Genomic DNA, 288,358 nt, shown 5'->3' with positions numbered 1-288,358 from the left:
GGCACTTGAGAAGATGGCATTTGGGAAATAATTCAGAGATACATGAGGTAGGAGCATAAGCCTCTTTTACATTCTGGAGAAGATGCAGAACACATTGCTACAAATAAATACTATGAGTAAAGGCTTAATAATAGGTTGACATAAACAGTACATATATATATATATATATATATATATATATATATATATATATATATATATATATATATATATATATATATATTAAATATGTTTCAAAGTCTTCCAGCTCCTCCTGTAAAATGGGAGTAAAAGGCTGTTAAATTCATTAGGTCTATATGCACCTCTTCCAAGACAATACAGGCAGTTGGGAAATGGAGCCAATGTCTTCACCATCAACGTAAGAATAGACAACATTTGATAAAACGAACAACTTATTTCCATCTCTCTCTTGAAGAAAACCCCTGAGGCCAATTGTCAAATACAAATAACAAAATACATCACTAGCAAACATACAGTTCAGCAGCAGTTTAAGAGACTGATATTGAGAACTATCAAGCCAGAGATTTTGACTGTAGTTTAGAGATCAAAGTGTAATGATTATTTACTTTCATGTCTAATAGAGTGTGTTATTGTTCAAAGATAATCACAGATCTAGCTTCCACCCAAGAGACCCATTTGGATAAATGTAAAATGAGCCGCAGGTTTAGACAGCATGCAAGTGGTTTAACATTCAGTTGGTCCCTGTTGATCAGAACAGTCTATATTGCAAAATTGCCAGTTGCCAAATCCCCAATTTAAAGATGAAATGTGTACTTTCTTATTTTTTTTATCACTGCTTAATATTTGTTGGTTAATTTCCCAGAAAAGCGTAAACACTGTGACTCTGTGGCCTTTTCAAACAGACCATTTTTGTTGTAGTGTAGAAATTGCTCACTTCAGTTTTAATCCCACCCCTTTAATCCCAGCATCAAAACATTTTCTAGAGAAGCATCAAGAAATGCAAGAAACATTCACCTGTATCAGTCAGACCGTCTTTTTAACAATACATTTGTTTGTACACTATATATATATATATATATATATATATATATATATATATATATATATATATACACTACCGGTCAAAAGTGTAGGGTCACTTACTCGTTCTTTATTTTTTTCACATTTTAGAATAATAGTAAAGTCATCAAAACTATGGAATAACATAAATGGAACTATGGGAATTATGTTGTGACTAAACAAAATCAAAAATAAATCAAAACTGTGTTATATTTTAGCATTTTCAAAGTAGTCACCCTTTGCCTAGAATTTGCAGACATGTACTCTTGACATTTTCTCAACCAACTTCTTGAGGTATCACCCTGGGATGATTTTTAAACAGTATTGAAGGAGTTCCCATCTATGTTGGGCACTTATTGGCTGCTTTTCTTTATTATTTGGTTTAAGTCATCAATTTCAAAAATTATTATTTTTTTTTTAATAAATTTTAGTTTTATAATGAAATAAATTAATATGGTGGCACAATTATATTTTTGTCTACAAAACTAATTTCAAACATTTAATCATACGCCTTCAATCAAAAGATTTTTAAGATCATAAGAAACATTTCAGTCAAGTGTTTCAAAACTTTTGACCGGTAGTGTGTGTGTATATATATATATCAGCATTTTGTTTTGTTTCCATATTTGTGTAAAAAGATAATAAGATCATTTTTAGGTGTATGCTTAAAAAAAGAAAATATTTGCCAATGGGGAACGAAGCTTATTTCAAGATATATTCTCTGAAAATAAGTCTTATTATCTTACACAATTTACAGTCTTGTTTTAAAGATGTTTACTTTTTTTTTTTTTTTACTGGAAAACAAGACAAAAATACTTTTGTTTTTTTTCAGTGCATGAGAATATCGGCCAACTCTAGAAGAGATATTTGTATAGTTTAGTAGAGAAAAAAAAATTACATCTGTGTTACGTTATAATTACAGTAATGCACCAAATATTTCGCTGAAATTCCTGAGAGCAGCTATTTTCCTGAGTGTTACGCCATTAAAAAAGTTACATTCTTCTCATCTGTTGCTTTAATAAACCTGAGGAAGTTCAAAAGCAGCATTCATAGCATTTACATTTGTTTTTCCAGTATAGCGATATGATTGGCTTTCAAGTTTTGTCCCACCGTTGTGTGTGCTCTCAGTCAGCGCTCCCAGTGGTTGGTGGAGAATAATTGTGCTCTGCTTTCTCCCCTGTGCCAGAGGACGACTTTCCCTGAGACCGCTGCGATGACTGCTGAGCTTTCACAGGGCAGTTGGCAACCATGTGCATCACGCTTTGGCAGAAATGGCATCTTTTAGGTTGGGGAGGCAACTTGCACTCCTTGGCATGATGGTCCTGACCGCCACAATTGTAACACCTGCGAAACAGGGATCATTTGAAATGTTCTTAAAAAAATAAAATAAAATAAAATGTAACTTTGTAAAACTGAATGCATCTTTGACAATTAATCTTTGTTTGTGTACTGCATAAGAAAGTCATACGAGTTTGAGATGGCATAAGATTGAGTAAATGATAAGAGAATGATCTTTTTTAGGTCAACTATTCGTTTAAGGATGGTTTTAGGAATATAAACAGTGACTGAGTGTATTTACATGTACAACAAAAAGCTAATAACTATCAAAACCCAGAACATTATAAAAAACTGTCAAAGCAAGAAACTGCGTTTAAATAAGATTTTGAAATTAGTGGGTAATGGGCAAAACTCTAAGTGTGTCGATAAGATTTTGTTTATGACTTTAAACATGACCTTACACATTGTCAACTTTGTTAAGCATAATCTGTGTAATTAAACACTCTTAATAGTTATTTAACAATTAAACAAAAGGAATCAACACTATATAATTGATACAATCCACAAGAGAGCAGTATAAATTCAGAGGGGCAGTTCTGAAGGATTTCTAGTGTCTGATAAGAGGAACCTTCTCAAATGTGAAGTACCATTGTTCATGAAATCATTGGAGACAAGGAATTTTCCAGCACTTTTACTACACAGCCAATTTTAATTTGTGCATTGAATGCTTATGCAATGACATTCGTACTTCAGATGTTATCGCATTTCGTACATAATACCAGTATCGGTATCAGGACATCCCTAATAATAACCCATTAAAGGTTTCATGGCCACAAGTGACTTATGATTTTATAAAATAGTGGCAACAGCAATATGTTTAAAGACACCAATGTTAATAATCAGAATAAACATTTCTTCTGCCTAATTGTAGGTTATTTACCATTGCCCAGCAACGGTACCTGCCAAGCATCTCAAGCTGGCACGTGTAGGCCATGTCCACACTAATCCGTTTGTAGTTTGAAAGCTTCGATTTAAATTTCCTAACATCATCATTTTCCAAAGCATGCAGTTATGGAGAATGTTTTCGAAAATCTGTTTTCGGTGGAAGAAAATGCCTATCTAGTGTTGATGAGAGGCAAAAACGTAGCAAAAACAATGCGTTTTCAAACGAAAATTATGGTGAGGCTTAATTTATGTTGAGGCTTAATTTCATTGTGTTTTCAGCTTTAATTTACCTAAAATTTGTTGTGTTGTGCACCCCTGGCCACCGTATTTTTTAATGGCGGATGCCGAAATCTATACAGAATATGGCTGTCAGATAATACCAATATACATTCGCATCATGTCGGAATTACCGTAATTACAATATTCCGACTTTTAAAAAATGGTCATATCTTCCTAGAACTTGCGAATGCAAGAACATACAGAGGTGAATTAATGAATGAATGTAGTGTAGCTGTTATCAAAAACGAAGTTGTTTTGGCGTTATGGTTGTTGCCATAGAAACAAATAACTTCCGAGGTCCGAGGACGTAAACAGCTCCAAGTTGAATCCCCCAGTCGACATTTCAGAATTACAGTAATTCTAACACGACGTGAATACAGAATTACATTGAACGTGCGGTCACAAATGTGTGTATATCAGTATTTTATGATGGCTTCGAACACAGCTCAATCAATCAGAATTTAGAGTCGGAACTATACATTTTCATTCAAAGGTTTTTAATGTCAGCTTATTAATGCTAACCAAGTGAAATATACAAGCACATTTCTCTGAATGAATGTTGCCTATGTGCAGTCATGCCCTGGCCATCAGAGTTTACCCAACACAATGTTTTCAAGAAAGGCCATGTGTGGAGATCCCAGTGGCATATGAGTGCTTGGTATGGGGCAGCTGCTACTGCATTGATGTCCACTCAGATGAGGTCATGTGGGTAAGTTCAGAGCACCAAGGCTGTTTCTGGTGGTTTATAGGCTCTGACCTGAGGCCATTGAGGGACATGGACAGACAGCAGGAAGAGTGTGCAGGAGGCAATGACGGGCTTTTTTTTAAAAAAAGCTGCAGCAGAAACCTATGAACTATGACCTTTTTACGCCTTAAGCCCTGAACACCCCACCCAGTCCTTAAACACATGCAGTTTCCATGGCAATGCTGACTCCTGACCCCTCTCAGGCACCTTCATCTGTTATCAGTTAAATGAACTGCAGTGTTTCCCCCTCTATATCCTGAAACCAAAACAGTAACAGGGACACACTGATTGGTTCATGCTTCAAAATAAGAATATTCCCCATTTTAAAAACATTCACACTTTTAGTTTGCTAGCTTGAAAAGGGCAAATATCCTGGTAAACGATTCTGCTCAATTAAAACAATGAAGCAAAATGCACTGAGCCCATTGAGCAGAATGAATAATCATAATGGACAGATGTGGCTCCTATTAAAGTGGCAGCATGCTCCAGGGATGTATCGAACACAGGCCTCAAAAGACCCTTTGAGGATATAACGATCTCTCCTCTGATATTGTCGACACAGTGTCTTTCACAATAATCAGAATGGACTGATTGGTATGCCGAATGATAAGCCTCTAACTTCAGTAATGATAGCTGGGAAAAGTCTATCTTACTACCATTTGTGTCGGTTAGATGCTGGAACTGGTAGAGCTCTACTCAACTGGTAGAGCATGGCGCTTGCAACTAGGGATCATGGGTTTAATTCCCAGGGAACACATGTGCTGATAATGTATAGCTTGAATTCACTGCTGTCGTTTCAAGCAAACCCTTGCAAAAATCAAGAGTTCTGGCAAACTTGCTGCAAACTTGCAGCAAATTCTTTGTCGCCAAAGGTTCACAACTATCGGTGAAGAGCTGCAAACTTCTGGCAAACATCTGCGGCGAATCGTAAGCTCATTTGCATGTGGAAATAATGAGTGAGAAAGATTGTTTGAAAGGGAGTGCACAAATGTAAAGTAAATTGAATATTATTTCACAAATCCAAGCCAAATTTTCAATCAAAAATTCACAATGGATGATCAACTTGGTCGTTAATACTTAAAGTTGCTCTCAGATTTTAATGGAAGTGTTCACACAATACATCCAATTCAACAGTCCTTTAAGTCCCCTTTAAGAATCCTAACCTTAAAATCACAACCTCAGAATTGGGGGATCCATCAGGTATAAATGCATCAGTGACCAGCCGTTTTAAACAGTTATTGATCCAGGTCACATTGACGGCCTGTCCATGCAGCCCTAACCAAAGACAGATGTGGGGGAAGGGGAGGAACTGATGAATGGGGTAAGAAGACCAAACCATGATTTTGGAGAGATCAAAAGATGAGGGGTTTGGCCTGCTAAGCACACATACTAACGCTATTTTGCTCCACTTATTGAAAAACGACTCAGAATGACCACCTGGTATCATAGGATCACGCTACTATACCTACATTCTTGCAAAATTATTTTTACGTGGCTCGCTGTACATATCGCGTCAGTTTCCTGGTGAAATGAACACTAGAGGTGCTACAACAATAATTACTTTTATTCACTTTTACACAAATCACAAGTAAAATGGCAGATTATCTGTTCATAAACACTTTTCGCTCTGTTCCTCACACACTATGCTATCTTATGACATCTAAACACTTACTATAGCGCATGACTTGTAAAGCAATTCATTTTAACACTGCATTACAAAATCAACTACATTTACAAGCTTGGTCAAGAACAATCAAATTGCTTTAGGTTTAAAGTTTTGGGTAGGGTGGTCGGTTTTATCGATTTAAAACTCGATTGAGCTTTAACCTTAAAGAACATTTAATTAGCATTTAGCGCCACTACGATACAGTAGGACTTGTTGCTCAGTGAACATCTTTTGTTAGTTCTAGAACAACATTCTTTTCAAACAAACAGTCCCAACACCATATATCACAATATATGCTCTCACCTGTCTCCTTTGGACCGGCGTTTCTGGACACTCTTGCCTTTGGGTCTCCTCTCGCTGCCCACACAGTGTGCTCCTCCAGGTCCAGTGACTCGCAGAGACTCAAGACCCTTGGACGATTTTTTGAACGTGAATTCAACAGCTTCGCCCTCCTTCAGACTGCGGAAACCCTCCATGTACAGTTTACTCTGAGAGAGAGCGAGAAACACAAAAATGTCGAGAGAAACAGAGAAAAGCATGAAACTTATGTCACTCTGGTTTGACTCATACCAAAAACACATTCGTACAGAATCTGAAAAAAATACAAGCAAGAACTTGCTGTTAAGTCAGAAATATAAAACATGTAGCAACATTTCAGTGTTCGTGTTAGAGTGAAACTCTATTCAAGCAAACATCAAAGGCCCCAAACAACTTCAGTATCAACTAGGCAAGTATTGCATATGTTTGATGTACATACTTAGGGGATGTGAAAGAGAAAACAAGTGATTTATGTGTGAAAACCTCATGCGTTACCATCCCCCGACCCGAGGTACAGCATTCCACACACACACACACACACACCTCCCCCAATAGCACACACAGGTCTCACTGACCACTGGGAAGGATGCTGTGGCAGGGGTAGGGGTCCACAAAAATTCTTCAAATGGTTGCTTAGCTTTAGTCTATCCTTTATGGTGAATTAGGAGAGTAACATTTTCCCCTTCGTTAAGAATGAGTTCCTTTGGCACAGTGTAAACCAAGGCCTCAAGTAAAGATTTAACTGGATGCTTTTTACAGACTTGTGTAGCCACTCCAGAATTTTAAAGACATACTCACAGGTACCAACTAATGCTTTGCTGTCTTTCACAATACCTATATATCCGACATTATCAAAAAAGCTACCATCTGCAGAGAACATGTGCTCTTATTCATCTTGCTTTAAAGTGAATTCATTGCTCTTCCAATTTGGTCTTTACATGCGCAGCTATAATCAGGCTACATTGGGTTTTTGCATAGTCGTGGCACAATGGTCGCCAAAGTACGCATGACACAATGTGCAATTGAATATTTGAAGGAAGGATGTCAAAAATGCGAGGGTAAAAGCACGTCAAGTTTCTCGGAAAATCCATGCACACAATGGCGAGGCCAACTGTGGTCTGATTAACATGCATCTATGACGGATGGAGCTGAGCTACAATCGCATTATCTAGGTGTTAGTCCAACTTCAAAAAAATCTGACTGGTCCAATTTCAGGCAGACTTAAACGGATAGTTCACCCAAAAATTTAATTTCTCTCAAGATTTACTCACCACCATGCCATCCCAGATGTGTATGACTTTCTTTCTTCTGCAGAACACAAATTATGATTATTAGAAGAATATTTCAGCTCTTTAGGTCCATACAATGGAAGTAAATGGTGGCCAAAATTTGTAAGCTCCAGAATCCTCATAAAGGGAGTATAAAAGTAATCCATATGACTTCAGTGGTTAAATCCATGTGTTCAGACATGATATGATAGGTGTGGTTGAGAAACAGATCAATATTTAAGTCAATTTAGTAGGGGGCAATATGCACAAAGAATGTGAATCACCAAAAACAGAAGAAAGTGAAAGTGAAAGTGAAGGAAAAAGGACTTAAATATTTATCTGTTTCTCAACCACACCTATCATATTGCTTCAGACGATATGAATTTAACCACCAGAGTCATCTGGAGTACTTTTACGTTGCCCTTATGTGGATTTTGGAGCTTCAAAATTTTGGCACCCATTCACTTGCATTGTATGGACCTACAGAGCTGAAATATTCTTCTACAAATCTTAATTTGTGTTCTGCAGAAGAAAGAAAGTCATTCACATCTGGGATGGCATGAGGGTGAGTAAATGATGAGGGAATTTTCATTTTTGGGTAAACTAATCTGTGGTGAGCAGGGCGGAGCTGAGCGGCATCTGGGCAGAATGAGGCCGAGAGGATAAGTGGCGAATGACTTTCACCTGCGTGCCATACCGGTCTCGCGTTCCCTCAAGGGGCGGCGGGAGTACTTAAGGAGAAGAGACAGCGGCAGACGAGAGAGAGAGATACGTGAAGCTGTCTGTGTGGGTCTGCGTGTCAGAAGCACAGGTGCTGAAAAGCAAGGCATTTATTGAGTGTTTGGCTGAAAATCTTATTGTGGAATGCTGAAAAGTCTTCGACAATAAATGTCTATGTGCTTTGTCAACCTGATCCCAGCTTCCTCCTTTCCCCTTGTTAATTGTTACATAATCCTTTAAGTGTTTACAAGGCATTTTAAAACCCGTTTTAGTCCAGCTGAAATAAAACTTTTAAAGTGCATGTAAATGCTGTTAAATTTTCACATTCCAATGCCACCAAACAATGGCGTTACTGATCAAAACACGTCATTGTCTGAGCGCATCGTCAGCTCATTTGCTTGTCATTGACTATTAAAAGAGTATCACAAACCAGTCATAGTGTGCATGCATCGATTGCGTTCGTATAGGCTCACGGTCAAAAGAGTACACTCTGATAGGCAACGTGGTTGACTGGGCACGATGCGATACGGAATGCAGAAAAACTACGTACTGTAAGTATACCTGGGCCTTAAGTCCAACACTCTTATCAGTTGAGCTATGCTGCAATTTTATCAAACTTCAACAAGCTTGTAAATGTAGTTGTTTATGTAATGCTAACATTAAAATGTATCGCTATACAAGTCATGTGCTATAGTAAGTGTTTAGATGTCATAAGATAAAACTGTGTGAGGTGCAGGGTGTTTATTAACTGATGCCTTTTCACTCATGATTTGTGTGAAAGTCGTTGTTGTAGCACCTCTAGTGTTAATTTCAGCAGGAATCTACAGCGATAAGTACAATGAGCCACGTAAATGTTCTTTTGTGAAAATGTAGTTATGGTAATGTGATTCTATTAGACCAGGTTGCAAACTGTACTTAAATTTGCCTGCAATCAAAAGTCAGAGATCTCAACTACTGTATGAACTTCACCAACTCCTTCCATGTCCAAATTAGCTGAGGTCTGCTATGCACATTCATTTTATCCTAGTGTGACCCCGCGTCCTTCTGTGTGGCCTGTGTATTTTGTCTTCACTATATGCTATGCATAATTTCATTTAATTTAAACTGACTGATCTCAGTTCAGAAGACTCTGGACTGTCAGTAAAGGGTTAATTTTGATGCACCGAGTCAAGTGGAAAAAAAAAACAACATGGCGCTGATCTCAACTGAGATTGTCTTTGGGAGAAACTACAACAAAACTACATCTGGTAAGAAACCTAATTAAGTTTTTGTATTAAAACCTGTGTGTGTCAAAAGTTTAGAGTCTCCAGTTTCATCCGATAGGCCATTTTGAAAATGTCATCAGTTTATCACGAAACAGCACGCTGTTAAACAAAATGACCACTGACTAAAAGGATCAGAAATCCTATATTCACTGTGCATTATCACATTATGAATCAATGGGTTCATCCATAAACTGATAAATGTTACTTTTAAAGGCATTATATGGAGTTAGGATGAAAATAAGGTGCATTTCGAACTGTTCTGAGACCAGTGCAGACAGACAGCACATTGGAGGTTAAGTAATTCTCTAAATAGGGAGCAAGAAAGCTATAGCTTCAGATTCAGAATTTATAATGTATAATTTTATTTTAACATGGTTGGCAGTGATTGGACGATGCTGGCCATTACTTGTATCAGAATTAATTATGCTAATTTATGATTGGTAAAATGCTTCAGCACTGGCTATCACTTGTTTGTTTGAAAGTGCAAATCAAGTAAAATAATTTTTATTTGTATAGTTTTTTGTTTGTGCTTTTCCCAATAAACACTGTTCCAAAGCAGCTTTACTGAAAATCAACTGTAATGTCTGAATTGTCTTAAAAACATGAATAGCCAACACTCGTGAAAATATTATAAACAATTTGATAAAAAAAAAAATTTGACTTTCTATAGCTGGTATTATTAAACCCTTGTGGATCAATAAAAAAGTTACTCAGAGGTCCTTAGAGGATAAAAATGTCCGGATTAAAAAACTGCCATAATAATATTATATATTAATATTATTTTCCACTTTCAATTAGTTAATTTTTTTAACCAACAACAGTCCTGATCATAACTAGCAAATATTCATTCATTTTCATGATTTTAACCCTTTAAATGCCAGTTTGTTTATATAATGCCACTGTTGTTTTTTATGAAAAATAAATAAAATAAAAATTATTTTCCATATACATTATTTTTTTGGGATTATCACAGTCTGGGATATGTCAGTGATTAGCAACAACATTGATTTTGATGCATTATTACTTTTTGTGCAGTCAAATAAAAACAAAAAACTCACACTCAGGACCTTAGAGGACAAAAATGTCTGTGTCAAAAAACTGCCATAAAAATATTACATATTAATATTATTTTCCACTTTCACTGACTTTTCTACCAAATATTCATTCATTTTCAGGATTTTAACCCTTTAAATGCCAGTTTGATTATATAATGCCACAGTTGTTTTTTACACACACACACAAATTTCTCAATACACACATACAAAACATGCTCTGTCATCCATACCAACACACCCACACAATTTTAGCTGCATCATTTATTCAATTGGCCTGCAGTGCTCTATAATACAGCAAACAGAAAATAGGAAAAAAGTATGTATTTTCTCCATAGGCAAAACATGAGAAAAATGGGGCCGTCTGGTGGAAAATATTAAAAATATAATTTTGAAGTCAGGGCTCCGGAATGAAAGCATAATAACATAGAATTCATGATTGTATGCTTTAATGGCACTGGGATCAAATATTGCAGTTTTAATGGGTTTCAATGGGGACATTTTTGTCCTGAAGGTCCTGAGTGTAATTACTTTGTGTACACAGTGTATTATAGATGTATTAAAGGAACATATCAAAATTCCCCCAAAAATACACACCTTTGGCAAAATTTATGTCATTGGCATTAACACAAATGATTGAAAAAACAAAAATACAAAAATGTCTCTAAGGTCGCACAAGGGTTAATATTTAAAACTTAGTTCCGCTGTCCCCATATGACGACATACATTTTTTGGAAAACTATTAGCTTAAAAAAATTAATAAATAATAAAAAATATATTATTATTATTATTATTATTTGCATGTTTATTTGGTGCTACTAGTTACAAATCAAAAAGGAAAATGGAAAATGCACACAGCAGTCACGATCGGGTCTCAGGAGGTTAAAGCTTTTCACTCTAACTGTATGTTAACATTGTCTCATTTGTGGCTATTCTTATTTCCTCTAAGAAAGTTTAGAAGAAACATCAGAGTCTAAATCGATACTTAAATTACACAAAACTGAGAAATCAATGAAATCTCCTGCGCTATGAGAGAGCAACCTCTGAGCAATATTTTTTTTTTCTTTGGTCTAAGTGACATTAGAGATCTTTTATTGACGTGATGCAAATGGCCCCACTGGAGCTGACAAGGATCTATAGCTGTCTATGTGTTGGTCAAACACTGTTGGATACAACTGTGTTGGGGCAGATGCAGTGTCCCTTTTCAAGTGCTTCCACTGTGTGTCAAAGTAACCGTTAACCTATTTCCCTCAACGCGTGTGACCTCCAGCCCCCATTTCCCTTCCTCCCACTGACTGGCCCCTGTCGTCCCCCTGATGCTCCAAGGCACCCTCTTTAATCTGTTCCTACAGTGAACCCTAAGTAGTGACCCAATCACAGTGTGTTCACCTGACTTGTACTGTATGGACATGGATGATCCATTAGTAACAGTCACACAAGTGATGTAGAAATCACAAGGCTTTGATAAAATAGGAAGTACCAAAACTCACTCAGCCAAGGGAAGCTCTTTATTGCGGGACATATTTTGTTTGCTCGCACAAAGACCAGAGGACCTCAGGAGTTAATGCTGAGTGAGGCCCACTGCCACGGCCAAACGTGTGTCCAGCATGTGGATTACATTTACACAGATGACGGCTGTAGTGACAGAGCTGAAATTTGGCCATTTTTAGATCATTTTGAGGCAAATTAACAGAACTTAATAGCTCCTCATTGGGTCAGTTCCAAAATTTACTGACAGTACTGTGCACATTTTTTTCCAAAAATATTTTGATTACATATTACGCAAAATAAATGTTCATTTAATTTTCACAATTTTGCAAATGTCTCATATGATATCATTCAAATGTATTACATATATACCGGTGTTATCGAACAGCCACCCTTCCGTACAGATTTTGCCATCTGCCAAAATTATCAAAGCAAATAAAAACTGAAAACACAACCAAATCAAGCCTTAACAAAAAGCTTTGGTTTAATATCATTGTGCTGTGACTTTTCCGTTGTGTTGTGGCTTTATTTTGCTGTGCTGTGATTTATTTTCGTTGTGTTTTCAGATTTTATTTGCTTTGTTAATTTTGTTGTGCTGTGCACCCCTGGGCCACCATAGAAAACCCCATATTTGTTTGACCACTAGACAGTTGTCAGGTTTGCTCTTTGATAGACCCAAAGTATAAATACTTCCAAAACAACACGGAAAACCTACATTATACATGCCCAGTATGATTCAGTCTTTGATGAGTCAACTGTATAACATAACATGGGGATTCAACAATGCAAATAATCATTTTCTTACTAAGTATTTTTGTCTTTTTTCCCAGTAAAATATCTAAACATCCTTAAAAAATACTTGAGAAGCAGAATGACCTTAAATTTTATGTCTTGTTAATGTCAGAGAAATCTGACATTAACAATGCCATAGACTGTTTCATTTTGTAGGATTATGGGTTACTGAAGATAAGTTTGATTAATTTAATTATCACAAATTACCTTGCCATGAGAAATGACAGTATACTGTATATTAGGCTATATTAATCTCTTATTCTTTATTGAGCAGAACAACATAAAGAGGATTGTGCTGGGATGACAGTGAATATTAAACATCACATTCATCCTATTGATCAAAAATCTCAAATTTTTGGTCTTTATATTCACAGTGGCTTTCTGGGAAACAAAAGGTTCCCACACATTCGAAGCAAGTTTCCCTGTATACTTCTAGTTCATTTGCATACAAGCATCTGTGGCTAATAACTTTATGACAGGAACCAAGATTAAAGGGGCCATCCATGAAGATACGGTGACAAGCCAGACTTTTGTTTAAAGACATGGCACTAACACAAGAAATGAGGGGGCTTTATCAGGGTGGACAGACACAATTACTTCACAAATCTGAACATTTTGGCTGGGGAATGATGCTGTTTGCCTAATACAGGATTGATGGTTCAGTCATTTCAGAGCTGTCTGAGCAATTTGGGGTTTCACATAAACATAACACTTCATGTCTATTTTCTACAGATCTTGGCTTTCCAAAATATGACAGAAAGATAAATCGGAGACAGGGCATGCCTAAAATATTCTTTATAATGTAACAGCTAGAGCAAATAGTAGTGTTTAGGGAAAATGTAGTTTCTCACAAGACACTTACCTGGTGGACAAACACGTCGACTGGAGTTTCTAAAGGCACACCATCTCGTGTGGTCATGGACAGGAATCCAAAGCCCATCCGTACATTGAACCACTTGCACATGCCCACGCCATGGTACAACTGAGGGTCTTCCTCAGTGGCCTGCCCCTCCTCCTCCTCTGTTTTCGCACAGCCTCCTGCAAAAACCATTTACATTACATTTACAAAGCCACCAGAGGCTTTAACAAAAGAAAGCCTAGGCGTAAAGTTTCAGATGTTCAATTTAGAAATGTTAAAACTCCAAAGCAAGAAGCATAAAGGAACAAGGTGTTAGATGTTTTATGGTCAGTTGAAGCAGTAATTATAAAACATTTATAATTATAAAGATCCAGAAGCCAAAGGTGGTTGTTTTTGTTTATTTTCACCATTCAGTTTTGCAACAGAATATTCAAAGCATTCAGAGGTTTTCGTCGTTTTAAAATACAATTTTAGACCAAATATCTTTATCATTTTTGTATTACAAAATACCAACAAAAATGATTTGTAATGTTAAATGGTGGCATGGTAAAGATATATTTTTATTTAAGCAGAATAGGCATGTAGTATTATGTACATTATGACGATATTCTGTGTTGTTATCATAATTGTTTTAAGGGAATAAATAGAAAAATAATTCAGTAAGCACTTGAACAAGGATTAAGGTCTTTGTGTTAATAAACTCAATATTTTTAAAGTTATTTATCCCTCAGAGACCCTAGTGTATGTGGTGTATTTTCTTTTTCCCACCTTGAAAGTGTTTTTAGGAAGCAACTGATTATAAAATCTTGATTTTTATGCATCATATTTTGTTTTAGGGGTGAATTTCAATGTGATTCAACTGTTGTGATTTTTTTAAAAATATATATCTATATAATAAATTGGTAGCTAACATTTAATTGCTTTAATCAAACGTTGCAACAAAAAAAAAAAAAAAAAAAAAAGAAGAATTCAAAATAACTCACGATGATGTTCGTAGCGCAGAAAGCGAGAAATAATTGTAGTCCCGTAAATTCAATTCATCACGCCCTCGTGGCCCCATTGACAAAACATTCTGGTTCTTTATGTGGTTCTCTCCAAAGTGATTGTGACTTTCCAAAGGGGTTCTAACATGGTCAAAGTAAACGCAAAAAACGGTCATACTTTTTTGCTACCCCACCTTGAAAGTCCTGGTGTAAAACTGAACCCATGATGGGCTCCGTCTCCTTCCCCTCTGTCATCAGCGTGGGCCTACCACCTTTCGTAAGTCTCATGTGCAAAACTCTTACAACTCAATCTTCAGGGGGGGGAAAGAAGCAAAAAGTGAAAACAAAGGAGAGTTGGACGATACACTCGCAAACTTGAGTATGAAGTTGTGGGAGGGTCGGTCAGAAAGAGGTGGAGAAGAAGCCCCCCCAAACCTGAAAGACAATGCAGGGACCCCCAGCCCCCCACTCTCATTCCCCTAAAACAACACCTTGATGGACCTTTCCAGGCGGTCCTGAACTTGTTAAAAGATATCACATACCCTCTGCCATGGGTTCCTCTATCCCTCTCTGTCCTCTTTGTCCTGGTGTTCAGTTCTGGGCTGTGTGCGTCAAAACTCGCTTCTCCAGGTGATCTCACGGCCCATCGGTGAATGCTCCTCACTGATGCTTCTCATGGTCAACCCCCTCTCCCCCTGTTTCGGCCAAGTCCACGTGATTCCCAAATCACTCACCCCTCCAGGATGACCAGCGCATTCCTCAATGACCCCCTCACTCCAAAACAGGCCAATCACGCATGGAGAGCACTGCGCAAAAGTCCAGCCCCCAAAACTCTTCTATAGGTGATCAATACATCTTCCTTGCACCACATTAGATTTAAATTTTTACAATGACACATTGGAATACATGAACATATGTTACTAGCAATGCCAAGGCACGATCGAAATGCGCATTTAGTCCAGCAGATCGGAATTATGTAATGGGAACCAAATGTGGTCGAAGTCGGTCTTTCATTATAACAGAAAGAGAGATTAAATTCTCATCACCCGTTTATTTACACATTATGGTGCATTGATCCAGCCACGGAATAAAAAAATAAATAAATAATAAAAAAAAACTATAATAATAATAATAATAATAACAATAATAAAGGTAATTCCGACTTCATAACTCACAGTTGTGACTTTATTTGCGATATAGAAGATAAAGAGCAGAAGAGGGGATTTTATATGATAAAGGCCAGAGAAAGTAAACACTGCAGAACAGGACTATTTGTCTTATCACACATGGCTGATTGCAAAACTATATTTTGTCAATGTAGTGTAAATTGAAAACAAGTTAAAAGTCAGGAGATAGATACCTCTAAAAGAAATGGAAATGTTCAATTCTATTAATAATGAGCCCTGTTTAAAAAGAGTTTGAAGGAAGAGGTTTCAGAGTCTAAGAGAACAAAATAAAGATGCTGAGTCTCTTCTCCAGCCTCTTTACAGCATTATAGGCTTATTAAGCTGTATGATGACAACACATTTACCGTGCTGTAATATTTCGTTATTTTAGTGCTAAAAGAAATGTGTGATCCTTTCATTTTGTTTTTATTAAATTCTGTTTACAATAGAATCACAATGAATATTATCCATAATATTGATATAATCTCCAGGGACAAAACTGTGATTGAACCGATTGTGATTAAATTGCGAGTTATTGCTTACATATGTGCAGTGATTTGTTAAGTGCAAGTGAGCAGAAATATACAAATCATCTCCTGCTGTGATGCATTTCACATAAATCCTATCAACCTGTTCTTCAGCGACATGCATTAATAACCTCTTAAGGAAAGTTAATCAGACTGACATAGCCTACCAAATAATTATTAAATTATTAAAGGCTATCAAATAATTGATAGCTCTGAATGTGATCCAAGCAAATGTTAGATTACTCTTTGTTTTACAAACTGTCTATCAGATATTACACTACACACGTACTGTATGTAGCCTATAGTAAATTAGGCTTTGGTTCTTTAGTTCTATTTAAGTTTCAACCTGTTGCTATTAATAATTAGCCTAAACGACTAAAGAAAATAATTTGTGTATTAATAAGCTGCAGTCAATTTTTAAACTAGTTTCAACTGCGTGTGTAGGCTACATTGAAATGTATGCTGTTGTCGTCCTCATATCTTGTTTTAAACACTAGGATTTTAGTATTAGTACATTAGTATAAATATAGTATATAGCCTAAACATTTAAGCTTGATCAGCATGAGACTATACACAAATGCTCCAGCAAGACCTTTTGAGTGCGGGCAGAAGGAAATCAGTAAACCCCTGAGACAGCAGACACAGAATGACACACTGAATAATGACAGATATGGTCACTGGGAAGGTGCAGTGGTCTGACATAAGGGTCTGACATTGAATTGCTCATGTGCTGTAACATCGGACTGTTCAGAATAGGTTTGAACATAATGTTTGAGGTGTAAACTTAGTGTCAGAAAATGATTGTTGCATTCTTTTCATCCAAATATTCATTATCTGACCAAAGGAGCAAGGAATAAGAGAGCATTGCAGCCCTCTCCCATCCAAACAATCAATAATTTACCCTCAGGCCATTTACCACATGAACAATTAAACTGCCTTCAGGACTCCCCCACAGTGCAATAATGTAGAAATATGTCGTGTACATATGTAAATTCACTCATATTTAATTCAATAACTGTACATACCCCTACCTTGCACATATATTACCACATGCACATGTACATACAAAAAAATAAATACAAATAAAATAGGACATATAACATAGAATGGCATATGTCTATTTATACTCTTATCTTGTTTCATATTCTGTGTCTCACTGTAATGTTCTGTGTGCACTTGCATGTTTCTCTTATCACCAAAAAAATTATAAAAATAAATATAAAATAAAACATTGTGTATGTGAGCACACTTGGCAATAAAGCTCATTTTGTTTCTGATAATCAAACAAGCATGCCAATTGATCAAAGCATTGTTGCTATGGTGATGCAACAAGCAACCCATCTATCAATAACCCCTAATTTAAATTTCATTTGTATAGACAATGAGCATGCATACTGCACATTACATCTCAAGAGGTGGAGAAAAGGCATGACAGTGCAGGTTGCTATGAAGTCGACTCAAAATCTGATCAGTTTAACATAAATAATTATGTCTTAATAATCGATTAATTTAATTCAAGAGCTTGTAACCTTATGCGTACATATTTGACCAGGTGAGCATTAGGTTATTTATTGGAAAATGTATTCTTATTGCATTTAGTAAATATTCTTCTTAATGTTGCCTAATGCACAATTTCTGCTAAATAAATTGGTCCTAAATAGTGCATAATTATTTCTGTCGTGTGTGTGTGTGTGTGTGTGTGTGTGTGTGTGTGAGAGAGAGAGAGAGAGAGAGAGAGAGAATGTGTGTGAGAGAGAGAGAGAGAGAGAGAGAGAGAGAGTATGTGTGTGTGCGTGAGTGTGAGAGTATGTGTGTGTGTGTGTGTGTGTGTGAGAGAGAGAGAGAGAGAGAGAGTATGTTTGGGTGTGTGTGTGTGTGTGTGTGTGTGTGTGTGTGTGTGAGAGAGAGAGAGAGAGAGAGAGAGAGAGAGAGAGAGTATGTGAGACAAAACTAAGAAAAGTTTAGCTTTTAGGTTGCATGTATGACGTGTAAGTGTAATGTTGTGGATTAACACTTTTTCTTTCCTCAATCTGGCAACGTATCTCAGGGAATACGCACACTTCAAAATGTGCTAAATAACAGCATGAACAACATATGACTTCATTTTCTTCTTCCGCATCTTAAGACAATGTTCACAATTAATATTAGCAGTTTAACTGTTTGTTTGTTTTTCTGAAGAAAAGTTAGATTCATATATAGTTCATTATCACAAAGTCAGCATGTCCTGCATCATGGGCGGCCATGTTGGTTTTAGGTCAGACTGACTTAACAATCACAGAAAATTTGAACTAAGTCATGTAACCCACATACTCAAAACAACTATGATAAATGATAATAAGACTGGGTGAGAAACTCATTCTCATACCACTATAAGACACTAAAGAGTATGCATCTTGTGGTGCACGTTGCCTGTTTTAGATATGATTCCTTTAGAATGAATCATATCTTATTTAATGATTTAAAGCCCAGAGTGTTTTCCAATTAAGTGAACATGCATAATGAGAATTTTGTTGTTTTAAACTGTTATGTATGTCCTTAAAGCCTGGTAAAAAATGTATAAAATGCTCCGAGTGATTTATGCATGTGTTAAATGTGTAAAATGCTTTGAGTGATTTAAGCAAGTACTTAAATGCATAAAATACTGTGAGTGTTTAAGCATGTTTAAGCATGTATTAAGTACGTGTTGAAGCATATGGGTAGGCTAATGCCTTGTTTGTATTTTCATTTGACATTAGCCTCTGCTGTATTTCATTACCATATTTCGTTTTCGTATTTCATTGACTTTTTTTTTCAAACAGCCGTCAGATTAAACCCCCCCAAAAAATTGTTCTGTATCCTGTGTTGTTTATTCATAACGCACCAGCTACATAATATTAATTAATATTCAGAATACCTGAATGCAGGGAAATAATTGTACATTTTTATTTTAACAGTAATAGTATTTGTAAAAGTATCACCTGAATATGGATGCAAAGTTCACCACTGTTAGAGAGCCACCGACACATTTGACCCCGAATCATCTTACATCACAGAATTTTACATCAGAAGTTTACATACACTTTGTTAGTATTTGGTACTATTGCCTTTAAATTGTTTAACTTGGGTCAAACTTTTGGGTAGCTTTTTTCAAGTTTCTCACAATAAGTTGCTGGAATTTTGGTCCACTCCTCCAGACAGAACTGGTGTAACCGAGTCAGGTTTTTAGGTCTCCTTGCTCACACATGCTTTTTCAGTTCAATTTTGTTTCATTAGACCAGAGGAAATTTCTCCAAAAAGTAAGATCTTTGTCCCCATATACACTTGCAAACTGTAGTCTGGCTTTTTTATGGCAGTTTTGGAGCAGTGGCTACTTCCTTGCTGGGCAGCCTTTCAGGTTATGTCGATATAGGACTCGTTTTACTGTGGATATAGATACTTGTCTACCTGTTTCCTCCAGCATCTTCACAAGGTCCTTTGCTGTTGTTCTGGGATTAATTTGCACTTTTCGCACCAAACTATGTTCATCTCTAGTAGACAGAATGCGTCTCCTTCCTGAGCGGTATGGCTTCGTGGTCCCATGGTGTTTTTACTTGCGTACTATTGTTTGTACAGATGAATGTGGTACCTTCAGGTGTTTGGAAATTGCTCCTAAGGATGAACCAGACTTGTAGAAGTCCACAATGTTTTTCTGAGGTCTTGGCTGATTTCTTTTGATTTTCCCATGATGTCAAGCAAAGAGGCACTGAGTTTTTAGGTAGACCTTAAAATACATCCACAGGTACACCTCTAATTCAGTACACCTCCTATCAGAAGCTAATTGGCTAATTGTCTAAAGGCTTGACATCATTTTCTGGAATTTTCCAAGCTGCTTAAAGGCACAGTTAACTTAGTGTATGTAAACTTCTGACCCACTGGAATTGTGATATAGTCAATTAAAAGTGAAACTATCTGTCTGTAAACAATTGTTGGAAAAATTACTTGTGTCATGCACAAAGTAGATGTCCTAAAAGATTTGCCAAAACTATAGTTTGCTAATATTAAATCTGTGGAGTGGTTACAAAATGATTTTTAATGACTTCAACCTAAGTGTATGTAAACTTCTGACTTCAACTGTAGGTCAAGAGGTTCTGACTGATTAAAATGTTTAATATAATTAAAATCATGACATGCCAATAAATTAATCAAATTAATCACATAAATCAATATTTGCTGAAAAAAGACCCAAAATAAAAATTATTCAAAGAAAGTACTTTATTGTAAAGCATTAAATAATAGACAATAAAAAAGTGCCTTTAGAATAATAGGCACCTGATACATTGTTTATTTCAACATTAATATACATAAACCTATCACTGGCCTACAGTTCACTGTCCGAGGTAGACTTTGGGGTCGTTCACACAGAAAATGTCCTTCTGTCTGCATTATTTTTAATTGTTGGTCTAGGAACACATACTGTACAGACTGACGTCTATGGCTGATGCGTCGCATATCGCTGATTTTCAGCATCTGACCCCATGAGCACCACATTTATAGATGGTGTCAATTTAAATGTGCCTCGTGCCACACCCTATTAATATTAATAACTATTATTGTTATTATTATTATTATTATTATTATTGTCATCAATAGTATTTGTTTACAATTTATAACAATATTTAAGTTGAATGGGTTCCAAAAAATAACTGTGTGAATGAAAAGTGGACTGATGTCTTACAACTAAATTGAACAAAAAAGAGATCTGAATCCTTTAAAGTCCAGATACAAGTTGAAACATTTTTGAAAAAAAGAACAAAAAAGGACAAAAATAAAGCACTGGTTTCTTTTCTACTGAAGACTTGGAGACTGGAATTACTGTTAATTTTGCTGCTACATTATCCAGTATACTAGTTGATAATAAAGTGTTTCTTAATAATCTATACATTTATATTGAAATAATGTGTAGTTAGAGGTTTGTGTTTCTTTACATATTAAAGAGTACTCCCAATTAGTTCCACACAATAATGTAAAGATATTCGAAACTGATTATGCTAAAAAAACAACACTTGTTTTGACATAAATAAATAAAACACATACATACATCTCTGGAAAAAATGAGGAGACCACTGCAAAATTATCAGTTTGTCTGGATTTACTATTTATATGTATGCGTTTGAGTAAAATTAGCATTTGTGTTTTATTCTATAAAATATTGACAACATTTCTCCCAAATTCCAAATAAAAATATTTTCATTTAGAGCATTTATTTGCAGAAAATGACAACTGGTCAAAATAACAAAAAAGATGCAGTGTTTTCAGACCTCCAATAATGCAAAGAACATATTTATTTTTAAACAACACAATACTAATGTTTGAACTTAGGAAGAGTTCAGAAATCAATATTTGGTGGAATAACCCTGATTTTCCATCACAGCTTTCATGCATCTTGGCATGCTCTCTACCAGTCTTTCACATTGCTGTTGGGTGACTTTATGCCACTCCTGGCGCAAAAATTCAAGCAGCTTGGCTTTGTTTGATGACTTGTGGCCATCCATCTATCTCATGATCATGTTCCAGAGGTTTTCAATGGGGTTCAGGTCTGGAGATTGGGCTGGCCATGTGGCTTGATTCATGTGTCCTTCACAAAGACGAATCTGCCCGATTCCAGACTTGCTAAAGCACCCTCAGATCATCACCGATCCTCCACCTGGACATCTAATGGTGCTACAAGCCACAGTGTCTCGCACCCACTGTGAAATTTGTTGGAGGATTGGTGATGATCTGGGGGTGCTTCAGCAAGTCTGGAATCGGGCAGATTCATCTTTGTGAAGGATGCAAGAATCAAGCCACATACAAGGTTATCCTGGAAGAAAACTTGCTTCCTTCTGCTCTGACAATGTTCCCCAACTCTGAGGATTGGTTTTTCCAGCAAGACAATACTCCATGCCACACAGCCAGGTCAATCAAGGTGTGGATGGAGGACCACCGGATCAAGACCCTCACTCTAAAAAATGCTGGGTTATTATTTCAACCCAAATGCTGGGTTGAGACTGTTGGTTCATTTTGTTGGGTTATTTTCTCAGGTAGTTTCTGGGTAGTTACTTGATGCAGGCTTTTAGGATCGTCTTCAGGAGTGAGCGGTTCACAGTGCTAGCAAATTAAAGGATTTATTCAGTGAAATAAGGTTTTCAGTCAATGTTTGTATCTATAAAAATATTACTGTACACTAGAAAATGCAAAGATACTGTTCCATAATCAGAACAGGACAGCTCATATGATGATACTGTTGTTGGATGTAATTAAATGTATCGGAATTCTGCATTCTTAAATATGTCACTTACTTGATTTAGACTTAATTTGAAGTCTATAACACTTAGTCTACACCAGACGCGAGTGGTGCGTCGCCAACACAAATGCCGTTTCACATCACTCATGTCACGGGCTTCAACACACCACTCAATGCAAGCGTCATGCGAAGCTTTGACCAACACATGAAAAGTGTTGGTCTGAAAACATGTATTTGACTTTAGAGTAGAACAAAGCCCTGGGAATTAATTTGCAGAAAGTATTAAAGTGAATGTCCCGGGATATATTGAGGTGAGTTTAAATTAAAGAACTGAAGTCTTTTACTCAAAAACATTAATGTAACTATTAATAGATAAAAATAAACTGAGACATTCAAAATGTTTTTTTAATATTTCTTGTTGCAGTGAGGCAAATGCTTAAAAAAAATCCCAAACTGGAGCGAAGTTCAACCTGTTATTGCACAGACACATGTTTATTAACCGTGCTTCCTGTATTCTGATGATGTGAAATTGCTAACATTTGGGCTTTCTTTGACCTTTTTTCTTTCTTTATGTCTGTATTTTATGGGTTAAATATGTGTGAAATAAATATTGTGATGTATCTCCAGCAGGCTAAGATGTCAAGGCCTTATTCCCTACATCCTGACAAAGCAATACAGGCCTGCACATAGATTAATAAAATGTTTTATTATTTTTTATTTTTTAAGTTGAATTAAGTTTGTGGATTTTTTATTTTTATTAATTTCATACATTAATTGTTATCAACATTAAATTAAAGTTGAAAACAAGCAAGGCACTCAATCTCCAATATAAAATTATTTTATTAGGCAACAAAACATTAAAAAGCCAAAGCGTATCTGCAGACTACACTGTAAATACTAAGTGTAATCTCATATTATATATATATATTAAAAAAATCGTTTCTGTTACTGTTACTCTCTAAATCCTAAAGTTGTCATTAATTAAAACAAATTTAAGTGGTCCTAATTAAACAGTACTTGAAATGTCACATTTTGGAATCATAACTCAAATACATCAGTCCTTTAAACTCTGGCTTCGAGTATTACTAACTTAAAATTACCACGTACAAAATTGTGGCTGTGTGGAATAACTATAAACCATTGTGCTTGAATAAATTATGTCTGTTTGGTCAAAACAAGGGAACTTATGTTGTAAAATAATAGTTTTTTTTATTTAAAAATGTATTCTGTTTTAATTCTTATGACTATTGTTGTTGTTTTGTTGTAATTGGTTGTGATTTTTAAAAAGTTGTGATTTTTGTGAAGTCACCATGAGGGTGATTAGTGTTACCTCTGGTGAACTTGGAGACTGTTAAATTTAAGCCATTCTTCTTTACTCACTTGTACTTTACAAAAGTGCAGATTTATGTGTACTTAAAAGTACTGAGTAGAATCCAATGTGCCATATGGTTAACCTAGAGTCTAGTCATAATTTCCTTTACACTCTATAAGACATGTTATTACTCAAATAATTAAATCAAAACAATAATGCTTTAATCACGGATGAGTTAAACTTACTTATAACTAATTAATGTTACTTAAAAAATTAAGTTCAGTTTACCTGAGCCAAATAAGTATGTTTACTAACGTCATGCAAACCCATTGCCTTGAAAAACTAAGTAAGGTCAACTAATTTTATTTTACAGTGTACAGCTGCCTTCGTCAGGGCATGAGAACAAATACACACCAGTATCTTATTTAAGTGATACTTATTTGGCAGCAGCCAATGAGCTTCAATCATTAATCAATGTTCAATTAATCACAAAGTGGTGTATTCACATACCACCAGAAAAAGTAAACAACATCATATATATATATATATATATATATATATATATATATATATATATATATATATATATATATATATATATGCAAAACACTCCTAACCCACTTTTTCTGTTTTGTTTGTTACCAGTGAACCAGTATTTGGGTTGAATAAATAACCCGTTTGCTGGGTTACTGTCACCCAACACTGGGTTGTATTAACCCAACATTTGGGTTGATGGATTGACCCAGTGCTAGGTTAGGTGCTGGATTGTTTTATGTATTCCAAGTTGTTAGGTTGGTTTAACACAGTGCTGAGTTGGTGCAATTATTAAACCAGCGCTGAAAGCCGAGCTGCTTGAATGTTTGTGCCAGGACTGGCATAAAGTCACCCAACAGCAATGTGAAAGACTGATAGACAGCATGCCAAGACACATAAAAGCTGAGATTGAAAATCAGGGTTATTCCACCAAATATTGATTTCTGAACTCTTCCTAAAACATTAGTATTGTGTTGTTTAAAAATGAATATGTTCTTTGCATTATTGGAGGTCTGAAAACACTGCATCTTTTTTGTTATTTTGACAAGTTGTCATTTTCTGCAAATAAATGCTCTAAATGACAATATTTTTATTTGGAATTTGGGAGAAATGTTGCCAGTACTTTATAGAATAAAACAAAAATGCTAATTTTACTAAAACACATACCTATAAATAGTAAATCCAGACAAACTGATAATTTTGCGGTTGTCTCTTAATTTTTTCTAGAGCTGTATATGAAACACGGAAGTGAAGTGATTCATGTGTGCACAAACATAATTTTAGGACATTTACAGGGAAGTTTAAAAAGTTAAAAATTCTTTCATCATTCATTCAACATCATGTTTTTCCATCTGTATGACTTTCTTTCATGGAACACAAAAGCAGATGTTAGGCAGAATAATAGCCTCAGTTTCCTTTCAGTTTCATTGCATCTTTTTTTAATACAAAGAGTATATTGTGACTGAGACTAAAATTCTGCCCAACATCACCTGTTGTGCTCCACCGAACAAAGGAAGAGAGTCATAAGAATATGAAGGTGCCGTCTAAGGTTCTAATCACTTTACACTCAAAAAAACGAAGAAACGCTTGTCAATAAATCAATGTTGTGAAATTGACCCTCCGCTGCTGTTAGTTACTGTTGCTGACGTCGTCAAGTTTTCCTATCAGCTATTCCCCTGCAAACATAAAGAGAAATGATTGAAAATACCTCAGCAATAAATAAAAGACACCTTTGTCAACAGTGCATTTTTATCAAGTAGACCAGTATTTGCTAAAAAGGTTTCAAGTATCCAATGGAGGGCTAAATGAAAAAAAAATCTGTGATGTAGGGGTTTGCTTCAGAATCCAAGCAAATGCTTATATTCAAATAGAAAAGACTAGTAGATAAAACTGATCCCCTAACCCTAACAGATCAAATATTATTTTTTAATAACAATTTATAAAGTTTTTCATTGCAATGGACATGAAAAGTCATGCCATTAGGCTACTTTTAAAATAATTTTAAATTTAAAGGAAATTCCATTATTTTTTCAGACTTTTTTTAATCACTTTCCATCAAAGATAGCCTATATCATAATATATATCGTTATTGACCAATAACATTTCTATATAATTTTGTTGCTTATATTGCCCTATCACATTGTTAATTAATAAATAAACCCTTTGTTGTTGATTATCCATGGGGAATGTTTTTTTTTTTTTTTTTTTAGATACCGTTACATTGATATAAAATGACATACTGTGGTGTAGAATTTTTTTCACATCCCCACCCCTCTCAAACCCTTTGGCTGGCTGGTTCGCTAGGCATTGGGAGGGTCTTTTGGCTTGTTTATAGTTGGCACTTTGGTGGTTTGGCTGGTTGCTAGGATATTTCTGGCCTACTGCCAGATGCTACGGTGTTTTGCTTCCTGCTGGTTGCTAGGCTATTCTAATCTGTTTTAGCTTTTGTTTTGAGTTGTTAGGCTGTTGTAGCTGATTGCTAGGGTATTCTGGGTGGATGCTATAGCCATTGCAAGAGGTTAGATTGCTTGCTAACCTTTTCTGTGTAAAGTTATATACAATTTCACAATGTCATACAATGGCAATGTAATGCTGTACACCCTAAAATCCTAAAACATATGTTTAAATGGAGGATTATGTTACTATGGGCAGTTTGACATAGTATTTATAATTGAATATAAAAACATAATTTGAAGTAGGCCTACAAATTTCATGTACTTTTGTAATCATTCATGCAGTAGATTTTTGAAACATGCATACATACATTCTCTGCATACATCTGTCTTTTAGAATTTTATTTTAGATTAAATTCTTTTTTCTTCTTCTCCCAAGCATTGATCGTATAATGATAAGCAAACTTTATAACTCAAAATATCAAATATTTAACCTACATTTCTGTCTTTCTTTCTTTCTTTCTTAGATTGATGTCAGTGTTATCGAACTAATGACAGATGAACAGCTGAAGACATACTTTCCATCATATGGAAATCGAGTGGCCATTTTGGGATTTTGCAGACGGAAAGCAAATGAACCCAGTAACAGAAAATCTAAACTTTTTGAGCGATTGAAATCCAAAATATCAAAAGAACGGAAGTGTGATGATTCTGCCACAGGTCAACAAGACACAAAAAATGCTCAGAAGAGTATGAGAAAGGTAGAATTAGGATGGATGAATTATGATACTGAAAATGGAATCTTTAAACAAGTGAGAACAAGAAGGGGTGGTGGCACTCGAAAAGTTGATGTATCAAAAGAATCCAAAAAATCTGATTTGATTCAGCAAGCAGTTAGGCTGTTTTATGGAGATGGCAAAGACACTCATGGAGACATCACTGAGTTTGAGGTTGACTTAAAGGATTACCAAGAAATGTCTGTGGATGTAGACACCACAGTTGGAAGACTGCATGCAGAAACCAAGTTGCCACTTTTAAGGTTCTACCTCACAACAAAGAAAAAGTGTTCTGGCTCACATATGCAAGAAGAAACAGAAGTTACTTTGACTACACAAGAACTCAACAGTTCTCCAACAACACTGAGAGATGAAATATCTGAAAATACAGGTAACACAGATGTGATATACACTGGGACCAATGTACGTAGAACCAGAGGTGTCTTTCCTTTTTTCTGAAGAGCTAAATTCCTCCAACCAAAATGATTATATTTTGGAACAAAGCAACACTGTCACAATCTTTACTGGAGACATTTTAAGTGTGGAGGAACGAAGTTTGGATGATACATTGCCACTCTCGCCTGTAAGCACTGCACATAGTGAGAAAATTAAGAGGATCTTAGTTGTCCACCATGGCCATGTACTCCCAGAACACATTGGTCATTTTTTGGATGAAAGTGTGTTAGGATATGAAGTACGAATTCAACTTACTGGACCAGATGGAAAACTTGAAAGGGGTCACGATGAAGGAGGAGTTGTAAGAGATTGTCTTTCTGAGTTTTGGAATGAATTTTATGAACAGTGCACTATGGGTAGCTCTTTCAAGGTGCCTTTCCTTTGCCATTATTTTGGACAAATGCACTGGGAAAGCATAGGCCGTATCATTGCCTTTGGATGGCAAAAGGAAAAGTATCTTCCTGTGAAAATTGCTCCAGTATTCCTGGAACAGGCTGCTTTTGGATGTGTGAAAAGCAATCTAATTGAGAATTTCCTGAAATACGTTCCTGAATCAGAACAAGCAGTATTTGAAGCATGGTGAACCAACTTCAACACTGTTGAAAAAGAAGAATTACTTGAGGTTTTGGACATCCACAGCTGTCGGAAAACACCAACTGAGAACAATGTAGAGGAAATCTTACAAGAACTTGCCCACAGAAAGCTTATCCAAGAGCCTGCCTATGTCATTGAGCAGTGGGCAAACATACTTACCAGAGCTATCAGCCATCTTGAAGATATTTCATCTGTGTATGAATACTTGGAGGCCACCATAAGAAAAGTTGTGAGGTCCCTTTCTTTCCCAGACAACATGAATGCCCAACAGAGGGAAATTCAGAGGTATTTAACTACTTACCTTCGGGAATCTCGCACACAGGGTCTGTCTCGCTTTCTTAGGTTTTGCACTGGTTCTGATCTTTTTGTGGGAAAAACTATCACCATTAACTTCACACAGATTCAAGGCTTCCAAAGAAGACCCGTTGCCCACACTTGTGGTTGTGTGTTGGAGCTGTCAGTTTTCTATGACAGTTATCCTGACTTCCGATCTGAGATTAACAAAATCATGGAGTGTAATGTGTGAGTGATGGACATTATATAATGATTGTAGTTGCAAACAAGAGGTCTGCCTTTAAATGTCTGTGATTCCTGAGTCTGGCATTTTGTCTGGATGCACAGCATTATCATAAGATGTTAAAAGTAATGGTTTGAAAAAGAGATTTATGATCAATTGTCAATGTTCATGTTATAAAATGTACATGTAAGCTGCTGGGAATATTCAAGGTTTAATACAAGTTAAGCCCAATCAACAGCATTTGTGACAACGTTGATTACCCCCCCCCAAAAAAAAAAAAAAAAGAAAAAATGGAATTGTCCCTCCTTTTCTTAAAAAGCAAAGATATGGGTCACAGTGAGTAACTTACAATGGAAGTAAATGTGGCCAATCCAAAAACATTAAAATACTCACTGTTTAAAAGTTTTAGGCACAAGATGTAAACAATATGTGTTAACATAATTTTACTGCGATAAAATCACTTACTAACCTTTTCTGTGTAAAGTTATATCCAATTTTAGAACTTTGTAGCCAAGACAACATAATGTCAATAAACTCTAAAACCCTAAGATCACAATAAAAATGCAAATTTTATCAACTTTACAGCTCAAATAATACACAAGTTTCAACATAGAAATTAATTAAAATGCTTTTATAAAATTATAAGCTTCACATTTCTGCCTTTAAACCCTCCAAAAATTGTCCACATTCACTTCTATTGAAAGTGCACTGTAAGCTTCATTTTGGAGGGACGAGTTGAAATTATTTTCTGTGGTAATCAACATTATACAACAAATGCTGTTGATTGAGCTTAACTTGTACTGAACCCGGAATATTCCTTTAATTATATGATATATTAAGGATGTTCAAAAATTGCAATGCATTGTTTAAAACATTAGTGTATTAGTAACTCTGCCTAGTTAGTGTTTGAGGTTGCAACTGAGCATGTTGTGTCTTAAAGTGTATGTGGTGTCTTAAGGTATACTGCAATGCCAAGATTTGCTTATGTTGTGATGTTGTCCAACAGCAATATAGCCAAACCTGCTTCAATGTTACTCAATGCAGTTAAACATGTTACTGTTAGTTGTAAAGATGTTTGTGGCTACAGCTGAGCATTTTCTTACTCAGCTTATGTGATATCTTAAAGACAAATTGCTATGAAAAGATATGCATGTTGTGCTGTTGTCCAACAGCAAAGAACAAAAAGCATTACTCAAGGTACTGTTTAAATATGTTTTTTAATGCAGTATACAAATAATTAACTGCTTTTAGTTTTATTTGTTTTCACGAACAGTATTAGCCCTACTTAATGTTTTCATTTCAATACAATAAAAGTTACAACAAAACTAAAACATAAATACATTTCAATCATATCAAGGCATTGTTTCTCAGTCGCAACAGATTATGTGTATCACTAAGCAGAGTATAACATTTGGTTTCGTATAAGGTTCCATTGCAATGTAACAGCCTTCACAAATGAGTTCAGTCTGCATTATTTAGTTCAATATTTATCAGCTCCCTTAGTTTGATATACACTATATTGCCAAAAGTATTCGCTCATCTGCCTTTAGACGCATATGAACTTAAGTGACATCCCATTCTTAATCCATAGGGTTTAATATGACATTGGCCCACCCTTTGCAGCTATAACAGCTTCAACTCTTCTGGGAAGGCTTTCCACAAGGTTTAGGATTGTGTTTATGGGAATTTTTGACCATTCTTCCAGAAGCGCATTTGTGAGGTCAGACACTGATGTTGGACAAGAAGGCCTGGCTCGCAGTCTTCGCTCTAATTCATCCCAAAGGTGCTCTATCAGGTTGATGTCAGGACTCTGTGCGGGCCAGTCAAGTTCTTCCACACCAAACTTGCTCATCCATGTCTTTATGGACCTTGCTTTGTGCACTGGTGTGCAGTCATGTTGGAACAGGAAGGGGCCATCCCCAAACTGTTCCCACAAAGTTGGGAGCATGGAATTGTCCAAAATCTCTTGGTATGCTGAGGCATTCAGAGTTCCTTTCACTGGAACTAAGGGGCCAAGCCCAGCTCCTGAAAAACAACCCCACACCATAATCCCCCCTCCACCAAACTTCACAGTTGGCACAATGCAGTCAGACAAGTACCGTTCTCCTGGCAACCGCCAAACCCAGACTCGTCCATTAGATTGCCAGATGGAGAAGCGTGATTCGTCACCCCAGAGAACGCGTCTCCACTGCTCTAGAGTCCAGTGGCGGTGTGCTTTACACCACTGCATCCGACGCTTTGCATTGCACTTGGTGATGTATGGCTTGGATGCAGCTGCTCGGCCATGGAAACCCATTCCATGAAGCTCTCTACGCACTGTTCTTGAGCTAATCTGAAGGCCACATGAACTTTGGAGGTCTGTAGCGATTGACTCTGCAGAAAGTTGGCGACCTCTGCGCACTATGCGCCTCAGCATCCGCTGACCCCGCTCTGTCATTTTACGTGGCCTACCACTTCGTGGCTGAGTTGCTGTCATTCCCAATCGCTTCCACTTTGTTATAATACCACTGACAGTTGACTGTGGAATATTTAGTAGTGAGGAAATTTCACGACTGGATTGTTGCGCAGGTGGCATCCTATCACAGTACCATGCTGGAATTCACTGAGCTCCTGAGAGCAGCCCATTCTTTCACAAATGTTTGTAGAAGCAGTCTGAATGCCTAGGTGCTTCATTTTATACACCTGTGGCCATGGAAGTGATTGGAACACCTGAATTCAATTATTTGGATGGGTGAGCGAATACTTTTGGCAATATAGTGTAAATATCCAAAGGTGAATAGACATCTTTTGACATATGCAGATTGTTTTCTGTAATGAGGTGAACACAGGTGTCAAACACCTCTTTGTCACAGGGGTAGTCTTTGAACACACATTCTTCCAGACACACTTCAACCTCTTCTGGGCCTACAGAGTGCAAGTAATCTCTTGCACCATATAACTGGGGTACTGCATGCCTAATGGCTGGACGGCCATTTGGAGATCGAGAGTTATGGACTGGTCATGTTCTGTGATTGTTCCACGATGATGCCACTTGATCCAGTTCCTCCTAAAAATTTAAAAACAGAGGGTATGTGTACATGATGGGGGTGATACAGTAACTTACCACAGAACCTCTTACAAATATTTACTGTTTTTCATAATAATACAATATACCAATTACTTTAAGAGCAGTGTTGGATAGAAATGGACGTTGGAGCATGCAATAAAATTGCAAAAATAAAGTACTTGTAATCATAGTACATTTTAAAATGCATATAATTAGATTATAGTTTCTTGATTACATGTTAAGAACATTATCAGGCAGAGGCAATACATTAGCTCTTACTTTACTGAAGTATCCCTGAAATAAAAAAAGAACTTATTGAGCCAAAGAATTCAATTTGTTTTGTAGGCTTCTATATGATTTCTGAAGAGAGGGAGAGGAGGCAAAAACAGACATGATCAGTGGTGCTGATTTATGTTCTTGCATCTGGGTACCCTAATCAATCGAGAAGATCAAGGATCCTGATTCAGTGAGGGCCAATACATAATGCATAGTGCAAAGTTTTTGCAATAAGCAAAAGAAAGATTCAGACTACAATGACAGAAATAAAAAGATTATTTAGATCTGAATACTTTAAAATTCAAAAGCTTTCTGCAACCGCGGTTTTCAGAAAACAAATCAGATTAATGTAGCATCTCAGCACCACTGGAAATGAACAGCGACATTAGGGCGTTTTCACACCTGGCTCATTTGGAGCAGTTGTTTAAGAACCTGTTGCGTTTTCTCCCTTAGTTTGGTTTCTTTAGGTTATATAAAAACACAAAAAACAAAATGAATGAGTTATATCAAAAGTTATCCAAAAATAAAGTGATTTACATTACTCATATTTTAGTCTTGTTATTTGTGCCAGATTACATTACAGAAGATGTAATATGCCAACACGTAATTAGGTCCACGGCTGAAATACACTTGCCGGCGAAATCGATTCCTAGACCTCAGATCAACTCCATCGCCATCTAATAGCCGTAATATCACCCGCATGGTCTCTCTGTCGGTGATAATTCCATTGAGCCAGCATTTCTGATACATCCACCTGTAACCGTGCAACTACCCTGATGTTTGCAGTTGTTACTCAATGAAAGATGCCACTTCAGCTTCATCAGTCTTGTTCTTTCTCCACCAAAGCTGGTGTTTGTTCAAAAGTCGCTCAAGTGTGTGATTGCTAATATTTACTCCATGTTGTACTTGCAATAGACTTAGTATTTCACGATTAGTTAGGCCACGTCTGAAATATGAAGTCTGAAATCTAGGGATCACCACGGAGGCCCACCGTTTAAGCAAGACCAGTAAGCATCAATATCATCTACATCAGCAGCGCATATTCTTGACTGCGTACAATAAGTCATATTTCAAAATAATGAGAAAAAAAGGCATTATTATGAGAAACTAAGTCATTATTTTGAGAAAGTCATTATTATGAGAAAGTCATTATTATGAGAAACTAAATCATTATTATGAGAAAGTTTCTGATTATTACGAGAAAGTCATTATAATGAGAAACTAAGTCATTATTATGAGAAACTAAGTCATTATTATGAGATACTAAGTCATTATTATGAGAAAGTCATTATTATGAGAAACGTCATGGTTACTGGTGTAACCTCCGTTCCCTGATGGAGGGAACGAGACGTTGGTGTCGATGTAGTGACACTAGGGGTCACTCTTGGGAGCCCAAGACACCTCTGGTCTTTGATAAAAGGCCAATGAAAATTGGCGAGTGGTATTTGCATGCCACTCCCCCGGACATACGGGTATAAAAGGAGCTGGTATGCAACCACTCATTCAGGTTTTACACTGAGGAGCCGATATAAGGTCCGGCCATTTCAGCGGGTAATTCAGTGTTGTGGCAGGAGGGACCAACGTCTTGTTCCCTCCATCAGGGAATGGAGGTTACACCAGTAACCATGACGTTCCCTATCTGTCACTCACTCGACGTTGGTGTCGACGTAGTGACACTAGGGGTCCCTATACAAAACGCCACAAGGCTGAACGGTGTTACGTGAACTGGCGGTGTGTTGTGGGCAGACTTGCTGTGTACCTCATAGCCAGCACACCAGGTCGACACATAACCTCCCCCAACACAGTTATGAATGTCGAACGGCCCTTTTTGGGGACAAATTGACGACCCAAAGATAGAGACAGGCTTAACCCAGTTGTGGCCTCTTTTCCCCTTCTCTTTTTCCACTCCCTAAAAAAGAAGGAGAATTATACGACCGGGCCGCCAGGTCTAGTCGGGGGGTGTCCCTCCCACCGAAAACTCGACTGCCACAGGGCTCGGAGGAAGTCAAACAGGGAACAAATATTGTGAACACTACTGGGAATTAACGGTGCATGTCTTCAGCTCAAAAGGAGGTGGAAGGCGCTATGTGCAAGCGATACACCCGGCCGGCTATCCCGGGCTTATCCGCTTATGTTGTGTGCCACTACCTGGGACGAAACCAGTTCTACCCGGAGATTGTAGAACCTTGCAAAGGTGTTGGGTGTTGCCCAGCCCGCTGCTCTGCAAATGTCTGTTAGAGAGGCACCTCTGGCTGAGGCCCAAGAAGCCACTACACCACGGGTAGAATGGGCTCGTAGCCCTACCGGGGGCGGCATGTTTTGGGCAAGATATGCCATAGTTATGGTCGTCAACGAGCCAGTGGGCGATCCTCTGCTTGGAGACAGCGCATCCTTTCCGTTGTGCACCAAAAGCAGACAAAGAGCTGCTCAGAGATTCTAAAGCTCTGCGTGCGATCCAAATAGATGCGTAAAGCGTGCACCGGACACAGCGACGACAGGGCTGGGTCTGCCTCCTCCTGGGGCAGCACTTGCAGGTTCACCACCTAGTCCCTAAAGGGGTGGTGGGAACCTTGGGCACATAGCCCGGTCAGGGTCTCAGGATCACGTGAGAGTAACCTGGACCGAACTCCAGGCATGTTTCGCTGACAGAGAATGCTTGCAGGTCACCTACCCTCTTGATGGAAGTGAGCGCAGTCAGGAGGGCAGTCTTCAAGGAGAGTGCCTTAAGCTCGGCTGACTGCAAAGGCTCAAAGGGGGCTCTCTGTAGACCCTGAAGAATTACAGAGGTCCGATGTGGGAACGAGGCGCAGCCTGGAGGGATTCAGCCTCCTGGCACCTCTTAGGAACCAGGTGATCAGGTCGTGCTTCCCTAAGGACTTACCGTCGACTGCGTCGTGGTGTGCCGCTATGGCAGCAACGTACACCTTCAAGGTGGAAGGGGACAGCCTCCCTTCCAACCTCTCTTGCAGGAAGGAAAGCACTGATCTGACTGCGCATCACTGGGGGTCTTCCCGACGGGAAGAACACCACTTAGTGAACAAACGGCACTTAAAGGCATACAGGCACCTCTTAGAGGGAGCCCTAGCCTGAGTGATCGTGTCTACCATCGCAGGTGGGAGACAGCTCAGGTCTTCCGTGTCCCGTCCAGGGGCCAGACATGGAGATTCCAGAGGTCTGGGCGCGGGTGCCAGATGGTGCCCCTTCGCTGAGAAAGAAGGTCCTTCCTCAGGGGAATTTGCCAGGGGGGAGCTGTCACGAGGAGCGTGAGGTCCGAGCACCATGTCTGGGTGAACCAGTAGGGTGCTACCAGGACGACCTGCTCCTCATCCTCCCTGACCTTGCACAGGGTCTGTGCAAGCAGGCTTACTGGGGGAAACGCATATTTGCGAATGCCAGGGGGCCAGCTGTGTGCCAGCGTGTCTATGCCGAGGGAGGCCTCGGTCAGGGCGTACCAGAGCGGGCAGTGGGGAGGATTCTTGGGAGGCAAACAGGTGCACCTGTGCCTGTTGAATCGACTCCAAATCAGCTGGATCACCTGAAGGTGGAGTCTCCACTCTCCCCTGAGGGTAACCTGTTGTGACGGCGCAACCGCCGTAGTGTTGAGGTTGCCCGGGATGTGAGTGGCTTACAGTGACTTGAGGTGCTGCTGACTCCAGAGGAGGAGACGGCGGGTGAGTTGTGACATACAACGAGAGCGCAAACCACCTTGGCAGTTGACATATGTTACCATTGTCGTGTTGTCTGTCTGAACTAACACGTGCTTGCCCTGGATCAACGGCCGAAACCTCCGCAGGGCAAGTAGAATTGCCAACAACTCGAGGCAGTTGATGTGCCAATGCAGTCGCGGACCCGTCCAGAGGCCGGCGGCTGCGTGCCCATTGCAAATGGCGCCCCAGCCCATTTTGGAGGCATCTGTCGTGACCATGACGCGCCTGGGGACCAATTCTAGAGGAACACCTGCCCGTAGGAACGAGAGGTCGGTCCAAGGGCTGAAAAGACGGTGACAGACCAACGTGATGGTCACGTGGTGTGTCCCGTGGCACCATGGCCATCTCGGGACTTGAGTCTGGAGCCAGTGCTGAAGCGGCCTCATATGCATCAACCCGAGTGGGGTGGCCACCGCCGAGGATGCCATATGCCCCAGGAGCCTCTGAAAAATTTCAGTGGAACCGCTGTTCCCTGTTTGAACGCCTTCAAACAGGCCAGCACTGACTGGGCACGCTCGTTTGTAAGGCGCGCCGTCAAGGAGACTGAGTCCAACTTCAAACCGAGAAAAGAGATGCTCTGAACCGGGAGGAGCTTGCTCTTTTCCCAGTTGACCCGAAGCCCTAGTCGGCTGAGGTGTGAGAGCACCAGGTCCCTGTGTGCGCACAACACGTCTCGAAAGTGAGCTAGGATTAGAGACACAATGTCGAGTGAGTGACAGATAGGGAACTAAGTCATTATTATGAGATACTAAGTCATTATTACGAGATACACTATATTGCCAAAAGTATTCGTTCATCTGCCTTTAGACGCATATGAACTTAAGTGACATCCCATTCTTAATCCATAGGGTTTAATATGACGTCGGCCCACCCTTTGCAGCTATAACAGCTTCAACTCTTCTGGGAAGGTTTTCCACAAGGTTTAGGAGTGTGTTTATGGGAATTTTTGACCATTCTTCCAGGAGCGCATTTGTGAGGTCAGACACTGATGTTGGACGAGAAGGCCTGGCTCGCAGTCTTCGCTCTAATTCATCCCAAAGGTGCTCTATCGGGTTGAGGTCAGGACTCTGTGCAGGCCAGTCAAGTTCTTCCACACCAAACTCACTCATCCATGTCTTTATGGACCTTGCTTTGTGCACTGGTGCGCAGTCATGTTGGAACAGGAAGGGGCCATCCCCAAACTGTTCCCACAAAGTTGGGAGCATGGAATTGTCCAAAATCTTTTGGTATGCTGAAGCATTCAGAGTTCCTTTCACTGGAACTAAGGGGCCAAGCCCAGCTCCTGAAAAACAATCCCACACCATAATCCCCCCTCCACCAAACTTCACAGTTGGCACAATGCAGTCAGACAAGTACCGTTCTCCTGGCAACCGCCAAACCCAGACTCGTCCATCAGATTGCCAGATGGAGAAGCGTGATTCGTCACTCCAGAGAACGCGTCTCCACTGCTCTAGAGTCCAGTGGCGGCGTGCTTTACACCACTGCATCCGACGCTTTGCATTGCACTTGGTGATGTATGGCTTGGATGCAGCTGCTCGGCCATGGAAACCCATTTCATGAAGCTCTCTACGCACTGTTCTTGAGCTAATCTGAAGGCCACATGAACTTTGGAGGTCTGTAGCGATTGACTCTGCAGAAAGTTGGCGACCTCTGCGCACTATGCACCTCAGCATCCGCCGGCCTGAATTCAATTATTTGGATGGGTGAGCGAATACTTTTGGCAATATAGTGTACTAAGTCATTATTATGAGATACAAAAGTCATTATTATGAGAAAGTCATTATTATGAGAAACTAAGTCATTATTACGAGAAAGTCATTATTATGAGAAACTATGTCATTTTTATGAGATACTAAGTCATTATTATGAGAAAGTCTTTATTATGAGAAACAAAGTCATTATTACGAGAAAGTCATTATTATGAGAAAATAAGTCATTATTATGAGACACTAAGTCATTATTATGAGAGTCATTATTATGAGAAACTAAGTCATTATTAAAAGATACTAAGTCATTATTACGAGATACTAAGTCATTATTATGAGATACTAAGTCATTATTAAGAGAAAGTCATTATTATGAGAAACTAAGTCATCATTACGAGAAAGTCATTATTATGAGATACTAAGTCATTATTACGAGATACTAAGTCATTATTACGAGATACTAAGTCATTATTATGAGAAAGTTTCTCATTATTATGAGAAAGTCATTATTATGAGAAACTAAGTCATTATTATGAGATACTGTCATTATTATGAGAAACTAAGTCATTATTATGAGAAAATAAGTCATTATTATGAGAAAGTTTCTCATTATTACAAGCAAGTCATTATTATAAGATACTAAGTCATTATTACGAGATACTAAGTCATTATTATGAGATACTAAGTCATTATTATGAGATACTAAGTCATTATTATAAGATACTAAGTCATTATTACGAGATACTAAGTCATTATTATGAGATACTAAGTCATTATTACGAGATACTAAGTCATTATTATGAGAAAGTCATTATTATGAGATACTAAGTCTTTATTATGAGAAAGTCATTATTATGATAAACTAAGTCATTATTATGATAAACTAAGTCATTATTATGAGAAAGTTTCTCATTATTACGAGAAAGTCATTATTATGAGATACTAAGTCATTATTATGAGAAACTAAGTCATTATTATGAGATACTAAGTCATTATTATGAGAAACTAAGTCATTATTATGAGATACTGTCATTATTATGAGTCTTTATTATGAGAAACTAAGTCATTATTATGAGATACTAAGTAATTATTATGAGATATAAGTCATTATTGTGAGAAAGTCATTATTATGAGAAACTAATTCATTATTACAAGAAAGTCATTATTATGAGAAACTAATTCATTATTACAAGAAAGTCATTATTATGAGAAACTAAGTCATTATTATAAGATACTGTCATTATTATGAGAAACTAAGTCATTATTATGAGAAACTAAGTCATTATTATGAGATACTGTCATTATTATGAGAAACTAAGTCATTATTATGAGAAATTAATTCATTATTATGAGATACTAAGTCATTATTACGAGATACTAAGTCATTATTATGAGAAAGTCATTATTATGAGAAACTAAGTCATTATTATAAGATACTAAGTCATTATTACGAGATACTAAGTCATTATTATGAGATACTAAGTCATTATTAAGAGAAAGTCATTATTATGAGATACTAAGTCATTATTACGAGATACTAAGTCATTATTATGAGATACTAAGTCATTATTATGAGATACTAAGTCATTATTATGAGATACTGTCATTATTGAGATACTGTCATTATTATGAGAAAAAAATTATTATTATGAGATACTGTCATTATTACGAGATACTAAGCCATTATTATGAGAAACTAAGTCATTATTATGAGAAAATAAGTTATTATTATGAGATACTAAGTCATTATTATAAGATACTGTCATTATTATGAGATACTCAGTCAATATTATGAGATACTGTCATTATTATGAGATATAAGTCATTATTGTGAGATACTAAGTCATTATTATGAGAAAGTCATTATTATGAGAAACTAATTCATTATTACAAGAAAGTCATTATTATGAGAAACTAAGTCATTATTATAAGATACTGTCATTATTATGAGAAACTAAGTCATTATTATGAGATACTGTCATTATTATGAGAAAATAAGTTATTATTATGAGATACTAAGTCATTATTATAAGATACTGTCATTATTGAGATACTGTCATTATTATGAGAAAAAAATTATTATTATGAGATACTGTCATTATTACGAGATACTAAGTCATTATTATGAGAAACTAAGTCATTATTATGTGATACTGTCATTATTATGAGAAAGTCATTATTATGAGATACTAAGTCATTATTATGAGATACTGTCATTATTATGAGAAAATAAGTCATTATTATAAGATACTGTCATTATTATGAGATACTAAGTCATTATTATGAGATACTGTCATTATTATGAGAAAATAAGTTATTATTATGAGATACTAAGTCATTATTATAAGATACTGTCATTATTATGAGATACTGTCATTATTATGAGAAAATAAATTATTATTATGAGATACTGTCATTATTACGAGATACTAAGTCATTATTATGAGAAACTAAGTCATTATTATGAGAAACTGAGTCATTATTATGTGATACTGTCATTATTATGAGAAACTAAGTCATTATTATGAGATACTGTCATTATTATGAGAAAATAAATTATTATTATGAGATACTGTCATTATTACGAGATACTAAGTCATTATTATGAGACACTAAGTCATTATTATAAGATACTGTCATTATTATGAGAAACTAAGTCATTATTATGAGATACTGTCATTATTATGAGAAAATAAGTTATTATTATGAGATACTGTCATTATTATAAGATACTGTCATTATTATGAGAAAATAAGTTATTATTATGAGATACTGTCATTATTACGAGAATGTTTCTCATTATTACGAGAAAGTCATTATTATGAAAAAGTCATTATTATGAGATACTAAGTCATTATTATGAGAAGGTCTTTATTATGAGAAACTAAGTCATTATTACAAGAAAGTCATTATTATGAGAAACAAGTCATTACTGTGAGATACTATGTCATTATTACGAGATACTAAGTCATTATTATGAGAAACTGTCATTATTATAAGATACTAAGTCATTATTATGAGATACTGTCATTATTATGAGATATAAGTCATTATTGTGAGATACTAAGTCATTATTACAAGAAAGTCATTATTAGGAGATACTAAGTCATTATTAATAAAGTTTCTCATTATTATGAGAAAGTCATTATTATGAAATACTAAGTCATTATTACGAGAAACTAAGTCATTATTATGAGAAACTAAGTCATTATTATGAAAAATTAATTCATTATTATGAGATACTAAGTCATTATTATGAGATACTAAGTCATTATTATGAGATACTGTCATTATTATGAGATACTAAGTCATTATTATGAGATACTAAGTCATTATTATGAGATACTGTCATTATTATGAGATTCTAAGTCATTATTATGAGAAAGTTTCTCATTATTACAAGAAAGTCATTATTATGAGAAACTAAGTCATTATTATGAGATACTGTCATTATTATGAGATATAAGTCATTACTGTGAGATACTAAGTCATTATTATGAGAAAGTTTCTCATTATTATGAGAAAGTCATTATTATGAGAAACTAAGTCATTATTATGAGATACTGTCATTATTATGAGAGTCTTTATTATGAGAAACTAAGTAATTATTATAAGATACTAAGTAATTATTATGAGATATAAGTCATTATTATGAAAAAGTCATTATTATGAGAAACTAATTCATTATTACAAGAAAGTCATTATTATGAGAAACTAAGTCATTATTATGAAAAATTAATTCATTATTATGAGATACTAAGTCATTATTATGAGATACTAAGTCATTATTATGAGATACTGTCATAATTATGAGATACTAAGTCATTATTATGAGATACTAAGTCATTATCACGAGAAAGTCATTATTATGAGATACTAAGTCATTATTATGAAAAATTAATTCATTATTATGAGATACTAAGTCATTATTATGAGATACTAAGTCATTATTATGAGATACTGTCATAATTATGAGATACTAAGTCATTATTACGAGAAAGTCATTATTATGAGATACTGTCATTATTATGAGAAATTAATTCATTATTATGAGATACTAAGTCATTATTATGAAAAATTAATTCATTATTATGAGATACTAAGTCATTATTATGAGATACTAAGTCATTATTATGAGATACTGTCATAATTATGAGATACTAAGTCATTATTACGAGAAAGTCATTATTATAAGATACTGTCATTATTATGAGAAACTAAGTCATCATTATGAGATACTGTCATTATTATGAGAAACTAAGTCATTATTATGAGAAATTAATTCATTATTATGAGATACTAAGTCATTATTATGAGATACTAAATCATTATCACGAGAAAGTCATTATTATGAGATACTAAATCATTATTAGGAGAAATTAATTCATTATTATGAGATACTAAGTCATTATTATGAGATACTAAGTCATTATTATGAGATACTGTCATAATTATGAGATACTAAATCATTATTATGAGATACTAAGTCATTATCACGAGAAAGTCATTATTATGAGATACTAAATCATTATTACGAGAAAGTCATTATTATGAGATACTCAATCATTATTACGAGAGAGTTTCTTGTTATTATGATATACTAAGTCATTATTACAAGAAAGTTTCTCATTAATTAGAAATACTATCTCAAATAATGGCTTAATATCTCATTATACTGACATACAAAATCGCATTTTTTATTTAATAGTGGCGGAAACCGGCTTCCATAGTTGCTTATTCAATGTCTTGTCTGTTGGAAGTCCAGAATTGCTAATGTTGCTTTCAGCATCTTTAACTGCTTTTTTCTTCTCATTTACAAACTTAAGAAAAAGTTAAGAATATTTTATAATTTATCAATACTTTTGTATTCTATAAATATTTTGTATTCCCGTAAAAACTTTTTAAGAATGTTCTTACTTTTTTAATGTATATATTGTACATTTTTACACATTTTTTTTTATGATTCATACTCTGAACTTAATTTTTCATGAATCAGGCCCCTGATATAAATTTGCCTACTTGCCATTTTATTGGACCACTTTTTATAGTAGCATGGGTTCAGGTGTAAAGAATGTTTTGCCGACTTCAAATTGTTCAAAGGGGTCATGACATAACCAAATTTTCCTTGATCTTTTGACATATAAGAGGTCATGATTTATAAAAACATACTGTAAGTTTCAGAACAGAAAACTTCCTCCTTAACAGAAAAATAGCATTTATTTAAACCAGACTCTAGAAACAGCTGGTCTGGAATTTGTGGAGCTTGTGATGTAACAAGAACCAAATACATCTCCATAATGACTGCCTTCGGCAAGACATCAATGCCTATTTTTCATCATTGCACCTTTGACCCCACCCACTGGAGTTCAGACACACAGTCAGTCACACAGGTGAAGAGGAGAGAGACGGGCCTGTCATGGGAGATTCATCTAGAGAAAAATGGACTTACACAGGACACCTTCATGTGCCTATCTGGATTTAAATGTTTTTCTACATTAGATGAATGGCTTTGACTGTTATCATGCATCTTGCGCCACTTTTAAAAGACACAATATTAAGTTCAAACTCTATAGGAGACCCTCATTAGGTTTCATTAAGCTGCACTGTTTCGAAGGCGTCCTGGAACATTTTTGCACCCATCTGTGCTATGTTTAATTGTTGCTCTTTTGTAAACATGCACTATATGGACGTCTTTGATTGTTTTGATGCATTTCCGGCGATGTGCTCTGCGTTTTAAGAGCGGTACAAGTGCAACTTTTAAAAACGCATCTCATTCAGCTGCCGCTGCTGTCTGGGAGTAACACATGTTGTTCTGGGTGTATACAAACACGGAAGATGTGAGATGTCGCTCCGGTGAAGATCAACGTCTCTGCTTTGGCCTGTTGAAGCACAACATCACCATGGACTGTATTACATTTGCATATTCAGATAATTTCGGTCACAGAATTTGAGGACCCAAGGATGCGGAAGGAAAAATGAGCTTTATTGAAAAAACTAAATACAGTAAACAAAAGATCTCACAATGGAGAAAAGAAGATTGGGAAAACAGAAACAAAAACTCTTGCAAGGGAGAGAAACTGAAAAACAAAACTAGAAAAAGAAGTAAAACAGATAAACTGACCGAATGACAACAGCTCACAGGAACAAACTGACTGGGAGAAGAAACAAAACAATCCTTCAGAGACATGAGGAAAGAGGGCACAATATATAGAAGGAACACACATGAGGAACAGGTGAAACTAATAAACACAACAAGGACTAAGTGAGGGAGAGCATGAGAGAACCAGGAGGCGGAGTCAAGGACACACATGGCAAGACAAATACAAGGCCATGTGCAAACATGCAAGACCATACAGACACAAGTGCATATGACGATGAAGAATCAAACAAAGCTATGTGCACTCACAAGACATGGGAACCTGACAGATGGGTGGAGGAGATGGTCACAATCCTCCCACTTCAAAATAAAACGAGACCAAAGTGGCAGGATCATGACAATTTCAGCATGGATTGCTTGTGAACCAGTCACAATATGATTCAAGCTTTGCAAAGGAACTGAAAGGTGCGGCAGTTAAACACTACAAGACCCGTGAGTACACAGTTTAATTCACGAACGTTTCAAAGGTCATGACTGTTTAATAGTTCCTGTGCTTTAGTGAACATTTTGATACATTCAGATGAAATGTGTTGGCTGTATGTCATGTGTTAACTCTGAAATTTAGTTTTATAAATTATAATGTAAAGCTTGTTCATTTTCTTCCAACTGACTTTCAAATATGGCTGTATTTGAGGGACTGTACAAAGTTAGCCAATCAGAACAGTGGTTAGTGGAACATTTACATTGAAGTCATAAAAGGCCAGATAGCTTTAAACTGAGCTTTTAGACAGAGAGCAAGAGACAGGGTGGAAAAAGATCATGTATTATTAAATTATGACTTTACTGACATTATAAGTGGACCTCAGGGAAGATAATAAAATTATAAAAAAAAAAGAGTATGTCATGACCCCTTTAAAAAACAAATGAAAACAAATGTTTCATGTTGTGTTTATACAGTAATCTTCATGGTGTGACACAATGTCCTTAGGTGTGATGAACAGTAGTAAGAAATAAAAGTTATTATAATCCACAGATTTCATAGTAAGGTGTTTAACATATGCAGATTGATATCTTCATTGAACATTTAAGTAAAAAATATTATACATGTTTGATATTATAAAATTAAACCAGACTTTTGATAGAAGTCCCTTGATGGACATAATTCAGAACAGTGCTTCCCAACCCTGTAGACATACCAACTCTACACATTTTGGATGCCATCCTGAACTGACACATCCATAGGTCTTGAAGTCTCTACTAATGAGATGATGAGTTGAATAAGGTGTGTTAGATTAAGGAGACATCAAATAGGTGTACTGTTGGTGTGCCACCAGGAACAGGGTTGGGAAACTCTGATTTAGAGAGAGAATGATTGGCTACTTTTCAAAGAACATTGGCTACTTCTGTTGTTGGTGAAATCATGTCATACCAGAGAATGGGGCAGTACTCATCTGTGCCTGGAGGAAACATTTTGTCTGATGTTTATGTTTGAATTGCAACAGCTTTTTGTCTAGAACATGTTAGTGCTCTGGATTTCATGTGTAGTTACTCTGAAGGCGGTCGCACAATGGTCGACAAGCGCCACTCCACATCGCGGCTAGGACACGGCACAGGTATCAAACACAGGGCACGTCGATGAGGTTCATGTTGCAGACAGTACACACAAAAGTTAGCAAGGTTTTTCCATTCTTAAAGAATGAACAAGACTAGAGTAAATAATATATGTCCATTGATAATGATTTGGGTCGAATTTAATGGAAAATATTCGAGTTGTGCTCCGTGGCACGGCAGAAATTAGAGCAGCCTCCAGAGTTGTAGGTGGGCGCTGCTGACAGACAGTGTGTGTACGTTTATAGAAAACAGTTGTTTCAAATTTTAGAACGCACCATGTCATCCATCAGACATGTCAGTTGTGCGGCCCCTTTAATTGTTAGTACCATACATATTTGTCTTTGCTTGTAATGTGAGGATGTGTCTGTTTTTGAATATATATACAGTAGAGGGTATATATTATTTGATAAAAATAATTTATATTCCATTTATTAATTTCAGAAACCTTGCACTTGTCCTCTAACACTTTGATAAGCAGTCATTAAAAAGTTCAACATGCCCTTAATGACTTGTGATTGCAGGAGCACTGTAGCGGCACGAAATTTACAAGCATCTTTTCTCTACATGTATCTAAATGCATAATTTGGCAAAGAGAATTCACTCCCTTCCAAACATCCCCCACCCTCCAAATCCATGCCTATGTTTTAACACAAGAACATGTCCTATGTGAACAGCCCATCACTTGTCACTAGAGTTTAAGTCTTGCACTGCAGCTTTAAAGAATAATATACACATATGAATGTCCTGTAGGCTGATATCTTGAGGAGGTCGCTGCGCCCAAAGTCAATCAATTTGACTTCTAGTGTATCCTTGTTAATCAACAGGTTTTCTAGTTTAATATTTTGGTGCAGTACTACACGTCAGCAGCACTTGATGGCAGCTTGTGTTGCCTGCCGCATGATTACCCTTGCTAATCCCTCATTGATTCTGCCTTTGCACTTTGCAAAACCAAATTAGTCCTCACCAAGCGAGGGGCGCTCAATGACCATGGTGTAATGGGTGGGCTGCTCTCTGATCTCTGGAACCCTGGAGCCTTTAACAGGAATTAGCAAAGCGACCTCCATGGGAGGTGGTTTAGGGTGACCAGGCTAGAAGAAAGGCCATTTTTATGATGGTTAGAAATAGGTGGTTTCCCCTGATATGGATTTAGCCCAGTCTTGGACAAAATTGTTGTTGATGGCAGTTAATCTATTAAAAATAATTTGAAGTCTGTGATTGACATTAATATGAGATTTTGCAGTAAACTGACTGTAACAGTTAAAAAGGTAAGGAGGAAGCTGGGACCGGCTTGACAAAGCACATAGTCATTTATTGTCGAAAAATTTTCAGCGTTCCACAATAAGACATTTCAGCCGTACATTCAACATATACGCTGCTTTTCAGCACCCGTGCTTCTGACACACAGACCCACACAAACAGCTTCCTGCGTCTCTCTCTCTCTCTCGTCTGCTGCTGTCTCTTCTCCTTAAGTACTCCCACCGCCTCTCACTGGAACGCGAGACCGGTGTGGCATGCAGGTGAAAGTCATTCGCCACTTATCTTCCCGGCCTAGCTCTGCCCAGATGCCGCTAAGCCCCGCCCTGCTCACCACACTGACCCTAAAACTTCACTTTCCCATTATCCTCCAGCTGTCTGACTGGAGGACTAACTGGATTGTTGTGGACTTCGACACTCAGTCTGACACAGTGCAAAACAGAGTTTGAATGACATCAGTCGAGAGGAGTTCAGGTTCACTGGTAGGAAGTTCCTGATGATTGTGGTTCTCTACAGAAAAGGTTATGTGCTGTAGAGAATCTGATCTAAAAAGGGATAAATGGGAAAGGTTTCAACCAAAAAAGCTTATTTTAATCAAATAATGTTAATGAAATATTGCATATTCATATTAGTTGATACTCATATTACATTAACTAAGCTAGCTGTAAACTATGTGAAGTGACTCTTTGATGAACAGTACAGCCAGGCTCTGAGTGACAAGAATTTTTCTTGCATTTGCAAGAGTAAATTACTGTTCGCAAATATGACAACAATGTGACATCTGACACAATACTCATGAAATTACTATATATAATATCATCAGAATAAAAACTTCCCAATACATCTAACCTTATACACACATTTCATATTGCGATTGGCTGATTTTTGTTGGTTTCCATCCAAGTCAAGAGAAAAGGTGCAAAAGTTTGCTACCTACGTAAAGGGTTGTTCACAAAGGACACATTCTTGCATTCTGTCTGTGCATTTTTAATTGTTGGCCAGTTCCTGTACAAAGAAAACTCCAGTACATAAAGAGTTACATATTCTCATTACATGGGGTGCTTTTCATTTCTGAAATAGTGCATCTTTGTTTTTATTTCCTTACTTCCTTTCCTCACTTCTTCCTCTAAGGAAACAAGGAAAGGATGCAAAGAAAGGAAACAAAGATTGAGGAATCAAAGTAAGACAGATTTGTAAAATGGAATGTCCTGCTCACTCACACGTCATTTCAAAGCGCCGTTCCATTATGTTGTTGAAACTTGATTTATTAATATATTCATTATAACAACTAATAATTCAATATACACTATTAAAGTATATGACAATTATGATTTATTTAAACCGTAAAGGCAAAACATGAGTTAAAACTGTTGTGTCCGATGTGAAGGGGGAGGAGAATTTATTCAGGTGCTTCAGGTGCTTTGACCAAAAAGTCTCCTCATAGGATGCTCCTTTGCTTCCCTGATCAAGCGTATTCAGGAAGCTTCCTCCGTCCTCAATTCTTGCCTCCTCATGGTGCATTTATAAAATTGATATGACGGTGGACTTTGATCGGTTTCCAGGTCACAGGCTCTAGGATGGAGGACCGAGGATACAAGGATGCACAATTTAAGAAATGAGAAGCACCCATGGTCCTGAAATTTACCATCAGTACTTCCAGATGTTACTACTGTCGCCTCAGGACCCTGAACTCCTTCCTCACTCTAACCTGTGCTGGTCTTCTGGGTGGATTTTTTTTTCCCCCAGCTCTCCATTTCCAAAATCTATTTATCAAATTCTTCTCCTTCCTTCATCACTGGGACCCATCATTCAGGTACAGGTTTTCTTACCACTGCTGTGTCGATGACATGCAAGTTTACTTGTCTTTCCAGCCTGATGACACCATGGTGACTGCATGGATCTCGGCCTGCCTGGCTGACATCTCGGCCTAGATGAAGGAAAACCACCTTCAACTCAACCTAGTGTAGTAGGTAGGGCATTAGGACTTATTAGATGCCACCTTTTGTACGTGACTTCAATTTCATTGCTTATAAAGTGTAATTGATGGAGCAACAAGCCAATTCAGCATGCCAGCGCAGCATCGGGGAATGAAAATGCCGTAGGTTTTGATATTTTGTTGCTTTTTGAAATGTTTTTAGAATTGTTAGTTCCCTATCTGTCACTCACTCGACGTTGTGTCAATGTAGTGACACTAGGGGTCACTCTTGGGAGCCCGAGACACCTCTGGTCTTTGATAAAAGGCCAATGAAAATTGGCGAGTGGTATTTGCATGCCACTCCCCGGGACATACGGGTATAAAAGGAGCTGGTATGCAACCACTCTGTGGCAGCGGGGGCGTGGTCAAGCATCTCTCCGGAGAGAGAGAAAGCGGTAAGGGCGCTTACACCTGAGCTAAATTATGTCTAACACCTGTCTCTAATTTCAGTGAGCACGGGGAGAGCGGCATAAATAGAGCGACACAGCAGAGGGAGAGAGACTGGATACGACAGAGCCGAGTCAGAGCAAGGATTTTTAGTAGTGAAAGTTTATTGTGGAAGCAGTGTGTGTTAGTGTTTAGTTTAGTGCTTCAAGGTAAACTGTAAAGTGGTGTGGCGAAGAGGGAAGAATAAAGCCTCACCTAAGAAGGAAAACTGCTTCTCGCCTCATCTTTTACACACTCATTCAGCTTTTCTCTTTGGAGCCGAATGGTCATGCTCATTGAGCTGAATGTCTACTTTTCATTCACCTCTGCTGGATCTGATGGCGCATTTCAGTGGCTTCTCCCTCCTCTGCACTGGTGCACTGCAGAGAACGCCCCTGGGTGCTTCGGCAGAGAAAAGAGAGTATATTTTCTGAAAGAGCACAGAATGTCTTTTTAAAGATGCCTTTCCGATTGTGTGTTATTCCTGGTTGTGGTCGTTATCTCTCAACTTCGGATGGTCATGATCGCTGTCTTTTGTGTCTGGGCGCGACCCACGTGGAGACAGCGTTCGTGGATGTTCTCACTGCGAGAACATGACCATGGCAACGTTGCGGTCGCGGCTTGCTTTCGTAAGAAAAGCAGCGGCTCCCTGCCTCGGTCCTTCTACCTACGGGAATGAGGCCAGCACAGCTAGCACTTGGGGCGATTTGGGGACCCCAATGGGATCGCCTCCACCGGGTATCCCGGACGTCCCATTCCCCAGCACGTTTGTCTGCCCCAGTCGGGCTTCCGGATGAGTCCGCCGGCTCATCTCATGGCGAGTCTGGCCTCCTGTTCGGAGCCCGCGAAGATGATGAGCTCTCGAGCGCAGCATCGGAGAGCAGGTTTGTCCAGTCGGACTCAGAAGCCTCAGCTGAGCTCCCATACCAATTGCCCAGTCACAGGCTGATGCAGAGATGATGGACATGTTTTCCCGGGCAGCCACGCCCCGCTCCAGTGCCTTTCTTCCCGGAAGTGCACGAGGAGCTGATGAAATCGTGGGGGGCACCTTTTACTGCCTGGTCCCGATTCCTCAGTTCCCCCACCCTCACTACCCTCGATGGCGGGGCGGCCAGGGGCTATACGGCGATTCCCCCGGTGGATAAGGCACTCGCGGTGCACCTATGCCTACAGAGCGCCGCCACCTGGCGCGGATGCCCAAAGCTCCCGTCCGAGCCCTGTTGGTTCACGTCGTCCCTGATGGCTAAAGCCTACAGTGTTGCTGGACAAGCCACCTCTGCCTCTCCTACAGGTCCACCAAGCCAAGGCGCTAAAAGAACTGCACGAGGGTAGTTCCGCCCCAGATCTGATGCAGGAACTGTGCTCGGCGACCGACCTCGCTCTCCGAGCAACGCAGGTCACGGCACAGTCTCTCGGGCGGATGATGGCCACATTAGTGGTCCAGGAGCGCCACCTTTGGCTCAGCCTGGTCGAGATGGGTGAGGCCAACAAGACACGGTTCTTTGCTGCCCCCATTTCCCAGGCTGGCCTATTCGGCGACACCGTCGAGGACTTTGCCCAGCAGTTCTCAACAGTGAATGCTGCTACCTTGCACACGGAGATCGCTACCCTCCGACGGAAGGGCACGATAGAACCTGTCCCTCCGGCCGAGATGAAGAAGAGGTTTTACAGCCCCTACGCTCTGACCGAGGCCCCCCTCGGCATAGACACGCTGGCACACAGCTGGCCCCCTGGCCTGCGCAAATTTGCGTTTCTCCCAGTGAGCCTACTTGCACAGATTCTGTGCAAGGTCAGGGAAGACGAGGAGCAGGTCGTCCTGGTAGCATCCTACTGGCCCACCCAGATGTGGTTCTCGGACCTCACGCTCCTTGTGACAGCCCCCCCCGGCGAATTCCCCTGTGGAAGGACCTTCTTTCTCAGGGACGGGGCACCATCTGGCACCCGTGACCAGACCTCTGGAATCTCCATGTCTGGCCCCTGGACGCGGTGGTAGACACGATCTCTCAGGCTAGGGCCCCCTCTGTGAGGCGCCTTTATGCTTTAAGTGGTGTCTGTTCACTAAGTGGTGTTCTTCCTGACGGGAAGACCCCCAGAAATGCATAGTCAGATCAGTGCTTTCCTTCCTGCAGGAGAGGTTGGAAGGGCGGATGTCCCCTTCCACCATGACACAGTCGATGGTAAGTCCTTAGGGAAGCACGACCTGATCATCAGGTTCCTGAGAGACGCCAGGAGGCTGAATCCCTCCAGACCGCACCTCGTTCCCTCATGGGACCTCTCTGTAGTTCTTCAGGGTCTACAGAGAGCCCCCTTTGAGCCTTTGCAGTCAGCTGAGCTTAAGGCACTCTCCTTGAAGACTGCCCTCCTGACTGTGCTCACTTTCATCAAGAGGGTAGGAGACCTGCAAGCGTTCTCTGTCAGTGAAACGTGCCTGGAGTTCGGTCCAGGCTACTCTCACATGATCCTGAGACCCCGACCGGGCTATGTGCCCAAGGTTCCCACGACCCCTTTTAGGGATCAGGTGGTGAACCTGCGAGCGCTGTCCCAGGAGGAGGCAGACCCAGCCCTGTCGTTGCTGTGTCTGGTACGCACTTTACGCATCTATTTGGATCGCACGCAGAGTTTTAGGATCTCTGAGCAGCTCTTTGTCTGCTTTGGTGCACAGCGGAAAGGAAGCGCTCTCTCCAAGCAGAGGATCGCCCACTGGCTCATTGACACCATAGCTATGGCATATCACGCTCAGGACATGCCGCCCCCGGTAGGGCTACGAGTCCATTCTACCAGGGGTGTAGCGGCCTCCTGGGCCCTGGCCAGGGGTGCCTCTCTAACAGATATTTGCAGAACAGCAGGCTGGGCAACACTCAACACCTTTGCAAGGTTCTACAACCTCCGGGTGGAACTGGTTTCGTCCCAGGTAGTGGCACGCAATACAAGCGGATAAGCCCGGGATAGACGGCCGGGTGTATTGCTTGCACATTGCGCCTTCCACCTCTTTTGAGCTGAAGACGTGCGCCATTAATTCCCAGTAGTGTTCACAAACTATGTTCCCTGGTTGATTTCCTCTGAGCCCTGTGGCAGTCGAGTTTTCGGAGAGACTCACTGCCGGCCCAGTACACGTGCTAACTAAGAGCCCTGTTCTGGGGTAGGTGCTCCACATGTGGCGGTTCCCTGTAAGGTAACCCCATGCGATGTATATCTTTCGCTAATTCGTTTCCCTGATGGCAAACTGCGTCTTCCTTTGGCAAAGCCCCTCTGCCCCAGTCTCCATGTTTGTAGTAACTCCTCCCCCGTTGGGTAGGATCTACCTTGAGACTCTCCACATGGTCATCAAGACCATCAAGATTTTTTCCACTTAAATATCCCCCCCTCTCTTTGGGCGAGGTGTGGTCTCTGCGGTGTCCTCCCCTTGGGAGGGACACCCCCCGACTAGACCTGGCGGCCCAGTCGGATAATCCCCCTTCTTTATTAGGGAGTGGAAAAAAAGAAGGGGAAAAGAGGCCACGACTGGGTTAGCCTGTCTCTATCTCTTGGTAGTCGACTTGTCCCCAAAGGGCCGTTCGACACTCATAACTATGTTGGGGGAGGTTACGTGTCGGCCTGGTGCGCTGGCTACGAGGCACACAGTGGTCTGCCCGTCACACACCGCCAGTTCACGTAACACAGTTCAGCCAGTTGTGGCGTTTTGTATAGGGACCCCTAGTGTCACTACATCGACACAACGTCGAGTGAGTGACAGATAGGGAACGTCCTGGTTACTTGCGTAACCTCCGTTCCCTGATGGAGGGAACGAGACGTTGTGTCCCTCCTGCCACAACGCTGAACTACTCGCTGAAATGGCCGGACCTTGTCTCGGCTCCTCAGCATAAAACCTGAATGAGTGGTTGCATACCAACTCCTTTTATACCCGTATGTCCGGGGGAGTGGCATGCAAATACCACTCGCCAATTTTCATTGGCCTTTTATCAAAGACCAGAGGTGTCTCGGGCTCCCAAGAGTGAACCCTAGTGTCACTACATCGACACAACATCTCCTTCCCTCCATCAGGGAACGGAGGTTACGCAAGTAACCAGGACGTTATTGGCACTTGTCGTATCTGTTTGCTCTTCCGAATTACGGCTCATAGAGTGGTCAGTGTTTGAAACCAGCATTATTGTAAGCCTTCTGAAACTTGAACTTTGCCGTTGTGGTTACAATCAATTGTAGCTTGCAGTCAAAGAGTTGCAGGTATGGCATTTAGTATAATATTTAGTGATATGTTTTAATAATGACTGTGTATATTGATTTTGGGTCTGTGTATTTTTCTTTGTTTGATTACCTACTGCCTTTGTATAGCAGTAAAGTGGCATTGGATGGACGGTCAGTGATCCTTAATTACATCATAGTAAGCCTGACCTTACAGTTGTTGTTTTTATCATTTCATAGGGAGAGCACGTACATTCACTGTTTTTCCTATTATTATTTGTTGATGGTGTTTATTTGATTTAGAAGGATTTAATTACTTGTGCCTTACCTCCATTTGTGTTTTGTTTGTGACACGTATACAGCCTAGCGCCCTGCAGGGTGCGCTACTAGACAGGAGGAGGGGTGCTTGATCATTGTATTTATTTGTTTGTTTTGTATTATATTTGAGAGGATATTTCTTTTGTGCAAAGTGCAATACATCATATTGTGACAACCAAGTGTATCAAGCTGTTGTGGGGTTGGTTTTGGTTGCAGTGTCACATCCTTCTTTGGTAACTGTGCGATGTGATATGATCATTATCTTACTGTGTGAGAATTAACATTAATGGTGTGAACAGAAAAAAAAAGTAATACTTTGAGGTTGTGTTGTGTATTTGCCCATGGTCCTTCATGCCCTTTTTTATATGGATAACTCTTATGTAACTTTTTAAGTGTATAATAAATAAAATGTTATTTTTTGATACATCAGTCACCACCTGTGTCCTAGGATAGCTTGTGCAAAACCCTTGTCTGTATTTCTAGGATTTAAAGATTAGAAGTGATATTAATTCATTACTTTCTTCATCACAGGGTTGTGTTCATAGCACCTCATGAAGGTCACATTAGCAAGTTTTTTCTAGCCAACCTTGCTGTTGAGCACAACATCACCGTTGAGCTCGGTTCATCAAATATAACACCATCCAAAATAGTCAGAAACTTGGGGGTAACCATCGACGACCTGCTCAACTTCATCCACCACATCTCAAAAACAGCCCGTTCATGTGAATTTGCACTTTACAATATTAAGAATATAAGACCCTTTCTCTCTGAACATGCCACACAACTCCTTGTTCAGTCTCTTGTCTTATCCAGATGGATTACTGTAATGCTCTTTTAGCAGGCCTTCCTCCACGTGCGATCAGGCCACTGCAAATGATCCAGAATGCACAGCTGGTCTTCAACGAACCCAAGAGAGCACATTACACCCCTCCTTGTCTCTTCACACTGGCTGCCAGTTGCGGCACATATCAAATTCAAGGCTCAGATGCTGGCATTCAGAACAGTCACTGGGTCTTCAACAGACTACTTACAATCATCCCTGCAGAGCTACGTTCCCACCATAAGGTTTGTGGTATCATCACAAAGAGGCACTAAATCAGTGCCAAGACACTGTCGAAGGCCCTGACAAAGAGAAAGTACCTTTTTCTTTTTTTTTCTTTGTTGGATTCTCTCCCCTTTTCTCCCCAATTTGGAATGTTCAATTCCCAATGTGCTCTTAGTCCTCGTGGTGGCGTAGTGACTCGCCTGATGGCGGAGGACGAATCTCAGTTGCCTCCTTGTCTGAGACCATCAATCCGCGCATCTTATCACGTGGCTTGTTGAGCGCATTACCGCGGAGACCTAGCATATGTGGAGGCTTCATGCTATTCTCCGCGGCATCCAAGCACAACTCGCCACATGCCCCACCGAGAGCGAGATTCACATTATAGCAACCACAAGGAGGTTAATCCAACATGACTCTACCCTCCCTAGCACCCGGGCCAGTTTGGTTGCTTAGGAAGCCTGACTGGAGTCACTCAGCATGCCCTGGATTCGAACTTGCGACTCAAGGTGTGGTAGTCAGTGTCTTTACTTGCTGAGCTACCCAGGCCCCCCTTAGTACCTTTGCTTTAAAGGAAAATTATATAGGATGTTTTCATGATTCACAGGCTTATTTAATAAAAACATTTCTGACATTTCTGGAAGGAATGTTGAATGCTTTATCATGGAGAATGTTTTCCTTGCATTATGAACATTTAATTATTAATTATAGTACATGTTCATTGATGTATTTCATTGATCTGAAAATTGACATTTTGGGGGGGGTTCTCCAAAGAATTCAAATGAATTTTATAAATTAAATTCCATATCTTTTGTCTAAATTTTTCATAGAAACTTCACCATTTTGATCATTTTAAGGATCACCCACATTATCAGAGGGCGGGAAGTGGTTACATTTCTTCTCAATGGCACAAGAAGGCAAAGACATCTTTTGGTAATATCTGTTCTGATTATAAATTAAACTATCTGTAGAGCCGAGGAGGGCGGGGCCGGGCTGGAATGAGACACACCCGGTCCCCAATCAGCCTGATGGGGCGCGCGAGGGATAAAGGCGGCCGGGGACGAGAGAGAGAGAGAATTGCAGGCAGCTGTACTGTGTGGTTTTTGGTTGTGTGTTTGTTTAAGTTGTTTATTAAATTATTATTTATGTTGTCTGGCCAGTTCTCGCCTCCTCCTTTCCACTGAACCCCCTTACACTGGTGCCGAAACCTGGGAAGGAGGAGGGATTCCCATCGCAGGGTCCTCGACACTGCCATCCACCCAGGGGAGCGCTGCTGCCATCCGACGGGGGACGGAGTAGCCCGACCACCCGGACGCGGGGAACGGCCGCCGTCCGCGAGGCGAGTGGGGACGGGACTCCCCGACCGCCTGGAGCAAGGGAGCCGCTGCCGGGGGTGGAGGAGTGCCCTGCCATCCCCCGGGAACGCGGAGGGGTCGAGAGAAGACCGCCGTCCGCGGGGGGGGGGAGGAGGGAAGTGACTCCCCAACCACCTGGAGTGGTAGGGCCGCTGCCAGGGGCGGAGGAGTGTCCCCACGGGATGCCGGGAACGCGGAGGGGCGTTCTGTCCGCTGGGGGTCGGAGGTCTGACTCCGGTCCGCCCGGGGAGGAGCGGCTGCAGTCCACCTGAGAGGGTGGAGTAGTGATCGAGGACCACGCGACGGCGCATCAGAGAACCGGTGAGTTTCTTTTTCTCTCTCTCCTCTCTCTCTCTCTGTCACTCCGTGTTGGCCTTTCCCTCGCCATTTTGTTTTGTTGTTTTACCCCTCCTGTCTCCTCCCAGGTTGAGGAAGGCGGGGATGACCGTCATGCCGGGGGCTCCCCGGCCTGAGGCAACGCCGGGAGGAGTGTAGAGCCGAGGAGGGCGGGGCCGGGCTGGAATGAGACACACCCAGTCCCCAATCAGCCTGATGGGGCGCGCGAGGGATAAAGGCGGCCGGGGACGACAGTTCGAGAGAGAGAGAATTGCAGGCAGCTGTACTGTGTGTTTTTGGTTGTGTGTTTTATTTAAATTGTTTATTAAATTATTATTTAAGTTGTCAAGCCGGTTCTCGCCTCCTCCTTTCCACTGAACCCCCTTACACTATCCTCACTAGGTGTTCATCTCTAAAACACAAGGAGTTTAGTAATTAACACACCTTGACTGTACCTGCCCAGACATGCATTATATTATGATTCTACACTCATGAGTGTGTTAACCACATGCTTTTTTTAATTTACTTATTTTTAATTTTTTTTACACATTATGGACAATTTTGGCCTTAATAAATTCCCTGGAAAAACAGTTTTCATTCTCTCACTAGTTTACTTGTCTTCTAACAAAGTCCAACAGTGGATATACAAGCATCACTGGAGAATTCTGTCATTTTTGTCATCAAGAACTATTATAAAGACAAAAAGAAAAAATCCAGCATGCACACTACCATAGCTATCAAGAACAATCAATATTTTATTGCTACGTTTCCATCATACAAACTACATCCTACATTTGACCTTTTGATTTGATCTGTCTATGAATCTTCTTTCGCTGACGAATAATCACCGTTTCTCATACTGTGAGAGCAAAAATAAAAAGCAGAAGTGCTCTGCAGTGTGACAATCAATGATGTATCACAAAATACTTCCTGGCACGTAGAGCACATAGGGCTCTAGAAGTAAAAAGCCCTTTCGTTTTCTCCACAAAGAAACCTATAAACTAATATATGCTTCTGTAGAAGCTTAATCTTCATTTTAAAAAACAAAACAAAAATGGAGTGACAATCTCTACTAGGTGTAAATAGCACCTGCCACACAGTACGGATATTTGCACTCAAATAGTCTGGTGGAAACACTAAAATCTAAGACACAATCTGTCCCCAAGTGTCGCTTCAATGGCGTGGTGTTTAAAGACACTGTGGATATATGCGCCTGATTTCGAATTCATAACATGTATACATTATAAAACATAGAAAATAAATTTTCAAATGAGTTTCATGCAAACACATTCTTCACTAGGCTATAAAGTGACGTCACATTATCTTGATCGATTATTATCGATTAGTTGTTGCAGCTTTACTGATGAGGAAAGATGGCAGATTTCAAATGACATACATCAAGGCCTGTGCGTGCCAGCCGAGCAACTGCTATTGAGATGAATGGCATTGCTAACAGCTAGCTTTCTCTAGGTATTAAAGTCCTTCTTGCTTGGCCCTGTAATTGCTGCCTGTAAATAACTCAATAAAATGGCTGCATAAAGTAACAGGATTATCTATCATTGAAAGGCCAGGGTGGACAACTGACAGTTTACTGCTACCTATAAGTAAAGACAATGGCTACATGTTCGGATCAGAGTATTAACAATAGCATACTTACTAGAATGCTCTAGTATTGCAACAGTATATACTGTGCGGACTATGCACATTTTCTGTATGCATATAATACCCAGATGGCCTACTTCATTTACCAAAATGTGCATTTTACAGCTTGGCCTTCCCTTTTAACAAATTACCATAAGTAATTGCAGCAGAGGTTTTTAACATCTCTATTTTGAATCACTGTGATTGACTCACTAGATGGTCTAAAAGAAATGAACACAAAATTGTGCAAAAATAAATCTTTACTTTCCAAAATGACTGGACGTCAGTACTGTTTAAACGTTTAACATGGAATAATGCATACTGTTTCACATACTATTTTATAAAAATAATAGGCTATATATAGTGTTTACTGCACAGTATTCAAGCTAGTATTTCTGTCCATAGCCTGTGGCTCCTTACTTCTGGTGTCACTGGAGAGAGAGAAAAAAAAAAAGATTCATCTGTTGTTACACAATGAAAACTGATTAGATAATTACATAAATAATAGTTTACTATAAAAAAATACATGTATTGTGTGTTAGTGCTGACAGAAACTGTAAAAGCAACAGATATGCCAAAAACAAAATAAGGGTAAAAATGTGATCATCATTCCATATTGTTTGCAACATTCCCATTTTCTATAAATGTTTTTCTGTTAAATGTTTAACAGTGATGTCAGCCTCCAGAATATCTTCACACGGGTAAACTGTTAGTGAGTTTATGCATTAATGATGTCACTGCAAGACTGTCAACATGAAACAAAAGTACATTATAAAAATAAAACCTCCATCAATCTCTTATTAAACATGGCACATTCTGCTGTGTGTTCACGTAATGTACTTCTGCTTCCTTTTATATCCCCCCATTTTTTCATTCCTTTCTGACACTTTCAAGCATAAATATAATTTGTGGTTAAGTTTTCATGCATGGCAATCGGTCACATGACATGCGAGAACCAGTGCCGTTGAATCCTAACATTATGCTATTTTAAAAGTGCACGAATGAGATTTAAGGGCTCCAGGAAGCGAAGATTATCAGTGAATAATGCCTTAAATTTCCTGTTCCTCACACAAAGCGATTGTATTGCTTAGATTATAGCACACAAGTCATATGGGCTGTTGTTATGGTGATTTTTTTCTTTTTGGAGATTGATGAACGTACATTCTCCAAACGTCTTTTTTGTGTTCCACAGAAGAAGGATGATCATACGGGTTTGTGACAACATGAGGGTGAGTCAATTATGACAGTATTTTCATTTTTTTGTGTGAAATCTTCTTTTAAAGCTTCTGAGTATATCAGGGTGATCTTGTATAGATATGAGTATTCAAAGTCATATTTGACAGCTATTTTGGCAAGTCCTTTGAACCCAGTGACAGCTTCAAGTAGAGTACAGTTCATCCGTATAGAAGTGTCAGCAACATCCTTTGAATGATTTGAGATGTAACCATCTAAAAAATACCTTCATGGGAACAACAGCTGTTGAGATCATGTTTCTGTAGTGTCTGATGTAGAGGGGTCAATATCCTCCAAAAAGAGATGCAAATCACACAAAAATGTTTATTCTGTTATTATTTACTCACCCTCATTAGTTTCAAATGGTGTTATTTGTCTGTGGACCACAAAACGAGGAACTGAAGATTCTTCATGCAGCTTTTGCGTGCAACAACACATCAAGCTCAGAAAAGAACAAAAACACCATCCAAGTAGTCGTAAAACTCCTACACTAAATTTATGAAGTCATACAGTAGCTTTGTGTGAGGAACGGAATGAAATTCAAGTCTTTATTCATAATTTTCCCTTGACATTCAAATCTCATTCATGTTTAGATAAAAAAAAAAGACAATATATCAACAAACTGTGCCAGGTTTGATGTCACTGACACCAAAACACCATTGGTTCTTGCTTGTGTTAGCAAATGCAGCACTCCATTTTAAATAGGCAGGATGGAGAATTAAGAGCTGCAGCAGAGGGGAAGATTTTCAGTAAATAACAACGTACATTTCGGTCTTGTCCTCACAAAAAGCTCTTGTATGACTTATGAAAACACTGAACATAACACATGAGTTGTATGGACTACTTTTATTTTGCTTTTTCCTTTTAGGAGCTTGACAGATGAGGTCACTATGAACTCTCATATTAAGCTGCATAAAGATTCTGCAAAATTTCTCCAATTGTGTTCCACAGAAAAACATATCACAATAAGGGTTTGGAACATCATAGGGGGAGTAAATAAAAACAGAATTAAAATTTTTGGGTGAACTATCCCTGTCACAAGCTTTTCACAAGATCTTGCGAGATGTTTTGAGCACACTTTATTTGTGCTCTTACTCTGTGTGAATTCATGTGTACTAACAGTGAGTGACACTTGACAAGGAAAACAGAGTTATTAAAATATAGATTACATTATGAAAGTGTTTTCTCTCTTTTTTTTTTTTTTCTTCTTATTTGGGTCCTAATTTATATTAGGTGTCTTTAACTACTATGTACTAACATAATTCCAGCCTGGGCCACATCACGGTTTATTTGTGCCCTCAAAGGGTCAGTTGAAAATGTGGCACCAGCACCTGCTTTGGTAGCACCCATGCAAATAATATCATGTTATGTGCATTGAAATGCACATTTGACAGTATAGCATTGATTTTGAGGTTGGGATGCAGATGAAAATTATTAACAACAGTAACATCTGTGGAAAAAAATGAACTGAAATATTCTGACAGTGTGACTGTTAGGTCTTCTTCACAGATTCCTTTCATCAGGCTCCTACTAAGTAAACTACAACCATGTCTTGGAATTTCTGAAGGCAAACAAAACAGCTTACATTTGACTACAATCAGAGAGCATTACAAGAGTACAGATTTTACACAGATGGAAAACTGATGGCTTGGTCCATAATTATTATGAAAATGCACCATAGTTCTTCCATAATATCCATAGTTTTAACAATGATATTTGTAATAGTTCATGGTAACCATGTAAAACCATGCATGGCTCCTCACTACCATGGTTAGTAACTATGGTTTCTGTATAAAGAACAGCAGTCTAAATACATTTAGAAAGTTTTTCTACTGTTTAGGGATGGGCAAGAGTACTCGAGTACTCAGATGTGGCAGCAATGATCGATCATGAAAACGATGATCGATGGTGATCATGCATGATGTGACTTTTCACTTAATTTGAAATTTAGTGACAATTACCTGACAACTAAACACACACGTGTCAAAAAGGGAGCTTATTTTTAATTTTGAGATTGATTACGTTGTGATTTTGAGGGGTACATTGATTATCAGAGACGTCTCATAGCAACCAAACTGATATATGACGCTGCAATGCTATCATTACAATAATCAAAAGAGAGTGTAATTAACCGTGTTTTGAACACCTGTCTCTGCAAAACGTTTGCTAAACACGTTTTATTATCATTTAATGTAAGAACTTTGACTCATTAATGGATATTATTTAATAAAAGTGAATGTATGTCACTGACTGTAAACCTCCCTGCCCTGGGTGCCGACATGTTTGCGTGAAGTAACACACACCTGCATCTCGACGAAATGGGAGTTGAAGATTTCCACACGAGTTTCCAAGTTAGAAGACTGACATAAAGTGTCATTCTGTTGCACTTTCCCCAGTTGAAATGTCGAAATTCTGACTCTCCAAGTTGAATGGAATGCTTCATGAATCATCACAGCAACAACAATACGGAGCATCATGGCTTTCCCCACAGGAGCAAACACTTGTGGCAGTGGACTCAACGTGCTGCGAATGTTTCAAACAGCTAGACAGAGCGCAGCTAAATGGAACAGAATGCAGCGTCTTCAAAACTGAACTTCAACTTAACACGCATATTAAAAACACGATGGTTATAGCGTCTCCAGTTAAGCCAATTGCGATTTGAAAATAGACGGTTCAGACAGTCACTAAAAAAACTGGTGGGCGTTTACTAAGATTACTACGGTAACTTGAAGGAAGAACAGACAGACACGTTGTGCACATTCTTTCATTGAGTTGGGCAGTGAATCTTCACGTAATGACAAAATATGATGCATTATATTTTGATTATGCAATCTTTTGTACATTTTGTAACAGATTATTTTATAACAGCCTATAATAATGAATAGACAATACACTGGAACAACAAGATGCAATTCAGCAGCCAAAGATGTTTGTCAGACATGTTATTACAGTACATATACAGTTATGTACATGTCACTGCCCCTCAAGTAATCGACGAGTACTCGAGTAGACAAAATGACCAAAATGCCCATCCCTAGTACACATAGTGTTATTACAGTAAAACCATGGTACATTTTTGTAAGCATCGTGATCGGTGAATTAAAAAGCCTTCGAATTTATGTTTTCTTTGTCAGAGCCGTTTAGAATGTGGGGGCTGTTTGTTTTAAAATAGTTTCAACACCAAGACATAAGAGTTTTGCAACAGACAATTTTGTGTCGCATTCAAATGGGTTTCTCAATCCCCGTCGCGCATCTCACTGGTTCACAAACACATATAATATAGTCTGTTGTTCAGTTGAGACTTGTCTGCATATTACTGCACCTGCTCTGCCCTCGTGCTGCTATGATTAAGCAATGTTGATAATTGACCTGTGTAATCCACCTGTAATCCACCTGTTTCATTCCGCTTTTGAAGTGAGCAAAATGCACTCCAAAACATACAGATGACAAGGGAAGGCTCATTTATATTCACGAGGAAAGCGCTAACTGATTGTTCAGTGAAACGTTGCGATCCCCTGCCATCCTACGTTTCAGAAATGAGCACGCGGGCCACTTGAAATGAAGGTAGTTTGACACGTGTTGTTATGCAGTGATGCCAATGTGAGTAAATGCGTGTATCTGTGTGTGTGTGGGGGGGGGGGTCCCTTTTGCAGTGCAGAAAGCGCACAGCTGACTGGGGCTGGCAACCGTTATGTTGCATTAAGAACATTAAATGAACGTGTGAAATCCCAACAGCTTTATGGTAATCACTGTACCTAGGTTAATGATCTCATCTTCTTCACTGAAGGTCACTCTGGAGTTCTTCCTTTTTCTCTTGGGCCTCTGAATATCCATGTCGCCCTCCTCTTTGGTGAGTGTAGAGATGCGCTTGTTATGAGCCGTGTTGAAATCTGTCAGGTTCTGCCCTAAGACCAAAGCAGAAAGCACGAAACAGTGAGAACATGGAAACTTAATAGAGCAAAGTTTATTAATTGAAACATACTTTCAATATCTCTTAATATACAATATATCTATTAGAGCTAGGTGACGTATACACTGTGCAACAGCAGAAATGTTTCAACCGAAAGAGATTTTGCTGTAGCATTTATACTGCGGTGGCTATATGTGTGCAAAGTAAAATTACTTAAACCGTTATATATGATTTTGGACATAACACTCACCCCTAATGCCCAACATGTACCTCTAGTTCAGTTTCTTCCTCTGGAAGTCCTAAAAGTCCCTTCAGCTCCTCATCATCCCCAGTATTACTGTCTCCTACACCTGCGTTCATCTAGGTCTGCGATTTCTCCTGAATGGTGTATACTCGTGTGGATGTGCCAAATGACACAGTGAGTCGATTGGAACTTGCTGAGGCTTGTGGGGCTCCAGATGCATGTGTACGAGGAAGAACCATGTGCTCCAGGATGTGAACGAAGACGTTTGTTTAGAATCATCTCCACAGTTGAAACATTACACAGTCATCTAATAATAATACAAATAATAATATCTATTTATATGGTGCACTTCACATTCTCACATTTTAAACAGGAGAAAGCAGGAAAATACCAAATCAAAACAACATTAAAAACTATCAAGACAATGACATAAGCGTTAAATGGACAGAGAAGGAAAATGCCAGCAATCATGACAAAATTAAAAACAACAGCTAAAAATCGAAACACAGAGAATCAAAACAAAATTTCAACAGAAACACGGAGGCTGATATAATATAACAATTTCCCAACCATTTCTGTACTGTATGCCCCCGCAACCCCATTAATAAGGCAAGTATCCCATCAACACCAAACAGAAAAGAAATATTCTTTTTAATGTTTCACTGATATCATTTAGCATTATCATTAATAAGGGAAACTTTGCTCAAAATTCTGCCATTTACCCTCACGTTGCTTCAAACCCAAATGACTTTTCTGTACATGTTGGGCAGAATGTTAGCCTAAGTCACCTTTCACTTGAATTACATATTTTTCCATACAATGAAAGTGAAGATTGTGAGAGTGAAGGCAAGTTAAGACTGTTAAAGGAACGTTCACCCATCATTCTCATGCCATTCCAGATGTGTATGACTTTCTTTCTTCTACAGAACACAAAGATTTTTAGAAGAATATTTCAGTTCTGTAGGTCCATACAATGCAAGTCAACAGGGTCCAAAACCTTGAAGCTCCAAAAAGCACATAAAGGCAGCATAAAAGCAATCCATAAAACTCCAGTGGTTTAATCCATGTCTTCTGAAGCGATCCAGTTTGTTTTGGATAAGAACAGACCAAAATGTAACTCCTTTTATGCTGTACATCTTGCCATTGCAGTCTCTCGGCACAATCATGACTTCATACTCGATTACACTGTCTAGTGCTTGATGCATGCGCAGAGCGCTAGATGGCACTATAGGAAATGTAATCGAGCTTGAAATCATGTCTAGATTTATAGTTATATTTTGGTCTGTTTCGAGTTCTGGTCTCCATATGGATCTACAGAGCTGAAATATTCTTCTAAAAATCTTTGTTTGTGTTTTCCAGAAGAAAGAATCCCAAGATTCATGAGATTAATGCATGCACATGAGGAACTTATAATTTCCTGTGTATGAATATCTTATTTCCTTTTGTGTCAGTGCCATCTCACTGAGAACGCGAGTGTGTGCGTGCGTGCGAATGAATTGATAGAGATAGCCTGTGTTTTATACTTGGCCTAAAAGGATAATACACTTGAATAAACTTTATGGTGCACATTTATGAGTACTTATAATCCTTGTACCGGTGTGTGGCCATTTACTGTATATAGATTCACAGTAATCCTGAGGTAACGGATGTACACTGGCGGCCAGAAGTTTGGAATAATGTACAGATTTTGCTCTTACGGAAAGAAATTGGTACTTTTATTCACCAAAGTGGCATTCAACTGATCACAATGTATAGTCAGGACATTAATAACATAAAAAATGCCCCTGTAAATTAAATTATTCGCCCCATTATGGAAAAGTTCATTTCTGACAATGCAGCAATGTAACAGATATTATAGTCTACTGGGTAGAGCTTGTAACTTTCAATGCCCGCTTGGATTTTGTGTTTTTATTTTTTGATGTCTATTCAGTGTCACTGCAAAGCACAAGCAGTTTCTGGTGTGATGCATAACAATGATCAGAATAATTACATTTTCCTGCTTTTCAATGAATTACTGTTTATTTATCAGTAATTCAATAATAGTTTCTGTTCTGTTGTTACTTGTGTTACAAATACGATTGCTATTGATTGCACTCCCTTTTCTTTGGTTACCAGCCCATCTGGCACCAACAATCATGCCACGCATCCAAATCACTGAGATCAAATTTTTCCCCATTCTGATGGTTGATGTGAACATTAACTGAAGCTCCTGACCCGTATCTGCATGATTTTATGCACTGTACTGCTGCCACATGATTGGCTGATTAGATAATCGCATGGATGATTGTTGGTGCCAGACGGGCTGGTTTGAGTATTTCTGTATCTGCTGATCTCCTGGGATTTTCACACACAACAGTTTCTAGAGTTTACACTGAATGGTGCCAAAAACAAAAAAACATCCAGTGAGCGGCAGTTCTGTGGACAGAAATGCCTTGTTAATGAGAGATGTCAACAGAGAATGGCCAGACTGGTTCGAACTGACAAAGTCTACAGAAACTCAGATAACCAACCACCACAATTGTGGTGAGAAGAATATAATCTCAGAATGCTATTCAGCACTGTTTAATTGATATTTTTTTAAGGATTTTTAGAGGTAAACAATAAAAAAAATTATCATCAAGAATATGATTTTTGCCCTAATATCAAAGGTCTTACTAGAAAAAAGAAATTATGATCCAACATGAATTTTCTTGATAAATAAATATGATTGTGCCTGGTAACATGTGCATGTAAAATGGCTAGAAATAGCATTTTAGCTTAGCGTAAAGCTGACAATTTACTCAAGGTTTATTTCTATTTCTTCTGCTCCAAACTTACTTCTCTGTCTGCTCGTATGAATGTAACACATCATAAGAAAGTGTTTCACCGCTGTTCAAATGCACTGTGGATCACATCATTTATATGTATAAATGTTTTCCATCTGAAAGGACTAAATATTAAATGAAACAAATGACAATAAAATGCAAAGTAATCTCTTCAGTAATCAAAATACTTTTTGAATGTAACTGTATTCTAATTACCAGTGATTTAAATTGTAACTGTAGAATACAGTTACTTATATTTTGTATTTTAAATACGTAATCCCGTTACATGTACTTCATAACTCCCCAACCCTGAACGCGTGAGCACATGAACGTTTTCTCGTGCGCACGCATAAATCTCTGGATTTTTTTCAATTTAATGCAAATATAAAACACACTTTACATTACACACATTTCCATAAATAAATTGAAAAATTTATCATTAGAGATGAATAATGATTATCAATTTTACTCTTATTTTCTAATTAAAGGTTTAACAAAGCAAAATTGTAGGGTATCCCTGGTTGGGAATAACTAATCTAAAAGAGCTCAGTTTCTCTATTTGGTCTGTATTATTGCTGTTGAGGTCGATAAGAAAGGGTCTTTTTAGATGTCTGTGGAAGATGAGGGCAGCATGGACACAAGAGCATGACTGATGGTCGATGGTGAAGTCACAGACATCAGGGTTCCTCTCAAACTAATAATACTTCTTTTCATGAATAAGCTTCTGCAGAAATACCACTTCACTAGGCCATCTGTTTACCTTCAAACTGATTTTCACATGCTTTCAAACATGCTTCGGCAATATGCACAATCAGATACAAGGGCTGGACGGTATGACAGCACATTATGCAACATTACAAATGTGTCAACTGGTAGAGAACTTGCACAGCCCTCAGTGGGCAGGATTGCTTAACTTTGATTATATGTAAGGGCTGGGGGGGGAAACACAGAGTAATGGCATATACAGTTGCAATCAAAATTATTCAACCCCCTGACCAGCAATACATTCTGCTGATGTGAATTAAAACATCATCTAAAACCTCAGTAAACAGTCAAAGTAAGTTTTTAATACAAATTTGAGTGATTTTGAGAACAAAGAGTTCAGTTTACCCAAATATTAAAATAAAATATAACTAATTCTCTCCACAAATGTCATGGCAAAAATATTCAACCCCCAAAGTCAATCATTTGTGGAGCATCTTTTATCCTTAATAACAGCAAATAAATGTTTCAGGTAAGTGTTCTCAGGCTTCAGACACCTCTCTATTAGAATCTTTACACATTTCTCATGAGCAAAAGCTTCCAGCTCATTGACATTCTTTGGTTTCTGTGCTGCCACTGCTTCCTTGAAATCCCAACAAAGGTTTGCAATGGGATTTTAATGATGGACTGAAAGGGCCATTTAAGGTCATTCCACGACCTATCCCTGAACCAGATTTTGGACAACTTGGATGTATCCTTGGTGTTATTGTCTTGCTGGAAAGTCCAGTGATCACGAGCTTCAATTTACACACTGAAGGCATCACATTTTTCATGCCAAAATGGCCTGATACCTGAAATAATCCATGGTGTCAGTCACATAGTCAGGATAGCCATTTCCTGCAGCCACAAAACACCCCCATAACAGGACTGACCCACCTCCATGCTTGACTGTGGGGATGTCATTCTTGCCATCTTACTCCAGACGTACTGCTGACCCATGGGTCTAAAACTCATTTTCAGTTTATCAGTATACGTCTATAAAACCTTCTTCCAGGACTCCACAGGTCTTTCCTATTACTTCTTGAATATTCAAGTCAACATTTCCCTTGGTGAATTTTTGCTTTCTTCCACACCCCAAGAAGGTTGCTGTTGTACCATATTTTAAAAATGTATGAATGGTGCTGCCAACATTGTCTATTGGAAAATGAAGTGCCTTGGAAATGTACTTTTAGCCATGACCTTTCTTGTGTAATGAAATAATCTCCTCTATTAGCTTCTGAGACAGCTTATTTTTAATTGCATTTTTTGCATTGAAATACATTTTTGCTTACGACACTAAATTTACATTTTAAAACTTAAATAAGTGCCATTGAAGAGTGATGGATTAATTTTGTTTTAAAACAATTACTTGTGTAGCCGTACATATTTAAGAAACAGCTACATGCAATAGGGGTTGAATAATTATGACATGGCTGTATTTTTTTTAAATTCCTGCTATTTAGAAATATTAGGTTATATATTCACACTATGACTTTGAATGTGTCACTCAACTGATATAGATGTAATGTTTAAAAATTCTGGGTAATCAGCAAAGCTTACCTTTGTAAATCCTTACTGTCTTGCAAATTTTGATTGCAACTGAATATGAACAATTTTATTGAAATTACTCTTACTGTGATAGAGGATTCTGGTCATACTGCCCGCCCCTACAAGGGCAAATACATACGTATAGGACAAGTTGTGCCCTAGAGTTATAACACCTGAGGGAATGACTCCCTGCTCAAAGCTTATATCTCAGGGTCTTGCATTTCTTTAGCACTGTTCTGGACCTGACAGCCACAGTCACACACACATCAGTATGAATGAACTCAACTGAGCAGCAGGCAGTCAGTATCTGGTGCATCCCTTTTTTTTTAATTGCAAAAATAAATGTTGGTTTCAAAACAGTTTTCTGGATATGCCCCCCGTCTGCTGGTGGTCAAACAAAGAGACAGTCCCGCCCACAACTCACACCATTGGTTGAGTAACGTTGTTGGGGTGGGCCTAAGCAGGTTGCCCAAAACAAACAGATAAATTTTCAAAGGGCCACAGAAAGACAGTGCTTACACTTTTTGAGAAATAGAACTTATGAATGGCTCACTAATAGTTGCATATTAAGCTGGGGTAAGAGAAAGTATTTCAACACATAAAAAGTAACATACTTCAGCTTTAAGACCTATCAGACGCTCATCCGGGTATTGCGAGTCATCTTTCCTTCTTCTCTGATCACTGTGCGATCTCTAAAAGTAAGCTAATAAAATAATTTCATCTCAAATCCCTATTTCATGCCCATTTATTTATTTACTGGGCAAGTAGTCTTGAAATAAGCTGGATAATGAGTCATCAGACAGTCACTAATTACAAAATAAACACCAACAGAACTCTTGACGCATATCAGCTGTTCAGCGATTTATTTCCTGTCACATAATTACATCATTTTAATGCAAATCAATATTTTATCTTAATGTATTTATTTTTTTGGTTAGTAGCCCTGTAATAAACAGGATAATGACAACCAGCCGGTTGTTATCGTAAAATAAACCCCTTCAGGATGATCACCCTGTCTGGCTTTATTTTGCTGACTGTATATTGTCCCTTACATGATGATATTTCAGTCTGTTCTGCTTGCAAAGCTATCGAAAGGTTTTAGAAGACTTGGTATAAAGAGTAAACAGTTATATGGACAAGGATACATACTAATGGTATTATAACAGCATACAAGTTTGGAACTAGATGAAGATGAGTAATTGGCCACAGAATTCTCATTTTTGGGTGTAAGACAAACCTTCATTGAGGATTCTGATAAATTAATTGAAAATAGATGTATCCTTGAGTCCCATGCTTTCAATGGAAATGCAAAAGCAATCCGAAGGCAAGGGTGAACTGATGATCCATATATATATATATATATATATATTGTAACAGTCATATGCCAGTTCATATTTTTCTCTTGGCGTTGTATTCATCCCTGCCACCAGGAGTCACTGTTAGTACCCTGGGTGAGTTTTGTGTATATATAGAGGAAGTAGAAGAGGAAAAGGCAGATAAGTTTGTGTTCCTCATGGTGTATGATGGTTCCACAGCTAAATCCGTGATTGAGAAACCCTTTGTGGCCAACTGTTCAAATAAAGGATTTATTTTCTGAGTATGGTTCTACAACTTAGAAAGCTGTTACCTTTGTTCAGCACTGTGATCCTCGGTGCATCTTTGCAACTGCTAAGAGACTGTTCAGAAATTACTACAACTAACTAGTCATCTAGACCATCTTTGTTCATCTTATCATCAAATAGGACTGTTTCAGATTTGAATCTCTTTCATCATTGTTCATTCATCTGCCAATCTCATGTTGTTTATATTCATATTTGGTATTGTTTTTGCCATATCATTTTTTCTCTCTTTGAATGTTATATTCCAAGAAATGGTGTTGTTGATTTACTTTATGGAATCCTTGTGTTATAATTACACTTTTTCATTTAGAATACATGTATTGTGTATTTCGTGTATTCATTGACTTCATTTTACTTTCATACACTACATATCCTTTGGATAATAGCAATAATGAGTCCCCCCTTATCTCTTTCGTAACACCTTAGTTCAAAGTAGCTGAGGCAGGTTATAATATATATATATATATATATATATATATATATATATATTATTGCACTATTATGAAAAAGATAACAAAAAATCCAGTCAAGAAGAAAAACAAGAAACAAACCAACAAAAGAGTATATCTAGTTTTGTGTATAGTGCACATAATATAAAGATAAAAACACTGAAGGCTTTACAATAATTCACACTGTTTTGCTGTAGTATTTTTCTTTCCTAATAAAATATGAACCCATTTTCTACAGTGAAATGTGTGAAATTACCATTTGCACTTATGGATAAGTAAATGTATAGTATAGCATTTTTTGGTCCAACGTTACTTATAAAAACATCTTCTTTTTTTTTCTGTTACTATAGATAATATAGTTTATTTTAGCATTGACGTCCATTTCCGAACTTATCCGTTTAACAAACCATTCGGTTTCTGAGATTTAAATGAGTGACTTTTAGCACAGTGCTCAGCAGCTCACAAACTGTAGGGAAATAATAGATCTGCTGTGTTCTTAGAGCACTTTTACTTAAGTGAATAGATTTTTTATACATGAAAACATATGGATGTTATTGAAACTCAGTATAATTATTATGAGACTATTATTGTTGTCTTTTGATAAAAGTCATGCTCAGCAGCTCACAAACTGTAGGGAAATGATAGATATGCTTTGTTCTTATAAAGCTTGAAACCTCTACTAAAGTGTTTTTGTAGGTCTGTAGACATACAAAATGTAAAGTATTAAAATTTTCTTATGATCATTGATTCAGTGACTAACTCATTTCACACAAGACACTCATTTGTCACCACCTTCTGGCATCACCAGAAATGGTCACTGAATCATTAAATGGATCTGAACTAATTTTGGTGAAAATAGTCAAAAACTCGAGCCACTTGGATACATTTAAATCCCACAATGCACAAGCACAGAGTAAAAAATAATATTGTGCACATGCACAATTGTCATTATTGTAATTGATATAATAATTTATTCAGGAAGAAGCAGACGTGTGAGCGACAAGCTCTGCACACTTTGCTAAATTTTTAATTATTTTCATGTTATAATCTGGTGAAATTTGATAAACCCAGTTACACATTTGCTCTTTGAGGCAAAACATGGCAAAGAAGTCAAAATCCTCGGGCTCTGGAGACATTAAAAGACACTTACGTGTTCAGGATGAAAGCCACGACAGGCCTACAGACCGGGGACTCGATTTGGATGGCGCGGTGGGAGAGGAGATCCAGCGTCAGTTGTCCAACATGTCGGTGATGCTGACAAAGGTTCTTGCTGACTTGGAGGATCTCGCTGTAATACGTTGATCGATTATGGCAATGGAAGTAAAATTCTCTGAGTTAGTTACAAGAGTGACTGATGTTGAGAGACAAATTGATTGTCTGGAGTCTTCGGAGAGGGAATTAACCGCTAATCCGCCCGCGACCAAAGTTGATTTGGAACATCTCCTTGAAAAGCTTGAAGATCTTGAGAATAGAAGCTGCAGGAATAACGTTCGAATTGTTGGAATTCCTGAGCATGAGGAGGGCAGAGATATGGTGAAATTCCTAGACAAGCTTTTCCCGAGTCTGCTCGACATAACAGGCCACAAGCTGGAAATCGAGTGAGCTCACAGAGTCCCGGCTCGCAGATCTGCTGAGGGAGACAGGCCCCGATCGATTCTGGCCAAATTTCTGAGATCATCCGATAAAGAGCTTGTGTTGCGCCAGGCGAGGAGCAAAGGGAAGCTTTCTTGGAAGAACCATAATATTTTCTTGTTCCCAGACTTTGAGAGTTCGACAAGAGAGAAACGCGATCGGTTCAAGGAATGTAAGAAACTCTTACATCAGTGAAAGATCACTTTTGCTCTGATGTTTCCAGCCAAACTGAGAATAGAAACGAAGGATGGTCACAAAGTATTTACATGTCCCAATCAGGCAATGTCTTTTATAGAATCAATGGGTGAGTAAAACATTGGGTGTTTCTCATGTGAGTGGGTCGACTTGCTGTACTTACCCTGGCTTTTGAGGAAGCTGGGCGTCATTTTGGTTTCTTTTTTCTTTTGCGTTGGCTCCACCGAGCGGCTGGAGTTTGTTTTGTGAATAACACTTTTCCTTAAAGAAACTTTTGCATTGATGGAAGATTACTTTTGCATTGAAGTTCCCGGCCAGTTTGAGAGTGGACACTATGGATGACCCCAAAATATCTACGTGCTCACGTAAAGGATGTCTTTTATAAAGTTGACGGACTGAGTAAGTTATGGTATATACTTTTATGCGGCCTCCATGTGAATTGACTCGACCATCCGGGGAACCGGGATGCCGGTTTTGTTTCTTTTTGTATTGGTTCCGCCTTGCGGCTGGAGCATGTTCTATTGAATAACACTCCTTTGGAACAGCTGTGGATTAATCTGTTCGTTCTTCGTGCTTATTCCTCCTGCTGGCTGGAGTTTGTTTTGTTGAGCATTTTTACGGGACATTGGAATGATTACGTCATCCGCTGAACTCATAACAGCTGGCTCACTGAACATTCATTTGTCTGTCCGAGGAATCTGAACGGTTTTATATCAGCTGGAATTTGTTTTGTGGAAAATCACACCTTTGAGGCAGTTCTGTGAATGAATCTACACGTTCTTTGTGTTCATTATTCCTATTGGCTGGGGTTTATTTTACAAAGTATTTTCTGTTGTGTAATTTTGCCTCACAAGTGACTTGTGAGGCAAAATTGAGCAATCTGATGGCAAAGTTGTCGTGGGGGCTCGTGGGCGTTCATGGACCTTTTGAGTTTAGAGGGACTGTCGCCGGTTGGCACTATCGTGCGCGGGGTCAATGCGCACGTTTTTCTTTTTTCTGTTTGTTTTGTTCGGGGGGAAGTTCGGGGTTGGATTGTTGCAGTAATGGGGAATGTGGTCTGTATAATTTTGTTTTTGACACACAATATATTTTTTTTACTATATCAAAATGTCAAATGTTAATATGAGTGGATTGTCTCTCTCCACATGGAATGTGAATGGGTTGGGGCACCCCATAAAAAGAAGGAAGGTTATTATTTTTCTTAAACATAAGAAATATGATATTGTGTTTCTTCAAGAAACACATCTTTCCCCACAGGAAGCTGAAAAATGTGGGAAGATATGGGGTGGACATGTTTTCTTTAGTGCTGGCTCAAGTAAGAGCAAGGGAGTCATTATATTGATTAATAAATATCTACAATTCAAATGTCTCAAACAGACTAAAGATAAATTAGGGAGAGTCATTACTGTTTTAGCTGAAATTCAGGGGCAAAGTTTGATTTTGGCTAATATTTACGCACCTAACGCTGATGATCAGGGCTTTTTTATAGATCTTGAAGGGATGTTGCAAACCACTGGCACCCCTCATGATATAATATTGGGAGGAGACTTTAATCTTTTGATGGACTCAGTCCTTGATCATAGTGAAGCAAATGTGTGTAAGCCCCCTAGAGCAACATTGACGCTTCACAGGATGTGTAAAAATCTTGGTCTTACAGATATTTGGAGACTTTTGAACCCATCTGGTAGGGACTATACATTTTTTTCATCAGTCCATAAGATTTATTCTAGAATAGATTTTTTTTTTTTATATCCAATAAAAAATTTTTATTAGATTTTTTTATTTCAATTGATTGCTCAATTGAAAATATCTTAGTCTCAGATCATGCCCTGGTGAGTTTAGAGATGTTGCCACATATAGAGAAAAAGAAATCATATAGTTGGCACCTTAATGTGTCCCTTTTGCAAAATCCTGAATTCCAACAAATGCTAAAGACTGAAATCAATGTCTATATGGAGACCAACTGGTCGTCAGTATCCTCTGTGGGCGTGGCTTGGGAGGCACTCAAGGCGGTTCTTAGGGGTCGAATCATACAGTATGCCATTCACCAAAAAATCCAAAGCACAAGAACTCGTGGAGATGGAAGGAAATATTAAAAGTGCCGAGGCAGAGCTGAAGCGCCGAATGTCAGCTGATGGCCTCAGAGAATTGACCCGATTGAAATACAGATATAATACTATTTTGTCGCGGAAAGTGGAGTTTAGGTTATTCAGGGCAAGACAGTCATACTTTGAGTCAGGGGACAAAGCAGGAAAACTTTTGGCTAGATATATAAAGCCATTCCCTCAGTGAAATCTGCTGGGGGTGAAATATTTTCCTCGGCCATTGATATTAATAATGTTTTTAAAGAATTCTACTTTGATCTTTATAGTTCCACGTCTTCGTCTACTGATGAGGATATTAGGAAATTTGTGGAACCATTAGATCTTCCTAAACTGATGACTGAGCAAAGGAGTTCTCTTGATTCTGAGATAAACTTGGAGGAGCTTGATGAGGTAATTAAGGCCCTGCCTACAGGCAAGTCTCCAGGGACTGACGGCTTTGCCGTTGAGTTTTTCAAATCTTATGCTACAGAACTGGCTCCACTTTTGTTAGAAGTTTATACGGAATCATTAAAGAATGGAAAGCTTCTGCCAACCATGACACAAGCCCAGATCAGTCTGATTCTTAAAAAGGACAAAGATCCAAGCGAGTGTAAAAGTTACCGTCCAATTTCCCTGATCCAGTTAGATGTTAAAATATTGTCAAAAATTCTGGCTAATCGATTAAGTTATGACATCTCTTATACATATAGATCAGGTGGGGTTTATTCGGGGCCACAGCTCTTCTGATAACATTAGGCGTCTCATCAATATCATGTGGTCAGTAGCGAATGATCAGACTCCGGTCGCTGCCATCTCACTTGATGCCGAAAAGACGTTTGATATGGTAGAATGGGATTATCTTTTTGGAAATGTATGGGTTCGGGAATACTTTTATTGGTTGGATTAAGCTACTTTATAGACACCATGTAGCGGCGGTACAAACAAACGGATTAATTTCAGATTTTTTTACTCTGGATAGGGGCACCCGACAGGGTTGCCCTCTTTCCCCATTATTGTTCTGTCTTGCCCTGGAACCATTAGCAGCCACAATAAGAAAGGAGGATGATTTTTCAGGGGTGATTGCGGGAGGTGTGCCGCATAAGCTTCTGCTTTACGCAGATGATATTTTATTATTCGTCGCCGACCCTACTAGATCTATGCCTTGCCTCCACAGAATTATTAATTCCTTTTCAAAGTTCTCAGGATACAAAGTCAACTGGTCTAAATCCGAAGCTTTGGCTTTGACAGCATACTGTCCAGTAACAGCTTTTCAGCCGGGGCCTTCCAGTGGCCCAAACAGGGAATTAAGTATTTAGGAATTTTATTCCCAGAAAATTTACTCATTACATTTATCGATGATTGGGAAGGTTAATGTTATTAAAATGAATTGTATTCCAAAATTCAACTACCTGTAGATGTCCCCCTCTCTTATTTCAAGCAATTTGATAGCATAGCGAAGTCCTTTATTTGGAATGGTAAGCATCCCAGGTTAAATTTCAATAAGTTACATAGGCCGATTGACAATGGTGTGTTAGGCCTACCCAAGATTTTGTTTTATTATTATGCATTTGGTCTTAGACATTTGGCTCATTGGTCACTTCCACCTGAGAGAGCCCCTCCCTGGTTTTGTATTGAAAAGAAAGTTCTTGCCCCTATCTAGCCACTGCAAAGCCTTTCGATCAAACTAGCCGGAGAGGTTAAGTCGCACCCCGTTATTTTGCATTTGCACTCGATATGGACAAAAGTGTCCAGAGTGTTTAATTCGGATATTTATTTAAACGTAGCCTCGAGCATATGGCTGAACCCTAAACTATGTATTAATAAGTCCCCTTTCTGTTGGTCAGATTGGATTGTGAGGGGGGTTAATGCACTCGGTGACCTATATGAGGGTGGAGTATTGAGCATTTTGGCATTCCCAGATCTCAGTTTTATAAGTATTTACAGCTTCACCACCTACTCTGCACTGTTTTTGGGAGTGGCACGCACCCCCCTAAAGCGGCGGATACTCTGGGAGTGGTGATTGCTGCTTTTGGGAAGGGTCATGAGGCATCAGTGTATTACTCCCTGCTAATTCAGAGTCTGGGGGATGGAACTTTGAATTCTCTCAAAAGATTATGGGAGAAAGATCTAAACTTGACATTGGGGGAGGGGGTGTGGGCTAGGATCCTAAAAAACATCAAGTCTGCATCTAGAGATGCAAGGGTGTGTCTGATGCAATTTAAGATTTTGCATCAATTTTATTGGACCCCCTCTAGATTGTATAGGCTTGGCCTTAAAGACACTCCCACCTGCTGGCGATGCCAATCAGAAGACGGGGACACAACCCATATTTTTTGGGGATGTGTTGGGATCCAGGAGTTTCGATTGAGGGTTCAGAGCTTTGTGTGTGTTGTAGTGGACACTCTATTTTGGTTTTGCCCCAGACTGTGTATTTTGGTTGATGGGGCAGTCCTGAATATAGATGATAAATATATAAAAAGCTGGGTCCTAACCAGCGTGATGATTGGCAGTCAGGTAATTCTCAGGGGATGAAAGTCAACTGATGAGCCCACATTTCATGAGTGGTCTACCGAGATGGGCAGGATAGCAGCATTTGAGGAGATGGCATGTAGAAGGCTAGGCAACCTGGATTTGTACATCAGGAAATGGGGCAGCTATTTAGCCTTTTTGGAAGGCTCTCGGGGAGGGGCAGTGGAGAGAGACTAGTGTTTTTGTGTGTGTTTTTTTTTTTTTTTTAATGTTGCTAAACATTTTCTGCTGTTTTATTGTCTACATGTGTGTCTTTGTCAGTTGGCTTTTGACCACTGGGGTGCACGCTTGTGTCGGGTGAGGGGGTTAATGTTCGGGGGAAAAGTTGTGAATTCATGTGGTTTGATTCTGCCTTTTCTGTCTATTTGATTTGCTGCATGGAATCAATAAAAATTGTTAATAATAAAATAATTTATTCAAGATTCTTTTATTGTCATGTGTGAAATAGAAGCAAGTGCTCCACAAGATGCCCTTTATTTTTATAGCTAATTTTGCACAATTTTGCAATTATTTCGCAATACTTGAATCTTTAAAATACTACAAATATTAAAAGTAAATAATACATATATAGTACTGTGCAAACGTTTTAGGCACTTGTGAAAAATGTTGCATAGTGAGGATGTCTTCAAACATAATGCCATAAATACTTTTCATTTATCAATTAACGTCATGCAAAGTCCAGTAAACATAAAAAAGTTAAATCAATATTTGATGTGACCACCTTTGCCTTCAAAACAGCACCAATTCTCCTAGGTACACCTGGACACAGTTTTTCTTGGTTGTTGGCAGATAGGATGTTCCAAGCTTGTTGGAGAATTCACCACAGTTCTTCTATCTATTTAGGCTGTCTCAATTGCTTCTGTCTCTTCATGTAATCTCAGACTGACACAATGTTCAGTGGAGGGCTTTGTGGGAGCCATGACATCTGTTGCAGTTCTTCTATTCTAATCTTTTCTATTTGCAAAAGTGCATTGTAAAATGTGACATGTTCAGTTTACTTAAAAAATAAGGAAACCAATTGCCTTATTTTTTTACAAGTTATATTAATGTTGCTATATAAGTAATGTGAACTTGTTATTCTTAATTAAACTAAATAGTAAATGTCAAGTTAACTTAGTTTAAAAAAAATTTTAATTTACTATTAATTAATTAGTAACCTTACTAATTATTTATTATTAAGATTACTCTATTAAGTCAAATAAATTAACATTACTACAATTCGTTCACTTTACATCTGAAATACCACTAATCTCAACATGAGTTAACTATAATCTAAGTTATGGACACTTAAAATACTACGTGCAATCGGTTTCCACGTTCTCTTCTAAGTAAACTGAACAGAATTTTACTAGTTCAAATACTATGGAACGCACTTAACAAGTTCGAAATTCTCAACTGTTTATTTGTGTAATAAACAGCTAAACTCTTTAAGAACAATACAATAATAAAACTATGCCTTTAAAACATCATTTGTTAAGACTTAGACCACTTGCAGCACTCATTTGCAGCTGCATGACAACATTATATCTGGACTTAAAACAAGGTACAGAGCGTTTGCAGAACAGGCACTTGCAAACTCCAAAAAAGTAAAAAAAATGCTTTTACAATTTGGACCTGCATGTGGCTTTGGAAAGATTCTAAAACTGAACTGCAATTACAGCGAAATATGCCAGAAACAAGTTCAGCTTAAAAGCTGATTTTTAAGGGTTTGGAGTTTGGGTTTGAGATTCTTTCCTCACAAAGACAGAAATACCTGCTGAATACAATCAAATGTGTTCCTCATTGTCTTTGGGTAGTCTAAATTTAGAGCATAGATCAAAGCAAAGAGGAGACATACAGCATGTGGCAAATTTGGGACATCATCCATGACAGTTCTTCCCTCCAGATTGATTGCCCTCATTGCGTCCATGTTGAGGGCATGTGGACGTTTGGCAGGCATGCCGTCACGTAAAACTGTGAGCAGTCCAATATCTACTTCACTGAAGTCTGCATCTACATCTGAATCCTATAAGAGAAAGAAAAATAGGAAAAAAAAATTAAAAACTTCAGTCTTTTCCAATGCTTGATTCATTTTGATGAACACAGCAGGTGTACAGTGATCAACACAAACATCAAGCATAATGAAATGTAATCGAGATTTAAATCATGAGAGAGATGACAAGATTTTTAGAGTTACAAAACAGAACATACTGTTTCAGAAGACATGGATTAAATCACTCAGCATAAGGGTGAATTATCATTTTTGGGTGAACTATTCCTTTAAATTTTGTTTTCTAGTTTACTGTAACATATTGCATGTCTTCAGAAGACTTGGAATATCACAAGTTCAATGGAATACTTTATTGTACTTTTATGTTGTTCTGAATTATTAAGAACACAGAATTGAATTTACAGTATATTTAATTGCATCAATTTAAGGAATTCAATCACCAATGTCACAAATCAGAATTTTTTCACAAGAGACAAATACGGTATCGACTGTAAAAGTAATACACCCAGAACTTTTTCATAACCTGATCTATAATATCATAGAATAAAGCAAATTGACAATTTAAGAAAGCATAAACAGCAATAAAAAATACTTACGAAGCTCATCCTGAAAAATTCCTCTGGGTCATCCCCCAGGAGGACTGGAAGACCCTGAAGTACTGCGGTGCGAACATATGTTACATCAGATGACTACGAAAATGTAGAGATAGGTAGACGTGAGGCTAACGATCATAGCCAAATCATGATTTAAAGATGACAATAATCACAAAGGAATACCTTTGAGTCAACATGATGCAAAATTTCATCAAGTGTTCTTCCCTGATTTCCTCCTTTTTTCCGAAAAATTTCTATCAAACATGCAGAGTGTGTGTCCAACGTTGCGTAGAACTCAGATCTTTCCCAGATATGCGACTGAATTCTGCAAAGACCTAAGCAAAAATATGGAGAGGTTATTAACATTCAAAGACACAATTCATAGAGAAAAAAAAGTAACTCTGGGTTTTGAAGAAGAAGAGGAAAAAAACCTGGCTTTCTGTGAAAAGTGCTGGCCACTTCTCCAAGATCTCAAAAACAGGAGGTTCAGAGTGGATGATTTCCTTCCTTCAAGACAAAAGTTCTGTCCATCTTCTGGCAAATCAGGCTCATGTTTGGGGGCCTCTTCAACAAGTTGTATTCTTGCGCATTCTTGACTTTCTTCATCTTCCCCATTAGGAAAGTTTGGCAAGAAATTAAATTCAAATCGCCTTGGTTTTTTAATGCCATCGTTGCACCTCTCTTTCCCTCAACAGTAACATCACTACAGTCACATTTATGCAGTTTTGTTCTATAGTTGGCCATTTTAAATTTCAGGCTGTTTTTCCAGCCAGCTGAACCTGTCAGGGAGCCCTGTTCAGTCAAACAGGGATGTGCTTTGATTAAAGCTGCTGCAACTTGGGCAAAGTCTTCATCTCTTGGATATGCCTTAAAGGTGTACATGGCCCCGGCAAATGCTTCCACTATGTCATGTTTTATGTCTCTTCCAACATTAAGACTTGTACTATCTTTCATAAAATCAAGGTTTCCCTGACAGAGACAGTACTCAACATTAACAGAGAATTTGGGTATTTCAAAATCCTCCGGCCATTCACACTGTCATTCAGCAGACAACTGATCTGATGTATCAGAAGTACAGTGTCAGCTTGACTGGAGGAGGGAGATGTCTGTAGAGGAATTATTTTCAGGGTTGCCCTCTCTGACAAATCATTAATGTCACTGACATTACATAATGCATGATTAAAGTTAGGATCTTCATATTGGACACTGAATGAGTAATGTGAGCTGGAGCTTTTCTTGCAGCACGTTTCAAGGCATCAACATCAGCTGGTTTTTCAGGAATGATTACTTTTCGAATGTCACCGTCATGCACAATAACGCGACGTGTCATCGACATGGTGAACTGAAATTACAAAACAAAGAAAAATGCAGAAGTCAAACATAACAGCAATAATACAATGCAATGTCATTTAGCAGCAGATATAATACTTCAATTTGACAAAGAACTGTTCTCGGATATTATAAGCTGCCAAAGGGAAGGGGTCATTTAGTTCAGAAGGCTGAACAACTTGCAGTGAATGCAAACTGCACAACTCATAAGAGCGCTAATGCTCAACGTACCATGCAGTCTGTGGATTGCAGAGGAACATTATGTCAGTGTTTTCTCAATCCGCATGAATTCGGGCAAACCTGAACAAGATCCAACTGAAACCACCATATCTAGGCAGTACTTAAAGCCATCAATGTAAACACTGGATGAAACGAGCACGGTACTACAATTAGAACTCCGCAGCTGCAGATATTCCTGAACATTGTTAGGAAAGGCTGTGACAAGTGAACTACACACCCTGTCCATTTGTACTCTTGGCTTGAAAAAAGAAATGGCATCCATGTGATAGGCAACTGCCATTTGATGCTTCTTGGCCAGCATTAGGGGGACATTTTTTAAATGTTGTGCATCACGGATAACTTACTTGAAGAACTTTTGTTTCCCCTAAACTTGATTGTCCATAGATTCCTCAACGGCCCATACATTCTAATCAGTTGCGAATAATGCTCCATGTAGTGATCCTTTGGACGCAGCACAAAGTTTGGAAACACTTCTTGAAGCAAAGCTCTGTGTTCTGAGATCTCGCAATTCAAGAACTCCACAATGTCATCAGAAAAGTGCAGAGACCATCCCAATTCGACTCTATCTTTTAACAACATTAGAATTTCCCAGGTACGGTCGTTCTCTCCCACTTTATAGCCAATCAAGAGTGGGAGGAGCATTAAGAGGGCACAATTCTCATGGCCATTTCCCCTTATTGTTTGCTTACTTGCATACGATTTTGGAATTGGCTGTGGCTGGTCAGTCCTGTCTGAAAATTTGTAAGGGAATTGTTTAATGGCACCATTTAAGAAATCCAGGGAAAAGTAATGTTTGCCAATTAAATCCTGTAAACACAACGCTATCTCTACAGGAACAACACCCTCCAAGAGACTATGCAAGAGATCTAGGGGGAAAACCACCTGTTGCATGAAAGTGTTTCAGACTGTCACTCAATGGAAAGCTACTCTTCATGCCATACTGTGCCACCAAAGTACTATCCTGTAAAACATCTCGGACATGCTGTTGGTGTTTTTCTTTTGTCCTCTTTTGTTCAAAAGAGCCTGACCTAACTTCCCTCACTTGAATGTCCTCCCTTGTGGCCATGCAAAATCTACAAGGGAGATTCAATCTAAAGCTCTCCTGAAAGCCTGCCAATGAATGGGCACCCAGATTATCCACCAGGACATGCAGAACAGATCCCCTTACACATGATCCCAACTGCTCAACATATACTCCCTGCACTTCAAGACATTTCAAGTCTTCAATTAGTGGGTGTAGTATTTTTGAGTAGCCATGTTGCTTAACTACATTTGTTTTACACAAAAGAGCTAGCTGAATGGTGTGCAAAGATGATGTATGTTTAGGTGGTAAGTTTGCAAGAACCCAGTAGATGGCACACAATTTGTGTTTTTTTTGGGGGGGGGATGTTCCAAGTGGATTGGCCACTTCAAAATCATCTATGTAGAGGTTAAGGTATATTGACAATCACCTTCTGCAAAAAATTAACTATCCCTATAATGTGTACCATCCCTGTAACTACTGTATCCCCTTGAGGTCTCACCTGCAGCCAGCACCTCATCAACAACTACTTTTTTATTTAGCAATTTCTGCAACATTTGAATAATTGGAATATACACATAATATTGATCTTCTCCATCTATTTTGTACTCAATAGGCATAACAACTGGAAATTCTCATGAAGTACGGAGCTCTCCTACTGGTCGTGGAAAGAGGACCTCCTTCATTTGTACAATGTAACAGCACACTGCTGTCAGTAACTGCCCTAACAAGGGCTTTCACAACTGTACTGTCTACCTCACCATAGTGCTTAGCAATAGTCTGCTGTACTGTGCTATATAACAGTGGCTCTGATAATAAAATAATTTGATTCAACTGTTGGATAAATTCTTGTGTCACGCTATCAGAAATATGCAAGATTGTCTGCATTTTCAGAAAAAGTGATGCCAAATTGTGTTCCAGCTTTTGTTTTGTGTCATCCATATTGCCTTGCTCCTCTGCCGTATTACATTCATCTTCACTGCCTGAACTGTCAATAAGCGGAGGAGCTGTATCTTCATCTGTGTGACTAGGTTGAGTATTTGACACAACCCCCAATTTAAAATGTTCTTGGAAGTGGTGCTGGTGTGCCTTACTTTTATGGGCATTAAATGTGGAGTACACATTTGTCTCAAAAGAACAGTCTTTGAAAGGACATTGAACTTTTTTGTTATTCCTCAAATGAGTATGCAAATGGGCAAAATAATCTGACTCACTACATGGCTCAGTAAAGTCACAAATATGGCACTTGTAACATACCAAAGCATGACCAGAACTAATTGATTCCCCAAGTTTTGGTTGGACATGGATTTTTGATAAATGTACTTTTAATGCATTGAATGACTTAAAGTACATGGACACGCCAAATGGAGACATGGTATTGGAACAATTCGAGAATATGTTCCATAGCTTAAGAAGTTGTGCCCTCTTTTCAGATGTATAAGTGCAGAACTTACATTTCTACTGCATAGCAGGTCATCAAATGGTTAAAAAATGTATCCATCACTCAAAAGTAAATGAAGAAACAACAAAATCAGATGCATACGTTTCTTCAAATTGTAGGCCACTTACAATGTTGGACAATGACTTAAATGGAAACAGGTATTAAAAACTAAGCCTGTTGAAGTTTATGTGCTAATTTATATTTAAATAAGATAGAAATAATACTAATCATGATAATAATACTCTACTTGAAGAGGTGGTGGCGATGGGGTCTGCTGAAGACTCGCTGATAAACTCAATTGAAAAGCACCTCAGAATGACCCCCCCTTTTTTTTGGTGCCTCCAGACTACCGTAATTATCATAATAAGCACACATACTATTTTCGCTGCAACCGGCTTGACTGGAGTTCACCGCGCATCGTTGCATTTTTAATGTGGCGTATCAAATTAAAAAGAGTTACTTTAAAAGAACCAGGCTCAAGATGTCGCGGTCTGTTACATCCATTTGTACTTTGTCTGGATTGTGCTGCGCTGCCTCGTTCTAAAAAGTGGCGCGCCCAGCACTCCTGAGTATATGTTGAGTGATGCCGAAAACTATTCCATAACAATCACAAATATAAAAGTTCCCCATTTTACAAAGTTGTCAACGAATTTCAAATTCTGTAAGAAGTCACGTATCGCATAATCATGACCAGTCATCAGTTCAAACTACTCCAGTACTCCCATACTCGTGCCCATCACATAATATACATTTCTAAATTATTTAATATGCAACCAGTCAGCTAATTTTACAGATAAGAAGCGGGCAAAGACTAGTTTTAACAGAAATGCCTTCAAATAATGCGCAGTGAATAACGTGTTTGTGTAAGCTCTTATCATGAGCTAATACGTTACACAAAACAGCATGAAAACGACAAAGTGCAAAAAAATCTAACGATTATTAAGACTATCAAACAAAATAAAGCAGAAAATTTTACCTTGCATTAACCGAAGAAGAACGTGGACTCCTCAGTCCATGTGCTTCTGCGCTGTGTGGGAGAGGGGAAATTGGTGTCCAGTGCTCATGCCTAACAGCACCTCTTGAACATTTTGAGTCATTTTACTTAAATTACTTTAGTTATGGGAGCTATGTGTTCGAAATGTCAGCAACAAGTAAAATTTTGTAGTAAACTCTACATTTTGGTTAAATTCAAGTAAACATACTAATATTTTTTTTAAGTAAGGAATACTATTACATTTTACAGTGTAATGTTTGGGAGTCTAAAATGTATTTTTCCTACTGACACACTAAAGCTGAAGATATAAATAATCATCTTATGATAAATGTTTTTGTGAAACATCTTAAGTGCCTAAATCTTTTGCACAGTACTGTATAATAATATAATACTTATTGTATATCATAATTATATATTAATATATACTGTAATATATTAATACTGCACTGTAAACGTTGGGTCTGTGCGAGACACCTACTGACAGCTGTGTCCCCACTACTTTTAAAATGACTGCTACGCCCCTGGTCTGGAGGTGGAAATGTGCTGACGAACAAGAAACCTATCTGTAAGAAACTAAGAATCTGTTGTTTTTGTGCTGGCTTAAGCCTGATATATACTCACTGCAGGGAGTTTTACCATGACGGACAGTCGAAATGTGGATTCTTTGCTGCAGTGTTTGTAGCCATTTTCACACATTCTTCACCGTTACAAACATAATTTCGATCATTCTGGGTAAACTTGCTCAGCTCCTACGCCGCATTTCCTCAGTAGTACTACCTGATTGGCTGGTGAACAGTGTGACGAAGGATACTCATGAATATTAATTACATAGGGGCCGTTCACACAGGACACGTTTTTGCGTTACAAACAGCTAGACAGAATGCAGTGATTTTTTTATTTGCTTGGCATTTGTTTTAACAATAAAAAAACAAAAACAAAGAAAACATACAAAAATAGTAAAGATATATGCAGGAGAGGTAAGAAACACTTATGGGCTTATTTGAATACCTCACCTTTTCAATTACAATCATTTAACAGTCTTGCTATTACAAACACTCAGTACACTTGTCCTTTTATAAATGTAAATAATTATGTGATTTTCCGCCCCTAGATTCATCTGCATTGTTCATAAAAAATAATAATAAATAAATAAATAAGTACAAATTTAATAAATAAATAATAATTAAAAAAAAAAACCTGGCATTGATCTGCTGCCTTGCATGTCAAAAACGCCCGATGTAACGCAAGAACATATCATGCGTTAACGCTCCCTTTGGAACGTTGTCGATCAACCTTTACTCAGTTAATATTCATGAGCTAAGCATTCGCCATAAAAGGATTGATAATTTCGCCTTCCGGGGGTTAAGAACACTGTGTAGACAAGAAGACAAGACCATCACAAGTGAAACCGCATACACATTAATTATCAACACAGTATAAATAATTTAGCTAAAATAAAATGTACATAGGCCTGTATAATAATAACTCGAAATAGGAAAAGTTTAAACTCTTGAAAAATAAATGAAAACAAAAGGCTTACGTGTGGTAGTTAACTATAGAAATGGTGTTTGTGGGTTCCGGGCGTCACAGCTGAGACTTCCTCTCTTAACTATAGTTTCTCACTGTGCGCACACAGAAGATCAGCTCAGTGTGTGTGTGTGTGTGCCACTGACAGTTGAAAGATGGGGGACCTCCAGTCCTTGCGTGTCTTCATTAACTGTTTGGATCAACAGTCTTTACCCCGCATACTACAGATCTGCTCTGGGGTCTATTTTCAGGGTAGGATTACATGTTCTCTTTCTGTTCAAAATGCAACTTTTTATAAAAAAAAAAAAAATAAATAAATAAAAAAATATATATATATATATATATATATATATATATATATATATATACACACACACACACACACACACACACACACACACACACACATATAAATTGCATTTTATATGTATAGAAAGTCACAAAATAACAAGCAAGATCCTGTTCTTCACACTAACTTTTAATCCATAACTATGCTCGCTCATTTCACACAATCAAATTTAGTTTGCATTGCAATTGTTATTTGTTCTAAATGTATGTTTCAAGTGTCTTTTAATCATCATCTTTTGTAAAATTAAGAAGAAAACCCCTTAACCTTCATTTTCTTTCTGTTGAGATTGTTGAGATTTTATTATGAAAGTTTTTGCACACAGTTTGTTTTACTTCACGACATAATAGAGTAACATTGCTTCTGAGGGTGGGGTAATTTAAACTCAGCAAAATTATGTTGTAAAAAGAAAACAATAATACAAATCTAAGTAGAAAATTGGCTGAAGTGTACTTCTGCAGTGTATACACCAATCTGAAAAACTTGTAAAAGCATGTAAAAAGTCATTGCATTTATATGTCCCAAAACAAAAGCAATGTCCATGGAGGATGTTTGATGCATGTTGTCATCAGGTTAAATTGAAACCTGATACTTGAATGTTAAGTATGTTTTTTGAGCTATTAAAAAGACTGATTTCTCTCAGATGCCAAACAGAACATGAGTGTTAAAATCCTTATTTTATTTAAGCTTCCATTTGATTTGTGCTGTGCACTTTCAATACATTATGTAAATGTGAGACAGAATAAACTGTCTGGTTTAGTCTCATACACTCAAAAACATATTTAACCTATTTTTACAATTTACACATTTCAATTTCACATCAAACTACCATCAAATTGAATTGTGTAATTTTTAAGCAAATGAATTTTTGTAATACAACTTTAAATATTTAAAATGTATCAAGTTTTATATTTTATTTTGTTAAAGATTATTCAATTCAATTTGATGGAATTTTGTAATGAAATCGAAATGGTAAGGACCTAAGATTTAGCCTACATTTACAGTACATACATTTTAACCTAAAATCTTGAAAAGTCCATGGACATGTTATCGTCTACCCATTAAACTGTGCCTATGTCGAACAACAGTTAATATAAGCAGACATACATTCTAGAGCAAAAACTGTCCTGAGGTATTAGGAATTCAAGAGATTTCAAGGTTGGAGCTCACACAAATATTGGATTCCCTACTGCATGTTTGACTTTGCTTACTCTTTTGACTATTATAGTTAGTTTGGGCCTATATACACACACACACACACACACACACACTGTAAATACTGATTCTGATAAAAATTAACTTGACTGATAATGCAAATAATTATTATTTTCAGGATCAGTATATGAGCTTTCAGGAAGTGAAGTGTGTTTATCTACTGGAGACCTGGTGAAGATCATTGGTTTAGAGCTCCTGTCTGTATCTTGTGAGGAGATTGACACAGGAACATCATTTGAATTGCCTATTCAACATTCAGGTGAGTCATTAAACAATGTGAATATAATAATGTTCACAAAAACACTATTACACACCAGAGCTGTGTGATCATTGAACTTTAGATGTCAATGATTTGTGAACCAGATCAACTGTTCATATAAAGGACTGATTTTATTTTCACAGATGTGATCACTATAAAATGGAAAATAGCTGTTGTGATAGGGACCAAGGAAGTAACAAGGAGATATCATACCAGAAAGCAGGAACAGTGTTCCAAAGATGATTTTATTATAGGTGCAAAATGTGCAAATAAATAAGTTTAAAAGCGAACATAAAACCAAGGTTACATAAAAAAACAATACAAAAAAAAAACAGTCTAAAACTAGACCTGTTGTAGGTACTAAAAGCCAGTACCCATTCCCCTCCCCAAACATTAGAGGCCAGAGATTTGTTGCACTCAAACAGTGTTTAGCAACCTTGTCCCATGTGCTTCAAATGCTTGTTGTCCATCTTGTCTTTCACCATCTAATGGCGGCTGGCTTAAATACACGATTTTCCCGCCACAAAATTAATTGGAACATACTATTATCTTAAAATTAACCCTCACCTTCTTATTCTTATATATAATATATAACATAATTCAATAAATACATAAGAACAAAATGAGAGTTAAAACATATACAATAGGATTGATAAAACATTTGCACAATAAAACCGCAATAAATATTGTAAATTGCGAGTAAAACAAGAAACAAGTCCTTTAGACACATTAAAATCCCATGATGGAGACTGACTCGCAGGCTCTCCATCACTGCTGTGTTAAGATTCTTCAAGTTTCAACTTTTGAGTTCCACAGTAAAAACAGCAGCATATAGGGTTGGAACATGATGGTGACATGAATTTACATGATTTTTTTTTTATTTTTTTTTTTTTGTATATCTTTGAAAATAATGTGTTTAATATCATGTAGTGCATCTATGTGTCCTGTCTCATTAGTTTATGAATTTTAAAGGACTGTTTCAGCTTCAATACAATTTAAAGGGACAGTTCACCCAAAAATGAACATTCTCTCATCATTTACTCATGCCATCCCAGATGTGTATGACTTTCTTTTTTCTGCTGAACATAAATGAAGATTTTTAGAAGAATATTCCAGCTCTGTAGATCCATACAATGCAAGTGAATGAGTGCCAAATTTTGATACTCCAAAAAGCACATAAAAGCAGCATAAAAGTAATCCATAAGACTCCAGTGGTTAAATCAATGTCTCCAGAAGCGATTTGATAGGTGTGGGTGAGAAACAAATCAATATTTAAGTTATCCTTTTTTGCTAGAATTTCTTCTCCCTGCCCAATAGGGGGCGATATGAATGAAGAATGTGAACCACCAAAAACACAAAAATAATGTGAAAGTGAAAGTGGAGATTGACTGAGCAGGGAGGAGAATTTATAGTAAAAAAGGACTTACATATTGATCTGTTTCTCACCCACACACATCACTTCTGAAGACACTGATTTAACCACTGGAGTCATATGGATTTATGCTGACTTTATGTGATTTTTGGAGATTAAAAATTTTGGCACCCATTTACTTGCATTGTATTGACCAAAAGAAATCCTTCTAAAACTATGAAAATATGTTCGACTCGTCCCTCGTTTATTTAAAAATCTGCACTTACAATGGAAGTGAATGGGGCCAGGCCATAAACATTAAAATACACACGGTTTCAAAAGTTGAGCCACAAGACATAAACAGCATACAATATGTGCTAACATGACTCTAGCCACTAGAGTCTAACGTGATTAAAATCTCAATTCTAGATGATTTTAGTGTGATAAAATAGATTACAGAGTTTACTAGTGTTGCGTCGTCATGGTAAGAAAGTTGTTATATTGGATATAATTTTAAACTGACCGTAACTTTATACTGTAAAGTATAACATTACAAATTAGTAAGAAAGGGATAATGTACAGTCAGCTGGTTTTTAATCGCAAAATAAACACTGACAGGATGATCAGGACTACGTCGCGAAGCAGAGGACTCTTGTATCGGCCTGAAAGGATTTATTTTGCGATAAGAACCAGCTGACTGTACATTATCCTGCTTATTACATGGCCACTAACAAACAAACTAAATAAATGGACATAAAATATTGATTTACATTGAAATGATGTAATTATGTGAGAAGAAATAAATCACTGAACAGCTGAAATCAACCTCTGGATTGCGTCTGAGTTCTGTTGGTGTTTATTTTGTAATTAATGTCTGACTGTTCATAATGTATCTTATTGCAAGACTACTTGCCAAATAAATAAATAAATGCACATGAAACATTTATTTGAGTTGAAATTATTTTATTAGCTTACTTGTAGAGATCACAGAGTGATCCGAGAAGCAGGACCAAATGCTCACAATACCCAGATGAGCGGTCTGATACGTGGATGTGCAGTTGTTACTGAGAAATATCAGACCTCTAGATGGCGCCATTGACAAGTATCGAGTATTCCAGAGAGCCGTGTAATAATCAATTTTATCACACTAAAATCAAGTTAACACATAATGTTTACATCTTGTAGCTATACCTTTAAAATAGTGTGTATTTGGGGTCACGTGACGCCATGCAAGAGGCAGACGTGTGAGCAACGAGCTCTGCGCACTTTGCTAAGTTTTTAATTATTTTCATGTTATAATCTGGTGAATTTTGATACACCCAGTTACACATTTGCTCTTTGATGCAAAACATGGCAAAGAAGTCAAAATCTTCAGGCTCTGGAGACATTATAAGACACTTACGTGTTCAGGATGAAAGCCCCGACAGACCTATAGACCGGGGACTCGATTTGGGTGGCGCGGCGGGAGAAGGAATCCAGCGTCAGTTGTCCAACATGTCGGTGATGTTGACAAAGATTCTTGCTGACTTGGAGGATCTCGCTGTAATACGTCGATCGATTACGGCGATGGAAACAAAATTCTCTGAGTTAGTTACAAGAGTGACTGATGTTGAAAAACGAATCGATTTTCTGGAATCTTCAGAGAGGGAATTAATAACGTTCGAATTGTTGGAATTCCTGAGCATGAGGAGGGCAGAGATATGGTGAAATTCCTTGATGAGCTTTTCCAGAGTCTGCTCGACATAACAGGCCACAAGCTGGAAATCGAGCGAGCTCACAGAGTTCCTGCTCACAGATCTGCTGAGGGAGACAGGCCCCGATCGATTCTGGCCAAATTTCTGAGATCATCCGATAAAGAGCTTGTGTTGCGCCAGGCGAGGAGCAAAGGGAAGCTTTCTTGGAAGAACCATAATGTTTTCTTGTTCCCAGACTTTGCGAGTTCGACAAGAGAGAAACGCAATCGGTTCAAGGAATGTAAGAAACTCTTACATCAGAAAAAGATCTCGTTTGCTCTGATGTTTCCGGCCAAACTGAGAATAGAAGTATTTACATGTCCAAATCAGGCAATGTCTTTTATTGAATCAATGTCTGAGTAAACCATTGGATGTTTCTCATGTGAGTGGCTTGACTCATGTACTTACTCTTGAGGAAGCTGGGCGTCATTTTGGTTTCTTTTTTCTTTTCGCGTTGGCTCCGCCTAGCGGCCGGAGCTTGTTTTGTGAATAACATTTTTCCTTAATGAAATTTTGCATGGAAGTTCCCGGCCAGTTTGAGAGTGGACACTACGGATGACCGCAAAATATCTACATGCTCACACAAAGGATGTCTTTTATGAAGTTGACGGATTGTGTAAGTCATGGTATATACTTTTATGCGGCCTCCGAGTGAATTGACTCGACCATCTGGGGAATCGGGATGCCGGTTTTGTTTCTTTTTGTATTGGTTCCGCCTAGCGGCTGGAGCATGTTCTATTGAATAACACTCCTTTGGAACAGCTGTGGATTAATCTGTTCATTCTTAGTGCTTATTCCTCCTGCTGGCTGTAGTTTGTTTTGAGTTTTTTTACGGGACATTGAATGATTACGTCATCCGTTGAACTCATAACAGCCGGCTCACTGAACATTCGTTTGTCTGTCCGAGGAATCTGAACAGTTTTATATCAGCTGGAATTTGTTTTGTGGAAGACCACACCTTTGAGACAGTTCTGTGAATGAATGTTCGTTCTTCATATTTGCTGGGTTTATTTTACAAAGTATTTTCTGTTATGTAATTTTGCCTCATGTCATATATTTGTGAGGCAAAATTGAGCAATCCTATGGCAAAGTTGTCGTGGGGGCTCGTGGGCATTCATGGACCTTTTGAGTTTAGAGGGATTGTCACCGGTTGGCGCTGTCGTGCGTGGGGTTAATGCGCACTTTCTTCTTCTTTCTGTTTGTTTTGTTCGGGGGGAAGTTCGGGGTTTGTTTGTTTCACTAATGGGGAATGTGGTCTGTATAATTTTGCTATATCAAAATGTCAAATGTTAATATGAGTGTACTATCTTTCTCCACATGGACTGTACTGTAAATGGGTTGGGGAACCCCATAAAAAGAAGGAAGGTTATTACTTTTCTTAAACGTAAGAAATATGATATAGTGTTTCTTCAAGAAACACATCTCTCCCCGCAGGAAGCTGAAACATTTGGGAAGATATGGGGTGGACATGTTTTCTTTAGTGCTGGCTCAAGTAAGAGCAAGGGAGTCATTATATTGGTAAATAAACATCTACAATTCAAATGTCTCAAACAGACTAAAGATAAATTAGGAAGAGTCATTATTGTTTTAGCAGAAATTCAAGGACAAAGGTTGATTTTGGCTAATATTTACGCACCTAACGCTGATGATCAGGGCTTTTTTATAGATCTTGAAGGGATGTTGCAAACCACTGGCACCCCTCATGATATAATATTGGGAGGAGACTTTAATCTTTTGATGGATTCAGTCCTTGATCATAGTGAAGCAAAAGTGTGCAAGCCCCCTAGAGCAACATTAACGCTTCACAGGATGTGTAAAAATCTTGTTCTTACAGATATTTGGAGATGTTTGAACCCATCTGGTAGGGACTATACATTTTTTTCATCAGTCCATAAGATTTATTCTACAATAGATTTTTTTTATTATATCCAAATCCCTCATTTCATCTGTTGTGGATTGTTCAACTGGAAACATTTTAGTCTCGGATCATGCCCTGGTGAGTTTAGAGGTGTTGCCACATATAGAGAAAAAGAAATAATATATAGTTGGCGCCTTAATGTATCCCTTCTGCAAAATCCTGATTTCCAACAAATGTTAAAGACTAAAATCAATGTTTATATGGAGACCAACTGGTCCTCAGTATCCTCTGTGGGCGTGGCTTGGGAGGCACTTAAGGCGGTTCTTAGGGGTTGGATCATACATTATGCCTCATTCATCAAAAAATCCAAAGCACAAGAATTTATAGAGTTGGAAGGAAATATTAAAAGTGCAGAGACAGAGCTGAAGCGCCATATGTCAGCTGATGGCCTCAGAGAATTGACCCGATTGAAATACAGATATAATACTATTTTGTCACGGAAAGTGGAGTTTTGGTTATTCAAGGCAAGACAGTCATACTTTGAGTCGGGTGACAAAGCAGGGAAGCTTTTGGCTAGATATATAAAGCAGAGAGAGTCTTTTTTACCATTCCCTCGGTGAAATCTGCTGGTGGTGAAATTTTTACTTCAGCCATTGATATTAATAATGCTTTTAAAGAGTTCTATCTTGATCTTTATAGTTCCACGTCTTCGTCTACTGATGAAGATATTATAAACTTTGTGGAACCATTAGATCTTCCTAAACTGACGACTGAGCAAAAAAACTCACTTGATTCTGAGATAACCTTTGAGGAGCTTGACGAGGTAATTAAGTCCCTACCTACTGGCAAAGTTCCGTGGCCAGATGGTTTTGCCGCAGAATTTTTTAGATCCTATGCTACAGAACTGGCTCCACTTTTGTTAGAAGTTTATACTGAAACATTAAAGAATGGAAAGCTCCCTCCAACCATGACACAAGCCCGGATCAGTCTGATTCTTAAAAAGGACAAAGATCCAAGCGAGTGTAAAAGTTACCGTCCAATTTCCCTGATCCAACTAGATGTAAAAATATTGTAAAAAAATTTGGCTAATCGATTAAGTAAAGTTATGACATCTCTTATACATATAGATCAGGTGGGATTTATTCGGGGCCGCAGCTCTTCTGATAACATCAGGCGTCTCATCAGTATCATGTGGTCAGTAGCGAATGATCAATCTCCGATTGCTGCCATCTCACTTGATGCCGAAAAGGCATTTGATAAGGTAGAATGGGATTATCTTTTTAAGATTTTGGAAATGTATGGGTTCGGGAGTACATGTATTGGTTGGATTAAGTTACTTTATAGACACCCTGTAGCAGCGGTACAAACAAATGGATTAATTTCAGATTATTTTACTCTGAATAGGGGCACTCGGCAGGGCTGCCCTCTTTCCCCATTATTGTTCTGTCTTGCCCTGGAACCATTAGCAGCTGCGATAAGAAAGGAGGATGATTTTCCAGGGGTGGTGACGGGAGGTATGCCGCATAAGCTTCTGCTTTACGCAGATGATATTTTATTATTTGTCTCTGAACGTACTAGATCTATGCCTTGCCTCCACTATTATTTATTAATTCCTTTTACAAGTTCTCAGGATACAAAGTCAATTGGGCTAAATCCGAAGCTTTGGCTCTGACAGCGTACTGCCCAGTAATGGCTTTTCAGCCGGGCGCCTTCCAGTGGCCCAAACAGGGCATTAAGTATTTGGGGATTTTATTCCCAGCAAATTTATCTGATTTAGTTTGTGTTAATTTTGACCCTTTAATAAAAAAGGTTTTTGAGCGATGTGAGCAGGTGGGCTTCATTACATTTATCAATGATTGGGAAGGTTAATGTTATTAAAATGAATTGTTTTCCAAAATTTAACTACCTGCTACAATCTCTCCCTGTAGATGTCCCCCTCTCTTATTTCAAGGAATTTGATAGCATAGCGAAGTCCTTCATTTGGAATGGTAAACGTTCCAGATTGCATTTTAATAAGTTACATAGGCCGATAGACAAAGGAGGGCTAGGCCTACACAAGATTTTGTTTTATTACTATGCGTTCAGTCTCAGACATTTGGCTCATTGGTTACTTCCACCTGAGAGAGCCCCTCCCTGGTTTGTTATTGAACAGGCAGTTCTTGCCCCTATTTCGCCATTACAAAGCATCTCTATCAAACTAATCTGAAAAGTTAAGTTACACCCCGTTATTTCGCATTTACACTCGGTATGGACTAAAGTGTCCAGATTGTTTAAATTGGACACTTTTTTAAATGTTGCCTCGAGCATATGGCAGAACCCAAGACTGTGTATTGGCAAGTCTCCTTTCTGCTGGCCGGAGTGGATTGTGAGAGGGGTTGCTACACTCGGTGACCTATATGAAAGTGGTGTGTTGAGATCCTTTGAAAACTTGGTCCAACATTTTGGGATCCCCAGACCTCAGTTTTATAGGTATTTACAACTGCGCCACCTGCTTTGTACTATTTTTGGGAGTAGCACACACCCCCTTAAGGAGGCAGATGCTTTGGGAGAGGTGATTGCGGCTTTTGGAAAAGGTCATGATGCATCAGTGTATTACTCCCTGTTAATTCAGAGTATGGGGGACGGAGCCTTAACTTGGCATTGGAGGAAGGAGTGTGGGCAAAGATTCTTAAAAACGTTAAGTCTGCATCCAGAGATGCAAGGGTGCGTCTTATACAATTCAAAATTTTGCATAGATTTTATTGGACCCCCTCTAGACTGTATAGGCTTGGTCTTAAAGACACACCCACCTGCTGGAGATGCCAATCGGAGGATGGAGACATGGCCCATGTTTTTTGGTGGTGTGTCGAGATCCAGAAATTCTGGTCAAAGGTTCAGAATTTTGTGTGCGACGTGGTGGGCACTCAGGTTTTGTTTTGCCCCAGACTTTGTATTCTGGGTGATGGGGCGGTCATCAATGTGGGGGATGGCCATATAGAGAACTGGGTTCTGACATGTGTGATGATCGCCAGGCAGGTTATTTTGAGGGGTTGGAGGTCAGCTGGTGCATCCCCATATCCGGAGTGGTGCACGGAGGTGGGGAGGGTGGCAGCTTATGAGGAGGTGTCATTGGGAAGACGGGGTGGCTTGGATAATTTATTCGGAAATGGGGCAGGTATTTGGAGTTTTTGGAGGGCTCGGGTGGGGTGTGGAGAGAGTAGCGTAATATAGTTAGTATGATTATTATGTGTGTGTATGTATGTATGTATGTGTAGATATATATATATATATATATATGTATATATGTGCGTCGGTTTGATTTTTATTTCTATATATTTTCTTATGTTTGACCACAGGGTTGTTTTTTGGGGGGCGGGGTCGGGGAGGGGGGTTGTGGGGTTTAAATATTGATTTTTATATATATATATATATATATATATATATATATATATATATATATATATATATGTATATGTTTACATTTCATTGCTCATGTATGATTTAATAAAAATGTTAAATACAAAAAACTACAACAATCTAAACAAAGAGTGAAATAAACAAACCATTTCAATAAACAAAATAAAATAAAAAAAATAAAAAAAACAGTGTGTATTTTAGCATATATGGACTGGCCCCATTCACTTCCAGCGTAAGTGCCTTACTGTAGATTAAATAAATTATTAAAAAGAATAAATGGCTTAAATTAAAATAAATATTTGATAAAATATTCGAGAATAATAATGTAATAATCAACTATGGGTTTCTATTTCTGGATATATAAAATCAATGTCCAAGTCAAAATGTTTTGCAAGTTTACTGACTTCCTGGAAGGACAGTAAGAACATAAGAACTTTATGCAGCTCAATTGTGATGGATTGTTTTTATTTTTAATAAATTATATTTTAAATGTAGCTTAACACCAGCATAACGGACTTGAACAAGTATGCCACTTTGTCACTAGGTCAGTTCCGTCTCATCGCGGAGGATCTGCCATACAACACAATAGAGGAAATTGTGGGTTTGTGTCCTGTAGGTGTGGATGCCTTTGGCTCTTTCACTTTCATTAGCAGCAGTGAGCTGACTGTGGACAATTTCACGCTACCTGCTGGAAAGCAGTTGACCCTGCTGTCAGTGGAGCTTGATGAAGATGGGGAAAGACGAGCACGGTGTCAGCTGGTTGGGCAGAATGTGGCCTCTGCAGAGTTACTCCTTCCCTTATCCCTCAAGGGGGATTTTTATGAGTGTGAAGGAGACCGTAGTTACTCTCTACAGGAAATTACATCATCTGTCAGGCTGAGTAGCCGTCGCTTCCGCAGCACAAATGTGAAGAACAGTGGTGGCCCATTGATTTTCAGCCCAGTTTATGAAATTAAAGCCATTATGCAAAGTGAGTACAACAGCGTATTTTACTTTCAATATGTTGATCAGTTGTCTTCATTGCACAGGGGTACTCAGTCCTATTTTAGGATCCATTGAACTTGGAAGTTCCTACTTGAAAAAGTGCAATAAATCGCCACTTGGAGATCGGACTTCCAACTAGGAAACTCAAGTGGAAATCCATTCTCCGATTTCACTGAGATGCAGGTGCTTGACGTCACGTGAACATGGTGGCACTCAGGGAGATGTACTGTACAATTAATTATAAATATTAACTTTTGAGGAAATAGAATGCATTAATAAGTCAAAGTTCTTACATTACACTTTGTTAAGCAAATGTTTGCAGAGACCAGGTGTGTAACACACAGTAAATGATCCTCTCTGTTGAAAATCAAATACCCAACAAATGTGAGTATTGCATTTCCTATCCTCCACGATTTGGTCTCATTTCAGTTGGTACGTAAAGTTCGAACTAACGGATTAGTAACTGTTAGTTAGTTTGCAAGTTAGTGCTTAATTTGGTTGAACCGTCCGCTCTTAACGCAATACTTAAGTTGTAGGCTCTCCGTTAAGAAATATGTAGTTGCATAATATAACCCCAATTCCAAAAAAGTTGTGAGGGTATGGAAACTGCTAACAAAAACAAAAAAGAGTGATTTGTAAATTATAATCACCCTTTGCTATATTGAAAGCACTACAACTACACATTATATGATGTTTTACCTTGTGAATTTCATTGTTTTTTGAAAATGTACATTCATTTCAAATCAGATGATTGCAACAAGCTCCAAAACAGTTGGGACATTTGAGTGTGTACCACTGTGAAACATCACCATTTCTTTTAATAACACTTATTAAGCATTTGGGCACTGAAGACTCAAGTTTGTTAAGTTTAGAAAGTGGAATTTTCCCCCATTCATCCATTATGTAGGTCTTAAGCTGCACAATTGTACAGGGTCTTCGTTGCCATACGGTGTGCTTCATAATGCGCCACACATTCTCAATTGGAGACAGGTCAGGACTGCAGGCAGGCCAATCTAGCACCCACACTCTCTGCTTACACAGCCATGCACTTGAAATCCAGGCAGTATGTCATTTGAAGTTGTCCTGCTGGAAAACCACTTCTGATTTTTTAGCATTTTTATCCCAACCATTACTCCTGGTTGGGGGTAAATATTCCATCAATATTGACTTAAGTTTAATGGTGTAACGCTTTAATATATTAGTGCGTAAATTGTAACTTAGTGCCCATTTACGCTATAGCTAGTCTTGTAACTAGTAAAAAAAGTTGTAACTTACGCATGACAGCAAATGGCCCCAGGTGACTGCAAAACGGTAGTGTTTCCATATTGTTGTTTGACTGTCACCAGATATGCCTCCTAGCGACAAAACTGAGAAACAATATTGCATTACTAGCATTTGTTGTACAGGTGTACGATTATCAAAAGAAAGTATAATTTACCATATTTTGAACACCGGTCTCTGCAAACGTTTGTTAAACAGTTTTTTTTTTTTTTTTTTATGATGTAATGTAGGAACCTTGACACATTGGTGGATCTTATTTAATAATAGTGAATGTTTATCATTAACTATGTATACTTTATCTCCCTGCCTGCCGACATATTCGCATGCTGTCACGCACCTGCATCTCGGCAAAGTCAGAGATGAAGATTTCTGCACGAGTTTCCAAGTTCTGAGTCTGAACTTCAAGGGGCATTCCATTGCACATTTCCTAGAAGGAAGTTGGAAATTCCGACTTTCCAAACTCAGTGGAATGCAGCAGATGCATCCACAGCATGCTCTGATGCAGCATCATGTCTAGTGTGTAGGCGCCCTTAAAGGAATATTCCAGGTTTAATACAAGTTAAGCTCAATCGACAGCATTTGTGGCATTATGTTGATTACCTTTTATTTTTAAAAATCAAGTCGAGGTTACAGTGAGGCACTTACAATGGAAGTGAATGTGGCCAATTGTTTGGAGGGTTTAAAGACAGAAATGTGAAGCTAATAATTTTATTCAAGCACGTTTGTTAAAACTCATGTATTATTTGAGCTGTAAAGTTTTTTAAATTGTCATTTTTAGTCATTTTAGGGTTTGTTGACATTACACTGTCATGGCTGTCGATTGGCTGCAACTTTACACAGAAAAGATTATTAAGTGATTTTATCACACTAAAATCATGTGTACATGCATACAGTTTTCTTGTGGCTATATATTTTTTAAAATTATTTTAACATAAAAAAATTGGCCACATTCACTTCCATTGTAAGTGCCTCACTGTAACCTCGATTTTTGCTTTTTTTTTTAAAGAAAAAGGATGGGCAAGCCAAAATATATTTTTGAGGTAATCAATATTATGCCACAAGTGCTGTCAATTGAGCTTAGCTTGTATTGAACCCGGAATATTCCTTTAATGCAGGAGATATCAAGTAGGAATATCCCACATATGTCTTTGAAAGGAACGCATCACTATTTTCCTAGTAGGCACTTCCGTACTTATTTTCCTGCAGAGTTTAATTCCTCTATTATAGGAGCTTAATGGGTGGATATGGTCTTGGAATTAATTTTCGGTCATTATTTTTACATTCAGTGAGGAAGGACGTAGTCAAGTTCCCCTCCAGCCTGGAAGTGGATGTCCAGGATGTGACCGAACAGTTCCAGAATTTTGTGTTCATAACTCCTCTATCAATGGCTGAGGTTGCAAGTCAGCCAAAGGAGTCTTTCCCCACTATGGCAGAGATCCTGGACGGGCCAGAGGGTAATCAGTTTTTTAATTGCAGCTGGTTCCAAGAACTGCAAAAAGGCAGGCATCTAGTGTTGCATGGGTGGGGTGACACACCAATGGTATTAGCCTCAACTCCAAAGGGGAGGAAGGGAAAACAGTACTTCCTAATCTCACAGAGATATGGTGGACAAATGAGAAGGAGGGCCAGGGAATTTCGATCCGTCTATGAGCTGTTCTTGGCATCCTCTCAGTCTCCGGGATTGAAGGTAAGTGTGTCGCAGGACTGTGAAGAGGCAGAGGAAGAGGGAATACCTGCCCTCAGTGTTGGTGAGCATCTTGAGGTTCTTGGGATGGCATCGGTGGACAGGCACAAGGACGAATCTGGAGCTGCTCAGAAAGTAGAGAGTCTAATTTGCAAACGGACTATTGAGGTGGAGGATGAGGATGATGAAGATGATGAGGATAATAGTGAAGAACTTGCTCTGCCACTGTTCATGGCAGGCCACTTTGTGGAAAAGCTTTCAGATAACAAGAAGTACAGTTTAACAGACTTGATGAACAGCTCGTTGCCTCTTGATATCAAAGTGGTGACTCGAGATAAAGAACTAGAGAAAGATCCCCTGATGGGGTTGCCAGCGCTTAAGCTTGAGGAAACTTTCAAGGAGACCACGGTGTTGACCAGCCTACCCAGTAAACCAGATTTGTGCTTTGAGTTGCCAGTACACTGGTTACAAATGTCTCTCTGTTTTACCTCCGATCATCTGCCTTGGTCCATTGGTGAGCCCCCCAAACTTCATGTAGAGACAGTCACTGAGGTATCAGAGAACTTCTACTACGAATATCACAAACTTACAAGCAAAGCTGAGGAACCTCCTCCTCGTCCACCGAAGAGGAAGCCATCTGCTTCAGAAGCACCTAAAAAGTCTCCCAAGTCTAGACCTTCTATATCATTACCAAACCTAGCCAGCACAATGACCCAACAACTTGAGGATCTCTCGCTGGGCCAAACAAAGGCGAAACGCCCCCCTGCTCTGCTTCCTCCTGACAATGTAAGCAAAACATGTTTTTTATTCTTCTACTGAAGAGAAGAGAATGTTAACTTTTAGAAATCAAACATTAATATCTGGGTTTCCTGATGATGACATACTGTAATAAAATATTAATTAATATAACTATTAAAGTAATCCACTTTTTCCAAATTCCCCCCTATGGTTAATATTCAATTAAGGCTGAATTATACTACACGACTTCTGGGTATCACACACATTTGTAAATGGCTACAGATAGAAACTGACCATCATACACCAAACAACTGATCCAATCAGATCACAAACTCACATGTAAACACGCCCTCATTTTCTAGAAGCCACATAACAAAATAAACAAAAATGCATGGTAGCGCTGCCGTTGTTGTTGCTAGTTTGTTCCAAGACAAGAAAGACTCAGGCCAAACGCATTTGGGTGCGGTCTTGAGTGGGAGGACACAGTCAGTCTAAAAGCCTCTAAAAACTGCAACACGAGTTGGAAGTGAGTGGCGTTAAAAGTTAAGCTCCACTTTGAGTGTGTGTTTGCTATCTTCATTTCTTGGGCTTCGTATGACTTCAGATTTAAGTCATTAAAGCATCACACACTATGAGATTTCCTCTGTAGTCATGGATAATCGGCTGAAAAATATCAAACGTGTCAGATCAGTCGCTTGGTGAGAAATTACACTGGCGGCCAAAAGTTTGGAATAATGTACAGATTTTGCTGTTTCAGAAGGAAATTGGTACTTTAATTCACCAAAGTGGCATTCAACTGATCACAAAGTATAGTCAGGACATTACTGATGTTTAAAACAGCACCATCACTATTTGAAAAAAAAGTCATTTTTGATCAAATCTAGACAGGCCCCATTTCCAGCAGCCATCACTCCAACACCTTATCCTTGAGTAATCATGCTAAATTACTAATTTGATACTAGAAAATCACTTGCCATTATATCAATCATAGCTGAAAGCTATTTGGTTCGTTAAATGAAGCTTAACATTGTGTTTGTTTTTGAGTTGCCACACTATGCAATAGACTGGCATGTCTTAAGGTCAATATTAAGTCAAAAATGGAAAAAAAAGAAACAGCTTTCTTTAGAAACACATCAGTCAATCATTGTTTTGAGGAATGAAGGCTATACAATGCTTGAAATTGCCAAAAAACTGAGGATTTCATTCAAAGTTGTACACTACAGTCTTCAAAGACAAAGGATAACTGGCTCTAACAATGACAGAATGAGATGAGGAAGGCCCAGATGTACAACTAAACAAGAGGATAAGTACATCAGAGTCTCTAGTTTGAGAAATAGACACCTCACATGTCCTCAGCTGACAGCTTCATTGAATTCTACCCGCTCAACACCAGTTTCATGTACAACAGTAAAGAGAAGACTCAGGGGTGCAGGCCTTATGGGAAGAATTGCAAAGAAAAAGCCACTTTTGAAAAACAAAAAGAAAAGGTTCGAGTGGGCAAAGAAACACAGACACTGGACAACAGATAATTGGAAAAGAGTGTTATGGATCTTAACCCCATTGAGCTTTTGTGGGATCAGCTAGACTGTAAGGTGCGTGAGAAGTGCCGACAAGACAGCCACATCTATGAAAAGTGCTACAGGAAGTGTGGGGTGAAATGTCACCTGAGTATCTGGACAAACTGACAGCTAGAATGCCAAGGATCTGCAAAGCTGTCATTGCTGCACGTGGAGGATTTTTTGATGAGAACTCTTTGAAGTAGTTTAAGAAGGTCTGAACATTTTCTTCAAATTGTAATAGTAATTTTTCATATTATTAATGTCCTGACTATACATTGAATACCACTTTGGTGAATAGAAGTACCAATTTCTTTCCATAAGAGCAAAATCTGTACATTATTCCAAACCTTTGGCCGCCAGTGTATATACTATGCAATTTTCTGTGAAATTTGTCAACTGCAACTGGCCCAAAATCTGCAGACTGTAACAGACTTGCATGGACGAGGACTAAGACTTCAAATCAGGGCTAAAATTGGCGTTAAAGTCGTAGTGTTATCAAGCCTTTGCAGAAAGAGTAATGGAATATTTAACATTGTTCATTATTCAGTTCTATTTAATGGAATAGCTCACACTTCTTGACATCATTCACCCTCATGTTTTTCCAGGCACTTAATGACTTACTGTGAACAAAAAAGCAGAAGTTTAGCAGAATCTCTGATGTGCTCCTTTCAATATGATAAAAGTGAAGGGGAAGCACTGGCGCTCCAAAAAATGACATAGGCTACATACACACTGCAGTTTTGGGAGTGACAACCGCATTTATTAATTGTCAATCCCCTAAATGATCTTTCTACTTGTGTACAGAATACAGGAGTTACTCCCAAAACCGTGACAATTAAGTAACAGTTATAATTTTTTGTTTATGCTTTTCAAACTGTTTTCTTTTTTTTTTTTTTCTGTTTGTTTCAAAATGTGCTCTTTCTGGGCCGTACCGCATCACCAGAAGGCTGGTGGAAGCAGCTACAGTGGAGACATAACAAAATTTGACATAAGACTTTAGAAGACTCTTAATAAAGTGCATGAGTCATATGGACTATTTTTGAGAAACTTTAATGGTGCTTTGTCATTTTCGGAGCTCAACAGTGTCCATTCACATTCAATTTCATTGTATAGAAAAAGAGCATGTTGGTGTTTCTGTTAAGCATCTCCTTTTATGTCCCGTATTCGGGTTTGGAAGAACATGAAGGGGAGTAAACAATGAATTGGGAAAACTACCACTGTACGATTTTTCATTTATAAATTAACACTTAAGCTGCAAACACCATGTGGGACAGTAACTATGATCTTTGTGTATAACAGAAAACCAAGCATGATCTCGATGTTCTTCTTTTCAATTTTGTTTAGCTGGGTCAGCAGCTTACAATATGTGTCACTTTTGTCTTCTTGTGCAACTCAGTCTCTAGTGCAGCCCCCTCCACTGTTTCCTAGAAAAAGCTCATCAATAGCAGAGAGCACCAGTCAGCCTAATATGTACGTGACAAGCCCCTCAATGGCACAAAAATCAGGTTAGTTTCTTTTTTTTATTTTTATGACAGATATGTCAAGCAACTTTTTTCTCTTCAGTTTAAGGTACTGTGTTTGCTGCTCGAATGATCTTTAAACTCCAGTACATGATGTTCTATTTTTGGACCAATGATCTTAGAGCTAATGCTGTCTTCACATGCTTTCAGAATGAACATAAATACGAGTTGCCATCCAACTTAGAAGTTGCACATGAATGACCCCTCAAATCGCAATTACAACTGGGAACTTTGGAGATGATTTCGATACACTAGTTAGGAGTTGTCACGATTCATAACATTTCAACGTGGTTGGCAAGAAGACCGTTTCAGTAGTGAATCATTAGTAATTATTCTTTTTTTTTTTTTTTTTTTTTAAACAGCTACCTTGTTATCTTGTTGCAGTGTTGTATTATGTACACATTTGTTGCATTGTTACATTTATAAACAGAAAAAATCATGTATGGACATGGCCTTCTACAAAAATATGTGAGAATGAACCTGGAGCACTCTATTCTCTCTGACCACAACGTACTTGAATGTGACATACTCGTAATTACGACGGAATTAGGGGAAGTACCTTCCAATACGCATGTGAAGGCAGCACAAAATATTGATAACTTGCTGCTCCTTTCATCTATTCGTTTCTCTTCCTCCAAAAAAATAGCAAGGAGACTCTCCGATCAGGATCATGACTACGAGTCCATTGATGAAACGTTAAAAAACACCCATGATAGCATCATGCACTATTAGATCAAGGACAATCTTCAAGCAATGCAGAAGAAACCCCAGATATTAAAGGAGATACTGGAAACTCCATTGTGCCCACCCCTAAATGTCAACACCAGAAGATGACATGTCCTGCAGTATGACAAGCTATGCTCCATCTGAAACTATTTTAAACAGCATTTTTGCAGATTCTTTTATTATTATTGTGCAAGCACTTTTTATGACCTCATATTAATTGAGAGACACGGAATAGTTGATGGAAAAAAATTTATGAAAAGATGTAAATTAAGACATGTTATGCATCATCTAGCAACATTTTACTAATTTAAATGCTCCACTTGAATCCTCAAAGTTGTCAGAATGCAATGCTTAACAAATGTAACATTTAGACCACTAAAGAAACAAAGTATGCTTTCATAAAACTACTGAAGATTATATATATATATATATATATATATATATATATATATATATATATATATATATATAAATATATATATATATATATATATATAAAACCTAATATCAACATGGTCTGTCAAATGCTTTTATATATTCTCTCAAAACTATTAATATAAATGGGCCAGAACAGCTAACATTTTTCAGCAGAAATGACACTGGGCCTTATGACATGAAAAACAAAATGTGTAAATGCATTTTTAAGTTAATTGTCCTAGTGAATTAACAATGACATAAGAGACAATTGACATAAGAATCGTTTTACTAATGATTTACAAACAATTTGCTCTGTTCATGTTTCATGAACAAGGCCCAATGATTTGACTATGAACTTAAGGCTTGCAGGTTGTTGGCTCTATGGCGAACGCTGGTAAAACAGATCTGAAAAGACTAGACTAATTAGACTTCATTGTCTGTTGATCTGAAGTGGTCCTCATCGATGGTGGAGAAAATGTGTCCTTCGTTGCTGAGAAAATCCACAATTTGCCTGTATAAGGAAGAAGAAAAAAACTAACAAACATGAGAATCACACCGCACTAAAAAAGAACATCAGCTTGTCCACTTGCTAAATGTGGTTAGCACCACCAACATGAGACTTAATTTATCTTAATTGGGGGTTTTGAAACTGAGCCAGAAATAGATTAGATTTAAATGTTGGCTTGGATTGTTTTTTTTGCTTTTTTTTTTCTTTAGGAGTGACATTTTGCATAGATATGAGCTGTTGAACATCTAGTGTTTAGAAATGAAAAAAATACTTTTCTCACAGATATTGCAACAAGAATCACAGATATTCAAGACTTTAGAGGAAAATTTTACTGTTTCAGGGGTGTTCAATTTAAATTCCAAGAGGTTATGCCTGTAAATGGCCTTTTCAATAAAGGGTCTAAGAAATCATAGCTTACACTGTTTTAGAGGCAATGATCTTGTATTGCTATGAAATTAAAAAAGCAATGTGCGTTTCAGGAATATTTATAGTAAATTTCCAAGTTGGCAGCAATAGTACTTTGTGAAAGTAAGAAACATTAAATCCTAAACACTGCTACGTTGTCAAGCAAGCAATTCAGTATAAAGTCAAAATAATATAGTTTTATTGATACTTGATTTTTTTATACATTTTGAATCAACACTTTTCTCACTTTGATGGATTTTTTCACTGAGCTCAATCGCAATGCATCCTGGGATTGCTTTATCTTCAAAGAATACTTCGGATGCTGCCTTCGAATTTGGCCAAAAAGAGGTATCATATATAGTGCTGGGTACCTAGTTCTTATTCAGGCCAGTTTCCATTAAAAAAAATAGATCAATAAAATAAATACCAAAACCGTTTGATTTGACTTTCAGTTGTGTTAACGGTTCTCAAACGTGCATTCTTCTGCCAATGCAGATGCAACACTGTGCTAAAACTCACTATTGATTCAGCAGTGCAACCAATGCAGCCTGATTCCTGAACAAATTACTCTTATGAATTGGTTCATTTGAATCTACACTGCAAAACATACAGCACTTCCTACCGAATGAATGACTTTTATCAGCCTGTTCTTAATATATATATATATATATATATATATAAAAAATAATTAAAATAAAAACTTAATGAACCACAAATCTTTAATTTCATCATTTCCGACATAAATGAACTAAATTCAGAGTAATTACTGGATGGTTGTTGATATGACAATGTGTAGTTAAAGATACAACAAATCTCAGTGTGTAATTAGTGGTATTTTATAAAAATGAATGAAAGAACAAAAAATAATTGAAAATGTGTAAACACCGTTTATATGTTCTGTAAACATTAAATGTTCTCGTAGTTTAGTAACTGCTTTGGATTGATGAGATTTCCAAATAATTATTTCTCAAGTACTAAAAGAACTGAGGGGTCTGGGTAGCTCAGTGAGTATTGACACTGACTACCACTCCTGGAGTCATGAGTTCAAATCCAGGGCGTGCTGAGTGACTCCAGCCAGGTCTCCCAAGCAACCAAATTGGCCTGGTTGCTAGGGAGGGTAGATGTAAATGTAACTATTAAGGAAATGGAATCGTCAAGACGAATCAGAAATGGTAAATTCCTTACGATTCACATTCTTAATCATAATTATGCTGCCTACCTTTTGGAACCGCCTTTGCTTTGGAAGCGCACTGATGATGCCTTAAAATGCTGCCTACATATGCAGCTCACTTGCTTTTGAACAAAGCCACAGTGTCAGAGGCTGCTTTGCCATGACAACCAGTGTGCATGTCTTTTGTCTGCAGTGTATGTTCATGCATAATTATTGTACGAAGAATGATTTACTGTGCTGACCGAAACAATTTGGGGTCCCGATCTGGACTGCGGACCACTAACTGTTGACCTCTGCATTATTCCATTGCTATTAAATGTTGGGGATGGCTTAATCACCGCCTCGGATGGCACGTGCACAGTCTGCCGCAGTCTGTTCACTTTAATGCCTAGGGGACACTACATGACTCAAGCTCGTCTCCTTTGATGTTTTGAGTCGGCGACTGGTCTGCGACAAGAAGTCTCAGATCTCACAACGAACGATCTTATTGTGTGCGCACTCCTGCGACATGCTGAGACTAGTCAAAGACACTAAGACTTGATATCAAGACATCTTGTTGTCAGGTGTGAGCACTGTCTCAAAGAGTGAGAGACTGTTATGAGCCAAAACCAATGAAATATAGAGAGAGCGCAAGAGAAGGGCAAGGGATAAGGAAGCAGAAGACAAAAAAATAATTAGAAAATAAAATAAAACATGACCCAAATCTCCCTACCCGCAGTCTTTATTATTTTCAGCTGTTTTTTGTTTTTGTTTATTTATTTTCTCCCCTTTACTCCCCAATTTGGAATGCCCAATTCCCAATGTGATCCAAGCCCTCGTGGTGGCATAGTGACTCGCCTCAATCTGGGTGGCGGAGGATGAATCTCAGTTGCCTCTGCTTCTGAGAGCGTCAATCCACGCATCTTATCACATGGCTTGTTGAGCGCGTTACCGCGAAGACCTAGCGCGTGTGGAGGCTTCACGCTATTCTCCATGGCATCCACACACAACTCACCACGCACCCACCAAGAGCGAGAACCACATTATAGCGAACACTAGGAGGTTACCCCATGTGACTCTACCCTCCCTAGCAACCGGGCCAATTGGTTGCTTAGGAGACCTGGCTGGAGTCACTCAGCATGCCCTGGATTTGAACTCACGACTCCAGGGGTGGCAGTCAGCTACCCAGGCCCCATTTTCAGCTATTTTTATAAATTTTTTCCTTTGCAAATAATCGTAAAATGGGAGCGAGCTGTTCTTTCATGTTTGCTGAAAAAGGAGAGCAAGGTATTGGTTAACAGGAGACAAAAATAATTAGAAAATAAATAAAAAAATGACCCACATTTCCCTACTCACAATTTTAATTATTTAATTTTTCCATTGCAAATGGTGCTAATAAGAGCAAAAACGGGTGCGAGCCGTTCTTTTGTGTTTGTTGACATGTTATCAAGAATAAACTGCACGAGTTTGTGAATGAATTTCGTAACCTTAATTTTAAAATGCATTTTGGGTGGTCCATTTGAAACAGGGCGACGCTAAAGGCAGCTACAACAGCCAGTTTTTCCACAGGTATCGTGCAGATTTAAAGGGAAATAAGCGTACTATCAGAAAATTTCAAAAAGGGAATGCATGAACATACAAAATAGGGACACAGATATGAGCAGCATGCACACTAGAAGCTCAGTTACAGGTACTGCACTAAAATAACTCAAAATTCTGCTTTAAATGCCATGCTTGCGAATAATTAAGAGAAACTGTGTGCTGGTTTTTAGTGCTTTCGCGTCTTTTATTTTTTGTGCTTATTATCATTCAGTAATACACAAGTTGTAAAAAGAGATGACCATGTATAACGGTGATGTGTCTCGCTTGTACACGTGATTGGATCACCCAAAACGCATTGTATTACCAGTGTACACATGGCCTCAGTCGGGATGAATGGTCATGTAGTTGATACACTAGTCCTGTATTGTGCGCACCAGCATGACGGAAAACAAGACTGAGTCGCAGAGCATAGTGTACGCTTGGCTTAAGCTGGTGCCACACTAGCAGACTCCAATCAACTCTATTTTGTCCGAGGGTGTCACACATGCAGACTGTTTTGCTGAGATCTTGCTCTCTTTAGTAGGAGGAATGACACACTTGCCGATTAAAAATGGTGGAGGGGTGACAAACATAAAAAAACCTCATCGCAACTCTGTCACTCAGATTCCGTCAAAATAATAATAGGAGTACCACGTGAGCAAAAACAATTGCAACAGAGTGATTTACGATGTGATTCTTGGAGTAACTTTACCTTGTGAAAGTGTGTGATTGTGTATTTATCCCCTCGAGGCTTGTCTTAGAATGCGTATGTCCAAATGCAACTTACAGTGAGGTAAGAAATCACATTCAACAAAAACAGACTCTTGTGGCTCCGCTTTCTGATTTAATTAGTCACTTAAAGTAGGAGAAAAGGCAGGAAAAATGCTTGGTGACAGAATCACTTATGAATTACAATCAGTGTTTGTGGTGATATGCAGCCGAGTACGATTGCAGATGAAAATGTTCAGATCAACTTTTCTCAGTTCTTTGGTAAAAGAAGCTCACTGGTCACATGACGAGAACACAAGACCCTGCCTCGGGGACAGAACAATATTTTTCAAGCAAGCTGGATGTGTTTTTCAGTTTTTGAAGCCATTATCTCAGGAGGGAGTCCCGACAGTCAAGTGATTAACGTCTTCCCTCTGAGAGACATTAATGCGCGCTTAGTCTCCCTCCGCCTGGCCGGTGATTATGTTAATGAAGCTCACACCTGAAAATCACTGGAAAAATTGGCTTGACACACAAAACTGGGAATACTTTCTCATTCTGGCAAGCTATTACACTTACTGTAGATGGTTAATATCAGCATTATATTCATCGCCAGAGGGGTACTGGTTTTTCCCAAGGGTTTTTTTTCTCCATTTACTAACACAGGGGTTGGCAACCTTTTCGACATGGAGAGCCATGTCTGTTTTGTTTTTTTCTCTTGTTAATGGCCGTGCCGATGTCTATAACCAAATTCTGTATGTACAATATGTGTATGAAAGTCCACTTGTGAAAAAAGCTATTTTGCGTTTTATTTTTAATTTAATAGTTTATTTTTCATTACAAATTATATTATCAACATAACAGTTTGAGTGAAAAGTTTGTGCAAAACCCAATGATATCTGGCATGTGAATTTTTCTACAGAGCATCTTGTGACAGTGCTTTAATGGAAGCAAGAAAATCTCTCTTTTTGTAGATGAGTTAAACGTTTATGTTAATGTTACTTATTTGATTAGTGATTAAGAAATTGTGCTGAATCTTAAATATTTCTTAATTTATCTATCATTTTTCCAAAATCACACGCGAGTAATCACTAGCATGCAAGCAACAGCGAGAGAGAAGCAGGCTATTTTATTTTAGTCCCTCACACCTGCATGCCAACCGACATATTGATGTAATCCTTCCTCATGATCACGCAGTGTGTTTTCATGAGCTGAATGGGAGGCAAAACACTATTAAAGTGTGACAATACTGCGGTATAGTCAACAGACAAGTACAGCGCGTGCAAGCCATTCATGCATCACAAGCAACGCGGATCAATTCAGGCAGCGCTGCACTTTCAGTAAATCGCATGAGTAAACCAGTCTGCAAAATCCTAAAACTTTATCTCCAGGTTTAAATTTATATTTTCAATCAGACTCAGATTTTTGAATCCCACGATGGGTGTTTATGTCTTTCAATCGTTTAATCTACAGTAGTTTTGAAAGTGATCATCATTTTGATCAGGTTTAATCTCAACGATTGACAGTGTTGTCTTAATTTCATAAAGTTTTTTTTCCTAAGGAAAAATAAACAAATAAAACATGAAAATGTAGGCTGTCATCCACTCAACCATGCAGTGTAACTGAAGCAAAGCGAGTGCGTTTACTCGTGTGATTCACCGAAGGTGCTGTCTGAACTGATCTGCACTGCTGGCTTGTGATGCGTGCAGCATGAATAGCTTGCACGCGCTGCCCGCGTCTGTTGACTTTAATCATGTTTATCGTCCAATTCAGCTTATGAAAACGATCACGAGGAAGAATTACATCAAGATGTAGATTGGAATGCAAGTGTGAGGGACTTCATATAAATAAAATAATCTACTCCTCTCTTGCTGTTGCTTGTGTGTAAATGATTACCCCTCCTGAACTAACATCTTCTGGAGTTTTGTGTTCCTTGCCACAGCCACCTTTGCCTTGCTCACTGGGGGCCTAAAGACAAATAATTTTTAAGGCATGATTTTCAATGAGATTTTTCATTTAAACTGTTTAATGAGGACTATAAGACATAACAGACATCACAGCATAGTTTTCTGTACAGCTGCTTTGAAATGATGTGAAAAGCGCTATACAAATAAAAATGACTCATGAATACATGTCTAACTGCTTCTGAATCATAGTATGCATGCACATCACTTGTTAAAGCAGAAGTGAAAGCAGAGAGCTCACAAAATAGTTTTTATACATTAACAGTTAGGACAGGATTCCCCTTATAGATTAGGAAACAAACCACTGAGTCTCAAATATTCTGAAAATGGAGCACAAGTTCTCAAGCAGTATCAGATGAATATGCCCATGAGAGATAAAAGAGGAAGCCCGTTTTGGGAAATTGAAGACGAGCTGCTGTCAAAGTTCATTTTATGTGATCGAAGAGCAACTGAATATGAGAAAGAGGAAGAGAGAGGTGAAATGCTTCTTTGGGTCAATTACAAGAACTCTTTATTTATAGTGGGGATGAAAATCGTCATGAATTTAACAATCCTGGTTCCAGTTTCTTAATGGTTGCTCATTAATTTAAGTAATAATTGGTCCTAAATATACTTGAACAAAAACCAATACTACTTTTGGTAACATTTTAAAGCCTTCTTAACTTATTTGAAGTACCATTTATTACAATGAGTCTTTGTTTGACTACTACATATTGTCATATGAACAACCAGTGAGAAATTACACTAAATTAAGTCTCATAAGCCTTAACTACACATAACACAGTAACAGTTCTCAGTTTATGTCAAGTTTGACATGACAAAAGTAATCACTTGGTGTTCATCTTTGAATGCTGCATCACGTCTTGCTGCTTTTTTTTAGTGTCTAGTAAAGGAGTGGCTCATTTTAAGATGGCGTGTCAAGTTAAATATAACTTCAGCTTTTAAAAGTTATACAAGTGCTGCATCTAGTATTTTTTTTTTTCAGCAAAACACGTTCGGTCTGAATGGCCCTTTAAAATATAGACACTCAAGAACAGTTAACGGAACTGAGCATCATGAAAATCATTTTAATCCAGTATTTTCTTTTGAAATGGACGGTTCTTGGTTCCTAATGCTACTTTACAGAAAGCATCACAGAGGGAAGGATGAAGTTTGTACCTGATGACAGTGACGCTCATGCTGTTCAGCTTCTGCTTGAGGTCATGCATGCTGATGCCTTGGGGATCATGACAGCTCTTGATCAAACTCAAAACCTGTGAACAAACATCACAAAACAAAAAATATCAGCAACACTTATTACACTAGTTAAAATACTTCAGGACAAGATCACTTCTAAACAACGTTGCCTATAAACTGAGCACATGCTCGGCCGCACACTTCTGCAAAAAATCTGTGTAGCAGGCAGATTAAAAAACATGTTAAAAAATGCAAGAGATTTCTTCATCCGGTGATAAATGAATGGAAAGTATTAGTATTAATCTAGCAATGCAACAATGTACTGCACCATTAAACATTTAACCCTATAATGCTGTATCAGATATGATACACAACATTTGACGGCTCCTGTTTCTCTTTTCAAGCTGAAGAGCCAAAAAATTATGGTAAGTTTCACATGTTTATGGCACCATCTACTGGTTTTTATATCGATCCATTTAAAATTGCAGCGGACTTGCACAAAACATGACTCTTATGTTGGGATAAATGACAGCTTATTTTAATAAAGTAAAAGTGACAGTAATTATATTGTCAATAGGGACGTTAATGATTGATCGAAAATCATTTGTCATTAATAATTTGATTAATTAAGCTTATCGATCGTTGATTATTTAATTTCAGGATAAATGTGTTCTGAAATCAAGCCAGCAGATGTTGATAAGGCTGGCTTTACAGTCACCTTCCGCTAGAGGGTGCTTGCTGGATGCATGTCATCATTATCCGGTTCACAGAAGATGATGCACAGATGTGAGATGAAGCGTGCTCAGTGTAAACAGTGGTTGTGTCTCATTTGGAAGGATGCATCCTCCGGAGGTCGCATTTGTTGGCCATATATGTCAGAGGCTGTCTCGTTTCAGAAAATTGAGTTGGACTCTTCGAATGCAGCCTTCAAATGCGACCTTCTTTCATGAGAATTTGGAGGATGCATGAGGTGTATCCTTCGTGGGCACTCACAACCCACAATTCTATGCTTCAGTGGAAATGTCTAAAAAAAAACATGATGCCAATTTGCCCGTAAATGTGATGCTCAAATGCAAGTAATGTTAATTCCCAAGTTGAAGTACCTCAGTAGATGGGTGCAGAGTATATAATATGCACAATTTATTAATATATAATTAAAATAAAGTATTAGACTAAAAGTACACCTGTAAAATCTAGTTTCTTTTCTCTTTACATCATTATAACTCTCCTAAAATGTACCTCATACATTCCCTTCTAAAGGAACTTTGTTACCATCTTACTCGAAGTGCTTGTGCTTGTTAAAGAGCGGCGTGCTGTCATAGCAACCATGTTCCGTTCCGTTTCCGTTCGTCCTACTAAGACCGTCTTGGTTAAACGAGATTTGTTTAAAGGAGGATGCTCGGTATACCGCAGCCTTCAAAAGGACCCATCCTACCTAGCATGCAGCCTTCCAAACGAGACACAGCCAGTGTTGGAGCGTTTTTCTTTAAATGAACATTAATGCTTTCTGAACAACACCGTGATATTTTGTTAAAGTATGACAACAAGCACTGTTGTTCTTGTTTCATCCCAACCTACAATTACATCAGCAATCGCCAGGAAAGGACGAAGGTACATTCAGCTGACATCTCACTATCGTCACCTTAGAAACGGTATGTTAAGTACTGTGTTTACGCAACATGTAATGATTTCACTTAATTTCAAATAAAAAAATAAGTCCAACGGTCCAAAATATCCCACGACCCACAAAATGAGTTTTAATTAACTCAAATATGCATAAGTGATATATCTTAAGTTATTTTTAATAGTAGCTTAGTTCATTAACAGTAATTAAACAATTCACAAATTCATTACACAGCCTAAATTTATTAAAATTAGTGCCCGACCGATAAATCGTCAGCCAATATTATCGGCCGATATTAGCCTTTGACCGATATATCGGTATCGGCGTATATTTTACCGATATGAAAACTTTTTTCAGAACATATAATGCAGAAAACAATACTTTAGAATTGGTGTCATTACATAGTTTGTCCAGCAACTCCATTGTTTACAGAGCTGACTCTGGTTCTGCATGACCCCATCATTTTCCCTTTTCAATATAACTAATATAACATAACCCTGTCCCTGACAACCATGTCACTCATTTTTATCACATCTGTTTGCTGTTAGCCAGCTATAGTTTGTCAGTGCAGTCAGTAATGTAGCAGATTGAAAGGTAAACATCAGAGCATCTTTTTTGCAGCTCAGCAGACAACGGTGCGGCTGTTGAGTGTTGATTTCACGCTATGTTGTTACCTAGTTGGTGAGACACAATGCTGGAAAGTAAAATAAGCAACGTCTGTCTTTTACTCTCCGTGACAACGACCTTATAGCTAACTAGCTAATCATGCAGCTACTTTCATTGCTTGTCAGCTGAGTGGAAGCTAATGTGTAAACATGTATTCACCAAACTGTTTTGTTCAGGATTCACAGTTTGGTACCCCCTTCAACCGAACAATTCCAGTCATTGCATTTACAAAATGTAATATTTAAAAGTCTGGTTTTCCACCGTTGAAAGTTTCCCCTGAACTTGTATAGTAGAATACGGTGTAGCTACCCATTTGTCTTGGCAAAATGCCTCCAGGTCATGCAAAGTCTTTGGTCGTCTTGCATGAACTACACGTTTGAGATCTCCCCAGAGTGGCTCGATGATATTAAGGTCAGGAGATTGTGATGGCCACTCCAGAACCTTCACCTTTTTCTGCTGTAACCACTGGAAGGTCAACTTGGTCTTGTGCTTAGGGTCATTGTCATGCTGGAAAGTCCAAGAGCGTCCCATGCGCAGCTTTCATGCAGAAGAATGCAAACTGTCTGCCAGTATTTTCTGATAACATGCTGCATTCATCTTGCCATCAATTTTCACAAGATTCCCCGTGCCTTTAGAGCTCACACACCCCCAAAACATCAGTGAGCCATCACCATGCTTCACAGTGGGGATGGTATTCTTTTCACTATAGGCCTTGTTGACTCTCCAAAAATAGCGCTATATGGTTGTGACCATAAAGCTCTATTTTGGTCCTGTCACTCCAAATTACAGTGTGCCAGAAGCTGTGAGGTGTGTCAAGGTGTTGTCAGGCATACTGCAACCGGACTTTTTTGTGGCATTGGCAACTTGACCATGCAGCTCATTTTTGTTCAAGTATCGTCGTATTGTGCTCCTTGAAACAACCACACCGTCTTTTTTCAGAGCAGCCTGTATTTCTCCTGAGGTTACCTGTGGGTTTTTCTTTGTATCCCGAACAATTCTTCTGGCAGTTGTGGCTGAAATCTTTCTTGGTCTACCTGACCTTGGCTTGGTATCAAGAGATCCCCAAATTTTCCACTTCTTAATAAGTGACTGAACAGTACTGACTGGCATTTTCAAGGCTTTGGATATCTTTTTATATCCTTTTCCATCTTTATAAAGTTCCATTACCTTGTTACACAGGTCTTTTGACAGTTCTTTTCTGCTCCACATGGCTCAGTATCTAGCCTGCTCAGTGCATCCACGTGAGAACTAACAAACTCATTGACTATTTATACACAGACACTAATTGCAATTTAAAAAGCCGCAGGTGTGGGAAATTAACCTTTAATTGCCATTTAAACCTGTGTGTGTCACCTTGTGTGTCTGTAACAAGGCCAAACATTCAAGGGTATGTAAACTTTTGATCAGGGCCATTTGGGTGATTTCTGTTATCATTATGATTTAAAAAGGAGCCAAACAACTATGTGATAATAAATGGCTTCATATGATCACTATCCTTAAATAAAAGACAGATCTTTTTGCATGATCTCATATTTTCAAAATCAATGCCAAAATTTCACAATTTCTGCCAGGGTATGCAAACTTTTGAGCACAACTGTATATGTAAGGGATAATCCAAGGCTAGGTGTGCATTAAACGATTTTAACATGACACTTGGAGGTAAAGAACCACCCGAGGTGAGGCAGAGGATTACTCCGCTTATATCATGGTCACTTGACAGCATGTAAAAGCAGGGATGCACCGATCAATTGGCTACAGATCTAGATTGGCCGATCTTCATCTTAAATCTGTGATTGGTGGATTGTGCCTTGAATCAGGGATTTTTATTATTTTTATTATTTTTATGGCAGCACGCATAAAATCACACATACAAATACTCCAATGAATGAGCACTTGCTAAGCCCTCGAAGCATGACACTGTGGAGGGGGAGTTATTTGCAATTTTAAGCATTCATAAATTTAAACTTTCAGACATGCTGTAATTCAGATGAATATGCCAGTTTGTTTTAAAAATTGGTATGAATTACCTGTATATGTATATGGTGCTTGTTTTTTGCGCGCTCCTTTTCAATCCCTCCAACGCACACTCTGTGTCAATCTGTACACATACTTATTCATGCGATTATCTAATCAGCCAATCGTGTGGCAGCAGTGCAATGAATAAAATAATTTAGATATGGGTCAGGAGCTTCAGTTAATGTTCACATCAACCATCAGAATGGGGAAAAAATTTGATCTCAGTGATTTCAAGCATTAAAAGTCAAGCCCTAAATTATCTCCAGATCAGACCCAGTAATACTGAAAATTTGTGCTGAAATTTGATTATATACTTTTTTCCTGTCAAAATGCCTTTTTTTTTTTTTTTTTTTTAGGACAGAAAACAAAACAATATGTAGCAATAAAAATTTTCAAAAAAAGCCTTCCACAATAAAAAGATTGAAATTCACTAAAATACAAGTGACACAATAATGTACTGCACTATTGAACATTTAAAAAACAAATGATGATTAAAGGCTACAACAAACAGCATTAAGAGGTCCTTTCTCCATCACTTGATTATTGACACGAAATGGCTGTTGCGTGTGTTGTGGTGTGCGCGTCAGTGTAATGACTCCGGGCGGACACATCGCAAAGGTCCCGCCCTATTCCAACCAGTGTTCAGAACTCACACGAAGATAAATAAAATGTCAGAATCTTATGTCAAATTGGTAAATGCGTTAATCGCAATTAAGAAAAAATAACGCATTAACGTTTTAAATTGATCATACGAGTTTGAGAAGGCATAAGGGTGAGTAATTGATGAGGCTTTTAGGGGAGAACTATTCTCTACAGGAGGACAGCAGAGAAGGCACATTAATATTGAACAGTGATTAAAGCTGACTGGAACTACTGGTGCATTAAACTCACGCATTCCAGTGAATCAGAACAGAATATTTGAATAGACCATGGTAGTATGGACGTTACACGGTCCACATTTCAGTTAAGCGTAAAAAAAGTTAAGCATATCGACTCACTTGGTTCTGGTTGGCGCTCAATCCATTGACAAGCATCATACTAGCACCTGAGTAGCCCCCTGCTGACCCCATGACAGCCATGCTGGTATGCGAAGTGGGCATCATACTCATCCCTCCTCCACCTCCCATCTACAAAAGAAAGAACCTCCATTATCAAACACACTAGAGTAACAGCAGTAAAGATAATCTGCTTTAAGGATCACAGAGGAACAATCCAGATCAAATATGAATAATTACACAAACACAATTAATTAATGGTGAGATTTATCAGCCAGTATTTTGCCATTTCAGACTGTCAAAAAGGTCACAGGTGTGTGTGTATATAAGCTATTTTACTACAACAACAAACTCATCCAGCTCATCCAATTAGAATTAAGAATACAAATAATCTGTTTTATAATATGCTGTAATGTTTTGAGTCTTTTTGTTTTTAACTCAAGTGTAAACAGTGAAGCAGCTGTATCTCTTAAGTTTGGAAAAAAAAGGAGAGGGGAAAAAATAAAATGAGAAACAAAATTAAATTCACTGGATTATCCAACAATAGTCATTACAGGGTTCATATAGATGCTTCAAAGTTAAATTCAAGGACTTTCAAGGACTTTCCAAGCGCATCTTTATTTGTTTTCAAGGACTATGCTCGAGATGTCATTAAAACAAATTCTTTATTGGATAATTTTAAATAAAATATTTTATTCATTCAGTTAATTTATTTTTATAAAACATCACTTATTACAAGTACAAAATATCTCAGTGTGCATCTTTAACTACATATTCTCACAGTAACAATTCTTGGTTCACTCATGATGAAATTGATGTGCAATTGTAGTGTGCTCCCTAAAAACTCACTTCGCTTTCCAACAAAAGTGAATAACTGGGTCCATAAACAGTAGTCCATATGACTCATGTGCTGTGTTTCATGTTTTCTAAAGTCACACAACAGATTTATGTGAGGAACTGAACGAAACTGCAAATGGGTCATTCTCAAAAAATGTTGACTTTCCAACTAACAAAATATTGAAATTTTCCATTTAGTTCAGTTTTTGCCTATGAACGCTGAAGGTAAACATTTTTTAATATGTTGACATTAATTTTTATTCATAAAGGACAACTTGGCTGTTGTTCTTTCTTTTATTATTTAATTTTGTTTCACGAAGGAAGCAAGATAACACAAAGTTAACACTAACGGGGGTTAAATGGGTTACAACACCACATTTTGAGGTTTCAATGGGGTACAACACCAAATATTTTTGTGTGAAAATATTAGTTAAAATGTGAATTAATTATTTTTTAACATGCTGGGAAAAATCATTATATGCATACTTAAGCAGCCCCTGAACTTAAACCTTAAAAATTATTTCCACTAATTTTTGTATTATAAAAAATATTTTTAAACATTAAAAAAAAAAAAAAAAAAAGTTAACATTGATAACACCAATGCCATGAAATCAAGGGACAAACATTCTTTTTAAATAATTTAAATTATTAAAAATCATTTGTTTTGCTTTTTTTGCACACTTGTTTGGCCTTGCACTAATGCTTTTATTAAAAATAAGTACAAAATAAATACACAAATAACTTTACATGTCATAGAATTGGTGTACCAGATAAAGGGAACAAGGATTTTTTTTTCAGGCAATTGACAATTTCAAATATATTTTCTAAACAATTTGCAAAACAAGCCATTTCATATCATTAAAGGTTAGGTTATAAAATTATACCTTTAATGTATTTATTTTTTTTTGGTATATGAAAGCTTCATCATGACTAAAAATATGTTTGTCAACATATTTTGATATTGACCCAAATGTCAGAAATAACCTATTTTTGTGAGACACAAAGCTGTCTTTTCACAAGGGGGTGCTAGACGGTTCACAAAACTGAATCCTCCTTTGATCTGCATTCAAATCACAGAACGTTTTACATCTACTTTTTTCACCCTGGAGAGTAAATTTTAATTAAAACAGATAGTTGCAAGAATTCATACTTGTTAAATCCACCACAGCAGTATCTATAAAATATCTATATTTTTTAAATCCTCCAGTAACACTTGATTGTGATTGGCCCATTCTGAACAGCACTGCTTCAGCAGTGGTCTAGTGGTCTGTCATTGTGTTTTTCCGAAAATAAATAAATGTCATTTATTAAATGATTTAAGTAACGTATTTTAAGATTTTCTATAATTCAAGAACTTTTTAAGCACCTCTTGGTAAAAATGGCTATTTTCAAGGGTTTTCCAGGACTTCAATTTGAAAAAGCCAAATTTATGCACTTCAAGCACCTTGTACGAACCCTGTCATTACCACATGGCTATTCAACATAAATACAGTATCCTGTAAAAAATACAAAACGTACTCATATCGTGATATTCTATTTTGGTCATCCCACCCACCCCTACAATGAATGGACAAATAAGCGTGGAACAAAGAGTCCTTACATCCACTGTAAGTATGTGTGAGTGAAAAGCAGAAGTGAGGGAAGAGAAGGATATGGACAGTCTCACCATGGCCTGTGGTTTGCTCTGCTGCATGTGAGCATGAACAACCTCCAGCATGTGTGAAGTAACTTCGTTCATGTCCTCCAGAGGTCTTATGCTGAATGCAACCAAAGACCGGTTGTTCTAAAACAACAAGCAAAACATTGAGTAGAACATAAAACCATACCTGCAAACTCCGTACAGTCATGCAAATGTCATTTTTTGTGACATGCACCTATCAACATATGTTATTCTATTATATTTAAAAAAAAAAATGTAAGTGTACCAGTATTGTAGAACCTTTTTTTTTGAGGGGGGGGGGGGCAAAACAACACCGAAGCATTAAACTCTGGTGACTTTGAGAGAAGCATTTTTTTATTATTATTATTATTTTCTTGAGAATGTATAGCATTTATGTAACAACTGGCTACAGTACTTCTAAAAGAGGCTATTTAGACTAGTGTCAGAAATGAACTTTTCTACACATTTGCCCCCTGGAGTTGTTTTTAGAGGCATTTTTCACCATTATCAGGGAATTGTTAGGGCATATTTTTTCTAACCATTCAAAATATGACAATATGACGTCATTGTGTTACATCAAATACTTCAAATTAATCAATTCCTTAAAAAACATGTTCAACCTGAATAATCAGATAAGCGGTTACCTATAAATTTAAATGAACATCAAATAATTTCATGTGATACGTATATACAAGTTCTAGAATTTATATCCAATGTTACAAATAAGAAATAGAAATCATAAGAGGCATATTTTATTTATTTTTCTGCCCCCACATTTTCAATTTCTGGGTAATTTTTGTCACCTTCAGTGGCCCTTGTTAACTTCTAACCCTGGTTCAGACCAAATGTATTCTTGCGATTAAAAAAAGCAAGATGCAGCGCAATGAATAAGGCAGAACGTAGGTGTCTCGAGATGCGTTTTCAAATTAAAGTTCTTTTACGGCATCTAAAAATGCAGCAAAATGCTGCAAAAACACAATCTAGCGCACGTTTATATGAAAAACTATTGAAACGAGGACAGAGGAAGCTTAATGAGGAGGCTTGAGTGAGGATGCACAGGTAGATTAATGTGGAAATCTTTTGTGACGAAGCACCTGACGCACACATCAATTCTCCTCCCCCTTCACATCTGACACAATAGTTCTAATTCATGTTTCACCACTGTTTTATCAAACTGTAATTGTCACATACTTCGACAGTGCATCTTGAATTATTAGGATTTATTCTTAATATATCAATGAATGAAATTTGAACAACATAATGGTGAGCGCTCTGAAGGAAATACAGCATACGCAAATGCGATGCTCTGAAATGACGCTTGAATGAGCGGGACATTTCATGTTAAAAATACATTTGACTTAGATTCCTCCATCATCTTTCCTTCCCTTGCATCTTTTCCTTGTATCCTAAGAGGGAGCTGACAGGACGTGAAGGTATGGGACAGTTTCAGAAATGCGAAGTCATAGACGAGACAGTCGCTGCACTTTGCCGGTTCTGCGCTATATATGATTGATATTAATGTGTCTTTTTTTTGTTTTGTTTGATCAACAACTGACAGTAAAGAATATAATAGATATTCAAATAAACATCATAAAGCAAGTTCGTGCGTTACTAATAATCAAAAAACACCATGTTCATTTTTGTCAGTAATTTTGTTGACAAGATTTAAGGCCCATTTACACCAAATACAAATTTTTGATTTCTCGCAGCAGTGAATATTCTGAATAGACACAATGGAGCTATTCACACGACACTGGGAACAAACATTTGCGTGCCAAAAAAGTAGCCCTCTGCAGGGCTCGACAATAAGGACTGCCCGATGGGGCCAGTGTGAGAGAGATTCGGGCCAGTTGCTAGAACTGTCACTTGCCCGATCGGACCAGTGCTGCATTTATAACATTAGTGCAAGAAAACAACAAGCGAGAGAGCACAAAAATTACACTGAGCGAACTAACCGACGAGCAAGTGCAAGTATATTTATCTCACAAGCGCATAATATACTGGATGCGCCATGGCACAGTTGCGTGCAGACACCGAGCGCACTCTCCTAGCACTGTCCTCGCTCTTTTCCAAGTGTCTTAGCAGCAGCTGTTACCAATGTGTAGAAAATAGAAGGGAAAAATGAATTCCGTAGCGGGATTGCACGTCTTGTGCAACATTTTAAGTATCCCCACACATTCTGTGTTCACAGTGCGTGAAATCCCCACATTTTTCACTTTTACATGTTGGTGAAAGGCAAAAATCCACACATTGGAACACAAAAAAATCAACAGTTTCATCATATAGGACTGAAAATCCATGTCTCTCCGTGCATATGTCTCATCATCATCTCTCTCCGTGCAGCGTAGACTGTTTAACATGCATGTGCTCTCGTAAAGGGACAGAGCGCTAGTTTTATTCCCACTGTTAAAAAAACAAACACATTTTCTCTCATTAATTCACCTTTAGAGATGAAGCGCCGAATGAGACGTAATAAACTTTGTTAAACCCCAGTTATACACTTGTCTGGAAATCACAAGCTGCTCAATATCCAAAATATAAGTATAGATTTAATTAGGTTTGTTTCAAAACTTAAACATTAATTCGACATGATAATGGCGTTTGATATGAAAAGAAGCAAGATCTCTATGGCTATTATTCTATTATTATCAGAGCTGTTCAACTGCAGGGTGAAGATGAATATTTAAAACGGTCTACTTCATATCATCCTCATGAAACACCAGTTACATTTCTAATTTCTGGACCGTACAGGTATTTTTGTTTTTGTGCTTTGTGCATCAGTCAGTGTTGGTCTTTAGGTTGTCTGATTTCATGTTATATACACATTCTTAACTCACAGATTAAGCCTAATATCTCCCTAATGTATATTACACATCACAACCGATTTAGTAGCAAGTCTCTTCTCAGGGATTCATATGTTTATTACAGTCAGCCAATAATCACATCTTTAACTCAGTGACTAAATCTTTGATCCTGTGTGTGAATACACTACACATGTGCAAAAGTTGCATGACAGCATAACTAAACGGGTGACCAAAAACACATAATCTGCACAACAGAACTCTTCACTTAAAAACTCATGTGTAAATGGCAGGACGGCTGAGCTTAATATGATGTATTTATGAATTTATATCGGTAAAGCGCTTATATGGGATTACATAAGGAATAAATCATATCTTGCAAATAATAAATGTGATTCAGTTTGGGGGGACATTGTCTTAAAAACATAATATATGTAAAAAATAATTATCTTCGGACACATTTTTAAAGCCATGATGGTAAAAACAGCTATTTATCATTTTTGTGTTGGGGCCAGTGAAAATTTTGGCAGGGCCAGTAAAAATCTGAAGCAGTGGCCCAACCGGGCCAGTAGAAAAAATCCTTAGCGTTGAGCCCTGCCTCTACATCGTGAGTAAATTACTTGCATATGCGACTAAAATGTGTCTGTTATTAGTCACTGGCTAATAAATATTCCGATTTTACTCGCCAGAGATTGAGTTTTGTTTGAGTCTTGATTCAGCCTCATCTTTTACAGCGTGTTATGTCTCGTGAGCGTGCACTCTGAAGGAAATTGAACTTATTTGGCTGCAGTGGGTCCTGAGGTGTCGTGATTGGGCTCTCTCCATCACTTTGGTTAAGCCATGAAATCTCATTGACATTGCATTTAACGACATCAACTCTGACTTTGATTTAACTTTTCCACAGACTGCTTCCACAACATTCTCCATTTTAAAGCTTGTCTACAGACCAGTAACACGCCTGTTAGAAGGTAAAAGTGTTGCAAAAATCAAGAGCATGTAGATTTGAATTTGAGAACTTGAACAATAAAATTTGTACAAGCAATTCATACACATTATAAAAGTAAAATGTTTCCGGTCACACTTTATATTAGGTGGCCTTAACTACTATGTATTAACATTAAATACATACAATACTATGTAACTATGTGTAAATACTATTTACGGTGTAACTACATGTTGTTCTGCAAAATGCACACATTTGCTGCTACTGAGGTTGAGGTACGGGTAGGTTTAGGAGTAAAGGCAGGGTTAGGGGTTAGAGTTAGGTTTTGGGGTAAGGGTTGGGTTAGGGGTAAAGTTAACAGTGTAACTACAAATGTAATTAAATGCAAGTACTTTAAATGTATTTACATTGCAACAACATGTACACTGACAGCCAAAAGTTTGGAATCATGTACAGATTTTGCTGTTTCGGAAGGAAATTGGTACTTTAATTCACCAAAGTGGCATTCAACTGATCACAAAGTATAGTCAGGACATTACTGATGTAAAAAACAGCACCATCACTATTTGAAAAAAAGTCATTTTTGATCAAATCTAGGCAGGTCCCATTTCCAGCAGCCATCACTCCAACACTTTATCCTTGAATAATCATGCTAAATTGCTAATTTGGTACTAGATAATCACTTGCCATTATATCAAACACAGCTGAAAGCTGTTTTGTTCGTTAAATGAAGCTTAACATTGTCTTTGTGTTTGTTTTTGAGTTGCCACACTATGCAATAGACTGGCATGTCTTAAGGTCAATATTAGGTCAAAAATGGCAAAAAAGAAACAGATTTCTCTAGAAACTTGTCAGTCAATCATTGTTTTGAGGAATGAAGGCTATACAATGCTTGAAATTGCAAAAAACTGAAGATTTCATGCAAAGGTGTACACTACAGTCTTCAAAGACAAAGGACAACTGGCTCTAACAATGACAGAATGAGATGAGGAAGACCAGATGTACAACTAAACAAGAGGATAAGTACATCAGAGTCTCTAGTTTGAGAAATAGACGCCTCACATGTCCTCAGCTGACAGCTTCATTGAATTCTACCCGCTCAACACCAGTTTAATGTACAACAGTAAAGAGAAGACTCAGGGGTGCAGGCCTTATGGGAAGAATTGTAAAGAAAAAGACACTTTTGAAACAGAAAAACAAAAAGAAAAGGTTAGAGTGGGCAAAGAAACACAGACATTGGACAACAGATAATTGGAAAAGAGTGTTATGGATCTTAACCCCATTGAGCTTTTGTGGGATCAGCTAGACTGTAAGGTGCGTGAGAAGTGCCCGACAAGACAGCCACATCTATTGCAAGTGCTACAGGAAGTGTGGGGTGAAATGTCATCTGAGTATTTGGACAAACTGACAGCTAGAATACCAAGGATCTGCAAAGCTGTCATTGCTGCACGTGGAGGATTTTCTGATGAGAACTCTTTGAAGTAGTTTATCAAACTAATAGTAATTTGTCACATTATTAATGTCCTGACTATACATTGTGATCAGTTGAATGCCATTTTGGTGAATAAAAGTACCAATTTCTTTCCATAAGAGCAAAATCTGTACATTATTCCAAACTTTTGGCCACCAGTGTATGTACATAATAAGTATAATGTATCAAATGGTTAAGTACATAGTATTTAAGGCCACCTAATATAAAGTGGGTCCAAGTTTCCTTTTGCTTCATTCTGTGTATTGCGTGTCCAAAGACGATATCCAAACACATTTTTATTTCATGTCTCTTTTAAAATCCTTTGTTATTTAGTCAGTTGGTGATCAAAAAGAAAAAAATGAACATGAATTCTAATCATACACTGTATGGATGAAGACTATGCAACTTCTCTCTCGTTAATGTGCGCTGCATTCACTCAACTGTAAACGTTACTCGCGGAGCTGCCATTCTCTTAAAAGAGACAGTAAAAGTGTTTTAAAGTGGCCAATTCAGAATATTTTGCCTTTACAAAGTACTTTATGCAACCAGTTTAAATGTTCTGTCCCATCATAATATTAAGTCTGACATGTTGAGCAAGTCGGGACTCAGATGGCTGCTCCCAGGTCCTAGTGCCTACTGCATGTAATCTCCGTCAGTGCGATTTATCTTCTTTTTTTTTTTCTAAACAACGCGATTTTGACCAGGTGCAACTTGTATTCGGACGTTATTTCCGGAAAATACGGTAAGTGTAATAAATGTGTAAATTATAAATATTTAAAGCCACAATCATACATTATGAAATATTTTAACTTCAGAACTTCACTGTAAATATTAAAGGATTTAACAAATAGCTCTTGCCGCATTTATGCAGGGGTGTGACAAAAAATTTACTTTGTATTTTTTTTGCATAGTAGCACTTAAATTGCTCTTTATATAACAGAATTAGGGCTGCATGATTATGACAATAATCATAACTGTCGATTATTGCCTTTGATATTGTAATTGCGATTATTAATGACGATTATTTGTTGAAATTATTGTAATGTCAGTAAGCAGGCAACTGCGCTTCTGGATTCTTCAGAACAGCAGGTTATGGGCTGTGCTGCAGTTTCTTTTAAGCAATACATACTGTAATAATGTTTGTTAATGTTACTAAAGGATATTATACAGGTATATCTATGTTTAGAAATATATGTAGGTACTTTCTGAACTATTGACAAAACCAGTTTTAATTTCTGTCAATATGCTTGTGTGTCATGTATCATATTGATGCATTCACATCCTCACACATTTAACACTTCCAAAGCCTGAAAAATGCGGCATAAAAATCAAAAACTACCACCACACAAGCAATGTGTGTCTCTACTGCTTAAATTATTGGCCCACATACAGTAAATAATAATATTTGACAAATTCAATTGTCGAACTGAACAGCTTATTTAGATTGAAGTTACTTACTGCACCCGTATTGTGATGTTGTTCACACAACATCATCGTTAGATCGTATTTGGCCTCAAATCTATCACAGCGATTGCACTTTGGAAGGTAAGATCAGCCAGTCTGTGAGTTTGTGTGATTCGTTAAAATTTAAATCTACCAGCAGCAGTTGTGTGTCAAATAGGTATTTATTTGAGCAGACGTGATAAAGAAGATGGTCCGTGAAAAATTATGTTCATGTCCAAAACATCCAAAACAGGCTGACTTCAAAGCAAGCCACTTTATAGCAGGACTGCTATAGCAACCGTTGAAGCAAAGAATTGTGGGTTGTGAATGCCCACGAAGGATACACCTCATGCATCCTCCGAATTCCCGTGAAAGAAGGTCACATTCTAAGGCTGCATTCGAAGAGTCCAACTCACTTTTCTGAAACGAGACTGCCTCGATGACGTATGCGGCCGACGAATGCAACCTCCGGAGGACGCAGCCTTCCAAATGAGACACAGCCAACCATCGGCCGCTAAAGATTTTTTTTTTTAAGTGCCCTTTGCCACACTTTTGCAAGTTATATTGTGCAATTATATGTTTATGCCTCACACAGTAAAATTACAGTAACATTTTACAAAAAGTTCCATTTGTTAACATTATTTAACAGCATTACTGTAGTTAACATGAACTAATGAACTAATGTTAGTTACAACATATACGAATACATTTTTTAAATCAAAAGTTGTATTAGTTAATGCACATGAATGCACTACGAACTAGCATGAACTAACAATGAACAACTGTATTTTGTATTTTTATTAACTATCATTATGATTAATAAATGCAGTAAAAATATATTGTTCATTGTTTGTTCATGATACGTAATGCATTAACTAAGGTTAAAGAAATGAAACCTTTTTATTAAGTGTTACCAAAATTACATGAATTGTGAATTGCAAATCACTAGTTATTAAGCAAATGCGTTAAGACGCGGTGTCGTTACTGAAGGTTAAACAGTTACAATTTCTTATTAGTGGTATTGTAACTAACATTAATCTGATTTAAATTGGGATCCTCACAGAATAGCGCTGGGATGAGTGACTGATGAGATATTAAGAGAATCTGGAGAACGCGCATGTTTGATTGAAATTAGTTTTAGAGACAAATATAAATTACAACATATTAATTTCATTACAAAACTAAAATAGTAATTCTTTTAATTAACAATTTAATAATTAAAATTGGATGAGCACTCATGTTAAAGAGAGTAAAGCTAAAAGCGCTCATGATGGCTCAAACAGTCTCTATCACTCCACACAACGTCTGATTGTCACGACTCACGTTACATCACGTGATGTGGAAAAGCAAATATAACAAACAAACTTTCAGTTAACTAATCGTTTGACTTCATTGCATTATTATTGTACCACACAGTCCATTATGTTACAGCACAAAATATACACCAATAAAAACCATCTGTCTGGCAAACGGTCTCATTCCCTGACATTGTGACCACCAAATTTTCATAGTGGCAACTCTGACAACAGTGAAGAAATTCTGACCTGGAAAGAGCGAAGGTTGCCGGAGACTTTGACGTAAGTGCTTGGAGGAATGACAGAGTTATCAACACCCATGTCCTGAAAAGGGTAAACAGTTAAGGTGTATGAGTAAATGCATGAAGGTAGTTAACCATGTACATTCATCAAACCATTATAAAAATCTGCAGATTTCAGAATTCTTCCATTACAAAGAAAAATTGTACCTCTGTATCTATCCACTGCTTCACATCCATGGGAGCTGCAGTCATGTCATCTACCTTGTACTGGATGTTGATTGTTGATTTGTCAGTGCTTCTTATAATTCCAACAATAGTTACCTAGAAAAAGTCAGACAACATATCCATTAGCTAAAGTGTCATCTACTGTGATTTTGTAGAACAGGCCTGCAACTCCAAAGGTCACTCTAATAATTAAACAAGTAATCTGATGTACAAAAAAAATAATTAAAAAACAATAATGCTTTATTAACTTATGAAATAACACATCCGTTCCAAAATACACTTGAATTTTAATCTCACCATACACGTGATGTTTTGACCATTGCTATTTTAATCAAGCAGCTATATTAATTGAACTTCAGATGTGGTTCACAGAATCAGTGTTACTGCATGTTGAAGATGTTCTGAAGTACTCTGTATATGTAGGGGTTTCACTAAAATTTAATTGAATGGATATCTTCTTTTAAAGATGTATACAATCAGCAAAGTTTAAGTGTGTTTAAGAACAATTGTTGAATGATATGCAAGTAGGCAATCCTTCAATGTTGCACATGATGCATTTATGTATTTCTGACCAGCTCAGGGTCAGATCATGAAACATTTTGGACTCCAGTCCATTTACATCTGTGTTTAGCTCTGTCCAACAACTGAAGGGGCTTTCACTAGATGCTGCACTAGTAGAGAACAGCAGTATGTTTGCCGACAAGTCTGAGAGGATGCTAACATTAAAGCTAACCTCAAGCGGTTAGAACAATGTGACAAAAACACATGCAAGTAAGTCCTACCCAAATGTTTAAATGTCACAATTGTTACCATCTATTATTATATATTTGCATTAGTTTATATCCAGCTGATCACGTTTATGCATTCGTTAGCCAGCTAAGAGAACATGAGAAAGCAAATTAATATCTTCATGCAGCCAAGAGAAACGTATAAACAAATCAGAAATGCATCTGATTTCAATTCAGTTTTTTTTATCCTCACTGTAATACGATGACTTCAGATCGATCACATTCTTGTGCTAAAAAAGGCTAGCGCAACAAATACAGCTGAACAGAAAGCAGGTGTCTCAAGATGCTTTAAAAGTTCTTTTTAATTACATACATCACCTAAAAAACAGCGCTCCTGCACGAGACGCTGAATAAACAAAAACAAAAGGAAACAAAGATGCTCGTCTAACGTGCATTTACATAGAAAAACAAATGGATGGTTGCAAAAGCATTCGGTGTGAACAGCCCCTTACAGTTGGTGGAGGTCTTTGGCCATTGCGTCTTGCTCTCTTATAAGCATTTCTCAGATTAAGCAATGAGTTGTTTAAATTCTTTGTCAGGAAAGATGTTCAACTTGGAAATGTGTGTTTCGAGATCCTTTCGTTCGGTTTCATTCTGATGTGTTCGTCTGATTGAACAGCCCCTGGCCTGGGCTCATAGTCTGAGCCTCTTCACCGAATACCACTGCTATCTGTGAATATTGCTGCTCTACATACAACTGTACTGAATAAAAAACAATGTGGTATTTTGCTGTTATTATGAAGCTTGAGTCTGGAGTAGTAGGAATCAGTGCAAGTGTAACACCATGTGAATTATCTATTGAAGCGTTTTCCCCCCTCATTTTAATTTTGACTTAACATTTGAGAATATGGACAGACTAAAACATTTTATTTATTTATTTTATGCACATTAGTTGAAAATGAAATGCTCTTTTTTTAACAGCCAGGAAGGTATTTTCTATGCAATAATATAACAGTGCTGAATGGTTTATGTATTTATTGCACCCTCTTGTGGACTAAGGAAACAACATCAATTTAAAAATCAGTTGACTTTAAAATTAGAATATTAGTTAAGATATATTTATTTCATTTAAAAAAGTACAGTACATTTTCATGGTTCAGTCAGTACTGCTCAGTTTTGTAATAAAGTTCAGCACTATTTTACTTTGAGTGTTATTTTTTCATTCAGTATCAATTTTAAAAACTATCAGTTGATTAATCGGTTATCAGCAGGTACTGCCCAACTTAGTTATCGGTATCGGTAAAATCCACTATCGGTCGGCACAAGTGACGTTCACCCTGGTGTGCATAATGACACAAAATTAATAACAAACACACAAATATAGCGACCTGCATTGTGCTTTCCATCATGTGCACGTTTGTGATGACGCAAGTTGATGATGTAAAAGCCTCGGGGTTTGACATAATCATACATGAGTCTGAAACCAGACCAAAGCGCTAGGGTCCGGACCGCAGCAAAAGTGCCCAGTGTGAAAACCACCTGAGATAGCTGTTGATAATATTCTGTGATGACCTGGACAAATAACAATATCCACAGACATGAGAACTTCACGTGCCCTGGCCACTGTGCGATCTCCTCAGACTTACCTGTGCAATCTCTACCTGTCCCACTTTAAAGACGTCCTCTGCCTGCACTGCAGACATAAGCTGGGACACTGTGCAGGGAACAATCTGCTGTGCCCGTGATCTCTGCACAACACACAAAAGGTTAGATAAAAAAAAAACACATACACGTTACTTGGTCAATCTTTAAATGACTATTATAGTCCAATGTGGGCCACTCTCAAAAACATGTCTGCATTATATTTCACCCCCAAATCAAGCAATTTTATTACTTTTTACTGGTAACGCTGTATAATAACTTTCATTATTACTACTGACCTTTTTCACAGACTGTGATGACACATTTCTGCCTTATTTAGCAGCGTAAATCTAGCAAACTTTTTTATATGGTCATTTTTTTAAATATTGAGTGTAAGTTTATAACATTATGCTTTGTGTTATATTACCCTGGAATTCGTTTTAAAAACTGAATTACCACAGCTGTGAGGGGGTTTCTATTACAGCTGCTGAGAGAGTGACAGTAAATTTGGCATCTTCTCCCATCTGTCTTAATCCACCGCTCTCTATTTTTTTTTTCTTCTGGAAAGTCATTCAAATTTAATAGTGGATTTTTTTATTTTGCTTTTGGAGCAAATGTGTAAGTGAAAATAATATTTGCTGTGATCTCCCATTCACCTCTGTCGAAGTTTACCCTACACGTTTACATCTGCTTTCCAAAACCCAGAGTGTGAAAAAAGTCTATTAACGTAACAAAATATAATAAAGTAAATGCTTCATAACTATTGTTGCATTACAGGTAATGAGAATTTGGAGGAGGGCAATGTGCTTACTTGTCATGAAAAAGCCACAATGGAAATACAATTCTTAATGGTCCAAAAACAGGCTTTATTTTCTTTATGTAAATTATTATTACTGGGGTGTAGTATGACAAGGACATGTTATCATTTGACACACGCACGTATGCTGTTGAATTAGACTGACCCCTTTCTTCTCTCCCCCCTGAGAGGCAGCTGGCGATCCAAATCCTCCTGGAGACTGTGTGTATCCAGCCATACTGGCTTCACCATATTTTCCTGACAAAACACAAGGCATTTCTATTAGTATTTCCATCGAGAGTATTTCATAGCTGAAGTCACTGAAACATCAACATTCTCATCAATACTATATACAAGAACAATTAATACAGTTACTATATGAACAAATAATGACAAGAGTAATCTGTTTAAAAACTAGATGTCCTAACATGGTACTGCACAAAAATCTGATTCTAGTGCGTATTAACGGCATAAACCTCACACCATAAATAAATGTCACACCATAAATAAACCTCACACTATATAAGCCTTACACCATATACAGTTGTGCTCAAAAGCTTACATACCCTGGCAGAAATTGTGAAATTTTGGCATTGATTTTGAAAATATGACTGATCATATGAAGCCATTTATCATCACATAGTTGTTTGGCTCCTTTTTAAATAATAATGATAACAGAAATCACCCAAACAGCCCTGATCAAAAGTTTACATACCCTTGAATGTTTGGCCTTGTTACAGACACACAAGGTGACGCACACAGGTTTAAATGGCAATTAAAGATTAATTTCCCACACCTGTGGCTTTTAAAATTGCAATTAGTGTCTGTGTATAAATAGTCAATGAGTTTGTTAGCTCTCACGTGGATGCACTGTGCAGGCTAGATACTGAGCCATGGGGAGCAGAAAAGAACTGTCAAAAGACCTGCGTAACAAGGTAATGGAACTTTATAAAGATGGAAAAGGATATAAAAAGATATCCAAAGCCTTGAAAATGCCAGTCAGTACTGTTCAATCACTTATTAAGAAGTGGAAAATTCGGGGATCTCTTGATACCAAGCCAAGGTCAGGTAGACCAAGAAAGATTTCAGCCACAACTGCCAGAAGAATTGTTCAGGATACAAAGAAAAACCCACAGGTAACCTCAGGAGAAATACAGGCTGCTCTGAAAAAAGACGGTGTGGTTGTTTCAAGGAGCACAATACGACGATACTTGAACAAAAATGAGCTGCATGGTCGAGTTGCCAGAAAGAAGCCTTTACTGCGCCAGTGCCACAAAAAAGCCTGGTTACAATATGCCCGACAACACCTTGACACACCTCACAGCTTCTGGCACACTGTAATTTGGAGTGACGAGACCAAAATAGAGCTTTATGGTCACAACCATAAGTGCTATGATTGGAGAGGGGTCAACAAGGCCTATAGTGAAAAGAATACCATCCCCACTGTGAAGCATGGTGGTGGCTCACTGATGTTTTGGGGGTGTGTGAGCTCTAAAGGCACGGGGAATCTTGTGAAAATTGATGGCAAGATGAATGCAGCATGTTATCAGGAAATACTGGCAGACAATTTGCATTCTTCTGCATGAAAGCTGCGCATGGGACGCTCTTGGACTTTCCAGCATGACAATGACCCTAAGCACAAGGCCAAGTTGACCCTCCAGTGGTTACAGCAGAAAAAGGTGAAGGTTCTGGAGTGGCCATCACAATCTCCTGACCTTAATATCATCGAGCCGCTCTGGGGAGATCTCAAACGTGTAGTTCATGCAAGACGACCAAAGACTTTGCATGACCTGGAGGCATTTTGCCAAGACAAATGGGTAGCTATACCACCTGCAAGAATTTGGGGCCTCATAGACAACTATTACAAAAGACTGCACGCTGTCATTGATGCTAAAGGGGGCAATAAACAGTATTAAGAACTAAAGGGTATGTAGACTTTTGAACAGGGATCATTTCACTTTTTTCTTGGTTGCCATGTTTTGTTTTATGATTGTGCCATTCTGTTATAATCTACAGTTGAATATGAATCCCATAAGAAATAAAAGAAATGTGTTTTCTTTAAAAACGGTACATATATATTACCAGTTCTCCAAGGGTATGCAAACTTTTGAGCACAACTGTATAAAACTCACACCATAAATAGACCTCACCTCACCTCACACTAATATATATATATATATATATATATATATATATACAAACCTCACATCACACTATATATAAACCATGACAGAATGTTTCTAGTTAGCAACTTAGCAAGTTAGATTTGGAGTCAGATCGTTACAAGCGCCACGCAAATGTAATGCAAACCCACATACCTTGGTTCCACATTGTATCCGCGAAAAAGCAAATGTTTTTCTTCTGAAAACGAAATACAACGATAAAAAAACACTTAAAATTCTCCCGCCACCACTGACTGACTTCACAGTGCTCCGACGTCACGACTCCAATTCCGCGCGCTGACAATGCGCATGCGCATGCTTGCACTGCCGCGAAAGTCGTTCTGTTACATATTTCGAAGGCACAATTTTAATTTTTTATTTATTTTAGAATTTTCTTTTTATGTTTTTTTTTTTTTAAATTTTTTTTATGAAACTACAGGGGATTTTACATGGCACAACATGTAGCTATACCAGCAGAAATAGATAAATAAATACATAAAATATATGACGATAAAGAAAAACAGACAGCAACCTTAATTACATTCTATATTATTTTATTTTTTTATTCTGCTGCAATTTATTTATTAAATTTTTTTTTAAACTGAGATGTCTAATCGCTCTCTTGTTAGGAATAGTACAGGAAGAGAGTAGTAAGGGGATCATAAATCAATATTGTACAACTTTTGTTTGAGAATCTGTAAACTTGGATTTATGCTGATTAATCACATTGAAAAAAGTAAAACTGAAACTTTTGGGGAAACAGCAGCTTTGAACTTTGAAGCGAAAGCTACAAACCTTGCGTTGTCACGTGTTACATATTACTTTTCTCAGCGATGGTAAACATATACTGGGTTGGACCAATCACAATTGTTTATGATTACATGAAAGGGCATAGTATTGAATAATTTTCCAGATATTGCAGGGACACGTTTCCAGTTGTATATTAGGCACCAATGCTTGTAATTAATACGTTTACAAATCTTATTGTTTATTTTAATTGTGAACAAATAGATAAAACTTTCCCAATAACTGAATGCGGCACAACTGTGGATTCGGCTTTTAAGGGCGGTGAAAGCCACCTTGAGGAAGGTGTTTGTTGCTCATCATAGGAAACAATTATCTTATCAGCCGCCCGATGTAACAAAATCGGTGTACCTTCCAATGGAGCATCTTTTGTAGTGGGCGAAACTGGTAAAACTGGCTTGTTGTTAAGTGTTGTGGTTTGCAGTCTGTTGGAAAAATGACGTTCTCATTACTTTTGGGATGGGCAAACCTGCTGTCTAGGTAGGCAGCACACTGAGATTTTAGGTACAGCCTCGATGTCAATCTACCCCCTCCCATGTGTGCAGCCAATCAGAGCAGCGTTTGTCCATGTGAGTGGTGACGTCAGAGCGCTTTTCCTGCTTGGTTCCCAGCGCAATGGCGGCGGCGCGACTCTTTCTGAGAACTTCTGGCGTCAAGCCTTCACTTACCGGGTTAACAGGGGGAGTGCACAACAGTTTGGGGATAACCCTGCTCAGACTGTTCCCTGACTGCACATCCAAGCAGAAAACACAGAGAAGACATGCAGCGCACTTCACCTATCACCCTGACCCTGTGCCCACTGAATATGGTAAATGCCCTTGTTTACGCCTCACAGTGGACCTGCAGTACTAACAGTGACATGTTGATGTGATTCATCTTTACAGTTCCGATTATTTTATATTATTCATAATGCTTTACACTGGAGACATGGAGCTTTGCTGTGGTGTTTTATAAACCAAACTGAATCTGAAACTACATGAACCGCCGGCAGACATGTGGCTGCTGCTCAAAAATATTGTTTAACTTCTTTAGATTAAATATTGTTTAAACTATTAGAAATATTTTAAAGAATATCATCAATAATGGTCGCATGTGTGTAAAGGAGTTTGCAGAAAAGCAGCAGCTGATCTGATTTGTTCGTGTTGTTCATTATTCTTTCTTCAGCAGAACACAGATGAAGATTTTTAGAAGAATATTTCAGTTCTGTAGGTCCATACAATGCAAGTGAATGGTGAGCAGAACTTTGAAGCTCCAAAACACATGTAAAGGCAGCATAAAAGTAATCCATATGACTCCAGTGGTTTAATCAGCTGAAACTTGTTTTTCGCTATAAATGTTTTTTTTTTGTTGTGTTTTTTTTTTAATTTTTTTTTTTTTTATATCCCCTTGTCTCCCAATTTGGAATGCCCAATTCCCACTACTTAGTAGGTCCTCGTGGTGGCGCGGTTACTCACCTCAGTCCGGGTGGTGGAGGACAAGTCTCAGTTGCCTCCGCTTCTGAGACCAGTCAGTCTGCGCATCTTATCACGTGGCTCGTTGTGCATGACACCGCGGAGACTCACAGCATGTGGAGGCTCATGCTACTCTCCGCAATCCACGCACAACTTACCACACGCCCCAATGAGAACGAAAACCACTAATCGTGACCACGAGGAGGTTGCCCCATGTGACTCTACCCTCCCTAGCAACCGGGCCAATTTGGTTGCTTAGGAGACCTGGTTTCACTATAAATCTTAACATCAGCAGCGCTTGTGTCAAGCACTAGGAAGTGTAATTGTGCTTGAAATTAGGGCTGCATGATAATGACAAACTCATAATTGTTGATTATTTCCCCTGATTTTGTAATTGCGATTAATTTCAAAATAATAGAATTTACATTAAAACACTTGTATTCTTTATGTACACAACACATCCAAAGCAAGCTGAGAACTGTTTTCCTGAATGACTTTATTGTTGTTTTATACTTTAGTAAATCAAGATTAACTGCCTAAATGGTCAACTTCACATTGGCCCTTAACAAACAAAGCTGTTATTTAAATTTTGAATAAGTTATTATAGACGGAAATGAGCAACAGACAGTCTATGATTGGTCAAAAATATACGTTAAATAGAAAATGTATAGAATATTTTGACGCAACATGAGTAGGCCTACATGGAGTGCTATAATTGACCCTTTTCACGATTAGTTAATTTTGGTGGCTGTATTTGTAATCTTGATTATTTATTTGATTAATTGTGCAGCCCTACTTGAAATCATGATCGTGCAGTGGCAAAATGTACAGTGAAAAATGACATATTTTGCTCTGTTCTCATCCAAAACCGATTGGATCGTATCGCAAGACATTGATTAAACCACTGGAGTCGTATGGTGAGTCATGTAGATTACTTTTATGCTGCGTTTATTTGCTTTTAGGTGCTTCAAAGGTCTGGTCACCATACTCTTTCACTGTAAGGGCCTACAGAGCTGAGATATTCTTCTAATAATCTTCATTTGTGTTCTGCAGAACTCATCTGGGATGGCATGAGTGTGAGTAAATGATGAGAGAATTTATATTTTTGGGTGAACTAACCCTTTAAGTCTTTGCAAAATCCTCCCTTTAATGTAAATTATTTGCAGGCCCCACACAGAAGATGAATTTATTCCAGTCTGTAACCAGTGCCTTGGATAACACTCTTGAAAGTGATCCCACCGCAGGTATTAGCAGATGTTTTATCTGTTTGTTGTTTTTTTTAATGAAATATCCATTTTTCAATTATAAGGTTAATCAACATTACCGGGGCACTTAGGATACAGGGCACTTTTCTGGATCTGTAAATTAATTTTGAAAAGTACATGCTGTGGATTAAACTGTGTGTCAGCCGTTGTACTTGCTGTTAATTCATGTCCATACAGTATTGATTCGGGTCATAGTAGAGGTGATGATAACTACAGAGTTCACAGTACTATAGTGAGTGTTGTTGAAACATAAGGAACAGTTCTGTTCACTGCACTAATTTTATCAGGTGTGCAATCACTATCAAATGAGGCTTTACTCTTTTTAAACATTTGTCTCAATTCTGATTTGCTGTCTCCACAATTATTGATCATGTTACTGCATAATTTAAAAATGGTTAAGCTACTGTATGAGCACATTTTAATGAAATTCTGTACAGCTTGTCCAAGCAAGCAACAGTAACCAAGGGGGCGGGGCTTAGTCAAGCGATCAGTAATGTAAGAAATATGTACCTTATAGTGAACATTTTTTGGGCAGTATGCTGCACAGTAGTCTCAACACTTGGAAATTTTTTTTTTTTTTTCATAATTTGCAATACTCTTGATTGCTTCAGCTGGTATAATATAAACATGTCTGTCTCCCGTAGTAATATTTGGAGAAGATGTGGCTTTTGGTGGAGTATTCCGATGCACAGTTGGCCTCCGAGATAAATATGGTGAGTATATACAGTCATTTCTGCTTATAGGTCATTTGAGGTGAAATTTCCTAAGCTCAGTTCTGTGTTGTGACACTAGATGGCAGCAGAGTCACGTGTAATTCTTGTTCTGGGTGGAATGCTTGCTGATTACTGAATAATGCACAGTATACACTATATACTGTAAAAAAACAAACAGTGTGCATTATTCAAACATGAATGATTTAAACAGTAGTATGTCACATTGTTGTCACATGACCTCATCTCATTGCATACTGAAAGAGTGGTGTCATTTGTCACACTGTAAATGGATGGTCGAGCACATTGCATTGTAGCATGCAGTATTCTGTGCAGTGTGCTCCGCTGTATACTTTTGTATAGCAATCCTCCGTTGCTAGTTCTAAAGTGATGTTTCTGAACTAGCAACGAAAGCTTGAGCTGTATCAGTGCAAGATGCTCAATTCGTGTTGGAAGAAATTATTTCCATTCACAAGAGTGTTTTAGGAATGTAAACCAGAAAATGTCTTGAGATAAACACTGAACGATGTCATAAGGTGTGGTAACCGTGGTATAAGCGGAATAATTGATGATGGACCGTAAAATTTTTGAAAAATAATGCACACCCACGTTGTGACTGCATTACCACCTCAGGTTGTGCTCACTTTGCTCCCTAGAGAGTTTGTGTGAGAGCGAAAGAGAGGGAGAGGGTTAGCGCAGTGCTTTCTACTAGAGTTATGTGAGGCTGATTAGGGTGAAATACACTGATACATAAAAAGTTTCACATATTAAGAGTGATTTCAGATAATAGAAACTGTTGTATTGATCAAGTCGTCGGAGGTGCGGCTCTATTTGTTGGTCGCTACTCGAGTCTCCGTGTGTGTGTGTGTGTGTGTGTGTGTGTGTGTGTGTGTGTGTGTGTGTGTGTGTGTGTGTGTGTGTGTGTGTGTGTGTGTGTGTGTGTGTGTGTGTGTGTGTGTGTGTGGGTGTGTGGGTGTGTGGGTGGGTGTGTGTGTGTGTGTGTGGGTGGGTGGGTGGGTGGGTGAGACGAGAGAGAAAGTGAGGGAGCCCAAGGATGCTTTTTAATCGAAATTGAAGTAAATTTAGGATATGTTAGACATAGTTTATCATTCTTATCCGATGTACTTAACCAATGTCTTTGTTTTAATTGGTTATTTTGTTGTGGTAGCCTGTAGGGCTCTTTAAAATAACTGAAATAATTTGAATAATTTCCAAAGTGATATGGAACCGTTATCTGGTCAAGACCTGGAACTACTTCATAGCTGTGCATTTACTTTGAAAATAATTGCACACCTTAGAACGTCCGTCAACCAATCAGAATTAAGCATTCAACCTTCATATATATATATATATATATATATATATATATATATATATATATATATATATATATATATATATATATATATATATATATACACAGTTACTAAGTGATTTTGGCCCATTCTTCTCGGCAGATTTGCTTCAGGTTGTTCAGGTTGGTTGGGTGACGCTTGTGGACTGCAATTTTCAAATAGTGCCACAGATTCTCAATAGGATTGAGATCAGGACTTTGACTGGGCCACTGTAGGACATTTATCTTTTTGTTCTTGAGCCACTCCAGTGTTGCTTTTGCCTTGTACTTGGGATCATTGTGCTGCTGAAAGGTGAATTTCCTCCCAAGCTTCAGTTTTTTAGCAGATTGAAGCAGGTTCTCTTGCAGTATTTCCCTATATTTTGCAATTCTAACAAGATGCCCAGAACCTGCTGATGAGAAGCATCCCCACAGCAAGATGCTTCCACCACCATATTTCACTGTAGGGATGGTGTGTCTTGAGGCATAGGAAGCGTTAGGTTTGCGCCACACATAGCACTTTGAGTTTTGGCCAGAAAGCTCTATCTTGGTCTCATCTGACCACAAAACCTTCTCCCACATCGCAGCTGGGTCACTCACATGCTTTCTGGCAAACTCCAGACGTGCTTTCAAATGGTACTTTTTGAGTAACGGCTTCTTTCTTGCCACCCTCCCATACAGGCCAGCGTTGTGCAGTGCTCTTGATATGGTTGACTGGTGCACCATTATTCCACTCCCAGCCACTGAACTCTGTAGCTCCTTCAAAGTGATTGTTGGCCTCTCTCTGGCTTCTCTCACAAGTCTCCTTTTTGTTAGAGCGCTGAGTTTTGAGGGACGGCCTTTCTTGGCAGTGCCTGGGTGGTGTGGTTCAGTTTCCACTTCCTGATTATTGATCCACCTGTGCTCACTGGGATATTCAAACATTTGGATATTATTTTGTACCCTTTCCCTAATGTATTTTTATTACTTTATCTCTAACTTTTGTGGAATGCTCTTTGGTCTTCATTTTCCTTCAGATTCACAGCCTGACCAAAGATCCTTCAACAATGGGTTTTTTTATCCAGAAAATGTGATTGCAACTTTAATGATTCACAGGTGGATGCCAATGGTAAAGTAAGTGTGTCCTCGTTAGGGCAATTTCTTTCATCGGTGTAACCTGGCAGCTTCCACAGAACAGGGGTTGAATACTTATGCAAGCAAGATATTTCAGATTTTTATTTTTTTTATTTCCCAACATAAAACCAATGCCACCTAACAATAATTGATTTTGAGTTCCAGTGTTTTAAAATAAAACATCAAACAGAATGAAATTTCATTGCACCATTTGTAATTCAGGGGTGCAGGACTTATGGGAAGAATTGCAAAGAAAAAGCCACTTTTGAAACAGAAAGACAAAAAGAAAAGGTTAGAGTGGGCAAAGAAACAGACATTGGACAACAGATAATTGGAAAAGAGTGTTATGGATCTTAACCCCATTGAGCTTTTGTGGGATCAGCTAGACTGTAAGGTGCGTGAGAAGTGCCGACAAGACGGCCACATCTATTGCAAGTGCTACAGGAAGTGTGGGGTGAAATGTCACCTGAGTATCTGGACAAACTGACAGCTAGAATGCCAAGGATCTGCAAAGCTGTCATTGCTGCACGTGGAGGATTTTTTGATGAGAACTCTTTGAAGTAGTTTATCAAACTAATAGTAATTTTTCATATTATTAATGTCCTGACTATACATTGTGATCAGTTGAATGCCATTTTGGTGAATAAAAGTACCAATTTCTTTCCATAAGAGCAAAATATGTACATTATTCCAAACTTTTGGCTGCCAGTGTATGTATGCAGTTTATATATATAATTTGTGTGTATATTATGTCTTTCGATATTATAATGACATATAATAATAATAATGGTAACACTTTACAATAAGGTTCCATTTGTTAACATTAGTTAACAACATTAGTTATCATGTATTAACAATGAACAATATTTATTAAGCATTTATCAATCTTAGTTAATGTTAATTTCAACATTTACTAATACATTTTAAAATCAAAAGTTGTATTTGTTAACATTAATGTACTAACATGAACTAACAATGAACAATTTTTATTTTATTTATTTTTATAGCACCTTTTAGCAATTTAGCACACAGTGCTTCACAAAACATAAATCAAAACACACAACTCATTTACATAGTAATAAAAGCAAGTCTACACAAATTAGTTTTTAAAACAAGACTAAAAAACAGTCACAGATTCAGCAGATCTGATGTCCCAGGGCAGGCTGTTCCATAATCGTGGGGCTTTCACTACAAACGCTCTGTAACGTATTTACAGGATGGGCAAGGAGGAGGCGGGAACCGGCTGAACAATCCACATAAACTTTTAATGCCACAAAGGAAATTAAACATAACATAAACTGCTTTCCAACATAAACAAAACAAAGATGCACACACACAACACATGCTTCTCTCTCTCGCAATGCCGTCCCCGCCTCCTCTTTATCCCTCTCCCGCTGATTGGGCTGATTCAGCGCCGGGCGTCCATCGTTATGTCCCGGCCATGCCCTCCTCCTCGTCACACGCTCTATCACCTTTTGTTTTGTATCTGGATCTTGGAACAGCCAACAGTTCACACCAAGAAGATCTTAGAGGTTTAATTGTTTCGTAAGGTCTTAAAAGTTCTGCTAAATAATCTGGCGCCAAATCATGTAATGTATTATATACAGTTGTGCTCAAAAGTTTGCATATCCTGGCAGAAATTTTGAATTTTGGCATTGATTTTGAAAATATGACTGATAATATGAAGCCATTTATCATCACATAGTTGTCTGACTCCTTTTTAAATCATAATGATAACAGAAATCACCCAAATGGCCCTGATCAAAAGTTTACATACCCTTGAATGTTTGGCCTCGTTACAGACACACACAGGTTTAAATGGCAATTAAAGGATAATTTCCCACACCTGTGGTTTTTAAAATTGCAGTTAGTGTCTGTGTATAAATAGTCAATGAGTTTGTTAGCACTCACATGGATGCACTGAGCAGGCTAGATACTGAGCCATGGGGAGCAGAAAAGAACGGTCAAAAGACCTGCGTAACAAGGTAATGGAACTTTATAAAGATGGAAAAGGATATAAAAAGATATCCAAAGCCTTGAAAATGCCAGTCAGTACTGTTCAATCACTTATTAAGAAGTGGAAAATTCGGGGATTTCTTGATACCAAGCCAAGGTCAGGTAGACCAAGAAAGATTTCAGCCACAACTGCCAGAAGAATTGTTCGGGATACAAAGAAAAACCCACAGGTAACCTCAGGAGAAATACAGGCTGCTCTGGAAAAAGACGGTGTGGTTGTTTCAAGGAGCACAATACGACGATACTTGAACAAAAATAAGCTGTATTGTCGAGTTGACAGAAAGAACCTTTACTGCGCCAATGCCACAAAAAAGCCTGGTTACAATATGCCCGACAACACCTTGACACACCTCACAGCTTCTGGCACACTGTAATTTGGAGTGACGAGATCAAAATAGAGCTTTATGGTCACAACCATAAGTTCTATGTTTGGAGAGGGGTCAACAAGGCCTATATTAAAAAGAATACTATCCCCACAGTGAAGCATGGTGGTGGATGTTTTGGGGGGTGTGTGAGCTCTAAAGGCAATCTTGTGAAAATTGATGGCAAGATGAATGCAGCATGTTATCAGAAAATACTGGCAGACAGAATGGAACAATCATAAAACAAAACATGGCAACAAAGAAAAAAAATGAAATGACCCCTGTTCAAAAGTCTGCATACCCTTAGTTCTTAATACTGTTTATTGCCCCCTTTAGCATCAATGACAGCGTGCAGTCTTTTGTAATAGTTGTCTGTGAGGCCCCGAGTTCTTGCAGGTGGTATAGCTGCCCATTCGTCTTGGCAAAATGCTTCCTGGTCATGCAAAGTCTTTAGTTGTCTTACATGTACCGCACGTTTGAGATCTCCCCAGAGTGGCTCAATGACATTAAGGTCAGGAGATTGTGATGGCCACTCCAGAACCTAAACCTTTTCTGCTGTAACCACTGGAGGGTCAACTTGACCTTGTGCTTAGGGTCATTGTCGTGCTGGAATGTCCAAGAGGATCCCATGCGCAGCTTTCGTGCAGAAGAATGCAAATTGTCTGTCAGTATTTGAGTGAGCCACCACCATGTTTCACAGTGGGGATGGTATTCTTTTCACTATAGGCCTTGTTGACCCCTCTCCAAACATAGCACTTATGGTTGTGACCATAAAGCTCTCTTTTGGTCTCGTCACTCCAAATTACAGTGTGCCAGAAGCTGTGAGGTGTGTCAAGGTGTTGTCGGGCATATTGTAACCGGGCTTTTTTGTGGCATTGGCACAGTAAAGGCTTCTTTCTGGCAACTCGACCATGCAGCTCATCTTTGTTCAAGTATTGTCGTATTGTGCTCCTTGAAACAACCACACCGTCTTTTTCCAGAGCAGCCTGTTTTTCTCCTGAGGTTACCTGTGGGTTTTTCTTTGTATCCTGAACAATTCTTCTGGCAGTTTTGGCTGAAATCTTTCTTGGTCTACCTGACCTTGGCTTGGTATCAAGAGAACCCCGAATTTTCCACTTCTTAATAAGTGATTGAACAGTACTGACTGGCATTTTCAAGGCTTTGGATATCTTTTTATATCCTTTTCCATCTTTATAAAGTTCCATTACCTTGTTACGCAGGTCTTTTGACCGTTCTTTTCTGCTCCACATGGCTCAGTATCTAGCCTGCTCAGTGCAACCACATGAGAACTAACAAACTCATTGACTATTTATACACAGACACTAATTGCAATTTAAAAAGCCACAGGTGTGGGAAATTAATCTTTAATTGCCATTTAAACCTGTGTGTGTCACCTTGTGTGTCTGTAACAAGGCCAAACATTCAAGGGTATGTAAACTTTTGATCAGGGCTATTTGGGTGATTTCTGTTATCATTATGATTTAAAAAGGAGCCAAACAACTATGCGATAATAAATGGCTACATATGATCAATATCCTTAAATAAAATACTTTTTTTTTTTTTGCCTGATCAGTCATATTTTCAAAATCAATGCCAAATATTTCACAGTTTATGCCAGGGTATGCAAACTTTTGAGCACAACTGTATATAATACATTACATGATTTGGCGCCAGATTATTTAGCAGAACTTTTAAGACCTTACGAAATAATTAAACCACTTAGATCTTCTTGGTGTGAACTGTTGGCTGTTCCAAGATCCAGATACAAAACAAAAGGTGATAGAGCGTGTGGGTATGCAGACTTCTGAGCACAACTGTATATTACCAATTCTCCAAGTGTATGCAAACTTCTGAGCACAACTGTATATCTATTATATTATATCTGGAGTAATGTGATTAAAAGACCTAGTTCATGTCAAAAGTTATGTTTGCACTGATAAATAAAACATTTAAAATTAAAAATGAGATATTAATGTGTTATCTTGCACCTTAAAAGCTGTATTAAATGTAGATTTTTTTTTTTTTTTTTTTTTTTCCCCATTTATAAATAATCTGTGCTGTCTTGGTAATGTGTGCTAATATGAAATTCATTTAGGATGCACCGATATCAAAATCTTTTGTCGATACCGTTTTCAACAAAAAAATTTAAACAGGTACCGGCATCGAATCGATATTTGCTTAGGAATTATGCTTTAAAGAAATAGCAAAGAAGAACTCAAGCTATTTTATTGTTCTAACAATTAATAATTTCCATTGAACAAGGACTGTATCTGTTGAACACATGATGAGCCAAAATTTTATGAGCTCCACAATGAAAGATAAAAACAATATAAAAAGATAAATACATATAAAAAAGGACATTTTTGCACTTCTGTTTTGTTTTCAGTTCAAAACAAGAGAACTCACATTTGACATATTATGATTGAACCAATAAATATAATGCACTAAACATGCTTTACTTTTTCAGATTTCATTGATTTTGGTGGGCATTTCTATATATTTCACACAGAAGAATTTATTATATACTTTATACAACATGTATGTAATTCTAAATAAACCATCAATTTTTCATATCAACATATGCTGCTGGTTTTAATTTGGTCAATAATCACCTGATTAATATTGATGACCGACTTGAATTTGTACAGGGCCATTATTTTGATTTTGATTGTTCTATTTTCTGTTCTTTTAAAAATCCTGAACCAATTTTGAAATGCACTTTCAATAAAAAACAATGAGGGCAATTAAAGTCTCTGCATTTGACCATAATGACGTCTTTGTCATTAATTTTGATGAGCTTGATCAATTATGCAAGAATAAATTAAGTAGATTCAAATTGAACAAAACATCCTCTACAGGTTCCCTAAATGGTTAAAGTATGCCGCTGTAGAGTAGCATATACGGTTAAAGAAGAGGAATGACTTTATGGTAATGATAAAAAATAAAAGAAACCTCTGCTGTTTGCCACTCGTTTTGGACAGAAATGCCATACAGTTATAGAGCCACTCTGTGATGTTTTGATATAAACACAGATTTTCGACCCCAGTATGTCTCTTGCTTTTTTCATGTTTTTTTTAAACCTGGCTTTTATTTTTCATTGACGTCAGAGGTGTTGACCTTTGTGAGGGATAATTATTTTCTGCACCATCTCGTTAGAAAGGTTTGTTTTCTTCATGCCACTCTCATTCTCGGCGTCAGTGCTGTTATAGTGAGCACGGGTCAATGCGTGGAGCCGGCGTGCATATGACTGTCCGCAGGAGTGACGCACACACAGGCGTAACGTTGTGCCACTGCAGTCCACTCGGTCACATCCATGCTGTTGCTCCGTCTCCCTGCAATCTGCTTGAAATTGCTTTCTGTGAAATGGATTACAGACAGTGGCCAGTAAACACTGTATTCTCTTTGAAATGCCCATCACCTGCCTTTGAATATTACATTCCTCCTCTTTTTTTTTTCATTTTTAAAATGTATTTTTCTGTCCCTTCTTAATATGCAGACAATGATAAGACAGTGGAAAAACTGTGGCTCTGCAGCGCTATCAAAACATTGCATTTTCATTTTTCTTTTAACAATTTCCAACAATGCATGTACAGTGTATTCAGAAAGTATTCAGACCCCTTCATTTTTTCACATTTTGTTATGTTGCAGTCTTATGTTAAAATGCTTTAAATTATTTCATTTTCACATCAATCTACTCTCCGTACCCCATACTGACGAAGCAAAAACCAGATTTTTGATACATTTGCAAATGTATTAAAAAGAAAAGATGGAAATATACATTGACATAAGTATTCAGACCCTTTGCTATAACACTTGAAATTTAGCTCAGGAACATCCCATTTCTCTGGATCATCTTTGAGATGTTTCTACATTTTGATTGGAGTCCACCTGTGGCAAATTCCATTGATTGGACATGATCTGGAAAGGCACACACCTGTCTAAATAAGGTCTCACAGCTGAAAATGCATATCAGAGCAAAAACCAAGCCATGAGGTCAAAGGAACTGCCTGCAGAGCTCAGAGACAGGATTGTGTTGAGGCACTGATATGGGGAAAGCTATTACATTTTTTTGGTTGCATTGCATGTTCCCAAGAGCACAGTGGCCTCCATAATTCTTAAATGGAAGAAATTTGGATCAATCAGGACTCTTCCTGGAGCTGACCATCCGGCCAAACTGAGCAATCGGGGGAGAAGGGCTTTGGTAAGAGAGATGACCAAGAACCTGATGGTCACTCTGGTGGAGCTCCAGAGAGCATGTGAGATGGGAGAAACTTGCAGAAGGACAGCCATCACTGCAACACTCCACCAATCTGGGCTTTATGGCAGTGTGGCCAGACGGAAGCCTCTCCTCAGTGCAAGACTCAAAATAGAACCTAAAGGACTCAGACTGTGAGAAACAAGATTCTCTGGTCTAATGAAATGAAGATTGAACTGTTTTGCCTCAATTGCAAGTGTCATATCTGGAGGATCCCAACGGTGAAGCATGGTGGTGGTAGCATTATGCTGTGGGGGTGTTTTTCAGCGGCAGGGACTGGGGGACTGGTCAGGGTTGAAGGAAAGCTGTACGCAGCAAAATACAGAGATATCCTTAATGAAAACCTGTTCCAGAGTGCTCAGGATCTCAGACTAGGCAGAAGGTTCACCTTCCAAGAGGACAATGACCCTAAGCACACAGCCAGGACAATACAAGGCTTAGGGACAACTCTGTGAATGTGCTTGAGTGACCCAGCCAGAGCCCAGACTTGAACCCAATAGAACATCTCTGGAGAGACCTGAAAATGGCTGTCCACCGACGGTCCCCATCCAACCTGATGGAGCTTGAGAGGATCTGCAGAGAAGAATCACAGAAAATCCCCAAATCCAGGTGTGCAAAGCTTGTCGCATCATACCCAAAAAGATTTGAGGCTGTAATCGCTGCCAAAGTTGCTTCAACGAAGTACTGAGTTAAGGGTCTGAATACTTATGTCAATGTGATATTTCAGTTTTTTCTTTTTAAGTTATCAAAAATCTGGTTTTTGCTTTGTCATTATGGGGTTTGGTGTGTAGATTGATGTGAAAAAAAAATCATTTAATGCATTTTAACATAAGGCTGTAACATAAAATGTGAACAAAAATGAAAGGGTCTGAATGCACTGTACATGCATCACAAGAGATTTATGTCATTTTTGTCATTTTTTTCTCAATCGACAGCATTTGTAGCATAATGTTGATTTCCACAAAAATTTATTTCGATTCGTTCCTCCTTTTCTTAAAAATTTTTTTTTTGAAGTGTTTAAAGGCAGAAATGTCTTCTGTTAAAACTCATGTATTCTTTGAGTTGCAAAATTGTTTAAATTATCATTTCTACAGTAATTTTAGGGTTTGGGGGTTTGCTGACATGACATGGTCATGGTAACTTTTTTTTTAAATTGGCTATAACTTTACACAGAAAAGGTTTTTAAGTGATTTTATCACACTAATGTTTAAATACATATCCATTGTGGCTATTCTTTTGAAACATTGTGACCTTGATATTTAAATAAACAAAGGATGAGTCAAAATTATTTTCTATGGTAATCAACATTATACCACAAATGCTGTCGATTGACCCTAACTTTTATTGAACCCGGAACATTCCTTTAAATGCATATATCGGGTCTTTAGTGACCCAGGAACCATTACATCCCCAGTCCCTCATCCATTTTTGGAGTTATGCCCACACCTCTGTGGGTATTCCTCAACCTTTCTCTTATGAATAGTGTAACAAAAATGGCAAAATTGCAAAAATTATCTTTTTTATAATTACTTAATTACCAAAAGTGTAAATGGTCATTAAAGATATGTAATGGCACTTTCTTTTTTTTTTGCTTGCTTGATTTGACTTGATTTACATTTGACATTGCTGTTTGACTACCGGAATTATGCAAGTTGTACATCTATTAAGGGTATGTAATAATGTTTGGTGAAACACCCGTGCATTTAATAGAATTCTGTGCTAGAAATGATGCTGACGGAAATTTTATTTTTTTTAAAAATAAAATGGCCGATTCTTTTGTCTCGCTAAGGCTAATTTCATAGCTGACATTTTAGGTATCCTAAATGCACACAAGTAAATAATATTTTCACACTTTTTGCATAATTTGCCAAAATTACAGCTTGATTGGAAATGAGGCACCATAAAAATACTCACAAGTGACATTTAACTTGAATAATTTACATTTTTATAATGGATTTTTATCATTTAACATTGAAATTCTGGGTCTGGGACAAGGCTGAAACAATACAAATCTGTACATTAAAGGCATTTGAAAAGTAGCAAATATAAATGAAGGCATGTTAAAAGTTTTCTTTGTCAGTTTTAATTGAGACCTTCATTTAACAAAAAATAAATAAAATAAATAATAATAATAATATATCGAAATCTGTTAGTTTGAATAAAAAGAAACCCCTAAAGGCCTTTGCACACCAAACATTTTGAATCGAAACAATGCATTTCTAACGAGCCATTTACACGTTGAGCGAACATTCAAGCCAAACTGCGCGCTGACAAAGCAAACCTTTTTTTCCCTATTTTTTTCTTTTCACACAAAAAGATATTTTTACCACCGACATTAAATGCTAAAGGAACTCGAGGAAGAAATCCTGAACCAGCAGTGACGACGTGTAATTCTTTTTTACTGTATAACTTTTTTACTGATCTTAAGTGTTATTCTTTGCTAAATATTAATACTATTGATGTGATTTGCAGTGCAATGCATTGTGTACATGTATTTGCATTCAAAATGCCTTTGTATACCAATAACGTGATGGTGTCTTCTCAAAATCGTTATTAATGTGTTATCATTAAGTCATTAACTGCTGTGCTGCTGTTAGCAGTATTAAAGTACCTAATAATGGGTCAGACTGAAGAAAATGGAGTCTGCAATCATTTTGTTGGTTGAGAAGAGCGTTTTACTGCTTGCATTATACAGACATTTGGAGCGTTTAAACTTTGTCACATTTAATACGTATCATGCAGGGTTTTGAGCAAATGTGTAACACAAGTAGATATACATGGAAATAAGAAGTGTTTTGAAGGTTTTCTTTCTGGTTGAGCAAATCAACAACACACTAGTCCATCGCTCCTGCAGGTTGTAGAGAAATCTGTTTTCTTTTTTCAATCTGCTTGTTCAGTTGTTTTTTTTTCTCATCTGTGATGGGCGGAGGGCAGAGCAGCTCAGAGGTGCATTGCGGAACTTACCGCACCGGGGTAAAATTGCTTGTCGATAAACCACCTATATTGTAAAGGCATGAATGTGTTTATGGCGGTCACTCGCGACGCTTTCTGTGTCAAATGGCCATTCGTTGCGATTCGCCTTTGGTGTGCAAAGGCCTTAAGCCATGAAAGTACCAAAAGTTGAAGAAACACCCAAATATTTTTTATTTTCATTTGGTGGTGCTAGAGTGCCGAAATTACACACTTCAACCTTAAAGGAAATTTCAGTGTTCTGTATAACCAAACCTCTATGGAAAGCATTTGTGAAATGCTGTTAATTAGGCTACCACAGAAAATTATTTTTTTGTCTGTAAGTTTGGCCAAATCAACAAAAAATGCATTTACATTGGTAGTCTATGGAGTCAGGGATTCCAGAGAGTTTAAAAGCAGAAATGTGCCACTTGTGTTTTTGTCAAAGACTTCCATACAAAAAATGTGAGTTATTCTTGGTGAAAAGTTGTCTAAATTTTAGCAATGGGACTTCTTGGAAGTTTAAAGGAATATTTTGTTTTCATTCTGTACTGTATAGAAACTACTGGTTTGCATTTTGTTTTAGAATCTAACCTAATCATTTAAACCTTCTTCGGGCTACATTATCTTTGGACCATTGTTTAGGAAGTACTGGTCTTAGAGAAATTGTACCTGTTTTTAAGGTGTTCGTAAAATGCTTATTTTGATCTCGTATTAATGGAAATGAGGTCCAAAATATTTTGTGATCCAATAAATCAAACCACATTTGGAGAAACGCATGACCACATTGCATTTGAGGTGTAAATGGTAATCTGCCATGATAAGTCAACGCAAACAACAGTGATGGACCACCTACACCTATTTTAAACTCTTCTGGTTACATGTGGCTCATTGAAGTAAATTTGAGAGCACCAGGTGAATTTTTTTCAGTAACAATGAGGTTGTAAGTAATGTAATGAAATCAGAGACCACAGGTGTAAACAGGGCTTCTGCATTCTCATATAAGTGCAGGATACATTGACATTTGCCATTTTCTCATTAGGTAAAGACCGTGTATTTAACACCCCACTGTGCGAACAAGGCATTGTAGGATTCGGGATCGGCGCAGCTGTCGCAGGAGCCACCGCTATTGCAGAGATTCAGTTTGCCGACTACATTTACCCAGCGTTTGATCAGGTGAGCTTGTTTTAAAGGGCCATCATCATTAAAAACGTCATCATAGACCAGTTTAATGATTTCTTTTTCCCCCTGAGGTCCACTTATAATGAGGACAGTGTGATGAGTTTCAGGTTTCAGTGTACGGGGGGCGTAGTGTTTTGATCAGTGTTTGTGAGACCCACAAGAGGAAGTGGCCAGCTCCTGTCTGGTGCTTTTCCCTTTGTGTCCTGGCCTTGCTGAAGATGGATGAGTTTCCCTCCATCGTCAAGGCAGCTGAATAGCAGATGTAATAATGGGGAGTATTTTACAGGAATGGGTTGCAGCTTTGTGAGATTGTCTCTGAGTCATTCTCTTCTCTCTCTTTGCATCCAAAAAATTAGCCAGAGGTGGCCAAAGCATTAGAGCATTAGATTAGAGTCTTTTTCACAAGTCCGTGCTTCATTCTCATTATAATGTAATCCCTGCTGTAATTATCAGAGGTAGGCAAAAATAAGGTGCACTTGGCCTAAAAAAAAATGCTCCTAAAAACCTAATGACAAAAGATAAATAATTCCCAAGACTGGGTAAAAATATTGATTTTTCCGATGCATTGTGATCCCGATATTGATTCATAAATGCTAAGTTTGATCTCTTACTGCATGTGCAACCCTTTATGATTAGCCATAGGCTGGTAAATATTCAGATTTTACTCACCAGTGATTGACCGGTGTAGTGGGGAAGAAGCTCAGCATCCTTTCATTGCATGTTGACAGTAAAAGTTTGGTTTGACTTGTACTGTGAAATGTGTGTCCAAAGAGGAAATCCATGCAATCAATTTATCATAGAGTAATGTCTCTTAACACCCTTTCTGTTCGTTACAGTCAGTTACTGATAAAACACAACAAACAATAAAAATGTAACTCTATTCACGCATAGCACGAATGAGGTAAAGAAGCCATTCGACCCATCTCTTGTTAATACTGTATGTTCTCATTTACAGAACAGCCGGTTTTCTTAAAGAGACAGTACCGGTTTTTAGCATGTTTTCAACAAATTAATGTACAAACTTGTGAATAGTACAAGTTATGCATGTAAACAATAAACATGTAGCAAAATATAAATGCAATATAACATTGTATTTATTGATTGAATACATGGATTTCTTCATGGATATCTGCATCAATACCCAGCCCTAATAATTACATAATTAATTTGAGTAACTATCTGTATTTATTCTTTGATACGTAGAATATTTTTTTCAACTGATTAGACATTTCTCTAAACTAAGTTTTTGTAGTTGTCTCTAAAACAATTAACACCGCCATCAAAACAGATTAAAATTTTTCCCTACACCCTTACAAATTATCCACCACCACATTTTCAGTTAACTTGATAAAAATAAATGGAAATCAACTATTAAATGAAAGTTAATTTAATAAATGAAATGAAATGCATCTAAATTAAATACAGATTTCTTTCGGAATTCAAACATTGATCATTAATAGCATCTAATATTTTTGGAAATATTTTTTCTGTGTGGTGCACAACCACTGTTAAAACTCCAATTTACATTGTTCCTTCCAAGCAGCTGTTGTCAAGCTATGTGAAAGAATTTCCTGGCTTCACGCATGGTTTATCTGAAAAAGCTTTGGCGACATTGTCAGGAAAAATAGCCTTTTTTAACTTAAAAGCATTTTACAAGCGGAGCTTTGGATGCAGTTGCATTAGGGATGTGGAGCCCATCTTTTCTTGCACACAGATGTAAGTTGATATTGATGTTCGTCTTTCTGTCTCTAACTCTTTTTGGTTTTGAAGATCGTAAACGAAGCCGCCAAGTATCGCTACCGTTCAGGGAACATGTTTGACTGTGGAAACCTGACCATCAGAGCTCCTTGGGGCTGTGTGGGTCACGGCTCGCTCTACCACTCCCAGAGTCCAGAGGCCTTCTTCGCTCACTGTCCTGGAATTAAGGTGACCTAAGTGCACTGTTTGCCAGATATTACTCACTTTATCTCAGTAATGCCTTGTAAAGGCATGCTTTCACTCCCAGAATGAATTAATCTTGGCTCACTGCAAATAACTTATTTCTACAGTGGCATCGGTTACTGAGAACTTCTGTTTTTGCATGAGTCTGCATTTCCACCAATAGCTTTCATCGCAACATAAACAAAAATATGACTGTGTCCACCTTTAACATATTAAATTGACAGCCCTGATTATTATTTTTTTGGGTCCTTTAGATCGTTGTGCCGAGAGGTCCAGTCCAGGCCAAGGGTCTTCTTTTGTCCTGTATCGTTGATAAAAACCCATGCATCTTCTTTGAGCCCAAAATCCTGTACAGAGCAGCAGGTGAGCTATCAGTGAAGATTGAGAATATGAGTATATATTTGGAACAACATCCATGTATAACATTGCCTCTACAGTTAGTCTGTGATATATCCTTTCCTTTGGAAAGGCAATTTGTGCTCTGTAGAGGTTTATGATTATGTAAAGCAGTTAAGATATGGAAGAGGTCAGTGAGATTGTCATATATGAGTGTAGTCTGCATTCAATCAAGGGCTTTCAAATGGATAATTGAGTTCCTGAATGGGCCAAATGTTGCTTGATGCTTTGCAGCTGTTGACTGAACTTTTCTCTTTGCTTTCTCCTTCTCTTCCATGTTGTCTCTGAGTGTCAATGAAATGCTTTAGTGCAGAATAGTTCTAGAATACACATGGCGAGAGGAATGTGGATGTATTGGTCATTTTATTAGTGTGACATACGCATGACATTATTCAGTTCTTTCCATAAAATGACTATTCATTGACCACATCTGTCAAACTGTGGTCAAGGCATAAAATCGGCAATAAAATATGTAATGACAGGTTTTTCAAACCCTCCCCTCTCTGCTATTGTTCAGTTAACCGTATGTGGCCGTTTACAGAGCCTACTCTTGGAGAAAAAGAAGAGTGTTTCATTACACTCCCTAGTTTCTTATGATGTGAGTCAGTATGTCGTGAACACTTATTTGAGCACTAACAATGGTGTTAATCCACTAAACACAGAGACACTGACTAACATGAGACTTGAATACAAGGACACGCATGAAAACAACAACATCACTCTATCGCGCTATGACCAATTTACCTCTGGCATCATTTGGTCTTTTAGTGCATTTTCATTGTAGCTGTTAATGCCAGGTTCACGCATCCTCCATGAGTGGCGCGTTTTCGTTTCGGCGCCCATATTAACAGATTACACCATTCACACTGAAAGCATGAGTTGCGAGGTGACCCGTCCCGGAAGCGTCCCAGATGCGGCATTGAGCCTGTGTTTGCCGTGTCTCACGCTGAGCTCAACGGCTCTGGGTGCAGTACAACACTAAAATAATCAGGAAAGTATAGAAAATACACAAAAGCAAATCAAAATTATTCAAACCGAACCTATAGTACACTAAAATGTATATGTCTGCATGCAAGTAAACTCAATAAAATAACTTAATAAAGGAAAGAATTAACAAACTGCCGGACATTTTGCCATTCTGTGTATATAGGTGTACAGTATAGACACAATATGAGCTAATCACAACCAAGTGTGCTGATAAAGATGAAGTGCACGTGACTGCCCACTGTTGTCCTTGAAGCAGCAATAACCTCAGCTTATGACCTTATTAAAGAAAAAATTTGCCGTAGGACTCCATAGATAACTTTATTTTCTGCGCAGAGGCGCTGCTGTTTCTTGCGGAAGAGACGCGGCCAAGGTGAACGTCCAATGTGACCGTCCCGCTTGCGCCTCACTCACGCCATGCTCACAGAGGATGTGTGAACCCGGCATAAGTCGGCATGAAACGGAGGTTGCAACTGACTTCCTTATTGTGACATATTTCCGAGTGAAGCAGCTTATGGAACAAGGAAAAAAAAATGAGGGTGGGGATAGGCCTATCGCGATTATTAAATAATCGTCTGATCACGGTTATTTAAGATAACCGTGAGTATTGTGCATTTCAAATTCCAATCACATCATAGTGCCCAAATAAGGGAATATTTGGGGAATATATAAATGTCATGAACACCATGCCATTTGTGTGTCATTCATTTGAACTCCAAACGTCACTGAGCCGCACAGTATTTGCTGTTGTTAAATAGCAAAAAATGCATGGATGAATCATTCACAATAACACCAGTAACATGCATTAATAAAATAAATAGGGTCCATTTTTAGTTCATGCCAACTTTAAAAAGTATAGTGCCATTATGAAATGTGTACACATCAAACAGAAAGAGAGTGGCAGATGCTCACTGGTTCTTTGTTGTATTCTTGGATTTATTTTTAGGGAGCAAACATTTAACCCTCAGAGACCCAGTGTGGACGAATTGCTATGTTTGTTTAAAAGGAATTCAAAATATATATAATGTTAATATTAAATAAATAATATTAAATATGAGTAAAAACTAAACATAACAGTTGCTGACACCCTGAATTGTGTGACAATAACCGTTTTGGCAGTAAAAAATTGCCTTTTAACTGTCAGAGGTTGCTAAATTCATACAAAGTGTCACGGCTAGTTGATACAATTGCTAACAATTTTGGAGCAAATGTAGCAATTTTCCAAGTATGTATTTAACCTGTAATATTGTTTTGTTTTTCCCCAACATGTTTACTGATTGAAAAATTATTACATCCCCTGAAAATATAAACTTTCATAATTGTGAGACCATTTTTTTAAAGTTACGCTGGGCATTATTGGTTCATCTTTTTCTATATTCACCAGGGCTGTCTATTGATTAAAATGTTTTATTGAATTAATTACATTATGTGCCAATTAATTAGTCAAATTAATTGCAATAAATCACATATATCAATATTTACTGAGAAAGATAGTTTAGTAAAGTAATTATAAATATACTGTATAATAAATATTATAATTTACACAATCGAATGCATTACATCATATACATATAATGTATATTGTGGGAGCAGAAAAGGTAACCATTTCTTCAATAAAAAAGTGGCTTTAGAAGTTAAAATATAGTTTTTTATACCTCATATCATTGAACATAACCCAATTATTGGCCTACTTCCATTTGCTCTATTTAAAATTTTTGGTCTGTGTACTCATGGACACTTTTAGAGCGTTTCACTTTGGTTGCATCAATGGTTTTCATCTTCTTTAGTCATAACATCTGTGTTTTTCGTGTACTGTGTCAAGTTAAATGTAGTTTGAAATGTTGAAAAACGTGTCTCGAGATACATGAATTCAGTTGTGCTCCGTCCGGCTGTCTTTGAGCGCAAAATTGCATTGTCTGTGGAATGCTGTGCTGCCTGTTGCTTTCGTTGGTTTGAAGAGGCGTGTTGCCTGTTCAGCTGGAGTTGTGCTGACTGCTCCTTAATGCCACATCAAGGAAGTACATCAAGCTTAAATGTGTCTTACGTGTAAGAGCATTCCTTATTACGGAATTAACATATGGTTCTCGGGCATTAAAAAATGTGTTATTTATTAATGTGTTATTTTTCATATAATTATTTGCACTTAATACATTAAATCGACAGCCCTAATATTCACACTAGGGATGCACTGATACCGACACTGGCATCAGAATCAAGTCCGATACCGCACTCATGTACTTGTACTCATACTCGTAAAAATGCTCAAATACCAAAAACCGATACCATCTGACGTATGAATGCCATTACGTAAACATTAAGTGCACATATTAAAATCAAGTCATGTCCTAGTGAGAATATTTAACAGCAAAAGCTGCGATTTAATGAGATAAATAGATCGTTTGCACGTGCTGCGTTTTAAATGTGAGTGCTTGTGAATGTGTGGAGCCGGTGTTGTGCAGGCATAGATACATAAACTGCTCATACATGGAAAACACTATTATGAGCATCGCATTCTCAGTTTGTAGCAGATGACAGCAGGCAGAGCACTAATTCACTTTTTAGCATGAGTCATATACAGACTACATATTTATTTATTTATTTAAATAGTAGCCTTTTGCGGTTTAATAATTACTGTGATTCACATAGTGACCTGCTTTAATTTTCTTGGATTTCCTTGGTCTAACAACACAGAAACACTTCAAAATAAAAGCTCCGCCAAAGTAAAGTCTCAATTTAAATGAAAAAAGTATGACAGAAATAGATCACTACTGTATAGTTATGTAATATTCACTGTTATACTACTACTACTACTACTACTACTACTACTACTACTAATATTAATAATAAATCAATAGTAACTATTATATTTAAGCAATATCTCACATCTGTGATGCTCTGTTATGCAGCATTTTATTTGACAAAAACAACTCCTATGTTGTATTTAGGATTGTGCTGTGAGGTTCAGTATAAAATCCCTTCATTTGATAAAAATAATACAATTTTATGTTGAAAATTAATTGTTATACTTTCATTTAAAGTTTTAATTTATTTAAACACAATTTTGATAAAATTTAAATAAACTGCTGATATTGAGTAATTTACACATTCTGCATGCAAGAAAAAAATTGCAAATACTTTTGTGTTAAATTGTGTTGTGAATTTAAAACGCCCACTTGTTGTCTAAAAAAACGGTGAAATTTTGCAACCCTAAATGCCCAGCATTGCAATTTTACAACATTTTTCCACAATTCACTCTACTACAAAAAATGCATAAAAAAATAAATAAAATAAAATAAATACATTATAACCAGTGGCTTCCTAAAAACTTTTTTCATCCATGCTTGTGTCTCTGAGGGTGAAGTGCCCTGAAGCAATTAAACTATGGAGTGGATTCAGAGGCATTCTAGAAGTGCTTTGTTAACTCACCTATTGCTAGGATCACTTTTTTTTTTTTTTAAGTTTAGGGGTTTATTAAGTTTTGCTCTTTTTTTTTTTTTTTTTTTTTTTTTTTTGTAGGTTTCCTCAATTTACCACATAGTTTGTACAACAAATTTACATATATGCATTTAGCAGATGCCTTTATCAAAACAACTTCAATTGGCATGGATTGTTTTAGTGTATTTTCCTACGAATTGAATTTGGCTTAGACATTTGAGCTACTCTTAAAGGGATAGTTCACTCAAAAATGAAAATTCTCTCATTATTTACTCACCCTCATGATATCCCAGGTGTGTAGGACTTTCTTTCTTCAACAGAACACATTTGAAAAAAAAAACAGAAAAAAAATCTTAGCTCAGTAGGTCTTTAAAATGCAAGTGGATGGTGATTTCTCTTTTGAAGCTCCAAAAATCACAGACAGTCAGCATAAACATCATCCATACGACACCAACTGTTAAATGAATGAATTCAAAAAGCGATTTGATCACTTCTGGTGCAAAAAAGATAAATATTTAAGTACTTTTTAACTATAATCCAATGCTTCCAGTAAGCTTCACGAGAGGGCTGAGTTCAAGCAGTCTCTTGTGTGACGTTTTCGCATTGCCATGGATACAGATTTAATCTCAAGTTCTCCACTCGGTTGAGACATCCAGGATGAGCACACAAACGCACCATTGTGAGTAAACAAACAGACAAATACAGATCTGAACAAAAATCAATGAAGCTTCTGTACAGTGTTCCTCCTACTCAGTTGTAAACAGTGCTGCTCTACCAGGTGTGATACACTTGCGTCATTACTCAAGTGTTTCAAATGCCATTGTAATTACGTCACACGCGTGAACTGCTGCCAACCAGAAGCATGATTCAGAGTTTAAAAAAGTACTTAAATATTGATATTTTTCTCACCAAAAGCAATCGTGTCACTTCAGAAGACATTAATTTAACAGCTGGTGTCATTTGGATGACTTTTATGATGACTATCTGTGATTTTTGGAGCATCAAAAGAGAAATCTAAAATCACTTGCATTTTAAGGACCTACTGAGATGAGATATTTTTGTATATTTCTTCAAATGTGTTCTGGTGAAGAAAGAAAGTCATACACACCTGGGATATCATGAGGGTGAGTAAATGAGAGCATTTTAATTTTGGGGTGAACTGTCCCTTTAAGGGACTCTTAAAAGTCTTTTTTGTCCTTGATTGGGAGAAGAATATATGGTATGAAACAAGATGGTGCCGCGGATGGCAGCCTCTGTGTGGAGCTCTCCAATTCTTTATTGTGTTTGTTGTTTTTGTTTGTCCTGTGTTTAGTAATTTTTTTTCTATCAGTTTTACCAGGGATGAACTGCTGAACATTCAGCAGCACATATCAGACAGTCTTTTCCCGGTTTTTGACTATTCGGACGTTTTGCTGGACATTTTAGTTGGAGGCGCAGCTGTGTTGTTCAAGCTCGCAAGCGAAGGAAACGAGCCAGCGCGCTGGTCAAGCTCTGTCAGCGCAGCTTTTGAACAGTACTGCCGAGTATTCATCTAGTGAATCTCTGCTCTCTTCCTAACAAAATGGACAAACTACTCACCTGTACAAACAAGGACTTTTCAAACTCTGCTGCCTTGTGCTTCAAAGTAACCTGGCTGAGTGAAGCCATTCCGGACAGTGCCTTCCATCTGCTGGGCTTCCAGCTGTTCAGAGCAGATCGCATTGCGGAGTTAATGGGAAAAACGAGAGGCGGTGGAACATGCTTTTACATCAATGAAAGTTGGTGTACAGATGTAACAACGTTAAAGAAGATGTGCTGTCCTAATTTGGAAGCGCTTTTTATCAACTGTAAGCCTTTCTACTCGCCGCGGGAGTTTTCCTCATTTATGATGTTGAGTGTTTATATTCCTCCAAAAGCGTGTGTGAGCGCAGCACTGCAACAGCTAGCTGATCAGATCATAGACACAGAACAACAATACACGGACTCACATATTATTATTCTCCGCAGTTTTAACAATGTCAACCTCACCTGTGAACTGCCAAAATACAGACAGCACATTACATGCCCCACCAGAGACAGAAATATACTGGATCACTGCTACACAACATTAAAGGATGCATATCGCTCTGTCCTAGAGCAGCTTTGGGACTCTCTGATCACTGTCTTGTTCATCTTCTTTGTAGGGTCTTGGCCCACTTAAAATGGCAGCAGAGACCGCATGGCCCTTTGTTCTATGATCAAAAGGAGAGACACTGAACTCAGTTTCCCAGGATCCTTCACAAATTCACAACTGGATGTGAAGTCCCGCCCATGGACCCAGTCTCAAACACCATTGGTCGAAAGCGGCCTACGACCGATGACGTCATCTTGTCAATAAAACCAGCGGACAGATGAAGTTCGGCCTCTCTGTGCTAAGCTCTGCTTGGCTGTTAAGGGACATCTGTACTGTGCACGTACTGAAGGAGCTTTCCCTCCATTTTGGACTGAGAACAGAGAGACCACGTTTTTCTAACCTCACCATTTGGCCACGGTAGAGTAAGATTAACTTAGCTTTGTTCAAGTCTTATAGTATACTTGTATCAACCGGTTCAGTTTCACTGTAAAGCACCAGTGAATTTATTTTGAAAAACGGAAAGGCGACCAGTTTCCCTTCTCCCTCTTTTTCATTCAACGTTGACTACTTTCTGCATTCTTCTCCATCGCTGGATCCGAAGAACAAAGCAGAGACGAGTCTTTTCGCTGACGAGCGTAAGACAAGGGACCATCCAGACCGTTTCTCCTGACCGCTCAATGCAGCAGGAATTCCATGGACAACCCTACTGAAATCACACAGGATTTCCCAAGTAAGGCTTGATATCTGGGCAGATTTAGTTTAGAAACTGTGATTGTTTTTTATTTTTTTATTTTTTTTTCTTGTGAAACTAAATCGTATTTTTGATTCTAAATGCTGATGTTTTGAGTATATTTGTATGTTAAACTCTGCTCGCTGTTTCGAGTTTTTAGTTTCTTTTGGGGTTACGTTTGTTTTGTTGAGTGATCTGAACTAGTAATTCAGTCCCGCTGTTATGAGCAGTTACCCTTAATTAACTGCATGCACTTTTCCTCTTGCTCTCATTCTCTCTCTCTCACTGATATTCATTGAGTGAGCGGCGCCACGGTTTGTGTTCGACTCAGGCTGGTGAACCAAATTCTCCCGCCTGTTTCGTCAGTTCCTTTGTGTGTCCGCTCATTTCCTCCCTCACGTGGTATCAGCTCCAATTTGGATCTAACCCTCCATTTTGAACCTGATCCTCCACTTTGATTCCTTTGTTACCGCATCTGGACACACACACACACACACACACGCTAGCATATAGCTCCCCTGTTAATTTAGGATTTCCTTGATTTATTTTTGGATTATATTCGGATAGTATTGGCTGTGTTCACTGGCTGGTGAACCAAATTCTCCCACCTGTTTCGTCAGTTCCTTTGTGTGTCCGCTCATTTCCACCCTCACGTGGTATCGGCTCCATTTTGGATTTAACCCTCCATTTTGAACCTGATCCTCCATTTTGATTCCTTTTGTTACCACATCTGGACACACACACACACACACACTAGCATATAGCTCCACTGTTAGTTTAGGATTTCCTTGATTTATTTTTGGATTATATTCTGATAGTATTGGCTTACTACTACTTGATTATAATAAATCTTGTTATATTATAATAAGTACTCCTGTTTGTTTTTGTTTGAATATTGTGTTGAAGCCAACCTCTGCCACGTGAAGAACTCCCAAGTTACCTCAGAGTACTGTTAATTTATTGGTGTTAGAATCTAACTGTAACTAGATTACTATTAGATTTGTATATCAATAATTTAACTAGTTTTTCCCCTTTTTGATTATTTTGATTAACAATTAAGATACTCAACCTACAGGGTAGATTTTGTTTTATGAGACTCAATCAGTAACTTGCTATCATTTTTCTCTTTTCAAAGAGTGGTGCCCCGAGAATAGAATTTAATGAGTTAAATTCTATTTAATTACTATTTGATTATTTAATTGTTATTTGATTATTCCATAATTAATAACAATTAATTATTGATTATTTCTGATAGTAAAACTGATTTAAACAACCAGTGGCACCTACATCTTCCAACCTATAGGCAGAAACTAAAATCAGCTAAACCTGTAGTAAGGACTGTAAAGTGATGGACCAATGAAGCAGAGCTGGAACTACAAGCCTGCTTTGACTGCACTGATTGGAGTGTTTTTGAAGCTGCAGACACCTATCCGGACGAGCTCACAGATACTGTGACATCATATATCAGTTTCTGTGAGGATATGTGCATTCCTGCTAGGACTTGTTTACGTTCAACAATGACAAAACATCAGCAAAACTCAGGCAGCTTTGTCAGGCCAAATAGGATGCTTACAGAAGTGGGGATAACATCTTGTACATTCAGGCCAGAAACACACTGACAAAAGAGATTAGAGTGGCTAAAATGAGCTACTCTGAGAAGCTGAAAAAAGTTTCAGCTAATGACCCTGCATCAGTGTGGAGAGGCCTGAAAGACATTACTAACTACAAGACTCCTTCCCCCAAAACTGTAGGGAATCAACAACTGGCTGACGACCTGAATGTGTTTTACTGCAGATTTGAAAAGCACAGTCTCACACCCCACACCTGCTCTGACCTTCAGCTCACACAAACATCAACACCTCCTGCAACCCCCCTCCCGCTACTCAAACTGCACTTAAGATTTGTGAAGAGGATGTGTGCCGGGGCTTCCAGAAACAAAAGACAAGGAAAGCACAGGGCCCAGTCTGTGCTTCACCCACTTGTCTAAAATCTTGTGCTGACCAGCTGGCCCCCATCTTCACACAGATCTTCAACAAATCACTGGAGCAGTGTGAAGTTCCCTGCTGCTTCAAACACTCCACCATCATCCCTTTCCCAAAGAAACCCAAAATCACAGGACTTAATGACTACAGACCCGTCGCTCTGACATCTGTGGTCATGAAGTCATTTGAGTGACTGATGTTGGCCCACCTGAAGGACATCACTGGACCCTTTTTGGATCCCCTTCAAATTGCTTTGCAAACAGGTTTGTGGATGATGCAGTCAACATGGGATTGCATCATATCCTGCAACATCTGGACAGACTAGGGACATATGCAAGGATCCTTTTTGTGGACTTCTGTTCGGCTTTCAACACCATCATTCCAGCTATTCTATGGACTAAATTAAACCAACTCTCTGTTCCCACCTCTGTCTATCAGTGGATCACCAGCTTTCTGACAGATAGGCAGCAGTTAGTGAGGCTGGGGAAATTCTTTTCCAGCATCTGTAAGATCAGCACTGGTGCCCCCCAGGGATGTGTGCTCTCCCCACTACTTTTCTCCCTGTACACAAATGACTGCACCACCAAGGATCCCTCTGTCAAGCTCCTGAAGTTTGCAGACAGCGCTACTGTCATCGGCTTCATCCAGGATGATGATGAGTCTGCATACACAAGGGAGGTTAAACAGCTGGCTGTCTGGTGCAGTCAAAACTACCTGGAGCTGAACACACTCAAAACAGTGGAAATGATAGTGGACTTCAGGAGGAACACCCCAACATTGACCCGGCTTACCATTCTGAACAGCACTGTGGCAGCAGTGGAGTCATTCAGGTTCCTGGGGTCTACAATCTCACAGGACCTGAAGGAGACCCACATTGACTCCATTGTGAAAAAGGCCTTTGCCAGTTGAGGAAGTTTAACCTGCCACAGGTGCTGCTGGTACAGTTCTACTCAGCAATCATTGAGTATATCCTCTGCTCATCAGTAACAGTCTGGTTTGGTTCAGCTACGAAATCAGACATCAGAGGACTACAAAGGACAGTTTGGACTGCTGAGCGGATTATTGGTTTCCTCCTGCCCTCCCTTCAAGAACAGTACAGGGCTGGAAAAATCACTCTGGTCCCCACTCACCCAGCCCACTACTAGCCCTTTTTCACCGAAATTGCGATGGTTTTCGTGCCGAGCCTGTGCTCCCCTGGTTCGTAAACTGGCCGCGCTTTTTCACTGACCTGAGGGAAGAACGGTGACATAATGGGTTACTGTCTACATGGTAGTTTCACATGACTACCTCAAACATAAACAAACATGGCACGTTACAGTGTGTTTGTATACAGCTTTACTCTTGTTTTTGAGGACATATTTAAACATATGGATTAATGCAATCCATCGTTATTACATTGCTCAAGATCTACGCTAAAGACGACAGGAAAAGTAATTACATTATTTTGTGTGAACTATGGCTTAACTTGCTAAGTTCTATAAACTGTTAGAGTTGAATCATTATTAACATTGGTGTAGCAGATGGTTGTATTTGGATTTTTGCCATAGCATATAATATTGATTGAGAATTCCACCGTTTTACATAACAGACAGCCGCGATCTTACAAACTTAGTGAGTAGCTGGTCAAAAATCCCCTTACAGAACAAAAAAAATGCACAAAATAAGATGACAACAGTGTAAGGAAAGCTTACAAAGTTGGCAAACATAATAACTTACTGAGATCAGCTGCAGAGGACACCAGTGATTCACTGTTTATCACGAGCGTTACTGGCTGAATTCAATGCCCAGGTTAGTAAACAGGCTGGTCGGTGTCCGAGTCCAAAACATCATTGCTCCATCCATTGTCGCTTTTGCTTATGTCCTTCTTACAGTCCCTGTACTCCCTTAAGTGTTTTTCAATTTGTTTATGATTTGGTCAATTGTCCGATTGAAAGCGGCGTGCATCATTTCGTGCTGTCTCTTCATTCTCATAGAGTATTTTTTTCCCTTTGTGATCTCTCTAGTTTATCTCAGATCTTCGTAAATACCATATCACAAATATAACACTCGTTTCGTCATATTAATTGAATGCTTTTGATGTCTGATAATTTTGTGGGTTTTTTATTGTTTGTTGTAGAGCAAAGAAGCACTCTTTGCTGCAGGCGGTAGCTACTGTTGTTGTTTGGAAAAACTTTACCATGGTGACGAAACATTATCCCACCCTCCGTTCCCTGATGTAATCGGTTCCTGCGTAGAGACCAGCAAGCTTTTGGGGCTGATGTAGAACCAGGATTTCGGCCCCGGAATTGCCTTTTCTGTGGTGGAAATGCGCGGAACAGTTAGAGAATTCGCAATGGGACAGGAACCCGCACCAGAACCCTGTTGGTGGAAAAGGGCTATATCTCTTTGTTCTGTTGCCTTCTGGCCGGCACTACAGAGCACTGAGGCACATGAACACTTTTTTGCCCTCAGGCTATCCATATTTATATTGTCTTATTGTGTATTTCTATATATACTTATATTTTCTAATAACTTTTTGAATATACTATGTAACCCATCACAGATGATAAGTACTGTATAAAAGTTGTTGACGGGGGGTTGTATGCCGCATTGGGCGAAACCCGCTTCAACACGCCACAACCCCCCCCCCCGGTCAATATCTTTGGAGGTGTGTTGAAGTGGGTTTCACCTAATGTGCCATACAACCTCCCCCCCCCCCTGGTCAACAACTTTTATACAGTGCTTATTCATCATCTGTGATGGGTTACATAAGATCTGCTCTATGTCAGTCTTTATGATCACTTACAATGCAGACTTGTGAGTCTCTTTAGAATTTTTATTAATATTTTTTAATTTCCTGAAAGAACATTGGAGCTTGTTTCAGGTTCCTTGGCTCTTACCGAGATTTTTTTCATTTTTATTTTAGCACTGTGCTTTTCATTTAAAGTTATTTTTATACAAAAGTAATAAACTGTTCTGCATGTTGTATAATCTTGATGAATAAAAAACATTGAAATCTAAACCAGTCTAATTATTCAGATGACCCATCGACTATATTATTTTGAAAAGGTTATTTTTCACATCCCTTCTGTCATTCCACCTTCAATGTAAGTCTATAAGATTTTCAATTTTCAAAAAGCTAAGTCTGATTGCTTAGAAAAATGAATGGCTTACCTCTCCTCAACAAGACACTCGATTCAGAATATCGCTCATGTATCAGACATATCTGTAGCAGAAATGGTGCAGGATGAGTTATATGCTGAAGTGTAAAACCTGGGTTTAGAGGTTTGTTCAAATTCTTTAACCCAAGAATGAGCAACAGTAGCTGTGATGCTAGCAATTACTACTAAGAAGTGTTCCTCATGGGGTCATTCTAGTGCATGTTTCCCCATCTCTGAGTTAGCTTTTTACTAAAGGTTTTGTCATTTGAAAAAGTCTTAATCCAGCAATATCTCTTAATGATAGAGTACATGTCAAATGGAAACGCATATCAGGTGTCCAACACTCTACCACTCCAAAGTATCTGGACCATTAGTGATGCATTTTTGTTACACTTCATCAATCACTTGAACTTGGGGGTGTAACCTCTATACTACGGTGAGCTCAACTTTATCCATGCCAACAGCCAATCACTGTGATCAATAATGACTCATACTTTATAAAAAAAAAAAAAAAAAAACTTTGACCCTCTGCTCACACTTTTCTTTTTTTTTGACCACAATCTGTCAATTTGACTGGTGATGGATGACAAACGCAGGCTATGAATAAACATTGGGGTCACACTCGGTGGAAGAATTCATGTTTTCTTGGCATGTATGCATACATTTGCAAAGCCCAGTAGCATTTGGCTTGTTACTAGATTTTACATTAGAGGTTTGTGAATTATTGTAATAGCTATGGGCATTTTAATTATCTACTTGAGTACTCAACAGATAAATCGAGAATCCGGGGGAGGGGGTTACATCTGCGCTATTTTTAAATTGGTCGTCCAAATACATATGCTTCAGGTGGACGTCTTTGGCTGTAGCATTCTGCCTCATAGTTTTTTTTTTTGTTTGTTTGTTTTTTGCTTATTCAATATTATAGCTGTTATAAAAGTAAAAAAACACTTTGAACTCATTATTTGAATACTTGCTGGCCAATGCAATGGAATAATGGACAAAGCTCCATCTCTCTGCTCTTCTTGTAGATTACTGAAATTATCTTAAGCGAACATTGTAATGGTTTGAACATAAGAGAAGTGTCTCAAGTCTCTCGAGATGTCAAGCTTGTAACGCAGGGCAGGCTTGTCAAATGGTGAGTTGGCCACAGTTGAGTTCAGCTTCAAAGTCAACCAGTTCTGCGTGGATAACAGAGGTAATTTCGTGCACTGGTAATATTTCAGTCATCATCTCCGTCTCCACATCCTGACAGTATTTGATTGATATCCATGCTTTCCATTTCACAAGAGATTTCTTTGATCAGAAATGTTTTATAACTGTCTTGGTTGATGCCATGTGGAGGTCACCATTATCTGCAGGCAAACTACAAAACACAAAGTCCTGGAAAAACTTGCTGGTCATATAACTGCTTTGCCTTCCTTGAGGGTTCAAAGCCAGTTAAACAAGATGGTATTCATTAACTTATGGGCCAAAACCCTTGAAGATTCTGAGTTCTCCAACCACGACACTACTAACCTGAACTGCTTTTCAAACAGTGTTGAAAATAATTGCTAGTAATTAGTTAAATGGTTTTGATTTTCAAAATGTATGCATTTCAAGAAACAAGAACTGAAATGCTATCAAATATCCCATGATTGAATAAAATATAGTTTAAACAGCTTTTACTCTTTTGTGACAAATAACACGTGTCTCTGATAAAATCTAAAGATGCATAAAATGTTCAGAAACTTTGACAAGGAAATTTATATTTACACTAGGCCACAATGTTATCCACGCACTAGCTTTGGCCAGATAGTTTGTGATATTTATCCAGAGCTACTGCCAACAAATAAATATGACCAGAATAAAGCAGCTGTACATATGAAACATTACATACCCCTCAGTCACGGCTCATTTTCTTCCTGATTTTCAAAAGGAAGATTTCACTGAGTACACAGGAAAAAAATATATTGGTACAGAAAAGCTAAGAAAGTTTTCACAAGCCTCTGTCTGTAATTCTGAGTGAACCAATGTTGTCGAAAACAATTCAAGTAACGAAATGACATAAAACCTTGTCAAAATGGCAAGATTTCCCAATAAAACACGAGCCGAAGACAAGAACTTCAATGAGCCTAAATAGGATGAGGCAATAGATGTGAAAATGCCTGTAATTAAGCATAATATAGCCATAAAGATAATTTAGGGGGGAGGGGGGTGTAAATGAAGCGTTTAGGAACAAACACAAAGGCCTCGCAAGATATGACATCTGTGAAAAAGAATAGAGTTCTTGCTGTACTCTTTATGCTGCCAGTGAACTTGTTTTGTTAGCCGAGTCCAGCTATGCAAAAGACACTTTGTCGCCAACTTACACGTCTAGGCCGCACCAGATCTGGGGTGCCATGTGAAAAATGCTTCAAACATTTCTAAAATCCAAAAATGCATGGTAAAACATAAAAAAAAAAAAAAAAATGGAATATCATAAATTTCACATTAGTAACAAGTAATAATAATAATAATATTGTCTCTCTCGCTCTTGCTCTTGTGCGCAGCGTTCCGCAGCTCATTGGATGCTTGACGAACATGCAGTGAGCCAAAGGAAGCACATTGCTGTACCTTGTCTCTGCAAGCGAGCGACATGATAAAACAATCTCTCCTGTTAATAATCAACAGAGCGGTCTACACTGCAAGTGCACGACATTCGAGCGATCTAATTTTCCAATCCACATTGTGGTGCTCGCTCATATTACAGCATCTTTCACAACAAAGGCAGAAATAGCTAAATGTTTTGTGTATAATGAAAAGAAACGTTTAACACAGACTACTTAAACGTCCTGTTATACATCTGATACATCTGATCTCCATCTGACATATACAGGTATTTTCTCTGCCTTGTGAATCAGTCAATTTAAAAATAAGTAAACCTGTGTACAGATTTACACAATATACACTACCGTTCAAAGGTTTGGGGTCACTTGACTGAAATGTTTCTCATGATCTTAAAAATCTTTTGATTGAAGGCGTATGCTTAAATGTTTGAAATTAGTTTTGTAGACAAAAATATAAGTGTGCCACCATATTAATTTATTTCAGGTTTGATTTATTTTGGATTTTGTTTAGTCACAACCTAATTCCCATAGTTCCATTTGTGTTATTCCATAGTTTTAATGACTTTCCTATTATTCTAAAATGTGAAAAAATAAATAAAATACAAATAAAGAATGAGTAAGTGACCGTAAACTTCTGACTGGTAGTGTAAATACTATATTATTAATAATTTACCCACATAATATTCAAAATATAATCTTATTATCTATCTTTTTAAGACATATTATCTATTTTCAATTAACATCATACCTAACTAAGCATTTAATGCTTTCAGGATTTCATAATTTTCAGTGCATTTTCTCAACTTATTAAAGGGAAACCATTGAACTTTTAAAGGAATAGTTGACACCAAAATGGAAATTCTGTCATCTCTTACACACCTTCATGCTTTTGCAAACCCATATGACTTTCTTTCATCCGTGGAACTCAAAAAGAGATGTTAGAATGTTAGTCTCAGTCACTATTCACCTTCATTGTATGGAAAACAGATGCATGAAAGTGACTGAGACTAACATTCTGCCTAACATCTCCTTTTGTCTTCCACAAAAGAGAGAAATTCCTGTGGGCTTGGAACAACATATGGCCGAGTAATCATGACAGAATTTTCATTTTTAGGTGAACAATAATGACCTGTTTAAGTATTTATTAAAGGTATTTTCCAAGAACAGCAGTATAAATGTAAGTCAGCACATGATTGAATATCTTGCTGAAGGGATAATGTAATGTTAAAAATCATTCCATCTCAATAAAACTAGAGGTAAGACTTAAGGAAATTAGTGAGATTTAGGATGTTTTAGTATTACAAGTCTTATCATCCTGCAGATTTGATAAATTCTCAAAGGGTGCCATGACTGAAAAAAGGTTGGGAAACATTGATCTATAGTAACCAACACCAAATAAAGGGCAAGTCTACCGTTCCCTAACCCTGAACTCACCCTTTGATCAGCTAAAGTCGGCATCCCACTATCATTTGGTCGGGGTCAGCACTTCTGTCAGAGGTCTGTCATTCTCACCAATTGCAAATGGTAGAGGGGTGTCAGACTAAACGACTGCCTTTGACACAATCAGCATGTGCGATATGTGGCTTTGGAGGTGTGCTTGTGTGCTTTCTCAATTTGACTGCATATCTAACCAACTCCTGATGAACACATTTTTATTATTTGAATTATCACTCAGTGACATGACCATGTCGCTCGCTATATCTTCGGAAGGGTGTTGTCCATCAAACCCATCAAAATGCACAAATACACGTCTTTTCATATTCACAATGTGATCCTCACATAAATGCCAAAATGTTTGCATTAGTGTGGTAAATGTAGTTTTAGGTTTGCGAATTAATTTTGTACTCAATTTTCAAAAATGTAAATGAATGCACTTTTGCTTTTGTGATAACTTTTGAGACATTGTTTCATAAATATGAGTGGTCTGATCTGTTAGCACCAGGGACTAAAAACGGTTCAAGGAACAAAAGCTGAAAACAAACAAAATTTTTAGCAGAACTTCACTGAAAACCGGAACTAAGTGATTTTCAGTTGTTCCGGAGTGAAAATGTTATTTTTAAATGCTGGTGACCGGTTATAACCGGTTCATTTTGTTGTTAATTTTTTTCATGAAGCCAAAGGGTTTATAGCAGTACATTTTTGGAACTACACCACTTCATGTTGCCCGAAAAAACAGAACGTGTGCTTTGATCCTGAAGGAAACTGCTGCATCACTGAACATTATTAACCGTTCTTTTATTTTGTTCTAACAGGTAACCTTTTTGAAAGGAGGCTGTGGAACTTCTGAACCAGAATGAAAAAATACAGTTTTTGCTCAGAACGATCCGAAATGAAAATATTTAGTTTTTAGTCCCTGGTTAGCACACACAGATGGTGTATGTACAGTAATAGCAAAATTGCCGGAGTAAGACCACATTTGTTTAACGCAATCCTTGGCACCTGTCCATTATTCTAGAAACTCTCCTATTATAAATGCCTGTTAAACTCAAACATATTATTTTGTCATTGATGGAGGGCCTAGAGCTCTATCAGCATCACGGGGGAAAACATGCGACTCCCTTTGTAATATTTTTGAAACCTTGTAAAATACATTTGCAATCCATGCTTTTGAATTTGTGGACAAAAGCACCACTCAAATGGTTAGACCATGCCTTCTCATGACGAATAATTATGCAAGTAACTAAATGCTACTAATGTATACTGTAGCTGTGAAATACGAATGAGGAATTCTGGAAGTCTGTGGAAAAAAATTAAAACCTGGAAGACAATAGTTTAAAAAAAAATCTTCTTCTAAAAAAGAATAATTCACACCATTTTTTTTTTTTTTTGCCATCTTGGACAAAACACATATCAGTTAAAATGTTTTTTTGTGTGTGTGTGTGTGTGTGTTTCATGACTTTATAAGTGCCTTTTTATTTCACTCAGTAACAGACAAATACAATAAATCATGGCAGTTCTCATATAGTATTTTTTTCTTTAATACATTTAAGCAAAAATATGGCAAATTGTTATAAAATATGATAGATAATCCAGTACTAATCAGATCAATAACCTAAAAAATACTTTTCTTTTAGGATGGTTGTATGATTAATCTCTCATTTTGTTTTGTAGTGGAGCAAGTCCCCACAGAAGCCTATCACATCCCACTCTCACAGGCTGAGGTCCTGCTGGAGGGAAGTGATGTCACAATGGTAGCTTGGGGAACACAGGTAGGTCTTTTATGAGATGAGCAGAGTGGATTGGTTTGCCATCTTGATCTTATGGTTTTTGTTTGTTTGTTTGTTTGTTTGTTTTGTTTAATTGTGCTCTCCCTATTTGAACCTCAGATTAGAACTTGAATACGGTACCTTCTGTGTGCACCATAGGATTACGCTTTCAAAAGCTCTCCAGGTGTCCAACTGCTCAGCTCAGACCTTTCATAGACGTTTCCTGCTGAACATCTAATGTGCAACATAATGAAGTACAAAAAGGAGTTAAAAGTTGAGGGAAACAAGGTCTTTGCCAGTGATTTAGTCACAAGGGATGTGGGGTGAGGACAGGGAACACTTAGGAAATCGAAGCTTGTTTCAAAATGACAGTCATCTCTTTCTCTTTCCCCAATCCACCAATACTCCATACATGAGCAACACAAACCAGGGCTGAACAATAAAGATGACCTGAGTCTATGTAAGAGAGATTCTGGCCAATTAAAGGAAATGTTACTTGTCCCATTGGGCCAGTGCTGCATTGTCACCATGGCCACATCCACACTAATACGTTTAAAGGAATATTCCGGGTTCACTACTAGTTCAGCTCAATCGACAGCATTTGTGGCATAATGTTGATTACCACAAAAATTAATTCAGACTCGTCCCTCTTTTTCTTTAAAAAAAAAAAAAAAAAGCAAAAATGGAGGTTACAGTGAGGCACTTACAATGGAAGAGAATGGGGCCAATTTTTTTAAGGGTTTAAAGGCAGTATGAAGCTTACATTAATGTTTCTGTTAAAACTCATTACTCATCCTTATTATTGAACCCTGCAAACTAGGGCCAGGGGAGATATTGAATATTGACAGTATTATCAATACATTATTTTGTGATTAAAATGAAAAACATATTGTGAAGATTTTTATGTTTTTTTCCCCATTACGTTTCATTAAGTCCTGCTCCCTGTCACGAGTTGATGTATGAGTATGTGAGCATTAAAATGTAGATGATGAAGATGTTTTAACAGCTGATTTAAAGTTAAGTAGCAAAAGTGCTGTTAAGAGTTGGTTAGTTGTTCAGTTAATTTCAGTGAAGCAGTTCAACAGTATTGTATGTTTCATTGAATTGGTTCATAACTGATGCAACAATTCATTTGTCATAAAACACAAAATGATCCCAGTCATTCCTGGCATTAGGGTTTTAAAATATAAGTAGGTAAATGTTGCTGTTTATGCCAGTTTTTCTTGTTTATTTGGTTAAAAACAGTTAGGAAAGTGAAAGTGTCATAACTGTACCGTTAAGTGAGAGCTGACCTTTGACTTTTGGCTTGCAGATACACGTGATGAGGGAAGTGGCCGCCATGGCGCAGGAGAAGCTGGGTGTCTCCTGTGAGCTCATTGACCTGCAGACCATTTTGCCTTGGGATACAGAGACTGTTTGCAAGGTAGGATTACACACAAAAAATAATATTTAGTTATCGTTTAAATCATTTACCTTTCTTAGGTGGAACACAAAAGGAGATATTTTGCACAGTGTTCCTGCTGCTTATTTCCTTGCAATGATTTGAAAAAATACAAGTGTAGGAACATTCACATAGTGAAGGATGCATATAGGGATTAGATGGAAAGGGGAGAAAAAAGTTTTTAAGTGCCAAAAACAAATTGGATGAGGTATGCGAATGAGGATTTGAGGAGGGAAATGAGAGATTCCAAGTATAGTCCGGTGCAATTACTCTTGGGAAATTATTCTTTAAATCGGTTGACCAGATCTCAAGACCACATTGTCTGTTGTTGTCTTCGCATAGTAAAAGCAGAATAATAATTTTTAAAAAGAGCCTGCAACACGGTGCTTTAACAGTGCTGATTATAGCTTAACCTCATTACATAATTAATTTACTTATCCAGACTGATCTCACAGTGAAATCATAAACAGAAAATTTGACTTCTCTTAAGCTAAAATCTGTCTGTGTTAGGGCTGTCACGATTATGAAATTTGGCTGACGATTAATTGTCAAACAAATAATTGCGATTATGACGATTAATTGTCTCTTTAGGGTTTTCACGATTATTTGTTATATAATTTGTCATATTTCTTAAGGTGCATGTGTGCTTCATACACCTTAAGAAGTCATTTTTACACATTTAATTTCAAATATATAAATAGGGATATATGATTTCCTTTTAAGGCTTTAAAAACTTAAGAATGACATAAAAATAATGTTTTAATATCAGAATATTTCTAAATATTTTAAATATGTCTCTTTTTGGTCAACTTTAGTTTTGGTCAATTTTACATTTTACACTGTTGTTTTTTGAACTCATATATTTTATATATTTTTTTAAATAAAAATTGAAATACACATTTTTCATATATTTACAATATATAATATTATGCAACAGTAACATCCTAATTTCTTCACTTTCACACGTTATTTGAATGCTCTTTGATTAAACCCACAAGCCCTTTTTTCTCATGAAGAAAACCTTTGAAATTTTGTTTCATCATATCATCCATTCCACAGAAATAGAGTAAGCATGCGTCTCCTCTCTCACTGCGTGTCATTAACACTCTGTCTGAACCCATTAAGACCAGGAACGTGAAGCCAGAGTGCTTTGCGTTCACTATGTAGCATCTGGACCAATCAGACACACAATTATTCATTATTTAATGAATAATCCAACAGACGTCTCAAGACCGTAACAAGCAAAGGTCTAAGTAGGCCCGAGCAGACTCCGAGATGTCTGCTTTCCCACTAATCATTATCAGCTCTTACTCCTCCTTTGCTGACACTGGTCCAGCAACTAGTGGACCTCAGAGACATTCCAGGTGGGGGAAGGTAGCCACATGCAAAGCAAAGGAATGTGAGAAGAAGTAACTCACTCCATTCCCCCATAGGAAAGACACATAAAGCCCATAAAACAGACTTTTCTTCATTATAGACAAACTGTTCTATAAATGAACATGCATATCCACAGGACATTGTGTGTATGATTATTACTGTCTCATATAGTGTCTTTTGTACTGTATACCATTTTGTGCATGCTTAATGACAGAACCACTAGATAATGTAAAATTATTGGTATCATGCTTCCTACCAAATTAATCCTTGTGTGATGCCCTAAACATTGGAGTATAGCACCCCTTATAGCATGCATTGTATGCTTGTTATATTAATCAGAGCGTAAAGGGACACAAACTGCTAGCTTACTCCAATCATGCAAATGAGTCGGCTTCCAAACAAAGAAACTTTTCCCACTGGAAAATTTAACCTTTCTCATTGGTCAAGCCAAACTCGAGAGGACAGACCTCCCTCAGGAGTTAAAGGGCACTGTCGGAGTGACCTCCCCCCCCCCTCTCTCTTCCCTGTTCTCTTTCTCCCTTCTGCTCATGGTTGCTGCTCGTGTGGGACTGGAAACACCCGGTCCGACCGCGAGGTCGCGGGCCAGCAGGCCTTAACACATCAAGCCATGTATAACTTCCTCGAACATAACGGAGTCAAACTAACACCGCAATTTCATCATCATTTCTTCATTCAACACGGAAGAAATTGATTGCAACTTCAACACCATCGACTCAAGGAACCATCAAGACTTTCTCCTGAGACTGCATCCGGGCTCTCTCTCAACAGCCAAGGCATTGCAAGTATCGTACAATTAACTAACTAAACAGAGGTTTAGTATAAGCTGTGAACCCCTTTGTTAACAAAGGTGCTTTGAAGTAAGAAACTGATGGTTCTTTCAGATGGTTAAATGACTCTTGTCATAGCTTCTTTCCCCTGTTCTGTTCCAGTTTCTTTCACTTTCACTTTTCCATTTCCCATGTATGCATGATTTGTGTGTATGTGTTTGTTTAGATTAGATATGTGTTCGTGATTTATTTAAATAAAGCTTTTGTGTACATTCTTGCGAGCTGATTCTTGTCTGCTTGTACATCAACGTCAATTAACAAGTTGATCACAGCTACATGCTAAGAAAGAGTTATTTTTCTGTGGCCACGAAAAATAGACTTTCTGAGAGATTGATACTTGGAATTTGAAGTGCACAATGATCGCGGTTGTATCAAATAACCGCGGTTAGATCAAATAACCACGATAAGACGATTATTTAATAATTGCAATAGGCCTAGTTTGAGCACTGAAATTGGAAACACTGCCCCCTGTGGTCAAAGTGGTAAATGTTGTTATGCGTATGGGCACGTGTGAGCTCCATTTTGCAGGTGTAATGTCCATGGAGGGGTGCTAAAAGCTAGTTGCATATTTGATAAACTAAACCCCCAAACCAAACCGCAAACCTAAACCCAATGATCAGTGGAGTTAAAATGTAAGGTTATAGGGAAAAAGTGCAACCTCTGAATCACACTTGTCATTGATTATGCGAAGGTGATTACTTCCTGGTTTCAATACAGGATCTGAACCCGGGTCTCCCACCCTGCTGACGCAACATGCTTCCGGTCTCGCCACAAGGGAAGGTAAACACGCTGAAGCCGATGCAAAAATGTCTGATGGGAGATGGCGCTTGTCGGTGAGTCGGCATAGTGTGGCCGATCCTATAGGGTACCAGAAGTATTGGAAACAACATGCCGACTTCCTTTGTGATCATGTTTTTGTATGTGGATAACAAAAATGCATTCAGGTGTCCTTTGAATGTGGTCAAAATCCATTTCTCATCCGATCGCAATGGGTTCCCAATGTGTCTTGGTTGTTTTGAGGAATGTTTGAAATTGCCAAAAAACTGAAGATTTCATACAATGGTGTTTACTACAGTCTTCAAAGACAAAGGACAACTGGCTCTAACAAGGACAGAAAGAGATGTGGAAGGCCAGATGTACAACTAAACAAGAGGATAAGTACATCAGAGTCTCTAGTTTGAGAAATAGACGCCTCACATGTCCTCCGCTGACAGCTTCATTGAATTCTACCCGCTCAACACCAGTTTCATGTACAACAGTAAAGAGAAGACTCAGGGGTGCAGGCCTTATGGGAAGAATTGCAAAGAAAAAGCCACTTTTGAAACAGAAAATCAAAAAGAAAAGGTTAGAGTGGGCACAGAAACACAGACATTGGACAACAGATAATTGGAAAAGAGTGTTCTGGATCTTAACCCTATTGAGCTTTTGTGGGATCAGCTAGACTGTAAGGTGCGTGAGAAGTGCCGACAAGACAGCCACATCAATGGCAAGTGCTACAGGAAGCATGAGGTGAAATGTCACCTGAGTATTGCTGCACGTGGAGGATTTTTTGATGAGAACTCTTTGAAGTAGTTTAAGAAGTTCTGAATGTTTTTTTCAAATTGTAATAGTAATTTGTCACATTATTAATGTCCTGACTATACATTGTGATCAGTTGAATGCCACTTTGGTGAATAAAAGTACCAATTTCTTTCCATAAGAGCAAAATCTGTACATTATTCCAAACTTTTATATGTACATATTTATTTTTAGCAGGGAAATAAATCTACAGTGCAAATTATGATTACTCCAGGGATGCTTGTGCATCAGATGCTGGAACGGAAAATATGATTGGTTAGCAAGTATCTAATCACGTCTGAAATGAAGGTTCTGTTTGGTGGATAAGCTTAGTTGGACCGTCTGTCTTGCCAGTGCCATCAGTTGCGCTCCCGCAGCTCCGTGCACATTTTGAGAGAATCTCTGTACACTTTTTAAAATAAAATATAAAACACAATTCACTTACCGGTGCTGCGCCATCACCTTAGTAGATTGAAAGTTCCGGGTCAAAAGACTACTCGTTGTTCTTGCGGCCATGCGTATCGTCACTTATTTCAGGTGGGCATACGCAAAATCCTAAGAAAGATAGGTGAGCATACGGTGTATGCCTGCGTATGCCCTAGACTACACTACTGTTTTGAAGCCAGATGTGCATCGAGCCTCACTGACAGAGGAAAATAAGCATGCAGATCTCTTTTAGGGTTAGGGTGTGGGTTATAAGTTTAGTCTGTAGTTATAAAACATTGTTTACATTATTATAAAGATAGTTCTGTAAAAAAAAGATATAAAATCTATGGTAAATCTTATATGCACAGATTCCCATCAACACCACTAGATGTCATAATGAGAGTTTAAGTTTGAAGTTAAGGACACTTCACGAGCTGTAGAAGTAGAATTTACATAGATTTAACCCAATACAACAAATATAACAATGATGTATACTTATAATTACTTAACAATGTTTGTTACAATTTTAAATGCAACATCATTTTTCTTGCATTTACAAGAATTCGATTTTGTTTTCTCTCATATTAGGTGCTTTATTGTAACGAAAATAATGTTTCAATTATTGTTCTTTATGTCAAATATACCTTAATTGTGGTGAAATATGACCCTTTACATTTTCGGAAGACCCTTTCGAACCATTAGGTCAATTTTATAGTGATCTTTGGGTTGGTGTAGCCTGTATGGAAAATGAAGGTCATCAGAGTTCGCTAGGGTTTAGCTGGTTTTCTAAAGGTATTTAATGTATCACAGTAATTTTTGGTGATAAGTGAAAAAAGGTTGGTGAAGAGAGAGCATACTCTGTTACTTCAGAAGACATGATAAGAGATATTCGAGCTTTAATTTAATCTTGAAGTACTCCGCCAAAGTGTAGCACCATAAATCACAGGCTAAAGGTATTTCAGAAATGGAAATAGCAGTTTACTTATTTCATTCCTGTGATTTTCTTTCTCCCTCTTGAGCCAAGTGTATAGAGTGCTGAAGTGAGATCAGCTGACTGCATCTGCTGTTTTGCAGCCATGGACTCATCTATGCAGAGGAGCTATGTGGAGAATGCTCTCATGCCCTTCTCTACATGCTATTGGAATTTTCTTTATATGGCTTGCACTTTCCTCATATTGTCTCTGAAATGTCCAAATGAGATCTGTGATTTCCGTGTGCCAAAAGTCTAGACTGCCACAGCAGTTCTCGTCGTTCCTTTTTGAAATGCCACACTTCACTGCCTGAAGTAATATTGAGTTTAATACGGATGGATTCAGCTAGACACACAATAAAAGCCAACAGTGTTGAATGTGGAATTATGCTATGTACACTACCAGGGTTTGAAATGAACATCCGCCAACCCGCCAAATGCGGGTAAAAATCGGCCGTGGTGTTTAACTCTGTCACTCTCACTAGCCACTAGGGCTGCACGATTATGGAGAAAATCATAATTATTTATAATTATTATTATTTCCTTTGATATTGTAATTGCGATTATTATTTACATTAATAGAATTTACAATAAAATACTTATTTTGTATGGGGCAATTGCATGCCATATTCTTTATGTAGGCTATGCATCAAAACAACTTCTGTTCCTGAATTGCTTTAATATTTTAATTGCATGAAAAACAAAGTGTTAGTCACATTTTGAGTAAATTGTTCACAGTATAATTTAGATAGTGAGCATTACTGATATGCCTTTAGACTACTTAAAACTCTGCATTTATGCACACAGCCGCCCAAAAAATATATTGTAAATAGAAAAATTTGGTGCAATGGGAGTACACCTAAATGTAATGCTGTAATTGATACTTTTCACGATTATATAATTGTGACAGCTGTTATTGTAATCTTGATTATATTTTCGATTAATTGTGCAGCCCTACTAGCCACTTTGGCGGGTGACGTTTTTATGGGGTTTTTCCTGCATTGAAAATTCAGTGAATGTTTGGGGACTCGGAGCTGCTGCCGAAGGAAATGTAATGGTATTCATGCCTCTTTTAACTTACATCTGTGTGGGGTGTTGGGCGAATGAAGTATGCTTTCGCCCAGAGATAAGATCGCCAGAGCTCTGGGACAGCACAGAGCGAAACTTGTGTGATTCAGTCGCACTTCACTCGATATTGCAGAGGCCGGTGGAAAACACAAAACTTATGTGGCCCATTACAAAACTTATGTGGCCCATTTGAATTCTACAGAGAATTCTATAAAGAGCTATATGGAGAAAGTCAAACCTCTCAAACTGCTAGACAGCACACACATTATAAACAGCACTGACGAGGTAAAGAGACAAATACATCATCAGTTTTTAAAATACACTTCATCATCCTTACTAAAATATATACAGTTTTTAATGCAGTAACACTAATTGGTAACTTGCATAGATTTTTTTTTTTTTTTTCTTTTTTTCTCCACTTTTCTCCCCAAGTTGGAATGCCCAATTCCCAGTGCGCTCTAAGTCCTCGTGGTGGTGTAGTGACTCGTCTCAGTCTGGGTGGCGGAGGATGAATCCCAGTTGCCTCCGCTTCTGAGACCGTCAATCCGTGCATCTTATCACGTGGCTTGTTGAGCGTGTTACCGCAGAGACATTTTTTCCTCCTGTTCTATCCTACTCCTGTTCTAACTGGCATTTGCCTTTGGATATTTTATAGGTTACTTACAACATTAGGCCTGTGTCCTGCTGAACTCATGAATGAAATGTCCAAACAAATGCTTGCAGTTACAGTCTCCAGTTACCTTTATCACTTTTAGCAAGGTGGGGGATTTTGGCTTGTGAAAATGCTGAGTGGCTAGTGACTTTGCAAAATTACTAGCCACAGTGTCCGGTAAACCAAAAAGTTAATTTTATTCCCTGTACACTACCAATCAAAAGTATGGACACAGTTGACTGAATTTATGTTTCTCTTAATCGTAAAAAATTTTTGATCGAAAGGTATTGTGGCTCATCTTCAGTTTTGAGCCACTGTCCTAATGATGAGAAGCACAAATGACCTGCATTATCTGTTGGAATTGTAGATTTTATTTTAAATCTATTTGACAACATAAAATGTGAAAAAAAAAAAAAAAAGCTGTGGGGGAGGGGGCGGTGAACTGTCCATATATCTACCTATGTCGGTAACCAAACACGCTCTATTTCTGTTTCCACGGATAAGACTCCACCCTTATACTCTACCTATCCAAACTAATAAAAGGTACAAATCAGAGTAATATATAGTTCATATATGTAATTGAATCAATAAAACCAATGAAATGGCTCCAACAAAAGGCTTATGCTTACATGCTTGAAATTAGTTTTAGAGACAAATATAAATTACAACATATGAATTTCTTTACAAAAGTAAAATAGTAATTCTTTTAATTAACAATTTAATAATTAAAATTGGATGAGATAGTGGAGGAAAGCAGCTAATACTGTAAGTAGGGGTGCACAGATCGATTGGCCACTGATCTAAATCGACCGATCTTCGTCTTAAGTCTGTGATCAGCGATCGACCGGTCGTGCCTATATTTAGGGCCGATCTTTTTTGCAGCACGCAGGGAATCACACATACACTGCTACTCTAATGAATGAGTGCTTTCTTTGATGCATGACACTAACTACATTTCCATCCAAGGATGTTTTTGCAGAAAATGTTTTAGCGCATCAAAATAAAGCTGATGGAAATGCAAATTATCACTAAAATTTCACAAGTGTCGACATAATATTTTTCCATTTAACTCTAGCGCATAAACTCTATGTCGATACTTCAAATGTCGCGAAAAACTGGTTTGGAAACACGTTTTGTCGAGAAAATTGGCATTAACACATTAAAATATAGTGTCACATGACAGAATTTACCCCAACTGTTAGCCTGTGTTAATCATGACGACAAGGTATACATCGTTGAAAGCCAATTTATTGTACGTGATCATGGATTGATCTGAACGGCGTATAGATCCGATGCTGCAAACACATCTGCGTCATGACACTTCCAGGAGTGTCAACACAAATATCTCGTATCATGTAGAACAAATGAGTGGCCGCTGTTTGTGATTAATTTAATCGCGGTAGACATCCGTTTATTTATTAAAGTTGCTTTTACACACCATTCAGAATAATAGACGGCAGTCACGGAATTAGCCCACAATACAAAAAACATATAATTTCTGTGCACAAAGATGTTTTAAATTTAAAATAAATACACAATACTAGAAGAAAAGCATCAGTGTGTTTTTTTTGGAACACTAACATATAGCCCAATTATATTAAATTATTGTTTAGCTTACTTTTGAAAAAATGCCGGCAAAATTCCCTGTATTAATTTAATTAAATTACCAAATGAAAAACGCATTAAATTAAAAAAAGAAATTACCAAACGAAAAATATTATATTTTTAGACCTATATATGCCTTTTCTTTACGCAAACTTAAATTAGCCGTACCCTGTTCTGTAGAGGAATAAAGTCGGCTGAATGACATTTTGTACACTTCAAGACTATAAACTATCAGAACTATTTGTCCGATGCGGAGTTCACTTTCAGAAAACAAGCTTTTGAACATTTTAAAACTTTTAAATATTTTAAATCTAACCCTCTTTACCTCGGATCGCATTTGCTGAGCTTCTTCGGAAAATGTAAATTGCGGTATGATGCTAAAATTAATTTTAGATAATCAAGTTCAGTTGGTCGTTAAAAGTTGTGGGACAAATATACGGGACATAATGCAGTTGAGATGGCAATGCTTTAGATTAGATTATTGTTCAAAATAGCCTATTGAATATCAGGAATGTATCATATGTAAACACTGATGTTTGATTTTGACATTGGTGGGGACGTAAAAGCAGTCTGCAGAGCCCCCCCGCCCCGGAAGCTGAGGATTTTTGCATTTATGATTAGAATTTTGACCACAATTTCATGTCATCTAAAGCCTTTATTTATAGATATGGTAGCCAACACACTCATAATGGAGTTTTTTTTTTTATGTCAGTATGTTTCTGAGACAATAATTACACAATTTTGAATATGTAAACCAACAACATTAAAATTTAGCTTTTTGTACATGATAGAATATCTAAACAAGCGTGCATTCATAACTGAAAAAACTTTATTCAGGGATTGACATTAAGGTTTTTAGTCTGTATTGACTACAAGAATATGTTAATTAATGAATTCTGTAATGTTATAAGTTAAAGGTAACTAATGACGACAAGGAGGCAGTTTAACAGAGACTTAACTTTAACTTCACTCTGTCCATAGTGCAATCGTCTCTCATACATCAGCACCAGAGTACATAATGTATGGAGAGCACTTACAGGCATAACCTGGTATTGTAGTCCACATAACCAATAACCATGTACCGTAATCACAGAACACAATAAATTCCTTACTCAAATTTGTCAGCTGAATGGAACCTTGAAGAACACATTTTATTTACTCCTACCTTTTGAAACCAGTGATCTGTAAATATTTATTTACATCTGAACATAAAAAATACCATTAACTATTTCCACACCCTAAATACACACAGCTCAGTGTCCACTGTCTTGTTCCTTGCTATTTGAAGAAGCCAAACTGTCTTTAACAGAAATGAACTGTTGGCATATTTGTTTCACATCAATATTTTCCAGTTTGTCCTGGCGGACATGGCACACAGCAATATCATTCAGTCTCACTTGTGTCATTGTTCTGAACAAACAAATCTCTACATTTACTCTTATAATCACGTTGTTACAAGCCTAGGCCTCACCTGTGACCCTGACTCTCCACCTGCCTCTCTTCCTGCTCTGTCTGAGCTATTACCTGGCAGAACTGCTTCTGTCACCTGATAAAATAACACATTGATGCATGCCATATGAACAATGAGGCAACAACATGTGCCTATTCAAAGCTCTATTTTCAAACACTCATTGAACCATACAGTACATCATCAGCCTAACATTTGTCACAATACAGAATCTCACTACTAACATATCACCATGTCATTGTTCGACCTCACCTGTGACCCTGCCTCTCTTCCTGCTCTGTCTGAGCTACCTGGCAGGACTGCTTCTGTCACCTGACTTGACAAAATAACACATTGATGCATGCCATGTGAACAGTGAGAAAAAACATGTATGGCTTAGTTAAGTATTATTATTACCATTATTGTTGACTACACATTAGCAACTGAGAAAATATTTGAAGTGACTTACACTTTGACTGTTTGTAAAGTAGCTCCTAATGTCCACCTTTCTTTTTTTGGCTGCCATCCTGACTCAGCATATCACCAAATTATCTTGCCACTCATCCCATGATTGAAAAAATGCACTGTCCCTGAATCAATATGAGATGCGATTTGTCCCGTATTTTCGTGCACAGAACTGTTGGTATAAGGATGGTGTCTTCCTGACTTACCGGTAGCCTGCATGATGATCTAGTTGATGGAGCTTTTGGTGCTTCATACAACCGGATGTAGCTACAGCCTCTCACACGTTAGCAAGAAACGGCAAAGCCAATCCTATTAGCGATGTGGGTTAGGGAGGTGGGACTCATAGTAGAGAACGAGATCTGTTAAACATTTGTGTACTATAAATTCTGATGCTGCCTGTCTGGGCCAGGATGCTCTTGTAAAAGAGATTCTTAATCTCAATGAGAGTTTTCCTGGTTAAATAAAGGTTAAATAAAATAAATAAATAACAACCACAAGACACCGACGGACAACAGAAGTTATATATTTTAATTGTTTGATCATAATTATTGCTAGGGACAATTCAGTAGTTGCTGGATATTGGTAGGGACATATCCCTAGCGTCCCTACTAAATTCTACGCCCTTGTACACATCGATGGATGATCCTTATACTAAGACCGAAAGTTTCCCCCACTATTTGGTGCAGGTTGCCAGCTTGAACAGGGCCACGATGATTCGCTTTCGGGTCGGAAACGGTGGAAACCTGCGATAGGCCAGGACCAATATTACAGTTCTATCAGAAGGACAACAGCTTCCTTTTGATTGCAATTCCAACTCCTCTGATTGCTTTTATTTGTGAAATTAAAATGAATGAATTGTCTCAATTCTCTCCCCATTTTACCAAAATTTCGGAAGAAAAAAATGTAGGGACATCTGGGAGGCGAAAGGTACACAATTAGTGATAAACACACATTTCTGTATGGAAACGGCTTAAGGGCAGATTTATTTTGCGATAAACCAAAACGTATGCTATTACAGCATTGCCTTTACAACCTTGACAACACAATTAAGCGATGCAAAGATAAAGTTTCCATTTACCCATTTTTCTTTATTCACACATATAAACACACACGCACAGGAAAGGAACAATTATGTTGCCCTGGGATATCAAGAAGCCAAATAATAAAAGTATGCCATTGTGCTATGATTGCAGTTATGTGTTTGCCATTCAGTAGGCCTATTTTTTTTAATTAATATGTCATATAAATGTTATATATAATCTGTCCTACCTTTTTACACTGTTATGGCTCATTCAAGTAAGGTGAATTCGCTAATACGAAGAACAGTCAAAGTTCCTAGACAGCTGTCATTGTGGACGTAATGCAGCTGATTTTCATTCCGTGTTTCTGTGCACACATCCATGAGTCAAGGAAGAGCAGCAAATTCAAAAGTCACTTTTAAGTCTTGTTATTTTATGATACTACTGTCTATTATCACCATGAGTACAAATGTCACGATATATCCCGCAGTGTTCTCAACAGCATTAAACTTCTAGCCAAAAGGCATCAGTGGCCTGATCATGGGAGAAACTCAAAGGTGCAGTTTCTCCTAGAAAAACTCCACAGATAAGTCCTGGCATTAACCATCACTTGATATCTGGGTAATTTCTCCATTTTCGATATGTTCTCTTACATTTTTACCGCTTCATCATTGTTAAGATTGTCTCATTTCTATCACAAATATTTACAAGCAACACCTGCAGATCGCGCACTTCAGAACTCAATGGTGGGTGTGCCAACTCATAGCTCCTCTGAACAGGATTAAACACATTTTCTGTTAGTCAGTGTTCTGGCTATTTAATTGAATGATTGTGTGTGGAGAATTTTTTTTTTTTAATGTTAGTTGCATGAACAATGGAAATTCTTAATTTTATCATTTTAAAAACCCGCCCAAAATCATTCCAAAGCAGCCCATTTTTTGACCACCCGCCCAAGCACATTTTTCTGTTGAAAGTATCCCAAGCCCAATCTGGCAACACTGACTGTGAGCACAGAGAGGATAAAGAGGCTGCAAACAGGTATAAAAATGGATTAAACAACAAATAAACATGCATATACAAATCTGAGTACACGTGATGTAACGTGAGTCGTGACAATCAGACGTTGTGTGGAGCGATAGAGACTGTTTGAGCCATCATGAGCACTTTTAGCTTTACTCTCTTCAACATGAATGCTCTCGGTGTCAATCAAACATGCATGTTCTCCAGGTTCTCTTAATATCTCATCAGTCACTCATCCCAGCACTATTCTTTCTCGAGTTAATTTACAGGCGATGTCTGTATCTTAAAGGTGATTGGCTCTTTTACCTGTAAGGCAGGACTTCCTTTCTACATCTGTTGACCGTTGGGTGTTAGAGCTTTGTGGTTGGGCATTCCAATTTCTCCCATTCATTTTTATAGAAGTGACCCATCTCTGCTAAATAATTTCTGAATAAGTGCCCAGAAACTCCTTCATGTGGTAATTGTAAAGTTCCATTCTGTAAAACATCTTTTGCTCAGACAGCTTTTTCTGTGAAAGGAGCAAAGCTCTGGAACTTGCTACCTGATCATTTGAAATCTGCTGCAAACTTCACCACTTTTAAGAGAGCAACCAAATCCTGGTTAATTCCGCAACAAACCTGTAATCATGTCTAGTTTTTAAGTGTAATTTCTTTAAAAGTGTGCCTTTTTGTATTTTGTTATATTCAGTTTTTATTTAGCTTTGTGGTATCATGCTGTACTCAGTTTATTTTCTTTTTACCTTACTGTTTTAACTTTGTAGTCTCGTAAAAGTCCTTCTAGGGACGGGTGTTGCAAATTAGCATTCGCTATAAACACTATGATACTTGCATTGGATAGCTGTTTTCAGTTTATCTATGTATACTGGATCTGTCCCTATCAAATAAACCATCCATGTATATATATAGATATATGTAAAATGTCTGTTGATACAGCGAATTGGCTGAAATTGCCATAAAACTGAAAGCTGTGTGTTTTTATTCTCCTTTGGTGTTTGGAACTGTTCAGTAAATGTAATAGACGTTCATTTAAAGGATAAACAAAATGGCCAGTTTGCCCTTGCCAGACCAGCAGCCTAGATGATATAACGTGGAAAGTAGTTTTGTTATTTTGTTTTATTCCCTTTTGTTCACATTTATGTGGCCAAGACATGTTTGAAAATATCATTATGTGTGTCCTAGGGCAGGCACAAAGAGTTGCAGTTGTGATATGGAGCTGTACTCATTCACACCACTAATTATGAGGACTCCTTTTTCCCCTCTTGGCTTCAAAGAAGAAGTGTGATTTCTGCGGCACTAGCGTTACCATGTGGAATTGCAAAAACAATTACTTTCAAACAGCTTACTCGAACACCCCCACCCTGTCTTTCATTTGTCTAACAAACAGATAGTCCAACCCCAAACTTACACTATTGGTCGAGCCAGAAGTTGTCATGCTGGGCTTCTCAAGCAAACTGCAAAGTTTGTTTACAGAGTCACAGTCTTTAAAAATGATTTATGCACTTCATGTCATTTCAAACCAGTATGACTTCCTTATGCAGAACACAAAAGGAAAAAAATAAAATGAATATCCTGTTGATAGTATCTCACTTTAAGCTTAAAAAGCACCCAAAAGTATCAAAAAGGTAGTCCATCTGGCTTGTGCGTCATATTTACATGTCTTCTGAAGGCATACATTATGTTTTGATGAGAAACACACCGTAAGTCATCTTTCAGTGAAAATCTTGACCTCCGTTTTACATTAATGAATGCTCTAAGAGAAGCTCGTTCACAGTTGCTTGTGTTCATGCAAGAACTTGCATAGTGTAGTGCTAAAAACCGTGCAAGTTCTTGCTTGAACACATATTAATCAGATAAAAGCCTATTTTTTTCCCCCTGTATTTTATATACAGAACATGTTTGTTTCTATCTGACCCGTGCTCTTCCAATATGCAAATAAATAAAACAAATATAAATGTATACTATTCATTGGGTGCAGAATATACAATATTATTTTAAAATACAAAGCTTACAATATAAATTGCACATAGCTCTTCACATTATCAAAACAAAACAAAAAACTGTGCTTAAATAAATTAAATAAATACAAATGTTCCGTGACCTAACCAGGGCGTGACAAGATTCCAGCAACAAGGTTTTTATGTCCACAGTGAACACAAAAATGCTGCACAATGCAACAAACGCAACACAGCATCAATCTGAACATTGCATGGACACATTTTTTCTGTTTGCGCACACTGTCGTGCTCGCAATGCAAGAAAACTTATCATGTATTTTCATGGCTTCAGCGATGTTTCTCAATTAAGACTTTTGTACAACTAGTAACGCTGTATGGAACTGAGTGCTGGCCGGCCACAATGAAACACGAACAAGCACTCTACGTCATGGAAATGTGGATGCTCATCATAAGTAGGATAGACCACATCATGAGCAAGAATATATGAAAGACCATGGGCATCACATCAGCAATCACAGAGAAAATGGCCAAATCACATCTCAGTAATACCACAGCCATGTACTCTACAGTGAAGACCAAATGGTGGCGAAAATGGCTACGGACACCGAAGAAATGCTGGTTTCATAGGCTGAAGGAAGACATGTGACAAGTCAACGTAACATCAGAAGTGGTGTGCAAAAAAGCAGACCCTGTGCTGACGTGGGAAAATCAATAGGAAGATGAGTGATGCTTTTCCAATCAGCATAATTTTTGAAGGCTTTCTGTAGCAGGTTCAGGATGGGCAAGGAGGAGCTGGGAACCAGCTGAACAGTAAACATAAAGTTTAATTAGAAACTCAACATAAAACAAACATAAACAGACACACATGCAACGCGGCCACGTGCGTCCATCTCTCTCCAACCGGTGTCTCCGGCTGCCCCTTATCTCGCTCTCCCACTGATCAGCTGATTCAGCACCAGCCGGGCTCCATCACGGCCCGGCCACATCCTCTTCCTCGTCACACTCCCCCGCCTGATTCTCCGCCTGGGCATCACCGGTCTGACTAACTCCCCCCCCCATCTCTGGGGGGGAGATGCTGCCCTTCCAGCCGTTCTGTCAGCCAGTGGTCCACCCTGCCTCCTGTGAACCTGGGGGAGAGACGAGGGGAGGTATGGGGAGAGGGAAAGGGCGAGCAGAGACACACAGAGAGAGAGAGAGGAGAGAGAGATAAGAACTTGCTCGCTGGCTCCCAGATGCGCTGTCGCCAGGTCCTCAACCTCTGGCGGTAGTCAGCTCGCTCCAGGCAGATGGCCGCGGCTGCTCCCCTGGCGGATGGCAGCGGTGAGGACTCCGCAACAGCGCATCTCTCCTCCCTCCTGGGTCTCAGCACCACTGTAACAGTCTAAGGACGGGCAAGGAGGAGGCGGGAACCGGCTGAACAGTAAACATAAACATTAATGATATAAATGAACTTAAAACAACATAAAACATAAGGACACAGACACACATGCAATGCGGCCATGTGCGTCTCTCTCTCTCGAACCGGCGTTTCTGGCCGCCCCTTATCTCGCTCTCCCACTGATCAGCTGATTCAGCTCCAGCAATGCCCTCCTCCTCGTCATGCTTTCCTTATGGAATGTTGAGGGATTTCCTTAAAATGAGGAGGAAGATTTTGGTCCAATGAGTTTTCGGTGTAGGCGGGGCTACTGGAGCGATATCGCAATTTCTCCACTGGTCGTTATTGGAGATGGCACATCCCTGTCTGTATGAAGCCCAGTGGTCAGTTAACCTTGGAAAGTCTGAGTCCTCATTACAATGGGAGTCTTGTTTCCATATGTGTTCAGCACTGTATTTAAAGGTTATTTTGATTGCTCCACACTCTGGAAGTCTCAACAGCATACATGCTGTTCCAAAGCAAACTCCAATGCCTCGGTTGGTTAACATGATCAAGATGTGCCCTAAGCCCTGCGGTTCACTGTTCCTGCATTTGCACTTAGTTAAATACATGTTGAGATGTGCGTGTTAAGATGTTTATGCAGTTTTGCTGAATATCTGGGGAGGTTACTTTTAACATGAAGGTTGGTCTTCCTGGGGCAAGAGTGTCCTGAGCCTTGAACTCAACTGTGGTCCTCAAAATCTACTTTCCTTCATTTTGAAGGATGCTAATCTTAGCAAAGATTCTAAGGCTATGCAAACAAATGTTTTGCAAATGAACTAAGGGGTCACCAAGTGCAAAATGAATGGAATCAATCAAACTGTCATTTGACACCCCTGGAGTCGCTAAAAATGAATTCTGAATTCTCGCTTTTGGAGCCATCTCCACGTCTCAAGTCCAGGTTTGCAGATGAGGAAAGTGCAGATGAATCTTTGCGGCATAGTTTGGAAGAGGAAGATGTCATGCTACAAAGGCATTGTTTCCCCAGCAGCAAGCCATGGATCACAATGAACCTAAAGGACCTGCCAAACAAAACAGAGAGGGCTGCCACACGAGGGATTTCAAATACTTATACAAACTGAAACGTTATTTCTGAAACTGTTTTGAACCTGGTCTCACAGGAGGCAGATGGCTAATTTGAACTTCTGAACAAATTCTTAAAATAATAGGTAAAAATACTAGGTGTCACACACTTACTGACTATGTCAAATGGCTACACACAAAATCTGGTCTTCACACACTACCTGGCTAGTAGGTTGATACGATCCGATTACAAACTCACGTGGAAACACACACACTTTCATTATAGGAGATGCATTACCTTTTTTAGTAGGTAATGTTTAAACTAAAGGGTACCGATTAAACTATAAGATTAATGATTAAGTGTCTTTGAAGTCAATCCCGAATTGATGATTGAAATGCACGTAGATGCAGCATCTCCTGCTTTTTGGCTGATAAAGGCTTTAGTTGCCATTCATTTCTTGTCTATGTATTCCATTTAAGAGAAGTGATGCAAGCAGTGGTCAGAGAAATGTTACCCGCTGTTCAATTGGATTGCATAGGATTGGACGTTTTTTATTTTATTTTTATAAATATTAATTGGCCTACTGTTATTGCTCAATTGCCAATGGTGGCACATGTGCTGTGTACTGCCTTGTAATCTGTCATGCAACAATGACAAAAAGTCGGGGCCTGGGTAGCTCAGTGAGTAAAGACGCTGACTACCACCCCTGGAGTCGCGAGTTCGAATCCAGGGTGTGCTGAGTGACTCCAGCCAGGTCTCCTAAGCAACCAAATTGGCCCGGTTGCTAGGGAGGGTAGAGTCACATGAGGTAACCTCCTTGTGGTCACGATTAGTGGTTCTTGCTCTCAATGGGGCGCATGGTAAATTGTGCGTGGATCGCGGAGAGTAGCATGAGCCTCCACATGCTGGGAGTCTCCGCGGTGTCATGCACAATGAGCCACATGATAAGATGCGTGGATTGGCAGTCTCAGAAGCGGAGGCAACTGAGACTTGTCCTCTGCCACCCGGATTGAGGTGAGTAACTGCACCCCCACAAGGACCTACTAAGTAGTGGTAATTGGGTATTCCAAATTGGGAGAAAAGGAAAAAAAAAAAAAAAAAATGACAAAAAGTCCTTAATTTTGAGGAGAAACGGAAATTAATGTTTAGATGTAGGTCAGATAATCACATCAGATATGAATCGGATTTAGAACTACATTTTAAAGTTGCCCAAATCGGATGCCAAGAAAATCTGATTTTGTAAGTGTTTTCGCTGTTTTCATGCATGCAACAACATCCGATCTGTGCAAGATATTTCTGGAAAAATCATATTTGGTTGACCGTATAATTGCAGCCTTATGATAATAACCCACCCAAGTGGATATTTCCGTACTCCTCTTTGACTCTTTGACACATTGCCATATTTTTTTTTTCTTTTTCATTGTTGTCGAATACTTGTGACCTGGTGTATGTCTAATAAATATGTTAACACACCATAAATGCAAAGGAACCTTGTTTTTGGAAATCCCTTTGTTTCATTTCCCCTGAAACTCCACAAATTTACCATAAACAGTCTGCATACTACAAAAAGTTAATACAAACAAAATTCTTCAACCTTTCACTTTTATACAAGTATCTAAGATACAAAACTAACATACATCACACAACACACTATCTTAGAGGGGGTTCTTTGATTACATTTTATACAGCGCTTCTTAGAAATGGGCTGGCTTCAGCTTTGAAAGGATCTGTTTGGAGTACAAAAGCTTCAGAGAATGAGTTTCCCAATGGAGGCTACTTGACGAGATAATGCTGTCCATCTGGGGTCAGACATCACCTATCATCATACTGACCTGAGACCTGCAAAGCCGGAGAGACACCCGATGGATACACATGTGGATGAATAGAGTGACCTGGCTTGATTTAATGGGATTGTTTGCCCTGTAAAGCGACAGTATTCCAGACTTATTCCATGTGGAGATGCTGTGCTGTTGGCTGAACCTGTTGAACTTCACAATGAAAGTGCACATCATTATGGTTCTTATTTCACAGCACACGCTAGCTTGGCTATGTTTGTGAAATGACTCCACCACTCAAAACATAATGAATCTGCCCTGGAGAGGAGGCGGATACTTCGTGTTTTCATGTCTGACTTTGGATGAGCAGTTGTGTGCTTTTGTGCTCGATGTGCTGTGATGATTACTGGAAGAGTGTTGGAGCTACAAAACACAACTTCCTGTCATCTGCTTGAGAGATACAGTGCATCCGGAAAGTATTCACAGCGCTTCACTTTTTCCACATTTTGTTTTGTTACAGCCTTATTCCAAAATGGATTAAATTCATTATTTTCCTCAAAATTCTACAAACAATACCCCATAATGACAACGTGAAAGAAGTTTGTTTGAAATCTTTGCAAATTTATAAAAAAAATAAAAATAAATAAAATAAAAAAATAAAAAAAAATCACATGTACATAAGTATTCACAGCCTTTGCTCAATACTTTGTTGAAGCACCTTTGGCACCAATTACAGCCTCAAGTCTTTTTGAGTATGATGCTACAAGCTTGGCACACCTATTTTTGGGCAGTTTCTCCCATTCTTCTTTGCAGGACCTCTCAAGCTCTATCAGGTTGGATGGGGAGCATCGGTGCACAGCCATTTTCAGATCCAGAGATGTTCAATCGGGTTCAAGTCTGGGCTCTGGCTGGGCCACTCAAGGACATTCACAGAGTTGTCTCGTAGCCACTCCTTTGTTATCTTGGCTGTGTGCTTAGGGTCGTTGTCCTGTTGGAAGATGAACCTTCGCCCCAGTCTGAGGTCCAGAGCGCTCTGGAGCAGGTTTTCATCATGGATGTCTCTGTACATTGCTGCATTTATCTTTCCCTTGATCCTGACTAGTCTCCCAGTTCCTGCCGCTGAATAACATCCCCACAGCATGATGCTACCACCACCATGCTTCACTGTAGGGATGGTATTGGCCAGGTGATGAGTGGTGCCTGGTTTCCTCCAGGCATGACGCTTGCCATTCAGGCCAAGAGTTCAATCTTTGTTTCTCATGGTCTGAGAGTCCTTCAGGTGTCTTTTGGCAAACTCCAGGCGGGCTGTCATGTGCCTTTTACTGAGGAGTGGCTTCCATCTGGCCACTCTACCATACAGGCCTGATTGGTGGAGGGCTGCAGAGATGGTTGTTCTTCTGGAAGGTTCTCCTCTCTCCACAGAGAAACGCTGGAGCTCTGTCAGAGTGACCATCGGGTTCTTGGTCACCTCCCTGACTAAGGCCCTTCTCCCCCGATTGCTCAGTTTGGCTGTGCGGCCAGCTCTAGGAAGAGTCCTGGTGGTTCCAAACTTCCATTTACGGATGATGGAGGCCACTGTGCTCATTGGGACCTTCAATGCAGCAGAACTTTTTCTGTACCTTTCCCCAGATCTGTGCCTCGATACAATCCTGTCTCGGAGGTCTACAGACAATTCCTTGGCTTGGTGTGTGCTCTGACATGCACTGTTAACTGTGGAACCTTATATAGACAGGTGTGTGCCTTTCCAAATCACGTCCAATCAACTGAATTTACCATAGGTGGACTCCAATCAAGTTGTAGAAACATCTCAAGGATGATCAGTGGAAACAGGATGCACCTGAGCTCAATTTTGAGTGTCATGGCAAAGGCTGTAAATACCTATGTACATGTAATTTTTTTTTAAATTTTTTTTTTTTTTTTTCGTTTTTTATTTCTAATAAATTTGCAAAGATTTCAAAAAAACTTCTTTCACGTTGTCATTATGGGGTATTGTTTGTAGAATTTTGAGGAAAATCATTAATTTAATCCATTTTGGAATAAGGCTGTAACATAACAAAATGTGGAAAAAGTGAAGCGCTGTGAATACTTTCCGGATGCACTGTACATTCCATATGAATCTGTATGCCGCATTTGATAAGTGCCACCACTCGCTGATGCAGATCTTATTAGGAGACCTCATGGTTCAGACCTGTGTGTTTATCAAGCCTGTTGGAAGTGATATATGAAGCCACAATAAAAGTAAGAAACCTTTCTGCATATTCAAACTTGGTGAATGATTATGAGACACATGAGAAACAGTGCAATTTGACTTTGATGTCTTGACAGTGAATGTCTTCTAAAGTGATATGAGAAATTTGGGTGAGAAACAGATCAATATTTAAGTCCTTTTCACTATAAGTTTTTACGTCAGGTCACTTTCCAATGCGCAAGGACCAAGTACACGCAGCCTCTTGCGTGATGTTAGTGCATTGGCATGTTCACACAAGAACTGACGCAATACAACCGGAAGTACAGCTTGGTTTATTTACAACAGAATGCTGTTCACAGGCTTCATTGGTTTTGCTTTCATTTGAACAGGCCAACGTTATGCGAGAGACAGCGTGAACTTATTCCCCTCATGGTTGCGCAATTGGAGAGTGAATTATTATAGTAAAAAAGGACTTAAATATTGATCTGTTTCTCACCCCAAAGTGATCATATTGCTTTAGTAGACATTAATTTAACCACTGGAGTCATAGGGATGACTTTTACTATGTCTGTCTGTGCTTTTTGGAGCTTTAAAGTGCTGATCACCATCCACTTGTGTTGTATGGACCTACAGAGCTGAGATATTCTTTTAAAAATATTTGTTTGTGCTCTGCTGAAGAAAGAACGTCATACACATCTGGGATGGCTTGAGGGTGAGTAAATTATGAGAGAATTAAAATTTTTGGGTGAACTATCCCTTTAACAGTTTGAGTGGTCAGCAAGCGTGCGGGAGCGGCCGAGAGAGCCCAGCTTTATTCAAATAAGAAGTGAAAAACACTGGTTGGCACCCAATCACTGTGAGATGAAAGCAGTGACAACTGTCTTAAGTGCTTCAACATGAAATTAATGCTGAAGTTTTTGCTGGATTCAGTGCTTTAATCACAAACTGACTACACATAAAGATTGCACACATTTATTGTGTCAATACTGTGGCTTGGTAAGCAATAGTGAGACTTCAGACAGACTTAAAAATGAAGACTGCATCCATTCATTGTGAAAATACTGTGGCTGGATAAAAAAAAAAGTAAAAAAAAAAAAAAAAAATCAACAGTCTTTATACTTTGGGCATTCGGAAATAAAGTTTGCATCTTTCTGATGGTAATTACGTATATATATGATGATTATATTGACCGCGAACTGAAAACAATCTTTGGCTGAGTTCGAAATGCATACTAAATACAACTTTTACCATTTCTGCCATAGACTGATGTGTCAGAAGGAGTAAAAGTAGTATGGGATGTATGCCATTGTAAACACAACCACAGACAACACACATTTGCTGGAACACCCCCCAAAGTGTCAGCTCTCTGGCGTGGTGAGCAGCATTGAGCAGATTTTTCCCATGCCAGTGGACACACAGCATTAAGCTGCTGTGTGAACTTTGCCATTGAGGCCCTATCTGAAGAACTTAATTTATAACTTTACCGCTTTTACAAAAGTTTTAAGGACCTGCAAGTGCTGTTGAAGAAGTCACATGTCTATAACAGGAAATGGCAAGACTGTTGTTGGCAGGTTGCATCTCTGGAAACCACTATGGAGAAGATGGCAGAAGAAGAAATCTGGTGGTTTGGTTGAGGTCCTGCATGTTTATGGCTGACTCTGACATATATAATTACATTATTAACAGGCATCACTTTAGTTTGGATCCGTTGGACGTTCTGTGAGCTTGTGGTTCACATATATTGGTCAGGAGACAGTGTCATAACTCTGATATGTGTGGCCATTGTTTCAAAGCTTTATTTGTGGAAAAGCAGTGGAAAATTACTCATGATTGAGTTCTTTATGCTTCCTGTGCAGGCTGGACTATGGCCTATCCCAACACCCATTAGCCCTGGACCCACTGCATTCTCATGTGACCCACAGACCTATCTGTGTATTTTCCCTGTTTTTCCCTGGGGCACAAAGAAGCGAATGGAGGAGCAGGTGTAGTTTACAAACTCTTGATTTAGCGTAACATGGTCCTGCAGTGGTGTTTAAGAATTACTTTGTTTTTGTACTTAAGTCGATTTTTGGAATATTCCTACTTTTACTCAAGTATAGATGTTTATTATGTCTTTTATGTCTGGGTAATTCCATGTGAAGTCAAACAATTTTCAGAGACTTCCCTGGCTGATTTTCTTAATACTTTTTCTGAAGAAAGATAAATGTGAATGATGATGAAATGCAAAAACTAGATATAGTAATGCACTTACTGAACAGTCACATGTGTATTTGACCTTACTGTTTTTATGTAATTAAATAAAGGTACATTTCTAGTTTCAACACTATTTGCACTTCATAACTTTGTTTTGTTGGACAAAAAAATCCCAGATTCATTCCATGTGACCCACATTTGGTTTTTGACTATCGAAAATGGGTCAAATGTAACTATTTTTGGATTGACCATCACTGAGAGACCCATATATCTTGGATTTAACCATATAGGGCCTTCAAAATAAAGATTAAAGAACCCAAATCTAAAAGGATATTAAGATATCTTTAATACTTTGAGGTAAAGGCACTCTAACTTTGGAAAAACAACACACAAATATATTTTTTAATCTCTCTCTCTCTCTCGCTCGCTCGCTCTATATATATTTAATATAAAAAAAATAAAATAAAAAAAAAAACAATTTTAGTTGCACCATTGGCATATAATGCAACAATAATACACCTACCTGTCTCTGTGTAAAAATAAAATATAGACACTGCCACCTTTCTAAGGCTATTTTACCTGTAGTTTTGCCACAAAACCATAGGTGAAAATTGTCATTTTGACCCCCATCTTCAAATGGATTACTCAGTAAATATGGATCGATAGCAAACTATTTTGTATTTCATTATTATTTACTGTATGTCGATCTTTCGCCAGTAAAAAAAAAATAAATAAATATCAAACACAAAATTTTGAGATGGGGAGCTGACACAGAATGTGTGGTTGAGTCAATGTTGCTATGTCAGGCTGGTCGAACAGAGCAAAGTTTTGAAAGTCCCACAGTTTTACATTTTACATACATTCTCCCTACACTCTCAAACTACTTATATATTTGTATATACTTCAATATTTTCAAATAAGCTATACATATATTTCTTTAATATTCATTCTATAGTTCAATAGTGGACAGTCACTATTGTGTTCTGTATCTTTGGAGCATCTACTTGACTTGTCTCATGGGTTAATTTACCTTTTCATTGAGCCACCCACCATAGAGGGATCTTTACTTGTGCTCCATTAGGACTGTTGTACTTTATATAACAATAGAAATCCTGATGTTTCATGAGTTTCTGGCTTGCAAATTTAAGGATTTGCCTATAGCTTTCTTTGCCATTACCACCCTCCTTTATTTATGACTCCCCTATCTTTTACTTTTCTGCTTTCTCATTTCCTTTTCCCTTTTCACACTTCATTTACTGTCATCATCAGATCTGCTTTTCTGTTCAGTCCTACAGAATTTGCATTCCTGCGCTCGACACTCATGAGATTTCTAGAATTCATCTCCACGTCTCTGTGTCACTATTAGGAAGAGAGTGGCCGAAATCCACACAGGCTCATAAAAAAGGACAAGAGTCTTTGTATTCAGTGAAAGCTGTTCTTTCCCTTCTCTTTTTCTTTAGACTCACTGGCCAGTGGTTTACTCATTTACTATGAAGTGGATGCTGTGAGGTCAGTGTTTATAGCACTCCTGCTTAAACGGCAGACTTAACTCTTGTGTTTTCTGTAGCTTGTGCTTATAGAAGTCATTACAAATCGTGTGCACATTTAAAGGTTTATGGGATGAGGTAGTGTCAGATTGTCAACTTGACCCCTATTGACCCCATTTTCTTTCTGAGTAGACATTACTAGTCTTATTGTACATAATTCATTGGTGCATGTTATTTAAAAGAAAACAAGAAATAAAGAAAACATATATACAGTGGACTAATTGCAAAATATTGGTCTCATTTTAGAGAAAACCCTCCAAAAACAAAAAATGTCATAAATAGCATAACAATTCTTAAATAGTTGTTTTATATTTTTACATTCTTATAAACCATTTTTTTATCCAGTCATTGAAAGCCTATAATTCAGGCTCTGTTTGCTCTATATCCCTGCTAAAAGTGTTAGTTTATTCCACTAGATTGCAGCAAGTACTTATCACCCTTCTTCGCAGTATACAGATGTGAAATGCAGGTGGCACTGTAGTGAAGCTGAGCACTCACACGGGTGTGTGTCCATAAACATTCAGTCTATTTTGTGATCCCAGGCACCTTTCCTACTGTTCCATCAAATATCTTGTCCTCTGAGAGGACTAGAAACTTTATCTATGTGTCGTTGGAAAGCTGAGATCCTCCGAAAAATATTTTGTCGATTTGTTTACATCTGAGACATGACATTGAATTATTTACCCAAGCAAGCTCGCAGACAAGTAAAAAATGGCTAATTATAAAGATAAAAGCTTAAAGTAAGAGCTGATATAGATTTTGTGGCTACTTTGAGCTCACAGGAGCACTGATCGGAACAGCCATGAGACGTTTCTCTTTGTTGACGTAAAAAGATCGTACTTTGTGATTCTTATGATAATCATTCAAACTATCATGTTATGGCAACACAATAAATTGTGTAGTCATGTTCCAGAAAATGAGAGCTTTCATTTGATATACAGTATGAATGGTATATCAAAACATAATCTATTTGATACTCTGTAAAGTCCGCATTCTGTATTTTAGTGTAAATTACCTGTCATTTATAGAAGCTAGCCAAATTAGACAGATGCCAACATGGACAGGTTGCGTGACATGCTTGCATAGGTTTTCCAGAACTGTCCCTCTGTCAGCCATTGGTTTGCCAAAACAGAAATCTCCCATCCCGAACTTACATTATTGGTTGAGTCGGTATTGCTTTGTTGGAATGACTGAGACACTCAACCAAACCATCACAGTGATTGCACTTTTCGGGTGACTCAAGCTACAAATGGCATACTTAGTTGTCTTTGCATATTATGGCAAGATAGAAGAAGGTATTTTATAATAGAAAAAGTTACACACTTCCCTTTAACCCCATATTATTCAGAGGCGGTTGACCCTAATCGTTCCATCTGTTCCATCTGCCCTGGTCATCTAGATTCTGTGTTTGCCTGTAAATAAAAGTGTGTTTCTATAAATCTTTCCCATGAGACCTTTGGTGCTTGGTGGTTCAGCAGGACTGCTTTACCCACAAGTCTAAGGCCACTATGAGTGATCACGGAGAAAATGAACTGCTTATTGTCATCTAGATGAGCTCCAGTGGCAGCATTATGTAATTGGATGGATGTTTTTGTCTTCTGGGTGGACTGAAGTTAGTTTGGGTTAGTGGAGTAAAGCCTGGGTTGGCTCTGCTCTAGTGTAATCATGCGGCTCAGTGAACTCAAGTCCAGGTCACGTATACTGCAGAGCTAAAAGTGTCCCACGGGGCCACTGTCCAAGTCCTCTGGAAATGTTTTTGGTGCTCCAATGAAAGCACCCAGTACATTGTAGAGTTTTAAAATGAGCAATGACTGCAGTCTGCAAAACTAAACTAATAGATTCACTTAAAATAGAGAATGAAGACACATAGAGCCACAAACAAAGATAAGAAATAGTATTTCCTACATCCATCCAGCCACTGTGAGCAAGGATTTCTACTCAAAAACATTTAGCAGAGCTCTCAGAGAAGGAAAACTTGAAGACTATTAAAGGAATTGTTCACTTAAGGAAAAGTATAATTTACTCACCCTCATATTATTCCAAATCTTTTTGACTGACTTGATCTCATTCACACTTTGGCTTAATTTGGTGCTTTGCATTCAAGTCATGTAAGCACTGGGGACTCTGGCCAGTGAATGAGCTGTGACATTGAGATTAACATTTTTAAAAGCTGACACTGGTAAGACATCTACAATAATTTAATGAGACAAATGGTTTATATGTTGGTTGGGGAAAAAACAATGTTTTTAGACAGAATTAGGGATAGGAATTGTAAGGAATTTAACATTCCTCTTAAACGATTCTGGTTCCTTTATGATTCCATTAACAGTTCGTTTAGTACTTTTGAGAGAAATATTTGGAAATAAGAAATACAACTCTATATTGATGATCATTTCCTATTTTAATATAACAGATTCTGCAGAAGATGTGTTGACACATTTTCTAATTATTTTATTCATTCTTTTTTTTTTATAAAATATAAATAATTACAAAACTCATAACTACACATTGTCAGATGAACATCCAGTCAGTATTTACTCTGAATTAAGTCTCAAGAGTTTGACTTGGTGAAATAAATTACTTGTGCTTTTGATTCACTAAAGTTAACCAATTGATAAGGAGGTAGCATTATAGGTTTTGCAGTGTAGATTTGAAATCACTGGCTGAAATGAGTCAAATGTTTGGGAGTCGGGCTACACTGGTTGCACTGTATATTTACAACTGTAGATTAAAAAGAACCGGCTCATTTGACTTGTTTGTTTGGGAATCATACTACCCTTGTTGCATTGTATGTTTTACGTTGTAGATGACTTGCCACCGCTAAACAGCAATGCAGGAAACATTGACAGTATTTTAAAAAAGTATTTTATTACTGTGCTCCATGTGCATAGGTGGAAGATGCTCATTCGAGAACCGTTAATGGGACCAAAAATCATGAAAGTCATTTGGTTCCGGAATTTTTTATAAATGGTTCCCAACCTTAAACAGAAAACATGGCTTCTTTGGCTGTCAGTGTAAAAAGATGTGTTTTACCTGCAGAACAGTGTAATTACATCACCTACCAGAAGGGGCTAATTGGCTATGCTTACCAGTCAGTCTTCAACACTCCCAAGGATTGAAACATCTCATACTTTGGATTCCCTGGCCATCTTCTTTGCTCTTAGTTAGGACAAATTGAAGGTGTTTATAGCATGTTTTCGATGTTTCTGTTGCTGTATCAAGTCTGTGCTTTGGGGTGGTGCCCAGTTTTGAGAGATAAAGGCTGGGCATATTAGGCTGTTAGTGGGCTCAATTGGGTTTAATGGGGGTTTATGGCTTGTTTGGAACTATTTCGATCTAAGGTCTCCCCTGGCGTCCAGGCTTCTTATTGGGCAGGTCTGGCTGAGGGCCTGTTGCTCCAATGTGCGTGTGCTGGAATAAAGGTGCTTATGTTATGATCCAGCCTCTCTTTTCCTATGCTTGCTAATAGCTCACTGCCACGTTCAAGCACGGTGTCAGAAATCATGCTGTATTTGTCCATTTGTCAAGAAGATCACATGCTGCTATGTGAGTTATGACCTTGTGGTGTCCCTGAATAAAGGTTCACAAACCACTCAAAAATAATGTTCCACAATAACGCCGAATCCACGCTGTCAGCAGGATTTTAATTTTCTCTTCCTATTATGTCTTAATAGACTGCACTTAGAAGGCAGTGTTAAACCCTATTTAGGGTGGATATTTGGTTTGTCGAAACTATCGGTACATTTCGACCAACATAAAATTTGGTTTGTCGAAACCAAGAGGTCAGTGTTATTATTTGACTTAATTTCAAATAAAAAAGTAAGGTCTGATGTATCCCACAATATACAACGTGAAGTTTTAGTGAACTTGAATCTGTATCTTCTATACAATGTACAGTATTATTAAAAGCAATATATTAACACTAACAGTAAATTAAACAATTCACAAATTCATACTAAACACAACCTTAATTTATAAAAAATAGACTGAGCAGAAAATACAGTATATTAAGAAAAAATACCAATACTAGCATTTCTTAAGTATATTTATTTAAATTATATTTACAGTAGGCTACATGCATACTTTTGTGATTTTACGGTTTGTTCTACAGTATGGATTTTTTTACACAATGCAATGTTGACGTTTTCATGTTTCCATTAGAACGGTTGGTCAGTCAAAAATCTAACTTTGTATGAATAAAGGTTTGATTGAAGAAAAATAGGTCTTGTATTTTGAGTTCCAAGCTGTTTACCACTAAGTTTATTATTGTTATTATTAACGATTAATCGATTTTCATTTATTAACGTTAGCGATTGGTGATGAAGAAAATTTCTTACAATTTGCAACTCTACAACATTTAAATTGTTGATGTAATTTTTCCCACAGATTGCGATTCACAAGCTTTCGATTTGATTTTAATTTGATTTAATGCTAAATAATTTGGGTGTATTTCAGTATTCCAGTTTGCTTACATCTGAAAGCAATTTGATGATTTTCAATAGCAGTTTCAAACAAAATAATAAAACTATTAAAACTATAAAAATGCTAAAACTATCAAAACTAATCTGAGTAAACATTACTTTTTCCTCAAGTTAGAACTAAGAAATAACATACAAGCAGTAGAACAAATAAAAACAAAACAAAAAGATACAAATTAAGAAAGCAGTGCTCTAAGTTTTTAACCAGCAGTATCAAGTGTTCAAGTGACAATCAGAAATAAAAAAAAGTAATGAAATGTACCATACATCGACTTAAATTATTGGTCTGCACTGTATGATTATTATACATTAATACTTTTTAAAGCTACTAAAGTTATCCGGCAAAGAGCAGTGTTTGGTTTTCTTGTTTTTGTTGTTTGATTAATATTAACAACATACTACTAGATAGCAGCAGGTTTTCTAGGCTGCATTTATTATACACAAATTAATAGGTTTTCACTAATACCTTACCGAGACAGATTTTCACAGAATTCTATTCTCTAGTGTATTTTAACATTCAGGCATGTATCCGAATTACCGCAACTCCACAAACACATAAATTACTTGTCAGTCAGTCAAACAGCATGCGGATGCTGAAATAAAAACTGATTTAAGATTCTTGTTATTTGTGTAGCTTTTCCTTTTGGCCTGATAGTGGTTTGTCTTGTGATTGACTGGTCAATCACGATAGACCTGAAGAGCATCCCTGGGATAAAGTTAAAGATCAGTCTTGTCATTTTAAGAATCAGTATCAGGATTGTTGAAATGAAGATTGCAATTTATTGGAATTTTTGTTTTTTTTATTATTTATTTTATTTTATTTTTTTTTGACTCAGCCCTACTTTAGAGATATTAATCACTTGGCAGTTATTCTTCAGGGGCCGATTGCACCAGCTATACATAAGTTACAACTTGTTGTAACTAGTTAAGGCATAAATGGGCACTAAGTTACAATTCTCTCATCATTTACTCACCCTCATGATATCCCAGGTGTGTATGACTTTCTTCACCAGAACACATTTGTAGAAAATTGAAAAATATCTCCGCTCAGCAGGTCCTTAAAATGTGAGTGGATGGTGATTCGACTTTTAAAGCTCCAAAAATACAGACAGTCAGCATAAACGTCATCCATACGACTCCAGCTGTTAAATTAATGTCTTCTAAACTGACTTGATCGCTTTTGATGGAAAAAAATCAATATGTAAGTACTTTAAATCATCACTTCCGGTCAGCAGTGATATGCCCGTGTGACAATCGCGTTGGCATGTTCACTCGAGAACTGACGCACGTGCACCACACATGGAAGAGCAGCACTGTTTACAACTGAGTATGAGGAACGCTGTGCAGAAGCTTAATTGATTTTGGTTTAGATCTGTATTTATTTGTTTGTTTACTCATAATAGTGTATTTGTGTGCTTATCCTGGTTGTCTCAACTGAGAGGTGAACGTGAGATTACGTCTGTAACATGCCAACGCGAATTTGTCACACGAGAAACCGCGTGATCTCCACCCTCCCATGAAGCTAAGCGGCAGTGTTGTATTATAGTTAAAAAGTACTTAAATATTGATCTTTTTCTCACCAAAAGCGATCATGTCACTTTAGAAGACATTAATTTAACAGCTGGTGTTGTATCGATGCCGTTTATGCTGACTGTCTGTGATTTTTGGAGCTTTAAAAGTCTGATCACCATTCACTTGCATTTTAAGGACCTACTGAGCTGAGATATTTTTCTATTTTTCTTCAAATGTGTTCTGCTGAAGAAAGAAAGTCATACACACCTGGGATATTATGAGGGTGAGTAAATAATGAGAGAATTTTTATTTTTGGGTGAACTATCCCTTTAATATAGTTATTTACATAGGGCAAATATACTATCTATTAAATCTACTTGTATTACATATCATATTTCAGTGGGGATATATATTTTAACACCTAACAGTTACGTCAACAAACAAAGTTTGAACATCAACCGTAACAAGATCAAACTGAAATTCACAGCTTTTCAACAGTTCTGTGTACAAATTTGAAAGTTGCTTATTGGTTCAATACAGGTAACATCATATTATGTGACTGTGAGCTTAAGACCTACTAGCTACAGTAAATCTTGCCTTAAGAACAGGTGGTGCAACCAAATTAAGCGCTATCTTAGTTACAAACTAACTAGTAGTTACGAAGCCCTAAGTGTGACCTTTACATCCCAATTTATGTGAGATCTTACGCACAGCTGGTGCAGGTCTACCCAGTCAATTGACTCATACTATATGTGCCCAGAACTGAGTGCCCATGAGCACAGATGCTAACATGCAGGTTGTGTACTTCTGGGGCTGCATACGCCAGCTGTGCAACTGCAATTGAGATGAATGGGGATGCTTATGGATAGGTCTTTCCAGGTACAGTACATATGACCTTCTTATATACCACCATGGTCTGGATCTTGTCCAGTGGTACCCATTGACCTCAGAGCCCATGAGTGTCCATTTGTGGAGCCCCTGGATGCCCTCCTGGCACATGATGTAGTACAGTGCAGCATGCTGGTGAACACAGGCCTCATAATGCAGGGTGTGTATGGAAATAGCAGTAAGCATGACATTTCTCTCCAGTGAGCGGCCTTTACTAATCACAGCCCTACAGCACAATATGCAGTAAAGGATCCGCCTCCGTCGCCACCGCGGGACAAAGCACACAGACACATTGGGAGCAGGGCAGAGAGGACATTAACCCCTCATGTACTAGATCTCACAACTAGTGATGCACCGAAATGAGAATTCTTGGGTGAAACCGAAACCGCACAAGTCATATGGACTTTTATAATGGTAATTTTATGCTTATTTAATGTCATACTGGAGCTTGACAGGAATGACCATGACACACAGTACCTAACCCACTGGAAAACGCTCTTCATTAATGTGCTAATGACAAACAGAGTGATCACTTTTGCTGATGTGGACATGAATGTGCAGCATAAACAATGTTTTTTCTCCATGTAAGTGTTTCTTTTACCAGATTTTAAAGTAATAGTTTCTGTTTAAATTTTTGGCTATGATTTTTGGTCTGCTTTTTCTCGTACGAAAACTGAAAGTAGCATTTTTCGGTGCACCTTTACTCACAACCTATCCACATCTCATTTCTTCTGTTCTAAATTACTATATCTACATCTATATATCTCCCTTATTCCCATGTAAAGGAATAGTTCAGCCTAAAATTAATTGGCATCTTTTATTCTAGGGATGCAACGATCCAAGACCTGGATTGGTATTGTTTCGATAATGACGTTTTTAAACAGATCGGATATTGGAGAGACGAGAAAAAATACTTTATTCAAAGGGAAAACAAATTTGTTTTTCTCACCCTACAGTATTGGCAAATTATTTTTTTTATTTTTATTTATTTAATTTTTTTTATGCATAAACCCCCCTTAATTTTGTCTTATTATCTCAAATAATTCTGCTTCTCAAATATTTTTTTTTTCTTGTTTAAAGAATATTTAGAAATTTCTACTGGAAAATAAGATACGAAAATAAGAATAAGAAAATAAGGTGTAAGTAAAATGGGTTGCTAACACCATTTCATATCGATTTTAATATATCTTGGACAAAAGAGACATAGTACTGTAATGGTGATAATAGCAGCATGTACAGTAGATGGTAATGGTAAATCCTCAACGTAAGCTTTTGTGGTGCTTTTAGATTTTTCATAATGGATCTTTCAGAAACCTGGCTGTGATGTTCGACCTTTTCAAACACACTGATTAGATCCTAATAAAAGCCGTTTTTCATAATGACGTGTCACTCGTGCAGTAAGAAAGCTCTGTTACTGAAAGTAGGCTCAGTTTGACAAAGAACTCTGACATTGTGTGTAATTTTTGGTTCCTGAGTAGCGTGTCATTATTTTGGGTTATTGTATGGGTATTGTGCAACTGCATTTACAGGCCTATATTTGTGACTGTATTGCTGTCTCCACGGTCATTTACATTATGGTTTCGGAGCCCATTTAGGAAACTTAGAAGATGAAAGGATCTGGGAAGGACTGCTAAACCATATGAACCTACATCCTTACAACCAGCAGGGTTAAAGCATTGCCTGTAGTTAGTATACTGTCAAATTCATAACACAAATGACTGGAGTGTCCTTTGTGTGCGAGAGAAACTGCAATGACGAATTTCCCTGATTTTCACACTTTTTAAACATTTATCTTAAAAGTTAAAATCTATTCCTGTGTGATTGTTTTCTTTAAAATCATCTTGGGGGGCAGAAAAGTTCCCCTAATTTAGAATCAACCAAGTATGAGCATCCAAGAACAGCCTTCTAACTGTTTTCATAATGTGTTTTGTCTTTGAAATGAGTATGTAGAGCATTGGTGGTGTTGAGATCCGAGCAGTAAATAAGCAGTTGTGTGACAGCACCAGACACTAGCTCAGTCCTTTTTAGAAGGGCAGCATTTGAGACAAACATTAAGCCATACAGAAGAGCGAGACACATACACACTGCATGTTGTACTATAAAATCATCCGCACCACAGGCCGTAGTTAATGTCAACACATTAGCTTTTCTTTAAATAGTTTTTTTCAGTTATGGAGACACAGACCTGTGTTTTAAGCTGCTACTGCAACCTCATAAAGACAAAATTGGATGACTTCATTTTGGACTGTGTTTGTATTTCTAGTTCTTGTTTCTTGAGATGTTTTCCAGGCAGATTGAAGGCCATTTTGAATGACAGTGCTGTGAGAGAGCAGAGAAATTGGATGTTTTTTTTATATTTTGACAGCTAACAAAACAAAGAGAGGTACACTTAAATATAAAAACAAAAACAGAATCAGATCCCACACATTGTGTCTTAACTAGACGTGCATCCCTTTCAACATTTAATCATGTGCAGGATATGAAATATACAGTGCTGTAAAAAAGTATATACCCCCTTCCAGATTTCTTCTGTTTTTGTGTGTATCTCATACCAAATTGTTTAAAAATAAATAAATAAAACAAAATCTAACATAAAACAAACGCAATCTGAGTAAACACAAAATAGAGTTTTTAAATGATATTTTTATTTATTGAAGCAAAAAAAGTTATCCAATACCAACTAGGCCTGTGTGGAAAAGTATCCCCCTTTAGTTACTAAATCCCCAAATCTATGAAACTGAATTCATAATAGGGTTCAGCTGGACTAGACACACCCAGGCCTGATTACTGCCAGCCCTGTTCAATCAAATCAGCACCCAAATAGAACTTTTTCAGTAGCATGAAGTTGGCTAAAAGGTCTCACCCAGTAGCACACTATGTCAAGGTCGAAAGAAATGCCAGAAATGATGAGGTAAAAGGTGACTGAAATACATCAGTCTGGGAAGGGTTACAAAACCATTTCAAAGGCTCTGGGACTCCAAAGAACCACAGTGAGAGCCATTATCTCCAAATGGAGAAAACTTGGCACAGTAGTGAACCTTCCCAGAAGTGGTTGACCTTCCAAAATTCCTCCAAGAGCACAGCGACGACTCATCCAGGAAGTCACAAAAAAACTAAGGACTACATCCAACCAACTGCAGGCCTCTCTCGTATCAATAAAGGTTACTGTTCATGACTCCACTATTTGATAGACACTGGCCAAAAATGCCATCCATGGAAGAGTGGCGAGGCGAAAACCACTGCTAACCCACAAGAACATTAAGGCTCATCTGAATTTTGCCAAAACACACATTGATGATCCTCAAACTTTTGGGGAGAATGTTTTGTGGACTGATGAGTCGAAAGTGGAACTGTTTGGAAGACAGAGGTCCCGTTACATCTGGCGTAAATCAAACACAGAATTCCACAAAAAGAACATCATACCTACAGTCAAGCATGGTGGTTGCTGCTTCAGGGCCGGGGTGACTTGCAATAATTGAAGGAAACATGAATTCTGCTCTCTACCAGAAAATCCTAAAGGAGAACGTCTGATCATCAGTCCGTGAGTTGAAGCTCAAGCGCAACTGGATTATGCAGCAAGACAATGATCCAAAGCATAGGAGTAAGTTCACCTCTGAATGGCTCAAAAGATGCAAAATTAAAGTTTTGGAGTGGCCTAGTCAAAGTCCTGACTTGATCCCGATTGAGATGCTGTGGCAGGACCTTAAATGGGCAGTTCATGCTCAAAAACCCTCCAATGTGGCTGAACTAAAACAGTTTTGCAAAGAAGAGTGGATCAAAATTCACCACAGCGTTGTGAAAGATTCTCCAGTTATCAGAAGCATTTGGTTGCAGTTGTTGCTGCTAAAGGTGGTACAACCAGCTATTAAGTTTTTCACATGGGTGATATAGGTGTTGAAAACTTTTTTGCTTCAATAAAAAATCAAAAGTGGAATCTTACAGAAGTTATTTGGTGTGAAATCATGGCCTAACTCTGGGCTGCACACTCACATTCAGATGTGATGATGAAGATGGATAACAGAGATTTAATTTTCTCATCGCATGAATTGACTTTCCACCACTGGTAAAAATGTGAAGTTTGTTTGAGAGCATCAAGAGAAAAATACGTGGCTTGTCATGTCTGCAGTCAGTTTTTAAATTAAGAAGGCAGTTTAAATGACCGACTGCTGTGAGAGCACCTTGAAATGAGGCCCATCAATAAGCAAAACTTCATGAACTTGCAGCTCTCATAGTTACATGGTAAAATGCACTAAAGAAATAGTTCAGCAAAAAAAAAAAAAAAAATGATTGTCTCACCCTCATATTGTTCTAAACCCTTATGACTTTCTACCATGGAACATAAGATGTGAATTTTTGAAGAGTATCCTGTCCACTCTTTTTCATATAGGGGGAAGTGACCCAATTAAGCCCACATACCATATAAGGCCCCTTACTGTTTTATTTTGAAATATAAACAAAAAACAGGAAGCAAGAGAAAAACAATTGTTGCAGAAGAAATGCACAAATTGTTTGGTATCATTTTACTTTTTATTGGAGCCAATCAAATGTTTCGTTCTTGAGTTATTGGGAACATGTGCTACCACTGTTTTTGATGACCTTAAAAAAAGCTAATTTTCTGGAGTCAGATGAACAAACCAGAATGATTAAAAGAAAGAAAAAAAACATAAGAGATTAATAAATCAAATGATACTTGTTATTTATTTTCTTTGTATTGAACAGCAACACTTTGTATTTGAAAAGATAGATTTGATGAGTTTCTGGAACTAGTGCAAGACACTGCCTGAGTGATGCTTACAAAGATAGATGCAGTAAAAGAAAATAAATGAATAAAAACTGCTGATAACCACATTAAATGAAAATATTTAAGAAGCTTCTTGAGCTCAAACAAGATTTAGTGCTCTGTCTGCAATTATAATCCAGAAATATAGCTTTCTTTTCATGTGGGCTTATGCCTTTGAAAAGCCTGTTTGTTCATAGATTAAAAGCAGAATAATTATTTTATTTGTTTGAACATCAATAACAAACATGCTCTACATTGTAAAATATAGTGTTTTTTTATTCATGAAAATAATATTATGTGTATTCCTTGACTCTACTTTTAATTATCTAGGTTTATTTTCCACTGACCCCTATTGTTCCTAATAAGCCCACTGAGCAAATAACCCATTGAACCTCATATTAAACTGAATTCCTTGTCAACTACATACTGAATCTATTTTCATTGCAGGGAGAAAATGAATAGGCAGAGAACAAAATTATAAAGACTGTCAGATTCAGAAATTAAATATTTCATTTTCTGGTTTTGATGTTTGAGGTCTAAATCTATAAAAATTAAGGTGTTTATTTAGTAAATTGTGAAACATTTACATTTTTAAAAGCATAGTGGACTTATTAAGAACACACGTGGGCTTAAATGGTACACATGTTCCTTATAAGCCCACTCTGGACTGTTTATATTTGCAGTTAAATAAAGTAACTTAACCCTTGTGCAAACTTCAGGACATTTTTGTCTTTTTCATTTTTTTTTTTTTCTCTATCATTTTGGCTATGCTAATGCCAACGCCAATGGCATAAATTTTGACAAAGGTGTGAATTTTGATATTTCAACCTCAGTTCCTATAATACATCTATAATACACTGTGTACACAAATAATTACACTCAGGACCTTCAGGACAAAAATGTCCCCATTGAAACCCATTAAAACTTGATCCCAGTGCCATTAAATCACAATCATGAAATCTATGATATTATGCTTTCATTCTGGCTTCAAAATTTGCATTTTTCATATTTTCCACCAGATGGCTCCATTTTTCTCATGTTTAGCCTATGGAGCAAATATATGCTTTTTCCCTGTTTTCTGTTTGCTGTATTATAGAGCACTGCAGGCCAATTGAATAAATGATGCAACTAAAATTGTGTGGGTGTGTTGGTATGGATGTCAGAGTGTGTTTTGTATGTGTGTATTGAGAAATGTGTGTGTGTGTTTGTGTGTGTAAAAAACAACAGTAGAATTATGTACACAAACTGGCATTTAAGGAGTTAAAATCCTGACAATTAATGAATATTTGGTAGTTATGATCAGGACTGATGTTGGTTAAAAGGTCAGTGAAAGTGGAAAATAATATTAATATATAATATTTTTATGGCAGTTTTTTGGCGCAGACATTTACTTCTTTTAGTAACTTCTTTTTTTTATTGTCGCACAAGGGTTAATTTTGTCAGTTTATGACAAAACATAACATGAGTGTTTAGATGAGAGATTCATCTTTGATTTAATACTCATTTTAGTGGAAGGCTGTTAACATTTATATAAGAAAACATGTAAAACTTAGATTTGGGTGAACTTAATTGGGTCACTTACCCAGTCCACCTTTTTCCTGAACGCGGGTTAGGGTTAGGTGTGTTCCACGATTCACCTGTTTTCAATTTCTGGTCTCCAGTGTTTTCACTCGCATCGGTGTATATTCTTTGTGGGTAATGTGATGTTTAATGTATTACATTTGTAAAATAACATGTGGCTCTATAGTCCCGATACGTTAGTCGCATTTTTTGTTAGTGGCTTACCTGAATGGGTAGATGACATGAAGCAATGGTCTGAAGTTAGTTACGTTGATTGATATCATTAACTACTTTGAGTTGTTATGACAGCCAACAACTGTACAAGTTAAGCCTGAAATTAATTTTCTAAAATTAATTAATTCATCTGGGAGTTTTTACATTGCGTCTCGAGACTAGAAACAGAAATCAGGCAATTAGAATCATCACGGTGCCGCCCAGTGGTTGCTCAGGTAAACTGTTGTTTTAAGTGAAAGGGGACTGGGTCTGTCAAGCTCCAAAATGGGGGAAAAAGGACTATAAATGTAGTCCATACAACTCATGTGCTGTATTCCAAGTAGTCTGAAACCATATGATAGCTTTGTGTGAGGAACAGACCAAAATTTAAGTCATGATTCACTGAGAACACACTTAAGAACCAATGGCATTTGGGGTGAAATGGTGCCAGCATGGCATTTTTGTACGCTATATGACTTTTGTGGTGTATTCAAAATCATTGATGTAGGGACAACAACTTTAATTTTGGTCTGTTCCTCCTATAAAGCTTTCAAATGGCTTTAGAAGACTATAGCGCATAAGTTGTATGTACTACTTACTTTTACTAATGAACATAGTGAACTAATCATGTGGATCACTTGTATGATACTTACCCCAGTCCCCATTCACTCTAATTATATGGGAAAAGATATATTCTTCAAAGATTCACCTTTTGTGTTCCACCTAAGAGAGAAAGTCATATAAGTTTGGACGCCGATTCCATAAAAGTCAACTGATGACTGAAATCAGTGTTTTTTTTATTCATGCAGTTAGTTAACATGGCTGACACATTGGCCACGTTTACATGCACTTAAGAAAACTGTATATTCCAGGGGTTTATAGCAGAAAGCGGCATTCTAAAATGTCATGTAAACAAGAACGCTGATTTCCTTATGCCATTGTATGGGATTAAGAGAAAGCGGCTTAACAAACCCAGATATCCCCCGGAGAACGTGGCTTAATGTGGTCATGTAAACACATTAGCGCTTTTCTAACAGGTTTTTGAGGAGTGCACGTGTGTGGTGCAGACCACATTACAAACGTCATAGGATGGAGCCATTTAAAATATGAACAAGTCAACACAGTGGAAAGAATTCAACATTTCTGGAAGTACAGTGGGAAAAGCGTGTACACGATAAACTATACCCATTTATACACACTGATGTAAAATAACGACTCTCACTCTTGTTCGCGTATATGCGCTGGTACATTGGGTGAGTCCCAGAGTTTTACATAAGAGGGAAACCCCACTATTGCAGCTCAATTCTGCTGTTAAGAAAAGTTAAGGAAACAAACATGGCAACAACTCTGGAATATCTGGAAGTAAAGCAAAGCAACAGAGAATAAAATAGTGAAGTCTTCCTCAGTTCTCATGGTTGTTATTAACACAAGTGATCTCTGGTGTCCATGTAAACATAATCATTGAAGGATGTGATATGGTATATTGCTGTGGTGTTGCAGGTATAGTTTGCTGCCGAGTAAGCAGCTAATCTCCAGCTCTGTCAGCTGTCACATCACATTCGTTTGAGCGAATGCACAACCATTAAACCAACCAAACATCTCTGTCTTTTATCTCAAATCAGATCAAGCTGTTTTAATGCTTCTCTTCATTTATTTCAGTATGCATGTGTGAGGGAATAAACTGACCTGCTTGCTTTGCAATTTAACTCACTATAGCACCTCATAATGTGTGCAGATTGCTCTAAATATAATTATAAACATTACAGATATCAAATAAGAGTATGGTACACCATTTCATTTTATAAAACAGTTTCAGTCCTTGAATCTGATTGGATGAGAGACTTTCCAAGAGTGCTGAGATACAGTCCAACAGCACTGGGACACTTTACGCTTTGTATCACTCCGCTTGTGTTCATGCCAAATTCCAAACCAAAGTAATGAGAGCGGTGCAGAGAGCTAGAGGTGGGTATTTTGATTCATTCCTGTGACATTAAATATCTACACCAGTAGGTGGCGACAAATAAGTGTATTTTATATGTTATGAGTAAATTTTCGAATGAGGTAACTTGTTAGCAACAGTTCTAAAATGACATTTTCAAATTAGTAACAGGGGCTTGGGTCCATCTTGGGAACTAGCAATGACAGCTTTGGCTGTTCCTGAATGTGTGGTGTAAGAAAGTAGTTCAACACACAAAAGCGTTTTTGGTACTCTCCTTAATTTATTTTATCTACTGTTGTTAAGCAATCAGTCAGTGTAACGTGTTGTTGAGCTGTGGTGCTCATGCGAGGAACATTGAAATCTATGAATTAAGGCTAGATTTGCAACCCCATAACTTGCAATCTCCATTCTGACATAGTTAAAAAATATATATTTATTGATTTAGTTTAATATTGATGTTTATTTAACGTTTTATTGCTAGGAAATAGCTTTATATAGATGTTCCAAATTGGTTTGAAAAATGACATGAGCACAACTAAGCATGTGCACTACCCACCAGGCCACGTCTCTGACGACACTCATTTGTATGATGTAAGATTTGTTCTTTTAATATGGCACTACCAAATAAACCTGGGTGGGAAATCTCAACACTTCTGTGGTTTCAGTTTTTAGTTGTAAGCTCTCTTTTCTTGCAGTCGGTGGTGAAGACGGGTCGGCTGCTCATCAGTCATGAAGCTCCAGTGACCGGAGGCTTTGCAGCAGAGATCAGCTCTACTGTTCAGGTAAGAAGTGCATGGGAAATCAAGGGTCTTTCTTGATGATATAACAATGAGACTCTCCTCCTTACAGCTGTCTGTTTTGCTGCTCCATCTCGTAGTTTGATTTACTTGTTGCTCATGTTTATGCATCTTGGTTTTACCAAAACGTAGTCAACGGGAATCTGAGTTCTCTGCAAGATTTACTCCGGGTATCTGATGTATTTCCAATAAAATGGACAGGACTGGATTTTATCTATAGGGAATTGATTAAATTGTGAAAAGTGTATTATCAGAATGGAGACAGGTGGCTGGGGGCGGGGTGTTTGGTGATGTCAGCTGATAAGGAAAGTAATTTCAGAGGTGGAGCTTGTTATCGCATTTTGAAAAAGATTACAAAGACATAACTAGCTTCATACCATGCGACCTAGATTTAGTTTTTGACCATTGAAAATGGGTAAAATGTAACAATTTGCACATGGAGCCACATTTAAAGCACCATTTACCTGGGATTAAACCATATAGGGCCTTAAAAATGAAGATACAAAAAGGAAAGTTTGCTCTGAACCTGAATCTAAGACCCCGTTTACACCTGTTTTTAAGATGTGTCTTAGGTGAGACACATCGCTGTTTGCACCTGGTCACTTAAATGCGTCTCCTTTGAACACTTCGGATTTCAAGGTGAGGATCTCTACTGCATGACATTAAAGCGCAACAAAGTAATTAAAGACCTACTTCAGATGTTTGTGCTTCTCATCTGTGTTGATATCAAACACTCTGAAGAAGATCCATGAAGTTCTCGCATTTGTGTTTGTATCCACCTTTTTACATTTTCTGAACGGACGGTTATTTCCTTTTAAACCGCTCATAACTGGCAAAGTTTAAACTCTTGTTTTAGTGCAGCGATTGATTGACAGGAGAGGGGAGGAGCTTCACCCTCATCCAGGACACATTCAGGATGGATTAGCGTTTACACCTCAAATGCGTTTTTGACCACATTCATATGTTCTTTTATGATCCGATCAGAAAACGTTTTGGACCCCGATTAGACCTGTATTTAGTGCTGACCACATGTGATCAGATCACCTGAAATGCATATTAAACCAGGTGAAAACTGGGTCTGAAAGGATATTAAGATATCTTTAATTCTGTGGAGTTGTAGGCACTCCAACTTTGGAAAAAAATCACAAAGTGTTTTTACCCATTAAAAACAGCACTTTTGCTGAAGTCAGCTGATTTTAGTAATAGACCTATCAATCTCTGTGTAAAAATAAAATTATGATGCTGCAACCTTTCTAAGGTTATTTTTTTGACCTGTAGTTTTGCTCCAAAGTCATAATCGAAAATTGTCATTTTGGTTATTCAAAATAATGGATTACTTAGTAAATATGAATCTATGTCATTTGATATTTTGGCTTTCATTTATGTTTGTCTTTCTTCAGATGTATTAACAAAAATCAAACATTTCAGCTTGGGAAGTTTCTAAAATGTGCTTGATTTTATCTGGAATAACCCCAATACATCAGGATCTCTGCCTTGAAGGTCAGGGTTACAGAGAAAGTGTTTCTTTGTTTACAGTTTAACTCTGTTAAAGCTGCTGTGCACATTAGACTACTTTGAACACATTGGTGTGTATCTCAGGTCTCAGCGAGCCTGTGTTGATGTGGAAATTTTATCAAGAGATTCGTCCATACACAGATGCAGGTCCAGTCTCTACACACATTCATCAGTCACATTTCCATTGACGTCAAAGTTTGTTAAATCACCTTTGTGTGTACGTGTGTGCGTGCGTACGTTTGAGCGAGGTGGGTATGTTGGGCAGCCCGAGTCAGCCGGATGTAGACCGATAATGACGCTGAACTGACAAGGCACTAAAAAAAAAAGGCTTTTTGCAGCACAGTGCGTAACATGCATAATACATACGTCTACAATAACAGGAGCTAACAAATCTAAGAAAAGGAGTTTTCGCATAGAAACATTGGTGCTCGTCAGCCTTTTCTGGAATGATACCTGAATATCATAGAGACTTGGGAGTGAGCCCTCTTGACTTGGGCCACCATAGCAACACCCTAGATTTGTTTGGGTAAATATCAATCACATTTTCTTCAGAAATTGTAAAAGACTAGTTGTGTGGCAAAGTCCGATACATGTTTTGTGACAGAACATAATTACATAATTTCTCTAAACTTATTTCAATACCATCAAGAAAATTAACACTGTCATTGATTTTGCCATAAAACATAGCCACCACATTAGGACACTACTACTTTGGACTAAATCTCCACCACATTTTGTTTCTGCTAACTTTATAAAAACAGTTTGAAAGAAATCAACATTTTATATTAACATCACCATTCTGGGAAATGAAGTGTTCTTCCACCATAATCTATACAATGAAAGTTATTTAGAAATATATACATTTTAAATGTATGTATATATATATATATATATACTGTATATATATTTAACTTTGGTAAAGTATAATATATATATACAGGTGCATCTCAATAAATTAGAATGTCGTGGAAAAGTTCATTTATTTCAGTAATTCAACTCAAATTGTGAAACTCGTGTATTAAATAAATTCAATGCACACAGACTGAAGTAGTTTAAGTCTTTGGTTCTTTTAATTGTGATGATTTTGGCTCACATTTAACAAAAACCCACCAATTCACTATCTCAAAAAATTAGAATACATCAAGACCAATAAAAAAAAAACATTTTTAGTGAATTGTTGGCCTTCTGGAAAGTATGTTCATTTACTGTATATGTACTCAATACTTGGTAGGGGCTCCTTTTGCTTTAATTACTGCCTCAATTCGGCGTGGCATGGAGGTGATCAGTTTGTGGCACTGCTGAGGTGGTATGGAAGCCCAGGTTTCTTTGACAGTGGCCTTCAGCTCATCTGCATTTTTTGGTCTCTTGTTTCTCATTTTCCTCTTGACAATACCCCATAGATTCTCTATGGGGTTCAGGTCTGGTGAGTTTGCTGGCCAGTCAAGCACACCAACACCATGGTCATTTAACCAACTTTTGGTGCTTTTGGCAGTGTGGGCAGGTGCCAAATCCTGCTGGAAAATGAAATCAGCATCTTTAAAAAGCTGGTCAGCAGAAGGAAGCATGAAGTGCTCCAAAATTTCTTGGTAAACGGGTGCAGTGACTTTGGTTTTCAAAAAACACAATGGACCAACACCAGCAGATGACATTACACACCAAATCATCACAGACTGTGGAAACTTAACACTGGACTTCAAGCAACTTGGGCTATGAGCTTCTCCATCCTTCCTCCAGACTCTAGGACCTTGGTTTCCAAATGAAATACAAAACTTGCTCTCATCTGAAAAGAGGACTTTGGAACACTGGGCAACAGTCCAGTTCTTCTTCTCCTTAGCCCAGGTAAGACGCCTCTGACATTGTCTGTGGTTCAGGAGTGGCTTAACAAGAGGAATACGACAACTGTAGTGTCTGTGTGTGGTGGCTGTTGATGCCTTGACCCCAGCCTCAGTCCATTCCTTGTGAAGTTCACCCAAATTCTTGAATCGATTTTGCTTAATCCTCATAAGGCTGCGGTTCTCTCGGTTGGTTGTGCATCTTTTTCTTCCACACTTTTTCCTTCCACTCAACTTTCTGTTAACATGCTTGGATACAGCACTCTGTGAACAGCCAGCTTCTTTGGCAATGAATGTTTGTGGCTTACCCTCCTTGTGAAGGGTGTCAATGATTCTGGACAACTGTCAGATCAGCAGTCTTCCCCATGATTGTGGAGCCTAGTGAACCAAACTGAGTGACCATTTTGAAGGCTCCGGAAACCTTTGCAGGTGTTTTGAGTTGATTAGCTGATTGGCATGTCACCATATTCTAATTTTTTGAGATAGTGAATTGGTGGGTTTTTGTTAAATGTGAGCCAAAATCATCACAATTAAAAGAACCAAAGATTTAAACTACTTCAGTCTGTGTGCATTGAATTTATTTAATACACGAGTTTCACAATTTGAGTTGAATTACTGAAATAAATGAACTTTTCCACGACATTCTAATTTATTGAGATGCACCTGTATATATTTCATCAAATTAATTGCATATATTAGTATTTGTCAAAATAGGCTCCCAAATAAGGAATTTAATACATAATATTCAAGATAATTATAAATGTAGTATTTGTAATAAAATAATTTAGAAAATGAAAAGATAATTAAAAGCATTTATTAGACAATACAAAAAGTGGCTTTAGAAGTTAATACTGTATATTGTTTCTTTTATTTCCATATTATTGAACATAAGCATTTCACAGGCCTAAAGTCCAAAGAAATCTATTTTGCAATTGAGTTCCTCAATCTGTAGAAGGGGGGCTGTTTTCACAGGACACATTCTTGTGTTCTGTGTGCACTATTTTTGTTCTTCTATGTACACATGCATCTGACGGATGCTTGTGTAGCATCTCGCTGTGGTTGTGTTGTGTTTCACTGATTTTCAGCATCTCTAGCCATAAACACCACATTTTTAAGATGCTGTGTCAAGTTAAATGTAGTTTGAAACTTTGAAAAATGCATCTCAAGACCCCAGCTGACCTTAAACAGCTGTATGTTACCTGTACAGTTGGAGCTGCGCTGACTGCCCCCTGCTGACTGCGACTTGCAAAAGGTGGTACTTCAAGCTTAAACTACTCTGTGTATACATTAATTATATTAATATCAACTGATATTTCTAATATTGCGGTTTCTTATTAAAAGAATGTTTAAGCTACAATGTGGATGTCAGGTTCAGGGTGATTAATGCTTATGTTTGTATTCATACTTTCTCATATCAGATAAATGGTTTACTGTAGATAAACAGGCAGTGGAAGGATCTGAGTGACCCAGAGGTGAGGAAATTCAAATGAGTCCTGGGGAAGATTTACTGTGTTGTTTTTCAGTAAACAGATGTTTGTAGATTGCAAATATTATTGCCATAGTTTGTTTGGATCACCAATGCTTAACCATAAACTGTTGAGCCTATGGGTCATAAATTTGGTTTTCTTGGACAGTAAATGTGATACGTGTGTGAAATGTGAATTTATTGGTGTTCTAGACCTTGAAACTCATGTTTCAAATTAGAATTAGCATTTGTTGCTCTAATTGAGGGCAGAAATATTAAATATTAAATTGTGTTTGAGAATGTTTTTGTCCTCATGTGACTCTGTGCTCCTCAGTTATTGCGATTTTTGGCTCACATGGTCAGTAATATTGCCATTTCCGTGTCACGTGGAATTCTGGATACTCTCTAATATGCGGCTGTTGCTGACAGTTTCCTCTCTGTGTGTATACTGTATAGATGTGTATGGGTGTTTCTTCAACATCGGGCACTTTTGCTGTATTATGAGTTCTGTGGTAGAAATGACACTGGAAATTACATTTTGAACGTCTTTGAAATAAAATGTGTGGCTTCTTTGTCTTGCTAAGGCTAATTTTATAGCTAACATTTGATGTTAGCTATAAATGCTAACTGATAAGCATTTTCAGCTGTGAGACCTTATATAGACAGGTGCTTGAAAAGTGTGCCATCTTTCTTTAAAATAAACACCACTTGCTTTGATATTTTGTTGTATAATGCAATGACATTCATAAATTTTTAGTCCAAATGCTTTTTTGGGCTGCTAGATACATATACAGGTGTTTCTTCAACTTAAGGCAATTTCATGTTCTAGGAGTTGATTTTTATTCAAACTTACAGATTTAAGATTTTCAATTTATTTTTGTAATGTGAAGGTCACATTAAAGCTTTTTTTTTCACCATGCCTTCATTTATTTTTGGTACTTTTCAAATGCCATTTATGTACAGACTTTCAGTAGCAAGACTTTCAATGTTAAACTATGAAAATCCATTGTAAAAAAAATACAATGTAATAAGTTTAAAATAATCATAAACTATTTCAGTATTTGTTTTGAGAAAATGATTTTTATAATTATTTTGTTTCTTTAAATTACGGCCGTCCCACAGTCGTGGTGTAATTTCCACCACACCAGAAGGTTTTTTTCAAAAGTGAGTGTACTTGTTAACCAAGTTGACAAAAGTGTCAGTGAAGAGCATGCTTAAGATAAAATATGAAACAAGTGATGTTTAAAGAAAACAACAAAAAGCTAAATATAAAAAAAAGAAAAAAAAAAGTTTGCTCTATGCATTTTCATCTGTGAGACCTTATTTAGACAGGTGTGTGCCTTTACAGATCCTGTCTAGTCAATGGAATTAGCCACAGGTGGACACCAATCAAAGTGTAGATACATCTCAAAGTCAAGATGATCCAGAGAAATGGGATGTACCTGAGCTAAATTTCAAGTGTCATAGCAAAGGGTCTGAATACTTATGTTAATGTGATATTTCAGTTTTTTTCTTTTTAATAAATTTGCAAATGTATCAAAAATCTGGTTTTTACTTTGTCATTATGGGGTATGGAGTGTAAATTGATGTGAAAAAAAAAATATATATATATATATATTTAAAGCATATTAGCATAAGGCTGCAACATAACAAAATGTGAAAAGGGTCTGAATACTTTATGAATGCACTGTAGAGTGTTCCATATTATTATGATTTGCATGGAAAGTCAAGTATATTTCGTATAATGATGCACTTCCCATAGATAAACACAGATGTTAGTGAAACTGAAGTTGTAGAGAAATGTTCATCCACAGCAGTGGCTTAAGACTACACTGTACTTTTCTGTGCTCATGCATTTCCAGTAGGAGTATTTAGAGGGCTGTTCTTCCTCTGGTCTGTGACGGTCTGAGAGGAACACAATAGGAGCTCCTCTGTAGATGTATGAATGGTTGGCAGGTGCAATTCTCTGCTTGAGGACAAAATTTTAAATGACATCAAATTACCTCTGGCTCCATTTCTGAAGGTATAAAAGATATCTGCTTCTTCTAGAGGAGGTTTTTATCATTTCCTGAAGTATAGCACACCTTTAATCCTTTACATTTTAGCATTACAATACCATCTTTAACATTAAATTGGTTTTCTCTACATTTGCATCTATATTGTAGTTTTGCTGAAAGTGCAGGTGTTTACAAATAACCCAACAAATGAGTTGGCAAACTGTGATTTGTCAGTCCAAAAATGAAAACTGTCTTAATTCACTCACCCGTGTGTCTTTCAAAACCTATGAAAATGTTATTTTCCTCCCGATTCGAATCCGATTTAGATTTTATTTGATCTGATTCTGATTCAGTTGGGTATATTTCAGTTGTAATGTCCACTGTTTACAAATAAAACAAATTCTGTCTCAGCTAATGCTATATGAACAAGAAAACTTGGTACATTATGAATTTATGGTGCATTACATTTTTTTATATTTAAAACAGGGCCCAAACTGTGCAGTTCAATTGCTATTTATTTAACACACATTATATATATATATATATATATATATATATATATATATATATATATATATATATATATATATATAAAATCTACACACACACACTGGTGGCGAAAAGTTTGGAATAATGTACAGATTTTGCTGTTTTGGAAGGAAATTGATACTTTAATTCACCAAAGTGGCATTCAACTGATCACAAAGTATAGTCAGGACATTACTGATGTAAAAAACCAGCATTTTTGATCAAACCTAGACAGGCCCCATTTCCAGCAGCCATCACTCCAACACCTTATCCTTGAGTAATCATGCTAAATTGATAATTTGATACTAGAAAATCACTTGCCATTATATCAAACACAGCTGAAAGCTGTTTCGTTCGTTAAATGAAGCTTAACATTGTCTTTGTGTTTGTTTTTGAGTTGCCACAGTATGCAATAGACTGGCATGTTTTATGGTCAATATTAGGTCAAAAATGGAAAAAAAAGAAACAGATTTCTCTAGAAACTCATCAGTCAATCATTGTTTTGAGGAATGAAGGCTATACAATGCTTGAAATTGCAAAAAAACTGAAGATTTCATTCAAAGGTGTACACTACAGTCTTCAAAGACAAAGGACAACTGGCTCTAACAAGGACAGAAAGAGATGTGGAAGACCAGATGTACAACTAAACAAGAGGATAAGTACATCAGAGTCTCTAGTTTGAGAATAGACGCCACACATGTACTCAGCTGACAGCTTCATTGAATTCTACCCGCTCAACACCAGTTTCATGCACAAGCTTTCATTGCTACACGTGGAGGATGTTTTGATGAGAACTCTTTGAAGTAGTTTAATTATTTTTTTTCAAATTGTAATAGACATTTTTCACGTTATTAATGTCCTGACTATACATTGTGATCAGTTGAATGCCACTTTGGTAAATAAAAGTACCAATTTCTTTCCATAAGAGCAAAATCTGTACATTCTTCCAAACTTTTGGCTGCCAGCGTGTGTGTGTGTGTGTGTGTGTGTGTATATATATATATATATATATATATATACAGTGCATCCGGAAAGTATTCACAGCACTTCACTTTTTCCACATTTTGTTATGTTACAGCCTTATTCCAAAATGGATAAATTCATTATTTTCCTCAAAATTCTACAAACAATACCCCATAATGACAACATGAAAGAAGTTTGTTTGAAATCTTTGCAAATGTATTAAAAATAAAAAACATTAAAAAAAAAATAAAAAATAAAAATCACATGTACATAAGTATTCACAGCCTTTGCTCAATACTTTGTTGAAGCACTTTCGGCACAAATTATAGCCTCAAGTCTTTTTGAGTATGATGCTACAAGCTTGGCACACCTATTTTTGGGCAGTTTCTCCCATTCTTCTTTGCAGGACCTCTCAAGCTCCATCAGGTTGGATGGGGAGCGTCGGTGCACAGCCATTTTCAGATCTCTCCAGAGATGTTCAATCGGGTTCAAGTCTGGGCTCTGGCTGGGCCACTCAAGGACATTCACAGAGTTGTCCCGGAGCCAATCCTTTGTTATCTTGGCTGTGTGCTTAGGGTCGTTGTCCTGTTGGAAGATGAACCGTCGACCCAGTCTGAGGTCCAGAGCGCTCTGGAGCAGGTTTTCATCAAGGATGTCTCTGTACATTGCTGCATTCATCTTTCCCTCGATCCTGACTAGTCTCCCAGTTCCTGCCGCTGAAAAACATCTCCACAACATGATGCTGCCACCACCATGCTTTACTGTAGGGATGGTATTGGCCAGGTGATGAGCGGTGCCTGGTTTCCTCCAGACGTGACACTTGCCATTCAGGCCAAAGAGTTCAATCTTTGTTTCTCATGGTCTGAGAGTCCTTCAGGTGCCTTTTGGCAAACTCCAGGTGGGCTGTCATGTGCCATTTACTGAGGAGTGGCTTCCGTCTGGCCACTCTACCATACAGGCCTGATTGGTGGAGTGCTGCAGAGATGGTTGTTCTTCTGGAAGGTTCTCCTCTCTCTACAGAGAAATGCTGGAGCTCTGTCAGAGTGACCATCGGGTTCTTGGTCACCTCCCTGACTAAGGCCCTTCTCCCCCGATCGCTCAGTTTGGCCAGGCGGCCAGCTCTAGGAAGAGTCCTGGTGGTTCCAAACTTCTTCCATTTACAGATGATGGAGGCCACTGTGGTCATTGGGACCTTCAATGCTGCAGACATTTTTCTGTACCCTTCCCCAGATCTGTGCCTCGATACAATCCTGTATCGGAGGTCTACAGACAATTCCTTGGACTTCATGGTCTGGTTTGTGCTCTGACATGCACTGTTAACTGTGGGACCTTATATAGACAGGTGTGTGCCTTTCCAAATCATGTCCAATCAACTGAATTTACCATAGGTGGACTCCAATCAATTTGTAGAAACATCTCAAGGATGATCAGTGGAAACATTATGCACCTGAGCTCAATTTTGAGTGTCATGGCAAAGGCTGTGAATACTTATGTACATGTGATTTTTGTCGTTTTTTATTTTTAATAAATTTGCAAAGATTTCAAACAAACTTCTTTCACATTGTCATTATGGGGTATTGTTTGTAGAATTTTGAGGAAAATAATGAATTTAATCCATTTTGGAATAAGGCTGTAACATAACAAAATGTGGAAAAAGTGAAGTGCTGTGAATACTTTCCGGATGCACTGTATATATAGTACTGTTCAAAAGTTTTAGGCACTTGTGGAAAATGTTGCATAGTGAGAATGTCTTCAAAAATAATGACATAAATAGTTTTAATTTATCACTTAATGTCATACAATGTCCAGTAAACATAAAAAAAAGCTAAATCAATATTCGGTGAGACCATCTTTGCCTTTAAAACAGCACCAATTCTCCTAGGTACACCTGGACACAGTTTTTCTTGGATGTTGGCAGACAGGATGTTCCAAGCTTCTTGGATAATTTGCCACAGTTCTTCAATCTATTTAGGCTTCTTCTATCTCAATTGCCTCTGTTTCTGTATGTAATCTCAGACTGACACGATGTTCAGTGAGGGTCTTTGTGAGGGCCATGACATCTGTTGCTGGGCTCCCTGTTCTTCTATTCTAATCTTTTCTATTTGCAAAAGTAGTGTTTGGGAGTCTAACATTTATATTTCCTATTGACACACTAAAGTAGCTGAAATAAATAACCATCTTAAGACAAATGCTTTTGTGAAACATCTTATGTCAAATCCCTTTATTGTCACTCAACAATGTACACAAGTGCAACAGTGGGTGAAAGTCTTAGGTGCAGTTCTGAGCGACATAGCAGTCATGACAGTGATGAGACATACCAATTTACAATAAACATCAGATTTACACAACACAGTTTACATATCTAATATACACAATTACACACAACACAATATACAAATAATAATATACAATGTACAGTATACAATACACACAATATAGAATATGCCTTCAATATAGAATACACAGTATACAATACAAAATAGTATATGTAAAATATACAGTAGGTTGTATGTTGCCAGTCAGGATGCTCTCTACAGTGCTGGTGTAGAACCATGTGAGGATGTGGTGGTTCATTCCAAACTTCCTCAGCCGTCTCAGGAAGAAGAGGCGATGGTGAGCCTTCTTCACAACGGCTGGTGTGGATGGACCAAGTGAGTTCCTCAGTGATGTAGACATCGAGGAACTTGAAGCTGCTGACTCTCTCCACTGGTAGAATTTACTCAGAATGGTGCCAAAAACAAAAAACATCCAGTGAACAACAGTTCTGCAGATGAAAAGGCCTTGTTGATGAAAGAAGTCAACAGAGAATGGCCAGACTGGTTTGAACTGACAAAGTCTACAATAACTCAGATAACCACTCTGTTCAATTGCGGTGAGAAGAATAGCATCTCAGAATGCTATTCTGAGATGAGGGTTGGTGCTGTTTTGGTGGCACAAGGAGGACCTACACAATATTATGCAGGTGGTTTTAATGTTGTGGTTGATCAGTGTATATATATGTGTGTATATATATACTGTATTAATGTAGTCTGGCGTAATAGCTTTGGTAGACCACAAGGGGGTGATATAACTGTAACAAAGGTTCAGGTTGGCCAGATAAAGGAGGAAACGGGAACCGGTTTCCACAGTTCACGTGAGTCTGTTTTATTCACAAATAGCCAGCAATCGCTGTACAGCTTCACTCAAAACATAAGACGGCTTTTCAGCGTCACTCAAATAAACAGTCCGCTTTTCAGCTCACACAACACAAGACACTCTCAGGGGTCAGACACGAAGACTCTGGTCTGTCTGTCTCCCTCCTCTCTCTGTGAACTGGCTGTCTTTTTATGTCCCCCAACTCTCACTGTGAACATAGAGATGGTAATTAGTCACAATTCATCTCAAGTGGATGTCCTTACCACTTTTTCTCTCCCCAGATGGGCGCTCGACCACGCCCTCACCTCCATATACCCCCACTGCCTGGCTCAGGCCAGAGGAACCGTCCGAACTGCCCCCCCACCCCCCCTTTCTGGAGAGGAAGTCTGCGACAGCCATCTGTGCCCCCAGTCTATGGACCACCTCGAACTTAAATGGCTGGAGTGCCAGATACCAACAGGTGATCCGGGCATGGCATCATTCATGTGGTGGAGCCATTGGAGCGGGGAATGGTCCGAACAAAGGGTGAATGTTCATCCCAACAAATAGTAGCAGAGTGAGGACCACCCACTTGATGGCCAAACACTCCTTCTCTGTGGTGCTGTACTTCATCTCTCTCATAGAGAGCTGTCGACTAATGTACAGCACCGGCGCTCCTCCCCCTCCACCTCTTGGGACAGAACAGCACCCAGCTCCCTGTCCAATGCATCCATCTGTAAAACAAAAGGGAGAGAGAAATCAGGGGAATGCAGAAGTGGCCCGCCACAAAGTGCAGCTTTAACCTGCGTGAAAGCTTGTTGGCATGACTCCATCCACTGGACCGGGTCTGGGGCTCCCTTTTTAATGAGATCAGTCAGCGGGCTGGTGATGTCGGAAAAAGTAGGCACAAACCTTCGATAGTAGCCGGCCAGGCCCAGAAACTGTCTCACCTACTTTTTGGTATTGGGTCTCGGGCAGGTCACGATCGCTGCAGTTTAATCAATTTGAGGTTGCACCTGCCCGTGACCCAAGTGGAACCCCAGAGACCGTACCTCCACCCATCCAATTGCGCACTTCTTCGGGTTTGCTGTGAGCCCTGCTCGTCGCAGCGACCCCAGAACTGCCCTCAGATGCTTCATATGCCGCTGCCAGTCATTACTGTAAATAATGATATCATCCAAATAAGCAGCGGCATACGCAGCGTACGGTCTGAGGACTCGGTCCATAAGACGCTGAAATGTAGCCGGGGCCCCAAACAATCCAAACGGAAGAGTCACAATTTGGTGTAATCCAAACAGTGTGGAGAAGGCTGTTTTTTCACGGGACATCGGCGTTAAGGGGATTTGCCAATATCCCTTTGTCAAATCCAGTGTCGAATAAAAGTGATCCAAGCCCAACCGATCGAGCAGTTTGTCAATATGAGACATTGGATACATATCAAATTTAGACACCGCGTTGACCTTTCTATAATCCACACAGAACCGGACAGAGCCATCGCACTTAGGTACCAGAAACACCGGGCTCATCCAATCACAGTGGGATTCTTCTATTATGCCCATATCATGCATGGCCTTTAATTCTTCCCATACTACTTATTTCTTGTGTTCGGGTAAGCGGTAGGGACGACTACGTACCACTACCCCGGGAGGCGGTCTCGATGTGGTGTTTTATGAGATTACGAGAGGCGAGAACACGTCAGAGAAATTATTTTGCAACCTGGCAACCTCCATACGTTGTGACGGCGAGAGGTGGTCTCCGCAAGGGACTGGGGTGAACTGATTGGGTTTTAGACTCACCTCCGGTCCGAGCTCCTCCCTCTCCAGAACTACCATCGGCAAGGATACGGGAACCACCTCTCTCCATGGTTTTAGTAGGTTGAGGTGGTAAATTTGACGAGCCCCGCCCCTATCCATATGCACTACCTCATAATTGACTTCCCCAACTCGCTATGTGACCTCAAAGGGCCCTTGCCAGTTTGCGAGTAATTTAGAGCTCTGTGGGCAGTAATACAAGTACTTTATCTCCCGCACTGCAAATAATGGGTTTGAGCCACCTATCCCAATTCTGAGCATCTTCGTGCACAAACTTACGAATCATATTTTTTTAAGGTCTTATCAAATCGCTCGACCAAGCCGTCTGTTTGTGGATGGTACACACTTGTCTGAATCGATTTAATACCTAATAATTCGTACAGCTCATGTAGTGTATGTGACATAAAAGTAGTGCCCTGGTCAGTGAGAATTTTTTTCGGAATCCCCACGTGCTGACCGTTCTAATGGCCCGACGAGGTCCATGCCAACTCTGTCATAGGGAACCTCGATCAACGGAAGAGGGTGCAATGGTGCTTTTGGAGTGGCCAGCGGATTCACCAGCTGACATTCGCGGCATGTCGCACACTACCGGCTAACATCCCCTCGAATGCCTGGCCAATAGAAACGGGCCATGAGACGGCTTAGTGTTTTCCTCTGTCCCAAGTGACCTGCCATTGGACTATGATGAGCCGCCTGGAATTACATTTCCCGACGGCTCCTTGGTACTAACAGCTGGGTTGTATATTTAGTTTGAGCATCCTGCATCACTCGATACAACCAATCATTTATAACTGAGAAATACAAATATGTGAGTGCATTGCGCGGCTGAAGGCACTAACCATCAATTACATTCATTTGGTCCAATGCATGCTTAAGAGTCTCGCCTCGCATCTGCTCCAGAGGGAAGTCTCCAGTGGGAATTCCCCTAAGGGCTGGGAAAGCCGAGGCTTCCCCCTCCCTTACGCCATCCTGATGCAGTGTTTGTGTAAACGGCCCCGGCTCGGCCTCCCCCATCAGCGCATTGCACATCCCACACCATCCCCCTGTATTACAGGACACATCCACACATAACCCCTTTAACAATTCGGGAAAAGCCGGCCAATTAGTACACAAAATTAGTGTATGAGTGAGTCGGGAAGTAACTACAGCCTCAATGTTATGCTTTTGACCCCGAAATAGAATAGTGACAGTCACTGCAGGATAATCGTAAATATCCCCGTGCACACACCTCACCTTCACCCGATTATTTGAAACCAATGCCCCATTTTGAACCAAGCATTGATAAATAGAGGTTTGTTTAAAACCTGAATCCACCAAAGCTTACCCCCCCCCCCCCCCCAATACTCACGGGTATTTGGTATGTCCTGGCTTGATCGGGGGCAGCCTGTGGAGTGTCGGGGACCTGGAGCATTATCCCCACCTCCATCACCGGGCACTGTTCGCGGATGTGTCCCCGCAACTCCAACGACCGGCCCAAACCTCACGCCCACACCAGTGGTGGCAGCTTCCCCCACCTGAGAGGAAGAATGGGTAGAGCTGGGTGAGAGAGAGACAGTAGTGTTAGCACACCCCCGAGGCTGGGGCACTGGTCTCGGGGGATTGTTCCACCGTTTCCGGGGGGAGGGGAGGGGGAGGGACGACAGGGAGAAAGAGAGGGGCTTGCTGGCCCCGGGTACACCGCTAAATGGTCCTCCACCAACTGCATTGCTTCATGCAGCGATGCTGGTCAGTGGCACTGGACCCATTCCACATTCCCTTTCAGTTTGGCGATGAATTGTTCCAGTACCATGAGATCGATGACAGCCCCGACGTCGCTGGGCTCCTTGACCAGCACCCACCATCGGCAGGCATCGTGGATCTGTTGAACGAAGGCAAACGGGTGGCCGACTTCGCTCAGCGTCAGGGTTCGGAACCACCGGCGATGCTCTTTGGGACTGCGGCCGACCCGCTGCAGGATGGCTTTCTTCAGCTCAGGGTACCTCAGGAGTTTGTCGACCAGGAGTTGGTGGGTCACGAGTTGGGCCTCCCTGGTCAGCAGCGGTAGGAAGTGGACTGCCCATTGCGCCTGCAGCCATTCCAGAGCTTGGGCCATGCGCTCGAAAAGCTCCAGAAAGGCCTCCGGCTCATCTTGCACCCCCATCTTCGCCAGTGTCACATGGGGGTTCGCTGCTGCTGGGGTCGTGGCATGCGCCCCCCCCCCGGGGTACCAACCTCCGCAACGCCCATCGGTCTTCCCCTTGGCCTCGAAGGAATGCATCGAAGCGCTGTTGCTGCTCTGCATGCAGATCCATGAGGGCCTGGTGTTGCGCCTGGTGGATGCTAGCGAGGGATTGAAACACTTCCTCCAGTGGCTAAGACGACTCCATAACAGCATACCTTCTTCCTTTCCCGGGTTTTGGAACCAGTGTAACAAAGGTTCAGGTTGGGCAGATAGAGGAGGAAGCAGGAACCGTTTTCCACAGCTCACGTGAGTCCGTTTTATTCACAAATAACCAGCAATCGCTGTACAGCTTCACTCAAAACATAAGATGGCTTTTCAGCATCACTCAAATAAACAGTCCGCTTTTCAGCTTCAGACAACACAAGACTCTCTCTCAGGGGTCAGACACAAAGACTCTGGCCTGTCTGTCTGTCTCTCTCCTCTCTCTGTGAACTGGCCGTCTTTTAATCTCCCCCTACTCTCACTGTGAACATAGAGATGGTAATAAGTCACAGTTCATCTCAGGTGGATGTTCTTACCGCTTTCTCTCTCCCCAGATGGGCGCTCAACCACACCCTCAGCTCCACAATAACATTTACTGTATTAAATGCTGAAGGATACGGTGCAGATGGCAAAGTCATGAATCTAGTCACCATACACAAAAAACTTAAAGTTTTTTGCACTTTAAGAATGAACAAAGTGACATTGATGAGTTTGCAGGTTAGTGTATGAAACTGGTGTAACTGCACAAACTGAGCGATTAGATATTTTGACATTTATTAAGCAATTCTCTGTATGTAGTCTTGAATAGGTTTCATTCAAGCTGTCAAACCACAAAAAGATTTTTAGTAATTAAAGACTTAAAACTAAACTAGATAGTTTGTAATCAAAAATACATTGTGTAGAGAATATGAAAGATACAAAATACAGAATACATTATCCAGTGATGGCTAGATCTGTACTTTGATAATGATTTGTGTCGAATTCAACGTAATGAGCACCCCTGGCATAGAATTGATATAAGGATTGATCAAATGAAGAATGTGAAAAATCTATATTTTTACCCAGCCCTTATTTTAGAAACAGTATATTAGGCTACTTTTTAACATCCCTTAATGAAAAATATGGGATAACTCTAAAGGTCAAACCAAAATGCAGAAAGTGAAAATTGATTTTGCAGGCCAGATTTAAGCGTAAAGTTTAACCACCTGCTGAAAATGTTGGCAGAAGAGAAAACACATAAAACATGTATGAACAACCATAAATACCAAAAACATGAAAAGGCTGAGACCATAAAGTATACATAAAGTTCACAAAGAAACTTTGTGTACAAATAGATCTAATTAGTTTTTAGTCTATCAGCAAATATCCTGAAGTTTCTTTTTCTAGAGTGTTTATAAACCACACTTCGTTCTTTATAATTCAGAGACTTCACATGTAGATAAAAGTGTTTGCTCACAGCAGAAGCACTAGATACATCTTGCCATATCAAATCAAAATAGTAATTAGCAGTAGGCCGAGCGGCAACAGTCAGTCTGCCATGAGGATTGCAGGAGGCCTGCCAAGCCCATTCTGACCACTGAGTGGCAGACCAATTGCAGCTGCAGGGATGGACTCAAGCATCCCAAGACCTGCCTCAGAACTGCAGTGCTTTTCCTGATATCTCTCCTCAGGCATTCCTGAGCTGGAACGGACTCTGGATATATATCTTTTCCTGATATCTCTCCTCATGCATTCCTGAGCTGGAGTGGACTCTGGATGTATATCTGAAACACATTTTTGTGTTTATACAGGCAATCTTATAAGGCAAGCACAAAGGCCTTTAATGGAGCTTGACATTCTTATGTAGTCGCTTCAAAATACACTAGAATTTCGTACAAAGTGAGATGTTCATGCTTAGCATATGTGCTTGCTTTGTTAGCATTTGGACACTGAAAAATCAAGATAGTCCATTAAAGGAATAGTTGACCCAAAAAAATAATTCTGGCTTTTACTCACTGGCATGTCATTCCAAACCCTTATGACTTAGATTTAATTTGGAATTTTAGAAGAATATCCTAGCCGCTCCGACAAAAAGTCCATAAAAGTAGTCCATACTACTTTGTTCGAAGTCTTCTGAAGCCATACCATAGTTTTGCATTAGGAACAGACAGAAATGTAAGTTATGTATGGGATAATGTACAGTCAGCTAGTTATCGCAAAATAAACACCAACAGGGTGATCAGACTTTATCACCCTGAATGGGGTTTATTTTGCGAAAACAACTGGCTAACTCTACATTATTCAGCTTATTATAAGACTACTTGCCAAATATATAAATAATTTCAATGCAAATCAGTTTCATGTCCATTTATGTAATTAATTGATTAAAAATAAATTGATGAACTGCTGAATTCCACCTCCGGTTTGCATCCGAGTTCTGTTGGTGATTGTTTTGTAATTAATGAATGTTTAACTGCTCATTATCCAGCTTCTTAGAAGACTACTTGCCAAATAAATAAATAAATGAACATGAAACATTGATTTGACTTGAAATTATTTTATTAACTTGCAGAGATCCCGGATGACCGGTCTGATATATCTTAACCCTCTGGGGTCTGAGGGTGTTTTGGGCCCTGGAGAAGTTTTGACATGCCTTGACATTTGTGCTTTTTTCAGTTGCTTAAAAACATGTTAATGGCTAAAGTTTGATAACACTGTATTCAGCACAAACTGGGCTACAATAATATGTGAACAACATGTATGTACATGTTTGTATTTTTCAGAAAATAACGTTTATGCGTGGTTTTTGAAAAAACAAAAATGTTAAGTCACTGAAATAAGGCCATATAACACATACTAAACATTTGTTCACAAGACTTTTGAGAACTGGATCTTGTAGCCTAGAGTTTCTGCTACAAAATGATGTGACAACAATCCTGATCACTCATTCATACAAAACAATATAGTCATTTAACTTTTGTAAGACATAGTGTTAGAAAGGACATATGCGAGGAGGCGTGAATGATCATGAATATTGATGTGATTCACACCTGAGGAGACAAAGACCCCTCCCCTGAGAGAGAATGAATATGAGGAGACTTAATGATTGAATGTATTGTTTGTAGCATATACACAAAATCAAGTTTCAGTTAAAAGAAGTATTCTGACTATACATTTTCTTTACATAAAGACTTTACTTTAGACCTACACTACCTTTTAAAAGTTTTAGATCTGTAAGATTTGTTTATGTTTTTAAAAGAAGTCTCTTCTGCTCACCAAAGCTGCATTTATTTGATCCAAAATACAGCAAAAACAGTGATATTGTGAAATATTTTTACAATGTAATATAACTTTTCTATTTGAATATATTGTAAAATGCTATTTATTCCTGTGATCAAAGCTGAATTTTCAGCATCATTACTGCAGTCTTCAGTGTCACATGATCCTTCAGAAATCATTCTAATATGCTGATTTTCTAATATGGGCATATTTACAGCACATTTGACACATTTACACCTGAACAGATATTTGCAAGAACAAGCTTCATTGATGATAATGAGGCAGCATAAACACTAGTTAAAATATAATCTAAACATTCATATTATTTTTATATTATACTACATATCATATTTATATCATACAGCATACAATTTAAATACCTGCTTTAGCCGGAACAACATTTAAATGTAACTAAAACTTGCCTATTAGGACATATTTCAAATTTCAATACTCTGAATCCTGGCTGGCAAGTCTGGAAATAGTCCAACTAGTAAAATATGTCCATGTTTATATAAAATAGCATGTCAACTAATGTAAGTAAAACTAAATGACTTACTCATCTGAAATTGTATCCTCGGCTGGATCAAGTCGCTCTTCAAAATGCAAACGTTCCTCGTCGGATTCCCGCTCTTCTTCTGAGGAAAACTCTTCCTCACTATCTAGGACCATCTGTAGAGCTTCCTCACCTGTGTAGCGTGCCATCTTCAAAACGCGCTGAAAAGTGAATGAATTTAATGATGAACTTGATATATTTTAAGGCACTGTTGGGGGCGTTTACCATTTGCATTGATCGCCTCAGCACATCACCGTATGAATAGCGCGCTCTGCTGGTGGGTGTGATCTTATTAGTGATAATTAGCTGAGTCAGGAGAAACTGTACATCGCTTTGTTTCATACAGATTACATTGCAGGAGAATATTTGTTTTAAATTTGAATTGTTTTATTTAAAAGTAGACATTTTAAGCTTTCTTTAGACATATGTTTCATGTTTGTCTGATAAATATTCGTGGAGTTTCAGTTCATTTTCGTGACGTGTTCCAGAAAGATGCTCGCGGAGACAGAGACAGCTGAAACGCATCCTGTTTATTTTCTTTATTTTACAAAAGCACAAGATTGTGTTGTTATTGTGAGTGTACACAAATAAAAGTAGACCATTTATGGTTTCTAATGATGTCTTACACTTATCTGTATGCCCAAAAATGACTGGGTATTTTAAGTTGTTTCTGCTGTTATGCAGAAAAAATCCAGCAGGATGCGCTGGTGCATCTGTCAACCCCAGAAGGTTAATCACCAGATGTGCAGTTGTTACTCAGAAATATCAGACCACTAGATGGTGCCAGAGATGTTCACAAGTCTTTCTTCTGAAGTCCAAGTCAAGTCCGGAGTCTTTAACGCTGGAGTCTGAGTCATGTTTCGAGTCATGAGTCAGAGTCGAGTCTCAAGTTACATCTTTCATGCTTTTAAAAAAAAAAAAAAACATTTACTCAATCATATTTATTAAACTGCATTATATAGCCAAAATGTATGATCTTTGGAAAATCCAGAATACTAAAAAGAATCTACCAGAACTTGTAAAATGTATTTTACTGATTTCATTTTATTTTATGATTTCACAGACTTAATTAACTTATCCTGTACTGTTTCCCGTAATAAAGGTGCTGCAGTTTTAAAACCACCTGCCTAATATTGTGTAGATCAACCACGTGCCGCCAAAGCAGCGCCAACCCACATCTCAGAATTGCATTCTGAGATTATATTTTTCTCACCACAATTGTGGTGGTTGGTTATCTGAGTTTCTGTAGACTCTGTCAGTTCGAACCAGTCTGGCCATTCTCTGTTGACCTCTCTCATCAACAAGGCATTTCCATCTGCAGAACTGCTGCTCACTGGATGTTTTTTGTTTTTGTCACCATTCTGAGTAAATTCTAGAGACTGTTGTGTGTGAAAATCCCAGGAGATCAGCAGTTACAGAAATACTCAAACCAGCCCATCTGGCATCAACAAACATCCATGCGATTATCTTATCAGCCAATCGTGTGGCAGCAGTGCAGTGCATAAAATCATGCAGGTACGGGTCATGAGCTTCAGTTAATGTTCACATCAACCATCAGAATGGGGAAAAATGTGATCTCAATGATTTGGATTTGGCTGGTTTGAGGATTTCTGTAACTGCTGATCTCCTGGGATTTTCACACACAACAGTCTCTAGAATTTACTCAGAATGGTGCCAAAAGTAAAAAACATCCAGTGAGACAACAGAGAATGGCCAGATTGGTTCGAACTGACAAAGTCTACGCTAACTCAGATAACCACTCTGTACAATTGTGGTGAGAAGAATAGTGTCTCAGAATGTTATATATACTATGAAATGATTGATAAAATGAAGCGGTAGGTTTAAATTGACTCAACCTCAGGTTGGCAATCCTAATGAGCTATATACAGTAGCTACACTGCCCAATGTTTGTGACAGTATTAGCAAGTTTTGTGTGTTAATTAATGTGACCGTACACACGGGTAGGGTTGCCAATTTTTTAGTTGTAGAATAAAGGACACTCTCTCAATTGTTGACTGGGGGTGAGCAGATGTGGTGTGGTTTGTTGCAATGGCGGTTGACATTTCTTTGGACTTTTTTAGACGGTCCCTTACCCACAGTAGGCAACATTAACAACGAATATCAAGGTTAAATTAACGATCTTGAATGATTTCACTCTGACGCCATCTGACCAGCTTGAAATACGGGACAAATCACGTCCGGGATTGATTCGATACAGAACGCGACTTTTCGTCTTTAAATACAGGACAATCCCATATTTTACGGGACGGGTGGCAAACCTACACATGGGGAAATGTGACGCAGATGTAACAAAGCCATACAAATATCAATAGTTAAGGTTAAAAGACTCGAGTCATTTTTAAATATTCTCAAGTCTGAAGCCATTTCATGTCGATTCTGAAGTCTATTAAAATGCGACTCCAGTGTGTCTCGAGTCTGAGTCTCTAACTCGAGTCCGCATCTCTGGACGGTGCCATTGACCAATCAGAGTAGAGTATTCCAGAGAACCGTGTAATAATCACTGATAACCTTCCCTTAAAGTGCACTGTTATCCACTTTGGGTCATCGATTTAATGAGTTGAACTCGAGAACCAGATCAGTACTATTTCTAAAGTCATTCAGACTGGTTTTGTGAACTGCATCAACCAATTCATTGCTAAATTCTGGACTCAATTGGATCATGAACGTGCCAAGAAGAGCTAGTGCTGATGTCAAGATTTTCAATGAATAATTTGTCTTTTGTGTTCTTGGATTAAATATAAGCTTGTGGTTTTGGAACGACTTGAGAATGAATCAGTAATGCCAGAATTCTCATTTTTGGGTGAACTATCCCTTCAACAGTCGGCACTTAAATCTATCTAGTTAGTAGATTTCAAGGTTGGCTTTGTATGAGAGGAACTATAAACCTTATTCACAGCAGTAACATATTTGATTTTTGACATGAATAAAAATGAGGGATAGACTTACAGTCTCTTCAATGGCATGCACTGTATAAAGCCATATAAAGCTCCTTGATCACAACTAATTCTTTGTTGTCTACTGAATTGTTTTTTTGTTTTGTTTTTTGGAAAGAGGAAGGTTTTGACCACGGAACAATCAAAAACAGTTTAAACAACAATATAACCCATTAAAGAGATGGCAAGTGGATCCCTCACATCCTTGTTTTCATCCTGGTCAAAAATCAAACATGGTGCTACTGTGAATCAGACCCCTCTAAGCTTTTCTGAATTTTAGATGACTCAGTGTCTTTAATGTAAATAAGAGTAGTGTTTAGCTATGTGGGACTGGACTTGCTCAGCTCCTGTGTATTGGCTTTATACCTCATTTTACAGCCCTTCAAACACTTAAACATAAAAAAGAGCAGCAGTACTATACTGCAAGACCCATATTACTAACACACACACTGTCCTAACCAGGCACAATTTGACTAGTTATCAGCAACAACTCATTTGTCTGTCTGGATTAAACATCTCATTCATTTTTTTTTATAGGCAAATTAATTTTTTTAAGATCCCTTTAAAGAGAGAACTACTGTGAGCTCAGAGGTTGTTAACCGATGGTATATGGCTTCAGCAAAAGCATTGGTGCCCATTATTTCAACTTAGGAATTGTATTTATTGAAAAGAGATCCACCAATCAGAGAGTTGCGGTCAACAAAGCGTGCCAAAAAAGCTCTGCAGCGACCACGCACTTCCATGAAAAACTGTGAATGATATAATTCTCTCAAACTCCCTACACTCTCAGACTGCTTATATAATTTGGATATATCGAATATTGTGCAGTAAAATAAAAATACATTGTTTTTATAATTACAATAAACAACTTAGTCAAGTCATTTGTATAGCGCTTTTTACAACACATTGTTTCAAAGCAGCTTTACAGGAAATCATGCATTAACAAAAACAAAAAATTAAACTAATATCTATAATGTCTTACAGTGATCATTGTGTAGTTCGATTAAATATGATTATTTAATTTCTATACAAATTGTACAAATCGTTTTTAATTCAATTACATCATTGGCAATGCCTCATGAAAGACAGCAAGTACACATTCTTGTACATTTGTCCAATGTCCAAAAACTGTTCTGCTTCAACTCAAAGTTTGAAATGTTGTGATTCCCCTCTGAGCTGGTTGGTTTGGTTCATGGCTTAGAAATAATTCATAAAATGTTATTAAATTCCTATAAAAGAAATTTGAAAAATACTTCTGGAACCAAGATGACTAAAAAGTGGGCAGTCACGGTCTCTTCTCTTGAAGTGATGTCCACCAAACATTAATTTGTGATCCCATTTTCATCTTTTAATCAATAATCCTGGGGATGTCTGGAATGGTTGTGTAGTCACGCTGTAGTACATTGTAGAAGTGTCGACTAGTTTGGTCCATTTACCCTGCTAATTTAAATGAACAAACAAAATGTCTTGTTCCTTGTCATGGTTGCTCATGACAAACTCTCAGATAGCTCTACACACTTGTATCTTTATTGTATCACACCTTGTAAGGACACAGTCTAATACTCCTGACTATTTTATTTTGCCAGCTTGATCCTCCATATCCAAGTCATGTTCTTTAGTTCATTTTCAAAAATCATGATATAGTGCTTTGACTCAAACTGCTACCAAATAAGTAATACAACCAAATCTGTTCTCTGCAGGAGGAATGTTTCCTGAACTTGGAGGCGCCCATCAACAGAGTGTGTGGTTATGACACGCCTTTCCCGCACATCTTTGAGCCCTTCTACATCCCTGATAAATGGAAGTGCTTCGAAGCCGTCAAGCGTATGATCAACTTCTAAAACATAGGTATACTTTTTAGGCCACATGTACCATTTGAAACTGAATCACTGTCAATCGCACCTTTCTGCACATCTTTTGGATTCAGCCATTGCAAAATAGGAAATTTGTTCAGATTTGATTACTTTCACAGCATGTTATTGTATTGCTGTACAGTTGCCTGGAATATTCATGCCCTGTGCACAGCAAAATTGATTCTTGTCTTGGGGTGTAGAGACAGACATGCAACACTGTTACATAGATGAGTTTACTTCCTAGTTAAGAGTAGTAAACACAAAATGTGTCATTATTTACTCACATTTAATATAGTTTCAAACCCATATGCTGTTATTTTTTCATAGGACACAGGAGGATTTTTTGAAGATTCATAATGCACTTCTTTTTTGGAGCAGCTATGGCTCAGGTGGTAGAGTGGGTTGGTGGTTCGATTCCTTGGGCAAGACACTGAACTCCAAGTTGCTCCCAATGGCAGGCTAGCACCATTGGTGTGTGTGAATGAGTCACAGTGTAAAGCACATTGAAAACTGCTAAGGTTTAAAAAAAAAAAAGTGCTATGTAAGTGCAGACCATTTACCATTTTCCATGCAATGACCAGTCAAACGCTAAAAAAGGAGCTCTATATTCACAGAATTTTCATTTTTGGGTGGGATATTTCTTTAAATGCACTTGACTGGCCGTCCTGTGTGTATTTGGACTAATACTTTCTCCTCTATATATATTCACAGATGAAACTGATCAAGAACTTGAAACTCTTCCTCTATATTGGTGAACAAACCAGACAGTGATGACCTCACCATCATCGCTAATTAGGTTGCTCTCTGAAGAGGGAACAATTTTTCCAGACAGGCTGCCATTTTTTGGGAAACTTCAGAGAACAACCTGGATCTTTTATCTGGAGAATGTCAATGGTCACTGGATGAAACTTGTTTCATGAACACTAATATGTTTATATCATATGGGTACTTCAATATTGTATCTAGTAGTTGGATGTCTGTTCTCATGCTGTTACCTTGATGTCACATGTTTTTGTTCTTTTTCCCTTATGCATAATTGGGAGTCAGCTAATTAAACGGCTGGATTTTGCGGTGATATTGTTACTGTCTACCCTTTTATCCGTACCATCCCAGTTCAAAAAGCTTTGGTTTAATTGGATAAATAGGTTCTGTTTCAAAACCTAGCAAGCTCAAATATCACACAAAGAGCACTCCTAGCATGAAGCACAATAGACAATTGATTCCAAAAGATTTTCATGTTAGCATGTTGCCAAGCTAATGACTTGATACGCTAATAAAAGTACAAAAATACATAGCATAAACAAATATTGGGTGAAATGAAGTTTTTTTTTGTTTTGTTTTAACTAGTCTTATTTAACAACTTGATTTTTGTGTGTGGTATTGATTGAAATACAAGTGAATTTGTAATCAATTTCTCTTAGCTCCATTCAATCACAATGCACTATGGAATTGCCCAGAATGTATTCATGAAAGATACATGCAGGATTGCCTTAAAATTGACAAAGACAGAAACAAACACCATGACCTAATCAGACCTAAGCAGTCAGGTCATGGAAGCTTAAAACCATACAAACAAGAAATCTGATGACAGTTACTTATGTTTGTTCTACTGTTAAAGGGATATTTCAACCAAAAATGAAAATTCTCTCATTTACTCACCCTCATGCCTTCCCAGATGTGTAGGACTTTCTTCAGAACACAATAGAAAAATATCTCAGCTCCGTAGGTCCATACAATGCAAGTAAATAGGTGCTAAAACTTTGAAGCTTCAAAATCCACAGCATAAAAGTAATCCATATGACTTCTGTGGTTTAAGCCATAACTTCTGAAGCGATATGATAGGTGTGGGTGAGAAACAGTTTTGATCCAGTCCCAGTCTAGGGTTGGGAAAACCATAACAAGTGCAAAAAAGGCTTCAGGAGGGGCAAAGGCCAAAATAACAAAGTTAACATTTCTAAAGGGGGAGTCAACTAACTTTCCTAGAAAAGAAAACTGAAATAAACATACTCAAACTCCTTTCAACCCAAAAACAAGAGAAAACAGATACTGAAACAAAATGGCACCCACCTCCCTACAAATGCTCCCCACATAATCAGTCCAAGGCACACTTGACTTAAGACAATACTTTTTAACATCAGTTCACTCAACAAGCACAAATGCAATTTCAAGCAATATACAACAACTTCGCAAGCATAACAACACATCTGAGCCAGGAGAGGGGTGACAGGGAATGAAGCTTTCCAGCAGCTTTTATCCTCCATCAGCTCACAGCCAGACCAATCAGGAGAACTCCTCATTAGTGCTCTCACCTGGTAGTGATTGGAGTGAGAGGGAGAACAAGAGAGAGTAGAAAAGCCAGGGGAAAAACAGACATGCAAAACTAAACATTCCCACCCCAAAATACACAACCAAAACAGATACAATATTACACCACAATGAATACGTCTTACGACGTCATACCTCCCCAACGAAAAGATACAAACAAATGATCACAAATAAAAATACGCCCAGGGACGTAACAGATCAATATTTAAGTACTTTTTTACTCTAAAACTCTACTTTTAACTTTCACTTTTACATCTGAGTCACATGTGGTTCCTGTTTACTTTCACTTTCACATCTGAAAGTGAAAGGTAAAGTGAAGATTTAGAGTAAAAAAGTACTAAATATTGATCTGTTTCTCACCCACACCTACCATATCACTTCAAAAGACATGGATTTAACTACTTGAGTCTTATGGATTACTTTTATGATGGATTACTACAGTGCTGAAATATTCTTCTAAAAATCTTAATTTCTGTTCTGCAGAAGAAAGAATGTCATACACATCTGAGATGACAAGAGGGTGAGTAAATCATTTAAAATTTTGTGTGAACTATCCCTTTAAGGAATATGTGACACATTTTTTTTTTATTTATTTATTTTTTTGTAGATTGGAGCAATGACTGATGAAAATGGGGCTTTGACACCACAGGTAAAAATCCAATTTTAAAATAAATGAGGAAACAAACATTAAACCTTTATTTAAAACAGCAATAATAATTTGCTGTATAACTAATGTTTAAGGTAGTGTTTAAGGTGAAGAGAAGCATCAATTTCTTTCAAGAACAACAAATATTTTTGTGTATTTAATGGGTAATGTATATATAAAGGCAGTCATTAAAGGAAATATTAAAAATACTTTATTTTCTGTACATTACTGCAGCAGAAATTTGTGAGGGTGAAAGCTTGTTGCATTAATGCTGAGATTAAAGTTCTTTGTTTGACTGATATAAATGCATAAGATGCGTTTTGAGGGTGTGGAAAGAACCAGATCAGTTTGAAATCAAGCAGAAATACAGTAAAGTGAATTTTACTAAAAACGGACTCTCCAATATTCTCATTTAAGTATTTCAACTTTTGTAAAACCTTGCATTTTACCTCAATGTCCTTGTGACACACCAACAACATTGAAATCAATGGTAGCACTACATTCTTTAATGCAGCGTAAATGCAAGGGTGTAGGTACCCTTACCGATATGTGAAAGAGACCTTGGCCTTGAAGAGTATTCTCAGTGCGCCTAAGCCTTCCAACCACTAACTGTGGACAGAATATAAAGATAAAATTGTGTCTTTAATTTTGGTCGCAGTGCAAGCGGAATGTGACCGCATTGGCGAGCCTGGCCGCTCTGTTGGGCGCTGGCAGCTGAGATGACCTCAGGTTGAGGGTATTCTAGCTTTCATGAAGTATTTAAAAAATTTTAGTAGTTTATTCATTATTATTATTTATTTTATTCTATTTTAGTCTTATCAACATTTTGTGTTGATCATCATAATTTTATATTATGAGTGCTAGAGAGGGCATCAGCAGCTGCATTATGCTGTCTTGGGTAGTATTTCACCTCAAAATTGAAAACAGCTAGTTGAGCGATCCTTCTTTGCTTAATTGCACCAAGCTTGGCCGTTTTTAGATAGCACAGAGGGTTGTTATCTGTGATGACCACAAACTTGGAACCCAGCAAATAACCACGGAAATTTCTCAGAAGCTCAAGCTTCATGCTACTGTCATTTCTGTTATTCCTTTCTGCTTTACGAAGTCTCCTACTGGCATAAGCTATGACTCTTCTACACTAATCCTGCTGCTGGTATAAGACAGCATCCAGGCTGTCACTGCTTGCATCAGTCTCCAGTGTGAAAGGAAGTTTGAGGTCTGCATACCCTAACAGAGGAGCAGAAGTATGCTTCTGCTTCAGCAGCTCAAACACTGATTGGCACTCTGATGACCACAAAGCACTAAACTCTCTCTTTGTGGTGCCAAACTGCTTGATACACAGGTTCACAAAATCATTGAGAGGGCCGGCAATTCTAGATAAAACCCTCAATGAACTTTATGTAGTTACTACAGAACCCTGAGTATGAGTGTAATTCCTTAACTCTACTGGGAATTTTCCATTGCTTGACCACTTCAACTTTACCTTGATCAGTATCAATACCTCGAGCTGAGATCTGATGACCTAGGAAAGTTACTTCTTGCTGCAAGAAATGATACTTTTCAGGCTTAACTTTGAGACCTGTTTCTTTTAGTCTGTTAAAGACTATGCCCAGTCTCTGCAAGTGCTCAGGGAAAGTGGGCAAGTACACTAGTATGTAATCAAGGTACACTAGCATGATCTGAAAAATTAGATCAACTATGGAAGCCTGCAAAAGACGCTGAAACGTTGAAGGTCCATTGCAAACCCCAAAGGGCATCCAAGAATACTAATGATCCCAAATGGAGTCGTAAATGCAGTCTTAAGCCTGTCTCATTCATGGACAGCAACCTGATGATATCCACTAGCTAAATCTATGGAAGAAAATAACTTTTCTCCTTGTAGTGCATCAAAGCTGTCCTAGGCAGAGAAAATGCATCTCGCTTGGTCTTTGAGTTCAGCTGCCTGTAATCGACACAAAGCCTGAGACTGCCTTCAGTTTTCCTAACTAGCACGATAGATGAAGCATAAGCACTAGTGCTTTCTTGGATCACTCCTTTCTTCAGGAGCTTGGTGTTATGTTCTCTGACTTCCCTATACTCAGTGGGTGGGATACGCCTATAAGGCTGGGCCACCGGTACATCATCCACCACATGAATCTCATGTTTAACTTTGTCTGTAAAACTGAGGTCTTCATCCTCGAGAACAAAAACATCAGAGTACTTCATCAACAAATCAATCAGCTCTGCCTGCTGTTCAGGACACAAGAGATGGAACAATAATCAGACCGCCAGGTAAGGGTGTGTTCACTTGTTCTAACAGGAAGTCCCATGAACCATCATTTAAAATACTCTTTGCTCCTTTGACCATTACCATTGTAAATGATGAAGCAGGTATGTAAACCATGTCTTATACAGCTACTCAGACTACGCTTCGCTTCTCTAGACTGCTGGCACTCTGCATCTGCTGAAATGCCTCCCTCCAATCAGACTGCAACTCTCCACCTAGGGTAGTATCAAACTCTGCATGAACCACTCATCTACATCTGCTAATGATGTTCATGCCAATGAGGGCTGGTACAGCAGAAGAGTTTTGTGAGTCTCTGACTACTAGAAAACCACATTCTGGTAGGGTAATATCCATGGTTTCAACCTCCAAATCAAGATAACCTAGGTAAGGTATGTCTAAACCGTTGGCAGCTGTAATCTTCAGCCAACCTGCTGTGGACATATCATATCATCATACATAGCATATACAGCTGAAGTCAGAAGTTTACATACACTTAGGTTGAAGTCATTAAAAAAAAAAATTGTAACCACTCCACAGATTTCATATTAGCAAACTATAGTTTTGGCAAGTCGTTTAGGAAATCTACTTTGTGCATGACACGAGTAATTTTTCCAACAATTGTTTACAGATGGATTGTTTCACTTTTAATTGACTATATCACAATTCCAGTGGGTCAGAAGTTTACATACACTAAGTTAACTGTGCCTTTAAGCAGCTTGGAAAATTCCATAAAATGATGTCAAGCCTTTAGGCAATTAGCCAATTAGCTTCTGATAGGAGGTATACTGAATTAGAGGTGTACACAGTGCCTCTTTGCTTGACATCATGGGAAAATCAAAAGAAATCAGCCAAAAAATTGTTGACCTCCACAAGTCTGGTTCATCCTTGGGATCAATTTCCAAATGCCTGAAGGTACCACGTTCATTTGTACAATCAATAGTATGCAAGTATAAACACCATGGGACCACGCAGCCTTCATACCGCTCAGAAAGGAGATGCATTCTGTCTCCTAGAGATGAACATAGAATGGTGCGAAAAGTGCAAATCAATCCCAGAACAACAGCAAAGGACCTTGTGAAGATGCTGGAGGAAACAGGTAGGCAAGTATCTATATCCACAGTAAAACGAGTCCTAGATCGACATAACCTGAAAGGCTGCTCAGCAAGGAAGTAGCCACTGCTCCAAAACCGCCATAAAAAAGCCAGACTCCAGTTTGCAAGTGCACATGGGGACAAAGATCTTATTTTTTTGGAGAAATGTCCTCTGGTCTGATGAAACAAATTGGCCATAATGACCATTGTTATGTTTGGAGGAAAAAGGGTGAGGCTTGCAAACCGAAGAACACCATTCCAACTGTGAAGCATGGGGGTGGCAGCATCATGTTGTGGGGGTGCTTTGCTGCAGAAGGGACTGGTGCACTTCACAAAATAGATGGCATCATGAGGATGGAAAATTATGTGGATATATTGAAGCAACATCTCAAGACATCAGCCAGGAAGTGAAAGCTCGGTCACAAATGGGTCTTCCAAATGGACAATGACCCCAAGCATACCTCTCCAAAGTTGAGGCAAAATGGCTTAAGGACAACAAAGTCAAGATATTGGAGTAGCCATCACAAAGCACCAATAGAAAATTTGTGGGCAGAACTGAAAAAGCATGTGCGAGCAAGGAGGCCTACAAACCTGAAATTCCAGCAACTTATTGTGAGAAGCTTGTGGAAGGCTACCCAAAATATTTAACCCAAGTTAAACTATTTAAAGGCAATGCTACCAAATACTAACAAAGTGTATGTAAACTTCTGACCCACTGGGAATGTGATGAAAGAAATAAAATCTGAAATAACTCATTCTCTCTACTATTATTCTGACATTTCACATTCTTAAAATAAAGTAGTGATCCTAACTGACCTAAGACAGTGAATGTTTTTTATGATTAAATGTCAGAAATTGTGAAAAACTGAGTTTAAATGTACTTCAACTTCAACTGTATGCTATGATATGGTAGATCATATCATAGCATATCTTCATCCTCCCCAGACAGGTGTTCTCTGAAGAAACTCTCAGAAATAGTACTGACTTGGCTTCCTGTATCAAGTAAACAAGAGGCTATTACTCCACTAATCTTTAGATTAGGGACAGGAAATTTTACCACATTATGCTGGAGTAGTTAGTCACGACAAGTATCAATATTGGCTGAGCCTATGGACTGCCCTCACACTGCCTGGCTCACAGCATACAAGGGTGTAAGTTTCCCCTGCTGCACTAATGATTTAGCATTCTCTGTGACAGTCTGTTTGTTTTTCTTCATACACCTCTTAGCTATGTGTTCTACACCATTACACCTGAAACTTATTGGCTGGCCATCATCTGTAAACTTTGGCTGCATCTTGGCTTTACTATGAGCCATAGGTTCTGACTTAGTGCACCTCAAAGTGAATTTCTTGACAGCTTGTGTTAGCTCTCCTATAGCTTTTCCTTGTTCTGCTACAATGTTTAAAACTTCTTCGAGTAGCATGGTTTTTCTCAGGTATACCTACAGCAGCGCACTGAGCTTCTGCTGTCTCAGAAACTGCAATCTTGCATTTCTGTTTTACTTGTTATAATTGTTATTGTTTTTTAATGTTGAATTTTGGTTTTCTTATTGATATGATATGTTGAAAGGTTTTTATTAGGTTTTCTTTTCTTAATTTTATATAGTATTTTAAGCGGCTACGTTCTGGCTCTCATTGAGGATGCTCTCATATTAATCAACTACTAAGGACGCCCATATAATGGCAGCACATAAAGAGATTCTACTCTGGGTTGTGATTCTGGTGTTTGTGACTTTGGTCTGTCAAACATGTTCGATGGCATCTGGAAATGGGAGACTACCTATAATATATGCACGTGATGCCCTCATGTTGTTTCGCTTTGCTGGTTCCCCCACAGCTGTGGAGTTACTGGATTTGCCAAGAGCGGTGAGAGCCCAGCAGGATAAAAGACACTCTAGGAGAATACAAAGAGGGGGTATTCATCAGCATTTTCGACGTAGAGGGTACAGACCGCCCTTGCCAGCGATAATTCTGAGCAATGTGAGATCGCTGACAAACAAAATGGAGGACTTACGCATCCACGCTAAGGCCTGCTTCGAGTACAGGGAAGCGGGCCTGATGGTATTCACGGAGACCTGGCTGCATCCAGATATGGCCAGCTCGCAATTTGAGGTGGATGGTTTCTCGGTTCGGTCTGACCTAGACGCATCATCAGGCAAAAATCGAGGTGGGGAAGTGTGTGTGTTTGTGAACGACAGATGGTGCACTCAGTTCACAGTGAGAGACACGGTTTGTAATCATGATGTGGAACTGCTTTGCCTAAGTTTGCCTAACCCTTTGACTTACCAAGAGAATTTGGGAACATTATTATTTGTGGGGTTTATGTTCCTCCTGGGAATGCATTGAGAGCGGCGGAGTTTATTAATGACTGTATTCAACAACAACTTCAATGCACTCCTGGTGCACCTGTTTTAATATTAGGAGATTTTAATCACTGTAAATTGGAATCATCACTAGCTGGGTTTGAGCAATATGTTAAATGTGCTATAAGAGACTCTAGAATTCTGGACAAATGCTATGGGAATGTAAAAATGGCCTATAAGGCAAGACCTAGGCCCCCTTTGGCAAGTTCTGACCATAATACTGTCTATCTTATTCCAACATATAGAACAATATTGAAAAGTTCTAAACCTGTTACCAAAAACATATCGGTATGGTCAAAGAATAGTATTGAGACTCCGAAAGGTTGCTTCTTATGCACTGATTGGGACATCTTCTACAGCTCCAACATTGATGAATCCACTGAAGTAGTAACAGATTATATAAAATTTTGCACAGATAATGTTATCTCTACAAAACAGATAATTATCTACCCAAACAATAAACCTTACATCACGAAAGAAACAAAGCATTGTATTAATAGGAAGAAAATTGCTTTTACAAATAATGATCGTGTGGCATTGAGGCTTGTTCAGAAGGAATTAAATCACTTGCTTAAGGCTGCTAGGAATAAACAAAAAAATATTTTAGAAGATAATTTTTATAATTCAAATTCTAAAAGAATGTGGAAATCAATGAAACATCACAAAAATGGAATCAGTAAAGAAAGGATTTTTTTTACAACTGATGATTTACAAAAGGCAAATGATCTGAACAGCTTCTACCTAAGGTTTGATGTTTCCAACTTGGATTCTGAATGTAATTCAGAGCTGAAGTCATTAGCTATTTCTGACTCAGATGAGAGTAGATTAATGAGAGTGCTAGCTCTCCAGTCCTCTTTACACTTTACACGAATGAGTGCTCAAACAGGCACTTCCAAAATTATATTCTTAAATATTCAGATAATACTGCAATATTAAGTTTATTAAACAAACATGATAGCACTTCTATTTATCATTCTGAAATTGAGTCGTTTGTTGGTTTGTTTGATACCAATTATTTAAATTTAAATACAAACGAAATGAAGGAGATTATATTTGATCCTACAGGCATTGGTGACCATAGCCCTGTATTCATACATAGCCAGGAAATTTGTCAAGTGCAGTCCTTCAAATATCTTGGAGTCTATATAGATAGTTCGCTCACTTGGGACAAACATGTTGATTTGATATGTAGTCGACTTTATCAAAGACTGTATTTTTTGCGTCGACTATGATACTATGGGGCGAACAACAAAATCCTTCTGCTTTTTTACCAAGCTATATAAGAGAGTGTTATCAGTTATGGTTTAACCACATGGTATGGAAACCTTACTGTGAAATAAAAATCTAGATTGACGCACCTGACGCATATTGCAATGAAATTGACAGGACAGAAGGACTATTATAGCATCCAGTCTCTGTATGAAGAGTGTACGTTAAGGGAAGCTAGGAGAATTTTAAGTGATCCATCTCACATTCTTTTTGTTAATTATGAATTGTTACCTTCTGGCAGGCGTTTTAGAACCCTTCGGTGTAAATTGAATAGTTCTAATAGTTCTAAATTAATTTGTGCCTTTTTCCATTAAATTGTTAAATGATGCCAAATGATTTAGATTGTATGCTTCTATCATGTTTGAATTTTTATGTATTTATTGATAGATATATTTTTATGATTGATGGATATGTATGCTGTGTTGAATTGTTGTGTATTTGATGTACCCATTGTATTGTTATTTATTATCTTTTTCGGGTGATGCTGAAATGTAGAAGTTGCCTATTGAGTCCACCCCAAGTTTCCCCCAACGGGGACAATAAAGTACATTCCATTCCATTCCATTCACATAATTTAAGTGAATGCATTTAAGTACTTGCTTAAATCACTCACAGTATTTTATGCATTTAACACATGCTTAAATCACCCAAAGCATTTTGTGCATTTTTAACCAGGCTTTAAGGACATGTATGACAGTTTAAACAATACAATTCTCATGACACATATTTAATGCAATATATAAGCATTTTGTGTAAAATGTTATATTTATCCAAGAATTCTCTACTGGTGAACAAATCCGGGAGTTCTCTTGCACAATGTAAGTTCTCACGTTTTTAACACGAGAGTGTGCCGGAAAGCAGGTGTCACAAAACTCCAGTGTCGCAAAACTCCGTTTCTTAAAATAAATTACATGAAATTTCTCCACTTGGCTACATATATTTTACACCCGTCCACTGAAGTACTTCAACTTGGGAATTAACATTACTTTCATTTGAACATCATATCTTTGGGTAAATCAGTGTCATTTTTTCCAAGAAATTATGTTAGTTTACGTTGACGCATAAAGTAATGGGAGCGTTAGCTTGTGTTGATGCAACGCGGAGATCGCGTCCAGTGTAGACAGGGAGTTGCTCGTGTGATATTATTTAGTATATCAGCACACTTGGAACAAGTCTCATCCAATCAGATTTAAGGTCTTAACTGTTGGACTAACTGTTGATGAATTGACTTTTAAAACAATATTAAGTCCTGTCCAACATTTTTACCAACACTGAGTATCCTGTTTCACTTGGAAATACGTCACATTATGAAATTAAAATGGGTTGCGAATGGTTTCATGTTGACATTCATATTTAAAACCAATTAAAATGTGCTTGTCACTAGTTTAATGAACATTTTGGACACTTTTATGCTGATCTTTTTTTTACTGGTTATTATGGCTACACTGAAGCTTCTTCAATAACCAGCTTAAAACAAGCTTTTTGCCAGTAACAGACCAGCACTGCCTATCTATGTAAAACCAGGTAAAAATATCTTGCAACATACGTACCTTGGTTCAAACCAAAGCTACCCCCCCCCCCAAGCAAATCAAATCTCAATTTGGGATGTACTTTTCTATACTGTACTGCCAGTTTAGTAAATTACAAATGTAAATGCTTATTTTTGACTCTATAAAGTGGCATGCCCAAATCAATTTATTAATAATTCACAACACCAGGAGATGTCCTGTAGATTTAGACCCTGACAAAATGCATTTTAGAAAACCCCTAGACATCCATAAATGTCACCTATTACAAGCAACCAAAGTAATGCTAAATAATTGAATTATTCAGGCAAAGTAATCAATGCATGACTTCAACACACTAGCTGTAATATTACGCTGTGATAGTCTAATGTAGAGAAGTTTTTAAATCCATTTATTTAATCCATAAACATCGAAGGATCACATTCAGTCAGTTAGATGATTGATCAAACAAAAGTATTTCCTGAGTTGTCAATATTTATCTGTGCACATTGATTTAGACACTATATCAAAAGGCTTGTAGGTCAAATCACCCAGACTCACCAGTCATGCATAAATCAGAGAGTTCTTCAGTTTAGTTCTGATATATAAAATAAATCATTTATTTTAAAGCTGAAGTGTGTAATTTCTGTGCCACTAACCGAAATTGCAAAAATAAACATTGTTTTCAAAAAGCTTTCTGAATTCACCCCCCTTCTTGGAACATCCCACTTTGGTTGCATTACAATTTAGCATCTTGTGCCATCAAGGCCACGTTTTAGGATTCAGTCAAGTTAAGTACAGTAGTTTGAAGGTTCTAGGTACAGCCCACTCTTTCCTATTTCTATGGTACAGTCCCAAGCTGAGGCAGCGCTGACTGCCCCCTGCTGACTGTGAAACACAAAAACATTAAAGCTTATTACGGAATTTACATATGGGTCAGGGGGGGATTTATTAATTGCATTTATTTTTTTACACTGTTTTTCATATAATTAATCACACTTAATGAACTTGTTAAATCATCAGCCCTTAACAGCCCTATTTATCCCCTGATATGTAGAATATTTTTTTTCTCAACAATAGAATAGACTTTTCTCTAAACTTAAATCCAAACTGTCAGATTAACACTCCAATCAAACATATTTAAATCTTACCATAAAGCACCATAAATTGTCCACCACAATGTTTTCAGATTCTTCTGAAAATCTAATCTATTGACTGCATAATATATTAAGTAAATAAGAGCATTCTGGGAAATTAAGTGTTCTTCAACCCTGGTATGTACAAAGGGCCTTATTCCTGATACATGAGCAGAACTAATTTTTTGTGTAAATTGTGCATTTTTATTATTATTTTGTTTTTACATAAATTGTCACATTCATGAAAGTTTTCGTATTTTCTAAATATACGTAGGTAGAAACAAAATTTATGCCTGCTTCTGACCATTTGTAAATTGTGCATAAAAGACATCCAAAGGTTTTGTGTTCTTTCAAGCAAATTGACAAAAGACTGAATTTTGAAGTGAAATGAATACACAGTATATATATATATATTACACTACCAGTCAAAAGTTTTGAAACACTTGACTGAAATGTTTCTCATGATCTTAAAAATCTTTTGATTGAAGGCGTATGCTTAAATGTTTGAAATTAGTTTTGTAGACAAAAATATAATTGTGCCACCATATTAATTTATTTCATTATAAAACTAAAATTTAATAAAAAAAAAATTAAAAAAAAGTTTTTGAAATTGATGACTTGGACCAAATAATAAATAAAAGCAGCCAATAAGTGCCCAACATAGATGGGAACTCCTTCAATACTGTTTAAAAAGCATCCCAGGGTGATACCTCGAGAAGTTGGTTGAGAAAATGTCAAGAGTACATGTCTGCAAATTCTAGGCAAATTGGGCATATATATATATATATATATATATATATATATATAGTGTGTGTGTGTGTGTGTGTATACAGTTGCAATCAAAATTATTCAACCCCCCCAAGACAGTAAGGATTTACAAAAGTAAGTTTTTCTGATGACCCAGAATTTTTAAACTTTACATCTATTTCAGTTGAGTGACACATTCAAAGTCCTAGTGTGAATATATAACCTAATATTTCTAAATAGCAGGAATTAAAATAAATAAAAAATAAATACAGCCATGTCATAATTATTCAACCCCTATTGCATGTAGCTGTTTCTTAAATATGTACGGCTACACAAGTAATTGTTTTAAAACAAAATTAAGTCATCAATCTGCAAAGGCACTTATTTAAGTTTTAAAATTTAAGTTTAGCTTTGTAACCAAAAATGTATTTCTATGAAAAAAATTCAATTAAAAATAAGCTGTCACAAAAGCTAATAGAGGAGATTATTTCATTACACAAGAAAGGTCATGGCTAAAGGTACATTTCTGAGGCACTTAATTTTCCAATAGACAGCACCATTCATAATTTTTTTAAAATATGGTACAACAGCAACCTTCTTGGGGTGTGGAAGAAAGCAAAACTTCACCAAGGGAAATGCTGACTTGAATATTCAAGAAGTAATAGGAAAGACCTGTGGAGTCCTGGAAGAAGGTTTTATAGACGTATGACACTAAACTGAAAATGAGTTTTAGACCCATGGGTCAGCAGTACGTCTGGAGTAAGATGGCAAGAATGACATCCCCATGGTCAAGCATGGAGGTGGGTCAGTCCTGTTATGGGTTTTTTTTGTGGCTGCAGGAAATGGCTATCCTGACAATGTGCCTGACGCCATGGATTATTTCAGGTATCAGGCCATTTTGGCATGAAAAATGTGATGCCTTCAGTGTGTAAATTGAAGCTCGTGATCACTGGACTTTCCAGCAAGACAATAACACCAAGGATACATCCAAAATAAAATCCAAAATATGGTTCAGGGATAGGTCTTGGAATGTCCTTAAATGGCCCTTTCAGTCCATCATTAAAATCCCTTTGCAAACCTTTGTTGGGATTTCAAGGAAGCAGTGGCAGCACAGAAACCAAAAAATGTCAATGAGCTGGAAGCTTTTGCTCATGAGAAATGTGTAAAAATTATAATAGAGAGGTGTCCGAAGCCTGAGAACACTTACCTGAAACATTTATTTGCCGTTATTAAGGTTAAAGGATGCTCCACAAATGATTGACTTTGGGGGTTGAATATTTTTGACATGACATTTGTGGAGAGAATTAGTTATTTTTTATTTTAAAATTTGGGTAAACTGCACTATATACATCGCATGGGGATAGCCTTACAGGGAACCGCCACATGCGGAGCACCTGCCCCAGAACAGGACTCTTAGTTAGCACGTGTATTGGGCCGGCAGCGAGTCTCTCCAAAAACTCGACTACCACAGGGTTCGGAGGAAGTCAACCAGGGAACAAAGTTTGAGAACACTACTGGGAATTAATGGCGCACGTCTTCAGCTCAAAAGGAGGTGGAAGGCGCTATGTGCAAGCGATACACCCGGCTGGCAATCCCAGGCTTTTCCGCTTGTATTGCGTGCCACTACCTGGGATGAAACCGGTTCCACCAGGAGGTTGTAGAACCTTGCAAAGGTGTTGGGTGTTTCACAGCCTTCTGCTCTGCAAATGTCTGTTAGAGAGGCACCCCTGGCCAGGGCCCAGGAGGCCGCTACACCCCTGGTAGAATGGGCTCGTAGCCCTACCGGGGGCGGCATGTCCTGGGCGTGATATGCCATAGTATTGCGTCAGTGAGCCAGTGGGCATTCCTCTGCTTGGAGACAGCGCTTCCTTTCCGCTGTGCACCAAAGCAGACAAAGAGCTGCTCAGAGATCCTAAAGCTCTGCGTACGATCCAAATAGATACGTAAAGCACGCACCGGACACAGCAACGACAGGGCTGGGTCTGCCTCCTCCTGGGGCAGCACTTGCAGGTTCACCACCTGGTCCCTTAAAGGGGTCGTGGGAACCTTGGGCACATAGCCCGGTCAGGGTCTCAGGATCACGTGAGAGTAGCCCGGACCGAACTCCAGGCACGTTTCGCTGACAGAGAACGCTTGCAGGTCTCCTACCCTCTTGATGGAGGTGAGTGCAGTCAGGAGGGCAGTCTTTAAGGAGAGTGCCTTAAGCTCGGCTGACTGCAAAGGCTCAAAGGGGGCTCTCTGTAGACCCTGAAGAACTACAGAGAGGTCCCATGAGGGAACGAGGCACAGTCTGGAGGGATTCAGCCTCCTGGCATCTCTCAGGAACCTGATGATCAGGTCGTGCTTCCCTAAGGACTTACCGTCGACTGTGTCGTGGCGTGGAAATTCGCCAGGGGGGGCTGTCGCAAGGAGCGTGAGGTCTGAGAACCACGTGTGACCAAGGGGACAACGTCGTCGGACGTACCAGCAGGTGGGGCCTTGCGGCGGGGCGGAGCTCAAGGTGCCACACCACGTCGTGGCCATGCTGAGTCTAGGGACATCGAAGCACTTACCTGGATCCTTGTGACCACCCCCGGAACAGCCTGGGACGGGGGAGGAAGAGGCCTGTCCTCGTAACCTGTGGAGACTGCCACATCGGGGACGGCTGTGTGCCACAGCTGGGCGCTCAGGGGCGGGAAGACCACAGCTGGAGTGCCAATCCTGCAAGGTAAAACCCGTGGACGGTAGTCATGATGACGACTGTGCACACTGGGTATGTGAGCCAGGGAGGAAGGAAACCACTCTTTTGCTGAACTGTTGGGTACCGCAGCCACTTGGGCATGTGGTGAAATCAAACAAAAAGGCAACAAAAGATTTTCCACCTGGCCCTCCACCGGGGGATGGAGTGGTCTTCTTACCAGCTCCAGGTGAGTGAGTTTCGTCGTCCCTGGGTCGCCCGTCTCAGGGGCGCTTTGACGAACTCCGTGGGTTCTTAGCGGCCGACTGTGAGACGGGTGGCGTCTGCTTCCTGCGGTGGGCTCCATGCCGGGGCCAGGCCGAAGGGGCGGGCTGTGGCGGAGCCGGTGCAGTCACTGCAGGGGGACGCCCTTGGCGATGAGCAGACGGGGTGCGGGATCTTGAGCCGCGCTGGGGCAGGATGTGCTGGATAGCCTCCGTCTGCTGCTTCACCGCCGAGAACTGCTGGGCAAAGTCCTAGATGGTGTCGCCGAATAGGCCAGCCTGGGAAATGGCGGCAGCAAGAAACCGTGTACTGTCGGCCTCACCCATCTCGACCAGGTTGAGCCAAAGGTGGTGCTCCTGGACCACTAATGTGGCCATCGTCCGCCCAAGAGACCACGCCGTGACCTTCGTCACTTGGAGCACAGTTCCTGCATGAAATCTGGGGCGTAACTACCCTCGTGCAGTTCTTTCAACGCCTTGGCTTGGTGGACCTGCAGGAGAGCCATGGCGTGCAGGGCAGAGGCGGCTTGTCCGGCAGCGCTGTAGGCTTTAGCCATCAGGGACGACGTGAACCTACAGGGCTTGAACGGGAGCTTAGGGCATCCACGCCAGTTGGCAGCAGGCATAGGTGCACCACGAGCGCCTTATCCACCAGGGGAATCGCCGTATAGCCCCTGGCCGCCCAGCCATCGAGGGTAGTGAGGGCAGGGGAATTGGGGCCAGGCAGTAAAAGGTGCCTCCCATGATTTCGTCAGCTCCTCATGCACTTCCAGGAAGAAAGGCACTGGAGCAGGCGTGGCTGCTTTGAGCCCAGGAAAGTATGTCCGTCATTTCTGCATCAGTCTGTGACTGGGCAATCGTCCCCGAGGGGGGGAGCCCAGCTGAGGTTTCTGCGTCTGACTGGACAAGCCCACTCTCCGATGCTGCGCTCGAGAGCTCATCATCTTTGCGGGCTCCGAACAAGAGGCCAGACTCGCCGTGAGACGAGCCGGCAGACTCATCCGGAAGCCCGACTGGGGCAGACGAGCGTGCTGGGGAATGGGAGGTCCGCGGGGATACCCTGTGGAGGCGATCCCATTGGGGTCCCCAAATCGCCCCCAGTGCTAGCCGCGCTGGCCTCATACCCGTAGGTAGAAGGACCAAGGCGGGGAGCCACTGGGGTGGCTTGCTTTCTTATGAAAGCAAGCCGTGACCGCAACGTTGCCATGGTCATGTTCTCGCAGTGAGAACATGAACCATCCACAAATGCTGCCCCCATGTGGGTCGCGCCCAGACACGAAAGACAGCGATCATGACCATCCGAAGTTGAGAGATAACGACTGCAACCAGGAATAACACACAATCGGAAAGGCATCTCTAAAAAGACGTGTCTTTAAAAAGACGTTCTGTGTGTGCCGCTCTTTTAGAGAAATATACTCTTTTAGAGGCAAAAGCTCTTTTGTAAGTCGCTTTGGATAAAAGTGTCTGCCAAATGAATAAATGACCTTTTAAAAAGGCAGTAATCACCATTCCCAGAGTGTCTGCCACTTTAGGGAGGTGTATGCTACTTCCAAACGTAGTACAGAGCAGGTGGCGCAGCTGTAAATACCTAAATAATTGAGACCTGGGAATCCCAAAATGTTGAACCATATTTTCAAAGGATCTCAACACTCCACTCTCATGTAGGTCACTGAACGTATTAACCTCCCTCACAATCCACTCTGTCCAGCAGAAAGGGGATTTATTAATACATAATTTTGGGTTCAGCCATATGCTCGAGGCAACATTTAAATAAATGTCCAAATTAAACACTCTGGACACATTTGTCCATACTGCATGCAAATGCGAGATAACGGAATGTAACTTAGCTTCTCCGGTTAGTTTGATAGAAAGGCTTTGCAATGGCAAAATAGGGGCAAGAACTTCCTGTTTAATACAAAACCAGGGAGGGGCTCTCTCAGGTGGAAGCGACCAATGGGCCAAATGTCTAAGACTGAATGCAAAATAATAAAAACAAAATCTTGGGTAGGCCTAGCCCACATTTGTCAATAGGCCTATTTAATTTATTGAAGTGTAATCTGGATGCTTACCATTCCAAATGAAGGACCTCGCTTTGCCATCAAATTGCTTGAAATAAGAGAGGGGGACATCTATAGGGAGAGATTGTAGCAGGTAGTTGAATTTTAGAATACAATTCATTTGAATAACATGAACCTTCTAAATCATAGATAAATGTAATGAAGCCCACCTGCCCACATCACTCGAAAACGTTTTTATGAAAAGGTCAAAATTAACTCTAAATAAATCACACAAATTTGCTGGGAATAAAATACCCAAATATTTAACGCCCTGTTTGGGCCACTGGAAGGTGCCCGGATGAAAAGCTGGTACAGGGCAATACGCTGTCAGAGCCAAAGCTTTGGATTTAGACCAATTAACTCTGTATCCTGAGAACTTAGAAAAGGAATTAATAATTCTGTGGAGGCAAGGCATAGATCTAGTATGGTCAGAGACAAATACTAAAATATCATCTGCGTAAAGCTAAAGCTTATGCGCCACAGTGAGATAGTAGCGACCGGATTCTGATTATTCACCACTGACCACATGATATTGATGAGACACCTAATGTTATCAGAAGAGCTACGGCCCCCGAATAAACCCCACCTGATCTATATGTATAAGAGATGTCATAACTTAATTGGTTAGCCAAAATTTTTGACAATATTTTAACATCTAACTGGATCAGGGAAATTTGACAGTAATTTTTACACTCGCTTGGATCTTTGTTCCTTTTGAGAATCAGACTGATCCAGGCTTGTGTCATGGTTGGCGGAAGCTTTCCATTCTTTAATGATTCTGTATAAACTTCTAGCAAAAGTAGAGTCAGTTCTGTAGCATAATAATTCAGTGGCAAAGTCATCTGGCCCTGGAGCCTTGCCTGTAGGCAAGGCCTTAATTACCTTGCCAAGCTCCTCCAAGGTTATCTCAGAATCAAGAGAAATGTTTTGCTCAGTCGTCAATTTAGGAAGTTCTAATGGTTCCACAAAGTTTCTAATATCTTCATCAGTACATGAAGAAGTGGAACTATAGAGATCAAGATATAATTATTTAAAAGCATTATTAATATCAATGGCCGAGGTAAATATTTCACCACCAGCAGATTTCACTGAGGGAATGGTAGAAAGAGACTCTCTCTGTTTTATATATCTAGCCAGAAGCTTCCCTGCTTTGTCCCCCAACTCAAAGTATGACTGTCTTGCCCTGAATAGCCAAAACTCCACCTTCCGCAACAAAATAGTATTATACCTGTATTTCAATCTGGTCAATTCTCTGAGGCCATTAGACAACATTCAGCGCTTCAGCTCTGCCTTGGCACTTTTAATATTCCCTTCCAATTCCACGAGTTCTTGTGCTTTGGATTTTTTGGTGAATGAGGCATACTGTATGATCTGGCCCCTAAGAACCACCTTAAGTGCCTCCCAAGCCACGCCCATAGAGGATACTGAGGACCAGTTGGTCTCCACATAGATATTGATTTCAGCCTTTAACATTTGTTGGAATTCAGGATTTTGCAAAAGTGATACATTAAAGTGCCAACTATATGATTTATTTTTCTCCGTATGTGGCAACACCTCTAAACACACCAGGGTGTGATCTGAGACTAAAATGTTTCCAATTGAGCAATCAACAACAGATGAAATGAGGGACTTGGATATATAAAAATAAAATCTATTCTAGAGTAAATCTTATGGACTGAAGAAAAAAATTTATAGTCCCTACCAGATGGGTTCAAAAGTATCCAAATATCTGTAAGACCAAGATTTTTACACATCCTGTGAAGTATCACTGTTGCTCTAGGGGGCTTGCACACATTTGCTTCACTATGATCAGGGACTAAGTCCATCAAAAGATTAAAGTCTCCTCCCAATATTATATCATGAGGGGTGCCAGTGGCTTGCAACATCCCTTTAAGATCTATAAAAAAGCCCTAATCATCAACGTTAGGTGCATAAATATTAGCAAAAATAAGACTTTGTCCCTGAATTTCAGCTAAAACAATAATGACTCTTCCTAATTTATCTTTATTCTGTTTGAGACATTTAAATTGTAGATGTTTACTTATCAGTGTAATGACTCCCCTGCTTTTACACAAGCCAGCACTATAAAAAAAAATGCCCAACCCATATCTTTCCAAATTTTTCCGCTTCCTCCAGAGAAAGGTGCGTTTCTTGAAGAAACATATCATATTTCTTACGCTTAAGAAGAGAAATAACCTTCCTTCTTTTTATGGGGTACCCCAGCCCATTCCCATTCCACGTGGAGAGAGACAATCCACTCATATTAACATTTGACTTTTTGACATATAAGAAAAAATAGATTGTGTGTCAAAGACAAGATTATAAAGACCACATTCCAACATTAGTGTAACAAACAAACCTCGAACATCACTTAGAACATAAAAAAAGAAAAAAGAAGACTTGTGCATTAACCCCGTGCACGACAGCGCCAACTGGTGTCCATCTCTCCAAACTCAAACAGTCCATGTATGCCTACGAGAGCCCCCGCGACAAACTTGCCATTGGATTGCTCAAATCTGGTGTTTCTATACACATTTTGTGAGACAAAATTACACAGCAAAATATAATCTATAAAACAAACTCCACCCAATAGGCAGAATAAACACAATGAGCCTGTAGATTCATCCATCAAACTGTCTTGAAGTCCTGAAGATGTGTTATTCTACTTAATAAACTCCAGCCACTAGGCAGAACCAGCATAAAAAGAGTGCACAGATTCTTCTGACAGTCAAACGAATGTTCAGTGAGCCGGTCCATTCTGTTGAGTGCAAGCAAATGATTTACTCCATTGACTTTGCAAGAAATACTCCCCAAAATAAACTCCAGCCAATAGGCGGCGCCAACACAAAGAAAATTTAAAAAATTGCAGGTTCTTCAAACTGTCAAGTGGATGTTCAGTGAGCCGGTCCATTCGGCTGCAACATGAGTACAAGCAAGTTACTTGCTCCAGTGACTTTGCAAGAAATACTCCACAAAATAAACTCCAGTCGATAGGCGGAATAAGCACAAAAAGCATGTAGATTCATCCACAAAATTGTCCTGAATTTGTGTTGCTCTACAAAATAAACTCCAGCCACTAGGCGGAACCAGAACAAAAAGAGTGCGCAGAATCTTCAAACAGTCAAGCGAATGTTCAGTGAGCCGGTCCATTCAGCTGCAACGTGAGTATCACAATATGACTTACTCACTCCACTGACTTTATGAAGGACATCACTTGTTGTGGGCATGTGAATGTTTTACGGCCATCCTTAGCATCTATTCTCAATTTGGACAGGAATATCAGTGCAAAAGCGACCTTCCATTGATGTAAAAGTTTCTTACATTCCTTGAATCGATCACATTTCTCTCATCAAGTTTGCAAAGTCTGGGAACAAGAAATGCTGTGGTTCTTCCAAGAAAGCCTGCTTTTACTCCTTGCCTCACGTAACACAAGATCTTTTTCCCAAGATCTTAGAATTTGGCCAGAATTGATCGGGGCCTGTCTCCCTCAGCGGATTGCTGAGCCGGAACCTTGTGAGCTAGATCGATTTCCAGCTTATGGCCTGCTATGTCGTGCAGACTCGGAAAGAGCCCTTCCAGGAACACCAACATATTCTGTCCCTCTGCTCCCTCAGGGATTCCCATGATATGGACGTTATTCTACGGCTACGGTTTTCCATGTCCTCCAACTTCTCCCAGACACGCTCCAAATCGACCTTAGTCACTAGCGGATTAGCAGATAATTCCCTCTCCGATGACTCCAGATAATCAATCCATTTCTCGACATCCCCCACACTTGTGACCACATCAGTAAATTTTGCCTCCATGGTAGTGATCGATCTACGTATTACAGCAAGATCCTCCAAGTCAGCAGCGACCTTTGTCAGCATTGCTGACATGTTCAATATCTCTCACCGCATTTCTCTCATCTCCCCAACTAAATCGAATCCCTGGTCTGCGGCCTGTCCAGGGGTGTCAGCTTGAGCACATAAGTGTCTTTTAATGTCTCCAGAGCCCAAGGATTTTGAATTCTTTGACATATTGTCCTCCTAGAACAGTTATGGAACAGAGTGTTTCAAATCTCACCGGTTTATGTCATAAAAGGTATTAAAACTAGCAAGGTGCACAGAGCTCGCCGTTCACACATCCGATCCTCGCATGGCGTCACACGACTCCCCCATTTTCCAAGCTATACTTAAAGGCACAATTAACTTCTGTAACAGTTAACTTCTGCACAGTAAATTTCTGACCCACTGGAATTGTGATATAGTACATTAAATGTGAAAGAAAATCTGTCTGTAAAACAATTGTTGGAACAATTACTCATGTCATGCTCAAAGTAGATGTCCTAAATGACTGTATACAGTTGAAGTCAGAAGTTTACATACACTTAGGTTGAAGTCATTAAAAAATGTTAACCACTCCACAGATTTAATATTAGCAAACTATATTTTTGGCAAGTCATATAGGACATCTACTTTGTGCATGGCACATGTAATTTTTCCAACAATTGTTTACAGACAGATTGTTTCACTTTTAATTGACTATATCACAATTCCAGTGGGTCAGAAGTTTACATACACTAAGTTAATTGTACCTTTAAGCAGCTTGGAAAATTCCAGAAAATTATGTCATGCCTTTAGAAAATTAGCCAATTAGCTTCTGATAGGAGGTGTACTGAATTGGAGGTGTACCTGTGGAGTTATCTTAATGCCTACCTTCAAACTCAGTGCGTCTTTGCTTGACATCATGGGAAAATCAAAAGAAATCAGCCAAGACCTAAGAAAAAATTGTGGACCTCCACAAGTCTGGTTCATCCTTGGGAGCAATTTCCAAATGCCTGAAGGTACCACATTCATCTGTACAAACAATAGTACGCAAGCACAAACACCATGGAACCATGCAGCCATCATAATGCTCAGGAAGGAGACGCATTCTGTCTCATAGAGATGAACATGGTTTGGTGCAAAAAGTGCAAATGAATCCCAGAACATTGTGAATATGCTGGAGGAAACAGGTAGACAAGTATCTATATCCACAGTAAAACGAGTCCTATATCGACATAGCCTGAAAGGCTGCCCGGCAAGGAAAAATCCACTGCTCCAAAACCACCATAAAAAAGCCAGACTACAGTTTGCAAGTGCACACGGGGACAAAGATCTTATTTTTTGGAGAAATGTTCTCTGGTCTAATGAAACAAAAAATTGAACTGTTTGGCCATAATGACCATCGTTATGTTTGGAGGAAATAGGGTTAGGCTTGCAAGCCAAAGAACACCCTCCTAACTGTGAAGCATGGGAGTGGCAGCATCATGTTGTGGGGTGCTTTGCTGCAGGAGGGACTGGTGCACTTCACAAAATAGATGGTATCATGAGGAAGGAAATTTATGGGATATACTGAAGCAACATCTCAAGACATCAGCCAGGAAGTTAAAGCTTGGTCGCAAATGGGTCTTCCAAATGGACAATGACCCCAAGCATACCTCCAAAGTTGTGGCAAAATGTCTTAAGGACAACAAAGTCAAGGTATTGGAGTGGCCATGACAAAGCCCTGACTTCAATTCGATAGAAAATTTGTGGGCAGAACTGAAAAAGCGAGCAAGGAGGCCTACAGACCTGACTTAGTTACACCAGTTCTGTCTGGAGGAAAGGGCCTAAATTCCAGCAACTTATTGTGAGAAGCTTGTGGAGGGCTCTCCAAAACAATGCTACCAAATAATATCAAAGTGTATGTAAACTTCTACCCCACTGGGAATGTGATTAAAGAAATACAAGCTGAAATAAATCATTCTCTCTACTATTATTCTGACATTTCACATTCTTAGTGATCCTAACTGACCTAAGACAGGGAAAGTTTTCTATGATTAAATGTCAGGAATTGTGAAAAACTGAGTTTAAATGTATTTGGCTAAGGTGTATGTAAACTTCTGACTTCAACTGTATATATATTTAAACAAATGGAAAATGGGAATAAAAATGTACTAATAATTGAATAAGTGATAATGTACAGTCAGCTGTTTTTTATCACAAGTAAACACTGACAGGGTGATCAAACATATAAGTTAATGCTTTAAAGCCTATTAATTGAACACCTGTCAAACACCTGGGTGCTGAACATTCAAAATCTTACATATCGGACAAGTACGTAAGACACTGTCAGTACAATGGAAAATATAATAGAAAAAGCCCTACACACTGTCACACCTTGCAAATCTTTAATAGATAACAACATCTCATTTAAAGACCATCTTCAGCCATTCTGAGCATCACTGTCAACATCAGGAATTATATTTGAGATGTTTCACCAATTATGCTGGCGGACCTCTTCCTGCTGGTGTGAACTTGTACAATTTTACATTCAAGCTTTATTGCTTCATGTTCTTTTGACTTACAGGTCTGTTCAGTTCACAAGAACCTGTGATGACAGCACACATAACTTGCCAAGTCTGACTTTTTTGAGAACGGACCCAACACTGTTCATACATGGAAACAATAACAAAATCAACAAACAAAATTGCTTACTCTTCGCATTTACTAGTGAGTCTGATGCCTTTTTTAGGTTGTGCATAGTGTTGCAAGATTTGGACAAAAAAATCATATTGCTATTATTTTGAAAAATATTGCGATTTGAACTGCAATATGATAAACAAAAAAAGGGTCTCAGCCCTCTATTCATAATCACTATTTTTGGAACCCAGTCAACTTGAATTTGATATTATTGTAATATTGTATTATTAGTAGTATTATTGTTATTCAATGGTAATATACAGTATTTCTGTAATACATTTTTAACCTGCATGGGGCATTTCTACACAGTCCAGGTAAACCAAAGAGTTCGAAACCGTCAAACTTTTATTTTGGCAATATCCGAATTAAGAGTTTCAAAGTGTAGCTGAATTCAGAATCACAATCAGAATGAGTTTTATTGCCAAGTATGCTTACACATACATGGAATATGGCTTGGTGACAGGAGCTTCCAGTACACAACAATACAAAACAGCAACAAGACTTTTAAAAAATAATGAAAAAATTGAATAAAAAATAAATAAAAAATATTGAAAAGAAAATAAAGTATATATAGAATACACAATAGACTATATATATATATATATATATATATACACACACATACACATATGTAGTGCAAATCTAAATACAAATCAGTTATATACAGTGCAAGGGAATGTAATGGCAGAAGAGGTTGGATGTGTTGGATAATATAAAAGACTAAGTTGTGTATTGCACATTAATTATTGCTCAATGGGGCAGTTTTAACTGTTCATGAGATGGATAGCCTGAGGGAAAAAACTGTTCCTGTGCATGACGGTTCTGGTGCTCAGAGCTCTGAAGCGTCGGCCAGAAGGCAATAGTTCAAAAAGGTAGTGGGCAGGGTGAGTGGGGTCCAAGGTGATTTTTCCAGCCTTTTTCCTCACTCTGGAAGTGTATAGTTCTTGAAGGGAGGGCAGGGGGCAACCAATAATCCTCTCAGCAGTCCGAACTATCCTTTGTAGTCTTCTGATATCCAATTTCATAGCTGAACCAAACCAGACAGATATTGAAGTGCAGAGGACAGACTCGACTGCTGAGTAGAACTGTATCAGCAACACCTGTGGCAGGTTGAACTTCCTCAACTGTCTAAGGAAGTACAACCTCTGCTTGGCCTTTTTCACAATGGAGTCAATGTGGGTCTCCCACTTCAGGACCTGTGAGATGGTAGTGCCCAGGAACCTGAATGACTCCACTGCTGCCACAGTGCTGTTTAGAATGGTGAGGGGGGACAGTGTTGGGGTGTTCCTCCTAAAGTCCACAATCATCTCCACTGTTTTGAGCATGTTCAGCTCAAGGTTGTTTTGATTGCACCAGACAGCCAGCTGTATAACCTCCCTTCTGTATGCAGACTCATCATCATCTCAAATGAGGCCGATGACAGTGGTGTCATCTGCAAACTTCAGGAGCTTGACAGAGGGGTCCTTGGCGATGCAGTCGTTGGTGTAGAGGGAGAAGAGTAGTGAGGAGAGCACACATCCCTGGGGGGCACATGTGCTGATTGTACAGGTGCTGGAAGTGAATTTCCCCAGTCTCACAAGCTGCTGCCTGTCTGTCAGAAAGCTGGTAATCCACTGACAGATAGAGGTGGGAACAGAGAGTTGGTGTAATTTAGTCTGGAGAATAGCTGGGATGATGGTGTTGAAAGCCGAACTGAAGTCCACAAAAAGGATCCTTGCATATGTCCCTGGTCTGTCCAGATGTTGCAGGATATGATGCAATCCCATGTTGACTGCATCATCCACAGAACTGTTTGCTCGATAAGCAAATTGAAGGGGATCTAGAAAGGGTCCAGTGATGTCCTTCAGGTGGGCCAACACCAGTCTCTCAAATGACTTCATGACCACAGATGTCAGGGCGACAGGTCTGTAGTCATTAAGTCCTGTGATTTTTGGTTTCTTTGGGATGGGGATGATAGTGGATCATTTGAAACAGCATGGGACTTCACAATGCTCCATTGATCTATTGAAGATCTATGTGAAGATGGGGGCCAGCTGGTTAGCACAGGATCTAAGACATGCAGGTAAAACGCCACCTGAAACACGGCACACATCATCTTCACAGATCTTAAGTGCAGGTTGAGTAGCAGGAGGAGGGAGGAGGGTGGTTGCAGGAGGTGTTGGTGTTTGTGTGAAGTGAAGGTCAGAATGGGTGTGGGGTGTGAGATTGGGCCTTTCAAATCTACAGTAGAACACATTCAGGTTGTCAGCCAGTTGTCGGTCCACCACAGGGTTGGGGGTAGGAGTCCTTTAATTCATAAGTTGTTTCATGCCACTCCACATTGATGCAGGGTTGTTAGCTGAAAACGTGTTTTTCAGCTTCTCAGAGTATCTTCTTTTAGCCACTCTGATTTCCTTATTCAGTGTGTTCCTGGCCTGATTATACAAGACTTTATCCCCACCCCTGTAAGCATCCTCTTTGGCCTGATGAAGCTGCCTGAGCTCTGCTGTATACCATGGTTTGTCATTTTTAAACGTTAAATGAGTCCTAGTAGGGATGCACATATCCTCACAGAAACTGATATATGATGTAACAGTATCTGTGAGCTCATCCAGATTAGTGTCTGCAGCCTCAAAAACACTCCAGTCAGTGCAGTCAAAGCAGGCTTGTAGTTCCAGCTCTGCTTCATTGGTCCATCTCTTACAGTCCTTACTACAGGCTTAGCAGATTTTAGTTTCTGTCTGTAGTTTGGAAGATGATGAACCAGACAATGATCAGAGAGTCCCAAAGCTGCTCTAGGGACAGAGCAATATGCATCCTTTATTGTTGTGTAGCAGTGATCCAATATATTTCTGTTCTGGTTGGGCATGTAATGTGCTGTTTGTATTTGGGCAGTTCACGTGTGAGGTTTGCTTTGTTAAAATTCACAACAGTTGTATAACGTACTCCTTATTTTAACGTCTTCTCTTTTTCTGTCCACAAATACCCAGTGCCATGGGGTGTATTAGCTAATTTGTGACTTGTACTGGCCAAAGATATTTGGAATTAATCAAAAGTTAAATTAAAGTGAATCAGGAGTGATTTAAATATAACGCGTTCAGCGCATGTAAGTGAACAGAAAATTATCTGTCACTCTGACCAGTGCACGAGATGGAGTTATGGCACACAGAGCCACTATGAAAACACTGTAATAATGCACTGACACAATACAGACAGGACAGGGCAGTGCAGTGCACATAAACTTAGAAGCAAATAGATTATTTATTTATTAAGTTAAATCACTTTTGATTTTATTTTGATTAATTGTTCAGCCCTAGTTGTGCACCATTCAGAACTGAATTAAGAATGCCAAAGATATCAGCTGTCTGAGATATTACTGCTCCGGCCCCCACATTGCTAGCATCTGTGTCAATAGCAATGTGATCCAGGGTCTCATTTATTCAGTGCAGTGGTTAGAAGTCCTTCTTTTCAACCGAGTTGAAGTATCGATAAAGGACACAAAACTGCCAGGAGGGGTGTTTTTTCCTTTCGAGCAGGGCGGGAGCTACCTATGGACTGTTTGATAGCTCAATAACTCAGCCTCCTCCTGGATGTTCTGTTCTGCCACTCGCGGCTTAGCCAATGCCAGCCGGTGGGGCTGCAGACGTATGGGTGAAGCAGTGTGGTGCACAGTGGTGTGCTGCACTAGCCCCATCTGCCCACACTCCTCATCTGCAAATATGTGGAAGTTTAATGCTTTTAGGAATGCAACCTATACTGCACTTGTGATCACTTGGGCCAGTGCTCTCGCTCTACAACACCCTAACAGATATCAAAGGTAATCCCTGGTGAGGGCTCCTCCAAATCTGCTTTTTTTCCCGAAGAAATATTTTAATTGTGTAGAGCAAAGTAATAAATGTCCAAACTATCACCAAACTAGTGCATGTAACTGTGAGTCACCAACACTGTAGGGTTAGGGATACTGCTTTCCTTTTGATACACCATAATTCTCCTCAAGGGTAATCTCTATTGCTTGTTTTCCCTAGCCTGTTTCTTTTTTTTTATCTGTGGACTACTGCAGTAGGGTATATCAAAAATCATTAAATTCCCCTTCTTCATCACCAAGTAATAATAATGGGAGTCACTGAAGCTGATAACAGGTTAAGGTCTGCCATTTTACAAAAGTGCTCAAAAACACATTTGCAAAAGACAAGGCAAGTTGAATCTTTCAACAAGGCTGCTTTCAATAAAATATTATTGCCATGGAAACATGTTTAAAGGTCCTCTGCTTTCAACAGTAATTTTCTGTAAGCTGCTTTGGAATGTGTAGATGTGTGTTGTGAAAAGTGCTATAAAAATGGCTTGATGACTTGAATTGACTCACAATGGCTCTTCTCCATACACATATTTACTAAAAGGCAAAATATTAATATGCAATAAATAGCAACAAAAGCTTTTCTCCTGATACTTTAGGCCAGTGATTTCCCTCTACAACACCAACATTCTCATAAATATATCTAGTACAGGCTCTTCCCACCCTGCTTTAGATCAATGTACTATTGCAACTGGGTAGAGCAAATGTCTTACAAAGATATCTGTTATCTGGGTAACACTTCACAATAAAGTTCCATTCGTTAACATTAGTTAAATCATTTGGTATCATGAACAAACAATATGTTTTTTTTTGTTTGTTTGTTTTTTTTTTTTTTTTTTTTTTTTACAGCATTTATAAATCTTTGCTAATGTTAGTTAATAGAAATATAATTGATCATTGTTGGTTCATTTTAGTTCATAGTGCATTAAATTATGTTAACAAATGCCAATTTTGATTTAAAAAATGTATTAGTATATGATGAAATCAAAATAAATCAAGATAAATACATATCAAAATAAATCAACATAAAAGTTCTTTAATACACAATATAAAAACATTTCATTATAAGAAAAGATCACAAACTACATTCAGGCTGATCAGGTGCAGAACAAGCAATAGAACTGAACAGAACCTGTCCCCAAAAAGTATGTGAAAGATGTATGTTTATTTCTTATTAATTTGTTTTTCATCATTATTATAAAAAAATAAATAAATAAAAAACTTTCTACATTCTATCAATTCATATTATATCATGAAATTGTATATATAATAATTATGTGAGCTATCAATGTTTGAAATAATGTGTAAAATTTACAAGTAATAACATTGAGTTTACATGAATTTGTATAACAAGCGATTAAAAGGTTACTGTCACTTTAAGAATTCAACATGCATGCACAGACTCCAACAGGCGTTTTGGTTCATTTATTAAAATCAAGGTCAAGTTATTTATAGAGCACATTTAAAAACAACAAGTGTATACCAAAGTGTTGTACATGGGCAAATAAAACAATTAATTAAGGGCAAATAAAAAAGATTGACATTAAATACAATAAACAACACAATACACATTCATACAAAAGCCAAAGAATATAGATACATATTCAGATTTGATTTAAAAATGAGAGGTGTAGGAGCGGATCTAATGTCCATAGGTATGTTATTCCGTAGTCTAGGGCCAACTATGGAGAAGGCACGATCCCCTTTAAACTTCAAGCGTGAGCGTGGCATATGCAGGAGAAGTTTATCAGAGGATCTGAGAGTCCTGGTGGATTGTTGATGACTAAGGAGTTCTGAGAGATAAGATGGGGCTAAACCATTTATAGCTTTAAAAACAAATAACAAAATGAATCGTGTATTGGACTGGTAACCATTGAAGAGATGCTAGAACAGGTTAAATACCTTCCTTGTTCCAGTCAGCAACCTAGCAGCTGCATATTGGACTAACTGCAAGCATACAGAGATGAATGACCAAGACCCATGTACAGTGCATTACAATAGTCAAGTCTCGTTGAGATGAAGGCATGAATAACTATCTCCAAATCCTTAAATGAGAGCAATGGTTTTAATTTAGCAATAAACCTGAGTTGGAAAAAGCTGCCCTTCACCACAACACTTATTTGTTTTTCAAAATTTAGAGCCATGTCAAAGATCACACCCAAGTTTTTAGCAAAGGAGTGAACATTTAATGACAGGGTCGCTAGATTGCTAGTGATATCAGAGACAGCACTAGGGATGCCAAACACAATAATTTCAGTCTTGCTCACATTTAGCTGGATAAAGTTTCTTGCTGTCCAGCATTTAATATATCCTCAAAGCTTTTATGAATATGAATCATCAGAACTAAGTAGGACATACAGCTGTGTATCATCGGTATAACAATGATATGAAATGTAATATTTCCTAAAAATTGAACCCAGGGGAAGCATATATAAAGAAAACAAAATCAGGCCCAATATGGAACCTTGAGGTACCCCACAAGTGAAAGTGCAGAGGGAGATGTAGAATTCCAGGTCCTAACACTCAGTGTTCTATCTGAAAGGTAAGATATAAACTAGGGCTGAAAGGATTAGTCGACATTATCGACAACATCGACAATAAAACATTTTCGACAAATATTTTTTGATGTCGAATAGTCGTTTGATGTCATTTAACGTAACATGAGATCACATTAAACTCTAATGATGATGTGCAAGAGCAGCACTGCAGCTCACGCCTGACTGAGGAGAGGAAGAATTACACAGCTTACAGTCCAGGCACACTCTAAACTTTCCAAAATGCTTCAGGTTATGTAGATCGCAAAGTATGAGGGAATTATTCAAAAATACCAAATAAGTAAATACAGAAGCACTCTCCTTGTGGAGCTTCACTGAAGCAAAACTTGCGTGTCGAGCATCTTTAAAGGAAACACCCCGGCGTTACATCTTTAATGCAGATATATTTAATGCATTTATTAAAGTTCTTTATTAAAGTTCAAATAATAAGGAAGCAGGTCATGTAAATAAGTACATACTCTGAAACTGGCATTTCTCTGTGCGGTCAGCGCCTCTTCTATGAGTTGTGCGAAGTGTTCCGATCTAAATGGGAGAGATTGAAACTGCACCCGGCTGATGCACACTCTGGGGTGGGGACTCGCGCGCTTGCTGCAGCTAGATTATAACGTGATGGCTCGCGACTTATTTAATCATAACATATGCGTCACTATGCATTTCTTATCGTGAAGAAAATTGGCAATACGCAGCTTTATTAATAGAGAGAGTTTTTTTTTTTTTGTGAGTTAAAGATTGACTGAAGTGAACAGAAAGGTGAGAGAGGGTAGTCTTTGCCCCATTATACACTGCAACAAAATACGTTTTTGATTTGTTTTGGATTTTTTTCCAATATAAATATCTAAATCTCTTTAAAACAATGTACATTTTCTTTGACAGCTATACTGCAGAATATTTTTACATATATAAAAATCCTGTTAAAAAAAAAGATGCATTCACCTGAGAAGCAGCATATAAGATATTTAGACTTGCTTTTAGAGAATACATCATGAATATAGGTATATTTTGTCTTTACTGCACTCACAGAAGTATAACCAAGTGAAAAATACACTTTTATACAAAATACACTTATATTTAAGATTCATTCTCTTAAAGTGAGTCTAAATATCTTATATGTTGCTTCTCAAGTAAATGTATCTTGTTTTAAGGATTTTTAGACAATTTTAAATGGAAAACAAGACAAAAACACTTGATTTTTTTGCAGTGAATTTCTTTACTGAATTAAACTTAAGAAGTATTTTCCCCCCTTTAATTCAGTGAATGTCATTTAGAGGTATTTTTAAAAGATGATTTTGTCCTCTTTATTGTTAGTAAGCATGTTTAATACAACCTTTTAAGTCGGGGCACAAGCTGAATAATCGGTTAAGAGCTAATCATTAATCGTTGCAATAATTGACGAATAGTCGAATAATTGTTAGATTAGTCGATTATCAAAATAATCGTTAGTAGCAGCCCTAATGTAAACCAAACTAAGGCTGTGCCATTAATACCAACTTCACACTAAGATGATTTAGGAGGATAGTATGATCAACTGTATCGAAAGCAGCGCTATACTGTAAAAAAAAAATCCTGTTAAATTTACGGTAAAAAACTGGCAGCTGTGGTGTCCAGAAATTCACTGTAAAAATACAGCAACTATGTTTCAGGCTTTACTGGATGTAATTTTGATGCCTGTATATTTTACGGTGCATTACTGTAGTTTACATTATTAAATAATAAACTTGATATCTTTTTTGTAATTAACATTTTTATTAAATCATACATGAGCAATGAAATGTTAACATATATATATATATATATATATATATATATATATATATATATATATATAAAATCAACATTTAAACCCCACAACCCCCCTCCCCGACCCCACCCCCCAAAAAACAACCCTGTGGTCAAACATAAGAAAATATATAGAAATAATATATATATATATACACACACACACATATACATACATATACAAACATAAATACATATACATATATATACACACACATACATACACACACACACACACACACACATAATAATCATACTAACTATAACTACTCTCTCCACACCCCACCCGAAAGCCCTCCAAAAACTCCAAATACCTGCCCCATTTCCGAATAAACTTATCCAAGCCACTTAACTTTTCAGATTAGTTTGATAGAGATGTTTTGTAATGGCAAAATAGGGGCAAGGACTACCTGTTCAATAACAAACTAGGGAGGGGCTCTCTCAGGTGGAAGTGACCAATGAGCCAAATGTCTGAGACTGAACACATAGTAATAAAACAAAATCTTGGGTAGGCCTAGCCCTCCTTTGTCTATCAGCCTATGTAACTTATTAAAATGCAATCTGGGACGTTTACCATTGCAAATGAAAGACTTTGCTATGCTATCAAATTCCTTGAAATAAGAGAGGGGGACATCTACAGGGAGAGATTGTAGTAGGTAGTTACATTTTGGAATACAATTCATTTTAGTAACATTAACCTTCCCAATCATCGATAAATGTAATGATGCCCACCTGCTCACATCGCTCGCAAACCTTTTTATCAAAGGGTCAAAATTAACACTAACTATATCAGACAAATTTGCTGGGAATAAAATCCCCAAATACTTAATGCCCTGTTGGGGCTACTGGAAGGCGCCCAGCTGAAAAGCCGTTACTGGGCAGTACGCTGTCAGAGCCAAAGCTTCGAATTTAGCCCAATTGACTTTGTATCCTGAGAACTTGGAAAAGGAATTAATCATTCTGTGGAGGCAAGGCATAGATCTAGTAGTTTCAGAGACAAATAATAAAATATCATCTGCGTAAAGCAGAAGCTTATGTGCCACACCTCCCGCCACCACCCCTGGAAAATCATCCTCCTTTCTTATCGCGGCTGCTAATGGTTCCAGCGCAAGACAGAACAATAATGGGGTAAGAAGGCAGCCCTGCCGAGTGCCCCTATTCAGAGTAAAATAATCTGAAATTAATCCATTTGTTTGTACCGCTGCTACAGGGTGTCTATATAGTAACTTAATCCAACCAATAAATGTACTCCTGAACCCATACATTTCCAAAATCTTAAAAAGATAATCCCATTCTACCATATCACACGCCTTTTCGGCATCAAGTGAGATGGCAGCGATCGGAGATTGATCATTCGCTACTGACCACATGATATTGATGAGACGCCTGATGTTATCAGAAGAGCTGCGGCCCCAAATAAATCCCACCTAATCTATATGTATAAGTGATGTCATAACTTTACTTAATCGATTAGCCAAAAATTTTGACAATATTTTTACATCTAGTTGGATCAGGGAAATTGGATGGTAACTTTTACACTCGCTTGGATCTTTGTCCTTTTTAAGAATCAGACTGATCCGGGCTTGTGTCATAGTTGGAGGAAGCTTTCCATTCTTGAATGTATCAGTATAAACTTCTAACAAAAGTGGAGCCAGTTCTGTAGCATAGGATCTAAAAAATTCTGCAGCAAAACCATCTGGCCCCGGAGCTTTGCCAGTAGGTAGGGACTTAATTACCTCGTCAAGCTCCTCCAAGGTTATCTCAGAATCAAGAGAGTTTTTTTTGCTCTGTCGTCTGTTTAGGAAGATCTAATGGTTCCACAAAGTTTCTAATATCTTCATCAGTAGACGAAGACCTGGAATTATAGAGATCAAGATAGAATTCTTTAAAGGCATTATTAATATCAATAGCTGAAGTAAAAATTTCACCACTAGCAGATTTCACTGAAGGAATGGTAGAAAAAGACTCTCTCTGCTTTATATATCTAGCCAAAAGCTTCCCAGCTTTGTCACCCGACTCAAAGTATGACTGTCTTGCCCTGAATAACCAAAACTCCTCTTTCCGTGACAAAATAGTATTATATCTATATTTCAATCAGGTCAATTCTCTGAGGCCATCAGCTGACATACGGCGCTTCAGCTCTGCCTCGGCACTTTTAATATTTCCTTCCAACTCCATAAGTTCTTGTGCTTTGGATTTTTTGATGAATGAGGCATACTGTATGATCCGACCCCTAAGAACCGCCTTAAGTGCCTCCCAAGCCACGCCCACAGAGGATACTGAGGACCAGTTGGTCTCCATATAAACACTGATTTCAGTCTTTAACATTTGTTGGAAATCAGGATTTTGCAAAAGGGATACATTAAGGTGCCAACTATATGATTTCTTTTTCTCTATATGTGGCATCACCTCTAAACTCACCAGGGCGTGATCTGAGACTGAAATGTTTCCAATTGAGCAATCGACAACAGATGAAATGAGGGATTTGGATATAAAAAAAAAAATCTATTCTAGAATAAATCTTATGGACTGATGAAAAAAATTTATAGTCTCTACCAGATGGGTTCAAAAGTCTCCAAATATCTGTAAGACCAAGATTTTTACACATCCTGTGAAGCATCAATGTTGCTCTAGGGGGTTTACACACTTTTGCTTCACTATGATCAAGGACTGAGTCCATCAAAAGATTAAAGTCTCCTCCTAATATTATATCATGAGGGGTGCCAGCGGCTTGCAACATCCCTTCAAGATCTATAAAAACGCCCTGATCATCAGCGTTAGGTGCGTAAATATTAGCCAAAATCAACCTTTGTCCTTGAATTTCAGCTAAAACAATAATTACTCTTCCTAATTTATCTTTAGTCTGTTTGAGACATTTGAATTGTAGATGTTTATTTACCAATATAATGACTCCCTTGCTCTTACTTGAGCCAGCACTAAAAAAAACATGTCCACCCCATATCTTCCCAAATTTTTCAGCTTCCTGCGGGGAGAGATGTGTTTCTTGAAGAAACACTATATCATATTTCTTACGTTTGAGAAAAGAAATAACCTTCCTTCTTTTTATGGGGTGCCCCAACCCATTTACATTCCATGTGGAGAGAGATAGTACACTCATATTAACATCTGACATTTTGATATAGTAGAAAAAATAAATTGTGTGTCAAAAACAAAATTATACAGACCACATTCCCCATTAGTGAAACAATCAAACCCCGAACTTTCCCCCCGAGCAAAACAAACAGAAAAAAGAAAAACGTGCGCATTAACTCCATGCACGACAGCGACAATCCCTCTAAACTCAAAAGGTCCATGAACACCCATGAGTCCCCACGAATCCCCATGACAACCTTGCCATCGGATTGCTCAATTTTGCCTCACAAATTTGGATTAGGAATTCCAACAATTTGAACGTTATTCCTGCAGCTTCTATTCTCAAGATCTTCAAGCTTTTCAAGAATACGTTCCAGATCAACTTTGGTCGCGTGCGGATTAGTGGTAAATTCCTTCTCCGAAGATTCCAAATAATCTATTCGTTTTTCAACATCAGTCACTCTTGTAACTAACTCAGAGAATTTTGTTTCCATAGCCGTAATTGATCGACGTATTACAGCGAGATCCTCCAAGTCAGCAAGAACCTTCGTCAACATCACCGACATGTTGGACAATTGACGCTGGATTCCTTCTCCTGCCACGCCATCCAAATCGAATCCCCGATCTGTAGGCCTGTCGGGGCTTTCATCCTCAAATCAAAATCAAATCAAATCACTTTATTGTCACACAGCCATATACACAAGTGCAATGGTGTGTGAAATTCTTGGGTGCAGTTCCGATCAACATAGCAGTCGTGACAGTGATGAGACATATACCAATTTACAGTAAACATCAAATTAACACAACACAATTTAAACATCTGTTATACATAATTAAACTCGACTTAAAACATCAAATTAACACAGCACAATTTAAACATCTGTTATACATAATTACACAACTTAAAACATCAAATTAACACAACACAATTTAAACATCTGTTATACACAATTACACTCAACAATATGCAATAATAACATACATTGCACAGTATACAATATGCTGTTTTTGTTTTTTGTTTTTGTTTTTTTTTTTTTTTTTTTACTATATAGATACTATATAGATACACATTATTCAATAAAAATTAAAATATATATGAAAAAAGTATATATATAGAATGTACAGTATTGTACTGTATTGACATTCAGGCTGTCGGTTGATAGTCAGTTGTTAAGAGAGACATAATATAATGACAGTAATATAATTTATGACAGTCCGGTGTGAGATAAAAGAGTAATAAAGTGCAGGGATGATGTATTTTGATCGTGGGAGATCAAGAGTTCAGAAGTCTGATTGCTTGGGGGAAGAAGCTATCATGGAGTCGGCTGGTGCGTGTCCTGATGCTGCGATACCGCCTACCTGATGGTAGCAGTGAGAACAGCCCATGGCTCGGGTGGCTGGAGTCTCTGATGATCCTCCGAGCTTTTTTCATACACCGCCTTGTATATATTTCCTGGAGGGAGGGAAGCTCACCTCCGATGATGTGTTTGGCAGTTCGCACCACCCTTTGCAGTGCTTTGCGGTTGTGGGCAGTGCTATTGCCGTACCAGGCGGAGATGCAGCCAGTCAGGATGCTCTCCACAGTGCAGGTGTAGAACCGTGTGAGGATGTGGCGGTTCATTCCAAACTTCCTCAGCCGTCTCAGGAAGAAAAGGCGCTGATGAGCCTTCTTCACAACGACTTCAGTGTGGACGGACCATGTGAGTTCCTCAGTGATGTGGACACCGAGGAACTTGAAGCTGCTGACTCTCTCCACTGGTGCTCCATTGATGGTGATTGGACTGTGTTCTCTGTCTTTTCTCCTGAAGTCCACCACAAGCTCCTTTGTCTTACTGACGTTGAGGGAGAGGTTGTGCTCCTGACACCAGTGTGTCAGAGTGTGCACCTCCTCTCTGTAGGCTGTTTCATCATTGTCAGTGATCAGACCTACCACCGTCGTGTCATCAGCAAACTTAATGATGGCATTGGAGTTATGTGTTGCCACACAGTCATGTGTGTACAGGGAATACAGTAGTGGGCTGAGAACACAGCCCTGCGGGGCTCCAGTGTTGAGGGTCAGTGATGAGGAGATGTTGCTGCCTATTCTAACCACCTGGCGTCTGCTTGACAGGAAGTCCAGGATCCAGCTGCACAGCGAGCTGTTTAAGCCCAGAGCCCGGAGTTTCTCATCTAGCTTGGAGGGCACTATGGTGTTGAATGCTGAGCTGTAGTCTACAAACAGCATTCTCACATAAGTGTTCTTTTTTTCCAGGTGGGAGAGAGCAGTGTGTATTGTAGATGCAATGGCATCATCAGTGGAGCGGTTGTTACGGTAAGCAAACTGCAGCGGGTCAAGATTGAGTGGTAATACAGAGCAGATGTAATCTCTGATTAGTCTCTCAAAACATTTGCTGATGATGGGGGTCAGAGCAACAGGACGCCAGTCATTTAAACAAGTTATTTTCGATTGTTTTGGAACAGGCACAATGGTGGATGTTTTAAAGCATGTGGGGACTACAGACAAAGAGAGGGAAAGGTTGAAAATGTCCGTAAAAACACCAGCCAGCTGGTTCGCGCACGCTCTGATGACGCGGCCCGGAATGCCGTCTGGACCCGCGGCTTTGCGGATATTCACCCGTCGGAATGATCGGGTTACATCCGCTACAGAGACGGAGAGTGAACTAACCTCTGTAGCTTCGGCCGTGAGAGCTCTCTCCGCGAGGGCGGTGTTATTTCCCTCGAAACGAGCATAAAAAGTATTTAGCTCATCCGGTAGAGAGGCAGCGGTGTTCATGGCGGAGTTTTTATTCCCTTTAAAGTCCGTGATGATGTTAATTCCCTGCCACATGCTTCTAGAGTTGGTGGTGTTAAACTGTCCTTCAATCTTACTCCTGTACTGGCGTTTTGCTGTTTTGATAGTTTTCGGAGGGCATAACTGGCTTGTTTATGCTCCTCCGCGTTCCCGGAATTAAAAGCGGAGGTCCGCACATTAAGTGCTGCGCGAACATCGCTGTTGATCCACGGCTTCTGATTCGGATAGATTCGCACAGTTCTGGTCGGAATCACTTCCTCTACACACGTTCTGATGAAGCACATTACGCTATCAGCGTAAAGCTCGATGTCGTCATCAGAGGCGGACCGGAACATCTCCCAGTCCGTGCGATCAAAACAGTCTTGTAGCGTAGAGTCTGATTGGTCCGACCAGCACTGGATCGTTCTGAGGGTGGGTGCTTCCTGTTTCAGTTTCTGCCTGTAAGCGGGCAGAAGCAGAATGGAAGAGTGGTCCGATTTTCCAAATGGTGGGCGGGGGAGGGATTTGTAGCCATCCCGGAACGGAGAGTAGCAATGGTCCAAAACCCGGTCCCCTCGTGTGTTGAAACTAATGTGCTGGTGATATTTTGGTGCGACTGATTTTAAACTGGCTTTATTAAAGTCCCCGGTCACAATGAACGCGGCCTCAGGGTGCGCGGTTTCCTGCTCACTTATACTCCCATACAGTTCCTTGAGTGCCCGGTCTGTGTCGGCTTGTGGGGGGATGTACACAGCAGTGATAATGACCGCTGTGAATTCCCTCGGTAGCCAGAATGGTCGACACAGAAGCATAAGAAATTCCAGATCAGGAGAACAGAAAGACTTGATAGAATGTATGTTCCTCTGATCACACCAGGATTTGTTGATCATAAAACATACACCACCTCCTCTAGTTTTACCTGAGAGGTCTTTCGCTCTGTCCGCTCGGAGCATGGAGAACCCCGCGGGTTCAATGGCTGAGTCTGGAATCTCCGCAGACATCCAAGTTTCCGTAAGGCAGATAACGCAGCAGTCCCTCGTCTCTCGTTGGAAAGAGATCCGCGCTTTCAGCTCGCAGAGCTTGTTATCCAGAGACTGAACATTTGCCAGTAGAATAGTGGGTAGCGGGGGTCGATTTGCGCGGCGTCTTACTCTGATGAGAACGCCGGCTCTGTTTCCCCTTTTCCTCCTGCGTTTCCGCGGCCGTGCTGCCCAGACAAAGGGCTCCGCTTGCGTGTTTGTAAACAGCGGGTCGGCATTGAGGAATGTGAAGTCCGGTTTACGGTGTGAGATCGCTGAGCCAATGTCCAAAAGTGTTTGTCTGTCGTAGACAATAAGGCAGGCAACATCCAAGACAAGAAACATAAGAATTGTAAACAAAACAAACAAACCATTGCTAAGTTGTGTCGGAGCTCGCAACGCAGCAGCCATACTCGGCGCCATCTTGAGTCCAAGTCCCATCTTGAGTCCAAGCCACGCCATCCTGAACACGTAAGTGTCTTTTAATGTCTCCAGAGCCCGAGGATTTTGACTTCTTTGCCATGTTTTGCATCAAAGAGCAAATGTGTAACTGGGTGTATCAAAAATCACCAGATTATAACATGAAAATAATTAAAAATTTAGCAAAGTGCGCAGAGCTCGTTGCTCACACGTCTGCCTCTTGTATGGTGTCACGTGACCTCTCATAAACTTGATATATTAACCTTCTGAAACTGTAAAAATCTGTTTTTCACTTTATAATGTATTGTTAATCACCATAGTAATTACAAAAGGTGAAATGCAAATGATAACATGAAGTTCATCAATAGAGGCAATGACCAATAAACATGTAGAGACAGTGCTCAGTGTCACTCACACAAACACTAAAGACCATCAGGGTAACACATGTGAAATTAAAATAATGTAATAAACTAAACTACATTAAATATAACACAGAACACCCCAATGTACATAACTGATATTAAAAATAAGAAGAAACATAACTATTCCCATAAAATATAATGAAATGATCTGGGTCACATAGGCAATTCTGGGAATGGCCGATTATTGTTTTTTACCATAATTTTAACAATAATTTACTGTAAAAAGTACTCTCTTGTTAAACATAATATAAATTTTTACTGTTAATTATACAGAAAATCATACTTTTCTATTAATATATATATATATATATATATATATATATATATATATATATATATATATATATACTGTATATATTAAAATTACCGTAAAACTACATGTATTGTCTTTTTAAATATATTACACATTTTTACTGTATATTTTAAGGTAACTACCCATTAACCAATTAACGTTTTTTTTACTGTAGCATTTTTACAATCTTTTACCGTTAAAATTACAAAATAATTTTACAGTGTAAGATCAAGCAACATTAAAATTGCAGGTCTACCAGAATCCAAAGTGAGCAGTAAATCGTTCGTCATCTTGAGTAGTGCAGACTCTGTGCTGTGACGAGCTCTAAAACCAGACTGAAATTTATCTAAAATGTTATCTAAAATGCTGGCTCCCAATTACTCATAAATTAAAATGCACTTTAAAAATAACACGAATGACACGTACATCAAATGTATATATTTTTTTAATTCAAAAACGTTACTAAGAGCAGTTTCAAAATAAGAAAACTTCGACAAACTATGCTCTTTTTTTGTTTTTGACAAAAATAAAATGAACAATATGCATTATTAAAAATGGAAAACAAACAAGATTAAAAAAACTACAGCTAAATTGTTTGCACTCACCTGGAGCTTATATAGAAACCAATACTGATTGCATGAGGGTAATGCACATATATAAAATCTGAGTCTACATGAAGGCTATCACATTTTTATCAGTTTAGTTTGCTTTTTATAAAACTCGCTATGTCGGTGTTCAGAGACTTAACACACACACATACTGGTCTGATCAGCTTCCGAGTTCGCTATGCATATTTTTTTCCACCAGTAAAAGCAGATCCTCATCCACTGGTTTGCATGATTCCAACAAGAACCAAATACAAATAGAGCAGAATTCAATAAGAATCAAAATATTACAAGTATTCCCTTGTAATATAACTTGGCATTGTTTCAGAAGCACAGGCTGTGTCTCGTTTCGAAGGCTGTGTGCTAGGTAGGACACGTCCTTTGAAGGCTGCAGTATACTGTGCGTCCTCCTTTAAACAAGCCTCGTTTAAACAGGACGACCTTCGTGGGACAAATGGAAACGGAACGTAACATGGTTGCTATGACAGCACCCACTCTTTAACAAGCACCAGCGCTTTGAGTGAGAAGAGAACAAAGTCCCCCTGGAAGGGAATGCATGAGGTACATTTTAGGAGAGTTATAATGATGTAAAGAGAAAAAAAAAATAGATTTTACAGGTGTACTTTTAGTCTAATACTTTATTTTAATTATATATTAATATAATTATACATATTTCATACTCTACACCCAACTACTGAGGTACTTCAGCTTGGGAATTAAAATTCCTTGCATCTGAACATCATATTTACATGCAAATTGCCATCATTTTTTTTAGACATTTCCGTTGAAGCAAAGAATTGTGGGTTGTGAGTGCCCACGAATGATACACTTCATGCATCCTCCGAATTCCCATGAAAGAAGGTCGCATTCAAAGGCTGCTTTCAAAGTGTCCTACTCGCTTTTCTGAAACGAGACAGCCTTGATGACGTATGCGGCCGACAAATGCGACCTCCGGAGGATGCAGCCTTCCAAACGAGACACATCCACAGATGCCACGATTTCTTATCTCATTCCAACACCTCAATGACACACATCCGCAGTGCCCCCCAGTGGACTAAATTTTAAGAGCAGGATTTGGTGAGAGACTCAGAGGGAAAACAGTGTATTTCAGCACTACTCACGGCAAGCAAATGCACACAGGAAAATGAATTTGCGATAGTCGAGTAATGTTTTTAATACTCCAGTAGCTGGTGCAGAACAAGTACTCGATTATTCAGTTACTCAAGCACATCCCTACTTAGAATCATGCTGCTGTCATTATAATACTCTTATTGTGGATGCCTTTGTTAAATGAAGCAGGCATAGTGGACTAAAGCACTGAAATGGTAAGCAAAAGGTTGTTGGTTCAATTCCCACAGCCACCACCATTGTGTCCTTGAGCAAGGCACTTAACTCCAGGTTGCTCCAGGGGGATTGTGCCTGTAATAAGGGCACTGTAAGTCGCTTTGGATAAAAGCGTCTGCCAAATGCATAAATGTAATTTTTTTTGCAATACAATTGTAAGTGGTCACTGAAACGTTTAGGTTTAGAGTTACTGCTTTTCTATTGATAAATCATAATTCTCGTCAAAGGTTATCTCTGTTGCTGGTTTCCCCAATCCTGATTTATTTTCAGTGGATAATTTCTATCAGAAAGACTCGAGATTAATGGAATAAAATAAATGAAAAAAAAAAATACTTGATTTATGATTTGGCGTAAGCCCCATCCTACGATTCAGTGCTCTGATGCTGTTTGAACTGTCAGATCCTGTCGGAAGTGATGACGGCAGTGGAGTGAAGCTTACCCCCACCCAGGATGGGCCCTAAACTGGTGGAGATGGGGTAGGATGGGAGGTGAAAACATGGAAGTATGAGAACAATGAGAGGCACCTGGCAGGCTTATAAAGCAGAGGCTGTATTGCGATTGGATGTGATGCCTGATGAATGAATCCCGAGATCTTTCTGCTAGAACTACGCTTATGCTTACACTTCTATCAGAAAGACTAAAAAAGAAAAAAACAAATAATTAGACTCAGAACAACAACCAGGTCTTCAGAGGATGAGGGAGAAATCTGAAAGAAAATAAATATAAACGAATGACGCAAACAAGGCTGTACGACATGCTACTATTATGCCATACCCTGCAGAAGGGTAGGCTAGCTTATGAGAATTGTAGAGCCCCTGTGAATGGGTGAGCCTTGTTTGTGCAATATCTTTGCAGATGGGTAAACAATGCTTGTGAATGAGCCCTGGCTTAGATTGTCCATTGCAAAAGATGGGCATGGTTATGCAATGCCCCTGCAAAAGTAAGAAACAACATTTTGTGTTTGAGCCCTACGATAAGGGTGACATCATCCGTACAATACCCTAAAAAAAGACAATGACCAAAGACAAGCCTTGAGGAAATAAATTCTTGTTCAGGGGTCACCCAATAAAAAAAAGCCCAGTGTCAGAATCCCACCTTAGCCATATTAAAATAAGAGAAGTGCTCTCTTTAAGGCACACTGAACTTTTCAATTAGGCTCCTTTCAATACAGTACTATTGCAATGGAAGGATACTGTAAGTTTTAAGGTTATCTTCTTTTAACAAAACAATAGAACATATTTAGAGAAACCACAATGACTCTTTATATTTATGATTTATATGCAATAAAGTGCAAAGAGCCTCAGTATACCATGCGTTCAGCATGGAAGCTGAACTCCTCAGAGCAGAGCCTTCCTGCCAAAACCATTGTCAAGAGCTTGTACAAATAAATTCCAATCAAACAGAGTGGTCCTGACTGAACTTTTGTTTTGTCACTTATTTTGAAGGTCATTTAGATCCTAAAACCTAGCACTCTGAGACGTCCTCTGTGTTACAGAAGAACTGACCTATATATGATGGTTCCAGCAGTAGAACTCCTGTATCTTAGGCAGGATGAAGACTCCATAGAGGAGTACACTGAGCTGTTCTGTGTCCTTATAAAATGTGTTGACTAGGGGGATATTGTTTTAAAAGATCTCTTTCAATTTGTTCTTAACGAGACAATTAAGTAATGTCTGCCAGGAGGCGGATGTGATTTTACTTTGCAGCAGTAGATTTACTATGCTCTACGGCTCAACTTCTCCCCTACACAGTGGGATACTTTACTACTTCCTTCAAGGCACTCAGCGCCCTCTCACCAGTGGTGGCACCCTGCACTCACTCCACCTCATTCCATGCTGGACCCAAGAGGAGGAAGAGAGAGGTTTCTGGTTCTGTGGTCCCAGCTTTGGTGGTCCCCGAGATTCATGGTTTGGTGATCCCAGACATCCCAGCTTCGGTGGTCCCAGAGGTTCCTGGTTCAGTTTTCCCTACTTTCGTTGTCCCGGTGGTCCCAGCTTCAATAGTCCCAGAGGTTCCTGGCTCGATGGTCCCAGCTTCAGTGATCCCAGAGTTTCCTGGTTCCTGGCTGACTGGTTGTCCCAGCTTCGATTGTCCCGGTGGTCCCAGCTTTTGTGGTCCCAGATGTTCCTGGGTCAGTGGTCCTTTCTTTGGTGATCCCAGTGGTCCCAGCTTAATTGGTCCCAAAGTTTCCTGGTTTGTAAAATGTTGCTTGATTGTGGAACCTATCTTGGAACACTGAATAAAAATATAAAATAAAGTCCTAAAATGTTTCACTATAGGGGGGCTATGATTATTGTAATGCATCACACCCAACACTGTTTAGTAGCAGCTCTATATGTGCTTTGCATTGACACTAAATGAACATAAAAAAAGATAAAAATGTGAACACATGACCTAAAATCTAGTACATTATTTCGTATAAAATTTTGATTTAATTACAATAATTTTGGAGAGGACACATCATTGTTCCATTACAAGTGTTCTTGGTGAGTGAAATATCCTTTATTAACTCCCAATCCACACTACACAACAGAGCACAAGGTGTGATTAAAACTTGCAGAATGTTAAGTGTACAATATAAAGATGATGCAAAAGTGGCAATCTAGTATTTTATCTAGTGGTATCTAGTAATTTTTTCAAATTATTACAGCCATATGTGATAATTAAAAATAAGGGTATAAAATAGCGTCCCATAACATAGGGGTATGTACTGTATAATGTACACATAATTGCTCATTTGCTTCCTCATTCCCCTCTATCTCTGCCTTATTGAGGAACCTAAACATTTTGTGTGTATGAATTCCCATGTTAGAAAGGTACCCTTGAGAGAGGTTTAATTGAGCCTCACACACAGGCTGACCATCACCTTATTAACCAGACTTGATCTGTTTGTGTGGAGTGCCGCCGGTGATACTACTAATTGTTGCTAAGGAGAGACTGAAGACAATGGGCAGTGGAGGTAATTTGGCTGACAGTTTGACAGAGCGTTTGTTGATACACGAATACCATGCTGTTGGAGACACAGGGCAGCTCTGTTTCATGTGACGTCAGTGCTTCTAATTACGTGTTGCAACGTGTTCCACCTCTAATTTAAGGATCATTTCTTGTAACGCTCTGTGCTTAAAGCTAGTAGCAAATAAGGTTCGTAAGCCCTCCAGTCGGTGTGAGGTGTATGCATGACTTCCACACAGCTTTTATACACCACAATAATGATGTGCTGGGAAATTTCAGATTTTCATGCAGAAATTTTATTGATACCACATTTACAACTCGCCATATGCAAGTGCAGGTAAAATTAACATCTCCAAAATAGTTACCAGTAACTTAGTCTCATGTAGCCAGACTTTTCACTAGCAGTATAAAGTCTAGTGTACATTGCAGCTTATATTTAAAATAACCTGACTTTCAAAAATAAACTTATTCTGAGAAATATTCACTGGAATTAAAAGTTTGACAACCAGCCCCTGGTCACCCCTAAATAAATAAGCATTATAATATCTTTATCAGTGTTGGGTGTCATCTAATTACAGTTGTAGAGAAGTAATTAGTCATTTGTATTACTTTTTTTTTTGAGTGACTTGCCCAACACTGATCTTCATACAGACTAGGACTTAAGGTCTCAATTGTAAACTATTTTTTGATAAAAATAAAACATAAATCCAACACCAGAACCTGTGCAACACCTGTTGTATAAGTCTTCCTGTGATTTGCTGGCAGAAATGGTATTACAGGTAAGGTGGGTCATTACTAGACTAGTGTTTATGGTCATTGCATTAAACCTTGGATAAACTCTGGAAACAATGTTTGTGTATATAGTTGGAGGATCCCTGGCAGGGCAAATCAAGATAAAAATAAGAACAGGCCTGCTTTCTTTACTTAGATTGATATTTATGGATTTAGAGGATTTCATTTCTAGGTATGAACTCCAAAGAACACATACATTATACCTCTGAGCTTTGGCCAGCACACTTTAAATCAATGAAATATCACAGCTGCTTACGAGAATGAATGGAATAGAAATATGAGAGTATAAACCCAATAAGACTTGCAAAGTACATTTTTAGCAAAAAAAAAAACAAACAAACAAACAAACAAAAAAAAAAAACTGTTTTTGGGGAATAGTTCACTTCAAGAGTCATTTTAAAATCATCATGATGTTCTAAACCTGAGTTACTTTTTTTTTTTCGTGGAACACTTTCGAGTGAAGTGTTAGGTAAAGTCACAGCCTAAATCACTATTCACTTTCATTGTATGAAACAAAGATGCAATGAAAGTGAAAGGTGATGAAGCTATTGAGCCTCCTTTGTGTTCCACAAAAGAAAGAAAGTCAAGTGGGTTTGGAACAACTTCAGGGTGAGTGAATGATGTTAATTTTTAGGTGAACTGTTGCTTTATGTATTGTTTTTGGAGCATTGCCTGCTCATGTTCATCTTTTCTAAAGTAAAATGCTCAAAAGACTCTTTTGCTATGCTATGGCAACTATTGCTATGGTTACTAACAGAATGTTTTTTTTTTTGTAGCAAGTAAAAATGCATGCCCTGACATTTTTTTAAAAAAGGTAATAATAAAAAAACCTGTTTCTAATATAATTTGTATAGCATATCAAAACAAAGTAACAACATTTTTGTCAAATGTTTTAAGAAAAAAATTCTGTATTAACAAAAAAAGTCATTTTCACACACACACACACACACACACACACACACACACACACACACACACACACACACACACACACAAAATGCCCTAAAAAGTATTTGCATTTTAGAAAAAGAAGTTTGAAACGGTAGGTTTGAAATGATCTGACAATAAGTATGCTGTTCAAATGAAGACAAAAAGTATTGTGACATCTTGGTGTTGTCAGCCATTGTTAATATGTACAGTTGAAGTCAGAAGTTTATATACAACTTGGCAAAATACATTTAAACTATGTTTTTCACAATTCCTGACATTTAATCATAGAAAACATTCCATGTCTTTGGTCAGTTAGGATCACTGCTATATTTTAAGAATGTGAAATGTCAGAATAATAGTTGAGAGAATATTTCTTTCAGCTTTTATTTCTTTCATCACATTCCCAGTGGGTCAGAAGTTTACATACACTTTGTTAGTATTTGGTAGCATTGCCTTTAAATTGTTTAACTTGGGTCAGACATTTTGAGTAGCCTTCCACAAGCTTCTCACAATAAGTTGCTGGAATTTTGGCCCATTCCTGCAGACAGAACTGGTGTAACCGAGTCAGGTTTGTAGGCCTCCTTGCTCACACACGCTTTTTCAGTTCTGACCAAATATAAATCAAATCAAATCACTTTTATTGTCACACAACCATATACATAAGTGCAATAGTGTGTGAAATTCTTGGGTGCAGTTCCGAGCAACATAGCAGTCGTGACAGTGATGAGACATATACCAATCTACAATTAACATAAAATTTACACAACACAATTTAAACTGACATTCAGGCTGTCAGTTGATAGTCAGTTGCCAGTGTGTTGTTAAGAGAATATAATTTATGACAGTCCAGTGTGAGATAATAAGATTAATAAGGTGCAGTGCTGAAGTATATTGATCGTGAGAGATCAAGAGTTCAAATGTCTGATTGCTTGGGGGAAGAAGCTGTCATGAAGTCGGCTGGTGCGGGTCCTGATGCTGCGATATCGCTTGCCTGATGGTAGCAGTGAGAGCAGCCCATGGCTTGGGTGGCTGGAGTCTTTGATGATCCTCCGAGCTTTTTTCACACACCGCCTGGTGTATATGTCCTGGAGGGAGGGAAGCTCACCTCTGATGATGTGTCTGGTAGTTCGCACCACCCTTTGCGGTTGTGGGCAGTGCTATTGCTGTACCACACGGAGATGCAGCCAGTCAGGATGCTCTCTACAGTACTGGTGTAGAACCGTGTGAGGATGTGGCAGTTCATTCCAAACTTCCTCAGCCGTCTCAGGAAGAAGAGGGGCTGATGAGACTTCTTCACAACGGCCTCAGTGTGGACGGACCATGTGAGTTCCTCAGTGATGTGGACACCCAGGAACTTGAAGCTGCTGACTCTCTCCATTGGTGCTCCATTGATGGTGATGGGGCTGTGTTCTCTTTCTCTTCTCCTGAAGTCCACCACAAGCTACTTTGTCTACTGACGTTGAGGGAGAGGTTCTGCTCCTGACACCATCGTGTCAGAGTGTGCACCTCCTCTCTGTAGGCTGTTTCATCATTGTCAGTGATCAGACCTACCACTGTCGTATCATCAGCAAACTTAATGATAGCATTGGAGCTATGTGTTGCCACACAGTCATGTGTGTACAGGGAACACAGGAGTGGGCTAAGAACACAGCCCTGCGGGGCTCCAGTGTTGAGGGTCAGTGATGAGGAGATGTTACAGCCCATTCTAACCAAATGGCGTCTGCTTGACAAGAAGTCCAGGATCCGGCTGCACAATGAGCTATTTAAGCCCAGAGCCTGGAGTTTCTCATCAAGCTTGGAGGGCACTATGGTTTTGAATGCTGAGCTGTAGTCTACAAACAGCATTCTCACATAAGTGTTCCTTTTTTCCAGGTGGGAGAGAGCAGTGTGTATTGTAGATGCAATGGCATCATCAGTGGAGCGGTTGTTGCGGTAAGCAAACTGCAATGGGTCCAGTGATGGAGGCAGCACAGGGCAGATGTAATCTCTGATAAGTCTCTCAAAGCATTTGCTGATGATGGGGGTCAGAGCAACAGGGTGGCAGTCATTTAAGCAAGTGATTTTGGATTGCTTTGGTACAGGCACAATGGTGGACGTTTTAAAGCATGTGGGGACTACAGACAAAGAGAGGGAAAGGTTGAAAATGTCCGTAAAACACCAGCCAGTTGGTTTGCGCACGCTCTGATGACGTGGCCCGGAATACTGTCTGGATCCGCGGCTTTACGGATATTCAACCGTCGGAAGGATAGGGTTACATCCGCTACAGAGACGGAGAGTGAACTAACCTCTGTAGGTTCAGCCGCGAGAGCTCTCTCTGTGAGGGCTGTGTTATTTCCCTCGAACCGTGCATAAAAAGTATTTAGCTCATCCGGGAGAGAGGCAGTGGTGTTCATGGCAGAGTTTTTATTCCCTTTAAAGTCCGTGATGATCTTAATTCCCTGCCACATGCTTCTAGAGTTGGTGGTGTTAAACTGTCCTTCAGTCTTGTTCCTGTACTGGCGTTTTGCTACTCTGATAGTTTTTTGGAGGGCATAACTGGCTTGTTTATGCTCCTTCGCATTCCCAGAATTAAAAGCGGAGGTCCGCGCATTAAGTGCCATGCGAACATCGCTATTAATCTAAGGTTTCTAGTTCGGGTAGATCTGTATTGTTTTGGACGGAACAATATCCTCTACGCACTTTCTGATGAAACACGTTACGCTATC

The 288,358-nt window shown here is 38.5% G+C and overlaps 5 protein-coding genes, 1 long non-coding RNA gene and 1 other non-coding gene across 8 annotated transcripts; 3 read left to right on the top strand and 4 right to left on the bottom strand.

The window, feature by feature from the left end:
• Positions 1-2,144: 2,144 nt before the first annotated feature.
• On the bottom strand, positions 2,145-15,230 carry LOC127452654 (protein lin-28 homolog A-like). Its single transcript, XM_051718290.1, has 4 exons — positions 15,221-15,230; positions 13,699-13,874; positions 6,237-6,421; positions 2,145-2,364 (listed from the first exon to the last, which is right to left on the bottom strand). Exons 1-4 carry the CDS (start codon positions 15,228-15,230, stop codon positions 2,145-2,147), a joined length of 591 nt encoding a protein of 196 aa, XP_051574250.1.
• A 15,102-nt stretch (positions 15,231-30,332) lies between these two features.
• On the top strand, positions 30,333-37,362 carry LOC127452649 (uncharacterized). The gene is made up of 2 exons (XM_051718285.1): positions 30,333-30,413; positions 36,700-37,362. The coding sequence occupies exons 1-2, from the start codon at positions 30,373-30,375 to the stop codon at positions 37,280-37,282; spliced, it is 624 nt and encodes a 207-aa protein (XP_051574245.1). The 5' UTR covers positions 30,333-30,372; the 3' UTR covers positions 37,283-37,362.
• A 30,929-nt stretch (positions 37,363-68,291) lies between these two features.
• On the bottom strand, positions 68,292-68,458 carry LOC127453535 (small Cajal body-specific RNA 1). The gene has a single exon (XR_007899428.1). It is a non-coding gene; the product is annotated as a small Cajal body-specific RNA 1 (non-coding RNA).
• A 9,573-nt stretch (positions 68,459-78,031) lies between these two features.
• On the bottom strand, positions 78,032-85,858 carry LOC127452659 (uncharacterized). Its single transcript, XR_007899296.1, has 6 exons — positions 85,799-85,858; positions 84,880-85,629; positions 79,665-80,575; positions 79,417-79,568; positions 79,237-79,329; positions 78,032-78,655 (listed from the first exon to the last, which is right to left on the bottom strand). It is a non-coding gene; the product is annotated as an uncharacterized LOC127452659 (long non-coding RNA).
• Positions 85,859-85,889: 31 nt separating this feature from the next.
• Positions 85,890-111,332, top strand: LOC127452622 (protein THEMIS2-like). Of its 2 annotated transcripts, none has more exons than XM_051718243.1 (6): positions 85,890-86,037; positions 87,465-87,605; positions 96,560-96,913; positions 99,495-100,678; positions 103,586-103,694; positions 104,356-111,332. In XM_051718243.1, the coding sequence occupies exons 1-6, from the start codon at positions 85,941-85,943 to the stop codon at positions 104,439-104,441; spliced, it is 1,971 nt and encodes a 656-aa protein (XP_051574203.1). In that variant the 5' UTR covers positions 85,890-85,940; the 3' UTR covers positions 104,442-111,332. The 2 variants fall into 2 exon arrangements, with proteins under 2 accessions (XP_051574203.1, XP_051574202.1); XM_051718242.1 differs by having other exon boundaries at positions 96,488-96,913.
• Positions 105,215-134,197, bottom strand: LOC127452646 (replication protein A 32 kDa subunit-like). The gene is made up of 9 exons (XM_051718278.1): positions 134,046-134,197; positions 131,894-131,985; positions 130,937-131,038; positions 128,545-128,658; positions 128,345-128,419; positions 120,149-120,265; positions 117,649-117,777; positions 112,327-112,421; positions 105,215-105,363 (listed from the first exon to the last, which is right to left on the bottom strand). Exons 1-9 carry the CDS (start codon positions 134,056-134,058, stop codon positions 105,276-105,278), a joined length of 825 nt encoding a protein of 274 aa, XP_051574238.1. The 5' UTR covers positions 134,059-134,197; the 3' UTR covers positions 105,215-105,275.
• A 1,084-nt stretch (positions 134,198-135,281) lies between these two features.
• Positions 135,282-239,097, top strand: LOC127452639 (2-oxoisovalerate dehydrogenase subunit beta, mitochondrial-like). The gene is made up of 11 exons (XM_051718268.1): positions 135,282-135,501; positions 137,311-137,388; positions 138,054-138,122; positions 151,190-151,323; positions 153,100-153,255; positions 153,525-153,633; positions 171,726-171,823; positions 173,133-173,243; positions 213,875-213,961; positions 237,870-238,017; positions 238,734-239,097. The coding sequence occupies exons 1-10, from the start codon at positions 135,309-135,311 to the stop codon at positions 238,008-238,010; spliced, it is 1,176 nt and encodes a 391-aa protein (XP_051574228.1). The 5' UTR covers positions 135,282-135,308; the 3' UTR covers positions 238,011-238,017; positions 238,734-239,097.
• The last annotated feature ends 49,261 nt before the right edge of the window (positions 239,098-288,358 follow it).

Source organism: Myxocyprinus asiaticus, chromosome 15, assembly GCF_019703515.2.
Source record: "Myxocyprinus asiaticus isolate MX2 ecotype Aquarium Trade chromosome 15, UBuf_Myxa_2, whole genome shotgun sequence".
Classification (NCBI taxonomy): Eukaryota; Metazoa; Chordata; class Actinopteri; order Cypriniformes; family Catostomidae; genus Myxocyprinus; species Myxocyprinus asiaticus.
The sequence above is the reverse complement of the archived record's forward strand: the minus strand, read 5'-3'. Positions and strand labels throughout refer to the sequence as shown.

Excerpts from the sequence above, each read along its gene's own strand:
- LOC127452654 (XM_051718290.1), bottom strand. Across the intron at positions 6,422-13,698 it reads TCGACGTGTTTGTCCACCAG|AGTAAACTGTACATGGAGGG; the intron begins GTAAGTGTCTTG and ends GCTCTCTCTCAG. Across the intron at positions 2,365-6,236 it reads CGCCGGTCCAAAGGAGACAG|GTGTTACAATTGTGGCGGTC; the intron begins GTGAGAGCATAT and ends CCTGTTTCGCAG.
- LOC127452646 (XM_051718278.1), bottom strand. Across the intron at positions 117,778-120,148 it reads AGAGCAAACCACAGGCCATG|ATGGGAGGTGGAGGAGGGAT; the intron begins GTGAGACTGTCC and ends TTTCTTTTGTAG. Across the intron at positions 112,422-117,648 it reads TGAGCGCCAACCAGAACCAA|GTTTTGAGTTTGATCAAGAG; the intron begins GTGAGTCGATAT and ends GTTTGTTCACAG.
- LOC127452622 (XM_051718242.1), top strand. The coding sequence starts at position 85,941 with ATGGGGGACCTCCAGTCCTTGCGTGTCTTCATTAACTGTTTGGATCAA. Across the intron at positions 86,038-87,464 it reads CTCTGGGGTCTATTTTCAGG|GATCAGTATATGAGCTTTCA; the intron begins GTAGGATTACAT and ends TATTATTTTCAG. Across the intron at positions 100,679-103,585 it reads CTCTGCTTCCTCCTGACAAT|TCTCTAGTGCAGCCCCCTCC; the intron begins GTAAGCAAAACA and ends TGTGCAACTCAG.
- LOC127452639 (XM_051718268.1), top strand. The coding sequence starts at position 135,309 with ATGGCGGCGGCGCGACTCTTTCTGAGAACTTCTGGCGTCAAGCCTTCA. Across the intron at positions 138,123-151,189 it reads TGGCCTCCGAGATAAATATG|GTAAAGACCGTGTATTTAAC; the intron begins GTGAGTATATAC and ends TTTTCTCATTAG. Across the intron at positions 173,244-213,874 it reads ATACAGAGACTGTTTGCAAG|TCGGTGGTGAAGACGGGTCG; the intron begins GTAGGATTACAC and ends CTTTTCTTGCAG.
- LOC127452649 (XM_051718285.1), top strand. The coding sequence starts at position 30,373 with ATGGGAATTTTTGACCATTCTTCCAGAAGCGCATTTGTGAG. Across the intron at positions 30,414-36,699 it reads TCCAGAAGCGCATTTGTGAG|GTCAGACACTGATGTTGGAC; the intron begins GTCAGACACTGA and ends CGCATTTGTGAG.